The 288,358-nt window shown below is 37.4% G+C and overlaps 1 protein-coding gene across 5 annotated transcripts; it reads right to left on the reverse strand.

The window, feature by feature from the left end:
• Nucleotides 1–89,984: 89,984 nt before the first annotated feature.
• Nucleotides 89,985–222,070, reverse strand: GABRG2 (gamma-aminobutyric acid type A receptor subunit gamma2). Of its 5 annotated transcripts, none has more exons than XM_060092597.1 (10): nucleotides 221,964–222,070; nucleotides 181,528–181,670; nucleotides 179,762–179,829; nucleotides 177,211–177,431; nucleotides 174,878–174,960; nucleotides 172,151–172,288; nucleotides 99,606–99,758; nucleotides 93,748–93,953; nucleotides 91,683–91,706; nucleotides 89,985–90,260 (listed from the first exon to the last, which is right to left on the reverse strand). In XM_060092597.1, the coding sequence occupies exons 1-10, from the start codon at nucleotides 222,068–222,070 to the stop codon at nucleotides 89,985–89,987; spliced, it is 1,419 nt and encodes a 472-aa protein (XP_059948580.1). The 5 variants fall into 5 exon arrangements, with proteins under 5 accessions (XP_059948580.1, XP_059948579.1, XP_059948578.1 ...); XM_060092596.1 differs by having other exon boundaries at nucleotides 99,606–99,755; nucleotides 181,528–181,679; XM_060092595.1 differs by having other exon boundaries at nucleotides 181,528–181,679.
• Nucleotides 222,071–288,358: the final 66,288 nt, after the last annotated feature.

The following is a 288,358-nucleotide window of genomic DNA, read 5'->3' on the forward strand; positions in this document are numbered from 1 at the left end:
TAGCTTTGTGATAAATTTGAAATCAGGCTTTGTGAGTTCTCCAACTTTGTTCTCCTTTTTCACAATTGATCTGATGTGATGTTTTAGAAGTGTGATTTTTTAAGATGAAAATTGCAACTTTAATTATTTTACTGTCATATGAAATTAAAATATTGATTATTAAACATGACTTGGACTGTGCAGTTTTCGGTGGAGAAGGAGGCTTTGACATAAAGTGGAAAAGAGAGTGGCATAAGATATATCCTAAATAATAATTAAAATGAAGATGTTTGCTTGCAGAAGCTGTTTATTCTATTTTTCTGCTAATGTTACTGAAATATTCATAAGATAGTATTCACTGTAATAAAATAAAGCTCTACTTAATATAACCTTGAGAATTATTAAGATTTTAGCAAACATGGAGTCTACATTTCTAATAGGAAACATTGATAACTGAAAGAGACAGGTGACTTTATATAAGAATTGACAAATAGAATATTACCTGAAATTCATGAGAAGCAAGTGAGAAAATAGGATAAAAAGAAACAGGCATAGTATAACCTAGTTATTGTTTAGGGAACATTGCTTTTGTCTTGAAAAGAGTTTCTTTTAAGAATCATGCAAATCATTTATGAAATAAATCTATGTAATCATTGTGTTTAGAGAAACTGTGGTGTTTCCTAATTTTTGCTTTTAGAGGGGATTTTTTTTATAACTCTCTAGGGCAAAGGAAGGAGTCCTGGTGTCAGGCTCAAAACTCAACTCCCCAAGCAGGCTGTGGCTGCAAACAGTGGGTAAAAAAGTGTTCAAGGATAAAGCAAGTGTCAAAAAAATCAGAAGATGCCAAATCAAAGACAGTAGCCAGTAGAAGTGAAAAAGCTTTTTATGTCAGGAATCTGAAACCCAGGATAGTCAAAGTGAGTGTGGGTTTGAGAGAATGAGCAAGTAGTGCAGGCAGAACACCAAGAAACGCACATATCTGTATTTTAGATTCCTCCCTATCTGAGGGCACTTTTCATATGAGATACAAAGCCAGTTCAGACAATAACCCTAGAAGTAAGGCATCACGTCTAAATTTCACAATTAATCAATCTAGGAATCTTCCATTCTCTGTTAGAATAGAATAATACAAGATGCATGTGAGTCATAGGTCTACCACTTGCCTCTAACTTAAATCTCTTTAACCCCCAGTTTACTCATCTATGAATAGAATCCGAATGGTAGACTAACCTTATGAAGTTTTAGGAAAATTAAATGATAGTATGTTTCCATAGACTTTAGCCTTTCCTCTGACATATAAGAAGCACTTGATAAACTTTAGCTCTTTTGCAGTCCTACCATATGCTTAGCTATGTTCCAAGTGTAACTGCCATGAGTGGGGGAGGGGAGGAAAAACAAAATACATTTATTTATGACCCAATTAATTTAATTTTGGGGCAAGATTCTACTGTATTCTAGCCTTTAAATATACAAAACTAACCAAAATAAAGTTCCTATTCTCTATGAACTTTGAAGGGTCCCAGATTCTAGTTGGAGATGGGACAATATTAAGTATGAATGGGATAACCTCTCCTCTCAGTGTGGGCAATCCAATGCCACACCTGTAACATAGTCAATGTTCAGTAAACATTTATCGACATATAATGAAGAATGCCTGACTAATACATACACAGACACACAACCAGTAGCCAAAAAGGTACAGATAAGCAACATAGGGATAAAAATAACAGAGTATATAGAGCTGAACTGAGTTAGGAAGTAATAAGAATGAGCCATTCAAGATATGTGATTTGAACTGGCTGTGAAGTAGTATGAAAAATGTAAGAAGAGATTACTGTGATCCTGTAATGCCTCCAAAACCCTGCTAACTTTGGGGGATAAGAAATTAAGTTAGACAGCAGTTTCTGTCCTTAAGGTGCCTAAAGAGACAGATACATAAACAAAAATTTGAAATACAGTGGATCAGTGTCATATTATACATATCCATTGCTATTTATCTCTCACGTTTATTACAATGTCTAGTACATTGTAGATGTATAATGATTTTTGATGCATGAATACATAAATTAAGAATTTTTTTAAAAAACTAACCAAACTAAGTAACTAAAAAGCAGCGAGAAAATGCCTAACCCTGCCTGCTAGGATTAGGAAAGAATTCACAAAGCAGGTAATATTTCACCTGGGCTTGGTGACCTGCAGTGACTCACTGTGTACCCTGATGGGTCAGAAGATTGAGTAGTGCTGTGTGCTGTCTTTCACCTTATCTCTAAGTGGTGGGTTGAGTAAGGTAGGCCACTAAGAAGAAGACGTGATTCCCGCCCCTAAATATCTTACTTAAGATAGGTTTCATTCTCCTTTAAACTTTAAGCAGTTAAGACTTGTAAAATAATCACCTTCTTTCCTGCTAAGATGGAAGATCAGTTTATTGATTGTCTTGGTGTAGCACAGCGTGTTGGTTTGTTTTCTGCTGCTACAGTCTTTCTCCCTGGTTAACTATAATTGAAATTGTAAATTGTCATTTTGCCACGGGGAATCAGAGTTTAATCTCAGAGTTTATTAGGAATCAACTCCTTTAGGCTCCAGGATATATTTAACAATAGGCAGTGGAATCAGTTATTCAGCCTCCACAGAGCTGTGCTTGATAACTTGTCATCCAGCTGAGGCTTTATGGTTAGGAAGATTTGTGCTTAGGGATGCTCCTGTTTCCAAACCCCGTCCTTTTCTTCAAGTAGGTGACTTGGAAGGCTGCCCCTTTCTCAAGGAACATCTCCTGGTTTAGTTACTTAATACATCATTCATTTGTCCCTGATTTACTTTATCTGAGTGTCATAATCATAATCAATGTCACAATCGTTGATCATAATCAAATTTTAATTTTCTCATATTCTTACTGATAAACATGTACGATGATTACAAAAGAAAACTTGAGTGCAAAATATACCTTCATTAGGTGTGATTACAAAGTTTCTCACCTAAAGACTTTTCAACAGGAATACCTCAGACCACTAACAATCTGCACTCTTAGCGTTATACACAATCAGGTTGTGTAATACCGGGTGTTCATGGATTTATTTTCTCTGTTGAGGATAGTAGGATGAAGTTGCTAGCGCAGAGTCACGAGGATGAGAATCCATGTCCTGAAGATATTATACTGAACCCCCCAAACAACTACCAAGCCAGACTCAAACTCACCCAATGCCATACTTTCCAAATTTATGCAACTCATCATTCACAGTTTCCCAGAGCTGGGCTGATTTTGTGTTTCTTGTTATGTCTTTCTATGCTTGGCTTTTCTAACCTCTGTATTTAGTTGGAAATTCCTCATGGATCCAGAAGGCTCCTGTTACTGATTCCAACCAGGAAAGATCAAATGGGCCCTGCTTAATCTTGACCCATCTAGGAATAGCTTAATATCCTGCCTGTCTCTGAAATTCTGACACTATTGGTTGATGGTGGCATATCAAGTGAGTTAATTCGCAGGGATTTGTTGATTGTGGTAGAAGAACAGTGCCAATGACTGTTCCCAAGACAAGGGGCGGGAGAGGGTTTAGGGGCAGCTGAATATCCAATGAAGGGAAAACCCTCTCATTTAATGAAATAAGAAATTTCATCTGTAATTTGTATTTTTAATAAAATGTTAATTAACATTTGAGGGGAAAAAAGTACTTTCAGGAGGTAAATGAGAGTACAGCAAGATGATGATGGAAATGATAATGATGACCCAGATTATGTACTAAGATTTATGGTTTGATTCAAGGTTTTTTTTTTCTCCCTCCCGTCCTTCCTTCCTTCCTTCCTTCCTTCTTTTTTAAACTTTGGAGATATATAATATTTCACACACTGTGTGGAAAGGTAGAGAAAGATGTAATCTTAAAAAAAAAAAAATTCTCCACTCAGGGGGGAAACAACCCTGAATATCTTAAAAGTTCTTCATGGTAAAATTACTACCTCTTATTATTGCTGATGTATCTGCTGGTCATGTGTCCCTTTAGAAACACTGACCACATTTATCACTTATTTAATTTTCTGAACTAAACTTTTCCCTGCCTCTACTTATACATTATAAGCAACTTAATTTGTATCTTTTCCTGAGCTTCTAACATGTTTGTTTGGTATCCCATGGCAGATCTATAAATATTTGAAATATATTTTTGCTAAGAATAATTAAAATTTATATTTTTATTATTTATTATCATGGAATAATAAAAAATTAATGAGGCCCCTCAGTTATCTCAGAAACTCCATTTTCAGTTAGGTAAGATCAATTAATTTGGCTTACTCCTGAGCTGAGTTACCTCCTTGTAGGAAAATTATCCAAAATTTGAAAAAAATCAACATGTTGATTATGTGACTCCAATATGATGCTAGATTATTTTCTAGTAAGCTCATATGAATGATATTTGATGCTTTCAGAAAATATAACTTTGGCTAATGATCAGAGCTTGGATGTTTTACAGCCCTCTTAAGTTAGCCATTAACGTGTAGAAACTGGTATCAAATGATGATTTTTTCTCCTATCTAATACAGATGATAATCCCAAAGATCATGGTTTATTGTTTTGTAAGATATTTTCCAATACAGCAATCTTATTTGAGCAGTCCTTTCCCCACTAAGCATGTATGCCAATTTCTCAAATCCTTTCTACATGATCTCTTAACATTCTGCTGGTTCTCTCATTAATGACACAAATTAAATTTTGGCATATGCTCACTTGCTATTTGTATGAAAATTATGTGTTTAACAATTTGAAAATTGTCCTTTCCTCTCTAATATCTTGAGACATTCTGGTTGAGTACACAAAGTTTTTCAAAGAAAATAACCAGTACACATAAAAGACAAAGTCTCCATATTTATACTATCACATTCACTTGGAGAAGCTATGATAGAGGGGTTAAACATGATTTTTAAAAAGTATTGTTGAGTATGAATTTAATATATTGATGGATCTGTTTATTCAGATCTTTGGTCATATTTAGGTAATTTAGATAAAAATTCTCTGGCTTCTAGATCACTTAGGTCCAGACAGCAGTATGATTACATATTCATGTGCACATCTATCATTACCTGGCACCTGTGCATTGTAAATATTTTATAAATATTAGTTTTTTTAAAATTATGAAATAGTGGTAAAAGTAACTATAGCGTTCTTCTTCTATGATCTCTCAGAAGAACCTTAATTTTAGTTGAGAGAAAGAACAGTTTCTTCCCCTGTTAAAATCTTCCATGTAACAGATCAGAAACAAATGACTTGCTGACTTCCTAATTTGAAGGGCATATAAGTCCCAGTCCTGTGGGACCAGCTGAGTTGAAGGTGTTAGGCACAAACAAATCACCTCTTTGTTTGTCTCCCTATAACCATATAGGCCAACCTGTTAAGTCACTTGTGAATTATGAGAGAAATGAGCTCATTAATCATCATTAGACTTTTTAAATTTAATTTTTATTTATTTATTTATTTGTTTGTTTGTTTGTTTTGCGGTATGCAGGCCTCTCACTGTTGTGGCCTCTCCTGTTGCGGAGCACAGGCTCCGGACGCGCAGGCCCGGTGGCCATGGCTCACGGGCCCAGCCGCTCCGCGGCATGTGGGATCCTCCCAGACCGGGACACGAACCCGTGTCCCCTGCATCAGCAGGCAGACTCTCAACCACTGCACCACCAGGGAAGCCCTAATTTTTATTTTATATTGGAGTATAGTTGATTTACAATGTTGTGTTAGTTTCAGGTATACAGCAAAGTGATTCAGTTATGCATATACATATATACATTCTTTTTCCTATTCTTTTCCCTTGTAGGTTATTACAGAATACTGAGTATAGTTCCCTGTGCTATACAGGAGGTCCTTGTTGGTTATCTGTTTTATATATGGTAATGTGTATATGTTAATCCCAACCTCTCCCAACACTTCCTGTGGAGAGGATCTGTTGACAGGCACATTCTTGGCTCAGCTAACTCAATCACTGTCATAAACATAGGGCCCCTGATTATAGCTACTATATCCTGAGGCAGGGGAACCAACTAAAGAAACACAAGCAAGCCATGGTAGCATCGTCAAGGACAGAAAAATTATGTCAAGTGGGCAGTTGAGAGACAAATATTCCTACTTACTTCCAGCGAGTTCCATGGTTATTAGAAGAGTGGCAAGTTTTACTTCTATTCCTTTCTTTTGTTCACTTCTAATGTTTTCTTTACTTCATTACTCAGGAGTCATTCAATTTTAAGTTATATATCTACCTCAAAGCAGTTTAAAGCAAAAAAAAAAAAAAAAAAAAAAGATTGTTGTGCTCATTGAACAGTCCAAAGGCAAACTCATCTGACACACTGGGGTTCATGAGTGCAGTGTCAACAAAGTTCTCTCTTTGTCTCTTAGCTCTGCTTTTTCTGCTTGCTTTTCTTTGCAGATACATTCTTTTCATATGTCACTAATGTGCCTACAGGTAGCCAGCAACTTCCATTATCCTTACAGCTCTTGATCTGAAAAAGATACCATCTTTACTGGTAGCTGGAGAGTAGGTTTCAGGAATAACTCTGATTGGTCCAGTGTGAGAAATGCAGCCATCCTAGAAGCTATAAATGTGGCCAGAGGACTGAGGCTCTCTGATAAACCAGTACTATATACTTTACCCAAATCATACTTATGCAGAATAAAATTCTAGAAAACAGTCTGTGCAGACTATGATAGATAACACCAAAAAGATTTCAGTAGCAATTTTTTTAACATGTTTATTGCAGTATAATTGCTTTACATTGTTCTGTTAGTTTCTGCTGTATAACAAAGTGAATCAGCTGTATACTTATATCTTCATTTCTCCTCTCTCTTGCATCTCCCTCCCACCCCTCGAGGTGGTCACAAAACACCAAGCTGATCTTCCCTGTGCTATGCAGCTGCTTCCCACCAGCTATCTATTTTACATTTGGTAGTGTATATATGTCCATGCCACTCTCTCACTTCATCCCAGCTTACCCTTCCCCCTCCCTGTGTCCTTAAGTCCATTCTCTACGTCTGGGTCATTATTCCTGTCCTGCCCCTAGGTTTTTCAGAACCTTTTTTTTTTTTAGATTCCATATATATGTGTTACCATACGGTATTTGTTTTTCTCTTTCTGACTTACTTCACAGATCTAGGTCTGACAGATTCTGGGTCCATCCAGCTCACTACAAATAACTCAATTTCATTTCTTTTTATGGCTGAGTAATATTCCATTGTATATATGTGCCACATCTTCTTTATCCATTCATCTGTCAATGGACACTTGGGTTGCTTCCATATCCAGGGTATTGTAAATAGTGCTGCAATGAACATAGTGGTACATGACCTTTTTTTTTTGAATTTTTGATTTTGATTTTATTTTTTTATACAGCAGGTTTTTATTACTCATCAACTTTATACACATCAGTGTATACATGTCAATCCCAATCGCCCAATTCAGCACGCCGCCACACCCACCCCCCACCGCTTGACCCTCTTGCTGTCCATACGTTTGTTCTCTACATCTGTGTCTCTGTTTCTGCCCTTCAAACCGGTTCATCTGTACCATTTTTGTAGGTTCCACATATATGCGTTAATATATGATATTTGTTTTTCTCTTTCTGACTTACTTCACTCTGTATGACAGTCTCTAGATCCATCCACGTCTTAACAAATGACCCAATTTTGTTCCTTTTATGGCTGAGTAATATTCCATTGCATATATGTACCACATCTTCTTTATCCATTCGTCTGTCATTGGGCATATAGGTTGCTTCCATGTCCTGGCTATTGTAAATAGTGCTGCAATGAACATTCGGGTGCATATGTCTTTTTGAATTATGGTTTACTCTGGGTATATGCCCAGTAGTGGGATTGCTGGATCATATGGTAATTCTATTTTTAATTTTTGAAGGAACCTCCATACTCTTCTCCATAGGGGCTGTATCAATTTACATTCCCACCAACAGTGCAACAGGGTTCGCTTTTCTCCACACCCTCTCCAGCATTTGTTGTTTGTAGAGTTTCTGATGATGCCCATTCTGACTGGCGTGAGGTGATACCTCATTGTAGATTTGATTTGCATTTCTCTAATAATGAGTGATGGTAAGCAGCTTTTCATGTGCTTCTTGGCCATCTGTATGTCTTCTTTGGAGAAATGTCTATTTAGGTCTTCTGCCCATTTTTGGATTGGGTTGTTTGTTTTTTTAATATTGAGCTGCATGAGCTGTTTATCTATTTTGGAGATTAATCCTTTGTCAGTTGCTTCATTTGCAAATATTTTCTCCCATTCCGAGGGTTGTCTTTTCGTCATGTTTATGGTTTCCTTTGCTGTGCAAAAGCATTTGAGTTTCATTAGGTCGCATTTGTTTATTTTACTTTTTATTTCCATTATTCTAGGAGGTGGATCAAAAAAGATCTTGCTGGGATTTATGTCAAAGAGTGTTCTTCCTATGTTTTCCTCTAAGAGTTTTATAGTGTCCGGTCTTACATTTAGGTCACTAATCTGTTTTGCATTTGTTTTTGTGTATGGTGTTAGGGAGTATTCTAATTGCATTCTTTTACATGTAGCTGTCCAGTTTTCCCAGCACCACTTATTGAAGAGGCTGTCTTTTCTCCATTGTATATCCTTGCCTCCTTTGTCATAGATTAGTTGACCATAGGTACGTGGGTTTATTGCTGGGCTTTCTATCTTGTTCCATTGATCTATGTTTCTGTTTCTGTGCCAGTACCATATTGTCTTGATTACTGTAGCTTTACAGTATAGTCTGAAGTCAGGGAGTCTGATTCCTCCAGCTCTGTTTTTTTCTCTCAAGACTACTTTGGCTATTCGGGGTCTTTTGTGTCCCCATACAAATTTAAAGATTTTTTGTTCTAGTTCCATAAAAAATGCCATTGGTAATTTGATAGGAATTGCATTGAATCTGTAGATTGCTTTGGGTAGTATAGTCATTTTCACAATATTGATTCTTACAATCCAAGAACATGATATATCTCTCCATCTGTTGGTATCATCTTTAATTTCTTTCATCAGAGTCTTATAGTTTTCTGCATACAGGTCTTTTGTCTCCCTAGGTAGGTTTATTCCTAGGTATTGTATTCTTTTTGTTGCACTGGTAAATGGGAGTGTTTCCTTAATTTCTCTTTCAAATTTTTCATCATTAGTGTATAGGAGTGCAAGAGATTTCTGTGCATTAATTTTGTATCCTGCAACTTTACCAAATGCATTAATTAGCTCTAGTAGTTTTCTGGTGGCATCTTTAGGATTCTCTATGTAGTATCATTTCATCTGCAAACACTGACAGTTTTACTTCTTGTTTTCCAATTTGTATTCCTTTTATTTATTTTTCTTTTCTGCTTGCCATGGCTAGGACTTCCAAATCTATGTTGAATAATAGTGGTGAGAGTGGACATCCTTGTCTTGTTCCTGATCTTAGAGGAAATGCTTTCAGTTTTTCACCATTGCAAATGATGTTTGCTGTGGGTTTCTCCTATATTGCCTTTATTATGTTGAGGTACGTTCCCTCTCTGCCCACTTTCTGGAGAATTTTTATCATAAATGGGTGTTGAATGCTGTCAAGAGCTTCTTCTGCATCTATTGAGATGATCACATGGTTTTTATTCTTCAATTTTTAATATAGTGTATCACATTGATTGATTTGTGTATATTCAAGAATCCTTACATCCATGGGATAAATTGCACTTGATCATGGTTTATAATCCTTTTAATGTGTTGTTGGATTCTGCTTGCTAGTATTTTGTTGAGGATTTTTGCATGTATATTCACCAGTGATATTGGGCTGTAATTTTCTTTTTTTGTAGTATGTTTGTCTGGTTTTGGTATCATGGTGATGGTAGCCTCACAGAATGAGTTTGGGAGTTTTCCTTCCTCTGCAACTTTTTGAAAGAGTTTGAGAAGGATGGGTGTTAGCTCTTCTCTAAATGTTTGGTAGAATTCACCTGTGAAGCCATCTGGTCCTCAACATTTGTTTGTTGGAAGATTTTTAATCACAATTTCAATTTCATTACTTGTGATTGGTCTGTTCATATTTTCTACTTCTTCCCGGATTCAGTCTTGGATGGTTATCCCTTTCTAAGAATTTGTCCATTTCTTCCAGTTTGTCCATTTTATTGGCATAGAGTTGCTTGTAGTAGTCTCTTAGGTTGCTTTGTATTTCTGCAGTGTCTGTTGTAACATCTCCTTTTTCATTTCTAATTTTATTGATTTGAGTCCTCTCCCTGTTTTTCTTGATGAGTTTGGCTAATGGGTTATCAATTTTGTTTATCTTCTCAAAGAACCAGCTTTTAGTTTTATTGATCTTTGCTATTGTTTTCTTTGTTTCTATTTCATTTATTTCTGCTCTGGTCTTTATGATTTCTTTCCTTCTGCTAACTTTGTGGTTTTTTTGTTCTTCTTCCTCTAGTTCCTTTAGGTGTAAGTTTAGATTGTTTATTTGAGATATTTCTTGTTTCTTGAGGTAGGCTTGTATAGCTATAAACTTCCCTCTTCGAACTGCTTTTGCTGCATCCCACAGGTTTTGGATTGTCATGTTTTCATTGTCATTTGTCTCTAGGTATTTTTTGATTTCCTCTTTGATTTCTTCAGTGATGTCTTGGTTATTTAATAACATATTGTTTAGCCTCCATGTGTTTGTGCTTTTTACGTATTTTTCCCTGTAATTCATTTCAATCTCATAGCATTGTAGTCAGGAAAGATGCTTGATATGATTTCAATTTTCTGAAATTAACTGAGGCTTGTGTTGTGACCCAAGATGTGATGTATCCTGGAGAATGTTCCATGCACACTTGAGAAGAAAGTGTAATCTGCTGTTTTTGGATGGAATGTCCTATAAATATCAATTAAATCTGTTTGGTCTATTGTGTCATTTAAAGCTTCTGTTTCCTTATTTATTTTCATTTTGGATGATCTGACCATTTGTGTAAGTGAGGTGTTAAAGTCCCCCACTATTATTGTGTTACTGTCGATTTCCTCTTTTATAGCTGTTAGCAGTTGCCTTATTTATTGAGATGTCCCTACGTTGTGTGCATATATATTTATAATTGTTATATCTTCTTCTTGGATTGATCCGTTGATCATTATGTAGTGTCCTTCCTTGTCTCATGTAACATTCTTTATTTGAAAGTCTATGTTATCTGATATGAGTATTGCTACTCCAGCTTTCTTTTGATTTCCATTTGCATGGAATATCTTTTTCCATCCCCTCACTTTCAGTCTGTATGTGTCCCTAGGTCTGAAGTGAGTCTCTTGTAGACAGCATATGTATGGGTCTTGTTTTTATATCCATTCAGCAAGCCTGTGTCTTTTGGCTGGAGCATTTAATCCATTCACGTTTAAGATAAGTATCAATATGTATGTTCCTATGACCATTTTCTTAGTTGTTTTGGGTTTGTTTTTGTAGGTCCTTTTCTTCTCTTGTGTTTCCCACTTAGAGAAGTTCCTTTAGCATTTGTTGTAGAGCTGGTTTGGTGGTGCTGAATTCTCTTAGCTTTTGCTTGTCTGTAAAGCTTTTGATTTCTCCATCGAATCTGAATGAGATCCTTGCCAGGTAGAGTAATCTTGGTTGTAGGTTCTTCCCTTTCATCACTTTAAGTATATCATGCCACTCCCTTCTGGCTTGTAGAGTTTCTGCTGAGAAATCAGCTGTTAACCTTATGGGAGTTCCCTTGTATGTTATTTGTTGCTTTTCCCTTGCTTGTTTTAATATTTTTTCTTTGTATTTAATTTTTGATAGTTTGATTAATATGTGTCTTGGCCTGTTTTTCCTTGGATTTATCCTGTATGGGACTCTCTGTGCTTCCTGCACTTTATTGACTATTTCCTTTCCCATATTAGGGAAGTTTTCAACTATTGTCTCTTCAAATATTTTTCAGTCCCTTTCTTTTTCTCTCCTTCTTCTGGGACCCATATAATTTGAATGTGAATGCATTTAATATTGTCCTGGAGGTCTCTGGGACTGTCCTCAATTCTTTTCATTCTTTTTTCTTTATTCTGCTCTGCGGTAGTTATTTCCACTATTTTATCTTCCAGGTCACTTATCCTTTCTTCTGCCTCAGTTATTCTGCTATTGATTCCTTCTAGAGAATTTTTAATTTCATTTATTGTGTTGTTCATCGTTTGTTTGCTCTTTATTTCTTCTAGGTCCTTATTAAATGTTTCTTGTATTTTCTCCATTCTATTTCCAAGATTTTGGATCATCTTTACTATCATTAATCTGAATTCTTTTTCATATAGACTGCCTGTTTCCTCTTCATTTGTTGGTCTGGTGGGTTTTTACCTTGCTCCTTCATGTGCTATTTTTCTGTCTTCTCATTTTGCTTAACTTACTGTGTTTGGGGGTCTCCTTTTTTGCAGTCTGCAGGTTCGTAGTTCCCATTGTTTTTGCTGTCTGCCCCCAGTGGGTAAGGTTGGTTCAGTGGGTTGTGTAGGCTTCCTGGTAGACGGGACTAGTGCCTGTGTTCTGGTGGATGATGCTGGATCTTGTCTTTCTGGTGGGCAGGACCATGTCCAGTGGAGTGTTTTGGGGTGTCTATGAACTTATTATGATTTTAGTCAGCCTCTCTGCTAATGGGTGGGTTTGTGTTCCTGTCTTGCTAGTTGTTTGGCATGGGGTGTCCAGCACTGGAACTTGCTGGTCATTGAGTTGATCTGTGTCTTAGCGTTGACACAGAGATCTCTGGGAGAGCTCTCGCCAATTGGTATTACATGGGTCTGGGAGGTCTCTGGTGGTCCAGTGTCCTGAACTTGGCTGTTCCACCTCAGAGTGTCAGGCTTGACATCTGGCCAGAGCACCAAGATACAGCCACACGGCTCAGAAGACACCAGAGCTACGCGGCTCAGAAGAAAAGGGGAAAAAAAAAAAAAGAAAAAAGAAATAAATAAAATACAATAAAATAAAGTCATTAAAATAAAAAAAATTAAGAAATATTAATAAAATAAGAAAAATTAAAAAGTAATTAAAATATAAAAGAAGAGAGCAACCAAACCAATAAAGAAATCCACCGATGATAACAAGTGCTAAAAACTAAACTAAGATAAATATAAAACTCAGAAACTGGTCATTTGCATACAGCAAACTCCAAGTGTACAGTTGCTCCCAAAGTCCACTGCCTCAATTTTGGGATGATTCGTTGTCTATTCAGGTATTCCACAGATGCAGGATACATCAAGTTGATTGTGGAGATTTAATCCGCTGCTCCTGAGGCTGCTGGGAGAGATTTCCCTTTCTCTTCTTTGTTCGCACAGCTCCCAGGGCTCAGCTTTGGATTTGGCCCTGCCTTTGCACTTAGGTCGCCCTCTGGCGTCTGTCTTATTCCAGACAGGAGGGGGTCAAAGGAATGGCTGATTCAGGAGCTCTGGCTCGCTCTGGCTTACTCAGGCTGGGGGAAGGGATGGGTACGGAATGGCGGCCTAGCCTGCAGGGGCAGAAGCCGGCGTGACGTTGCAACAGCCTGGTGCATGTCACGTGTTCCCTGGGGAAGTAGTCCTGGATGACAGGATCCTGGCAGTGTCAGGCTTCACAGGCTCCCAAGAGGGAAGGTGTGGATAGTGACCTGTGCTTGCACACAGGCTTCTTGGTGGCTGCAGCAGCAGCGTTAGCATTTCATGCCTGTCTCTGGTGTCTGCACTGATAGCCCCAGCTTGCGCCTATCTCTGGAGCTCTTTTAGGCGGTGCTCTGAATCCCCTCTCCTCGTGCACCCCGAAATAATGGTCTCTTGTCTCTTAGGCAGGTCCAGACTTTTTCCAGGACTCCCTCCTGGCTAGCTGTGGCACACTAGCTCCCTTCAGGCTGTGTTCACACAGCCAACCCCAGTCCTCTCCCTGGGATCTGACCTCCGAAGCCCGAGCCTCAGCTCCCAGCCCCCACCCGCCCCAGAGGGTGAGCAGACAAGCCCTGATCCTCTGTGCGGGAATATCTCCACTTTGCCCTCTGCAACCTGTTGCTGCGCTCTCCCCCATGGCTCCGAAGCTTCCCCCGCCATCCACCTCCCATCTCTGCCAGTGAAGGCCCTTGCTAGTGTGTGGAAGCTTTTCCTCCTTCACAACTCCCTCCCAGAGGTGCCGGTCCCACCTCTATTCTTTGTCTCTGTTTTTTCTTTTTTCTTTTGCCCTACCCAGGTATGTGGGGAGTTTCTTGCCTTTGGGGAAGCCTGAGGTCTTCTGCCAGCATTCAGTAGGCATTCTGTAGGAGTTGTTCCACGTGTAGATGTATTTCTGATGTATTTATGGGGAGGAAGGTGATCTCCACATCTTCCTCCTCCACCATCTTGAAGCTCTGTGTGGACTGAAATGATGTAAACAGTGTTTTTACACTGTCTCAACTACATATGCAAGGCTGCCTCTCACACATACAATGTCTTTATGAGATTAGAAAAAAAAAAAGCCATTTATCTGCCTCCTTAGTGCATATGAATTAGAAAAAGGCACTTCCTCTTGGTTTATACAGGCCCATGAAAAATAGGTTGGCCAGGAGTTTGAGGACTGAATTTCATCCCTCATTCAATTCCTTTTCCATACAATCACAGAATCTACAAAAGTTTGTGTGAGTGAGTCTGATTGGCTAATAATAATGATACCAAAAGCTCTGCCTCTTTGTACCAGTGCTGAATCCAATCTCGGAGACAGAGTTTTGGGTGAAGTAGAAGAGAATTAGCTTTATTGCTTTGCCAGGCAAAGAGGGACACAGTGGGCTCCTACTGTCAAAAACTGTGTGTCCCTTGGTACTTCCCTGGTGGCACAGTGGTTGGGAATCTTCCTGCCAATGCAAGAGACACGGGTTCAATCCCTGGTCCGGGAGGATTCCACATGCCACGGAGCAACTAAGCCCGTGCGCCACAACTACTGAGCCTGCACTCTAGAGCCCAGGAGCCACAACTACTGAAGCCCAGGTGCCTAGAGCCCATGCTCTGCAACAAGAGAAGCCACCACAATGCGAAGCCCACGCACCACAAAAAGGAGTAGCCCCTGCTCACTGCAATGAGAAGAAGCCCATGTGCAGCAACAAAGACCCCATGCAGCCAAAAATAAATAAATTAAAAACAAATAAATTAAAAAATAAGAAAACAACTGTGTGTCCCAACCCAGGGAGCATTTGGTGAGGAGTTTTATAGCAACAGTTCAAGGATGGGGGGTTGCTGATAAAGATCAGGGTGTGTGAGGCCACTAATCTGGCCTCAGGTGGTCTCCTGATAAGCCTCTCAGGTTCTCGAGGCTATCAAACTGTGACGTTCTCTGGAATGAAGAATGCTTCATCCAGTAGTTAATGTCTTCCATTTGTTGGGGGTTTTAATTTTGTAGAAGAGCTCAAAAATATTGTTATGTATATCCATTGATTTGGAACCAGGACCCTGCCCCAAGGCTGCACTATTGTTTCTTGACAGCTCCTCCCTTGTCTCTGCATCCCCTCCCTTCCCTGATTAGCAACTGTTTGAACCTGCCCTTTGGAACTCAGGGAAGGTCATGGAGGCTGAAGCCTATTTCCTACAAACAAGAAATGGGGAACAAGGAAAGGCTTCTGTGCCCAGTAGCCCCACAGGGTCCTGCTTGGTTTCAGTAACACATTACTGTGTTTGTGTGAAGGATCCATGCCTGTTTGCCCGCTTTAATGTCATAAGAATAACAAAACAGTTTAGTAAAGAATTTAATCTTAATTCTTTAAAGAATTTAAGAGATATCTGAATTTTGCCCTAAGTTTCTGGGAGGTAATCTCTTAAACCCTTGGAAACTTTTGTTTGCCTGGAGGCCAGTGTCATTCCAGATAGTTTAATGGTATGATTTAGGGTGGGGGGCTTTGGGTCACATGATATCAGCTCAACCTCTGGAGGGCCTGAAGAATGAGATCAACCATGTCAGAGGTCAATCTTACTTGCACGATGGAGCCCCAGTAAAAATTCTAGACTCCAGGCTCCGGTGAGCATCCCTGGTTGGCAACGTAATGTGCATATTGTCACACGTCCATACTTGGAAAGTAATACTCTCCATGATTCCACGGGGAAAGAACAACTAGAAGCTCTACATTTGGAACTTTCTTGGACTGTGTACTGTGGTTCTCTTCTCTTAGTAATTTTAATCTGTATCTTTTAGCTGTGATAAATTGTAACTGTGAGCATAACAACTTTGAACCTCAAAGGATCATCTCTGGGGTTCCCAAACTTGCAAATGGTGTCAAAATATTGAGTTCTCTGAACTGCGCTCTCTCTAACTTAACAGCATTTTACTTAGAAAATGGCACCACAGGCTTTTTTTTTTTTTTGCTCGGTACGCGGGCCTCTCACCATCGTGGCCTCTCCCGTTGCGGAGCACAGGCTCCGGACGCGCAGGCTCAGCAACCATGGCCCACAGGCCCAGCCACTCTGCGGCATGTGGGATCCTCCCAGACCAGGGCACGAACCCGTGTCCCCTGCATCGGCAGGCGGACTCCCAACCACTGCACCACCAGGGAAGCCCACCACAGGCATTTTTATGGCTTATTTGCTTCAATCCTTCTCTATCTCCTATGATGCCCCATTCTCTAAACTTTACACACATAGAAACATACATATATATTTTCTGTGAATTAGCTTAATGTTAGCTTTTGTAATAAGTAAACCCCCAAATATGTAATGGTTTTAACACATGAGGAGTTTACTTCCCATTTTTTAAAAATTTCAAAATGTTATCAGTGACCTGAACTTTGTCCTTCTTCAGCATGCAGCTTCCTGTAGTATCTCTATGCTCATTTATCAAGTAAGAGGAAGAGGAGTGGGGATATTATGTGGGAAATTTTTTGTGGTCCAGGCCTGGAAGGAGCACTTGTCACTTCTGATCACGTAACACTGAGCAGAACTTAAGCCAGTGCTCACACCTAACTGGAAGGTAGTCTGAGGCAGGAAGAGCATCTGTGTGCCCAGGAAAAGAGGAAGTGGATGGGTGAACAGCTAGCAACTATCTGCCTCACACATTCATATTTTCTCTTCTGCAATCCCCTCAGGTCCCTCAGGCTATCAGTTGTTAATAGGATAAATAGATTAATGATAATGTGTTAATTGGTGATTATGCCTTAATCCTATATTACACATTGGTAACACTATATACTGTCTCAACCCATAGAAGTGAACATTTTTAGAAATTTGGGCTATCCAAATTTTGTGATCACTATGTCTCCAAGCTGAGGACAATCCTGTCATTCTGCTCATAAGAATGAAGCTTTAAATATAAAGAGTATCGTCAACATGATGAAAAATGTACAACATGGGAGTTGTGAGTTTAAGATTTTTTCAGGGTCTTACTGAGGACTATAGCCTGGGAGTCAACCATTCAGCAGCTCTGAATAAACTGCTCTGAAGAGATAGGGGAGGAACCAGTATCTATATGGACTCTTTTTTGGCTGGGAGATACATGCAGTCAAGCATACATCTTGGTAAAAAAATTTCTGTTAATCACAAAGAACAGATATCTCAAGTTAATGATTTTAGTGCTTTTCTGTGTATGGCTAGATGCAAGAATCAGGGGTCATTGAAATTCTTCCTGAGATATGCATCTAATTCCTTAGGGGCCCATTTATCCAAAGCACAGAGTGCCTCATCCTGTGTTTTTTCATCCTAAAGTCCTTTCAGGACACATTGTCAGTAGGCTTTTGCAGTGGATTGCCACTTATCTGTTGTATAAGTGGTTGATGAGTGAGCCTCCTTGTTTATTTGCTTTTGTGTTAACAGTATGGTAATAACTCACTTTTATTGAGTGCCCACAATGGGAAAGGCATTGTTTGAAGAGCTGTGCCTGCATTATTTCATTTAATCTTCACAACAACCCTAAATAATAGGTATCATCTAGGAATTGTTGGGGCTGGAACACCTGTCAATGTAGTTTGACCCAAAAACCTAGCCACTGTAACTATGCAGCTTATCATTTCATTGTCAGTAAGTGGCCTATGGGAACTCAGCTACTCCAACTTTTCTGCAAGTCAGAGAAATTCTGTATTTTTATTGTGAATGCATACCACAGAGGAGCAAATTTTGCCACCCCGAAATATGTCTCTTTGCCATGAGAATTAATTTAGGTTGATTATTTTTAAGACACGAATCAGGAAATCTTTTTTTTTTTAAACCTCCCCTTAGCTGCCTAAAGAACTTAGATAAAGGTTCTGTTCCAGGAATAGGGCTATCATCAGAGATATCTGCAAAGAGTATTGGTTAGGTATGGTGCAGGAAGCTCATCAGGGCCTAGAAATCAGATTCCACTCTGTGTCCTATTGTCTCTGCACAGCCCAGCAAATCTTTATTTACCAAACATTTGCTTTTCCGTCTCCATGTGAATTGCCTTCCTCCTCTTTGAGGTCCCAAACCACTACCCCTCTTTTGTCTTTAGCTGTAGATGGTGTTTATGGTGAGGGCTTTGGCCATTTTGGTGAGTTACTCAGTTTTCCTGGGTCTCTTCCATGTGTACATGTTATTAAGTTTTTTGTTTGATTTTCTCCTGTTAACCTGCCTCACCTCAATTTAATTCTTAGACCAGCCAGAGGAACCTAGAAGGGTAGAGGAAAATGTCTTCCTCCCCAACAATTAGGCACAGTATCAACTACCACCTCAGGTTCCATTCCTTTATTATTGTCTTTTCTCTCCTTCATATCCTGAATCCTTTCAATTCCCCTGCCTCAAGTGCCACCCACTCTCCTGAGAATGAAATGTGGCATTGACCACTTATATTCGCTATGCTCAGCAGTGTCCTGGAAAACAAATATAAAACGACAGCTCCACTCCACACTATCTCTGAGTTTCACACTTCTGTCTCCTTTTGCAAATCTGGGGACACTTCAGAATTCCGGTAAGAAAAGTTGTTGATGGAAAATGCTGCTTCCATTTTCTGACCTTTAGAAGACTCCCGAAGTACCTATCTCTTGAGGAACAAAAAATGCAAAATAAAGCAACCACACTGTTCCCTAGAGAGAAAGAAGAATATTATTATGCCTAGTCTGTCATCATTATCATCACCCAAATAGTGTTTGCTGAGCTTCCAGAAGCACGAGACAGTGGGGTGGTTAAATTGGCATCTTCTCCTCCTCCCAAGAGCTTGCAATTTAAATAGAAACAGAGCAGCAAAGACAAACATATACAAGGTCAGGCTGAGACAAACACCAACACGTTAGCATACTCACTAAAATAGAATAGCACTTATTATAATTCAGTAAGAATGGGAGGTGGCAAGATGCAATATAAAAATGTGCTAAACTAGGAGTCAAGGGGCTTTGCAGCAGGCTGGGGATATGGGTTTGGGCACATCACCTTATCAACCCTAAGGTTGAAATGCTTCTTAGGAAGTCTTGGGAAGGTGAACCAAATACAGACTAACGTGGAAGTTTCTAAAATGGAAACTTCTAAAATAGAAGAAACTGAGGTTAGGAAAAGCAAGTTCTTGCTTGGCCATCATTTTTGGTTAGAAAAAGCAGAGGCCAAACAAAACTATGGACATAGGGAGTTGTAAGTAATGGAATTACAGAAAGCCTCAGGGAAATGGGAAAGTGATCAGACTATTCTTCCTTTGTCTTCCTCCCTTAGGTTGTAAGGTTCATCTTTTGACTCATATGTATAATTTAATATATAAACATATATATTCAGCAAATATTTATTAGAGTGCCTACTATTTGCCAGGCTCAGTTATATGTACTTAGGATCCCATGGTATGCATAAGTATAGTTGGGTTTTCTGTTCTTTTATAAGTGCCTGACTTTAGCTTTGATTACTGAGACATCCACTTCAAAGATGGCTGTCTCAAACTCATTGCCAGCCACAGTACTAGATAAAGAGCCAGGCCACACACTCCCTCCTTATCCCCTCCCACTCCACCTCTGGCTCTTTCGTTTTAGAGATCTTGGTAGGTTTTGGTAACTAACCATTTGGGCCATCTTTTTTTTTTTTTCTCTTCCTGTTCTTTAAATTCCACTCTCATGTTTTAAATTCATCAATAAGGAGTGAGCCCATGAAACCCTCGGACCTCACCCTCAACTCCAATAAAAGTAGAACCCCAGGCTCTCTTTCTGTTTCTCTGTACACATGACCTTTCTATGTGGCCCCAGGTGTGCCATGTATTGATCATTTCCAGGACTTGTAAGTAATAACCCTTTTTTCCAAAGTTTTCTAATGGATTGCTGAAGGGTGTCTTGAAATCATAATAAGAATCACAAGAGCCAGTCCAGCCACAACACTGGTTACAGATAGGCTGAGAGGGGCACAAAACAATGAGCAGTTAAGTTTCCCCTTTTTGTGGAACTGCTATTCTAGGAAATGGGGAGAGACAAATGATAAGCAATTAAACACACAAGAAAATATCAGATAAAAGGGAGTGTCAAGTAGAGAATTAAAGCAGGATGGTGTTATAATGAGTTATTAGATTACTTCTTATATTCAAGGGTCAGGGGCAACCACTTTGTGCATTTAGTATTTAAGGTAAGAGCTAAATATTAGATGGGAAGATGTTGAAGATGAGGGAGAAATAGAAATCACCTGGGAATGAAATCCCTGAGATGATAATAGAGTTTCTCATTTCCACAAAGCAGCAACCCCTACAGGGGCTCTTAGTTTCTGTCCCAGTATACTAGGCCACCCGATTAGCTAATCTGTATCTCACTCCCAAACTAAAAAAAAAGGAAAAATTAAAAAGAAGATCTGATTATGCTAGATTGGCTACAGTATAGCTGGGTCTTTGCATTTCCGAATAAACACGTGAAGAACATGTGGCTTCTTACTGTTTATCTGTAAGACGTCTGTACTTTATCTCAAGCACCCACATCCTAGTTAATGAGAGGCAGAGGGCAGACTAAAAGACAACCGCGTTTGTACAGCCAATATATTCTCTTTGGTACAATGATTTATATACAGTATTTTAAACAAGACAAGGATCAGTTTTGGAACTAGGCCTGAATTCAGATTAAACACTGACCAGAATAATTGTGCAGTACAGTCATCAACAATTTGTAATATTTCCCTACCCCAACTTCTTGAACAAATAATATAACAAATAATACAAATATGAGCAAATGACATGAATTCTAGGGTGATACTTTCAGCTCTTGAGAGTGTTGAAATGTCCTCAGGTTATGAATTCTTAGTTATTTTGTTTGACCCCCAATTCCAAAAGGTCTTATATGTGTTACTCAAAATCCATCCCTCTGTGGTGATCACCACCAGTGATGCCTTTTGTATCTTCAGTTGCTTGTGGAGATCATGTTTTTTAAGATGACTGTGGTATGAGATCAGAATCACTGTCTCTAAGAAACAAAAGGCTCAGAATTCCATCTGTTCTTCTTTCTAAATGTCAGAGCAAAATATTAACTATTTCTTCTTTCATTATTGTGAATATTGCTGTAACAATTTACTTTCCTACCATCAACTTGGATGCTTTGGACTCACCAGGAAGAGTGTCAAGCACATGGAAATGTGAAAGAGAAACACACAGTAATATATTTTAAAATATCACCCTCTTTATATAGTAAACTCTTCCTGTTTCTATCAGGAATGGCCTGAGTGGGGGAACTTACTATTTTAGATTACTCTTTCCAGGCAGTATAAAGGCAGAGCTTTGAAATGGGGATACTTGTGGAGAGAGCATGGGCATATAAAGCTTACTATGTATTTTTTTATATGGCCTAATATAGCTGAGTGATTAGAAAATTCCTAATCCTAGAAATCTTCACATCTTGTGCTAGATTTTGCTATTACAATTTGAATTCTCCCAAGAAAATTTTATTGACTATGAGAAACCTGGGCTCATCCCTATGTTTATTAATATAGAGTGATAATCTAACTGGGAGTTGGTAATTAATCAAGAGGTTTCCAGGACAGGATCAGTTTGGAGGGAAAAGAATCCATTGGAGGAGTAGAAGCTGAACAGCTGACATTCAGACATTAAAGGACTCTGAATTCTGCTCACTTCACAATTGGGAACTGAGCCAACTCTGCACCAAACTCGGGGATTCTGAGCAGTAATCTTCCTGTTGGTATGAGAAAGTTACAAGCAGCAAGAGTCTTCCTCCAAAGAAATTAGACTCAAGGAGCCATCTGATAAGAAGTGTAGAATGTAAGTCCCTAGGGTAGGCAGGAGCAGACCAATTAGCATCTCATTTTCTACCAGGGCTAATTAGGCCATTGCCTGCTGCCCTCTGCCTCACCACCCTCTGTCTCAGAACCACGGTGCCTCTTGAGCCTGAGGCTTGAAGACTGTGCTTTACCCTCTGCTTCTCTTCAGCTCGAGTCACTTTCCCCCTTGGAATTAATGGAGTGAGACAAGTTCAGTAGTGCTAGGAACTTGTGGGTGAGAGAATCCTTTCCTAAGGGTACTGGTTCCATCAGAGGTGCAGAAATTCAACTGAGAATGGAACAAGAAAGGATACTAAAGGCAAATTTGATGTTTAATTTCAGGAGACCACATCATCCTCTGATGGCAATAATAACTAAGGTTTATTGAATGCTTAATTAATATGAACTAAATACTGCACTAGCGTTTTACATTCATTATTTTATTTAACCTTCACAGCCATCTCATGAGATAGGAATTTCCACCATTTCACAGATCAGAATGCGTTCACAGAGCTAGAAAATTGTAGCCTGAATTCAAACCCAAATCAGGTGAGCCCAGAGCCAGTGCTCCATCCATTACAGTATAGGATCTTGGAACAGTTATATATTAAAAAGCCCTTTCTCTCAATTCTCTTTAATCTCAGAGACATTGGCTCTTTTTTTCCTAATCAGTTTCCAGCTAATGATAAATAGATGAAATTTAGGAACTAGTAAATCCACTCTATCAAGCCGTTTTATATGTACATCAAATTATACATAATATATTTGATATAGGTCAGGTTATTATTACATATTATATTTTATATATTATGTATTTGATATATCTTGTTGGGGAGGGGGAAATTTCCCTCTCTACCCTTCTTTAGTTGTTATGGCTGGACTAATAAAATTGACACAAGAGAGATTAACAAGAGAAAAAGAAACAAATTTTAATTCATGTGCATGGAGGTCTCTTAGAAATGGGACATAAGAAGTGGCCAAAGCAGGCAGCTTTCATACGTTTTAGACCAAGAAACAGTAAATTTGTGAGGAATTGACAGGACAAAGAAACTTAGGCTTTGTCTGCTTAATTAGTGAAGAATATAAATAGAGTTTGGGCTTGGGGTAGTAAATTAAAGAAGTGACAGAGACTTGTTTATACAAGCCTGTTTGGCTCCTATCTCTGATGATAAGGGTATCCTTTTTCCCCCAGATGCAGGGAGTGCACTTTTCATGTGAGAGGTTTATTGCCCATTTTTAAGGGAAACAGAGGAGGCTCAGAGCTTCCTTCTTGCATCACTGCTTCTCAAGCAACTTTAAGTCAAAATAATCATATGCACTAAAAATAACCCAAAATAATCAATATGCCATTGTGGCATATTTTGGGGCTGCCCACCATGAGCCTCAACTATCCCTCTGTATATAGTTATACACACACACACACACACACACACACACACACACACACATACCCATATATAGTTTATATATATGTATGTATAAACTATATATATTATACATATGTAAATTTTTTCCTGCCACTACATTTTTAGGAGTAAGAGTTGAGAAGATCACAGCCACAACAACAAATACAATTTTCAAAATAGAGAAAGTCAGCTCATTTAAGTTCTCACCTATTTCTTTAGGATAATACAGTTCCAACTCATGTTCTTAATGTTGACACTAAGGCCTTCCCAGGTATTTAATCATCAAAGATAATATTAGATTACCTAGAAGAAATCCATTATGATAAGTCTATGGTTTATAAAGATTTTCAATTATTATTATTGAAAGACATTTATAGCTATCTCATCAATACTCTTATAATCTAATTACCATACCCCATTTATAAATCGTTCTAGGAAATAAAAGTCTTACTGTGTATAATTTGAATGATGTATTTAAAAGTTCTTCCTCTTCCCCTCAATTAAACGTGTGTGTAATAATGAACACCTCTAACTCTAGAGAGCATCAGATCTCAGCATAAATCTCAGCTCTAATACTTACTTGCTATGTAAACTTGAGAAAATTACTGAAACTCTCTAAGCCTCACTTTCCAAAAGCTGTTAGAGTTGCTAGAAGCATCAAATAAAATAACTGTATGCAAAGCACTAAGCCTAGCACATGGCTCACGATAAGCAAACCCTGAGTAGTTGCTGTTATTATTTATAATTTTCTTCTGGAATCACAGCTTGTTCCACTTGTCCATCTTATTCTTGTTACAAGAAGCTGGAAAGGATTACAAAGGTTTCTGACCTTTTTAAAAAAAAATTGTCCGTGCTGGTATCATTTCTCATTTTCTTCCTTCTCATTTCTTCCTTTCTTCACCAGCTCTCTGCTTGTAGTGCCAACAACTTTTCGTATTGAGTATAAAGAAAAAAAATTAGGTATGAGTGTATTAACTATGTCTTTCATTTTCTATATTCTGACGCTTTGACATCAGGGGCCTGGTGACGCTGGAGGGACTGTCCGTCCAGGGTCAGCCAATCCCTAGACATAGTAAACCACTCCCCCAAGAGCACACTTCAGACGCACACCAGCTAGTCCAGAGCCGACGTCCTCAACCACGTCTCTCACGGGGCTCTCGCATTCTGCGGCCCTATCCACTTGCCCCTGTCACCCCAGGGTCAGGTACCACAAAACTAGGGGCAGCCCCTATGCCCCAGATCCTGCTGAAATTATTCAAGCTAGCCAATCCTAAGCATGCTTACCCTGGCTCGCCCATTCTTTCCCATAGAAACCACTGTGAAGGCTTGTGCTCACATTTCCCCCTCTCCCTTTCCTCCTGACCAACCCCACTGCTTCCCTAGTCGCACCCACACAGTGTGACATTTTCATGGGATCTGTGAGTGTAACAAACTCTCTTTTCTTTATTTTTTTAATGATTTTTCATTGTGGGAAAAGTCACATCACATAAAACATACTATTTTAACCATATTTAACTGTACAGTTCAGGGGCACTAACTACATTCACAAATTTTTCATCTACTTAAACCGAAACTCTGTCCCCATTAAACACTAGCTCCCCATTCCCCCTCCCCACCACCCCAAACCCCAGGCCCTGGCATTTACCAGTGTACTTTCTGACTCTTATGAATTTGACTATTCTAGGTACTTCATATAAGTGGAATCAAACAGTATTTGTCTGCACGTAATATATATTGGACTGCATTTTTAAGGTTAACTTAATATGTCCTGTAAACAGATTGTACCTTCTTTTTTTTCCCACACTGTGCTATACAGTAGGTCCTCACCAGTGATGTATTTCATACATAGTAGTGTACATACATAAATCTCAATCTCCCAGTCCATCCCAATCCCACTTACCCACTTGGTCCATACATTTGTTCTCTGTGTCTGTGTCTCTGTTTCTGCTTTGCAGATGGGTTCATCAGTACCATTTTTCTAAATTCCACACATGTGTGTTAATATATGATGTTTGTTTTTCTCTTTCTGACTTACTTCACTCTGTATGACAGTCTCTGTGTCCCTCCACGTCTCTGTAAATGTTACAATTTCATTCCTTTTTATGGCTGAATAATATTCCATTGTATATATGTACCACATCTTTAGCCATTCATCTGTCAGTGGACATTTATGTTGCTTCCATGTCCTGGCTTCTTGTAAGTACTGCTGCAATGAACACTGGGGTGCATTTATCTTTTGGAATTATGGTTTTCTCTGGGTATATGCCCAGGAGTGGGATTGCTGGGTCATATGGTAGTTCTATTTATAGTTTTTTAAGGAACCTTCACACTTTTCTCCATAGTGGCTGTACCAATTTACATTCCCACCAACAGTGTAAGAGGGTCCCCTTTTCTCCACACCCTCTCCAGCATTTATTGTTTGTAGATTTTTTTTAATGATGGCCATTCTGACCTCTGTGAGGTGATACCTCATTGTAGTTTTGATTTGCATTTCTCTAATAATCAGTGATGTTGAGCATCTTTTCATGTGCCTCTTCGCCATCTGTATGTCTTCTTTGGAGAAAAGTCTATTTAGATCTTCCACCCATTTTTTGATTTGGTTGTTTGTTTCTTTGATATTGAGCTGCATGAGCTGTTTGTATATTTTGGAGATTAATCCCTGTCAGTTGCTTCATTTGCAAATATTTTCTCCCATTCTATGGTTGTCCTTTCATCTTGTATATGGTTTCCTTTGCTGTGGAAAAGCTTTTACGTTTCAGTAGGTCCCATTTGTTTATTTTTGTTTTTATTTTCATTACTCTAGGAGGTGGGTAAAAAATGTCTTGCTGTGGTTTATGTCAAAGAATGTTCTTCCTAGGTTTTCCTCTAAGAATTTTATAGTGTTTGGCCTTACATTTAAGTCTTTAATCCATTTTGAGTTTACTTTTGTGTATGGTGTTAGGAAGTGTTCTAATTTCATTCTTTTACATGTAGCTGCCCAGTTTTCCCAGCACCACTTATTGAAAAGACTGTCTGTTCTCCATTGTATATTCTTGCCTCCTTTGTCATAGATTAGGTGACCATAGGTGTGTGGGTTTATCTCTGGGCTTTTTATCCTGTTTCACTGATCTATATTTCTGTTTTTGTGCCAGTACCATACTGTCTTGATTACTGTAGCTTTGTAGTATAGCCTGAAGTCAGGGAGCCTGATTCCTCCAGCTCCGTTTTTCTTTCTCAGGATTGCTTTGGCTATTCGGGGTCTTTTATGTTTCCATACAAATTGTGAAATTTTTTATTCTAATTCTGTGAAAATGCTATTGGTAATTTGATAGAGATTGCATTGAATCTGTAGATTGCTTTGGATAGTATAGTCATTTTCACAATATTGATTCTTCCATTCCAGGAACATGGTATATCTCTCCATCTAATTGTGTCTTCTTTCTCTCTTCCGTGTCTTATAGTTTTCTGGGTACAGGCCTTTTGCCTCCTTCAGTAGGTTTATTCCTAGGTATTTTATTCTTCGTGTTGTAATGGTAACTGGGATTGTTTCCTTAAATTCTTTCTGTTCTTTCATTGTTACTATATAGGAATGCAAGAGATTTCTGTGCATTAATTTTGTATCCTTCAACTTTACCAAATTCATTGATTAGCTCTAGCAGTCTTCTGGTGGCATCTTTAGGACTATCTATGTATACTATCATGTCAACTGCAGTGACAGTTTTATTTCTTCTTTTCCAATTTGTATTCCTTTTGTTTCTTTTTCTTCTGTGATTGCTGTGGCTAGGACTTCCAAAACTATGTTGAATAATAGTGGTGAGAGTGGACATCCTTCTCTTTTTCCTGATTTTAGAGGAAATACTTTCAGGTTTTCACTGTTGAGAATGATGTTTGCTGTGAGTTTGTCATATGTGGCCTTTATTATGTTGAGGTAGGTTCCCTCTCTGCCCACTTTCTGGAGGGTTTGTATCATAAATCAGTGTTGAATTTTGTCAAAAGCTTTTTCTTCATCTATTGAGCTGATCATATGGTTTTTATTCTTTAGTTTGTTAATATGGTGTATCACAATGATCGTTTTGTGTATATTGAAGAATCCTTGCATCCCTGGTATAAACCCTACTTGATCATAGTGTATGATCCTTTTAATGTGCTGTTGGATTCTGTTTGCTAGTAGTTTGTTGAGGACTTTTGCATCTATGTTCATCAGTCATATTGGTCTGTAATTTTCTTTTTTTGTGATATCTTTGTGTGGTTTCTGTATCAGGGTGATGGTGACCTCATATAATGAGCTTGGGAGTATTCCTTACTCTGCAATTTTTTGGAAGACTTTGGGAAGGATGGGTGTTAGCTCTTCTCTAAATGTTTGATAGAATTCACCTGTGAAGCCATCTGGTCCTGGGCTTTTGTTTGTTGGAAGATTTTTAATCACAGTTTCATTACTTGTGATTGGTCTGTTCATATTTTCTATTTCTTCCTGGTTCAGTCTGGGAAGGTTGTACCTTTCTAAGAATTTGTCCATTTCTTCTGTATTATCCATTTTATTGGGATATAGTTGCTTGTAGTAGTCTCATATGATCCTTTGTATTTCTGCTGTGTCATTTGTAATTTCTTCTTTTTCATTTATAATTTTATTGATTTGAGTCCTCTCCCTCAAACTCTCTTTTCAGTGGCAGGCATCTCTTGATCTCTTGGCCTCACCTTACCTAAAAATTGCTAAACCCTATATTTTAAAACAATGAGTAATTCCAGATTTAGTAACAAATAAGGCTATCTCTTTCATTTGACTATAAGGGCCTTGAGAATAGAGACCATGTCTACACCAACCAATTGATGCTCAGGACATATTTGTTACATATATCTAAACATATCTAAAATTCACTGATATATATCTTTATTTGGAGAAAATGTCTGCATTTTTGAAACCTGAATTAATATATACTCATTGTATATCCCCTAGCTTGTTCCCATCAGGACTTTGTTTGCCATTTAAATGCATATAAACATGCTCATTAGATATACCAATGGGGAAAACATGACCCAGATTTAAAGGACAGTCCTGGGACTTTGGAACAGTGCCTTAATATATTGAAGAAAGGGTTCAAGGTTAGGTGTCCTTAACTTTTTAATGGAGGACAGAAGATGCATCATATTCTTTTTTCTTTTTTTTTTTTTTTTTTGCGGTATGTGGGCCTCTCACTGTTGTGGCCTCTCCCGTTGCGGAGCACAGGCTCCGGATGCGCAGGCCCAGCGGCCATGGCTCACGGGCCCAGCCGCTCCGCGGCATATGGGATCCTCCCAGACCGGGGCACGAACCCGTATCCCCTGCATCGGCAGGCGGACTCTTAACCACTGCGCCACCAGGGAGGCCCAGATGCATCATATTCTATCAGACACAATGCTGTTGGCAAGCTTCCCTTCCGGAGGCTTCCTTCTACTAAGGTGGTGTGATTTTTTTTTTTTTTTTTTTTTTTTTTGCTCCAATAATTTGCATGTGATTAGGAAGCCTCTGGCAAGAGGCAAGTATTTCAGATGAATCCGTGGCTCAAGGAATACCAGGGATTTAGGAAGGCAGTGGAATTTGCCTTTTTGGAGTAGCAAACAGTCTGGAAGTAGCCTCTATAGAACTTTTTGGGAATTACTGCAACTGGGGATCCTTTGAAATATTAAAGACTAAATCTAAAACATCTTTCTGCTTTATTATCATCTGCTCTGACAGGCTGAAAATAATATCAAATGAACTTATTTTGCCCAAGCAAATTCTGTTTCTGCTTTGAAGTGCTTTATTTACAACCTGTACTCAATAAATATATGTCTAACACATGAATGTAAGTTTAACTGCATCTTTTCTAGTAAACTCACATAGGAGATGCCTGATTCATTAACCTTTTCTTGCTAAGAAATTGAGATGTTTCTGGAGAAGACAAACATATATATATATGCATACATATATATATATATATATACACATATACATACACACATATATGTATATATGAAGAGATATTTTATTTTAAATTATTTTCTGCAATGGTCAATGCCTTTTACAGATAACATCTTTAATATAGTTTACATATCCCCATTCACATTTATATTAAATAAATTGTTTTTAAAATTTCACATATACATCAGGACATTTCCATAAAACTCTAAACTTCATTTAAAATAAGGTTCTATTACAGGGAAAAATTACAAAAGACTGGAAATGGGCCAAAAGATTATTGAATGTCATGTGTATCATTCCTCTCCAGGTTATCTCTGCTTTTCTTTCTTTTTTTTTTTTTTGAGCTATTTTACAGGTCTATAAGTTGTAGAAAACTGATAATTATGCATAGATTCTTATCTATAACAATGTGAATTGTGTCCAGTGGAGATTCAGTTGATTATTGATTATTGCCACGTGCAGATTGACCAGTTGTGCCTGTTCTGCATCTGTTAAGCACATTCACTTCAGCATTCGTGATAGGCCAATACAGTCACCTTCCTATCAGATTTTCTTTGGAACATCTAAAGTAACATCCTACTCATTCTCTCCTTAATCAACGAGTTAAGTGTAAGCTTTGACGTGTTCATTTTATATCTATGTGTCTAGACCCTCTTTTGAAAACAGATCTTTGAGCACTAGTACTATAAAAAAAAAAATGAAATAAAAATTCCTGGGGAGGAGTTTAGATAAATCCAAAGGTGTATCCCATAGTACTCATGCCTAGGTAATGGCTAATTTGGTAGAGGCGTGACCTCTCCTTAGGCTCAACTCAGGAGTATTGTCTAGTACTACATAATGAAGCTTTTTCATTCTTCCAAGGGAAGTCTGTTCCCTCCATAGTTTCTTTTTCTAAATGACTTTCTGGAGCTGAGCCCCTACAGCTTCCTTCCAAGGTGGCAGCAGTTTCTTTGATGCCCCTTGAGTTACTTCCTCCCAACCCTCTGAACAATTTCCAAAATTACCTTGCATTTAGAGGATCCAGTCTAGAAAAAGAATACCCTGTCTTGCATTGTCTTGTGCACAACACCCTGATACTTCAGCAGGTAAAGCAGAAATTATGAAATCAGTTCCTCCACCATATTAGCTTTAGAGATGGAACATCATGGCTTTTGTTTTTGTTTCTTATGTAATCTTTTAAACTGCTGTTGTATTCCACACAGGTGTGCTGTGAGTGCCTGTGACGATCATTAATGCCTTATGAAGTGGTGCACTATTTGTTCAATGAAATTCAAAGTGTGTTCTGAACAACTTCAAATGAGAGGTGACTGACTACCTGGATCCCTGACAAATATCTGTGTCTTTGTCTGGTTAAATGGGTGATGAACTAGACAGCTATCCCTGGGCAGAATAAACTACATTTCTGTAAAAGAAGATGTACTTTTACCTTAAATAGATTTAAATAATTGAAGGAAATTTAAAACTGAATAGGTTAAGAGGGAGTTGTAACAATGACTGCTGAAATTATGTCCCAAATAATGCAACAGATTTATTATATTCTGGAGGGGAGATAGTGGACTTTGTTTGGCATTGGATAATCTTAGATTTCGTTTATAAGCACTCCACTGACTATCTGTGATAGATAGACATGTTTCTAACTAAGCATCAGATTATTCATCTGTAAAATTAAAAGAACAATATTCCTGAAGTTAAATGAGGGTGAATTTATATAAGGCATGAAAATGCTTGCTTAACATAGTGTTGACATACTAAATGTACAATAAACACTAGCTATTTTATTAATTAAAATTTTAGAGCTTGAATTGGAAGTCTCTGATTAGGTGTCTCCATTGATTTCCAATGCCCAGTGTGATGCCTTGTATGTAGTAGACACTTAATATCAATAGTACTTTGCTGAATGAATGATTTATTCCACTCCTGAATATGAGAATGAATTCCATTCCTGAGTATTAAAGGGTTAAGCAATGATGGTGAATGACATTGAAAGAAGAAAGGAGGAAAATGAGACAAAGCACAAGTGTGAAAAGCAAACCAATAGATTCCTGTTGGGGCTGGGGGCTGATTTTCCCCAGTTATCCTCTCAGGGTAATTGCATGTGTCAGAAGGAGTCCTTTTAGAGAGAAGATATAAATGGAAGTAAGAAGTGGGTGAAAGAGAAAGGAAGGAGTGAAATACAAAGCAGTTTTATCTTCTGGGTGAAATACTAAAACAAACAAAATGACTAAATTATTACAGGCTGTAATTGGAGCAACCTTTGTGACTTACAAGTTCATTGGGTAAAAGAGTTCTACACATTAGAGCTGACAGAGTTAACTACCTGAAAATCCTTCTGTCCATTGGGTTTGTTCCATGATAGTCTCATGTTCCAATCCTAATCAGAATGCAGGTAGGACTTTTAAAAGAGTGTTATCAAATTAAAAGGCAAAAAAAGCAAACGACTTAAATGTACAGGAATCAGAACCTTGTGTCATGAGTAGAAGTTGACAAAGTAACAGATATTTATTTAGCTTGAAGAAGAAAAGACCCAGGATGATATAAGTTTCTCTAAATACTTAAGGTTCTTAAGGAGTAAAACTTGATTGTACTTATTCAGTGAGACTCCTGGGAGGTAATTGAGAACCATGGATGCAATTTATGAACAGATGAATTTCTAAGAATGAACGCTACCTAGTACTGTAATAAACCTACTCGGGGCTTAGTAGATTTCTTCTCATCAGAGATTCAAGCAGAAGCTGGACCATCATATCTTAGGGATATTACAGGATTGGAGTGGATAAACTTTGAAGGCCCTTCCAACTCCAAGATTTTGTGTTCTGTGATTGCTTAGTTCCAGCCGATGTTGTCAAATTTTCAGACTCCAGGCTGGTTGTGCGTACATCAGAAAACTCTGAGACATATTTAGAGCCCAGAATTTCTTCTGTTCCCATGAAACAGCAGAATATGTGGTCCAAACTTACATTCCTCTCACTTACTTCATTCTTCATGACCTAAACTTCATTCTTCATGACTTAAATGAAATGGGGAGAAAGTGTTTGTCTCTTACACTCTCTGGATTCCTCACTGAGAAATTCTCATCTCACTGGGATACTTTCTGAATAGGAAACATTGACTTTTCCTTTCTCAGAATCACCCAGAGAGATTCACTCAGCATGTGCCCATGCTGGCTTTCCCTTTTCCCCATGTATGACATCAATCAATTTTTACATTTAGACACATTCCAGGCTACATGATAGGAGTGTTTGAGTTCCGGTAACAATAGGAGGTTACAAGGCATTAACTACTGGTGAGTAATGAGACAAATTGTGGGCACATGATAAAATGCAGAGTGATAGATGCGAGAGAGAGCCCTGACTCTAGATATTGAAGGAAACAGCATCAGACACTTCAATTTTCTAAACTTTAGCTTCTTTTTCTGTACCATAGGATTAATTGCCTTTGCCTTGCTTTCTTTCTTTCTTTTTTTAATTTTTATTGAGTTATAATTTACATACCATACAATTCACTTGCTTTACTCGTACAATTCAGTGATTTTTGGTATATTTACTGAGTTGTGTAATTATCACCACAGGCATAGAGGTTTTTTGTTTTTTATTTTGGCCCTACAGTATGTGGGATCTCAGTTCCCCAACCAAGGATCGAACCTGCACCCGCCGCACTAGAAGTGCGGAGTCCTAACCGCTGGACCGCCAAGGAAGTTCCTGCCTTGCTTTTCTTAATGAATAGTTTTGATGCTTAAAGAAGCCAGTCTATTTGAAAACTTCCTATAAATTAATGCTAAAATATGAAAGATGTCGAATATAATGATGTTTGGAAAATTAAATCAATGAATGAATGCATTCTGTTGAGCACACATATACTGTACCTTAAAGTCATATATGTTTAATATCCTTGTTATTTTTGTTGAGTTGGGCTTGTTAAGAGGTTTGCATCAGAACTTCACTCCAATCTAGGCCTGCTTTTCTATGATGTTAGGAAAATCCCTTAAACTTTCTGAGCCATAGTCTTTTTTTAATAAATTTATTTATTTGTTTGTTTATTTATTTTTGGCTATGTTGAATTGTTGCTGCACGCAGGCTTTCTCTAGTTGCGGAGAGCCAGGGCCACTCTTCGTTGTGGTGCGCAGGCTTCTCATTGCAGTGGCTTCTCCTTGGAGTGGCTTCTCTTTGCTGTGGAGCACGGGCTCTAGGCGCGTGGGCTTCAGTAGTTGTAGCACACGGGCTCAGTAGTTGTGGCGCACAGGCTTAGTTGCTCTGCGGCATGTGGGATCTTCATGGACCAGGGATCAAACCCGTGACCCCTGCACTGGCAGGTGGATTCTTAACCACTGCGCCACCAGGGAAATCCCTGGGTCATAGTCTTCTTACCTGTAATAAGGAGAGATTTGCTGTTGCTTTATAACACATTCTTAACAGTTAAGAAAGTCAGTAATGTGAAAGCAGTTAGCACAGTGCCTGGCATATTATAAGCATTCAGACAATAATTGTTAAACTTGAATCTGAGGTTTTAGCAACAGTACATGTCATTTGTAGCAGTACTTGGCTTAAGTCCTTTAAAAAGGCAGCTTTTTCACATCCTTAGAGGCTAGATAAAACAATATTACTTTATTCTTCCTAGTGATCACTAAGGTCCTAAGTTTTCAGCTGCTGGCTTTTGTTTAGCAGGTAAACGGTAAGAAGACTTCCTAGAAGCACAATTAATGCACAAGGTAGCTTGTTGTGTTAGCAGTTTTCAGAAGACAGAGAAACTGTCTCTTCTACCTGGCCCCTTGTAGACACAGTGCCATAATTAGTAAAGTAAATAGATTTCCTCTGTCCTCTTCCCACTTGTGTCTCTTAATATGCATTGTTTTCAGGGAAGACCCTGGCAAGCATCAGGCTTTAGAAAGCAATGATAAAAGGTGACCATAGCAATGAAAATAATGGCAGGAAGTAAAACTGTACTCCATTCTGTTAGTAGAGAGGATGGCTGACCTCTTGTTCCCTCCACTTTGCCTTTTTAAAGAATATTACAGTCTGGCAGGGAGCGAACTTTCACTACTAACAGTAATGGCATTATTGTTCCCTTGAGATGTTTTGGTCCTTTGGAATTCTTCTCTTTCTTTCATGGGGCAGGTAGCCAAATAAAGCAGCCTACTTGGTTCTCCATTATATGTTCGTTGCCCATGTCCTGACCCTAGTAAAAATGCAGTTTTCATGGGATGAATGAATGAATGAAATGGAAGTGATTTATCTCAAAACACATGCTGCAAGAAGCAGAAAATTTGTTCCAGATGGGCTCCAATAGCTACTGTTCACGATAAGTTCAATGTTACTGAGTGGAACTTCCTGTCAGATTCTACTACAAAAGAAAAATATGGAACCTATGCAAAGTATATATTACAGCCCACACAAAGAAATACCCTGAAGAATCAGAGAAAACATTTTGTATCTGAGAAAGATTTTGTGTGAAAACAAGAGGGGATTATAAAAGCTGTCTAACCTATGAAATTAAAGCAAGCAGATGTGAAGTGGGGAAAATCTAAAATTAGAAAAATACATTTGATGAACAACAAAATTACTAAATTAAAAATAAAGAGAGAGAAAAATCAAACAAGTATAGAGGACAAAAATGAGATATTCACTGAGATCCACAGTATAAAAATAAAGTGATATAATAGTTGAAAGACATTAATATATACAGCAGTTGCAGTTTCTATGTATGAGGATGACTCAGTTTTGGGGGGAGAGTGGGTGGTGTTGGAAAGAATGCACAGAGAAGAAATATTCAGTGAAACGTGCAGCACATACTCAGAATGTTCTTGAGAGGAAGATTTGAACATACAGATGAATAAAATTCACAAAGTGTAAAAAATTCGTACCTAGATATGTTATTTTAATTTTATTTTAAATTTAAGAATTTTAATTTTCCCCTTTAGATATCAAGGGGAAAAATGTTGCCTACATGGGAAAGAAAACGGCTGTCTTAGAATTTTCCTCTATAGCATGAAAGACTCAAAGGCAATGCAATGATGTTGAGGGTTTTGACGAAAAAGAATTTTGGCTTGAAAAGTCTATATTGGGGCTTCCTGGTGGTGCAGTGGTTGAGAGACCGCCTGCCGATTCAGGGGACATGGGTTCGTGCCCCGGTCTGGGAAGATCCCACGTGCCGCGGAGCAGCTGGGCCCCGTGAGCCATGGCCGCTGGGCCTGCATGTCCGGGGCCTGTGCTCCACAACGGGAGAGGCCACAGCAGTGAGAGGCCTGCGTACCGCCCAAAAAAAAAAGAAAAAAAAAAAAAATGTCTATATTGATTTAAGTTGTCATCTGTATGCAAACAGAGAGATAGATGATAGAGAGCACATATGTGTGTATGTATTTTCAGAAATCTTGGGGATAAATTAAAAATCTGTCATAAATCCTTTATGATGGAAATACATACACATGCATACACAGCCTGAAAAATACATTTAAAAATTTAAGATTAGGTAAGCGATGGTATAAAATAACTAATAATGTTCAATAAAACAGGTTATTCAAAGTGTAATGTTATAAAACTGAATCTTCTCTGGATACAGCTGTTTTCAATTCAAGAGGGGAATGGAGGAGGAAGCCTCATTTTGACTTCAAGCTTAAGCCACCTTCTCCAATATTCAGAAGCCCTTCGTTCAGTGAGTTAGAGAGTATTGCTCCAGATTAATAAAGTAAAATTCTGTTTCCGATTTGGATATTCATCCTTGATTATATGCTCCCCTAATTGTTCAACCGCAGAGAGCAGAAAGATTAAGTTGTGGCCCCTTTAACCGCTAATATGCAATTGACATGGGACTGTTCTCTTGGAATCGTTAAGTACAGTGTTATTACTGAGTTAAACCCCTCTTCATTTCACTTCCAGTGTTAAGAATAAATCACCACCATTTTTTTAAAAAGAGTATTTAATTACGCATTTTGAAAAGACAACCTTCTCAGCCTTGCTGAGACTCTAGGGGTCTTTCACAGGAGAGGCTCCTTTGAAAGGTAAGAGACATTGAAAATTCTATATTGACCCAGCTCTGGGAGCTTTATGGAAAGATCATTAGTGACAAGAGTGACAAGAGTAAAAGGGCTTTAAGCATTTATTTAAAGTAAAAGATTGCTGGGAATTCCCTGAAGGTCCAGTGGTTAGGACTCCGTGCTTCCACTGCCGGGGGCCTGAGTTCCATCCCTGGTCAGGGAACTAAGATCCCACAAACCAAGTGGTGCAGCCTTAAAAAATTTTTTTAAAAAGGAAAAGATTACTATGAGAAAGAGTTTCTCCACTACTGTATATACTCTTTAACTGGGGTGTTTTTAAGAGATTACAAAACAGCCAGGCAACTTTTCCACATGTTTTGCATTCATGGCAATACTATGAATGGCTACAGAGTGTGAGGTTTCAGTCTTCCTTGGTTGTGTAAAGAGATTTCTAGTTATATTCAAAGAGCTAAATAAATAGGGAGAGATATACAAATTTCAGACTCCTGAGAAAGCAGTTACTTCAAGGCTTCTGGGCTTTGAAGAGAATTGCTTTTCGGTGAGGAAGAGAGAAAAGGGGAGAGGAGAGGGAAGAGAAAGGTGGTGGGAAAATAATTGCAAGTCCTATTAGTAAAGCTATATGACATATCTTTCATTTACTACCAGTCTATCCTTGGCCAAAGTCCAAAATAAATGTTTGAAAGCAGGGTTTTATTTAACACTATGATAACCAAAATTTACCAAACAGAATTCACTGGGGAAAAAAATGTGAATGGAGAATAATTATACTTCATTTTATGTAATTTATCCTGTTAGTTTTTTTGTTTGTTTGTTTGTTTGTTTGTTTGTTTTTTGCGATACTCACTGTTGTGGCCTCTCCCATTGCGGAGCACAGGCTCTGGATGCTCAGGCTCAGTGGCCATGGCTCACGGGCTCAGCCGCTCCGCGGCATGTGGGATCTTCCTGGACCGAGACATGAACCCGTGTCCCCTGCATCGGCAGGCGGACTCTCAACCACTGTGCCACCAGGGAAGCCCGTATCCTGTTAGTTTTAAAGGGGATCCTGAGAATCTTCTACGTTAAGTTTTCTCATAAACCTGAAGATTACAGCTTCCAATAATTTAATTTAGCGTCTGCTAGATTTAATTACGGTTGAGCAGTGCTGAACTCACTGGCAAATGATGATAACACCTTTCAGATGCTGAAATCACTGGCAGAATTGCTCACCTCCTTTAATCAGATGCGTGTCCTCACTGTTCATCCAGCACCTTGGCATCATCACGCTCTTTGGAGTAACACCATTCTTCCCTTAATGAGATCAAACTATAGCCATTGTTTAAGGTTCATATCAAGTACTTTTCTTCCATGAAACTGTCTCCTACATCTCCATCCCACATGGACTTTCACATTCTCTTATTTCTTAGTTGTAGATATAATTAAATTGACGTGATTTAACCATGAACTGACTCCTATTAACGCAGGAGGGTTATCCTTGTATCCTGACCTTGAACTTAACCAATGCTACTCGAGAACAACTTTATCTTAGTGATCCATTGTTTCCTTTTGTATTCTTTCTTACCTGTGTTCTTTTTTGAAATATATATATATATATATAATAAAAATTAAAAATAGATATACATTTATATTTGTATATTGAATTTAGCCCAGTACTGGCACAGAAGTTTATAGTTCCCATCTCCTTTTTCCATTCTCCTTTTCCTTTCTTTTGCCCTTAATGAACAAAGATGCTAATTCATATATTTCAGTTCTGGGTAAATTGGGTTCTTGACAGGCACTTAACATATATTTACAGATTAAAAGCTGAATGAAAAAGAGTAATGGTATTCTCTCTACAACAGTGGGTCTTTTTTAAAAAAGTCCCTGGGAAAGAATAATTGTTCTATTTTCATGATAGACTTTATTTAAAGAGAAAAACAGACAGAAGAACAAATGGTCAGCCCGAATTAGTATTATAGCTTGTGTCAAGAAGGTAGAGTCTAGAAGGCTATGGCTTTCTTTCTCACTCTGTCAAGCTAAACCATGTAATAAACGTGTTTCTATAGGCTAATTTACATCTGTGGTCAAGGGAAATCAGTATAGCTAAGAATACACTTTGGAATGTTAAAGAATTAAAATACTTCTGGAGGTTTTTAGTATTACTTTTCCCTTTAGTAAATTGTTATGTTTAGATAAAATCTGGAATAGAGACTCTCCTTAGTAGCAGGATTCCCTTCTCTTGTCTCCCCATTGAGCAACCTGCTTTTATGGGACAAATAATTTGTTAAGCTGCTTGTAGTGAGAACACAGGCCCTGAGTTTGTTCAAGTAATAATGATGGTGGTCACAAAAGTGCCTTTTTTAAAGGGTAGATGGTTACAGGGCTTTGACTTAGCGGGTAAGTCATCAGGGGCTGGAGCAGAGTTGCTTGAAGGGGGCGGTTATTGGCTGCAGAGAAAAGAGCTGGCAAGGAGGAAGGGAGACTGTTGTGTCTGAAAGCAAAAGACAAAATTACAAAGTGAACAAACATATCTACTCTGTATTTTTAGTAAGTGGTCAAAAATATAACATATGCATCTTTTAGGTAACCTCCTTAACAAACCTTTTCCCAACTCTGCCTATAATCAGTCTTGGAGGGATTTGAAACTTACATCCAAAGAAGTCTCTGATACAGGAAAACCATGACTCCTGCAGTCTTCTTTATGTCTGTTTTTCAAGGATGTAAAAAAATGCTACCACTTCAGGGTCAGTGCAGGCAAAGGCAGAAGCTGACAGTGGGAGGACACCCAATGTGAACAATAGTTTGTCAAGGTTCAAGGCAAAAACTACAACACAGATGAAAAATTTTATAGGGTATCTTCTCATGAGTACCACCTGCCCCAGGACTTTTACCTACTCTTCTGCCTTCGTTTCCCTTGTGGAAGATAGATATTTTCTTCATGTTACTATACCACAACGTGGGGTGCTGTTGATGACTATTATAATTATTATTATGGTACTATTACTATGTACTGGGTAGTTTTCTAAACATTTTCCATGTATTCAAATAGATCCCTACCATTATTTATATCATCTTGAGTATCCACCCGTGGGGTTTGGTCTTACAGCAAGACCTATTCCTCACCCCTCCCCTGTCCACCAGAAAATCTATGGAACACACACATACACATCAGCAGCAACAACCACGATCCAGAAATACATTTCCCAAAGACAGAGGTTATTCATTCCAAAATAATACCATGGAAGGATTCACATAGATGTTTAAGTGAGCTTTGGCACCTTAGGTCCTGCAGACAGACGTAGCTATTGAGACAGGCAGCAGACTTTCATTAGTACTACCCAGGAAATTCACAACCTGGAAGTTAATATTGCAGAGAGAAATATTACACAAGAGGAAATAAGCTATAAAAACGAGTCTTTGTTGTATATCTTAACAGCTGCAATATAACTATATTCCTGTGAAGAGCTAAAATGTAAAGTGATTAAAAAGTGATAGCAAACGTCTCCCTGTTTCAAAAGTTTGTCCATAATTTTCCTTCCTTGAGTGCTTTCAGTTATTCATTCATTGAATATTTTCTAAATCTTTGCGATAAATTCAAATAAATAAAATAAAACAAAATAATTGAATGTCTTCTAATGGGAGTTCATAGTTAAATGAGGCCTGATCTTATTTAAACCTCCTGAATGATATAGTGGCTTTTCAATAAAGAGAATATCTCTACCCTAGGATAAGGTTTACTTACTTTATCATGATAGAAAGAAGATAAGACATGGTAAAGATGTAAGACTACAAGATGAAAAGGATATGAACCTGTTATATAATAACAGTAGATGACATAGAACAAATACAAAATAAATCTTAATACACTAGACGATACATTGAAATCAGCTTATGGTCTGGACAGGAACTAAATCCTCAATGTGGAAAATGGAAAATATTGGCCACCTTCTCTTACAGTAGCTAGAATATCCCTTCAGAGTCAATTCATCTGGTTAATATTTCCTAGAACCAAAGGGGGAGCATCTGACCTGTTTGTTGAAATTTATCATAGACTGTTTAATGTGGGACTGGCAATATGTACCTTGAAACTGGACTAGGAACCAATGGATGAAAATCAAACTTAGGATCTCAGAGTTATCCAACAGAAAATTACTCCTGGCTCTAGTCCTAGTATTTTCCTTGGCATCTATTATTCTTCAACCATTGAACATCTCCATTTAAAACTACCTGGCTTTAGTCCTCAAACATAGGTTGTGAATATATAATATCTAGCAATAATACTAGCTGCGCTAGATCAGGTTTATAGGGCTATAAAACATTTCCTGATGGTTAATTTTATTGTTTGGTGAGGTCTGTGGTATTGTCACTCTAACATAATTCTACAGAAGAGGGATTAAAATAGACTCACCTCATCCAATGATACCTCTGGTGGTGATGAATAGGTCAGCTAAGATGCCTGCAATATAGACTCAGGAGAATTATAAAGGCATAATAGAACCCATTTCAACACACACACACACACAGAATTCTTTAATTATTGAAATTCCTTCATAAAACTTTTGGTAAAGAATTTTATAAGCAAAGCAGTTTGAAAGGTTGGAAAATAATTAAGTGGATGCATGTTAATTTTTTCCCTTTTTGATTCATGAATTACATGATGCTAGATAGCCTTCTTTTTTTGTTGTTTGTTTTTTTTTGTTTTTTGCAGTATGCGGGCCTCTCACTGTTGTGGCCTCCCCCGTTGCGGAGCACAGGCTCCGGACGCGCAGGCTCTGGACGCGCAGGCTCAGCGGCCATGGCTCACGGGCCCAGCCGCTCCGCGGCATATGGGATCCTCCCAGACCGGGGCACGAACCCGTATCCCCTGCATCGGCAGGCGGACTCCCAACCACTTGCGCCACCAGGGAGGCCCTAGATAGCCTTCTATGTCCTCCACATCATCTTTCCTATTATATAGCCTGCTCTCTGCCTCCCAAAGGCTAACCTTTATTTATTCCTTGTTCTCTTCCATTGGGTTGCAAATGGAAATACAGATAGAGGGCATTCAGGGTGTTTATTCACCCAACTCTGTGGTTTCTCCTTGGCCTGGCTGCATCCTTTAACTAAAGGTCAAATCTCCTCTCCAGGTGGCCATCTCCACATGACACTCTTTAAGAATTTCTATAATTACTCTGTCCACTCACCCCTTCAGGGGTGCACACAGCCGTGGTATTGACACGGCCGCATCTTTGGAAATAGCCCTTTATTAAACTCCCTTGAGTAATCCAATTTGAATATGCCATCTGTTTCCTGCTGGCACCCTGACTGATATACACATGACCAGATCTCAAAACTTAGTAACACTAGGTATCTTCTGATGATTGAATAGCTTTATTTTAATAATTCAGAAACTAATTCCAAGAGGTTCTTTCTATTCACAAGTCACAACCAATAGAGCAAGATCTGCTAAACTTCGTGGATTGCTCTTCCCATCAGATACTGTCATCATGTTCCTCTTATTTTGTTTTTACAGGATTTTCCAAAAGTATCTCCCTTTAACATAAAAAAAGAATTGAATAGCCTACTTCAAGCCTTTTTATACCATCCACAGGCCTCATACCAACCTTCACAATTGAATTTCTTTCCCTTCTTTCTTTAGAATTGGTTTCAGTGTCTTCACCTTTGAAAAGCCATGCCAGATTGTACAGTGTTGAGATCTGTGCCACTTTTCTGTGTTCCTTTAATACTTTATAGTTACTATGATATAACATGTATTAAAAATGTTGAAATTGCTTATATAATTGGTATCTATATCCATATATATAATATGAGATCCTTGAAGACAAGAACCCTGTCTTGTTCATTTGTGCATCCATTACATCTACCCCAGTACTGGCACATAGTAGGCACTCAGTACAGCAGTCCTTTCTTGTCTGTGGGGGATATGTTCCAAGACTCCCTGTGGACTCCTGATACCAGGGATAGTATCAAACCCTATATATACACTATTTTTTTTCTTATACATATTATAAAGTTTGATTTATAAATTAGGCACAGTAAGAGAACATCCAAATTGCCAGCATCAATACTCTTGTGCTTTGTGGCCATTATTAAGTAAAATAAGGGTTACTTGAACACAAGCATTATGATACTGTGATAGTAGATCTGATAACCAAGAAGGCTACTAAGTGACTAATAAGTAGAATACTCTAGAGAAAGAAAAGGATGATTCTCATCCCAGGCAGGATGGAGTGGGAGGGCTTGAGATATCATCATGTTACTCAAAATGGTGTGCAATTTAAAACTGATAAATCGTTTATTTCTGGAATTTTCCATTAATATTTTTGGACCATGATTGACTGCAGGTAACTGAAACCACAGAAATTGAAACCACAGATAAGTGGGAACTACAGTACTGTGGGATAGAGCTATGACCATAGTAAAGTTGGATTCGGCTCACCTAGCATTATGCCTACAACCCACACAACTCCCCTAGATTTGAGAAGACACAATAGGGATTATAGAACAGCCCAATTCTCTATAATTTTTAACTCCCCATGACTTATATAATGGTCAAATATTAGACAGTGTGATGCCTATGTGTTGAGAGCTCAGCGTTAACATTATGAATACAGTTCATTAAGGTGTTGTTGAAGCAACAAGGAAAATACAAAGATTAAATTTATTTTTTAATACAATGATAATTTTATTGTTACTGTTCCAGAAAGTATATCAATACACCTCTATCTTTTCTACACCAATATTTCATTAGGGGCATATTTTATTTTCAAATCTTCACACAATGTATTAGATGCATTTAATCCTTAATGGGATTTCTTCCTTCAATAGCTCAACAGTTCATTCTGGCATGCACTTGTAAAATCCCTCTCTATTATTCAGTTCACTTTACGAGAAAGCTAAAGAACCTGTGTTCTAAAAAATGATAATATTTTGCATTTATATAATTTATTTTAAGAAATAGCTTATAGTAATTTGGACCTTGAAATTTTTCGTGACATAAGTCCTTATGTACCCAAGGAATGGTTAAAAAATACATAAATATATGTATTTTTCGCAATGAATAAAATGTAAGTGGAATAAATAAACAAATGAATGAACGAGAAATTTGAAACAGCCAAAAATTTGAAACAGCCGAATCATAGCAAGTTTGCATCATATAATTTGCCAGGTTATACAGGAACAGAGTGAGACATTGAAATATTCTTCCATGAATGTTTAGACACCTCTTGAGTCTGCTACAGTATAAACTGTGATAATTCCATACCGTGTAAATATTTCCAGCTAAAAAAATACACTAGAAAAAGCTTAGAACTTTTATAGTGTTCTCCAAGACAGTAGATACTATAGTAATGGTATATTCACATTTACAAACATTTAGTAAAGAAAAAATACTGTAGCAGATACTGTGTGGTACAAAGATAAAATGACACAGTCCTACTGTTAAAGTAGAATAATCATACCTAACAAATAACAGTGTTTTAATAAATACTTTTTTGGATAAATGAATAAAAATGCAAAGAAATATCATTAATAACTAAAATATATGTCACATCTATGGGCCTAGCATTATAAATATATTTGTTTTAATTTTCTTCTTAGAAATTTCTGAAGTAGGTATTATTATTTCAGTTTCACCAATTAGGAAGCTAAAATTGAAGAGGCTAATCATTCTATTCAAGGCATAAAAATTGGAAGCCATAGTACTGTGGTCTGAACTCATGTTAATCTGAGCTCAAAGTCTGTGCTTTTTCCATGAAATAAACCACCTGTCGAGTGCTAGAAAGAAACCATATACAATGAGAGAGGTCCTAATACCTACCAAATAATAGATGCAAGTAATTGTTATCCAAAGGACATGTTTCGTGCTATTCAACAGTTTGATGGAATAAGAGCTCAGGACTCTGAGGTTTAAAAACAAGAACAAGGAAAAACAGCAAATTGCCTCTCACTGTCTTACTGTCTCCTGGATGTTAGGCTTTCTGATGAGAATTCAGCTTGATCACAGGTATTAAAAATAGAAATAATGATTATTTAACCCCTCCTGTTAGCCATATTGAATATTCTGTTTATCTGTTTATTTGCATTACCTCATTTTATTTTTAGACAACCACATAAGTTAGCTTCTACTGTATCTAAACATGTGATAAGACAATCCATATTTAGGAAAATTAAGTACTAACACATGGTAATAGCACTCATAAATGGCAGATTAGACTGAAAACCAGGCCCATCAAAGTCCACCGACATACATACACTACCAAGTGTAAAATAGTTAGCTAGTGGGAAGCAGCAGCATAGCACAGGGAGATCAGCTCCGTGCTTTGCGAAGACCTAGAGGGGTGGGATGGGTGGGTGGGAGGGAGACGCAAAAGGGAGGGGATATGGGAATATATGTATGCATATGGCTGATTCACTTTGTTGTACAACAGAAATTAACACAGTTATTGTGAAGCAATTATACTCCGATAAAGATCTCTTAAAAATAATAAAAAATAAATAAAAAGCCCCCCCAAAAAGTCCATCATCATATTTTTATGCTATAATGTTTACTCTCTAGGTTTCTCTAGACAACTCTCTCCTTCACACCATGATAGGCTTGGCTTTGGTTTCTTTCAAACGTCATTTGTTTGTGTACAACTTTCATAATTTTTGTACATATCATCAATACTGCAACTAGTCAACACTAACACTTACATAGTGCCTACAATATTCTGGTCACTGTTCTGCACATTTATTTGTATTAACAATGTTAATCCTCCAATAATCCTATAGGTAAATATTACCATCTCTGTTTTATACTTAAACAAGTTCATTTCTAAAGAAGTTAAGTGACAATTTATATTGTAGTCTGACCTGAGTTTAAGTTCTTAAATGTTATACAATATTACTTGTCAATATTATCATATTACTAAATAGTTTTCTTAAATAGATTCACTATGCATACATTTATTTTTAAAAATCTGTATTCATTGTCACTATAAACACTAGTTAAATGTTTTCCTAATACTTTTTTTTAATTGAAGTACATTTGATTTACAATTTCATGCTAGTTTCAGGTATTCAGCACAGCAATTCAGTCATATATGTATATATATATATATATATATATATATACATATGTGTATATATATATATATATTTATTTATTCTTCTTCAGATTCTCTTCCCTTATAGGTTCTTGTAGAATATTGAGTAGAGTTCCCTGTGCTATACAGTAGGTCCTTGCTGGTTATCTGTTTTATATATAGTAGTGTGTATGTGTTAATCCCAAACTCCTAATTTATCCCTCCCCCATACTCTCCCTTCTCCTTTGGTAACCATAAATTTGTTTTCTTTGTCTGTTAGTCTCTGTCTGTTTTAGAAATAAATTCATTTATATCTTTTATTTTTTGTTCCACATATAAGTGATATTGTATGATATTTATCTTCCTCTGACTGGCTTACTTCAATTAGTATGATAATCTCCAGGTCCATCCATGTTGTTGCAAATGGCATTATTTCATTTTTTTATGGATAAGTAATATTCCATTGTATATATATTACCACATCTTCTTTTCCACTCATCTGTTGATAGACATTTAGGTTGCTTCCATGTCTTGGCTATTGTAAATAGTGCTGCAATGAACACTGGGGTGCATGTATCTTTTCAAATTATACTTTTCTCTGGATATATGCCCAGGAGTGGGATTTCAGGATCATATGATAGCTCTCTTTTTAGTTCTTAAAGGAACCTCCATACTGTTCTCCATAGTGGCTATACCAATTTAAATTCCCACCAACAGTGTAGGAGGGTTCCTTTTTCTCCACATCCTCTCCAGCATTTATTATTTGTAGGCTTTTTGATGATGACCATTCCAACCTGTGTGAGGTGATACCTCATTGTAGTTTTGATCTGCGTTTCTCTAATCATTAGTGATGTTGAACATCTTTTCACGTGCCTCCTGGCCATGCTGTATATATTCTTTGGAGAAATATCTATTTAGGTCTTCTGCCCATATTTCGATTGGGTTGTCTTTTTGATATTGAGCTGTATGAGCTGTTTGTATATTTTGGGAATTACGTCCTTGTCAGTCGCATCGTTTGCAAATATTTTCTCTCATTTTGTAGGTTGTCTTTTCGTTTTATGTTTTCCTTTGCTGTGCAAAAGCTTATAAGTTTAATTAGGTCCTATTTGTTTATTTTTATTTTTATTTCCATTATTCTAGGAGATGGATCCAGAAAGATATTGCTGCAATTTATGTCAAAGAGTGTCCTGCCTATGTTTTCCTCTAGGAGTTTTTTTTTTTTTTTTTTTTTTTTTTTTTTTTTTTTGCGGTATGCGGGCCTCTCACTGTTGTGGCCTCCCCCGCCGCGGAGCACAGGCTCCGGACGCGCAGGCCCAGCGGCCACGGCTCACGGGCCCAGCCGCTCCGCGGCACATGGGATCCTCCCAGACCGGGGCACGAACCCGCATCCCCTGCATCGGCAGGCGGACTCTCAACCACTTGCGCCACCAGGGAGGCCCCCTCTAGGAGTTTTATAGTATCTGGTCTTACATTTAGGTCTTTAATCCATTTTGAGTTTATTTTTGTATATGGTGTTAGCGAATGTTCTGAATTCATTGTTTTACATGTAGCTGTCTCATTTTCCTAGCACCACTTATTGAAGAAACCGTCTTTTCTCCGTTGTATATCCTTGCCTCCTTTGTCATGGATTAATTGACCATAGATACTTGGGTTTATCTCTGGGCTTTCTATCCTGTTACATTGATCCATGTGTCTTTTTTTGGTGCCACTCCCGTACAGTTTTGATTACTGTAGTTTTGTAGTGTAGTCTAAAGTCAGGGAGCCTGATTCCTCCAGCTCTATTTTTCTTTCTCAGGGTTGCTTTGGCTGTTCAGGGTCTTTTGTGTTTCCATACAGATTTTTAAAATTTTTTTTCTAGTTCTGTAAAAACTGCCATTGGTAATTTGATAGGGATTGCATTGAATCAGTAGATCACCTTGGTTAATATAGTCATTTTGACAGTATATCCAAGAACATTACATATATTGCCATCAGTTTGTGTCATCTTTGACTTAATTTCATCAGCATCTTATATAGTTTTCAGAGTACAGGTCTTTGGCTTCCTTAGGTAGGTTTATGCCCAGGTATTTTATTCTTTTTTGATGCTATGGTAAATGGAATTGTTTCCTTAATTTCTCTTTCTGGTCTTTCCTTGTTAGTGTATAGAAATGCAACAGATTTCTGGGAATTCCCTGGCAGTCCAGTGGTTGGGACTCCATGCTTTCACTGCTAAGGGCGTGAGTTCGATCCCTGGTCAGGGAACTAAGATCCTGCAAGCCGTGCAGTATGGCCAAAAAAAAAACCAAAGAAAAAATGAAACAGATTTCTGTGTATTAATTTTGTATCCTGCACCTTAATGAATTCATTGATGAGTTCTAGTAGTTTTCTGGTAGCATCTTTAGGATTTTCTATGTATAGTGTCATGTCATCTGCAAACAGTGACAGTTTCACTTCTTCTTTTCCAGTTTTTTTTTGTTTGTTTGTTTTTGTTTTTTTTTTTTTGTGGTACGTGGGCCTCTCACCACTGCGGCCTCTCCCATTGAGGAGCACAGGCTCCAGACGCACAGGCTTAGCGGCCATGGCCCATGGGCCCAGCCGCTCCGCAGCACGTGGGATCACTCCCAGACTGGGACACGAACCCATGTCCCCCGCATCAGCAGGTGGACTCTCAACCACTGCGCCACCAGGGAAGCCCCTTCTTTTCCAGTTTTGATCCCTTTTATTTCTTTTCCTTCTCTGGTTTCTGTGGCTAGGACTTCCTAAATTATGTTGAATAAAACTGGTGAGAGTGGACATCCTTGTCTTGTTCCTGATCTTAGAGGAAATGCTTTCAGCTTTCCACCATTGAGTATGATATTAGCTGTGGATTTGTCATATATGGCCTTTATTATGTCGTTAGGTTCCCTCTATGCCTACTTTCTGGAGAGTTTTTATCATAAATGGATGTTGAATTTTATCAAAAGCTTTTTCTCTATCTATTGAGATGATATGGTTTTTGTTCCTCAATTTGTTAATATGGTGTATCACACTGATTGATTTGGAAATACTGAAAAATCCTTGCATCCCTGGGATAAATCCCACTAGGTCATGGTGTATGATCATTTTAATGTAATGTTGGATTCAGTTTGCTAGTATTTTGTTGAGGATTTTTGTATCTATGTTCATCAGTGATATTGGCCTGTAATTTTCTTTTCTTCTAGTAGCTTTGTCTGGTGTTGGTATCAGGTGATGGTGGCGTCATAGAATGAGTTTGAAAGTGTTCCTTTCTCTGCAATTTTTTGGAATAGTTTCAGAAGGATACATGTTAACTCTTGTCTAAATGTTTGGTAGAATTCACCTGTGAAGCCATCTGGTCCTGGGCTTTTGTTCGTTGGGAGTTTTTTAATCATGGAATCAATTGCAGTATTTGTAATTGGTCTGTTTCTATTTTCTATTTCTTCCTGGTTTAGTCTTGTGAAACTGTACCTTTCTAAGAATGTGTCCATTTCTTCTAGGTTGTCCAATTTATTAGCAAGCTACTTGTAGTAGTCTCTTACTGTAATTTTTATCATGAGACTCTTGCTTCAACACATATATAATGCCAAATATTTAATTTATATCACCTTTAAATTGAAATTTCATAAATAGATTTTTGTTAAACAGCCATAGAAGCATGAATCCATAAAACTCATCCACCTACCCCTAAGTAGAGTGTTAGTCAACAAAACAGATATTGGTTTTACCTCTGCTGGATCATCTCAACATGTATGCAATATTAGCTTTCATTTTCTCTCTACCTCACATATTACTCATGACACAAATTAGATGCTAGAATTATTCTGATCCATAACAAGCAAGATCAATCTTATGGAATATTTTGTGCCATAGATATGAAGGTACAAATATCATATACCAGTAGACATTAATCAATATAACTGCAATAATGACTATTTAGATGACAATTTTCTCCTCAGGATTTCCTTCTTAGTCTCATTTACTGCAAGGATAGCAAATGGGTTTCAACTCTTATTTTACCCTTTGTAGAGGGTAAGCTCATTTCCTCTTGTGCATTGCTCCTAAAATCAGTGTTTACAACTGTGCCCAGAATATGGTGCTCAAGAAATGCTCAGGAAATGCTTATTGAATGGATGAATAGTGCTTGATAGAGAATTGTCTTGACAAAGTTTTTTTTGCCCATTCTCTAACCTCACTGTTAAAGAGTGATATTGCCTTTTTATATAGGCAGAAATAATGAAATTTACCTCACACATCAGTCAACCTTGTAGAACAATGCTTCTTCAACACATACGTAGAAGCAGATTACTTGAGGATCCTATTAAAATGTAGATTCTGAACCAGTAGGCATGGAGCCCCAAATCTGTTGATTTAACAAGTTATCATGGGCTCCCAATGTTGTTGGTTTTCAGGCAACACTAGAGTATCATGGAGCTAGACTGAACAGTAGTCCTTGTTAAAACCCAGATTGTCCCACGCACAGAGATTCTGACTCAGTAAATCTTCAGTGGAGCCTGATAATTTGCATTTCTAAGAAGTTATGAGCAGATGCTGATGCTCCTTTTTCCTTTACTACACTTTGAGAACCACGGATCCAGAATATGTCCATAAGAAGGGGTGCAATCTCCTCACCCCACCATCTCCCAATAATGATACATGAACCAACAGGTTTTAAGGCATATTAAGTCTCCTTGAATTTTATGACCCAACTTGGGTTATTTCCAGTTGCTGGTGCTTCCTTTCTCAGCATTCCAGAAAGAGCCCTGGACTACCATCCATTTAAAAGATTTCTAAGAAAGCAATAACATTTGCAAAATAACTTCTTATATATGTGTTGAGGGATGAAGAGACTCTAACTCACACATTTAGATATTATAGAAATTCTCTGGAGTTTCAAGCTGAATCATCTATCCCTCTAAAGAGAAAATCTGGTATCTATAGATATGTGTCAGTCACAGCTCAAGACACTTTTCCTCTTTTTAGGGAGCTTTAAATTAAACAGAGCAGAGTCATAAGCATGATTGTAACTGGCATTTATCCATAATGAGCTATCTATAGCACAGTTGAGGAGGTATTGACTAATCTTTTGGAAAGTTTCATTTATCACTCTTCTATGAACTGTGAAATCGTTTTCAGAATCTGGTGCATCTAGCTCTGTGGTTTATCATTTATCATCATGATATTGGGAAAACAAAGACCACATTCTGCCATTTGAGTCCCTAGAGAAAATATTAAAGAGAAAAGAAGAATCTGATGATTTCTGGGAATGTAATTTGCATAGGCCAAGGAGAAAATACTTTGTAAGTTTGAAGTCCAGGAAGCAAAAGGTTCATCATGATTTACACTTTCATGGCTACATTCTGATCTCTTTAAAATTTAAGTATTTGTGAATTAAAATGTATTCTTCAACATATCTGTAGGAGAGGAAGGGGAGGAGCCTTTTGCACTTGTAATTTGCGGTCTCACAATTGAAATAAGCTGCTGATTAGAACTGCTTGTTAGATGACTGAGAACAATGATAATTTCATGGGTTTTTATCCATGAAATACTTGTTGGTGAAACATTCTCTTGTATTTACAATGCACAGATTTTCATATACTTAATGCCTGTCTTGGTTAACCTTGCCTAGCATCAGAACCAGGGCAAGACCAATTAACAACTTTCCTTTAGAATTCAGTTTTCCTTTCTAGTGCAGAATAACAATTAATTTTTAAACAAATCACACAAATCTATTGATCAATTATGTTCATTGGTACCTGCTATATTTCTTTTACAGTACGGATGCAGATTCAGGCAGTGTTTCTTATGCTAATGCCTGTGATACAGTCTAGGGCTTTGCTTATATTCTCGGATAGTACAGGAAAAAAAAAATCAATGGTGCTAGATTTTAATCGGAGGTTTGGCAAGTGGTAACTGTGTTAACACTGGCCAAGTCACTTAAAATTTCTGTCTTCACCCATAAAATGGGAGCACCAAAACTTATCTCACAATGTTGTTGCAAAGACTAAATCAGGTTGTTTATTAATGCCTATAGCATAGTACTTGACACTTATAAACCCTCACTAAATTATAATTGTTATTGTCATTGCAACATTATTTTTTCTCATAAAGGCATATACAACTCCAACAGATTAATTCTATAAGAAAAGCACTGTAAAGAAAACTTAATAGAAGATTTTTCAAACTCAGGGTCTTCAAAACATTGCTCTGATTTGAAAAGCAATAGGCACTCTTCCCTCACAGCATGTCACAGTGTATTGTTATATTCCTATGCACAAAACTGCATATATTTCTAAAATCCATTTTGAAGTATAATACATATAAGAAATCAAATGATTTCTTGCTTTCTCTACAGTTTTATTGTGACACAAGACAGGTACTAGTAAGGGACATTACTTTTAAAATACAAGTTTAGATGTAGAGCTAATCTCATTGTTTTTAATTCTTTTTGAAATGAATGTTTTTTTTGTTTCATTTTTTGTCTTGTTTTTTAACATCTTTATTGGAGTATAATTGCTTTACAATGGTGTGTTAGTTTCTGCTTTATAACAAAGTGAATCAGTTATACATATACATATGTCCCCATATCTCTTCCCTCTTGCCTCTCCCTCCCTCCCACCCTCCCTATCCCACCCCTCTAGGTGGTCACAAAGCACGGAACTGATCTCCCTGTGCTATGCAGCTGCTTCCCACTAGCTATCTATTTTACGTTTGGTAGTGTATATATGTCCATGCCTCTCTCTCACTTTGTCACAGCTTACCCTTCCCCCTCCCCATATCCTCAAGTCCATTCTCTAGTAGGTTTGCATCTTTATTCCCATCTTGCCCCTAGGTTCTTCTGATCATTTTTTTCTCTCTCTTTTTTTTTTGTTTTTAAGATTCCATATATATGTGTTAGCATACGGTATTTGTTTTTCTCTTTCTGACTTACTTCACTCTGTATGACAGTCTCTAGGTCCATCCACCTCACTACAAATAACTCAGTTTCATTTCTTTTTATGGCTGAGTAATATTCCATTGTATATATGTGCCACATCTTCTTTATCCATTCATCTGTTGATGGACACTTAGGTTGCTTCCATGTCCTGGCTATTGTAAATAGAGCTGCAATGAACATTTTGGTACATGACTCTTTTTTTCTTTTTTTTTTTTTTTTTTTTCTTTTTGCTGTATGCGGGCCTCTCACTGTTGTGGCCTCTCCCGTTGCGGAGCACAGGCTCCGGATGCGCAGGCCCAGCGGCCATGGCTCACGGGCCCAGCCGCTCCGCGGCATATGGGATCCTCCCAGACCGGGGCACGAACCCGTATCCCCTGCATCGGCAGGCGGACTCTTAACCACTGCACCACCAGGGAGGCCCTGGTACATGACTCTTTTTGATGAATGTTTTTTTACTGCAAGGTTTCCGTGCTTTATTCCATCTTTTATGTTGGATAATTTTATACCTCCTTTTTAGCTGACATAATTAATGGAACATCCTATAATAATAAAGCATAAAGAAATGACATTTTGGGTGGAGTTTCAGAAATAAATCATAAATGTTAGAAGTGAACAACTTATAGAGCACCACTTTGGTCAGTGAAGATATTTCATAACACCTTAGATTTTTTCTTTCTTGAATTCCTTGAGATTATTTTGACTGAAAATGAGAACTTTGAGGAAAATATACCTGTGGTTTTTGAGAAGTGCTTTTCTGATTTTCTTTTCTCTTTGCTCAGAAAAATTGGGTATGGTCTATAATTAATAGTACATTTTATCAAATCTTTCCAAAAGCCTCTTGGAAATCATGAGAACAGCAATTGAAAATGGTGCCCCACTACTTATATAAAATAAAAATGTCTGCCCTTAATACAGATAGACACAGTTTTGTCTATGTGAATTACTTGTAGAAATTTACAGAAGAGAAAATTAGAAGAAAATATGGATAGCTGAGAAATGTATTAAAATTTTAATATGAACTCTTTTAAAATGAGAGCTTATATCAAGAAATACCACAATCCTCTTTAAAATCAACTAGTTTTTCTTGTAAATATGGCTCAGGAAAATAATAACTAATAATTTTAATTATTATTTGATAAAAATAATAATTAAAATATAAGCCTAATAGTAAATATTTACTTTCCATTAGGATGTTAAAACATTTTAAGAGACTATCTTCCTCATGCTAACCACCACAGCAACAAAACTAGAGAAGCTACAAAGTCATCATTAAAAAAAGAAAACAAAAATCAAAGAACTGAGAATTCAAAACAACAATAGTAAAAAGGTGTATGAACACAAGTTCAGAAAGTGATGAATCCCTCGAAAGAGGGAAGAGCCTGCAGTTGCTTTGATTTCTGGTAGAGAGAGAGGAGGATAAGAAATCTTTCACAGCGAGGCATGTGGAGAAATCTGCATTTAATAAACATTTAATGGCCATTTGTGGGCTGGTTTGATAGATTAGGATCCTGAGGAGCTTCAGCCACTGAGCTACTTGCATTCTTCAACTAACTTTCTTTCTACAAAAGCCACCTCCTTAGTTGAGGCAGGACAAGAGAGTTAAGGGAGGTCCCCCACTCCCACCCCGCCCCACCAAACCCAGAGGTGCTTTTCGAAGTGTAAGGCAGTGGCTTACTGAAGCTGAGCAGGGCTGGAGAGCTGAGAACAACCCCCTGGGATGCAATAGGCTATCATCAAATGCCAAGCAGTAGCTGCCAAAGGCTGGGAAGAGGGCAGGAAAGCTGAGATAAATCCAAGGCACTCCAAATCTTATCTGAGTGTATTGCTGAAACCCCTGCAAGTTTGGTGTTTACTGAGAACGTTGCAGTGGAGCGTTAAAGGGTTAAATGTAAGGCAGCCGAGGACGATAGATTCCCAAAGGCAGAAAAACTCCCAGGAATTAACCTGGACATCAAAGAGAATTCCCCAGTGGCCCAAAGAGCTGATAGCCAGACTGAAATCAGAAAGAGATTTCCCACAGTTTGCTGGCATTCAACTCCCAAGCTTTGATGAAGAAAACATCATTCCTTACTCAAATAGCTGAAGTCACTGGTGAAACAAATAAATCAAACTGCAGCAAAGTCTGGATCGAGATGAAATAAATTTAAACTCAGCTCCATTATTAGAAACCTTACAGAAACAGGGGTGTACCCTTTTCTAGGCTAAATATTACTTTTTTAAATATACTAGGTACTTTTATATCCAATGTCTGATACACAATCAAAGTTACTAGACATAAAGAAACAAGATGTAACCCATGGTGAAGAGAGGAAATAGTAAATTTAAACAGATGCAGAGATGGTCTAGACTTTGGAATTTTCACACAGGGAGTTTTAAAAACTATAATAAATATATTAATGGATTTAATTGACATTATGTGCAGTGTTTATGAACAAACAGAATATATCCTCAAAGAGATGCAAACTATAAAAATAAACCAAATGAAGAAATTGATTGAAAGATTTAACAGCACCCCTAGAAGCAATGGAGGAAACAATCAGTGAACTGAGAGGCAAATCTATAGAAATAATCCAACTGAAATACAAGAGGAGTACCCAAAATAAATTTGTATAATGAAAGAGCTAAAAAGCTGGATATTTGATTTTAAAAATGAACCTCAACCCCTTTTCTCTATATATACAAAAAATAATTTGAGTTAGATAATAGACATAAACATAAAACCAGAATAAAATCTCTGAATGAAAATTTGAGAGAATATCTTCACAATGTTGGAACAAGCATATATTCCTCAGACAGGGCAGAAAAGTATTAACCATACAAGTAAAAGTGATAAATTGTATTCATCAAAATAAAAAAGTCTGCCCATCAAAAGACACCAGTAGGAAAATGCCACACACTGGGAAAAATGTTTATAATACATACACCTGGCAAAGGACTCATAGTCATATTTTTTAAAAAACTTCAGCATATAAATAATAAAAAGGCAAACAATCCAATTAAAAATGGACAGAAGTCTTGGATACTTCTAAAGAAAGATAAACAGATAGCCAATAAACTTGTTCAGGGTGCTCAAAATCATTAATCATTAGGGAAACAAAATTAAGACTACAAAAAGATATTTCACAAACCCTGGAATGGCTAATAGAAATACTAAAATACCAAATTTTGAGTAGAATGTGGAACAAGTGAAATCCCCATTCTTAATCCGGTATCATTTAGCACAAAGTAACAGTAATAATAGCATAGTAATACGATAATACCATTCAAGTGAACAAGTGGTTTATTTGATGTGCACGCTAAGCAACTTTATTGACAGAACAAAAAAATTCAGTCATCACACACAATGACAGGAATTTCTGCTTCTGAGTCTTGCTATGAGTCTTCCTAATTCTCCATAGTTTACTTGTAAATCATCTTTTTCTAGCTTTCATGGCTTATCTGAGCTTCTAAAATTGCTGTTTATACATGGGTTTGTTCTGACAAGGCACAGATTCTGGCCTATACTATTCATTGTCTTCTAGTTTAAGCCCACATCATTTAATCTCCTTGGTCTTCTAGTGTCCAGTCTGAAACAAGAGAGAGAATCTGTTGTGCTCTGCTCAGTTGTGGCCAAAGGGATAGGATTATCTTATGTAAGTAAGTATAATACTGAGGCCCATCTATTCATATGGCAGATGGTAATTTCAAAGAAGGGATCATGAGCTAAACAAGAAAACTTAAATGTATTATTGCAAATTTTGACCTCATAAGGTTGCTACGTGTACTCAATAGGAAAATGTACATAAGATGCAAAGCAGAGTACCTAACACGTAGTAAGAAAACAATAGCTCTTTTTATTATCATAGTAATTATTTTAAAATGTAAGAGGGCATATAACATGGTGTGAACATTTTTAAGTTCACAATATTTACTTATTCTTTTTTTCCTCTTTCACTAAAATAGAAGGATAACTATACAGCACAAAGAAAATTAAATTTGATAATCACTATGTCTTTATGTCAACTTGACCTCTGTTTTTTATAGCATCATTTGAAGGGTGGAATATTTCAAAATAGAGCCATATCATTTAATTCAGATATGTCTTACTAGTGTCAAATATGTTGCATATATAATACAGCAATTAATCTAGAATAAAAAGAAAGTATATGACTCTCTAGAAATACAGTTCTGATCTGTGTTACCATTGTTAAAAGACCAACTGAGGCGCATTAAAATTTTTCAAGAGTTTATTTGAACACACATCAGTCAGAATCTGCCAGTGGCAAACAGAAGATGGTTAGGAGCATTCCATCTGACAGGAACTAGGGAAGAGGTTTTAAAGAGAAGATGCAGAAACAAAGCAAGGAAATTATTGATTGGCTATAGCTTAAGCAGTTACCTTATTCGGGAAAGCCTAGGTAGCCATGATTTTGTGATTGGCTGTTCTTTTATTTTCTTGGATTCTAGTGCATTGACTCTGGCTTAGGTTTTGGTTTGCTTAGTAGGCTACCAAGGTATTAGAGCCACCCCAGTCTAATAGCTTCCTCCATTAATCACTTTAACACCAGCTTCTCTTTGATTTATATGAAACTCCTTCTATGTGAATAGTGCTTTCATAGCGATGGAGAAGATGGTATATAGCTGGACTGCAGAAAGTATTTTGTCTATTAGACAGTAATTTTCTTGAGGGCTGGCATATTTTGATCCTTACTTTATCTCAACATTTAGTAAAATGCTGATAGAGTGTAGGTACACATTAACTATTTGTTGTTATATAAATTGGAGACATTGCATTTTCCTTTGTCCTGCTCCACCTATTCTATATATTGGACATTTGAAGAATACCTCATGATATAGAAAGTGTGATTTTGAGAAACTTATGATGAGTTACCTCACACTTGCCCCTATTAGTTTGTGTGGATAAAAATTATTTAATGTATTTTATTCAATGTTAATGGAATAGTAAATGGGAAAAATGAGATTACAAATAGATCCTTTGACTATATACTGAATGTTCTTTTCAGAGTTATAGATAAAGATGCATGAAAATTAATTAAAATGGTTCCTATTTTCCCCAAAAGTCTGCACTGAAATTTTTTTTATATAAATTCATTTATTTATTTATTTGGCTGTGTTGGGTCTTTGTTTCTGTGCGAGGGCTTTCTCTAGTTGCGGCGAGCGGGGGCCACTCTTCATCGCGGTGCGCGGGTTTCTCACTGTCACGGCCTCTCTTGTTGCAAAGTACAGGCTCCAGACGTGCAGGCTCAGTAGTTGTGGCTCACAGGCCCAGTTGCTCTGCAGCATATGGGATCTTCCCAGACCATGGCTTGAACCCGTGTCCCCTGCATTGGCAGGCAGATTCTCAACCACTGCGCCACCAGGGAAGCCCTGAATTTTTAACTAACTTCCCAAGAGACCCCGTAAAGTGACATTAATTCTAAGAAAACACATGGGAATAGAAATTCTTTATTTTTGTGCATTTTTTTATTGAAGAATAGTCGATTTACAATGTTGTGTTAGTTTCAGGTATACAGCAAAGTGATTCAGTTATGTGTACACACACACACACACTTTTTTTTTCAGATTCTTTTCCATTATATGTTATTACAAGATATTGAATATAGTTCCCTGTGCTATACAGTAGGTCCTTGTTGGAAGTAGAAATTCTTGATTTGAAAACTCTTTATTAATATAAAAATATGCTCACAAAAGGACCAACCCACTGCATGCAACATTTTAGAAGAGCCAAATTAAACATTACTGAGCTGTAGGTTTGCTTTGATAAGTATATATTTACTATTTCTGTCATGTATTTTCTCTAATTAGTATAACTGTTACGTCATTCTGCAAATAGCAGGCAAAATGTCCTTTGGAACAGTTTTCACTAAATCATTCCTCTTCTCAGAAGTATTCAGTGACACGCTGTCTTAAAAAAACAAAACAAAACAGAAAAAAAACTAACAAATCAAATCATCTCATGTATTAAGCCCAACATTCGAGGTCCTTCTTCACTTACTCTATTTCTCAACCTGTCTCTTCTCACCTCTTATGATATCCTTTATTCCCACAGGGCTTATATACTTCGACCTACATGTTTTGTGAATATACTCCTCTTCCTCTACTCCATTACATGCTCACTCCTTAACACCTGCTGAAATCTTTCCCAATTTGGCATAAATTTCTTGATTAACCTTTGCAGCAGCCTTCATTGTTTCTACAGCTTAGAATTCTACTCCCTTCTTGGAAAACCTATAATCTGATTGCCAGTGTGGAATTGGGCTCTTTCATATTCTGAATCAACTTATTTCTAGTTAATCTGGTAACACTAAATGTGGTGATGGGGAGTGATACTTAGTCTGAGACTCGAATGATAAAAAAGTATCAGTTCCACAGAGAACTGAAAAAATCATTCCACGCAGAGAAAAAGGCCAGGGCAAAGCCTTTGAGGCAGGAATGGACTTTGCATTTTTGAGCAACTGAAAGAAGACATAGTAGGTGAAGTATAGTGAATGATTGGGGAGTGGTGGGAGATGGGGTGGAAGTTTGCAGGTGAGATCCTAATAGAACCTTAAATGCATGTTAACTGTTCGAATTTTATGTTATGGGGGAAGCTATTGGAAGATTTTAGCTAGAAAACGTATATGATCAGACGTATATGAAAAAAATCAATTTGATATTGAGGGGAGAATGTGCTAAAGTGTATTATGGTGTAAGCCTACTCTCTGGCCATGGGCAAACCCTCTCCTGCAATCTTCAGCTGTCAAATGAGGATAGCAGCTTCACTAAGTAAGAAATAAATGTGGTCTTTTATGAGAAATGTTTAGGCAAGAATGTGATGAAAGGGCCTCCCTGGTGGCGCAAGTGGTTGAGAGTCCGCCTGCCGATGCAGGGGATACGGGTTCGTGCCCCGGTCTGGGAGGATCCCATATGCCGCGGAGCGGCTGGGCCCGTGAGCCATGGCCGCTGAGCCTGCGCGTCCGGAGCCTGTGCTCCGCAACGGGGGAGGCCACAACAGTGAGAGGCCCGCATACCGCAAAAAAAAAAAAAAAAAAAAAAAAAAAGAATGTGATGAAAAAGTAATGATATTAGAAAAGATCTTGGAATTTATAGAAAAAAATCTAAGGTAATGGAAGGAACCTATCTTGTCTAGTCAAGATACCAAAAGAGTGAAAATTAACAGGAATAAGTTATTCAGAATAACAGAAGGAACAAAGGAGCAAAATATTTTCTTCTGAGCAAAATTCCTGACTCATGGGTTTCTCTTGTCCTTTTTATACATTTATGCCAGTGCCCTGGTGACCTTGTACAACACAGGCCACCTAGGTAAGATTCAATCACAAATGACATTAGCCTTATCAGAATGCCCTGTGAGTCTTATGAAACAGGGAGAGATAAGCAGTGTTGTGAGGGGCTAATTCAAGGCAATTTCTCACTTACTTCCATATCTTGAGAGAAGCTTTCCCAGGGCAGTTTCTCATCTGTCTCCCTAATTCTTATAGGACGAGGGGCTTTCTGCCTTGTCCCCTCGTAGGGTATAGCTGCTAATGATAAAATGGCTTTGTTCCTATGTGGAACTGGTTCCTCAGAAACAGCCTAGTTCCTAACTCGTCTGCGTGTCACCTGGTCCCTTTTGCTTTAATGTCATCTTGTGACATGGGGAGCTGACATCATTGCTGATCTTGTTCTCACTGTCTATGTAAGTCATAAACTATGTGATCTATCTGGGCTTATATTTTCGTTACTAGTCACATCTGTCAACCTTCTTGACAAATTTGGCTTCCAATCTTGGAAGGGCGCGATGCCCTTTTGGAAGAATGACAGCTGGAGTCCTGTGGACTGGCTGGTTAAGTGTGGTAACCTGGTAGGTAGGAGTGGACATGGTTGCTGAAGTGTTCAGTAACAACAGAGACAACTAATTTTGGATCATCATCCTTGAGATGACTGATGAATTGCCTTCATGGTTAGAATCAGGTATAAAGCAGCAGAATCATGGGAAGCTAAAGAGAGTGTACGGTGGTTGTCAGTCACCATCTGCACCACTGGCAAATGGAGGTCACTTTCCTTCAACTCGTAGTTGTGTCAAAAGATGAAATATTTGGGAATTCCCCAGCAGTCCAGTGGTTAAGACTCTGTGCTTCCATTGCAGGGGGCACAGGTTTGATCCCTGGTCTGGGAACTAAGATCCCACAAGCTGTGTGGCTCAGCCAAAATTTTTTTTAAAAAAAAGATGAAATGCTTACTGGTGATCAAGGGCAACTGGTTACTCACAGAAGGAGAGAAATTAGAGCTCTATCTGGGTAAAAGCCTAATGAGATAATAGAAATGTGACTTATCTGGTTAGCATGTTAGGTTGCTGGATAAGAAAGAATGGAATTCATTTAGGTGGTTAACAATCAACCCTGTGCTCCAAGCCACCCTGGCCACAGTTGCCTTGCTTGATGACATGGGCCCAGGGGAAAGAACATGTAAAGACTGATCAGGACTTGCTGCAATGGGTCTTTACATCCATATGAAACAGTGGCCTGGCCAGGATGCATTTTAATCTTCTGCAAAGCACCCATGGAAGACTTAGGAGAAGCTATACCTTCTCTTAGAGTCACTGTAACCCCAACCTGGATTAGTAACGGAGATAATGAGCATCCAGGTGCGAAATAGTCACCTGGGCCAGATGGATCAGTTTCTGCAATCAGCACCACCATGCTGTTGGGGAAAATGAACTGTCCTATTGTGTCCTGGGAATAAGCTCTAGAAAACTGTTCAGCTACTAGGAAATAAGCTACTGGGAAAGCTTGGACACATGTCAAGAAAAGTGACCTGCAGGCTATGGGAGAGAAAAGGAAATTAATTAAAAGTCCAACCGGTAGGGCCATGTGAATCTGGCTATTAGATCAGTCCCTAAGAAGATTAATGATTTGCCCCCAGATTATATTACCCTTCACTTTCAGGCCATGAGAGGGACACACAATTTGAAGATCTGGGCACTAGCAGAGGAGAATCCCTATTTAGTTGTGCCATTTGCTATGGACAAATAAGAGGTGAGCTAGGAGGATCTCAACCCCCTTGCCGAGGTCTGTGCTGTTTGGACTGGTATTGACACAATAACTTGGATGCTACCACTCTACCTAGATTTTACCCTCTTCAAGAACAAACAGGACTAGGGTAGGGACTAAGGTTACCTAAAGAGGGCTGGAGGCCTGATTCACTGGTCAAGATGTGTTGAGAATTTTACAGCAACCAAGGTTGCCAAAACTTTTCACCCTCTGGTTCTGGGAAGCACCTATGGGTGTGATTTAAAAAGAAATTACTTTAACTGGGTTTGGAAAAATTCTCAGATTTAGCAATATACTGATTAAATACCTGGGTGAATCCTTCTGGGCCAGTGTACAATTAGTAACTGCCAATACTGAATATATTGTGGGATTTAGATGTGTTAAAGATGTTCTCATGAAAACTGTTCTCATTGGGGAAATACCATGATTAGAACAGTGGTCGTAGGAAGGTTGCCTAAGTGGGAGCCCATCAGTCTTCCTCTGCCTAGTCATGTCTTACTGTGAAGCAGTGTAGGATACTAGAGGGGCAAGGGTAGGAGGACTTCATGGCACCAATCAAGGTGGTAGTGGAGACAGAGTTGCTTAAAGAAATATTATCAGCTTGTAAGAGCCTTGTGTGGCCGGTGAAAAAATTGCGTAGTACACGCTGCCTCTCTGTGGACTACTGCAAGGTCTATGTAGCAGTAGTCCCTCTTGTCCTTGCAATTCCAGACATAACAATCTGAGTCCATTGCACTGATTGAAGGTGTTAGTGTACAGTGGTACACATTGCTAACGCCCTCTTAAGCACCCCAGTACTTATAGACGATCAAAACCAATTTGGTTTATGTCACAACATAATTTTACTGTGCTGCTTTAAGGCTATCTAAACTCCCCCATGATTTGTCTCTCGTAGTTAGGCAGAGACTTAGAAAAACTAGGATACTACTGCTACTACTGGTACCATCATATCGATGACATTATTCTGACTGGAAAGACAGGCTGCCTTAGATAAGATGTTTCAATATCTGAGTAACTAGGGCTAGAAGACTAACCCTGGCAAATTAGAGGCTGGTCACCCTAACAAAGTTCCTAGGAAACATATGGACTAATATTCAGAGGACAATCCCTGAACTAGTTAAAAAAGACCTGTTGGCCTTAAAAATTCACAAACAAAAAGAAGGCACAGCATCTAATAGGCCTATTTGGGTATTGGTGTTATTTTATACGTCACATGAAGATGCTGCTCAGCCAGTTACATAAGAACACTGGAATGACAGCCACTGCCAAGAGAGGCTGTGGCCAACACCAGGCCCTAGGATCTATCCACCAAGCTGTACAGACTCTATTGAGCCTTTGAGATATAAATGTCCGTGACTGACAATTATGTGGATTGCAGCTTATGGCAAAAAGTTGTTCCCACTAAGGCAATGATGGCCCCTGGGTTTTCGGACACAGTAGTTCCTCTGTGCCTGGTATACCTCATTGGGTGGCAATTATTGATTTGTTATTGGATGTTGTTGGACACTGAGACACTAACTAAGCAACAGCAGATTGATACTTTGATATCCTGTCCTGGGATGGGTCCACATGAAAGCACCAACAAAAAGGATATTGACCAGTAAGCATGTTTTTTAAATGGAAATAGTATATCCAGGAAAGAGGTAAACCAAGGATTAAACAAAGCTACATTAGAAAGTGCCTAGTCACCCCCAGATGAGACCATCTCAAAGGTGAGGTCTGTACTGGTCCTTTTATTCTCTGTGCATCCTCCTCCACTTCTGTGACTCTCCTGTATCCCTCCCTGCCTAGGAATTTGGAGGTATCCTTCCTGGCCTGCCTTTCCTGGCAGCCAGTGCCTACAACCCCCATTGAAGTAAATCTCTCCTCTGTCCTATGATCTCAGGGTCCTATTCTTTGTTAACTGGTGTGTTTGCTTAATTCACGTCAATTTTCATGGTAATGGATGTTAAGCAGTCTAAAGTATTACCCCATCTTTCAACTTTGTGCCTCATTAGAGCTTTTAGGACTAAAGTAGTTACTAACGTGGTAAATGTTAGACCTAGTGACAAAATAGTAAAGGGAAATTTTTCCCCTCCCACAGAGGGATGGTATCTTTCTCTGTCCCATACATGTTTGCCATGATACAGCTGGATATGTAGTGATAAGAGAGGAAACTGCAGTGAAAGGCAACACCAGCAGAGCCCGGGAAATGCATGGTGCTGGGCTCCGCCCCACCGCTCCTGAGCCAGAGCACCTGGTACAGAGGCACCTCCCCCCGCCACTCTGTTTTAAGGAACACTTCAGGGGATTCTGATGCTTTTTCAAGGTTGAGAATCAATGGAATAAATCCATAGACTGATTTGGACAAGGTGTTTCTAACTATTGATAATTTGTTTTTATTTTGGGTTGCTTTTGACTGTAGTCAAGGACTATTTTTCCAGCAAATAGAGGAGAAATTCCAGGAAGAAATGCAAGTTTTAAGGCTCAGAATTTTCCACAGTGCTGTGACTCACCACGCCTAAAAAATCTTCATAGTTTTTTCTTCTTGTTTCAAATAGGAGTGTTGTGTTCACTTTGAGAGTCAGCTGTGTGGCCTCAGAAGCCTGGTTTCTGGCATGGACTCCAGGTACCTGCCACGGGATAGTAGTTGCTTCTCATCTCCATCTCCCATTCTCCCTCTCTCCCACATCCCCTTTCAACACTAACCTATTCTAAAATATCTTTAAGGTAGCAGTTATATGACTTGAGTTCATACCAAGCATCTGTGTGTCCCCACTTACGTATACAATGGAAGGGTTAATATTTATTTTACCTCTCACACAGGTTTTTCAGGAAGGTGAAATAAAATCACATATGTAAGGTTATTTATAAACTGTGAAGTGCTTTGCAATCATAAGATAGGAATAGTAATAGTATGATTCTTAGCTAGACTTCTTTTAACTACCAGAAAGCACAGTTCTTGCTTGGTCAATTGTGTAAATTTTGTAAGGAGACTTGCTTAAAATAATAGTTTCTACTGTGAATGTTTTCATGTTGAGAGAGAGAGAAAGAGGGAAGAAAGGAAGGAAAGAGGAAGAGAGGGGGGAATAACCCTATTGCAAAAAAAAAAAAAAAGATGGCATTTATTTTCTTATTTAAATAACCTATTTAGTTTCCCCTCTGGCTGTGAGAATAGGAGCTAAAGCCTTCACAAGTATTTAACCTGGAAAGGTGTCTCTGGTTTCCATCTCTTCCTACGTACAACATTAATTTCCTCTGGGATAGTCAAAAAAAAACCAGTTGGGAAAGGCAAGGATGAACAAATAAAGGACTGAAAAACAATCTCATATTTTGGGGGTTGCATGATTGTTAGTGAAACCATGCAAGAAAATGGAAACTGGTCTCTGTGGACTCTTAAATTCATCTTAGTACTCACCAGGGTAGGGTCTTCGTACAGGCATACTTGGCTGTTGGGTCAAATATTTCAACACTATTAACTGAGTCAGAATATAACTGATCCTGGCCCTGGCAAGCGGAGGGGTGAGGGACAGTTAGTTACTGCCAGAACCAAAACTGTGATTCTGACTCCCCCTCGGCCCCCAGAATTGAGCCCATCTGTGATGATTTCAAAAATATATCATCTAATTCTTTGATACTCCTCCCTTGAATTGGTCTTGACTTAGTGTTTACTTCTAAAAAATAGCATAAAGTGGAATTAATGGTATAAACCTCTGAGATAAGCCATAAAAGCACTGGGACTTCTGCTCTCTCTCTTTGGATCACTTTCTCCGGGGGAAGCAAGCAGCCATGTTCTAAGCAGCCCTGTAGAAAAGCCCACGTGACAGGGAACTAAAACCTCTGGAAAATAGCTGGTGAGAACTGGATGCTTGCCAACAACCAGTTGAGCCATGAGATTTTAAAATTTTGTTATTTTAAACTACTAATTTGGGGAATATTGGTTACACAGCAATAGATAGCTGATACAATAGATCTTGATACAACTAAATGATTGTTTAGGTCTTTTGCTTTTAATTCATCCCCAGATGACTGTGGAGGTATTTCATGTAGGGAATAGGGATGGACACTTGATCATATTCAATTCAAGGGCTTTTTCTACAAAGTGTTTCTACTAAAACATTTGAATCTTCAAAAGTAGCTTTTTATTAACTGAGACTTTAAGACGTTATTCTTTTAGAGCAGTTTTAGATTCACAGCCAAATTGAGAGGAAGGTACAGAGACTTCCCGTATCCCCCTGCCCCCTACACATGCATAGCCTCCCCCATTATCAGTACCCCCACCAGACTGGTGCATTTATTACAATTGATGAACCTGCATTGGCAGATCATAATCACCCAAAGTCCATAGTTTAGGGTTCACTCTTGGTGTTGTACAGTCTGTGAGTTTGGACAAATGTATAAAGACATGTGTCTGTTATTACAGTATTATCCTAAGTAGTTTCACTGCCTTAAAAATCCTCTGTGCTCTGCCTTTTAATCCTTCCCATAGACCACAACCCTTTTTTACTAGCTCCACTGATATTTTCACTAACTCTGTAGTTTTGTAGTTTCCAGAATATCTTATAGTTGGAATCATGCAGTATAGTACTTTCAAATTAGCTTCTTTTACTTGCTAATAATATGCATTTAAGGTTCCTTCATGTCTTTTCTTGGTTTAATAACCCATTTATTTTTAGCACTGAATAAATACTCCATTATCTGTATATACTGCATTTTATTTATCCATTCACATACTGAAAGACATTTTGGTTGCTTCCACGTTTTGGCAATTATCAATACAAATAAAGCTGCTGTAAACATCCATATGCAGGTTTTCATGTGGATATAACTTTTCAATGCCTTTGGCTTTTCAGTAATGTAATTTTTCAATACCAAAGAATATGATTACTAGATCATGTAGTAAGAGTGTGTTTAGTTTTGTAAGAAACTACCACACTGTCTTCCAAGGTAGCTGTACCATCTTTCATTTCCACCTGTGATGAATGAGAGCTCCTGTTGCTCTACCTCCTGGCCAGCTTTTGGTGTTGTCAGGATTCTGGATTTTGGCCACACTAACAAGTATGTAGTGGTATCACATTGTTGTTTTAATTTTCATTTCCCTGATGACATATGATGTAGAGTATCTTTTCATGTGCTTATTTGGCATCTGTGAATCTTCTCTGGTGAGGTGTCTGTTAAGGTTTTTGTCCCATTTTATAATTGGTTGTTATTTTCTTATTGTTGAGTTTTAAGTGTTCTTTGTATACTTTGGCTAACAGACCTTTATGATGTGTCTTTTGTCAATATTTTTTTCTCAGTCTGTGGCTTGTCTTTCCATTTTCTTGAAAACTAGGACTTAAAAAAAAAAAAAGAAAGAATCTCTTGACTCATGTGTCATAGCCAAAACTTGGCCCTGGGAGCTTATCCTTACCTTGCTACAGCAAAGATTTTTCTGAGCACTTGTTATGTAGTGGGCGTGGTTGTAAGCGCTCAGGATTACACTGAAGAATACAGCTACCCTCCTCCGTTCAGCATCGGTCATCAGGTCTGATTTTCCTTTACCTGATCACTGAATTCCTAGAATTTTCAAAACTATCTTGGCATAAAATTTGTGTCACATCCCTTTCCCGTTTCCTTTACCCTCCCATTATAGGAAAATAGTCTGCAATAGAGGAGAGGGGTCATATTTGTGTTAGTTAGGGAATATGGACATCAGATAATGAGGGAAATTACAAAATTGCTTTCTTGTAAGAATGTTTATTTTTTTCTGGATACAGATGAAATAACACTTATTTGTTTATTTTATTACAAAAGCAATACATATTCCTCTTGAAAAACACAATAAGTACAAAATCAAATATTACATATAGTCATACCAAAGATGGTAATAATTACAAGTTTTTTTTAAACCACTGTCCCTCTGTGTATCTTTCCTTCTCAATGTGTGTGTCTGTGTCATGTATGTGTATGCATAGGTGTAGATTAAATATTCTGGTGAATCCTTGTATTGACTTAGTGCTTTATGTTTTAAATATTGTTTTAAATCATCTCTAATTGCTCAGTAAATAGTTGTTGGACTGTGAAGCCTTTGGAGGCAAAGAGTGCATCTTACACATTTTCTATGTCTATCAGGGCACCTAATGTGTATATGGATCTAATAATTGTTGCAAGTATTATTCCCATTTTATATAAAGTAAAATGATTCAAGGAGAAAGCAAAGGGCATATTCAAGTCATACTGTTAGCTCTCAATAGATTCTGGAGCAAGAGCTACTATAACTGCAGTAAAGCTTCCTCTTTTCTTTGAAGGCACATGACTGCCTCTGGGAAGGTAAACTGCTCTCTTGGGAAATGGATTAGTGGAGAGAATGACCAGACCTTGGAGACCAGAGTGCAGTTGCCCTTTGAGCCTGGCTTTCCCTTTAGTTTTGAAAACCACAATGTTTTACCCACAGCTGATCAAAGACCAGGTCCTGCCAGAAGCGAAAGATGATGGGAGAAAGACCACACCATCAGAGTCCGCTGAAAGTGTGGCTTCTGTAAAACTATACTGCTTTTCGTTTCCAAAGTGCTGTCCGCAGACAGTATGGAGCAGAACAATTTTGAATTTTTAATGTTTCCTTCACACAAAGCTATTTCGGAAATCGTCTCAATGCTGCTTGCTCATTCATTCACACCAGACAGAAATTCTGTCAGAACTTGTCACTTTTATTTAAGGAAGGCCCTGACCTAGAGCAGCTTTATTCTAATCATGCACACATTCGATTTGACAGTTGCACAATATCTTGTGTGTACACCGTACATGCTCAGATAGATAATTTATCACTAAACATTTCTCTTTTGGCAACTCTGATAGATTCGCACCTTCTTTTAGCCCAATTTCTGGGGAGTAAAAAAGCCTATATTAAAAATATCATAGTTTTCATGTTCTCTGTAGATAGTGTGAGATGACGTATTATAGAAACAAACACAATTTATTTGTTGCAGGTGCGGGAGCAGCGGGGGCAGCGGGATGCCAATGGAAACTAGTAGAAAAGATGTAGTGCTCACAAAGAATTGAATCCTGAACTTTCTGATTTTCTCTTTGAATCCTATTTTCCCAAAAGAATAAACTACGTTCCAACGAAACCAGTTGGTTTCGTTGGAGTTTATAAAACATACTAAAATGCAATTTTAAATGTTATATTAATACGTAAACTGAATCTTCTAGTCATATCTAGCCTTAAAAAGACTCAAGGTCAGAGGTGGCCATTACTGAATAATCTGCTTCAATTGGTGCTGCATTAAAAACATTGTCACAGTAATAGTATTAGTATTTCTCATTTCTTGAATGTGTAGTATGGCTCAAGCATTCTATTTGCTTTATATACATTATTTCATTTAATCTTTGCATCCACTCTATAAGGCATCATTATCTCTATCTTGCAGAAAAGGAGAATGAGCCTCAGAGCAGACAAGTGTCTCATTCAAGGTCATTCTAAAAAAAGGTCATTTCAGGGAGATGGTCATCTATGAATTTTCTATATGGACAATTAGGTAATTCCATAAGTATATTTTGAGAGGTGGGACACAAATATGTGCCTTGTTATGGGCTAGAGGAGTGATTGGGGGAAATAATCCAAATGGAGCTCCACTAGCAGCCTTTCACAAAGTGTCAATCAGCAACACACTTCAATAGATAAGGAGACTAAAATGAGTGATTCCCCATGTATTGCAGCCCCTACTTTGCACATGTTGGTGCATGTGTGTTATCACTCTCGACATCCAAACCAAATTTTGGGTGGGGGTCCATCCTGTCTCTGAGGGAATAACCAGATTATCTTGTATGTTTTTTATTATAAAATGGGGATAATAACATCTCTTTTGAAAAGTTATCAAGAAAGGAAATAGGAGTCTAATGCATTGTCTGAAAGTTCTCCTTCTTACTGCAAAGTGACATGGGCACATGCAAGATCCCTGGGGTGCCAGCTGATACTTCCATAAAAATAAATTATAAAGAAATTGGCAAAGGAAATTGAATACTTAAAAAACATTAACATGAGAAAATTAGCAGCACATAGTAGGACTCAACAGTTACAGACTATTACTATTTCTATGTTAATGCCATAGAATAGAAAAATAGTAAGAATCATAGGCAAGCTTCCAAATTATGTCTACATATAAATCATTGATAAAGCTTTAACATAAAACTTTTTTTCAAACTCTAGTAGTTGATATAGACCTTTCATTAAGTAGAAATGAAATGATTCCAATGATTAAGAATTTACATGAAGCTTTCTTGATAAGAAAACCACTAGAGTGAACTGAAGGAAAAATAACAGAACCAGAATTCCCACAGCTGGAAAACTCAATTCGTATATCTCTCTTATATCTCTTTCTTCACACCCTTGGGAAAATTATCACAAGCATCTAAATTAAACAATGTCTTTTAAGAGTTATCTCTTTGGAAGTAACGTATTAATGGTGTAAGACATATTAATGGTACAGGATAGTTGAGGAAATTAACATCAATCCACTTAAAAAGTAGGCACTGTACATTGTGATTCTACAAGGAGTAGTTTGGTAATGTTTACAGATTTCACCCAATGGATCATCCTGATAGTTTGTAATGCCAGGTAATGTATTTTATGCTATATAGCTTTAAAAAGCTAGCAAATAGCCAAGAAAGCAGGTAAACTGTCTTAAGAATTGTAATAACCTTATTTTTATTTCTCTAATTCAGTTAATATGCTCTGGTTTATCTGTGACAGATATATACAAAATCGTTGAATATATGGTTAATTAAAAACCAAGAATATTGATTGCACACATCAAAAAGTACCTTGCTTTCCCAAACTCTCCTTCTCTGAAATTGCTTTTCCCAATGGAATTACCTTTAATCAATCAATTTGAGGACTTGAATCTTTAGTGTGGCAGTAGTTGGACTGAATGAATGCAATTGTCTTCAAGAAAAGCTAACCCTTGGTGCCATACTTGCAAAATTGAGGGATAGGCCTCTGAAATACATGGTTTCTTGGAGGTGGTATGCAAAATCCCAAAGTGATCAATCTGTATCTTCTGGAAGTGTCAATTCCACTCAAATAGTTTTGGAAATATTAATAAATAAAAGAGCCACAAGGAGATACACGCACCAGAATGACTAAAATTAAAAGAAATGACACCAGTGGATGTTTCAGTGATGTGGAACAACTGAACCATTGTTGATGGACTGGTAAATGTTGCAGTATATTTGGAAAATATTCTGGTGATTTCTTATAAAATTAAACAAATATCTACCCTATGAACTAGCAATTTCATTATTAGATATTTACCCAAGATAAATGAAAGAAACAACGTTCATGTTAGCTTTATTTGTAAAGCCTTAAACTAGAAAAAAATATTAATTTTCCATCAGAGAAGGCTGCATAAAGACATTTTACTGTATTTGTAGAAGAGGATAGTACTCAGAAATATAAACAACTCTAATGTATGCAATAACATGGATTAATCTTAAAAACATTATCCACAAGAAAGAAGTCTCACTCAAAAGAATACATATAGTATGCTTCCATTTATATGACATTCTAGAACAAGTGAAAGTCAACTAAGGTGGAAAGATTACAATAGTGATTGCCTCTTTGGAGATGACAGATGGAATTTCCTGGGAAGGGATATGAGGGAACTCTCTGTGGGTAATGATAATGTCATATCCCTTTGCACTACATAGGCATAGTCATTTGTCAACAGTCATATAATGGTACACTTGGATTTGTGTATTTCACTGTATAGAAATTTTACTCTTAAAAAGGAGAATGGGTTAAGAAAGTGGCGGATAGATGGATAATATATGAAAAAACAAATATATCAAAAAATATATATATTTACACTGTTACATTAACACAGTAAGATAATTGGTCTTTCTAGCGTTAGTTAAAAAAAAAACCTAGGTCGTATGTAAATGCTTATTTAAAGTTTGATTTTAATGTTGTAACACTGCAAATACTAGATTTTTATGTCCCTTGTATATGAGAATATACTATTCCTCAGTTGTATAAACCCATTAAATTCTGGGTCTGGCACAATTCTAGCTACAAACATCTTAAAATTCTGGATAGCATAAATCACATTATTTTGCAGGCAAGGTTGAACTTACACAAGGAGAGGAAAATCCATAGGTGTCAGACATGAAGTGTACACAACACCCAAGTAGCAAGAGGGGAGTAAAGACTATGGTTATCCATCATTTTAATCCAGGGATTTAGGATTTAACAATGACCCAGGAACAAGAGACAAGTCTTTGGTCTGAATGGGAACTAAGACCCCTGTTTAAAGCCATGTCACATGATGGGTTATTCTTCCTACCTGCTTGGGACCCTGTACAGAAAATGTGTGCATCCCTGAATGATCTTAGATAATTTTCCCCCCTGAGTCTCAGTTTTCTTATTTATAAAATGTATATTGTAGTTATTAGTTGTTGGGCAGTTTTTATCAAAAGAGGAATCTACTATATTGGAGGATTGAAACACACTAGGTTTGATAGGTAGTCATGGAATAATAAATCAGTACACTCAAGAAAGCTTAGGAAGAGAAACAAATCAAATAAGAGAAGGCTAAATAATATTTGAACCCATATAACCACAAGAGTGAGGTAAAACAGAGTGCAAACAAAAAGCTGGTTCTTTTGAGTGGCTGACATTTTATAAGTATCCATTCAAAATTGGTGGTGCCATAGCACCTGCCTCTGTGAGATTTTTGTTCTCAGATATTTCAGTCTCCTATTTTGTGCCTCTTGAATTTCCTATCAGTTTCTAAAATTATCTTGTTTGTTTATTTATCATTATTTGTTTTCCCCATCCTATCATGCCTGCCAATGAAAGCTGAAGGTCCGAAGTCTTTATGGCCTCAAGACCCTTCCTCATCTAACCAGTTGTTGCCTTCCTTCCTTGCTCACTCCCTCTAGTCACACTGCTCCTAGACCAGCCTCAGTCAGGAATTGTGTTCTTTGTTCCATCTGCTTAAAATACTCTTTCCATGAATATATTGCAAGACTCCCACTCCTGCTCAATTCAGGTTTCTACTCAAATGTCACTCATCAAACAGGACATTCTGACCACAGAATCTCATATAATATCTCCCTTACCTTTCAGTACAGTTTTCCAATTTAATACAGCCAATGCATTTGCAAGTGTTCTATTAATCTGTGAGAGGAGAAAACTTACCTTTTTTGTTTTCGCTTGGTAATACCCAATTAACTGTGGTTCTAGCTCTGGGTATTATTATGGAAACTGATACATGCACATCTAACCATATAGATGGTTCCAGTTTTTCTGATAATAAAAGACAAATGCTCGTTATCTAATATTAAAACCATACATACAGGTAGAAAGAGTAAAGTGAAAATTCCCCTTCTAACTGTTCCTCCTCCCTTCCACCCACCCACCTGCCCTCCCTTCTTCCTGTCTTCCTCTCTCCCAAAACATGACATGTGCCGAGATCAACAGTCTCAAGAATTTAGTGTAAACCCTTCCATATTTTTTAAATATGTATTTATGATGCAATGTATCTGTGTATATATGGGCACATATGTGTACACCTTTTTTACATATGGAATATAAGTGCAAAGTGCAACTTTGTGACTTTTATATGTATCTATCTATAAATAGATATAATTTTACAGTGTGCTTTTTCCACTTAGCAATATATTATGGATTTTTTTATATCAATGAGCTTAGATCCACATCTTTATTTTAGCTGCTGTATAGTAACACATTACATGGAAGTATGATGCTTATAATAATCAATCTCTTCTTAATGGCTGCTTTCAAGTTTATATTATTAACATAAATGCAGCAATGCATACATTATATATTTACATATCCTTTATAAATCTGTGTGGACATTATGTTATGCTGTGGTAGACAAATAAACAGATGGATCAGATAGAGATTCTGAAAATATATATGTATTGTGTAGCAGTAATAGCACATATTTTAATGTGGGAAGTAATTGGTTAGTGAATAATTTTTGTTGGATTAAGTAGTTAAGCATATGAATTAAATCCTTTAAATCATATAAAATAAATTCTAATAGGAATAAATAATTTAAAAATAATTAAAAGTACAGAACTATTACAATAAAATATATAAATATAGTTTTTATCCACTGTTTAGGGAAGGCTTTCTGAAGAAAAAGTACACAAACCTAATTACAATGAATTAAAAACTTCTGTATGCGATAAGACAGCGTAAAGTTTAAAAAACAGTGGGCAGGGCCTCCCTGGTGGCGCAGTGGTTAAGAGTCCGCCTGCCGATGCAGGGGATACGGGTTCGTGCCCCGGTCTGGGAGGATCCCATATGCCGCGGAGCGGCTGGGCCCGTGAGCCATGGCCGCTGGGCCTGCGCATCCGGAGCCTGTGCTCCGCAACGGGAGAGGCCACAACAGTGAGAGGCCCGCATACCGCAAAAAGAAAAAAAAAAAAAAAAAAAAAACAGTGGGCAGACTGAAAGAAGATACTTAGAACATCTACTCATCTATAGCAAAGGCTAAATTTGCAGATCACAAAAAAAAAGCCTACAAATGAATAAGATCAAACAAAGAAAAAAGAAGAATGAAAGGAGAGATAGGAAGAAAAATGTATGATGGGTGTGAATAGGTGATTTACAAAAGAGATTTGGATGATTACAAGCACAAGGAAAGATTTTGAACCTCATGAATATAAGAGAAATGCAATTTAAAACAAAGCACAATTTCACACCCAATAGATTAGAAAAAATATTAAAAATTTTAAAGTAATATGTATCAGCAGGAGTATGAAAACCATTATTCTCTCATGTTCTTTCTGGTGAAAGTCTAATGATGCAGCTACTTTGGAGAGAAATGGTAGTAGATAGGACAGCTAGGAACAGGATGAACGCAACTACCCAGCATTTCTTTCAAATTATATACACTGAAGGTTCTCCTTTTATTTGTTTTAGTTGAAAAAAAATGCACATAAATTTAGAGTATTTACAGAATCCCTGAAATCTATCCATTAATATTCTAGGGTGTTCATTAACTTCTGTGCCAATGACCCCTGGTATGTAATTTCCTTGTTTGCAAACTAACAACATCCTATAATAATTATCCAATAACTAACAAAGCCCTTATAGGAGACTGAGAACAATTTAAACATCGTGTATATATATGTGTGTGTATGTATATACATATATATATATATATAATCTTCCAATGAAGATATATGTGAAGCTAACCATGATGGCACAGGAAAGGCATGTGCAACATCAGGCATATGTGATATCAACCCCCATCTCCAATCCCCTTTTCCTTTCTTAGAGCATACAATGCCATGCTCTTAGGTGATTTTTCATGGACGTGAATCCTTATCCAATGACATTTCAATGAATCATTTTTAACTTGCTAAAATTGGCACATGAGGTATGTAGTGGTTTGAATGGACCTCCGTTCAGTAAACCTCCAATAAATGTCCATGTTCTGGAACCTGTGAATATGATCATTTTTGGGAAAATGGTCTTTACAGATGTAAGTAAATTAGGGATCTCAAGATAAGATTATCTTGGGTTTTCCAGGAGGAACCAAAATCCAATGCAAATTGTTCTTATAAGAGACACATAGAGAACAGAAAGCCCTGTGAAGACAGAAGCAGAGATTGGAGTTATGCAGCCACAAAATCAAGAAAATCCTGGAGCCACCAGAAGCTGGAAGAGACAAGGAAGAATTCTACCCTAGAGCCTTTGGAGGGAGCATGGACTTGCCGACACCTTGATTTTAGACGTCTGGCCTCATGAACTGTGAGAGAACTAATTTCTGTCATTTTAAGCCAGGAAACTAATACAAGGTGAATACAATTCAACTTCTCAGGGCTAGGTGCTCCCAGGTACTTAGGTTAAGTGATTGGACAGGAAGTCTGTCTCCTAGATGCTGGTTAACTCTGCTTCAGGCCGTAGTAACTAACCCCATCCAGTCAACTAGCCTTGACAAATTTGACTACAATGCAAAGCATTTACAACTAGAGAAGATTCTAGAATTTCCATATAAATCAGTGAGTTATTTAGGCAAGAACATTTGGTAGTTATGTTTTAGACCATAATTTACCAATGACTAACTTTGTAACTTTTGTCAAGTTACTTAAATCTGTGGGTCTCCATTTCTTCATCTGTAAAATATAGAGATGATATAAGGGAGAATAAATTATAGCAGAAATCAAGGAAACTAGAACTTTTATGGAGAAAAATTCACTTTTTTTCTCTGGTTCTGTTTATTCTTCTGTACCAACAAATTTGCTTGGTGAGACCAGAATTATCCTTAGTTATGAGAAACCATTCTAAGCAATTATACCTTCCTAAACTATTTAAAAATTAAATTAAATTAAAAAAATCATTTGAGAGGTATGACTTTCAGTTATGTCACTGTTTACTTCTACTCACTGGTGATGTTCACAGATCTTCCTATTTCTCCCCATCATTTACTGGAGAATTAAGCATCTGACTGACAGCCTTGCTTCTCATCCTAAATCTTAAAAAAATCCTCAGTTTCTTCAACATCTTTATGGATCACTCATCCAATAACATAACCTGAGTCCTTCGAACATATCAATTCTCAAGACCTTTGACCTTCAGTCAATGTCAATAACCTGGACTTTGCTATGATCAGCATCTCTTTCCTCTAATCTCCCTGGTCTATTGTTTCATCTCTTTCTTTGACCTATTCTTTAATGCCAAGTAGTTCACTGCTTCCCAAATGCTTCCTCATGAATTGGAAGTACTTCTATTTCATAAAAATTACTTAGGATGTTGTTAAAAGTATAATCTTAGGTCAAATAATTCAGAGATTCTGATTCTGTAGATCTGGATTGGGGTCTGAGAATCTGTGTAATGTAGATTTAATTTGTGACTTTTCACCATCTCCATCAATATTTACTGCATTCGTTCTCCTTCCTGGATCTTATGATACATCAGTTGTATAGTATCTTTTTGACAAGCCACGTTCACACCTCATCACATCTGCACCCATTTTGTTGTTGTTCTTTCTTTAGTCATGAAATTCATGGCGTTTTCCTTCACCTGTGCACCAGATCCCATTGTATTCAGTCTCTTTAAGAGTCTGGGTCATTAGTGATACAATTTATTTTCTTAATCTTCAACCTTTTCTTTTCTATGACTCCTTCCAGACAGTATTTAAACCTGTAAAATTCTCTCCCATCTTTAAAAGATAAAGCTTTCCCTTCACCTCTTTTACACTCCCTGGAGCTATTTTCTTCTCTCTCTCCTTCCCTCCAAAACCCAGTGTCTTAAAGAAGTTGTCTCCAGTTGCTGTCTCTATTTTTTATAGCTTCCATTTGTGCTTCAGACAACTACAATCTGACTTCTGCCACCTCCACTCAGCTGAAATTGTTGTAGATAAAATCACTGTTGACTTCTTTGCTACTAAATTCAATGGAAACTTCTCAGTCCTAGGTTCAGTTCACCTTTGTGCAGAATCCGATCTGTTTGTGAACAGATCACATCATACTGAACTTGAGAGGGGTTGAGGTTTGCTGTGACACCTTTCTTGCTGTGTCCTTCTGGGCTCCTCACAAGAATTTCCTTTTATTTTCCTCACGGTTACATCTTTCTTTTCCCCCTTTTCATTCTAAACCTTTTCCCTCAGTTATCTTATCCATTTCCTGATCTTCATGTACTGTTTTATATTCTAATAATTTACACTATATTTTTGGCTCATTTCGTCTTGGCTCCAATCTAAGTACCTCAGATCCAAGTATCTACTACATTATCACCAGTCAGATGGTAATACTACTATTAAATGTAAAGGTCATAATAATCGAGAAATAACTACTGAACAGGCTCTCTGCTAAACCCATTTCACAAATTATCTCATTGTAAGATGTTCCCATTTTAAGATGAATAAACTGAGGCTTGGAGATACTTAATAAATTACTCAATGCATACAACTAGAATCCAAATGTGTTTGATTCCTAATTCCATACTGTTAGCCATTTTTAATACTGCCTCTAATGATAAATATGCAAGTGGTTCTCCGCAAAAACTCAAACCCAACAGATCCTAAACTGAAATCTTCCATTTGGTTTACTATCGCAATGATTTTCGCATCTCCGTCCATTTACACAAGCAAGAAACAGGACTTTTTGTCTTATAGACCATATCTAATAAATCACAAATTTTCTAACTTTTACTTCCTTAATACCTTAAAAATACAGCAAATTCTACCTATCCCCATGGTTCAAAACACTATTAACCTTCCCCTGAATCCCGTAGCACTTCCTAGCTGGTGTCCCTGCTTCAGGTCCTGACCCCTCCAGTCCATTTTTCACAATGCAGTCTGAGTGATTTTCTGAAGTCAAATCCAATCATGTCACTTCCTTGTGTACTTAAAGCCTGTCAATGCCATTCCACTGCCCTCAGGATAAAGTTCACTCTCCTTACTAGGGGTTGCAAGGTCATTCGTGACCTAGTGTCTGTTTAAATCTATTTCTTCTTCTCTCTCCAACTACTCACTTCTTTCTAAGCTCCAACCATTGGACACTATTTGTAGATCCCTAAGCAGGCTGCCCTTTCTTTCAGTTCTAAGATTTTAAAAAGATTTTTTTCTCCTGCCTCAAAATGTTATCCTTCTACCTCCATTCACTGGGTTAATTGTAACCCATCCTTCATGCTTCAGTCTAGAGAGAGTTTTCTCTTATAAACCAGCTCTCTCCCACCAAGATCTCCCTACGTTCGTCCAGAGTGCATGGTCATTTTACTGATCATACAGTTCATCAGACTGCATGGTCATTACCCATTTTCTTACCTGACTTTGTTACTACACTTTATGTCCCTTCAAGAGTAAGCATCATGACTTTATTTTGGCCAAGCTTTCCCCAGAAGAAGAGCCTGAGAGAAGGATTATTCAAGGGCAGATAATTTTGCAGGTGATATCAGGAAACTGGAGGCAGAGTAAGGAAGTGAAACAGGGAAGGGAGGTAGTCAGTGAAGAGCCCAAGTGCATTACCACTCTGGGTAAGTGGAGTTTAATATGCTGAGGCATTCTGGGAGCCAGTGTGAAATCTGTGCCTCAAAGTTAGGACAGAGTTGGCATGTTCACGTACTATCCTGGTTGTGCTGAAAGTTACACTTTTAGTCCTGGGTAGCCCCGTCATCCCAGACTAGTTAATCACCCTATCACCAGCTCTCATCAGGTAATGGTTGAAGGCAGCTAAGGGGAGGGCAGGGGACTGGAAGAAAATATATTAACTTCCTAACACTTGTAACCTACTGTGTAGACAGCAAAATTAACTCCAATAACCCAAGGCAAAGAAATTTAGGAGCTGGCAGTTGAAGGTTGGGCAAGTATACATTGCATATGGGTCTCTACACCATTTGCTGCAGGTTTACTGTTCTAGACCTAATGCTTCACAGTGTCTCATACACAGTAGGTACTCAGAAGTATTTATTAAATAAGGGAACACTTTTTTTCTGAAAAAGGAAGAAGCGAATTTCTGTGACTTTATTGTTCTACCCTCAACATGGAACATCATTTCTAGCACTTAGTACATGCTTAACAAATATTTTGAATGAATGAATGAATAATTGAATAGAAGTCTCACTGTATGAAGGAGATGATCTTGAAGGTCCTTGTAAGGTGTGAGATTCTATAATATTAAAAAACAATCAATATGCATGTTCTACCGTGTCCTGTAAACATGTCACTTAATTATCTCTGTGTGGGTATTGTGGAATGCAAAGCACACTATTTAATCATTCCTAACCAGTCCACATTAGGGAAGAGGAATGTTGCAGTATTCTTCCATCAGCCTCACAGCAGAGTGGCTGTGACGAATTGGAGGAGGGCCACCATGACCCAGTTTGGGGGTCCCATCACTGTAGAAACATTTAAAACCACACTGTTCAGCCATAAAAAGAAACGAGGGCCTCCCTGGTGGCGCAAGTGGTTGGGAGTCCGCCTGCCGATGCAGGGGATACGGGTTCGTGCCCCGGTCTGGGAGGATCCCATATGCCGCGGAGCGGCTGGGCCCGTGAGCCATGGCCGCTGAGCCTGCGCGTCCGGAGCCTGCGCGTCCGGAGCCTGCGGTCCGGAGCCTGTGCTCCGCAACGGGGGAGGCCACAACAGTGAGAGGCCCGCATACCGCAAAAAAAAAAAAAAAAAAAAGAAACGAAATTGAGCTATTTGTAATGAGGTGGATGGACCTAGAGCCTGTCATACAGAGTGAAGTAAGTCAGAAAGAGAAAGACAAATACTGTATGCTGACACATATATATGGAATTTAAGAAAAAAAAATGTCATGAAGAACAAAGGGGTAAGACAGGAATAAAGACACAGACCTACTAGAGAATGGACTTGAGGATATGGGGAGGGGGAAGGGTAAGCTGTGACAAAGTGAAAGAGTGGCATGGACATATATACACTACCAAACGTAAGGTAGATAGATAGTGGGAAGCAGCCACATAGCACAGGGAGATCAGCTCGGTGCTTTGTGACTGCCTGGAGGGGTGGGATAGGGAGGGTGGGAGGGAGACGCAAAAGGGAGGGGATATGGGAACATATGTATATGTATAACTGATTAAATTTGTTATAAAGGAAAAAAAATAAAATAAAATGGAAAAAAAAACACACACTGTGAGATGGTGGAACACAGATTAACTATTGCCACATGGGCCCCTCTAATGCTGGAAATATAAAGAGAACTCTAATCTCCGGAGCTATTACCCTGGTGCTTCCCTTGAGCACTTTCTGTGTTTTTCAAAGAGAAAAGAATGAAAGTGGAGGTGCGAGTGTGGGATGGGCTGTCTTCAAATAGTTTCCTGAAATGCCGTCTGAAACAAGAAGGGCTTGGAGGAGCAGACAGGGAATGTGTTTGAGCAATAGCAGAAAGTGAATGCACTCTACTTCTGGTTTTCAGAACATATAACAGTTAAAAAAATTTTTTTCTCATGTGTATGTGTATGTGTGTTTATGTGTGTGTGAATAGCGTACGTACCACGGCAGTCTGCCAAGTAGAATTCCTTGTTCTCTAAGAAAGTTCTTTTCTAAGCTGACTACATATAATGTACTTATAAAATCCAGATTTTTATCATAGCAATTTTTAAATTTAAAAACATCCCTTTTCTGATTGTAGGATTAATTCATGTGAACAACTGAGGATTTTAGAAAACTGAGAATGGGATTTAAAAAAAAAATCTCCAATGCTGTAAACATCATTTTTTCTTAAAACTTTCTGTCTGTCATCTATCTATCTTTCTAACAAATTTGTAAGTTATCTTTATGCTTTTCTCATTTAAAATACACTAGGTGGCCAACTCAAAATTTATTGTGAAGGACCCAGTGTTAGGATCCCAGAGAAGTTGCAGGTCATGGTTTGCTTTGAACATGCGTTACTTTCATGGCTCATTCTCAGATGGGTGGCAAAAGACTTGATGATTCTCATGGGACAGCTCTCTCTGAATTCAAGCTGACTCTCAAAGTGACTGAGATTTAGACACAGCTAGAGGGCCATGTGACTCTGGTCAGGGGAGATAAGCCTACAGGTACTGAGAATGAATAGAGAAAACTATTTCAGGTCACGTGTCACAAAGACAATCAATTTTTATGTGCCAAATTCTTGGTTGGCAAATGTATATAGCACAAATCAGGGTAAATAGCATTAAGGATTTCCTCATTTGGTAAGGGTTCATAATCTCAAACTAAGAAATGAAGGCTACTGTATGGATATGGATATACATACAGGTATATTTTCACAATTGGATTATTTTATTCATACATCTTGTAGCATATTTTCCAACTACTAAAATATTATTTTAATTTTTTCTACATGCAGTTGTATAGTTAAAACTTGTGACCGATCTAAGAAATGCATTTTGTAAAGTGAACTAGTATAAATCTAAATAAACATAATAACAGGTCTACTGATACTCAAGAAACTACATCCATTCGCTTCATTCTTTTTCAAAGGAAGTATTAGTACTCACGATGTTTTTTTTTTTTTTTTTTTTTTTTTTTTTTTTTTTTTTTTTCGGTATGCGGGCCTCTCACTGTTGTGGCCTCCCCCGTTGCGGAGCACAGGCTCCGGACGCGCAGGCTCCGGACGCGCAGGCTCAGCGGCCATGGCTCACGGGCCCAGCCGCTCCGCGACACATGGGATCCTCCCAGACCGGGGCACGAACCCATATCCCCCGCATCGGCAGGCGGACTCTCAACCACTGCGCCACCAGGGAGGCCCAGTACTCACGATGTTTATGTGAAATTTCATACATAGCTTATATATTCAATAATATAAGATATAAAAGGTAAACCTGGAGTTCATGTGGTCCAAATCCCTCATTAGAAAATTATGAGCCTGCTATTCCGCCCTCCCACCCCAGGTCATAATGCTTGTTAGTTGTAAAAATAGAGCTGGAATAAAATTGATTTAATTTTCTATCAAGGTCCTTTATATTGTGCCCCATGGCAACTTCCCATATATATATAGGATCTGGGAGGGGGTAAGAATTTTGTAATCAGATCTTTAGTTATACATTAATAATCCTCACCACCTACTGAATTTCAAATTTAATACTTTTTTGGCATTATATGGTAAACTCTATAAGGACAAGGCCCGTGCCATGATAGCTCCAAAGCATAGTGCACTGTTTGGCATATGGTAGGTGCTCAGCGTACTTACTGAATTGAATCACATGTTCATTGCCTTACAAAGGGATCAAGTCGTTTTGGGGAAAAAAAAACAAAGTGAAAGAGTGAAAGGGGAGAGGAGACAGAGTCAGTAGAGGCTTAGAACAGGAAAGGGACTAAATTGAAATACCGAGTAGAATTGCCCTGTTCTTCTGTTCAGCAGGGTTCAAATCCGGTCCTAATGAGGGCTTGCTTCTTCCCGTGACCTTCAAAAGAGTGGGGGCACTGCCCTGGGAGGAAATCATAGTCTTGTACTCTGTTGGACACTGGGTTCAAAGCACCTACTGAATTTATCCCTTCGCCAAATGGTTCAGCTGTAATCACTTTCAGTTAAGTTATGCCAGTTAAGTTTTCATTGTCCTATAGTCATTTTGTTTACAGAAGTAGGACTCTGGCTTTGCTATTTTTAGCCTCGAACCCAGCATAGAATTGTACCCTTGGGTTCCCACTGACTCAGAAGCCTTGTCTCCTTTTAAACTGGGCAATAGTAGATGAGAAATACTGGATCAGAAGGTCCACCCTCTGTTTAAACATCTCCAGGCTGCTTTGGACTGCAAATCACTGCCTGACTTGGCATCCTTGCCATGGGGCTCACCAGAGGGCCATGGCTATTAGCCCACATTAACTCCCAGAAAGCTGTTTTCTGAAGGTGTTTGCTTAACTCTTGTAAAGCCAATTGGAAAGTTATTTGTGCTGAGTAGAACACATGGTATAAAACATACGGGTCTCTAGAATTCCACTGTGAGTCCTTTTAAAGATTACTCTTTTCATAGAATAGGAATCCATTGAAATAACCTAAATTTCACCTTTATCATCAGAGAGTTATGACGACTAGGGTGCAAAGAGGCTGTGCTACATGTGCTAATGTTGGGAGAGATTTGCCGGATAGTTTCCATCCATTTCTCTAGATTCATTCTCCACCATCCTCACTATGTGGTACACCTACTACATTGACCTCTCTGGCCCAAGCTATCTGGGTGGGTTTCCTTGCCTTCTAATACTTTCCATTTGGTTTGACCAATGGGATGCTTTATGAGGAGAAGAGAGAATGCTGGGTAATATCCTCACCCTCCCTCCCTACCTGACCACTGTTTGGCAGTGGCTATATCATATATCTAAATCCACAGCTCCTGTTGGGTGGCTTCTGTTGCACAGTATTTTCTAGGTTCCATTACTGCTCCTCCTTCTTGCACTTTTCAGGACTAGAGGGGTGTAATAGGCAGAATAATTGTCCCCCAAAGATGCTCATGTTCTAATCGTCAGAACCTGTGAATATACCTTACTTAGTAAAAGGGATTTTGCAGGTGTGATTACATTAAGGATCTGGCGATGAATATCCAGGATTATGTGGGTGGGCCTAATGTAATCCCAATGGTTCCTGTAAGTGGGAGGCCAGAGATAGAACTGGAGATATGATGAAGGAAACAGAGGTTGGACTGATGTGATTGCTGGCTTTGAAGATGGAGGAGGGTCACTAGCCAAGGAATGCAGAAAGCCTCTAGAAACTTGTAAAAGCAAAGAGCAGATTCTCCCTTAGAGCATCCAGCAGAAAGTCAGCTCAGAAGACACTTCCGTTTTAGACAGTGAGACTTCCAACTTTCAGACGTGGTGATGAATTTGTGCTGTTTTAAGTCACTGAGTTCGTGGTAATTTGATACAGTGGCAATAGGACACTAATTCAGACAGTAATGACTTTCCACTGTTGTTAGACCCATGGTACTACATCATCCTTTTATTGGTGGGTCTTAACCTTGCCCACATCTTTGCAACTAACCCCTTCATTAATTTTTCTTCACTTATCCCTCTGAGTGTACCATCTGGTTTCTGCCAGGACTCTGTTAAATGCTTATACCGTTTTATTCATTAAAGCCACTTTTAGGTATTTACTCTATAGAAATGCTGGGAGATATATACAGTAACTGAGATGTATACAGATATTGATTATTTATAACCACAAAAGTAAGCAGAATAGGGACTGGCTAAATAAATTATAGTATAGCTGTGTGATATAATAGAATGCCAGAAAACGTTTATGTTACATATGTACACACACATGCATAATTGTGTGAAAGATCAGGCTACAAAACCTATGTATTTTACCTATGCCTATATCTGTATCTACACCTTTATCTATGTATCATTTATCTATATATCATCTGTCTGTTTAAATATATAGAGAAAGAAAACTGAAAAAGGAGAAAAAGATAAATGATGCTTTTAGTGGTTAACTATTGCTAGTGGATAAAGGATAATATTTCTTCTTTGTGCATTTTCATATTTTTCAAATTTTCTACAAGGCTTTCATTAGTAGTCAGAAAGGAAGTTTTAAAGCAATAATGGGTCCTCCTCACATATGGTAGAATGCTTTGTATTACAGAGGAAATCTTTTCTGGGTCACCCACAGTTAGAACAATTTCTTCTACATACAACTATTTTGTGCAGCTTCATTATAGTTACTTGTATTCTTGTCTGACTCCTCTATCATATGGTGGGCATTTTGAAGCAGATAATATCCTAAAATGCATGTCTTCCTGCACACTCACAGTGCCCTATGTGAAACTTGCAATATGTGTTTACTGAAAGCTTTATATTGAATTGAATTTATAGATGCTTAATCAAAACTTCTTTGATGCGGGTCTTATTTACAGACCCATAAAAAATACAATTAACAGGAAAAAAACCTATGAGGCAAATTTGTATAGCAAATTTGTATATACAGAAGATAAAAAACCTGATTTAAGATGCAAATGGATAGTGAATTATTTATATCATATTCTTGTCACAGAATGGTTCATTTAACATTGGTTTACTAAGAGGATTAGATGAATGTAAGTACTTAGCTGAGGTAAACATTAGGATTAGACTATTCAAAAATCACATCAAGTACTGGAGGAGGTGAAAGAAAATAGCCTATCGTACTTTAGTCACACTGGAATGACTTCATGGACCAGGTTGAATCCTTAATTAGCGACTCTTCAGTATGTTGAGCGACAAAGGTATTCTAGGAATATGGCGCTATTTTGGAGAAGACTCAAGGAAATAGGACAGATCAGTCAAGACAGCTATGTGGAGATATGGCAGAGTTTAGGAGAGCCTGAATGTTAGATGATAATCAGTAATATCATAATAGGGCTTCCCTGGTGGCGCAGTGGTTGAGAGTCCACCTGCCGATGCAGGGGACACGGGTTCGTGCCCTGGTCCGGGAGGATCCCATGTGCCGCTGAGCGGCTGGGCCTGTGAGCCATGGCCGCTGAGCCTGCGCGTCCGGAGCCTGTGCTCCACAAAGGGAGAGGCCACAACAGTGAGAGGCCCGCGTACCGCAGAAATAAATAAATAAATAATAATATCATAATAGATACCATAATAAACAGCAGAGGAGTGATGGAATTAAGATATGTCAGAAGGAGAAGGGACTAAACCCTTTCATTCACATGTGAGAGACTGAGTCTCCCAAGATAGGAATATTTGGAAAATCTTCAGATGTGATTTAAAGTCTCTATCCCTGGTCCAGTGACATTTTTTTCTTTTTATATGGGAAGAGTCCTCATGTTCATTTCATTAAGGATTTTTAACACTTAGCTACAAAATCATGTATTTGACTTAGTTATATTGCAAAAAAAAATACTGTATTAAGATAGAGCTACATATTTATTGATAATGTTTCACATGTTTATTTAGCAATCATCTTATTGGGGATTTTTAAGGGAAATCATGTTTAATTTGCAAAAGATATCTACATGTGTTTCTTCATGCATATCACGTATAGTGATTTAAATGATACACTGTTCCACTTGGGAATAGTTATTTATTGATACTTAGCTCTATAATTTTCTTTATGTACGTGAATTTCCTAAGTATGGTGTGATGCCAGTAAAGATGTTTATTGTACTGCATTCCTACAGTAGAAAAATGTAGTAATTATCTTCATAAATGATAATCGTTATTCTTAAGCAAAGTAGACTATGATGCTTGTGCCCTTTGTTTTCTGACATTCCGTATCTGTGCTGAAGAAAATTACTAACAATCCAATAATTCCTTGGTATTGCTCCAGTCATTCCATATAATAAAACTATGGGTTATAAACCATTATCCCCGTTTTCCAGATGAAGAAACTGAGGCAGAAAAAAGTTGGATAGTAAGTCTTGGCAGGGCCAGGATTTGGACCTGTATAATCTGGAGTAAGAGCCTCTGCTTCTCCATTTTGTTTTACAAACAATAATAAGGAAAAACCTTTTTATTAAAAAAATCCTGAATAGAGAAAAAGAAAGTCACAACTGGATTTTGTAATTGACCTATGGTTCCTAACCACAGACTAAGTAATAATAGAGCGTTCCTACCACTTTTCTGATATAGTTGAACGAATGAGCCTGTAGAGACTAGCTATAGGAAACTCTGGTTTTCTGTTGCTCCAAGCTCAGAGGGACAAAGGCCAACTCTGGGTCTACAATTTTTCAGATGATTGGAGATCCCTTCTTTGCAACAGAATTCTGAAAGCAGTGGGTAACACTGACAAGTGATTGCTCATTATATTAGAGAATAAAATAAATGTAAAATCTATCAACTTATCTCTGTTGCTACATATTTTAAAATTTATCTCATTGCAATTAGAGTGAAGTCAAGATCAGAGAAAGAAGGCATCTTCAAATTTGGCAGATCCAAAAGAAAAAAGCATTAACAGGAAGATAATAATGTATTCCACAATTTTACTTCCAAATCCTAAAACACTGTGAGGGGCAGTAGAAAGAGTAATACTTGGGTGGCTCTCCTGGGTTTGCCATTAACTGGCTGTGTGACCTTTGGCAACTCAATGAGCATTAAAAATATTTAGCAGAGCTATTGGTCTAGGTCATTCTCCCTTTCTTCTACATGTTTAACAAAAATCCATAGTGACAGTCATAGAGATATAACAATTTTTGACATAATCCCCAATGACCGCATCATTTGGTTAAATTTAATTTGACCTTCATTAGAGACAAAACTTGCTGCTACTAGTCAGAATAATAGAGACTTTAAAAAAGGGATGAAGGCCATCCAATGAATATGTACTTAGCTAAACATAAGGTCAAGGAGTTAGAAGACAAGACCAAAGTGAAGACTAATTTTTTTAAGTGTCTGGAAGGTGAGAAATAGATGTTTAAATTGGACGCAGGAAGCCACGAGGGGCCAAGCCAATGACAGCTAGAGGAAGGTTACGGCAGCTGTGTTAGTAAAGGATTATGCTAACTCTGTTCTTGTGAGAATTTCAAGGGACTTCAAGAAAATAAGATACTGGCTCCTTATATTTTTAATTTTGGGGGCTACCGAGAAGGGTTCTTTGGCTGTGAAAATAATCTGTGAGATTTCTTTCAATAAGAGATTTGGATTTTCAGCCTATAGTTTAAAGAAAGGTTTGCAATTCAAGTACTGTAAAAATGAAACATCATGCTACAGAGCCACATGTAAGACATATATGAATAGTGCTGGATGCTTTTAGAGAGCTGATCTGATAGGAGTGGGAGGCATGGCAGCAGAGTGCTGGTGTCACCACATGGGGTGGCCTTATTATACCTGATTTACAGCTGGTAAAATGGAGGCTTACAAAGGCTGAATTGACCGTTGTCAAACAACTAACTGGTCAGTGGTAGAGTTGGGATCCCCAGGATGTCTGACACCACTGTCCATATTCTTAACCACACCAAAGTTTTAGGCACAGAAGTCTTGAGCTTCACCCACTTCATACCTTTTCTGTCTTGTATCTCTACTCCACACCCCAAACACCTCTCTTAATTTCTTTGAAGTGAGGAGCATTATCATGCAAAACATGATCCCACTGCTCACAGATACAATTCACATAAAGGGAAGGAAGTGTTGGAGAATGAGACAGGGAAGAGGGGTCACACTCTTTAAGACAAGTCCAACCAGACCACTGACCTGACACCATAGATTAGAATGCAGCATTTTTATTGTAAAAGTCCACATATTAAGCAATTCCCTTTGTGAAAAGGTTTTCAAATACATAGACCAGGAGCAGCTGATAATTAAGAATTAGATTAGGTATAATATATATTCATGTTGCCAATACTATGCACACATTGGAAAGCTAGCTTTTTTTAGTGTCCCCATTAATGGAATACATTTCAAGTCGACAATAATAACATGTTTCTCGTCATTGAAAATTTGCCAACAACTCTCCCAAAGAGTCAACATTTAATATGTTAACAATTCAAAACAAGAAAATAATTCATTCTATTTACAGGTGTTTGAGGTTATATACTAGAGCACTGATACAGTAAAGGTTTGCAAAATTGGCAGCTAAATGTATTTCAAGATTCATCCAGATGACTTGGTCGTGACTTCACATGGTTTTCTATTAACAATGCCACTTTCTCTTCTTTTCTACTCTTTTTAGATTATCTATAGCTACGATTGAATTCTGACTTAGAGTAATGATTGCCAAAAGGAAGAACTTGCAAAGGGTGCTATTTTAGAAAAATAAGGATTCAGGATGAATACATGAAAATGAAGCTCAACTCATTATGTTTGAAGTCTGGGACCACCACTTCGTGTGAATACAGCATCCTTGAATGAGGACACAGTCATAGGCTCAACCTCCATGTAAGTCTTTCATTTGTTCTTTCATTTTTTAAATGTTAACTTCAGTACATTTTGGTTTTCACAGAGCATAGATTACTCCATTCTGAACACCCGTCAGGCATGACTCCTGCTTATGCCTGTCATGTGTCCTCAGTGAGGGGGTGGATGGGCATTTCTGTACATCAATGTAGGATGTCAGTATTGTTCTAAAAGGAGTATGGACTTCGCTTAAAGTAAACGTTTGCTAATGAACAAAAAAATAGCCAAAATTCTTTGGATCCATCTGTTTACTTCTACAAGATCAAATAGCACTGCATAATGCTTATGTGAAAAGATGAATCACAGGTTCCAGACCAGCTCAGAGAGATTCACCAGAAGCATATAAAGCCAGTTCACTTCCAACCAAATTTATTGAGCGCCAAGTATGTGCCAAGCACTATACAAGGTGCTGAGGACCCAAAGAGGAAATGACAAGGATTCTGCCCACAAGGCACTCACAGTCACTAGAAGCAGATCTTGAGATGGAGAGTAAGTTCTGTTATGACCTATCATCCTAAAAGGAAGAAAAAAAAAATAGCAGCAAGCACACACATTTACTTTATTCTCTATGAAACTGGGCATATTTCGAGCTGGCAGATGTCAATTATCCAGTCTGTATTTTACTTAAGGTGTTTGTTTTAATATGTCATACGAGGAAAAAATAAGATGTTTGAATCTTCATGCATGAGGAAGAAGGTATAGAAAATTCCTCCCTCCAATTCCAAACCCCAAACCCTTATAATTACATTCATGATTCTTTTACAGCCCAAAGACACAGAATAAAAGACAATACTTTATGATGTTAACTTCAATCCATTTGTTTTGGCTCTAGAGAGATGGCATGCATTAAACTTGAAGCATTCTACGTTATTGAAATATTTACATCATTGTACATGTGATGTGGAGGAAATTTTCCTCATATCTTGGGCTGGAGATGAAATAGATTTCTAATGTAGGCTCCTGTATTTAAAGCAGGTTGTGATTTTTCTCAAATAAGGGAGATATCCTGTTGGGATCAAATTTACCACAACTTGACCCCAGATGAACAGAGGATACAATTTGGGATCTTTTGCACCTAATTGTATTTTGAATTAAGGATACCACCACTGTAAATAGTCATGCCTTTCACTATTGCAATTCCTGTAGTGGAAAACAAACAAAATCTTGTTTGGTTTCAATGTTCTTGCTCTAATTTCACTTTGCCTTGCAGGTTTGAGACACAGCAAACAGTATAGCTCAAATTACGCTTATTTACCACAGGAGAGTTGGGTGCAAACAATATGACATGAATACAGTTTACCAGGTTAGAACATAGAAACAAATTCAGAGTATTATAAACCACTCAGGGGATTAGATAAGTGGACTTAGAAAGGACATTCTCTCTCCATGAGATTTAGTGAGTAAGACCCACATCAGTAACACCCATACCTCTTCACAGGTAAAGGTAGGAAACCCAGTAAACCAGATTGAACAAGCAGAAGGCAGTGGGGAAGAAGATCCGCGCATAGGAGTCCATCTTGGCAATACGGATATGTATCCTCCCATGTCTCCAAGCTCCTGTTCGGCAATCTTCGAAACAGCAGAAAAAACTGGCACAGTCCTTGCCGTCCAGACACTCATACCCATATTCTTCATCTCTCTCTTGAAGGTGTGTGGCATTATTCATTTGAATGGTTGCTGATCGTGGGCGGATATCAATGGTAGGGGCCTGAGATAAGGGTAGGGAAGGAGAGGGATCAGTTATACTTGCTAAATCCTAGACCATTTCTCCACAGTGTCACCAATGTGAATGATGAATCTGAAAATGAGTACTCAGGGAATTGCTATGACATCATGATCTACAATGGTAAAATTGAACTTAGAAGGATAGCACATTTGCAGATTTCAAATTTTGAGCTTAAGCAGTGCAGCTGAAAATAATACCACCAAGCTAATAGCTATAGCAAGAAGATTGAACACCAAGAGAACTCAAAGTTTAAAGATTTAAATCAAACAACTACATGGAATCTTATTCTAGTAAATATTAGATGTGAGGTTGGTTACATGAAGGCATTTAATGGTGTTGCACATGAGTAGAACAGAGAAATCAAAACGCATCATCAATTTTGAAATCAAATTTTGTGTCATGCTCATCTATATAGGCAAACACTAACCCCATTACACTGAGCAAATGTATTAAGTGCTTTGAATAGAAAATGTCAAGATATATATAAATGTAGAAGTTTCCTGAGTCTATACCACAATGGTATGACTTACTTATGTTTTAATGGAATATATAAGTACTTTGTCTAACGTTCACCATTTAGAAGCTTCAGAATGTCAGCAATATTAACCTACATGTGAGTGAAAATTTTTTTTAAATGTTACTAGCTATCAAACTCTGTCTGGCATGAGAAGAAACTAGTACCAATTAACTAAATGTTAATCTAATCTTTGCTGCTGCACCAATTACAAAATTGCTAGAAAACTCAAACATTTATTTAATGTTAATTTGGATGAGTTAGTTTTAGGATAATATAAATCCAAATCGTATTGTCTGTGAATCAGCTATCAGAATTCAACTGAGAATAGAAATCTCATTAAATATTGCATGATAGAGCCAAAGGCCCCTGGATCACCCTGGACGGAAGGGATGGGTTTTTTAACTTAAAGCATTTCAAAAAGACTGTATTATTTTTATAGAACTGACAGAGTTCAGGTCAGTGGAGATTATTGCATGTACTTATTGAAAAACAATCCTTTGTTGCATTAGGATTTACAGAGTCAAATTTTAGGGCATATATGGCATATATGGAACATGATAGGTACAACCAGTGAAACTGGATTCCATTTTTATCTGAGAAGAGAGGGTAAGTCTTGGCTTTGACGTTTAAAGAGGCCCACTTTACTAATGACATCTCATAGAGCTTAGAGATATTTTTAGCCTCACGTTACGTCAAAACCTCTGAATTAATGTAGGGTTGCTGAATCAATTCTAGAAATCTATAGAACTTTCTCCATCTTAAATGTGTTATCTCTAGTGGAATGCTTAAATATCTGCTCATAAAAAATAAATAAAACACCATGTAAGCATTAATAGTTAAATTCAGCAGTTGCATGCAGTGAATTTCCATTCCAAAAAACATTATACCTTGAAGGAAAACATCCGAAGAAGCTTTGGGTTTGTAGACAGAAAAGAGAATCGCATTTTTTTTTAATGAAAAAAGGAAAAAAAAAAAGAGACAAAATAAGATAAATTAAAAATACATTTTGAAAGCATAGCAAGTGAAATGGACTGAAATTGTAAACACAGAAGGACAGTTCTGAGATTGGAATAAAGCATATGCCTAAAGTTGGAAAATGAAATTTGGTGATTGATTGCTAGTGAAATCTTCAGTAAATTAATCCACAGTGATCTAACTGCAAAAGCCAGTATTGTTCACGTGTGAGGAAGCCTTCTATTGCCCGTTTTCCCTGTACAGAAATACTGATTTTATTTTCTAATTATCATCAAGGAGGCCTTACTAGGAGAGCCTTGACACAATGAACCCAAGGGCATATTAAATGGGAAAATGAAATTTCAGCTTCTCATTCACAGCTTGGGCTCTTGATAGTTCTGATAAGTCATCTAATTGGCTTAAAAGGGGGAAATGCATGAAGTTCTCAGGTAATTTCATTTTTGCAGGTTCTTTAATTCCCTTTCTCCTCTGCCTTCTTTTCTCCTGCCATCTCACGACCCTGGTTTAAGGAATCCATGTGTTTTGTATCTCTGCAACAAAATCCACTCCACAATAGAGAGGACCAGAGGGTTTTGTCCTAAGCCAGTCCTCACATCCTTGTTTCTACTGGCAGGTAATAATGCTGAGTGTCAGTAGAAACATCTTTTGGGGGAAAATGAAATAGCAAGTGAAGGAGGGGAAGAAAACAAAAAACAACACAACAAGGAAAATAAACTAAGGATAGAGAAAATGCAAAGGTAAAGAGAGGCAATACAGACAGAGAAAGAAAGGGCTGCATAAAGTATAGTGAATATTTGGGCAACTAAAGATAACAATTTCTTTTGCATTAATCGTCAAGAATAATGATGCTTCTTTACCTGTTATAATGTCTTTCTTACATTCAAATAAACACGTGCAATTTGTAGGATTTCACCTGGGTTTCTGGAGATGCATCAGGATGCAGTCTAGCATCAGCTAGATTCTGTGGTTATAATTCAGCTCCCCAAAGCCCATGGGTCAGAAAGCTGGCCACTATCATGACCCTCATAGCCCTTAGAGCAGAAGACCAGAAAAGGCTATAAATTCAGGAGTTCCTTTGCCCCAGTATTGTGAGGAAATGGACCTTAATTTTCACGGGGCCTCCTATGAACCAAACACTGCGTTTAAGTGGGCAAACGGATAGCTACATGCTGTTTTCAACATCCATAATAAAAGACAGTTGCTTTAGGCATTTATATTTATGCTTCATCAACTCTATTTTAAAGTTAGTTAGGTGGCAAGGTGAAGCCATCCTACCTGTTTCCAAGTCACTGAACTCAATCCAGGTTGGTAACTGCGTAAATCATCAACATCAACCACCATCATCAACTATAAATGTAAGGTACTATGTAATGTTTTTTACATCCATTACCACATTTATTCCTCACAGCAGCCTCATAAGATATGTCTTTTTTGTAATACTCATTTTATATATGAGAAAATAAAAAAGGGAGGCTAAAAAATACATTTTAACTATAAAACCAATAGAAGCCCTCTGGCAATGCACACACACACACACACACATACACACATTATTTGCATCAGTGTGGTGATCTCTGAAACTTTAAGAACCTTGTGGCTTCCTATTGGAAATCATTGGATGAAATATTTAAGTTAAAACACCAATAATTTAAAAATGTTAGTTAAGAGGCAGAAAGATGAAAAACAATGAAACCTAAAGTAACAAGCTACTAGAAGATGAATGCATTGTAAAGCCATGGTTATACTCCCAATGAAATAAAGAGAGCAAGAGTCTGCCTTAGTGAATCAGGTCTCTCCCAAGTAACTGATGACCTTAATGAATCCTTATGGCCTGGCCAAACTCACACAGTCCCTTTTCATCTTACGGCCCAAAGTGTGGATAGCCTGCAGACAGGCTAAGCAAGACCAAACCAAACCAAAACCAGGTGATCTCTCTGCATACAAATGTCAAAGATCCCAATAAGAAATGATACATACAGGGTTTTTCTTCTTTTTGTCTTTGTCCTTGCTTGGTTTCCGGTTGCTGACAAAATAATGCAGGGTGCCATACTCCACCAAAGCAGAGAAGACAAAGATGAAGCAAACAGATACGAAGAGATCCATTGCCGTGACATAGGAGACCTTGGGGAGCGACTTCCGGGCAATGGTGCTGAGGGTAGTCATCGTCAGGACAGTGGTAATGCCTGGAGGAAGACACAACAAAACAGATCATGTGACCACATCAGCAAGTTGGATAACTGTCACTAATAAAACCAAACGTGTTTTGTGACTTCTGAGGAGCAACCTCAGTATTGGGAAAGGAGGTGTAACTCAAATTCATTCACTCAGTTCACAGATGTGTATTGCCTGCCTGCTATGTATCATCTACTGTATGTGCTGAGAAACGTGCTGAAAATGTGCTGAGAAATAAAATAGACATGGTCACTGCCCACGTGTCCCTTGTATTTCAGCAAAAGACACCACCATGGATCAAGTAAGCAAAGAAAAGTATAATTACACATTATGGTATGTGCCATACAGAAGAGCAGGGACGCTGAGAACTTACTTAGGTGGAAGGCCTCTTTGAGGAGGTGATATTTAAGGCGAAGCTTAAAAAACTAGAAGCAACCAACCTTTTGTCTATTAGCACTAAATAACTTAAAGGGAGGTTCTGAGGAAGGGAAACCTTATCTGTTTTTGAATTTTAAAATACCTGGCTTCTGGGGATGGGTGGGGAAATCATGGTGATGCTGGGGAAATAGAAGTTAAATCATGCAGAGCATGCACAGGAGTTTGCGTTGTATTCAAAGTGCAAGGAGAAGTCATTTAAAAGTATTAAATAGAGGAGGTGCGTTGTGTACGACTGACATGTTCTGATTGATGGATAAATTCTTTAGAGGCTATTTGTGATGAAAATAGGTATCTCAGAAGTAATATCATAACTAATATTTACTGAAAACTTCCTCATGCCAGGCACTCTGATAAGCATTTCATGTGCATTCTCTCTTTGAATCTTTACAGCAGATATTTTCATTTTGATTTTATAGTTGAGGAAAAGGATGCTAAAGGACCAGTGCCATGTCAGATGGTAAAGTAGCAGAAGGATTTAAACACAAAAATTAAACGTCTGATTTCAAAACACTTCTTTTCCCCCTTGTGCAACAGTGCCCAGGCAAACTAGTCCTCCCTAATTATTGTTTAATAACAACAAAGTTAAGACAACCTATATGTATCTACAGGGGAAGGGTCAGGGGCTTACCTTCTGTAACAGCTATGTTAAGTATAATAAAGGCAACACAGATTCAGTATCTGCATAGGTTATAGCTCCAGTTATAGGCACTTAAGTCACTTCAACAGTCTAAGTTTCTGCATCTGTTAGTGATCGTGGAGTCATCCATCTCCCTGTCTAGTCTATATACTTTGTGACAACAGGTAAGAAATATATCTTGGGCTTCCCTGGTGGCGCAGTGGTTGAGAGTCTGCCTGCCGATGCAGGGGACACGGGTTCGTGCCCCGGTCCGGGAAGATCCCACATGCCGTGGAGCGGCTGGGCTGGTGAGCCATGGCCGCTGAACCTGCGCGTCCGGAGCTTGTGCTCCACAACGGGAGAGGCCGCAAGAGTGAGTGAGAGGCCCGCATACCGCAAAAAAAAAAAGAAAAAAAGAAAAATATATCTTGATGTCCATTGTAATCCCATAGTGAGTATAGTGCTAGGACTCAATAAATATCAAATGAATAAATAAAACAATTGAAGAATAGTGTATATATGAAAGACTAGAGAATCAACCTACATTTGAAAATAGGAATCCACATTGATGACTTGGGGGAGATAGATACTGTTCTGTGCAATTAAAACTAACACTTAAGAATCTTTGGCCAAGTACTATGTTAAGTACTTGTATAATTAATTATCCTACAAAATCCTCACAATGAGGTAAGCACTGTATCCTTGTTTTGCTTTTTTTTTTTTTTTCTTTTTGCAGGTGAAAAAAACTGAGTACAGAAGGAATAAACTAGTTAAGTGATAGAGATGACATACAAGCCTAGCAAGTCTGACTTTAAACACAATGCTTTGAACCACACTGTTGTATTTCCTCTCTATAAATAGGTCCATAATATGCAGGATGAAGCACCACACACTTGGTAGCTATTGTAAATTCCTAATTTGGGATATGATGTGGATATGTGGGTCTTCCATGTTGTCATGATGGAAACATAAGAATGGGCAAGTTTCTCAATTACAAACTGGGGATGGTAGTGACTGGGGGAACTCCCTAAGGCTCTTGGGAAGACTAAATTAAATAATGCACATAGAGTGACAATTCCTAGTAAAGTCTCAATAAATAGAAGGTGTTATTATCATTTATTTTAGAGAAGATCTGCTTCTCAAACAAAAAAAAGCTTCTCTTAGGTTGTCTGTACGTTAATTCGTGTAGAAGTTTTTGATTAGACCTAATCACAGCTGATATTTTTGTGGGGGAATTTCAAAACTAAATTGGCACTTTGGTCTTCACATTCAGGCCTCAAACCACATATGACCTATTAGAAGTGAAAATGTCAGTATTCAGAGTAGGTACCGTGGATAAGTTCACTTAAGACAATGTGGCCTGTCTCATATCATTAGGCTACATGGAAGTTCATCACAGCCATGTAAAAGAAGAATCTTAAAAAAATGCTTCAAGATATTTTCAGGTCTGCCTGGAGCCACAGAGAAGAGAACAATGAAGTCGTTTTAAGTGATTTACCAACCAACAACAAGATAGCCTGATGTGGTTTTTTTGTTTGTTTTTAATGTGTTTTTTCTTCGGGTTTTTTTTTTTTTTTTTTTTTTTTTTTTTGCGATAGACGGGCCTCTCACTGTTGTGGCCTCTCCCGTTGCGGAGCACAGGCTCCGGACGCGCAGGCTCAGCGGCCATGGCTCACGGGCCCAGCCGCTCCGCGGCATGTGGGATCTTCCCGGACCGGGGCACGAACCCGTGTCCCCTGCATCGGCAGGCGGACTCTCAACCACTGCGCCACCAGGGAAGCCCCTAATGTGGTTTTTAAGCCTAGTTTTGCTAAGCAAAGAAATTAGGGTTCTCTTACCTGAGATACATGAAAAATATCCATAGCTTTTTTCAGTTCCTCCAGTCTTGGCATGAAGTAAGCTCTTCAGGTATGTTACCTTTTACCTCATAACTTGTGTGAAAAATACCAGTTCGTGTTGTCCTTGTTTCATCCATCATCCTTACCCCATGATTAAACCTCACCAGCTACCACTCGTGTACCAAACTATACTCAAGTGTTACAAGTTCCAAAATGAATATTCCCCATTCTGTGGTGATCTGAGTTTAGAAAGCAGTCAATCTCTGAGCCACATGGGTATATTTATCTCACTCATCAAATAAGTTGGCTCTCTCACTGTTCAATGGCAATAAACTTGAAGTTCACCGGCGTTTAATGTCATCTGGTTCAACTCTTGATTGTAAACACTGGAAAAGGTAATTGGACTCAGTGAAATCTAGGTCAGTGTTCTTAAACCTGATCACACATTAGAATCACCTGGGAAATTTTGTTTTTCTTTTAATCCTGACACCCAGCCCATGCTGTCAACAAATTAAATAAGCATCTCTTCAGGTTGGACTATGACAGCTGTACTTTTAAAGGCCCTCTGCTGAGTTCAATGTGCAGTTAACTCTAAGAAGCACTGATCTAAAGAAGTGAGACAGCAAAGCTAAAACGGAAACCAGCTCAGCTCAGCGCCCTCCCGTTTCCCACAACTGGCCTTCAACAAGGTCTCACCCAGAGCAGATGTAGGTGTCCATCAGCCAAGGTGCAGATCAACTATCTGCTGGCTGTGTGACCTCGTAAATGTCATTTAACCTTACAGCACCTCTGCTTCCTTAGCTCTAAAAGTGTGATAATAACCTTTATTATCATTACAACTTCTACATGCAGCCGTTGTGAAGAGTAGAAAAAGCATGGGGACCATGTTGAAGACGCCTGACTTATAGTAAATGATCAACAAATAAGAGGAGCACCTACCTGCTATTTGCTTGGGGACCCGTCCCTCATTCCTCAGCCCACTCCCCTTGATCCCTTCTCCCACCATGGTCTTTTGCCAGTGAGCACTCATTGAATAAGTGGTGGAAATGAGCTACTAGAGTGGTCTTAAGAGGGATTTTGACCAGCAGGAACTAGACTTCAAGAGGAATAGATTGATTTAAAATCCTTCCCTTAAAATATTTTTGGAATGGCTAGATTGGAACGCATCAGTGCATTTTTTCCATCCATTCATAAGTGCATACATTCCTTGAATAATCACTGAGGTACCAGCCATGTGCCAGGCACTATACTGGGAGTGAAAAATACATTTACATTCTGATGTAACAGACATAGAAGCATGTAATGCAATACACTACTCACAATCACAGGTAATAGTCCTAAAGTAATGGACTCAGCACATTTTGGGTTTGTCTTAGCATGTAGCATTAGACAGGACATTACAATTGTTAAGTAGAGCCTGTAACATAAAGTACCTCATCTAACAGAAAAACTCAAAATAACTTTATTTTGAAACAGATGGGAGACTAAATTAGGTTTGGAGGAGAACAAAAATGCAAATGATGTCTTTTTTTTTCCCAGTAATCACTTCTGCCCTCAGTTTTAATAACGTGGTACAGATCACTTTGTCAGAAAATGACTATAAATGCTAACATTTCTGAGGCCCTACTATGCTTTGTGAACTTTGCATGGAATACCTAATTTCACCTAATAAAACCCCACAGTTAGGTACAGGAAATGATATATGTTTCACATGTGAGTAAAATGTGATTTGTAGAGACTAAAGGGCATATCCAAGGCCATACCATATGTGTGGGTTGGAATCCCGATTCTCTGGACTTCAAAATCCAAGCTCTTAACTGCTACATGCTGCCTCTCTAGTCAGAGTGAGCAAGAAATATGGTTCTAGTTTTCATACAGACGATGAAGGAGGACAGTGGTTTTACAATTCATTTTTCAGTCGTTTTAGTTAAGTCTTTAGGAAATTTTATGTAGTATGAGAATTTTATTCATGGGCCTAGCCTCCAATGTCCCTGTGAGTCTGTGGCTTTGTCGTAATCTACGTGAGTCCTCTTTCCTTGTGTGAGGAAAAAGATGTGAAACTCCAAGACAGATATCACCATATACAAGAGATGGAGCAAACTGCAAATAATCTTAAAAGTGGAGAGAGGGGTCCCAGAATTTCACAGGTAATTATGTTTTCCCCAAAATAATCTTTTCATTGGTTCTTTTATAAGGAGCCAATTACTGTGTATATATGTCTTGAAATGTCACAATAATTATGCATGTTGAAATTAATCAATAGCCAGTGATGTGCTAGTAAATGTGTAACAATTGATTCCCTAGAGAAAAGGTGCCCCTGATTTTTAGTGTTTGCCTATTTCCGTGTTGTTAATATTTTCACCTTGGTTGATTTCACTACCAATGTGGCATCACTGAACACAATGTTGGGAAAAGATAAACACAATCAGCTCTCATGAGCTGGTGTGAGCAGCTCCAGTGTACTACTGCCCAGAGATCAAGACAAAAAAATCTACTGAAAAGAAAAGGTTTCCACCCCCCCAGTTAATTTAAATTATTTAAAAACTTCAGTACTGAAGAAAGCCTATGGAGGTAATTTAGCAAAACAAAACTAGGAAACTTTATATACTGTTTCTTTTTTTTAATATGCTAGTTTTCTTTAAAATGAAACAAATGGCATTTCTGTGTAATTGATGACTGAATTAAAATCAAGTCAATTTTTAAAGGAGAATAAAGATTAGTCATATTTGGTATTTACCTTGGGACAGTACAAGCAAAGAATTGTGTCTCACCTAAAGAAGTTCTGGCTGGAACAGCATCCTTATTGATCCAGAAAGACACCCAGGATAGGACAACAATGAGTGTGCAGGGGATGTAGGTCTGGATGGTGAAGTATCCCATTCTTCTGCTCAGGTCAAAATACACAGTCATGACCACATAATCTCCTGGAACAGAACAAAGGCAGACCATGAAAACCCTTAACAAAATTGGAAAGTGTTTGAAAGTAAGCATGTATATAACTTAGGTGCACTTGAAAGGTTTTTTTTTAATTATTTTTTTTACATCTTTATTGGAGTAGAATTGCTTTACAATGGTGTTAGATTCTGCTTTCTAACAAAGTGAATCAGTCATACATATACATATGTTCCCACATCCCTTCCCTCATGCATCTCCCTCCCTCCCACCCTCCCTATCCCACCCCTCCAGGCTGTCACAAAGCACCGAGCTGATCTCCCTGTGCTATGTGGCTGCTTCCCACTAGCTATCTACCTTACGTTTGGTAGTGTGTATATGTCCATGCCTCTCTCTCGCTTTGTCACAGCTTACCCTTCCCCCTCCCCATATCCTCAAGTCCATTCTCTAGTAGGTCTGTGTCTTTATTCCTGTCTTACCCCTAGGTTCTTCATGACATTTTTTTCCTTAAATTCCATATATATGTGTTAGCATAAGGTATTTGTCTTTCTCTTTAACCCACCTGCCTTAAGAACAAAAACAACAAAAAGCAAAACCCAACCTGTACTGAATTCTGATCCTTTTAGAAGCAATGTGATTACTGATGGAAGGAAACATTTTTGAGCACATTGCTCGTATTTTCTTCTTTCGTGTGATTTTTGACATTTTTGCCTTCTCTGCCTGCTTAATGCACACAATGTGAAACTTTTTGTTTGGTGGAGAGGGAAAGAAACAGTGTTTCTGCTCCGTGCCTTTCTTGCCTGCAGTGAATCCTAAGGTTTGTAACAATTTCCTCTTGTTCTCAGGACCTTTCTCCATACAAACCAGAGAGAAATATCCTGGTGCTTGGTACTAATAAATGACTGTTTTACTCAGTTTATAACCACATTTCTATGCTGAGACATTTTCTCATATTTCCGTTGAATCCTGTGATTTTCCTTCATAGCAGTTAACTTCAGTTTGTAATTTCTCATTCATTCATGTGGTTATTTTTGTAATATCTGTTCCACCTATTAGACTTTATCTGCATGAGTCCACAGACTGTGCCTACTCTAGCCCATCACTGCCGTATCAGTACTTAGCATCCTGCTTGATTCCAAATAGGCATTCAGTAACATTTGTTGAGTAAGTGATTAAATGAATGAATATATTTACATATTTAAATATAGAGAAAGAAACAAAAATCAAGAAGTTGTATTCTGGAACATTTGGGTTACAAAGGGTTTATGTAAATAATACAGAGAGTAATCAAGGAATCCAAGAACGACCATGTAGCTATGCATGAGAACAATGTAATGTGACATAATCCCAAGTCTCTGATTCGTTAAAATCATGATGCATGCATTGTTTTTAAAATTCCATGTCTTTCATTTTGTATGATTCCAAGTGAAATTTTACAAAATTTTCATTTTTGAAGTTAGAAAATATACTATAGAGACATATCCCAGTTACTATATATTTGTTTCTTTATAGTACTGTTTGAGAACATCAGTTTCAAAGACCATATCTGCTCTCCTAATGTGAGGCAAAACATGAGACCACTTTTCAAATGTTGCCTCTTTTTTCTTTACTAAATTGTGATTTGTCCTAAAATGCATGGACAATGAAATCCAAATCATGTGTTTTAGTTGAATTACTTGGCTTCATGTCTGTGTTTCTCTACTTACTTAGATGATTTAGATCTGATTCGAAAATAAGGCACTTCAGAAACTTCATGGGGAGAAGACTGACTTAGCTGGGTGAAATTTTACTACGTAGTCCACTTCTTCCTTCCCCCTCTCAAGCTTCACTCCATACCGTTCTAAGCTGCTGAGATAGAAAACCCTTCAGTGGGTACTCTTCAAGGGAGTAAAGACTCCTCTAACCCTGCAGCGTTTCCTAAGTGGGGTTACGAATACATCCTAATACTGCCCTTCGGTGGATTGACGGACTGTCACTTGTCTAATTCAGTATCCTGGTTAAGGCAACATTAGTGACCCAGACACTAATTAGGGAATTAGGCTCCCATGGGAACATTGGTACCCTGTCCAAGAGCAGTGATTAGCCACTATTTAGCAATTATCCCTGAAAAGTTAAAGGCAGGAATTTTCTTATTGATCATAACTAGATTTGGGTTAGTTCCCTGAGATGACGCTTCTCTGTGTTGATTTATTTGGACTTAAGCTATTTAAAGTCATAGCATTTCATAAATTTGTTTGGTCTTTGCTTTTGTTCTAATTTAGAATGTAACAGACGCAGGTGATGATTGAGGAATAAAGACATTTAACTTGAGATGATTCCTATTAATATCTATCTTTTTCTTCCCTGTTTCTTTGATCACAATACCAGAGGTGAATTCAAGTTTCTTATTCTACATAGGAAACACAAAGAAAGAGACGTTTTCTTTTTAAATAATAATATTCAGGGGCACTTTTCCTCCCTATTTTCCAAGTCCTTGAGAATACTCTGCATATTTTAAACATGTGTTTAAATGAAACTTTATGAATTATAATATTTTAGATAAATCTAGACAATTTTAGTAACTCCTTTTTTACTCCTTATCATGTAAGTGAATGAGAATCTACACTTCGGCATTAATGATCTGATTCTTTTTAAAGGTGAACTTTAATTTTGCCTCAAGTGAACAGATAATTATCTCAATTTAATTCTCCACTTCCCTTTAGGTCAGAATCTAAACTTCTACAGCCTATTTATCAATTTCTATTTTAAGGTAATAGCTTCTGAGCATCTTTCATCTTTGCCAGCAAATCCAAAGCTTTTCTGTCACTAGATTTTGGATTCAAACTTGGGAGCAGGCCATTTAAAAGCAAAGCAGCTTCACAGTGACAGCCTGATGCCTGTCTTATATCTAAGGCTCTATCACTTTTTGTATTTTTAAAAACTCTCCGGCTGAGAACCCTATAAAATCAAATCTCCTGAAAGTGCCACATCAGTGATTTCCCTAAGCCCAAAAGGATTAAAGTCAAAGGTGGTTATTTCAGCCACTTCAAATTTATTCTCTCTATTGATTTATTCTAACATATGATATTTAAAGTCATAGCATTTTATAAATTAGTTTGGTTCCCTGTTTTTGTCCTAATTTAGAATGTAACACACACAGGCTATGACCGAGTAGAGAAGACATATAAGTTGAGTAACACCCATTAATGTTCAGCTTTTATTTTTTGTAAGATTCTTATGTCTAGTTTTAGGAAGACAGCAACATTAGTGAATAATGAACTTCAGTTATTATTTTTTTAGTTGTGATGTTAACCATTTGAGAGCTTTAAAATTCAGATTTATTGGAGTGTTTAGGCTCTTATTTCATACATGAAGCTATCTCCTCTTAAAAACTTAAAGAGTCCATGATAGAGATATCTTCCCCTCCAGTGAATGCCTGAAATAATAACTATTTTCTAGTTACCAGGAATGAGGACCTACTATGTGCAGACACTGGGCTGTATGGTTTGCAAATATTATCTTTAAACCTCCTAAACGTTTTGTCAGGATGCTGAAAAAACTAAAACCACTTTGCTCCTCTTCCAAGTTTCTTACTCTACTTAAATATAGTTGAATAGAGTATATATTCCCTACCAGGTTAAGTTGAAGCCATAATTAGCGTTAATATTCTCTTCCTTACATTCCTTTCTCTAGTCTCTTTTTTATTTGTCAACAAATATTTTAATTATTTTTATGCAAAGAGCACTATATAAGGTAATGTGGAGATACAGACCGATGGAATCTCACAGACTGATTCTAAATTAAATGGATTAAATGAGAACAAGATTATTCTGTCTCTTACTACAACTCAGAGAGACAGAGAGAGATGTGTTGAGACAATGCAGTAGATCTTCCTTTATCACTCCTCATTGAATCTGAGGCATAATTCCACAGGGCTGATTTTGACCACAGGCAGGCAGGAGAGTTTGTTGGCTACAACTTCATTTAGGAAAAGGGTTTTCTGAAATTAGATCTGTACCTCACCTAACACACAACAATAAATTTAAGGTCTACTGAAGATTCAAATTTAAGCATGAATTTAAATACTACATAAGGAAAAAATATAATAGAACATCTTCATAACCTTAGTGTGGAAAAGGCTTTGTCAAGTACACCATAAAACAAACATAAAGGAGAAAAAAATTACAGGTTTACCATGTAAAACTTAGAACTTCTGTATTATAGGTATTTTTCCTTTAAATCATTTTAGAAGGCAAAATACCACATTTGAATAAAATATTTCCCAAATAAATAAGAAATCAAAGGCTAACATTACTGATACATAAGTAATGCTCTTAATTATTGAGAAAGAGACCCACATTTTTAACTAGGCTGAAAAAAATGAATGGACAATTCATAGATACTAAATACAAGAAAAGATTCTCAACTTCAGTAGTGATCAGTGAAATGCAAAGTAAAATCATAGTATTTCATTTTTAGCCTATCACATCAGGGAAAAAAATAAACTGGTAATTTCTAGTACTGACAAAACATGGACAGAGAACAGAGCTACACACTCTTGGTAGGGGTGTACACTGACGTAGACTGGAAGGTAATCTGGAAGCACATAACTATATATTTTACTTCTAGATATTTGGAATAAACACTGCAAAAAATGTTTATTAAATATTACCTTTCAATTGGCACGAAGTTTTTTTCAAGATTTGCTCCGTGCCCAAAAGTATGAGTAGGATACCCAGTCCTCAGGCAGAATCCCAGTCCCTGACCTTATGCACCTAGAACATTGTGGGAGAGGAAAGGCTTTCAAATTCAATCAGCTGCTAACTTCTCTGCATGTCACTCCCAAGTGTTTCTGCATGTGTCACTCACCAACCATTCCCAGTCATGGCTTAGGCTCTCAGCTCTTCTGGAATTACATTCAACATTTTTCCGGCAACTAGGTCCTTGGAGGTCAAGAGAAGGCAAAATAGCTAAACTGTAATCCTTGCCATGAGGGAGTCCTCAGGCTAAGAAAGACATATGAATATAGTGTCACTACTCCAAGGCACAAGGACTCTAATAAAACACACAGATGCTAATTTATCTTACATACCCTGATTAGATGAAGTTTCTGGCAAGCACATTTTTGAAAGTTCTGCTTAAATGTCAATCTTCCCAAACCTTTAGAGATCCATGCTCCTCTTCACAGAAAGTCCAAACTCCTTAGTGGGGCATGCAAGGCTATCTGTAATTTGAATTTAATCTAGGTTTCTCTCCCTCTCATTATTCCCTTCATGTTCCCTCAGCCCTAGACAAAGTAAATGAAATATTTTTATTTCATGCTTCTATGACTTTCCTGTCTTTATTCTTCCTGGCATCATATCGCTCCCAGATTCCCAGCTTATCTCTTCAATCCTTTTCCTCATTCCAACCTTCCAGCCGCCCCCAACACCAGCGCACACTACACACATATACCCCGTACTGTGACTAGACCTGTGCTAAGTGGTAGCCATCTTAAGTAAAATTGAAAACTAAAAAAAATTTTAAATTCTATTTCCTCATTTGATCAAGCCACACTTCAAGTGCTTAACAGCTATTTATATATTTATATATAAAATTATAAAAGTTACTAAATTATAGAAAGCTCAATTGGACAGTGCTGGTCTAAGCTAATCCTTCTAGAATGCATTTGTGCTCATGCCATTTCCTTCAAGTTTTTCAGAATAAAATCCATTCTACTCAACACATGATTCTAGTCCATTTTGCCCTGGTCCACAATGAACCATCCCAGCTGTGTCTCACACCATTTATAATCTCTCCATTTTATGCCCACCCAACCTGATTTACCTTCTGCTCTCCGGAGGGGTACTGTTCATTCTTTTGTCCTCATTTGCCTATGTTGCCTCCAATTTCTGAAATACTTTCCACACCTCCAATCATGTCATATACATATACCTCCAAACCCTTCCACTGTTGTCCACTGATATCAGGACACATTAAAAGTCTTTAACTTGTCCTGTAAGACTTCATGTCGTCTTTTCCCTGACTATTCTCCAGCTTCATCTTAAATAGTATTTCTTTACACTCCAGCTGGGGTTCTTGCAGTTCCTTAAATGCTCCCTGCTACCTCTCACATTAGGGTCTTTTCACCAGCTGATTCCCTCAGCTCAAAGTCTAATATCCCCATCTCTACTTAACTCCATTCTTTCTTCAGATATCAATTAATGTATCCCATCATCAGAGAAGCCATAAATCGATCAGATGTTCTCAGTAAGATCTCATAGCACCACATGACTCTCATAGAGCTGATCTTAATTGGAAGTATATGATTGGTGTGAATATTGAATTACATTTTAGACGATAATTAACCCATGGGCTCCATGACAGAAGTAGCTATAGCTATTTAGCTCACTATTTCATTCTCAGCATCTAGTACAGTGCCTGGTACACAGAGGGAATTCAACAATTATTTGTTAAATGAATAAATGCTGTAGCTCAGATGGCCGTGGGGGAAAAAAAACAAAAATTTCCAGATGAACTATACACCCAAAGCATTTAAGACCAAGGCAGAGACCAACGTGGGCTTTTAAAATATTAAACGTTACTTTAGAAATTATTGCTTCTGGAAATATTTTTTACTGGATACCTTGCTGAACTTAATCCCCAAAGATGTGGATATAAGGTTACAGTGAGCTGTTAGTAGTCTTAGCTGCTTGCCAAGAAGAAAAAAAAGAAGAAAAATCAGCTGCATCAGAGTGGCTGCATAATGCTTATTAAAGAATCGATTGGTGGGCTCCCCTGGTGGCGCAGTGGTTGAGAGTCCGCCTGCCGATGCAGGGGACACGGGCTCGTGCCCCGGTCCGGGAGGATCCCACATGCCGCGGAGCGGCTGGGCCCGTGAGCCATGGCCGCTGGGCCTGCGCGTCCGGAGCCTGTGCTCCGCAATGGGAGAGGCCACAACAGTGAGAGGCCCGCGTACCGCAAAAAAAAAAAAAAAAAAGAAAAAAAGAAAAAGAGAATCGATTGGTGATTTCAGCGTCTCAGCTAGATGCAATTAGAGAAGGAAGAGGACAAAGGGCTGCAAAAGCCACCACAGTCTCTTCCCCGTTAAGTCTAATACGTGTGTTTTCATTTCAGAACTTCACCATTATTATTTCATCTGTTGTTTGTTCAAGCTCATATGGTAATGAAAAAAGAACAAAATAACAATTGGGGAGAATACAATGAAAAATAAAAGGTGTAATTTATAATTATTTTCCAGGCTAAATCTATCTTTTCAAGACTCCCTCTGACTGTCTGCACTGAGGAAAGGGAGCACAGATTTGTCTTGAAGAACAGGAGCTGCTCCAAGTTAGAAGCCAAGGTGGAGTCCAGAATTCCTGCAAGGGTGACTTGTTGGGGTTTACCTGTTAGAAAATGGGGGGTGAGGGAAGCAGGCAAGGGCAGCAGAAAAAAGCTAAGCATGGATTTGCTTCACCCTGAGGAGGAGAGCTTCCAGGAGGTTCTGGAACAAACTGCGCCACAGAGTTAGTCCCACCTCGAGGCCAGAGCAGCAGTCTTTTGTACTCCACAGGCTAAGGTGGGGTGGTCTTAATCTCCTAGCTCATATGGCTCTATGCTGGTCAAAGGCAGTTCTCCAGAGAAGCGGACAGTGATGAGCTGCTAGCAGCCAACCCTTGCAGCACCTGAGCAATGGGCGCACCAGCTCAGAAAAGGTAATGGGAAGGAGGGGACGTCAGAAGTGTCCACTGCAAGGACTGTGGTGTCAGGCTGGGTTCAAAAGTTCTAGTCCTGTCACTCACTGGTCGTATGATTTTAGGCAAGTGCCGTAACTCTGAGTCTTGACTTCCTTATCTGTAAAGGAGGGATGATAAGAGAATATACCTCATAGGGTTATCATGAACATAAAAAGAGTTAAGGTGCCTGGTAAATTCCTGGTACCCAGTAAAAGGCCTATTAATGTCAGTTATGATTACAAAGTAGTGTAATCTGTGGAATATAATTAACACCGTTCTAGCATATACAAGCACAGAAGTGCTACTAAACATTCAAAAGAGAATTAAAATTAGAAAGGGTCTAGCATTTATATCAATCTAGTCTATCCTTTTCAAGGTTAAACAATTGAGACCCATTGAAAAAGACAGGTGTTTTATCCAAGGACAGAGTGGCAGACCCAAGACTCCCGCCTCCCAAACCAGTTCTCTTTTTGTAGTAAACAGCCTGCCCATTTTGAGCCAGTGGTAAGGATCATGGAGATAAAGCAAAAAAGCAGAAAGTTGAGCAATTACTGAATGGGGTTAATATAGAAAGCTGGTATGGATGACTGGGGCCCCCAATCCTAACAAGAAAAATTTTTTTCATTTTTGTTCTTAAACCTTATATAATAGACATGTTACTTTTAGGAGGATTGAAATTCATTTGTCTAGAATGCCAGCCTAACTTGACAACCATTCTAGAATTTTCCTCTTGGAGAACAGCTCTAGATGAAAGGAAATTCAATACTGGCAAAGCCTCCAGATAGCGGTTTTCTCTATGTTCAAACAGGACCTAGGTATTTGCTAAGATCTCAGTTCTCTGCACTCATTTCTAGAACACTCTTTTTATTAGTGTGATAGCTTCTCTTCCTTACCCTCTGAAAAAGCCACCACTGATTCTTAGCTCAACGTGGCTTTTGTAATTTTGAGCCCATCATCAAATTCGGACACTGTAGCAAATGAATCCACCTTGGGATTTATATAAATAAAACAACTCTGGCTCAGAAATCTAAAGCTGAAGATACAAATGAATGCATTTGCTACTTTGATCCATTCAAAAGAAATGCAATGTCCCAGTGTATTTAAACTTAACTCTTACAAACATCTGACTAGATACTAAAACATGTTTTACATAAGGGCAGAGTAGTTCACTGTAGTGGAAAATATATAGGGTCCAGTCCCAGAATTCAAGTACTAGTGATGTCATTAACAAGGTGCAGGGATTTGGGTAAATTGTTCAAATTCTCCCAGTAAAATAGGGATAATCACACCTATCACTAGGGCTGTGGTGAAAAACCATATTTTCTAATGGTAGGGAAAGTGTTTTGTAACCTTTCAGAGACAGTGTATAGATGAGCAAGTACATGCAGCTTCCTGTTCAGTGATTTTTTTGTTGTTGTTAGCCTCTGTTAAAAGGCTACCTGCAACTGTCAGGAACAATAGTTAAGAAGTCAGCCTTGTTCTTGTTTATATGAACCATATCATTTTAATATAGTTCACAAAGTTATGTCACAAAAATTACATATTCTTTTCTGTTCAACTTGGATTCTGAAGTACAGACTAATTACATAGCAACATGGCTTGGTATTGAAAGGTAACAAAATGTCCTTTTACGTGTGGTTACTCCTTACGTAGCATATTACAGTGATACTACCAGATCTCACAATGTTTCTCTTTGAGAAGTCTCATTTCAGGTAAAATTTTAAAATGTGAATTCATATTCCACTTAGTTCTCCTGGCTTCAAGTTGCTGACTGGAAATATTTTTAATAGCTCAGAAAAGAGATACCAATAAGGAACACACACCATACTAGAGTAATATCTGTCTGTCAACTTTGATAAGAAAATTAGACTGGCTTAATGGAGGTATCAGTGAAAATCTGAGAAATCCTGAGAAAGATAGCAGTCATTTACTTCCAGTCAACCTGAGGTACATGCTAGCTGAGAAAGGACTTTATGCTCCTTGTAATTAGAAATTTCAATTGATTTGTCACAGTTATAATCCCAGGGCTACAGAAGAGTGACCAATATGTTATATTTTGCCATTCTGGCATAGAAATGATGAGACTGTACTCCTCAGGAAATGAGTAAAAATCCCAGTCATCATCTTTGGAAAGAAGCAAGACTTCCCAGTAGGAAAAGGCACAGCTCATAGTTCAGCCCCTAGAAAATGAAGTCTTTAGGCATAAACAGCCACAGTTTTCATCATCTCTCATTTTTTCCTGACCTATTAAATAGGAATTTCCACCCTTTCAGAAGTACTGGAAAGAAAACATTCCCTGCTGACTTCTTCCCAATTTATTCATTCTATGTTATCTGATTGATGAAATTGGCACAGTTAGCCAATTTCCTTACTTGTGTTTCCTTATTAGATGGATCTGACAGTCACCTGTGTCTCTTCTCCATTTGGTTAGCTCTCCTGAGTCAAACCATGGACTAATTTTTAAAGGTTAATCTAGAGTTTTATCTCACTTAGTCCCTACTACAGGGACTCAGTGGGAGCCAGCCAGTTAAGCAAGTATGTTGGTCTTGCACACCCAACTCTCCTTTGAGTTGGGTAATACCAAAGATTAGATTTGGATGAGATATAGTAAGAATCCCAACTCTGACTACAAATTTATCCTCTAAACCAATGCTACCAGCAATGAAGATGATATTTGAACTCTGTTGAATTTATGAATGCATCTCACAAATGGTTTCAAAGTCAGGAAACAAAGAGAAATATTATTAGTAATTGTACCTCAAAATCCAGAAAACTCTTCTGGAGAAATAAGCATATTAGCAAAAATACTTTCTCTTTTTTTTTTTTTTTTTCACTCTTTCAATGGGCCTGGCATAACTTTGCCTTTGAAGGCAGACGTGCTTAGTCTCATAACTTTGCCTTTGAAGGCAGACGTGCTTAGTCTAACCCAGGCACTGACATTTGCTTATAGAAAAGACTCCACAGACGTTGAGAAACCTAATGTTACCCGAATACCAAGCTTTCTAAAATGACTTTGAAAGCAGCTGGAAAAAGAACATCCGAATTCAGGCAACTGCAGGCAATGATTGCAAAAGGTCAGATCACAAAATGTTCCCAAAGATGTCAAATCACTCCTAGGGATACTCTGCACAATTGTAGGCTTAAAAACTTGATCTCACTTGCTCTTTGCTCTATGCCCAAGCACTCCATTTTAAAGGTTTATTTTTTTGTTTGTCTTATTTTATTTTCCTTCCTGCTGGAATTCTTTCACCCAGGAAGTTTTGCATTTTGTGATATTCAAGGTAGTTTTTAAGATGCCTGTCAAAAGTCATTACTACCATAAAAATATCAACTACATCATAAATTATATCTACTACATAGAGTTGGTTCTAAAAAAGCTCAGTATCTCTGAATCATGAAACTTCATCTTTTGGGTGGAAAAGCACTGCGACTCAAAGTCAGCACGTGGGTTCTAATTCCTGTCTGGCTATGATCTTGTTGTGTGATCTTGGGTAAATCTCTTTCTCCTCTTCTGTCTTCTTTACAAAATATGACTAATTTAATTAGATAACAGACCTTGTGGAAATCCTATACCAAATGTTAAATATTATTTTAATATTGAAAAATTAGTATTAGTGATGTTATTTAAATCTGCATATTTGAAATATATGTCCAGATTTCACCAATGGGAGTTTTAAAATTTATTTTAAAAAAACCAAATGAAGGAATGAGACATTTAACCAAAAAAAAAGAAAAAAGAAAAAACACTAGCTATTTCTTAGTTGGACATTCATTTGCTCCATAACCTTGAGCAGATTATTTAATGTCTGTTGTCTCAGTTTTCCCACATGGAAAAATGCAGATGATAGTCACCCTTACATCACAGAGTTGTGATGAGGATTAAGTAGAATGATTCCTGTGGCGTGTTTATAACATAGACTGAGACACAGTAGGTGCTTAATATGTGTTCCTGAATGTTATGACCATTTTTTTCCTTTTTTAAATGTCTTTACATAAGTCAGAGGGTCTCATGACCTTGAGAATTTAGTTGTATATAGAGCTTTTCATATTGATTTATATTTACAATAAATATTTCTATTTTTCTCCGCCTGTCAGAAAATCAAAAGCTTAATCTCATTCTTTCCTCCTCTGGTTTTAAACCTAAAGATTCTATAGCTGTACACCTGACAGGACCTCGCCTTTTGCTCTGTAACGGCCACTTGGGGTAAAAGGAAAGAGAGCAGAATAATCCATTCTCTTCCTTCCCCTGAGAAGACTCCATTACAGACAAAAGCATGAGAAGGCCACAGTGCAGCCGTGAGAGCAGAAGCCTCCCTATTTGTGGGCAGCAGGCCTTGTGCTTGAGGTGTGAGTCTTTGCAAACTCAGGAGTCCACCTCAGAGCTGGTGAGACAACATCTGTCCTGCCTCTACTTCACTGGTAGCACAATCGCTTCCTTCTATCCACCAAAACCCTTGTAGTGGACTTGCTTGTGTAATACAGGAAAATAATATGAAAACTTGAAAAAAGTAGGCAACCACATCCACTTTCAGATTATATTTGGGATTCCGACCTCAGGGCTGTCTTGGTTTTCAATTTATATGTCCAAGAATGAATTCTAGCATCAATGTGTTTGCCACATAGAATGGTGTGTCTCTTTCATTTTGTACAGGACAGTCTAGACCAGGGGGTTGATGCCCAGCATTCTCTGTCCACAGGGAAGATGAGGATTTTGTTTTTGAGCAAAATGGGCCTCTGTGAGCGGCTGTTGTGAGAGGACGATCATGTGAATTGTAGTACACAGCATTTGCTTTCTATCTGACTTCTGCTATGGCAGGAGTGATGTAGGAGATTATCAAAGGCCTTCCAAATCCATGTGGTTTTTTTTGGGTTTTTTTTTGAGTTGGCACTTGCTTTACTTTCGCAGATGGTACTCTGTGTCGAATCAGCATCAAGCACAATGGTGTAATGCTCTGCTCACCAAAACTCAAAGTGTCTTTGGCCTCATCACATAGGGAGTTCTCAGTGCTGTCATTGCTGAATTAGAATTTGGATTTGATCCTACAGTGTCAGAGCTAAAAGAGTTTAGAGATCAGGCCAGTTTCTTCATTTTCCAAAAGAGAAAGTGGGGATCTGGGGAGTACAGGGGCTTCCCAAAGGTCAGGGTTCTCACCGTGGAACTTGCACCACGAGCCACGTCCCTCAATTTACCCTGAGAACCTTTTCGTTTTCATTAATACTGTCATTTAAATAACTAAACTAAGAGTTGTAAAACTGAACTATAGTTTTATGCATTAAAGATTTAATTAGATTTTCTCTCTTCTTTCCCATGCTTGAGTTCCTGAATAAACTTTAGAGTTAACCAATGCTTACTGTGGAGTAACTGCTTTTATGATTTGCAAAGAAACAGAATAAAATAATAATAATCCTTTATTTTAGACAGTTATGTTATTTGCTAAGCACTATTGTTCTCTCAGCATTAAGGAAACAACTTCTCAAGCAGCTGATCACGAGAGATTTCCCAAGGAGGATTTGGTGTCAGCATTAATGAAATTGTAGCCCACTTGGAATCTGGTGTTTAAATAGTGAGAAAATGGAAGTCCCTTTCTTCCCCTCTACAGTCTTCCCTGTAGGGAGGAAAAATCTCACTGACTCTTTTCAAGCAGTTTCTATAGGATGTGCACTTTGTAGAATTTATTAATGTATAGCTCCTTCACCCCCCCAAAATTCTGTAACAACATTGATTTTTGTGGCATGGAAGTAGTAATGGGAAACATTTGTAAACTGGTTTGCAAGTATAGGACGTTACAGGATTGAAAATAGCTGCTTTAAGTTAAACGTTAGTATCTTTAACCTTTGCAAAGGTAGGGAAGATACTCTTGGTGATGTTTTAAGACCAAACATTAAAAAGAGAAGATCCCTTCTCTGCAAAAAGAGAAGGTCTCTCTCTCTTTTCTTCTCTGCCCTGTGTCAGCTTTTTTTTTTTTTTTAACATCTTTATTGGAGTATAATTGCTTTACAATGTTGTGTTAGTTTCTGCTGTATAACATAGTGAATCAGCTATATGTATACGTATATTCCCATATCCCCTCCCTCTTGCATCTCCCTCCCACCCTCCCTATCCCACCCCTCTAGGTGGTCACAAAGTACCGAGCTGATCTTCCCTATACTATGCAGCTGCTTCCCACTAGCTATCTGTTTTACATTGGTAGTGTATATATGTCAATCCTACCCTCTCACTTCATCCCAGCTTACCCTTCCCCCTCCCTGTCCTCAAGTCCATTCTCTACGTCTGTGTCTTTATTCCTGTCCTGCCCCTAGGTTCTTCAGAATCTTTTTTTTTTTTTTAGATTCTATATATGTGTTAGCCTACGGTAATTGTTTTTCTCTTTCAGAGAAAAACTCTTTCAGACTCTAGGTCCTTCCACCTCACTACAAATAACTCACTTTCATTTCTTTCTATGGCTAATATTCCATTTTATATATGCGCCACATCTTCTTTATCCATTCATCTGTCGATGGACATTTAGGTTGCTTCCATGTCCTGGCTATTGTAAATAAAGCTGCAGTGAACAGTATGGTACATGACTCTTCTTTAATTATGGTTTTCTCAGGGTATATATCCAGTAGTGGGATTGCTGGGTCATATGGGAGTTCTATTTTTAGTTTGTAAGGAACCTCCATACTGTTCTCCATAGTGGCTGTGTCAATTTACATTCCCACCAACAGTGCAAGAGGGTTCCCTTTTCTCCACACCCTCTCCAGCATTTATTGTTTGTAGATTTTTTGATGATGGCCATTCTGACTGGTGTGAGGTGATACCTCATTGTAGTTTTGACCTGCATTTCTCTAATGATCAGTGATGTTGAGCATCCTTTCTTGTGTTTGTTGGCAATCCGTATATCTTCTTTGGAGAAATGACTATTTAGGTCTTCTGCCCATTTTTGGATTGGGTTGTTTTTTTGATATTGAGCTGCATGAGCTGCTTGTATATTTTGGAGATTAATCCTTTGTCAGTTGCTTCATTTGCAAATATTTTCTCCCATTCTGAGGGTTTTCTTTGCATCTTATTTATCGTTTCCTTTGCTATGCAAAAAGCATTTAAGTTTCATTGGGTCCCGTTTGTTTATTTTTGTTTTTATTTCCATTTCTCTAGGAGGTGGGTCAAAAAGGATCTTGCTGTGATTTATGCCATAGAGTGTTCTGCCTATGTTTTCCTAAGAGTTTTATACATGTGTCAGCTTTAATGGACAATTCATAATCTATGCGAATGTCAAAGTCACCAAGCTTATGTGTAGTTCATCATTTGTAGATACCAAAAAAATTGTGGTAACGTAAACATTCCCCATGTTTCCTCATAGTTCTCTTATATTGTCTAACTGTTGTTCTTATTAAGAAAAGACACTGGGCTTCCCTGGTGGTGCAGTGGTTATGAATTCACCTGTCAGTGCAGGGAAACAGGTTCGAGCCCTGGTCCAGGAAGATTCTACATGCCGTGGAGCAACTAAGCCCGTATGCCACCCATTACTGAGCCTGTGCTCTAGAGCCTGTGAGCCACAACTACTGAGGCCGTGTATCACAACTACTGAAGCCCATGCGCCTAGAGCCTGTGCTCTGAAACAAAGAGAAACCACCGCAATGAGAAGCCCATGCACTGCAACAAAGAGTAGCCCCCACTCGCCACAACTAGAGAAAGCCCGCGCCCAGCAACGAAGACCCAACGTAGCCAAAAAATAAATAAATTTATAAAAACAAAATAAAAGACACTGATAAAGAATAGAATATAAATAGACCCCCTTTGTTCCTAGTTGTAAAATCATTCCTTTAAACCACTATCACTTTAAAGTAAGTAAAAAATGTATTAAAAGGAAAAGAGATAGCTTAGACTATTTAGAATTAGAAGGAATCTCAAGCATCATCTACTCCAGCTGTAACTGAAACTTGGAGACTTAAAATTATACATCCAGGGACACAAAGGATCAGATCTAAAATACAAAATTTCAGTAGCTTGATTCTCAATTTGAAATCTTCTCATGGTGACTTTCCATTAAAAGCATTGAACCAATTTTGGGGTGCATGATACTGAAATGATAACACAATAACTAAACCCATAGAAATATGCAATTTTAGACATCAACTTGTTCAGTTCTTTCATCTCAGAAATGAAGAACATAAGAGAGGCCCCTCACTCCCCAACCTTTCTCCTAGAGAACTGGAAGCTCTCAGTTCATCCTTTGTCATAGGCTACCACGTGTAATACTGCAGAAGATGGAGAGGAGAGGAGTGGGAGGAGGTTGGCTTTGGGGGAAATTGATTATCTGCCAGCTGAGAGCTGGGCTTGGAGCAAGAGTATTTTGCAAGTGCTGATGTTTCCTTCCTGTATGTTATGAGAAGGGAAGCCAGGGCAGTTTCTAGCATTGTTCCTTGAAGAGCTGTTCATGCTGTTATGTAAAACAAACCCCGAAAAGGGAAGGGATGCCAACAAACAGTCTCACCACACTTTGTCAACTGTCCTCCAGGGAGACACTGACAGTGTCTCTCTGCCTGCACGAGTAAAAGAACACCACTTGCTGAATGTAGGTTGAATGACCCAGATGAAAATCTGAGCTGTAATCAGTATACCTCCTCACTGTATCTTAGCCAGGGAAGAAAATTCGGGACAGCTAAGCAGCAGAGATACTTGGTTTGGCATGTAGCCATATTTGCTAATCCCCGGGGAAGGAAAAGCATTCAGGAAGTCAGACCAGCAGTTATAAGAAAGCAGTTTTCCATTTTTCTGCTTAATTCTGAGGATCTAAACAAAAGCATGATAGAGGCTGAAATTATATCTCACGTTTTCCATTTCTCTGGCCTTTTCCTCTTGATGCTCTCTGTCCTGTGTGACTGAAGATCTCCTTTCCACCCACTGCCCAACTTCACACAGGGTTTTCTGACCTGCTTTCCCTGAACAACACTGTTTCTGAATCATGTTTATGCAATGAAAATAGTGTGGGCTTTGAGATCAAATCTGGATCTGTACCCTGACATGAGTTCTTACTAGGTAGATAACTTTAGATAAGTTACTTAACTCTTTGGACATGTTTCTTCATGTCTACACTTAACTGTGTCACATTCCCTTCCTTCCGGTTGATCTAGGCGAAAGAAGACATGATAGACTAATTGTCTAATGATTGTCTTTCCTAGCAGCATTGCATTTTACAGGGGATTCCTGTAGACACAATGCTTTAGCTCAATGGACAAGAGTTTTAATATTGGGATTTTCGGTGTCATAGCACATATGAGTCTAGAATCATATCCAGCCCCATCAAAGCCACACACTGAGAAGACTCTCTGATCCACCATTAAGTCCAAACCTCGATATTCCTCATGTCTGGAGATTTGAGCTTCCAGGGGTTGGATTACGTGACAAATAAGAATATTCCCAATTCTATAATCTTACAAAAAGCTTAAGTTTAGTCATAAACTCTAAAGCAAATCATATCAGTGTTTAGATAAAGAAGACAGACTAAAACATCCTAATACGAACCTAGAATAATCTCAATTTTTTTAGCATAGTTTTAATTTGGGAGAAAAATCCATTTACCCCAAAAATCTAAAGTGTAGGCAATAGTGAAGAGATGAGTTTCATGCCAAAAGAAATGACATTCATATTCAAAACACATAGATTTGTCAGTGTGTGATTTGATGACTTTGCTAAAAGCAATCCTTAACATGAATCCAGGAGCTCCAGGCAATTCTGGTCTCTGAATCTCCATTACTTATGTGTCTTAAGATATTTTTTCTGTTATCCTTTCAGAGTGCCACTGTTGAATTCTAATGAGGTAGATTTGCAGGGATAATGATGTCTGGGAATTACATCTGGAATTTTGGAATAGTGAAAATAAAAGTTCAGGAAGCTCAGTTACTACTGGGAGTTAAATAGCTTTATAGCAACCGGTGCTTATTGATCACCTGCTATAAGCAACTCCCAGCTTCCCTGAGCTGGAAGCTGCCTCATGGACACAACCTTGAGAGAGTAGCTGTTGTTGAGACCATCTGGATAGTATATTAGACTGAACCCAGTTAAAGCCTCTATAGAGAAGTTTCTATAGAAACTTCTAAGATTCTGGCAGGCAGAAACGGAACTACTCGTCTCGTGGCCACCCAGGACAAGCCTCGTGAGTGCTTGATGCTTCCTGTGTGGGAAGAGTTTTGCTGTCAAACCAGGTGGCTTCACTGCCAGTCCTGTGAATTGGAGTCAGAAACATACGGATCCTCTTTTTAATACAAGGGGGAATTCAAAGCACACTGGACTTGGGGTCACAAGGCAGGGAATGAATCCCAAATTTGCAGCTAAGTAACAGTGCTATGGCCTTGGGTCTTAGTGCTCCGGCCATGTGTCAGGCATGAGCTTCTGAGGTGGGAGAGCCGAGTTCAGGACACTGCTCTACCAGAGACCTCCCAACAGCATGTAATATCAAGCACTGAAAGCTCTCCCAGAGATCTCCATCTCAACACTAAGACCCAGCTCTACTCAATGACCAGTAAGCTACAGTGCTGGACACCCCATGCCAAACAACTAGCAAGACAGGAACACAACACAACCTATTAGTAGAGAGGCTGCCTAAAATCATAATAAGTTCAGAGACACCCCAAAACACACCACCAGACATGGTCCTGCCCACCAGACATGGTCCTGCCCACCAGAAAGACAAGATCCAGCCTCATCCACCAGAACACAGGCACCAGTCCCCTCCAACAGGAAGCCTACACAACCCAGGGAACCAACATTAGCCACTGGGGGAAGAAACCAAAAACAACAAGAACTACAAACCTGTAGCCTGCAAAAAGGAGACCACAAACACAGTAAGTTCAGCAAAATGAGAAGGCAGAGAAATACACAGCAGATGAAGGAGCAAGGTTAAAACCCACCAGACCAAACAAATGAAGAGGAAATAGGCAATCTACTTGAAAAAGAATTCAGAGTAATGATAGTAAAGATGATGCAAAATCTTGCAAATAGAATGGAGAAAATACAAGAAACATTTAACAAGGACCTAGAAGAACTAAAGAGCAAACAGACAATGATGAACAGCACAATAAATGAAATTTAAAATTCTCTAGAAAGAATCAATAGCAGAATAACTGAGGCAGAAGAACGGATAAGTGACCTGGAAAATAAAGCAGTGGAAAAAACTACCACAGAGCAGAATAAAGAAAAAAGAATGAAAAGAGTTGATGACAGTCTCAGAGACCTCTGGGACAACATTAAACACACCAACATTCGAATTACAGGGGTCCCAGAAGAAGAAGAGAAAAACAAAGGGACTGAGAAAGTATTTGAAGAGATTATAGTAGAACACTTCCTTAATATAGAGAAGGAAATAGTCAAGTCCAGGAAGGACAGAGAGCTCCATACAGGATAAGTCCAAGGAGAAACACACCAAGACACATATTACCAAACAATCAAAAATTAAATACAAGGAAAAAATATTAAAAGCAGCAAAGGAAAAGTAACAAATAACGTACAAGACAATCCCCATAAGGTTAACAGCTGATCTTTCAGCAGAAACTCTGCAAGCCAGAAGGCAGTGGAAAGACATATTTAAAGTGATGAAAGGGGAAAAACTACAACCAACATTACTCTATCCAGCAAGGATCTCATTCAGATTTGACAGAGTAATTAAAACCTTTACAGACAAGCAAAAGCTAAGAGAATTCAGCACCACCAAACCAGCTCTACAACAAATGATAAAGGAACTTCTCTAAGTGGGAAACACAAGAGAACAAAAGGACCTACCAAAACAACTAAGAAAATGGTCATAGGAACATACATATTGATAATTATCTTAAACGTGAATGAATTAAATGCTCCAACCCAAAGGCACAGGCTTGCTCAATGGATATAAAAATAAGACCCATACATATGCTGTCTACAAGAGACCCACTTCAGACCTAAGGACACGTACAGACTGAAAGAGAAGGGATAGAAAAAGATACCCCATGCAAATGGAAATCAAAAGAAAGCTGGAGGGCCTCCCTGGTGGCGCAGTGGTTAAGAGTCCGCCTGCCGATGCAGGGGATACGGGTTCGTGCCCCGGTCTGGGAGGATCCCATATGCCGCGGAGCGGCTGGGCCCGTGAGCCATGGCCGCTGGGCCTGCGCATCCGGAGCCTGTGCTCCGCAACGGGAGAGGCCACAACAGTGAGAGGCCCGCATACCGCAAAAAGAAAAAAAAAAAAAAAAAAAACTGGAGTAGCCATTCTCATATCAGACAAAATAGACTTTAAAGTAAAGACTATTTCAAGAGACAAAGAAGGACACTACATAATGATCAAGGGATCTATCCAAGAAGAAGATATAATAATTGTAAATATTTATGCACCCAAAATAGGAGCACCTCAATACATAAGGTAAATGCTAACAGCCATAAAAGGGGAAATCAACAGTAACACAATCATAGTAGGGGACTTTAACACCCCACTTTCACCAATGGACAGATCATCCAAAATGAAAATAAATAAGGAAACAGAAGCTTTAAATGATACATTAAACAAGATGGACTTAATTGATATTTATAGGACATTCCATCCAAAAACAACAGAATACACTTTCTTCTCAACTGCTCATGGAACATTCTCCAGGACAAATCATATCTTAGGTCACAAATCAAGCCTTGGTAAATTTAAGAAAATTGAAATTGTATCAAGTATCTTTTCCAAAAACACACTATTAGACTAGGTATCAATTACAGGAAAAAATCTGTGAAAAATACAGACACATGAAGTCTAAACAACACACCACTAAATAACCAAGAGATCACTGAAGAAATCAAAGAGGAAATCAAAAAATACCTAGAAACAAATGACAATGAAAACACGAGAACCCAAAATCTATGGGATGCGGCAAAAGCAGTTCTAACAGGGAAGTTTATAACAATACAGTCCTACCTGATGAAACAAGAAACATCTCAAATAAACAATGTAACCTTACACCTAAAGCAGTTACACAAAGAAGTACAAAAAGCCCCAAGGTTAGCAGAAGGAAAGAGATCATAAAGATCAGATCAGAAAAAAATGAAAAAGAAATGAAGGAAACAGTAACAAAGATCAATAAAACTAAAAGCTGGTTCTTTGAGAAGATAAACAAAATTGATAAACCATTAGCTAGACTCATCAAAAAAAAAAGGGAGAAGACTCAAATCAATAGAATATGAAATGAAAAAGGAGAAGTAACAACTGACACTGCAGAAATACAAAGGATGATGAGAAATTACTACAAGCAACTATATGCCAATAAAATGGACAACCTGGAAGAAATGGACAAATTCTTAGAAAAGCACAACATTCCAACACTGACCAGGAAGAAATAGAAAATATAAACAGACCAATCACAAGCTCCAAAATTGAGACTGTGATTAAAAATCTTCCAACAAACAAAAGCCCAGGACCAGATGGCTTCACCGGGGAATTCTATCAAACATGTAGAGAAGAGCTAACACCTATCCTTCTCAAACTCTTCCAAAATAGAGCAGAGGGAGGAACACTCCCAAACTCAATCTACAAGGCTACCATCACCCTGATACCCAAACCAGACAAAGATGTCACAAAGAAAGAAAACTACAGGCCAATATCACTGATGAACAGAGATGCAAAAATCCTCAACAAAATACTAGCAAACAGAATCCAACAGCACATTAAAAGGATCATACACCATGATCAAGGGGGGTTTATCCCAGGAATGCAAGGATTCTTTAATATACACAAATTAATCAGTGTGATAAACCATATTAACAAATAGAAGGAGAAAAACCATATGATCATCTCAATAGATGCAGAGAAAGCTTTTGACAAAATTCAACACACATTTATGATAAAAACCCTCCAGAAAGTAGGCATAGAGGGGACTTACCTCAACATAATAAAGGCCATATATTACAAACCCACAACCAACATCGTTCTGAATGGTGAAAAACTGAAACTACTTCCATTAAGTTCAGGAACAAGACAAGGTTGCCCACTCTCACCACTATTATTCAACATAGTTTTGGAAGTTTTAGGGACAGCAATCAGAGAAGAAAAAGGAATAAAAGTAATACAAATCAGAAAAGAAGTAAAACTGTCACTGTATGCAGAGGACATGATACTATACATAGAGAATCCTAAAGATGCTACCAGAAAACTATTAGAGCTAATCAATGAATTTGGTAGACTAGCAGGATACACAATGCACTGAAATCTCTTGCATTTCTATACACTAATGATGAAAAATCTGAATGAGAAATTAAGGAAATGCTCCCATTTACCACTGAAACAAAAAGAATAAAGTACCTAGGAATACGCCTACCTATGGAGACAAGAAACCATATGCCGAAAACTATAAGACACTGATGAAAGAAATTAAAGATGATACAAACAGGTGAAGAGATATAGCAAGTTCTTGGATTGGAAGAATCAACATTGTGAAAATGACTATACCACCCAAAGCAATCTACATATTCAGCTCAATCCCTATCAAACTACCAGTGGCATTTTTCACGGAGCTAGAACAAAAAATTGCACCATTTGTATGGAAACACAAAAGACCCCAAATAGCCAAAGGAGTCTTGAGAAAGAAAAACTGAGCTGGAGGAATCAGGCTCCCTGACTTCAGAGTATACTACAAAACCACAGTAATCAAGACAGTATGGTACTGGCACAAAACCAGAAATATTGATCAATGGAACAGGATAGAAAGCCCAGAGATAAACCCACGCACCTGTCATCAACTAATCTATGACAAACGAGGCAAGGATGTACAATGGAGAAAAGACAGTCTCTTCAGTAAGTGGTGCTGGGAAAACTGAACAGCTACATGTAAAAGAATGAAATTAGAAGACCCCCTAACACCATACACAAAAATAAACTCAAAATGGATTAGAGACCTAAATGTAAGACTGGACACTATAAAACTCTTAGAGGAAAACAGGCAGAACACTCTGTGACATAAATCTCAGCAAGATCCTTTCTGACCCACCTCCTAGAGAAATGGAAATAAAAACAAAAATAAACAAATGGGACCCAATGCAACTTAAAAGCTTTTGCACAGCAAAGGAAACCATAAACACGATGCAAAAAAACCCCTCAGAATGGGAGAAAATATTTGCAAATGAAGCAACTGACAAAGGATTAATCCCCCAAGTATACAAGCAGCTCATGCAGCTCAATATCAAAATAGCAAACAACCCAATCCAAAAATGGGCAGAAGACCTAAATAGTCATTTCTCCAAAGAAGATTTACAGATTGCCAACAAACACATGAAAGTATGCTCAACATCACTAATCATTAGAGTAATGGAAATCAAAGCTACAATGAGGTATCACCTCACACCAGTCAGAATGGCCATCATCAAAAAATCTATAAACATTAAATGCTGGAGAGGGTGTGGAGAAAAGGGAGCCCTCTTGCACTGTTGGTGGGAATGTAAGTTGACCCAGCCACTATGGAGAACAGTATGGAGGTTCCTTACAAACTGAAAATAGAACTCCCATATGACCCAGCAATCCCACTACTGGGCATATACCCTGAGAAAACCATAATTCAAAAAGAGTCATGTACCACAATGTTTGCTGCAACTCTATTTACGATAGCCAGGACATGGAAGCAACCTAAGTGTCCATCGACAGATGAATAGATAAAGGAGATGTAGCGCATATATAAAATGGAATATTAGCCATAAAAAGAAACGAAAGTGAGTTATGTGTAGTGAGGTGGACGGACCTAGAGTCTGTCATACAGAGTGAAGTAAGTCAGAAAGAGGAAATTACCATAGGCTAACACATATATAGAATCTAAAAAAAAAAAAAACAAAAAAAACAGGTTCTGATGAACCTAGGAGTAGGACAGGAATAAAGACACAGATGTAGAGAATGGACTTGAGGACACAGGGAGGGAGAAGGGTAAGCTGGGATGAAGTGAGAGAGTGGCATGGACATATATACACTACCAAATGTAAAACAGATAGCTGGTGGGAAACAGCTGCATCGCACGGGGAGATCAGCTCAGTGTTTTGTCACCAACCTGAGGGGTGGGATAGGGAGGGTGGGAGGGAGATGCAAGAGGGAGGAGATATGGGGATATATGTATACATATAGCTGATTCACTTTGTTATACAGCAAAAACTAACACACCATTTTAAAGCAATTATACTCCAATAAAGATGTTAAAAAATATATTAAAAAAAAAAAAGCCATTCCCAGTGGTAAGAACTGCAGATGCAAGGGTAAACAAGAATGTCCCGGCTGAAAAAGTGCCACTCACGTACTTCAGGAAAACTGGCAATTTGTGGTGCCGTTATAAGTGCCCTGAAAGAGGAGAATAAAGGAAGAGAGTTCCAAACATTCTCAGAGGTTGCTTCATGTCAACTCAGTATGAAGGACAAATAGCAGTTGTTAAGTGAAGAATACAAGAACATTCTACAGAGGAAGCAGCAAATGCAAATTCCCTAAGGCCTGTAAGAGCCTGACATGTTTAAAAAGCTATAAACAGTTGTTATGACTGTGATGTACAGTGTTTGGACTGGGTGAAGGAGAATGTAGAGAAGGAAAGCTTGGAGAAGTAAATACCGAGTTTCATGTATGTCATACTAAGGAAGTTGGAATTAGTCCTAAGCAATGTGAAGCATGTCCTAGGCCTTCTATCACCATTATCATGCTGAGTAGGGAAACCCCATGCTAGGATAATATCTGCCTTCCCCAAAAGTGTCAACTTCATTTAAAGGTGTCAAGTGGAATCTCACACTTGGTATGATCCCATCCACCCCAACATAGGTCAAGAGTGAATCAATGCACTAGTCTAAAACAGTGACTCTCTAGGCCTTTCCAGTCATCGGGTGTCAACTACTGTGGTGGGCCGGACCACACACTAGGGAAACCTGTTTCTCCAGAATGTCTTTCCTCATTTATAGGGTAAGATTAAGTTGCAGATAAGTCCTCCCCAGGCATATCCTCTACAACCACATCAACACTAGCTACCTTGAATCTACGATGTCTAATCTTAATATGCCCACATTTTCTTCCCCTAGTTACTTGAAGATTTTTAACGCCTGGCTCACTGCCACACTCTCTGACACATCTGATATCAATTCTCAGTTTTCAGTCTACAAAACTGTCCCATGAGTTCCTTGAATTCCTCTGGTCTGATGATGCAGTGATGTTGATCTCAATACTACTTCATTCACCCACTTGTGTGGCATATTCAACACCACGTTTTAAAAAACTAATGACTGCAACTTTTCCATAATCTCTGTTTTATGAATCTTGCCATGTGATTAACATCTCATTTGTTTCTAGTTAACTCCCTCAGGTAGTCTGGTCTTCAAAATCTTTTGACCTAACAGGGACCTTTAATCCATTGTTTCTATAACATTTTTACTCTCCCTCACCCCATCAATATTTTCTCTCTCTCCTTACTCTGTGTCAATTCTTTGATCATTACAGACCCTCTTTTATACTCTCTCAACTCTGCTGCCATTCATCAGATTCACCTGGCAAAACCACCACCTTGGTTCAACCCAAATTTCCTTGTGCTTGATGCCTATTCCCAGCCAAAATGACTTTCTTGCTGTTCCTTAGACAATGCAGGCATCCTTTGGCCCTAGTGGCATTACAGTAATTACCAGTTAGTGTCTAGAAATCTGGGAATCATAACTCTCCAGAAATGTGTCCAGGACCCCAACAAACCTTATATATCAAGACTTAAAGTATAGCTTCTACATACATTTGTACTGAGGCCCTGTCAGTGTCCATGTCACCCACAATGTCGGTGGGAAATGGCTTAATCACTAAAATTTAGACATCACTGATTATTTTATAACTTCATAACAAAATTTTAAATGATTTGTAAAAACAGACACAACAGAAAGGATACATGAGGAGACAGCAAGGTAACAGTGAATATCCAGAGGATTAAAAAGGACTCCAGTATCAAATATAGTTAGCCAAAAGACTCAACACAAATAAATATAAATTCTAGGAATTAGGAAAAAAATAGACAATAGATTCCTTTAGTTGTTCCTTTACCAGAAAGTGAAAATCTCTGTCATCTCAGGTTACAGCATATTTATCCCAAAGTCTTAATCTTTTCATATTCAATTATTTGAACTACTGAACACAGATGAGGTACAGCTGAAAAGGCAGCATGACCCAAGGTGAGAAACCTTGTCTTCCATGCATTTTTTCATATGCTTAGGTGAAACTATACACACATGTCCCTCCATTCCAAAAGGAACAGAGGACAGTGTATCTTATTTCAAGACTGTTCTTATGTTTAGGAGATGCTCTTTTTAGGTCACTTATGAGATTCCTTGAGCCTTTTTGCAGAGGAGTAATTTAAATTCTATTTAATTGCTACAGGGAATATTTAAGAGGAGCAGGAATGAACGAGTGGATCTCTACCATTGTGTCAGGTAGAAAATTAAGAAAAATAGCCAATTTGGGGGATTTTAGGTATAGATTTTCAATTTGGTCAAGGTGGAGGGATGCTGCATATCTACTGCTGATGTTCCCTTCCCTGAGAAGGAGCTCTGCTGGAATAACTATTAGCCTTTCCACATCCTTTCAGTCCACCCCAGGGGAGATGGAGTTACTGGGATGAATAGGGAGCTTTAGAAGGATAAACTGGACATTCATTGCCCAATTCCTTCCCGTTCCTCTCCTTCTTGGGAGTGAGAGCCCTACAGGGCATATGTGTTCTACTCTGCTTTTCCAGGCATGGCTAATCTTAATTCTTCTGGGTGGATAATTCTAGTTCTGGGGTTTAATGTTATAAAGTCTACTATCGCACAGGTGTTTATGAGATTTTCCAGTTATCAGCTTTGCTGGTAATAAAGAGGATACTCTGGTCACTTTCTACTTATTCATTTGTTTAATTTTCCAATTGTTTTTGAACACAAGAGACAAAAATGAGGTGCTCCTAATTGGACTCCTTAAACACTCAACATTCACAGTTGCTTGAATAAGCGTGGTCCTTCTATATCTAAGCCTTTATTTGTGCTATTATCCTTGCCTAAATGCTTCTCCTCTCTCTTCAGCCTATCAAAATCTCACTTCTAGATGATCTCACTTCTAGCACTCTATTTTCCAGGGGGGTCTTCTTTGGTCTACCAAGCTTCTCTGTTCCTATACTGGGCATTACTTTAACTCTAGTTAGTCCTAATCTTGATTTGCCGGTTACTACTATATTTTGCTCATGGGGACATAAGAGATTCACTTTTTCCCTAGATTTTATGATCACTGTAGTTTGAAGACATGGCTTGTATAGTGGGAATTATTTCAAATATTTCACACAAATAAAAGCCTTAACACAGTTATTATGAGTATATTCTTTGGAGTGAGGCCCATTTTCAAGTCTTGGCTTTGCCACGTTCTAGGTGACCCCAGCCAAGGTTCTTAACCTCTCTGTGTCTCAGTTTCTCATCTGTAGAATAATAATTTAATTCTTCATAGTTACTGTAATGATAAAAAGAGCAATGCCATAAGACACTTAGCTTAACTCCTAACACATGGTCAATACCCAATAAATGATAGCTACAGTTAGTCTTTATAAATATACCTGTGTGCAGAGCACACACATGCATATATATGTTCCTTTTCATTTTTGATGTAACTCCCAAGACATATTGAACTAAACCAGATTTTTTTGTATTTGTCTTGAAAATGCATAATTATTTTTTATTGGTTAATGCCCATCAGATTCCATAGGAAAATACTGTTAAATATAAAGTATTCTATGAAAATCCCATAATCATACAAAATAGTTAAAGGATAAACAGAAGTTTCATCGATACATAGAAAATTTTGAAAGATTTCAATAGGTATGACTGTATCCCATCCATCAGTAATCCAAGATAAACATACCCTTGATGTTCAATATATGTTTAAAGCAAGACAAAGCAGAATTTAGAAAGGAAGTAATATTAGAAAGATGATTTTCAGACATTGTATCTGTGCCCCATCTTTTCCCAAAAACAGTTGCTAAGTCTTTGTAGAATATCCAAACATTTAATTAGTCATCTTTGAACTAAAAGGACGAAGCACTTTGTTTTCAAATATAAATGATTATCATGTTCAATATGTTCTAAGGTGTTTTAATAGTGGTACTCTCTTGATTGTGCCAGAATCTACTTGCCTCACAGGTATTGCAAGATAACATTGGTTTTAAAATGCCTTGACTTTAGATTAAAATGTAAAATAAATATGCACCTTAAAATCAATAAAGTAAGGTGATTTTTCTCAGTAATATTTATTGAGAATATATGTCAGATTCTATGCCCGGGTGTAAAACAGATGCCAAAAAAGGCAGTTTTCCTTCCCTAATGAATACCAGGAAAAATTATGTGGGCAATGTATGAAAAATACAGTTAGGGCTTAAAAGCATCAAAGATTTTTATTCATAGCTAATTTTGACTTAGCTGCAATTAAAGAAAAAATTCAAAAATAAAATTTTAATGGATGCTAATAATCGTCAGAGTAAGGAAAATAATCATACTGACTCCTACTTCAAACTATAAAAGGAGGAGCTTATATTTCACCAAACCTCCTGATGAGATAAAACTATAAAAGCTGGATAAAATTTTTTTTAAAGGAAATGAAAGCATATTGTTTGAAGGCATCAGGAAACAAAGGAGGCATCCAGAATCTCTCTCAAAATGTTAATGGGAAGAAAACTGCAGTAACTCATATTTTTTGATTCAGCAGTTTTATGAGGCTATGGTAGTAAAAAACGAAGTTCCAGGACAGACCAGGAAGAGGGGTTTTGGAAAACAATCTATGCCATCAGTTGATTTTCTAATTATTGTTTCTAGTATATAGAAATAATTTTCTATTGACATTTGATTTAGTGACTTTGTTAAATTTTTATTCCAGTGGAAAATCTTCCAGTATTTTACAATGTATAATGTTTGCTATAGGTTTTTTTAAATATTTATTTATTTATTTATTTATTTATTTATGGCTGCATCAGGTCTTAGTTGCAGCACGTGGGATCTTTCATTGTGGCACATGGTGGGCTCTTCGTTGAGGCACATGGGCTTCTCTCTAGTTGTGGCACACAGGCTCAGTAATTGTGGTACGCAGGCTTAGTTGCCCCCTGGCATGTGGGATCTTAGTTCCCTGACCACGGATCGAACCCACGTACCCTAAATTGGAAGGCAGATTCTTAACCACTGGACCACCAGGTAAGTCCCTATATGTTTTTATTTTGGATACCATTTATCATACTAGAGAAATTTCTTTCTATTCTGATTTTACTAATTTTTTTATCATTAATGGGAAGTAGGTTTTCCAAATGAATTTTCTGCATCCACAGAGATGATTGCCTGTTTTTCCCTTTTTATTCTCTGACTGTGATGAGTGTGACATATATTGTTTGAATTTATATATTAAGCCAGCCCTGCACCCCTGGAATAAAACTCTACTTGGTCATGAAATACCATCCTTTTTATATAACATTGGAGTAGATTTGTCAACGCTTGGATTACAGTTTTACTTCTGAGTTCATGAGCAAGACTGGCCTGCATTTTCTTTTTTCTTGTTCCTCTTCTCACTCTTGTTCTTCTTTTATTTGTTGTTGTTCTTGCTTTTGTTCTTCTTGTCCTTCCTCCTCCTCCACCTCCCTCCTCCTCCACCCCTTTTTCCTCTCATTCCCTTCTCCTCCTCCTCCTTCTCCTTCTTCCTCTTGCCTTATTATGCCATTGTCTATCATGATGTCTAATAAAAAATGTGCAGGGCCTATACACAAATGCATGCATGCATACACACATGTGGGTGCAGACACAAACTAGAAAGTTTGAGATAAAACTAAAGAAGATCTAAATAAAGGGATGTATATACCTTGTTCATGGAAGGCTCAATATTATAAAGATGTCAGTCATCCATAATCTAATTTGTAGATTCAGTGCAGTGTCAATCATAATTTCAGGTACTTTTAAAAGTGATAACATCTGGGCTTCCCTGGTGGCGCAGTGGTTGAGAGTCTGCCTGCTGATGCAGGGAACACGGGTTCGTGCCCTGGTCCGGGAAGATCCCACATGCTGTGGAGCGGCTAGGCCCGTGAGCCATGGCATCCAGAGCCTGTGCTCCGCAATGGGAGAGGCCCGCATACCACAAAAAAAAAAAAAAAAAAAAAATTGATAAGATCGTTTTGAAATTTATGTAAAAATCAAAAGAACCAGTGAGAGCCAAGAGAAAGAATAAAGCTAAGGAATTGTAAGACTAAATATCAAGATATTTATAAACAAGAGTAATGGAAACAATGCAACACTGGCACAAAGAAAATCAGAGTAGATTTCATCTCAGAAACATACATGCAGTCACTCAACTTATTACAGAGTTGCCACTGAAATGCATTGTGGAAAGGACTATTTTCAAAAATTACTGATAGATCTGTTAAATATACATTTGGTAAAACTTGTTTCTTGATTGCTACATTACTCCTTACACAAAAATGATTCCAGATGGATCATGGTCATAAATATTAAAGGTCTAACTGTAAAATGTGAATTCTAGAATATAGCATAGGAAAATTTCTTCATGACATTGGGGTAGGCAGATATTTCTTAAACAAGGTGCAAAAAAAAACCCTACTAAAATTTAAAAAAACAACTACTGCTTTAAAGTAAGAAATTCTGTTCATTAAAGGACATCATAAGTGAAAATGGAAGTTAGAGAACAAGAGAAGATATGCATCTATTTGTCAAAAGACATGTATCCAGAATATGTAAAGAAATCCTACAAACCAATAAGAAAAAGATAAAAACAATAGACAAAGTCTTGAGCAGGCACTTCACAAGGAAGAATAGGCAAGTGACCAATAAGCATATGAAAAAATTTTCAACTTCAGTAGTCATCAAGGAAATGTAAGTTAAAACTACAATGAAAAACCACCATTCGGGACGTCCCTGGTGGCGCAGTGGTTGGGAGTCCGCCTGCCGATGCAGGCAGGGGACACGGGTTCGTGCCCTGGTCTGGGAGGATCCCACATGCCGCAGAGTGGCTGGGCCTGTGAGCCATGGCCACTGAGCCTGCGCATCCGGAGCCCATGCTCCACAACGAGAGAGGCCACAACAGTGAGAGGCCCGCATACCGCAAAAAAAAAAAAAAAAAAAAAGGCTAAAAAATTTTTTTAATTAAATTTTTAAAAAGACACTGGAAATCTCAGTATTGCCTAGTATGTAGAGTATCTGAAACTTGTAGTGAGAATGTAAACTGATGCAGTCACCTTGAGAAGCTAGCAGTTTCTACAAAAACTGAATATCTGCATACTTCATGATCCGGAAATTTCACTCATGGGTATATGTCCATAAAAAATGTATAAATGTGTATTTATGTCAAACCTAATCTCCCAATTCGTCCCACCCTCCCCTTCCTCCCCTGTGTCCACATGTCCATTCTCTCTGTCTATGTCTGTATTCCTGCCTTACAAATAGGTTCATCTGTACCATTTTTCTAAATTCCACATATATGCGTTAATATACAGTGTTTGTTTTTCTCTTTCTGGCTTACTTTGTATGACAAATTCTAGGTCCATCCACATCTCTGCAAATGACCCAATTTCATTCCTTTTCATGGCTGAGTAATATTCCATTGTATATATGTACCACATCTTCTTTATCCATTCATCTATCATTGGACATTTAGGTTGTTTCCATGTCCTGGCTATTGTAAATAGTGCTGCAATGAACATTTACTCCAATAAAAAAAGTAAAAAGAAAAAAATTTATAAATGCACCAAAAGACATATGCATGAATGTTTATAGCAACATTATTTATAGTAGTAAAAACTAAAACAAACTCATCATGAATAGAATAAATTGCGGTATATTCATGAAATTGCATATTATATATCAGTGAAAATAAATGAACTAATGCTGCTCAAAACATAGATGGATGCACTAAATCTAAGATACCAGGTGAAAAGGTATACACACTATATAATCACATTTATGTAAACTTTAAAACTCTGCTAAGAAAATAAAAATCTGAATAGTGATGGGGGTAGTGATAAGTGGGTAATAAAGATTTATTAGGGAGGCTTCTGTGGTGTTAGTAATAATATTCTATATTTTTATCTGGTTAGTGACAACATGGATGTATTCCCTTCGTTAAAAATTCATTGAGTTGGTGCAGTAATCAAAACATCATGGTATTGACACCAAAACAGAAATATGAATCAATGGAACAGAATAGAGAGCCCAGAAATAAACCCACACCCTACAGTCAATTAATCCCTGACAAAAGGCAAAAATATACAATGGAGAAAAGACAGTCTCTTCAGCAAGTGGTGCTGAGAAAGCTGGACAGCCACATGTACATCAATGAAGTTAGAACACGCCTTCACACCATACATAAAAGTAAACTCAAAATGGCTTGAAGACTTAAATATAAGACATGACACCATAAAACTCCTAGAACAGAGGCAAAACCATCTCTGACATAAATCATAGCAATGTTGTTTTAGGTCAGTCTCCCAAGGCAAAAGAAATTAAAGCAAAAATAAACAAATGGGTTTTAATCAACTTATAAGCTTTGGCACAGCAAAGAAAACCATAAACAAAACAGAAAGACAACCTATGGACTGGGAGAAAATATTTGCAAACAAGGCAACCGACAAGGGCTTAATTTCCAAAATATACAAACAGCTCATACAACTCAATAACAAAAAAACAAACAACTCAATCAAAAAATGGGCAAAAGACCTAACAGACATTTCTCCAAAGAATACATACAGATGGTCAATAAGCACATGAAAAGATGCTCAACATCACTAACTATTAGAGAAATTCAAATCAAAACTATAATGAGTATCACCTCACACCGGTCAGAATGGCCATAATTAAAAAGTCTACAAATAAATTCTGGAGAGAGTGTGGAGAAAAGAGAAACCTCCTACACTGTTGGTGGGAGTGTAAATTGGTGCAGCCACTACAGAGAACAGTATGGAGGTTCCTTAAAAAACTAACAATAGAGTTGCCATATGATCCAGCAGTCCCACTTTTGGGTATGTATCTGGAGAAAACTCTAATTTGTAAAGATACATGCACACCAATGTTCACAGCAGCACTATTTACAATAGCTAAGACATGGAAGTAACCTAAATGTCCATCAACAAATGAGTGGCTAAGGAACATGTGATATATATATATATATATATAGTCACGTATGCAATATATATATTGGAATATTACCCACAAAAAGAATGAAATAATGCCATTTGCGGCAACATGGATGGACCTAGAGAGTATCATACTAAGTGAAGTAAGTCAGAGAAAGACAAATATCATATGATATCACTTATATGTGGAATCTAAAATATGATATAAATAAACTTATTTACAAAACAGAAATAGAGTACAGACATAGAAAACAAACTTATGGTTACCAAAGGGGAAAATGGAGAAGGGATAAATTAGGAATTTGGGATTAGAAGAGAGATACTAACTATATATATACATAAAATAGATGAACAACAAGGTCCTACTGTATAGCATAGGGAACTACATTCAATATCTTGTAATAAACTGTAATGGAAAAGAAAAAAATTTTTAAGTGACTTCATAAAGCTGAAAAAAAACCCACTGAGCCTAAAACATTGTTTTTGCACTTTGTTATCCTTCAATAAAAATGTTCATTAAACAAAGCAAAATATTGCTGCAGCTAGAAAAGCCATATTAAGCAAAGCTTTAGCCTGCAAGTGGTATCTAGATCTATTTAATTGTTATTTGGCTTTTCTGATTTATATTCCATTCATTTCATGGAATTTCATAGACCCCACAATAAATTGTCAGTATTTTTCCTCAGTTTCATTGGTGGAGCCTGTAATGCCACTAATGTAAATGAGACAAAGTATATGATGAATTATGGATAGAGAAGCAAAGAAGGGACTCATAAAATATTTGAAAAGTCTCTACATGTATGATGAAAGTTTCATCAATGATACGATCCCTATAGTGTGAAGAACACTGGATATCACAGCAATCAAGCCCTGTTGTTTCTAATCTTTGCTCTGCCACTATTAAACCCAGTGTTTCAAAAGTGCTGCCTGGCTTCATAAAGCCTCAACTTCCCCATCTCTACTGAACAGATTGGGCTTCCAGTCGAAGAATTCAAAATATATACTGCAACATGCTTATGGAAGAATGTTAAGACAAAGACACAAATGAGCAACTTTTAGAATTATCTTTGGAATTTCTTTTAAAAGATTCCTATTTTATACTTCTTAGCTCCTACTCCTCTATATTTTGCTATACTTGTTGATCTCAGTGGAGTTTACAAATAGCCAGCTGGGTGAGCAGTTTTATACCTATTAGCCTATATTTATCTTTGCTTTGCCATTCATGTTGTCACTGACACCCACAGAAGTTACCCAAAACTTATTCAACACACAAGTTTCATTTTCTTGGGGCTAGTAACTTCCCCTTGTGCTGTGTATGAGGACGCTCACATGTGTATCTTGATTTTCCTGTCTCTCTGCAGCTATTTTGCTAAGAAAATAATTCAATTCTAGAATGAGTTGAAGATAGTCTTTTGTTACATAAAATACTGAATGCCCACATGCTATATTTTGCCCTCTATATAACTCATTTATTCCAAGTAAACTCTGAGGTACATATTATTTTCTTCATTTTATAGATGAAGAAACATCCATTTAAAATAAATAATGAGTGATTCACTAAACTGGTCAATTGGGAGTTTGTGGTTTAAAGCTCAATTTTTCCAATTACTTAGCCCATGTTTTTCCCCATGCTTGTTTAAAGAGCTGCGGCCAGTTGGAAGTTAATGATTCTAAGGTACAAATTAATGTCTACTTAGGTGTTTCCCTTTGAAATATGTGAAGCTCCATAGTACTGTCTGACCACAGAGACGCCTACATTACCAAACAACTCTTACTATATTTGGTCAGATGTTGTAGTAAGAAAGAAACCATGCCTTTGGTTACACTCCTGCCATTTCTAAAAGGAGAACAAGAGTTTCCTTAGTATTCCTTGCTCTCTCTGGCTTAATTTTCTGAAGAAGGTTAACGCACTCTCCTTTTCCAGAAGATGTTCTGAGACCTCCACTTAGAAAGCCCAGATGGCAATAAGAAAGGTACAATTAAGTATGCCAGGGCATATCAAATATAATAGAAGGGACTTCAAATGGTACCCCTGGAAGTAGGAATGCAGAATGCATTATACAGTGTAATACGGGAAGAAATTTCTTGGGGTGAGACAGAATCACTTATGCAAGAGGAAATAAGAAAGCCAGCTTATGCTTAGGATCTGAGGCAGTACTTCTCAAACTTTATTACACCTAAGAATCACCTTGGGACCCTGTTTAAAATGCTGATTCCAAGGCCACATCTCTGGAGATTCTAATTCTGCAGATATCGGGGGGGGGGGCAGTCTGGAAACCTATACCTTGATGAAGTAGCTGGAGTGATGCTGGAATATCCATAATGTATTGTGAGAATTCATACTCTAAACAAATCAAAGAGGTAAAGGACTAATTAACAAACATTTGGAATAAAGCAACAGCCGAGTGATTCCAATCCTACCTCTTTTTATTTCAAAGCCCTTTCATTGCCATAAAGGGGAAAAGAGTCAATCGTCTCTCTAAGTCACTTTAATGACTGCCATGAGTGGTAACACAATCATTTGGATCAACTGCAGAGATTTAAGTAAAGACTTCATTCTTTATCCCACACCTCTTTGGGGGTAGATATGTTTTGAAGCAATCTCCTAAAAATATTTTACAGAAGTAACACAAGGCATATGACACAGTCATGGAACAATTCAGAAGGGTCTGGAGCAGTAGCCATATTCAAACATATTTATGTTTCTGCAGGAAAAGGTATGGACGCTTATACTTTGAATGAGATTAGGTCTATGACAAGCTTCATGTCTTTTCAGGTTAGTTCTTTCTGTCAAATGAGTTGAGATCAAGTCGTTATTTTTATGATAATGGAAAAACTTTAATTTTCAAATTAATACTGTAGCTTGAGAGCAAATACTGTGGATAAGATACTATGGACTTTAAAAGCTGTAGTTTATTGAATACTTAATATTTGTCTGGCATTGTAGGTAGTGTTTTATATAGATTTTTGTTCTTGCTATTGTCTTCACAGTATTCCTATGAAAATAAACGTCTTATTAGTCTTACTGTAAAGAAGAGGAAACTGAGGCCCAGATAGTTAAAGTGATTTGCACAAGGCCAGGCTAGTGAGTGGCAGAGCCAAGATGAGAACACAGCTGGTCTGACTTTAATGATAATATTTTTATACTGTGGATACTGCCTTGCTCCACAGTCCTCTCTTCACAGCTAAATTAAGAACTAAAATTTGCTTCAGTGATAATATAAATACAAATTTGAAATCTCTTTCCATTAATTCCTAAAATATTCCATTAAATGTATGTTATGCTTTTGTATAGTTCTCGGTGCAGTTCACAAGTGTTCCCATTTTCCTTTCTGTCTGGACCATGGTAGAAAACCACTGAATCATCCCCTATGAAGATAGACACAGCCTTGTGATTGCTTTGGTAGCATCATCTCATGGGATTGTTACAGCATTCATAATGTGCTGGTTACCCAGCTTTCTTGCTTTGCATCTTTATTATTGGCTTCAGTTTCCATTCCTAATCTATAAAGTGACCAAAGTAAACATCATTTAATAATGTGTAATAATTTTGCTATTGACAATGCCACTGTTTCCAACTATGGGCCATTTCTACCAACAAAACATCATTAAAGAAATATAAGAAGGGGGCACCATCAAGATGGTGGAGGAGTAAGATGCAGAGATCAACTTCCTCCCCACAAATACATCAAAACTACATCTACGTGTGGAACAACTCCTACAGAACACCTACTGAACGCTGGCAGAAGACCTCAGACTTCTGAGGCAAGAAACTCCCCATGTACCTGGGATGGGCAAAGGAAAAAAGGAAAAACAGAGACAAAAGGATAGGGACGGGACCTGCACCTCTGGGAGGGAGCTGTGAAGGAGGAAAGGTTTCCACACACTAGGAAGCCCCTTCACTGGTGGAGATGGGGGGGTGGCAGGGGGGAAGTTTTGGAGCCATGCGGGAGAGCACAGCAACAGGGGTGCAGAGGGCAAAGTGGAGAGATTGCCGCACAGAGGATCGCTGCCGACCAGCACTCACCAGCCTGAGAGGCTCGTCTGCTCCCTTGCCGGGGCAGGTGGGGGCTGGAAGCTGAGGCTCGGGCTTCAGAGGTCAGATCCCAGGGAGAAGACTGGGGTTGGCTGTGTGAACACAGCCTGAAGGGGGCTAGTGCACCACAGCTAGCCGGGAGGGAGTCCAGGAAAAACCCTGGACCTGGCTAAGAGGCAAGAGACCATTGTTTTCGGGTGCACGAGGAGAGTGGATTCAGAGCACTGCCTAAATGAGCTCCAGAGACAGGCGTGAGCCGTGGCTATCAGCGCGGACCCCAGGGACGGGCATGAGACGCTAAGGCTGCTGCTGCAGCCACCAAGCCTGTGTGAAAGCAGAGGTCACTATCCACACCTCCCCTCCCGGGAGCCTGTGCAGCCGGCCACCGCCAGGGTCCCGTGATCCAGGGACAACTTCCCCGGGAAAACACACCATGCACCTCAGGCTGTTGCAATATCACAGTGGCCTCTGCCACCGCAGGCTCACCCTGCATTCCATAACCCTCCCTCTCCCAGGCCTGAGTGAGCCAGAGCCCCTGAATCAGCTGCTCCTTTAACCCACTCCTGTCTAGGCGGGGAACAGACACGCTCAGGCGACCTACATGCAGAGGCAGGGCCAGATCCAAAGCTGAGCCCCAGGAGCTGTGCGGACAAAGAAGAGAAAGGGAAGTCTCTCCCAGCAGCCTCAGGAGCAGCAGATTACATCTCCACAATCAATTTGATGTACGCTGCATCTGTGGAATACCTGAATAGACAACAAATCATCCCAAAATTGAGGCAGTGGACTTTGGGAGCAACTGTAGACTTGGGGTTTGCTTTCTGCATCTAATTTGTTTCTGGTTTTATGTTTATTTTCATTTAGTATTTACAGCTTATTATCATTGGTAGATTTGTATACTGATTTGGTTGCTCTCTTCCATTTTCAATTTATATATATATATATATATATATATATATATATATATATATATATATATATATATATGTATTTGTTTTCTTTTTTCTCTTTTTGTGAGTGTGCATGTGTATGCTTTGGGTGAATTTGTCTGTATAGCTTTGTTTGACTTTTTTTTTTTTTTTTTCGGAACGCGGGCCTCTCACTACTATGGCCTCTCCTGTTGTGGAGCACAGGCTCTGGACGTGCAGGCTCAGCGGCCATGACTCACGGGCCCAGCCACTCCGCAGCATGTGGTATCTTCCCGGACCAGGGCATGAACCTGTGTCCCCTGCATCACCAGGTGGACTCTCAACCACTGTGCCACCAGGGAAGCCCTGTTTTGCCTTTTGTTTTAGGGTTCTGACCGTTTTTTGTTTTGTTGTATTTTTTTAGTATAGTTTTTAGTGTTATCATCGGTGGATTTGTTATTTGGTTTGGTTGCTCTCTCTTTTTCCCCTTTTTTTAAATTACATTTAACTTCTTTATTTTTAATAATTTTTTTCTATTTTAATAACTTTATTTTATTCATTTCTTTTTCTTTCTTTCTCTTTTTTTTTCCCCCATTTTCTTCTGAGCCATATGGATGACAGGGTCTCGGTGCTCTGGCCAGGTGACAGGCCTGATCCTCTGAGGTGGGAGAGCTGAGTGCAGGACCGTGGTCCACCACAGACCACCCAGCACCATGTAATGTCAAATGGTGAAAGCTCTCCCAGATATCTCCATCTCAACACTAAGACCCAGCTCCACAAAACGACCAGCAAGCCACAGTGCTGGAACCCTGTGCCAAACAACTAGCAAGACAGGAACACACTCCCACCCATTATCAGAGAGGCTGCATAAAATCATAATAAGTTCACAGACACCATAAAACACACCACCGGACATGGTCCTGCCCACCAGAAAGACAAGATCCAGGCTCATCCACCAAAACACAGGCACCAGTCTCCTCCACCAGGAAGCCTGCAAAACCCACTGAACTGCACTTACCCACTGTGGGCAGACACCAAAAACAATGGGAACTACGAGCCTGCAGCCTGCAAAAAGGGGACCCCAAACACAGTAAGTTAAGCAAAATGAGAAGACAGAGAAACACACAGCAGATGAAGGAGCAGGGTAAAAACCCACCAGATCAAACAAATGAAGAGGAAATAGGCAGTCTACCTGAGAAAGAATTCAGAGTAATGATAGTAAAGATGATCCAAAATCTTGGAAACAAAATGGAGAAAATACAAGAAACGTTTAACAAGGACCTAGAAGAACTAAAGAGCAAACAAACAATGATGAACAACACAATAAATGAAAATAAAAAATCTCTAGAAGGATTCAATGGCAGAATAACTGAGGCAGAGGAACAGATAAGTGGCTTGGAAGATAAAAGAGTGGAAATAACTACCGCACAGCAGAATAAAGAAAAAAGAATGAAAAGAATTGAGGACAGTCTCAGAGACCTCTGGGACAATATTAAATGCAACATCATTTGAATTACAGGGGTCCCAGCAGAAGAAAGAAAAAAAGGGACTGAGAAAATATTTGAAGAGATTATAGTTGAAAACTTCCCTAATATGGGTAAGGAAAAAGACAATCAAGTCGAGGAAGTGCAGAGAGTGCCATACAGGATAAATTGAAGAAGAAGCATGCCAAGATACACATTAATCAAACTATCAAAAATTAAATACAAAGAAAAAATATTAAAACAGCAAGGGAAAAGCAACAATCAACATTCTAGGGAATCCCCATAAGGTTAACAACTGTTCTTTCAGCAGAAACTCTGCAAGCCAGAAGGGAGTGGCAGGACATATTTATAGTGATGAAAGGGGAAAACCTACAACCAAGATTACTCTACCCAGCAAGGATCTCATTCATATTCAACAGAGAAATTTAAACCTTTACAGATAAGCAAAAGCTAAGAGAATTCAGCACCACCAAACCAGCTCTACAACAAGTGCTATAGGAACTTCTCTAGGCAGGAAACACAAGAGAGGGAAAAGACCTACAATAACAAACCCAAAACAATTAAGAAAATGGTAATAGGAACATACATATCGATAACTACCTTAAATGTAAATGGATTAAATGATCCAACGAAAAGATATAGACTGGCTGAATGGATAAAAAAACAATACCCATACATATGCTGTCTACAAGACAACTACTTCAGACCTAGGGACAGACACAGAATGAAAGTGAGGGGATGGAAAAACATATGCCATGAAAATGGAAATAAAAAGAAAGCTGGAGTAACAATTCTTATATCAGATAAAATAGACTTTAATATAAAGACTACTTCAAGACACAAAGAAAGATAATACATAATGATCAAGGGATCAATCCAAGAACAAGATATAACAATTGTAAATATATATGCACCCAACATAGGAGCACCTCAATACATAAGGCAAATGCTAACAGCCATAAAAGGTGAAATGGACAGTAACACAATCACAGCAGGGGACTTTAACACACCACTTTCACCAATGGGCAGATCATCCAAAATGAAAATAAATAAGGAAACACAAACTTTAAATGACACATCAAAAAAGATGGACTTAATTGATATTTATAGGACATTCCACCCAAAAACAGCAGATTACACTTTCTTCTCAAGTGCTCATGGAACACTACCCAGGATAGATTACATCCTGGGTCACAAATCAAGCCTTGACAAATTTAAGAAAATTGAAATCTATCCAGTATCTTTTATGACCACAAGCCTAGGAGAATAGTTATGAAATACAGGAAAAAATCTGTAAAAAATAGAAACACATAGAGGCTAAAAAATAAACTACTAAAAAACTGAAGAAATCAAAGAGGAAATTAAAAAATACCTAGAAACAAATGACAATGAAAACACCACAACCCAACACCTATGGGATGCAGCAAAAGCAGTTCTAAGAGGGAAGTTTATAGTAATACAATCCTAGCTCAAGAAAAAAGAAACTTCTCAAAAAAACAACCTAAACTTACACCTAAAGAAATTAGAGAAAGAAGAACAAAATACCCCAAAGTTGGCAAAGGAAAGAGATCATAAATATCAGATCAGAAATAAGTGAAAAAGAAATGAAGAAAACAGTAGCAAAGATCAATAAAACTAAAAGCTGGTTCTTTGAGAAGATAAACAAAATTGAAAAACCACTAGCCAGACTCATCAAGAAAAAAAGGGAGAAGACCCAAATCAATAGAATTAGAAATGAAAAAGGAGAAGTAACAACTGACACTGCAGAAATACAAAGGATCATGAGAGATTACTACAAGCAACTATATGCCAATAAAATGGACAACCTAGGAGAAATGGACAAATTCTTAGAAACGCACAACCTTCCGAGACTGAAACAGGAAGAAATAGAAAATATAAACAGACCAATCATAAGCACTGAAAGTGAGACTGTGATTAAAAATCTTCCAACAAACAAAAGTCCCGGACCAGATGGCTTCACAGGTGAATTCCATCAAACATTTAGAGAAGAGCTAACACCTATCCTTCTCAAACTCTTCCAAAATATAGCAGAGGGAGGAACACTCCCAAACTCATTCTACGAGGGCACCATCACCCTGATACCAAAACCAGACAAAGATGTCACAAAGAAAGAAAACTACAGGCCAATATCACTGATGAACAGATGCAAAAATCCTCAACAAAACACTAGCAAACAGAATCAACAGCACCTTAAAAGGATCATACAGCATTAAGTGGGGTTTATCCCAGGAATGCAAGGATTCTTCAATATACGAAAATCAATCAATGTGATAAACCATATTAACAAGTTGAAGGAGAAAAACCATATGATCATCTCAACAGATGCAGAAAAAGCTTTCGACAAAATTCAACACCCATATATGATAAAAACCCTCCAGAAAGTAGGCATAGAGGGAATTTACCTCAACATAATAAAGGCCACATATGACAAAGCCAGAGCCAACATCATTCTTAATGGTGAAAAACTGAAACCATTCCCACTAAGATCAGGAACAAGACATGGTTGCCCACTCTCACCACTATTATTCAACATAGTTTTGGAAGTTTTAGCCACAGAAATCAGAGAAGGTAAAGAAATAAAAGGAATACAAATCGAAAAAGAAGAAGTAAAGCTGTCACTGTTTGCAGATGACATGATACTATACGTAGAGAATCTTAAAAATGCTATCATAAAACTGCTAGAGCTAATCAATGAATTTGATAGAGTAGCAGGATACAAATTAATGCACAGGAATCTCTTGCATTCCTATACACTAATGATGAAAAACCTGAAAGAGAAATTAAGGAAACACTCCCATCTACCACTGCAACAAAAAGAATAAAATACCTAGCAGTAAACCCACATAACGAGACAAAAAGACCTGTATGCAGAAAACTATAAGACACTTATGAAAGAAATTAAAGATGATACAAACAGATAGAGAGATATACCATGTTCTTGGATTGGAAGAATCAACATTGTGAAAATGACTATACTACCCAAAGCAATGTACAGATTCAATGCAATCCCTATCAAACTTCCAATGGCATTTTTCACAGAACTAGAACAAAAAATTGCAACATTTGTATGGAAACACAAAAGACCCTAAATAGCCAAAGCAATATTGAGAAAGAAAAATGAAGTTGGAGGAATCAGGCTCCCTGACTTCAGACTATACTACAAAGCTACAGTAATCAAGACAGTATGGTACAGGCACAAAAACAGAAATATAGATCAATGGAACAGGATAGAAAGCCCAGAGATAAACTCATGCACCTATGGGCACCTTATCTTTGATAAAGGAGGTAAGAATATAAAATGGAGAAAACACAGCCTTTTCAGTAAGTGGTGCTGGGGAAACTGGACAGCTACATGTAAAAGAATGAAATAAGAACACTCCCTAACACCATACACAAAAATAAACTCAAAATGGATTAAAGACCTAAATGTAAGACCAGACACTATAAACCTCTTAGAGGAAAGCAGGCAGAACACTCCATGACATAAATCACAGCAAGATCCTTTTGACCCACCTCCTAGAGAAATGGAAATAAAAACAAAAATAAACAAATGGGACCCAATGAAACTTAAAAGCTTTTGCACAGCAAAGGAAACCATAAACAAAATGAAAAGACAACCCTCAGAATGGGAGAAAATATTTGCAAATGATGCAACTGACAAAGGATTAATCTCCAAAATATACAAGCAGCTCATACAGCTCAATATCAAAAAAACAAACAATCCAATCTAAAAATGGCCCGAAGACCTAAATAGACATTTCTACAAAGAAGATATACAGATTACCAACAAACACAGGAAAAGATGCTCAACATCACTAATTATTAGAGATATGCAAATCAAAACTACAATGAGGTATCACCTCACATAAGTCAGAATGGCCATCATCAAAAAATCAACAAATGGGCTTCCCTGGTGGCACAGTGGTTGAGAGTCCGCCTGCTAATGCAGGGGACACGGGTTCATGCCCCGGTCCAGGAAGATCCCACATGCCGCAGAGCGGCTAGGCCCGTGAGCCGTGGCCGCTGAGCCTGCGCGTCCAGAGCCTGTGCCCCGCAATGGGAGAGGCCACAACAGTGAGAGGCCCGCGTACTGCAAAAAAAATCAACAAACAATAAATGTTGGAGAGGGTGTGGAGAAAAGGGAACACTCTTGCACTGCTGGTGGGAATGTAAATTGATACAGCCACTATGGAGAACAGTATGGAGGTTCCTTAAAAACTAAAAATAGAATTACCATACAACCCAGCTATCTCACTACTAGGCATATACCCTTAGAAAACCATAATTCGACAGGATTCATGTACCACAATGTTCATTGCAGCTCTATTTACAGTACCCAGGACATGGAATCAACCTAAGTGTCTATCGACAGACAAATAGATAAAGAAGATGTGGCACATATATACAATGGAATATTACTCAGCCATAAAAAGAAATGAAATTGAGCTATTTGTAGTGAGGTGGATGGACCTAGAGACTGTCATACAGAGTGAAGTAAGTCAGAAGGAGAAAAACAAATACAGTATGCTAACACTTATATATGGAATCTAAAGAAAAAAAAAAGGTTCTGAAGAACCTAGAAGCAGGACAGGAATAAAGATGCAGACATAGAAAATGGTCTTGAGGACATGGGGAGGGGGATGCGTAAACTGGGACAAAGTGAGAAAGTGGCATGGACTTATATATGCTACTAAATGTAAAATAGCTAGTGGGAAGCAGCCGCATAGTACAGGAAGATCAGCTCAGTGCTTTGTGTCCACCTAGAGGGTTGGAATAGGGAGGGTGGGAGGGAGACACAAGAGGGAGGAGATATGAGCATGTATGTATATGTATAGTTGATTCGCTTTGTTATACAGCAGAAACTAACACACCATTGTAAAGCAATTATACTCCAATAAAGATGTTAAAAAACAAAAAGAAATATAAGAAAATATATTCTGCTTATAGTCTGACACCAGAGATTGCTCTTAACCTCTAGGCTTAATATTAAATGAGAAGTGGTAAATTTGATGTTAATATATTTTTAAAGTGATATCTCTTTTTATTTATTTTTCTTCCTATTACTGGGATTTCATTCTAATGTTCTGTAGGCTTAAGGAAAACAGCACCAATATTATGGATCTTTACAGGTCATTTACTCACTAGCCCCTCCCTCCCTTCTTCTTTGACCAAAATACCCTAATTTCCTTTGGAGAATTTCCTGTTCTCCTTCCTCAGTCATTGAATTTGGGTGGTACACACCCCATTCCACATTCTAGGGTGGGGATTTTTTTTTGAATTTTATTTACTTTTTTATTTATTTTTTATTTATTTATTTATTTTATTTTTTCTTTTTGCGGTATGCGGGCCCCTCACTGCTGTGGCCTCTCCCGTTGCGGAGCACAGGCTCCAGACGCGCAGGCTCAGCGGCCATGGCTCACGGGCCCAGCCGCTCCGCAGCATATGGGATCCTCCCAGACCGGGGCACGAACCCGTATCCCCTGCATCGGCAGGCGGACTCTCAACCACTGCGCCACCAGGGAGGCCCTATTTACTTTTTTATACAGCAGGTTCTTATTAGTCATCCGTTTTATACACATTAGTGTATACATGTCAATCCCAATCTCCCAGTAGGGTGGGAATTAATGTGAGGGTCCTGTTCTCATGCCTAGAGCAATTGGTTTAGTGATATGAACCTGACCCAATTTAAAGCCAATAGAAGAGAAATACCAAACAGTCCAAGGAGAGAGTATCTTTGACAGTGAGGTGGGATGATATAAGGTCTGGTCTAACTGCAGCCATTTTACTACAACAAAGTGAGAATTTGGACTTCCATGGTGGTTCTGTGTAGAGTCTGAGGATGAAACCAACACCATGGATAAAAGATGAGAGACATGCAGAGAAGCCAGATCTTTGATAAACACTTTTTGACTTACTGAATCTGATATTCGTGACTTAAATAATCCTGTCTGACACATATTTTGATTCTAAAAGTAAATTTTACTTAGACTACATCAAGACAAAAGGAATATAAGGATCTTTCCATAACTTGAAAAATGGTGACTGTGTTTTCTCAAGAAGAACAAGTAACCAACTAGGCTTTAGACATTTCCCCAAGAATGCTCTGAGCTTCCACCAAATATCCACTCAAAATCATGACACAAGAGGCGTCGTTTAATACATTTGTGTTTTCAGTGCATTTACAACCCATTTGGAGAGGCAAGAAACATATGTGTCATAATTAAAGAAACACAAAGTTCTTAGCTGCATGGTGGTGAGTTGTCAGTACAACAATAAAAATGGTAAAGATAGCAATATATGCAGCAATAGTTGGGGAAAAGGTCACATACAATGTCACTAGATCTTGGGTTTGAAGGTTGCGTGTGATTTAGCCATAGAGAAAAGGACTGAGTGTTTCAAGGAGGGGGAATAGAATAGTAGTGGGATGACAGTGGAGAAACAGACACCGCTCCATCATTTACTCTGTCAGCTATGGGGCAAGGCCCATTTCCTACAGTGCATCCTACAGTGTGTCCCTGTGTATCTCATGATAATCCTGTAATGCAGACAATATTAACTCCATTTTATAGAAGACTTGGCCAGTTAGTTTAGTCTTGGTTTGGTTTGATTTGGTTCTTACAGGTATAACATTGCAACAGGTCTAACTCTTACAGTTATTAGGACATAGGATCTATGAATTGCACTTAAATATTCAACTTCCTCCTTAATTTTAACCAATACAACTTCCTTTTGACTCTGAACAATTCAAAATTACTTCAAAGTATATAAGTACATATTTTGTTAGATTTTAAAAGAAGCATATGCATCAGTGTGTTTGTATGTGGGTTTCTTTGTGTGTCTCTGTATGTACCTTATACAGTCAGCAAAATATTTCAAGCTCTAGGCTAGTGGAATAAGGAAAGATAGATATTAAACTTGTCTCATTCAATTCCACAAATTGTATTATGCTTCTTTATGTAATTTTAATAATTTTTGAATCTGATTTTCGCCTTCAATAACATGAAGACATTGCAGTGTTAGTGATAGCATTAATTTATCCCTGCATGCATGCATGTTTCTCTATGACCCTTTGATATTTAGCTCTTCCACATTTTACAGGCATAGACATTCAAGTGCCAAACTAAGCTTTTTCAGTAAAAACAGGAATTAATTTTCCTGATGTCATACTCTCACTGTCTATTGAAGGCCAACAATTGTGAGAAGTAGAAGCCCAGAAGTGTAAATCATTTTTCTGAGATATGCCTACAAATCTTAATTACATCAAACCTTAATCCCTTACTCTCATGGGGACACATTGATGTTCTTTCTGCTCTGTCCACATCTCTAATAAAACCTAATTTCTCCCTGTTTTCAAGATTCAGTTCAAATGTTTCTATCTCCATGATTCATTTTGCTAGCTATCTTCCTTCAATTCTACAACAGACATTTATTGAGCATCTACTATGTGTCAGGTCCTGTACTAGCTGCCAAGGAGATAATAATGAAGTTGGACTTTATGGCAGTTTACCTATGTTCAGTCCTATAAAGGAGAAGCCCTCTCATCAAACAGAAAGAGCTTGTGGTAGGTTAGTTAATCAGAAGTGATCTTTTATCAGGTTTTAACAATTTATACAATGTTTTAAAATGCATTTTAACCTAAAAACCTGCAAAGTGCACACCTCCATGGGCCAAAAACTGAATGTAAAAGACAGGGGAAGACATGCAGAAACCATGCAGCATCTCACTCAACATTAAATTGGCACAGCTATAGAAATGCCACATTGGCTAATGTTCTAGCAAAGGTTTCCCAAGCAAACTCCAGTTCGCTGTGCTGGCAGTTGGTCTTTGCAGACACCTCTCTCCCACCACCTCTGTCTGGGAGGCACCAGGCATTGCATGAATGGGGGTGAGCATCCTAACTGCCAGAAAGAGGGGTGGGTGGAGGTAGGCACCTCTCTAAAATAAGCCCCTGGAGCAGTCACAATTATAAACTACAATAGCCCTTAAACTGGATAATGACTGTACCAATGCTTTCAAATTATATTCCAAACACATACTAAGGTATTTTAAGAATCTGAGATATTTTAAAGATAATGGCTTCTTTATTCAGAAAAAGAAAAAAAAAAGAGGATGACATGCTATTGAAGCATATGTGCATTAAGGTGTTCTGGTGTAGTAAAAAGTATGGATTTTTGTGTGTGATGCTTTACCAGGCTTGTCACATAGAGAGTCAAGTAAAATACTATTTAAAATTCGGTTAGATCCAGCTCATTGTCATTCCATTGGACTGAGAGCTGCTCAAAGGCAAGGACCACGTCTAATTGCTCGTCTTGAACCCTTTTAATGATGCTTGGAACATAGGAGCCCTGAATATATAACCAAGGAGCTCAACTTAGCTGACCCTAAAGAAAGGAGCTAACCAGAGCTTGGAGCCACTCCTGGGAGAGTTTGGCAGTGTTCCATAGATGTATACAGGCAGGTTTGCCGTCTGGACTGAGTCCGAATTCTGGCTCTTCCACTCACTGGCCATGTGACCTTGAGCAAGTTATTTATCCTTTCTGAGCTTCCATTTTTGTAATTTGTAAAATGGCTGTATTAATATTCTCTGCATGGACTAATTGAGAGAATAAATAACATTGCCACTAGGAATCAATAATCTCAATAGCAAAAAAAATAGTATTCGGGGATTTTTTAAACGTTTTCCTAAAAGTAAGGTACATTTTCTTTAAAGCGATGAAAGTCTTGAGTCAGTTAAAAGAAAAAAGTGTGGAAGCCATATTTCTATCCAATATGTTTTGAGTGGGTTTACCCACTAATTTGCATGAATTCCCTAATCTACGTTGAGTTTCTATTCCTAGAGTTGGTGAAATTCAGTGGTAAATAAGCCTCTAAGAAATAAGGAAGCTGACACATTCAGGTGCCCAACAGGTGACCTTTACAAAAGAACAGCGCCCTTGAGCCTGCCTTTGGCATAACCTAGTACTATTTTGGCAAGTGCCTCCTAGGCAAGCTGGTCTCAACTTACAGTGGTTTTTAAGTACATTTTAACTGAGGAATTCTTTTTCTTCTTCCTATTTATCCCCTATCCCTCACCAAAGGCATCCTTGGAAAGAATTTTACAGAACAGAAAGTTTAAGAACCTGGGATTTGTGGCCTGTTTGATCTGATTTCAACCCCTACTTATCTTATTGGCTGTGAAGACTTGGACTAATTTCCTTGAGTCACAGTTTTCTAATCTCTGAAAAGAGGGTATTCATCATATTTGCTTTGAGGTACTTACGAGGATACTTGAAAGAGATACTTCATAGAAATGTCCATAGGCCCTTTGTTGCACATAGCACGTTTTCAATAAATAAATCACATTATTAATTATTACAATACTGGATAACGGTCTTAAAATACAACATACAGCAATTATCTTGCTAGAAATGTTCAAGGAGGCCATCAGTTCCCAAGAAATCAACATTTGTTTCTCTCAGTCCCAAACAGAACAGAGACTAACACTAACGCAGAGTTTTGTAACTTTCCTTGCATCCCCTCCTAGAGGCAAGAGACTGCCCTGAATGCTTTGAAATGAAAGGATAATCCTCCTAAAATTTGTTTCCAAATCTCTACATGAATTCTCATTTCAAAATGTTTTCCATCCTACACTCCTCATCTAACAGTTTAACTTTTGATTCCCTGGAAAGTTAGAGGACTGAGTGTAGCTCGCTGTGCTGTCCACAAACCCCCCACAGACTTCAAAACTGTCAAAGCTACAGCTCCCTTACTGGCTTTGGGTGAAAATGCATTCATCCCAGGGGCCACCCGAATTCCAGCCTTCTCTATCTTCCTCTGAGTGTAACTCCCTTCATCCTTTCATTTTCACATTTAGCCTTGATCTTTTAATAGCAGTTTCCCCACCAAGAGTAGCAAGAAAGAAAAAAGAATTTTGCTTTTTATGTTGCTTTAATAATATCCTTGATTGTTATCAGCTTGTCATCCTTATTAAGTTCTGATGACAAAATCTGATCCTAGGAACCCAGGAGTGAGAAGCAGGAAATTGAGTCACATTCCCAGTCCAGCCTTGCTCCTTCTGGAGCTGGGATAAATGATTCATTTCCCTCATGTCTCAGTCTTACTGGCACAAAGGTAGGTGTGTGTGTGTGTGTGTGTGTGTGTGTACACGTGTGTGTGTGTATATTTGAACTCCAAAGCAGATATAGATAGATATATATATTTATATATACACATACACACACATCTTTACAACTTCAGCTCTAAGGGTCCTTATGGATAATTATTAAAGCAATGATGATGCTTTGCACGTGCTGCACTGCCAACTTGTTGTAAAGCATTTTCACATCCATTCTCTCATTTGATTATCTCCATACATTTTTGAGAAAGGACTCCAGCTAATGTCATGTACATCTTAGTGATAAGAAAGTGATACACAAAGGGATTTGATCAAGGATATAATGCAGCATGTTAGAGGCAGTCCTGGAAGTAGAACCTGGGTTTTAAGACTCTCTACTCCAGCTTTCCTTTCACCACTCCATAATATTTCAACTAATACTGCATCGTATTACACCATCAAACAAGCTAAGCCAATGTAACTTACTCCTCAGAAAGCAACGATTGCCAACATTTTTTAGCAAACACAGAAAGTAGAAATAGGTCACCTTTTAACTTAGTCATTCTTTCCCTCTTGATTTTTATTTTTCTTCTTTCTATTTTACTTCAATACCTGATGCAAGAGAGAGGAGCTGCCAAAGTAAACTTTTGAGTTACAGAACTTAACAAAGAGGCTTGGATGAGATCTGGAAACCAATTATTAGGTGCTTCCTTTCCTATGAAACTAGCTGAGAGACCTTAGGCAAGCCATTTTACTTCTCTGGACTTCATTTCTTTAATCTAGGAAATAAGGTAACTTGACTGGGCAAGTCCAGGGTCTCTTTGACTTGGGTGTTTTTGTCTTTATTACATAACTATGGCATAGAGCAGGGGTCACCAACCCCCAGGCCATGGACCGCTACTGGTACACAGCCTGTTAGGAACTGGGCCGCACGGCAGGAGGTAAGTGGCGGGCAAGCAAGCGAAGCTTCATCTGCCGCTCCCCACCGCTCCCATTACTGCCTGAACCAGTAACCCCCCATCCGTGGAAAAATTGTCTTCCACAAAACCAGTCCCTGGTGCCAAAAATGTTGGGGACTGCTGGTATAGAGTATTGTTAGTAATGCGAAATAAAAAATAATGAACTCCTCTGATGCACCTAGCAAATGTGTGTGTGTGTGTATGTGTGTTAGACACTCCAAATTACTCAGGGTCAGTCAACAAGTCAGCTTAATATCACTTTCCCAAATCCTCAAGCACTTTTCTTCCAAAGCCACTTTATGGGACAGCTATTAAAAGAGCACTCCCACTCACACTTCTGCTTTTTGCACACAATTCAGCTTTCTTCCTTTTCTTTGGTCTAACTGGAAGGTTAGAAAGCAAGCAGGAGTGGATCATTGCATCAATCACTACCTTCTACAAACTTTCAATAAATTATAAATACTTTTCTTTTCTCAGAGTCATTAAATATGCCTGGAATTTTAATGCAGAAACTTTTTTTTTAATTTCAAGAGTCAGAGAGAAGAAAATATATTATGATCATATTGTCATCTATTTCCAAAACTATTCACAATTTCCTAAGCATTTTCAGATACTTACCTCAGTTAAGTCTCATAGCAACTCTGATAGGACAATTATAATTCTTCCATTTTACAGATAAGCAAAGTAAGGTTCAAGAGGTTAAATGATTGGCCCAGATGTATATACCTATTAATAAGGTCTGCTAGGACTTAAGGCCAGACCTGCTCATTCCTAACCAAATATTTTTTTCCCTTCAAATTTTACTAAGAGTGATGTTTTACTAATATAATATCGATTTAATTTTATCCAGAGTTTTCCTCCGAGTCGTAGATACTATTTCTAGTATCTAGAAAGCATTTTACCTAGCTTTGTTCAACACACTTCTATTACTTCCTCATTCTTATCTTTGTAAGAAGAAAACTGGACCTATCAGGTTAGAGTCAGTTATCAACACTCTGAATATTACCATCAACTTGAAAAACAAAACATACCAGGTGTTTACAATATGCAAATCACATAAGGTACCTTGAAAACATGTGTCCTTTATTATGTGTTACATATACACACACAACACACACACATCTATTCCTGTGAATAGCCTTCTTCCTTAATGAAAAAGAAATCACTACGTCCTACAAATGAGACCCAACAAAAACTCTATGACCCTCTCTCAGAGCACAGGTTCAAATCCTAGCTCTGCCACTTACCAGCTATGTGATCACAGAAATAACAATAAGATCTAACTTCTAAAGCTGTTGCAGGTTTACATAAATCTTGAAAAGTACTTAGCATAGTGCCCATTGCATGTGAAATGCTCAGTGAAAGCTGTCTTTAACGTACACATGATCACATCATTATCAACACTATTTATTTCTGTGTAGATTAACAGTGGCAGATTTTTTAGAACCAAAATATCTCCTACTATTCACTAATACAGTATCAGCCACTGAAGTGAAAATTTCTTTTTATATTAGTTTAGTCTTAGGTAGTGGCCAGGGTATAGTAGCTTGGGGACATAGATGCCCATTGATTAGTTCTAGTTCCATTATAACTAGCCATGTGGAAATATTTTAAATTATTGGTAGCAGTATATTTCATGTACTTCATCTATAAAACAGAGGAACAGAATTAATTCTAAAAATGTTTCAGAGAGGAAGTAGTTAAAATTATAGCACACTGTTAAGATTAAATTTAAAAAAGCATTTAAGTTTTACTTGAAACCACTTGGTTTATACTCTTTTCTAACATAGGACTATTAGAAATATTAAGGATTTTTTTCCATGCAGAAAGTTACAGTAATCAAGAAACCTTGTACTTTTCATTATTTTGTGGCCATTCATTATTAAATTGTGTTCAATTATCTCCCCCTCCTGACAAGAGGATGATTCTGGTTTATTGTTTCTTAGAAGTTACCACTGCCTAATATCTGTAAAATTGAATCTAGTATGGGACCAATATTTGAAGACCTGTTTTCCATTATAATTAATAAAGCTGTCCCAGCAGTACAGCAAGGGAAGTCTTCCCCAGATTTATAAAACTTGACAGTTCCCATCACCCTATGATAATTTTCACGTTAATATTGTGTCTTCTTACCTGCTCCTTCTGAAGCCGATTTCACATAAATTATGGCTCTAGGTCATTGACAAAGTGAAGCAGGCTTGTCAAAAACAAGAGGAGAATTCCTTTTCGAGAGGAGTATTCTCAGAGTAAGGGACATTTTTATGCCTGGGCTCTATTTTCTTTGAGAGTAACTCATTCCTTTCCCTTGCTGAGGATGACTTATCCTGACATGTGATCTCAAGCTATAGGTATTTACATGGCCAGGTAGGCTGGCTAGGTATAGCATGAAGGATTATACTAATGGGAAGTTTGGGTTACGGTTTTGTAGTTTTAAATATTTGCTGTCTTTTTCTACCAAATCCATCCTTACAGACGCCTTCATTTGAGGCTCTTTGTCTAAGAGAAGCATGCATCCCACCTTACAGACATCAGGCTTGCTCATGTGACTTGCTCTGGCAAAAACAAATGATTTATGCCTATCAAGCAGCAGAAACTTTTTTTTTTCAGTAACTCTACCATTTTATTGACTTTAGCCAACAGCAGAATATCTAATATATTAACAAAAAAGTACTACTGGTTGTTATCACAATTTTGCCAATATATTGTTTACTTGTTTTTGAACTTTTGAATTTCATTTTATTTATTTTTTATACAGCAGGTTCTTATTAGTTATCTGTTTTATACATATTAGTATATACATGTCAATCCTAATCTCCCAATTCATCCCACCACCACGACCACCCCTTGCCGCTTTCCCCCCTGGTGTCCATACATTTGTTCCCTACATCTGTGTCTCTATTTCTGCCCTGCTAACTGGTTCATCTGTACCATTTTTCTAGGTTCCACATATATGGGTTAATGTATGATATTTGTTTTTCTCTTTCTGACTTACTTCACTCTGTATGACAGTCTCTAGATCCATCCATGTCTCTACAAATGACCCAATTTCATTCCTTTTTATGGCTGAGTAATATTCCATTGTATATATGTACCACTTCTTCTTTATCCATTCTTCTGTCGATGGGCATTTAGGTTGCTTCCATGACCTGGCTACTGTAAATAGTGCTGCAATGAACATGGGGTGCATGTGTCTTTTTGAATTATGGTTTTCTCAGGGTATATGCCCAGTACTGGGATTGCCAGGTCATATAGTAGTTCAATTTTTAGTTTTTTAAGGAACCCCCATACTGTTCTCCAGGGTGGGGGTATCAATTTACATTCCCACCAACAATGCAAGAGGGTTCCCTTTTCTCCACAACCTCTCCAGCATTTGGTAATTGTAGATTTTTTGATGATGGCCATTCTGACTGGTGTGCGGTGACACCTCATTGTAGATTTGATTTGCATTTCTCTAATGATTAGTGACACTGAGCATTCTTTCATGTGTTTGTTAGCAATTTGTATATCTTCTTTGGAAAAATGTCTATTTAGATCTTCTGCCAAATTTTGGATTGGGTTGTTTGTTTTTTTGATATTGAGCTGCATGAGTTGCTTGTATATTTTGGAGATTAATCCTTTGTCAGTTGCTTCATTTACAAATATTTTCTCCCATTCTGAGGGTTGTCTTTTCGTCTTATTTATGGTTTCCTTTGCTGTGCAAAAGCTTTTATGTTTCATTATGTCCCATTTGTTTATTTTTGTTTTTATTTCCATTTCTCTAGGAGGTGGGTCAAAAAGGATCTTGCTGTGATTTACGTCATAGAGTGTTCTAAGTTTTCCTCTAAGAGTTTTATAGTGTCTGGCCTTACATTTAGGTCTTTTACTCCATTTTGCATTTATTTTTGTGTACGGTGTTAGGGAGTGTTCTAATTTCATTCTTTTACATGTAGCTGTCTAGTTTTCCCAACACCACTTATTGAAGAGACTGTCTTTTCTCCATTGTTCACCCTTGCCTCGTTTGTCATAGATTAGTTGACCATAGGTGCGTGGGTGTATCTCTGGGCTTTCTATCCTGTTCCATTGATCTATATTTCTGTTTTTATGCCAGTACCATACTGTCTTGATTACTATGGCTTTGCACTCTAGTCTGAAATCAGGGAGTCTGATTCCTCCAGCTGTTTTTTTCCCTCAAGATTGTTTTGTCTATTCATGGTCTTTTGTGTCTCCATACAAATTGTGAAATTTTTTGTTCTAGTTCTGTAAAAAATGCCACTGGTAATTTGATAGGGATTACATTGAATCTGTAGATTGCTTCGGGTAGTATAGTCATTTTCACAATATTGATTCTTCCAATCCAAGAACATGGTAAATCTCTCCATCTGTTTGTGTCATCTTTGATTTCTTTCGTCGGTGTCTTATACTTTTCTGAGTACAGGTCTTTTACCTGCTTAGGTAGGTTTATTCCTAGGTATTTTATTTTTTTGTTGTTGCAGTAGTGAATGGTATTGTTTCCTTAATTTCTCTTTCTGATCTTTTGTTGTTAGTGTATAGGAATGCCAGAGATTTCTGTGCATTAATTTTGTATCCTGCAATTTTACCAAATTCACTGATTAGCCCTAGTAGTTTTCTGGTGGCAGCTTTAGGATTCTCTATGTGTAGTATCATGTCATCTGCAAACAGTGACAGTTTTACTTCTTCTTTTCCAAATTGTGTTCCTTTTATTTCTTTTTCTTCTCTGATTGTAGTGGCTAGGACTTCCAAACCTATGTTGAATAGTAGTGGCATGAGTGGACAACCTTGTCTTGTTCCTGATCTTAGAGGAAATGCTTTCAGTTTTTGACCATTGAGAATGATGTTTGCTGTGGGTTTGTCACATATGGCTATTATTATGTTGAGGTAGGTTCCCTCTGTGCCCACTTTCTGGAGAGTTTTTATCATAAATGGGTGTTGAATTTTGTCGAAAGCTTTCTCTGCATCTATTGAGATGATCATATGGTTTTTCTCCTTCAATTTGTTAATATGGTGTATCACATTGATTGATTTGTGTATACTGAAGAATCCTTGCATCCCTGGGATAAATCCCACTTCATCATGGTGTATGATCCTTTTCATGTATTGTTGGATTCAGTTTGCTAGTATTTTGTTGAGGATTTTTGTGTCTATTTTCATCACTGATATTGGCCTGTAATTTTCTTTTCTTCTTGTATCTTTGGTTCGGTATCAGGTGATGGTGGCTTCACAGGATGATTTTGAAAGTGTTCCTTTCTATGCAATTTTTTGGAATAGTTTCAGAAGGATACATGTTAACTCTTGTCTAAATGTTTGGTAGAATTCACCTGTGAAGCCATCTGGTCCTGGACTTTTGTTTGTTGGAAGATTTTTAATCATAGTTTCAATTTCATTACTTGTGATTGGTCTGTTTACTTTTTCTATTTTTTCCTGGTTCAGTCTTGGAAGGTTTTACCTTTCTAAGAATTTGTCCATTTCTTCCAGTTTGTCCGTTTTATTGGCATAGAGTTGCTTGTAGTAATCTCTCATGATGCTTTGTATTTCTGCAGTGTCCACTGTAACTTCTTTTTCATTTCTAATTCTATTGATTTGAGTCTTCTCCCTTTTTTTCTTGATGAGTCTGGGTAAAGCTTTATCAATTTTGTTTATCTTCTCAAAGAACCAGCTTTTAGTTTTATTGATCTTTGCTACTGTTTTCTTTGTTTCTGTTTCATTTATTCCTGCTCTGATCTTTATGATTTCTTTCCTCTGCTAACTTTGGGGCTTTTTGTTCTTCTTTGTCTAACTGCTTTAGGTGTAAGGTTAGGTTGTTTATTTGAGATTTTTCTTGTTTCTTGAGGTAGGATTGTATTGCTATAAATTTCCCTCTTAGAACTGCTTTTGCTGCATCCCGTAGATTTTGGATCGTTGTGTTTTTGTTGTAATTTGTCTCTAGGTATTTTCTGATTTCCTCTTTGATTTCTTCAGTGATCTCTTGGTTATTTAGTAATGTATTGTTTAGCCTCCATGCATTTGTGTTCTTTTATATTTTTTCTCTGTAACTGATTTCTAATATCATAGCATTGTGGTCGGAAAAAGATGCTTATATGATTTCAGTTTTTCTGTTTTTTTGGTTTTTTTTTTTTTTGCAGTATGCAGGCTGCTCACTGTTGTAGCCTCTCCCATTGAGGACCACAGGCTCCAGACATGCAGGCTCAGCGGCCATGGCTCACGGGCCTAGCCGCTCCGTGGCATGTGGGATCTTCCCGGACCGGGGCACGAACCCATGTCCCCTGCATCGGCAGGCAGACTCTCAACCACTGCACCACCAGGGAAGCCCAATTTCAATTTTCTTAAATTTACTGAGGCTTGATTTGTGACCCAAGATGTGACCTATACTGGAGAATGTTCTGTGTGCACTTAAGAACAAAGTGTAATCTGCTCTTTTCGGATGGAATGTCTTATAAATATCAATTTAATCTGTCTGTTCTATTCTGTCATTTAAAGCTTGTGTCCTTATTAATTTTCTGTCTGGATGATCTGTCCATTGGTGTGAGGTGTTAAAATCCCCCACTATTATTGTGTTACTGCGATTTCCTCTTTTATAGCTGTTAGCAGTTGCCTTTAAGTATTGAGGTGCTCCTATGTTGGGCGCATAAATATTTATAATCGTTATATGTTCTTCTTGAATTGATCCCTTGATCATTATGTAGTGTCCTTCCTTGTCTCTTGTAACATTCTTTATTTTAAAGTCTATTTTACCTGATATGAGTATTGCTACTCCAGCTTTTGATTTCCATTAGCATGGAATATCTTTTTCCCTCCTCTCACTTTCTTTCTATACGTGTCCCTCAGTCTGAAGTGGGTGTCTTGTAGATAGCATATATATATGGGTATTGTTTGTGTATCCATTCAGCGAGCCTGTGTCTTTTGGTTGGAGCATTTAATCCATTCATGTTAAGGTAATTGTCAATATGTATGTTTCTGTTACCATTTTCTTAATTGCTATGGGTTTGTTTTTGTACGTCCTTTTCTTCTCGTGTTTCCCACTCAGAGAAGTTCCTTTAGCATTTGTTGTAGAGCTGGTTTGGTGGTGCTGAATCTCTTAGCTTTTGCTTGTCAGTAAAGCTTTTGATTTCTCCATCGAATCTGAATGAAATCCTTGCCAGGTAGAGTAATCTTGGATGTAGGTTCTTCCCTTTCATTACTTTAAATATATCGTGCCACTCCCTTCTGGGAGTTTGCTGAGAAATCAGCTATTAACCTTTTGGGAGTTCCCTTGTATGTTATTTGTCATTTTTCCCTTGCTGCTTTCAATAACTTTTCTTTGTCTTTAATTTTTGTCCATTGATTACTATGTGTCTTGGCATGTTTCTCCTTGGGTTTATCCTGCCTGGGACTCTCTGCGCTCCCTGGACTTGATTAACTATTTCCTTTCCCACGTTAGGGAAGTTTTTGACTATAATATCTTCAAATATTTTCTCAGGTCCTTTCTCTCTCTCCTCTCCTCCTGGGACCCCTATTATATGGATGTTGCTGTGTTTAATGTTGTCCCAGAGGTCTCTTAGGCTGTCTTCATTTCTTTTCATTCTTTTTTCTTTATTCTGTCTCATGGCAGTGAATTCCACCATTCTGTGTTCCAGGTCACTTATCCGTTCTTCTGCCTCAGTTATTCTGCTACTGATTCTTTCTAGTGTATTTTTCATTTCAGTTATTGTATTGTTCACCTCTGTTTGTTTGGGTTTTTTGTTTGTTTGTTTTTAACATCTTTATTGGAGTACAATTGCTTTACAATGGTATGTTAGTTTCTGCTTTATAACAAAGTGAATCGGTTTTACATATACATATGTTCCCATATCTCTTTCCTCTTGCGTCTCCCTCCCTCCCACTCTCCCTATCCCACCGCTTTAGGTGGTCACAAAGCACCGAGCTGATATCCCTGTGCTATGCGGCTGCTTCCCACTAGCTACTTATTTTACATTTGGTAGTGTATATATGTCCATGCCACTCTCTCACTTTGTCACAGCTTACCCTTCCCCCTCCCCATATCCTCAAGTCCATTCTCTAGTAGGTTTGTGTCTTTATTCTTGTCTTACCCCTAGGTTCTTCATGACATTTATTTTTAATTCCATATATATGTGTTAGCATACGGTATTTGTCTTTCTCTTTCTGACCTACTTCACTCTGTATGACAGACTCTAGGTCCATCCACCTCATTACAAATAGCTCAATTTCCTTTCTTTTTGTGGCTGAGTAATATTCCATTGTGTATATGTGCCACATCTTCTTTATCCATTCGTCCGATGATGGACACTTAGGTTGTTTCCATCTCCGGGCTATTGTAAATAGAGCTGCAATGAACATTTTGGTACATGACTCTTTTTGAATTATGGTTTTCTCAGGGTATATGCCCAGTTGTGGGATTGCTGGGTCATATGGTAGTTCTATTTGTAGTTTTTTAAGGAACCTCCATACTGTTCTCCATAGTGGCTGTACCAATTCACATTCCCACCAGCAATGCAAGAGTGTTCCCTTTTCTCCACACCCTCTCCAGCATTTATTGTTTCTAGATTTTTTGATGATGGCCATTCTGGCTGGTGTGAGATGATATCTCATTGTAGTTTTGATTTGCATTTCCCTAATGATTAATGATGTTGAGCATTCTTTCATGTGTTTGTTGGCAGTCTGTATATCTTCTGTGGAGAAATGTCTATTGAGGTCTTCTGCTCATTTTTCGATTGGGTTGTTTGTTTTTTTGTTATTGAGCTGCATGAGCTGCTTGTAAATTTTGGAGATTAATCCTTTGTCCGTTGCTTCATTTACAAATATTTTCTCCCATTCTGAGGGTTGTCTTTTGTTCTTGTTTATGGTTTCCATTTGTTCTTTAATTTTTCTAGGTGTTTGTTTTTTAATTATTCTAGGTCTTTGTTAAACATTTCTTGCATCTTCTCCATCTTTGCCTTCATTCTTTTTCTGAGGTCCTGGATCATCTTCAATATCATTATTTTGAACTCTTTTTCTGGAAGGTTGCCTATCTCCACTTCATTTAGTTGTTTTTCTTGGGTTTTATGTTGTTCCTTCATCTGGTACATAGTCTTCTGCATTTTTATTTTTTTCTCTTTCTGTGAATGTGGTTTTCGTTCCACAGGCTGCAGAATTGTAGTCCTTCTTGCTTCTTCAAGCAGAAACTTTAAGAATCATTTTATTCTTTTGTTATTTCACCTTTGACTCTGAGAATGGCATACCACAGAATGAAAAAGCACAGTGGAAAGAGCAATACAAGAATATGTATAATATTATATATAAATTTTAATCCACTGAGATTTGAGTGTTATTTTCTACCATAGCATAGTCTAGCTTAACCTGACAAATACAGTCTGATTATACCTTACATGTGTGCAATCAAGTTACATAGATAGGTAGGTAGGTAGATAGATAGATAGATAGATAGATGCCATAACAATAAATAGAAAAGAAATTACACACTAGGCAAAAATATAGCCAAGGACAAGTCTTTCTGCAAACACAAATTCAGAACAGCTCAGTCATCACTGGATTGGAAAACTGGACTCTCAGCAAACACAGGTATCTGTTTAGTAACTTATTCAATTCTAGTAACTTTTATAGTAACTTTTATTCTATGGTCTTGGAAGAAGTCTCTACCCTTTCTGGATACTTTTCTACAAGATTGCTTGTACATCATAATGCCACCTGGATAATGAGTATCACCTTATAGAATTACTGTGAAAAGTGAATGAGATGATATAAAGGTCTTACAAATGCTAGCACATTATATTCTTATCATTATTACAGATTGGTAGTATCAGTACTATTTTAATGGACTGCTGATTCATAGCAGCCCAATTTATATAATTAAACACAAAATAATAAATTAAGTTCATACCATGTGCTCTTGATTGCAAGTGTTATTTCTGTTTGAGGATGCCAGGTGTCTATTCTTTCTCTTCTATGAAAGCTATGTCACAGCCATTGTCCTATCTTCATCCTCTGCAATTTCTCATTCACATGAATTCAATGAAATTCCATCCTCGCTATTCACACCCACGGTGGGCCTATTTTTCCCAGGCCACATTCATTTTTTTCATACCTTAACTAATTTACCAACCACCTCTATGGCAACCCCCTGGGCCTCTTGCCCCACAGTTGCTCCCAGAGTTCTCTATACTTGACAGATAAACTAGATCTATTAATTGCTGAGTTTTACAGAATAAGAAAACATGAAGAAATTTCTGTTAGGAACTCATGGGAACGTGGAAAACCTAAATACCCACCAGACATTTGCCTTATGACAGAGCTGCTAAATATCAGGAAATACAGAACAGCATTTTAGGGGTGAAAAGGACCTTCACATTTAATCTAGTTAAATTTTTTATTTTGAGATGAAGATATTGAGGGCCGAAAGAGAAAATGACTTGCTCAGGGCCATTCAACTATATGGTAACACAACCACAAAGGAAACTCTTAAAAGGAATTATAGGGCTTCCCTGGTGGCGCAATGGTTGAGAATCCGCCTGCTGACGCAGGGGACACGGGTTCGTGCCCCGGTCTGGGAAGATCCCACATGCCGCGGATCGGCTGGTCACGTGAGCCATGGCCGCTGAGCCTGTGCGTCCAGAGCCTGTGCTCCGCAACGGAAGAGGCCACAACAGTGAGAGGCCCGCGTACCGCAAAAAAAAAAAAAAAGGAATCATAGTTTTTTTGTGCTATATCCAGCTGCCTTATTTTATCAAAGAAGATGAAGGAAAAAGTGTTAATTGGCTATGCAAGGCTGCTAATCAGTAATGTACAGGAAAACTGCAACACACGTTTTAGTTGCTTAGATGTAAGCTGGAAGAAAAAATAAAAGGAAAATACAGAGAAGACTAGATGCACAGATGTCCATATATAGAACTTCACAACTCTGTTTAAAATCCATTTTCCATGAAAGCAGGTGGTAGAGATAAACTGAATGAACTTAAAATCAATTTGCATTGCATATGCAAGATATTTATGATAAATAAACCCATTTGTAGAATGTGAAAAGCAAGTGAGACCTAGGTTGGCTAGGTTCTGACACTTCTCTGCAACTCACTGTCTACTCTCAGGCAAACCTTGGTTGATTAATAGTTTTCACATTCATTTCTTACAGTATCATTTTGTGATAGAAATTCTCTCCGCCTATTAAAAGTAAATGAATATTCTTCATTTCCACAGATACGTATGTGTTCTCATTTGGGAAATGATTATCTTTTATTTCGCCCTATTTCGAGTGAGATATATATATAGTTCGAATGAGATGCATATAGTTTTCCAAAATAAGGAAACAGTAGTTCAAGAAGAAAATCATATAGTCCTGAAAATACAACAGGGGGTGTTAGGAGTTTTGGTAAAGGAGACTGTGTGCCTCACCCACTAGGACAGGTGAGAATTCAACTCTACCCAATCATTTTCAAATGCAAATGACAACCCAGATATTTAAGATGTAAAGATGTTTAAGATTTGCATATGAAATTTCTCAATTGTCCAATGTTGATGGAAATAAATAAAATTTAACTCTGTCCATGTCTAATGATCTGTGCTATAGGCCGTAGTTACACAATTGACTACCAATTTACAAACAGTGATTTTTACCTCTTTGGAGTAATTACCCAAAGTAAAATTACAACTGGCCTTAATCTTTGATATTTAAGCCTAAAATTTTATTTTTCTATCAATCTAATTTTACTCTCAGTCACTAATACTGGTAACAAGAAATCACCAACTTAGAAAATGTAATCATTAAGTGGTTACAATTAATGCTCGTGATTGTATTATATGTTTAGCAAGGAGGTATTTCACAGCTCATGCATTACACATTGTCTTTTATATTACAAAGCTCTTCACCACTTAGCAGTGAACAGTAGATATGATGAAAATCAAAGTGAATGGTGCTGTAAGTCATACGAGTAAAGGCAGATTCGAAATCATGTTTGGAAACTATTCCAGTAAACTCAGTTATCTACATTGAAGCTTTCATCTTATTATCAATGTCATTTATTGTACTTCAGTATTCACAAATAAAGATACCTTCTTATAGAGCTGATAGAGAAATGCTTATGGGCAAAACAATTAGGTTTGTGGAGGGTAGGGGAGAAGAACTAGAGAAAATGCTATTTTTTAGTATTTCTTTTTGACATTATTCTGAGGGATGATGTATAACAAGGAGTAGTTAATTTTGGGGTGGATCAATTGGGAGACAAATGTGAAAATTTAAACATTTATGAGGTGGTTTATATGTTAAGCATGAAGCACTGTCAATTTCTTGAATAGCAGAGACACCATATATAAAAGTAAACAAGGGGACTTCCCTGGCGGTCCAGTGGGTAAGACTCCATGCTTTCACTGCAGGGGGTGCAGGTTTGATCCCTGGTCAGGGAACTAAAATCCCACATGCCGCAAGGCACGGCCAGGAGAAAAAAAAGAAGAACAAAATAATGCCATTTGCAACAACATGGATGCAACTAGAGATTATCATACTAAGTGAAGTCAGAAAGAGAAAGACAAATACCCTATGATATCAATTATATATGGAATCTAAAATATGACACAAATGAGCCAATCTATGAAACAGAAACAGACTCACAGACATAGAGATCAGACTTGTGGTTGCCAAGGGGAAGGGGAGGAGGGAGAGGGATGCACTGGGAGTTTGGGGTTGGTAGATGCAAACTATTACGTATAGAATGGATAAACAAGGTCCTACTGTATAACACAGACAGGGAACTATATTCAAAATCCTGTGATAAACCATAATGGAAAAGAATTTTAAAAAGCATATATATGCATATAATTGAGTCACTTTGCTGTACAGCAGAGATTGGCACAGCATTGACATAACTATACTTCAATAAAAAAAATTTTTTAAGTAAGCAAAAAAATAATATACTTAGTCATGCTTAACATACGTGTCAATTCTCTAGTCCTTGAGCTTTTCTGATCTCTTTCTGCCCTGGATTAATAAAACTAACTGTTCTTGATTTCCTAAACGAGATAGACTTCAGGAGTGGCAAATGAGAATAGTAAACAAATTCTGCTTAGCCCCAGCTTGTATACCCCAGAAATGCTTTTCTGGGCTATTATGCCTGCAGTGTGCTGTGACCTTCATAATAACCTCCTTTTGAAGAAAAAGTTAAGTATAAAACAAAACAAAACAAAACAAAGCATTATTTTCCTCACTGCTATTTGATGCCCTTTTCAGTCTGTGACATGCTCAAATTTGCACAGCTGCAATGCTGGATAGAATTATTTTCTGAAAATGCAAAAATAAGATGAAGGAATTATTTGACTGCATCAAATGGAGTGAAAGAAACATTCAATGAGTCTGTGTACAGAGCACAATGTCTATAGAGTCAATCTCCACCATCTCACATTTTCATGTTTTTTAAAATTATTTAATGGTTTACATTTATTTGGGGACAGCAGCTGAACAGGAGAGCTCTTTTAGTTGCATCAGTCACATTGATGAACATGTCTTTTAAACGTAGCAAAAGAAGAATTTCGATTGAATTAGGAAACACCATATACTTGGATAAAAATTAATGTTGTCTTGACCTGTTTTTTTTGATAGATAGTCAAAATAAGATATTAGTCCTCAAAATTACTGTAAATAGTAGTCATGCAATCCTTTTATTAGGTTTTCTTTCTGATGAGACTTTTCTGCAAGTAACACTATTATACAAATATACTGAATCCAACAGTTTCTTAGTTAAGTCCAGATTTGCCTGGTGATCCATAGGTTCACTTAGAAGTGAATAATAATATCTTATAAGCAATAAATATGTTTCTGAAAAAGTAAAATATTGTTGCTAAATTGTTTCTCACTTGATGTTATTGCCCCATGTAAATATAATTGCTATTCCTATAAGTTAACATTTTGTTGATATATGTATATAGTTATCATATTAAATGCTATTACTTCATTGCACTGTCTCCATAAAAGTAGCTATTATCAAGTTTAGAAATAACTTTTTTATTTTAATTGATTCATCTCTTTACCTCATGTGTTTGTGAAAGGCAGTGGGGTAAAAACTTGGAATCTGGGTAAATAACTCTATTGAATAGCCTTGAACAAATTACTTAGCTCCTCTAAACTTAAGTTGCTTCATCTGTAAAATGAAAAATATTACTTCTCTGAGAAGCTTGTGAGAAATAAAATGATGTCATGAATGTTTCACAGATGCTAGAAAGTCATAAAACCCACTGTCCCTTCCTAGCACACAACTGAGCTACACTTCCCATCCCCATTTTTATCTCCACAGGAACACACAGCTAGTTCTTGACCACGGAATGTAAGCAGAAATGAAATTTGTCACCTTGAAAACAAACAATTTTCCTTAGACTTCCTATGACTCCTCTGTGCAGCCCCTCTCCACCTCTAAAGCCCCATTTCCTCACTAGGTACTGTCAGAGCAACCTTGAAATTTAAAATTCCAATGTGGGATTATTTTTTTAATAGTTAAACCTTCTTTTTTATTAGTTGAAGTATAGTTGATTTACAATATTGTGCTAGTTTCTGCTGGACAGCAAAGTGATTTTGTTAGATATATATATTCTTTTTCACATTCTTTTCCATATTCTTTTCCATTATAGGTTATTACAAGGTATTGAATATAGTTCCCTATGCTATACAGTAGGATCTTGTTGTTTATCTATTTTATATACAGTAGTTTGTATCTGCTAATCCCAAACTCCTAGTTTATCCCTCCCCCACCTTTCACCTTGGTAACCATAAATTTGTTTTCTTTGTCTTCAAGTCTGTTTCTGTTTTGTAAATAAGTTCATGTTATCATATTTTAGATTCCACATTTAAGTGATATCATAGGGTATTTGTATTTCTCTTTCTAACTTACTTCACTTAGTATAATTTCTAGGTCCATCCATATTGCTGCGAATGGCATTATTTCGTTCCTTTTTATGGCTGAGTAATATTCCATTGTATATATGTACCACATCTTCTTTTCCATTCATCTGTTGATAGACATTTAGGTTGCTTCCATGTCTTGGCTATTGTAAATAGTGCTGCAGTGAACACTGGGGTGCATGTATCTTTTCGAATTAGAGTTTCCTCCAGATATATACCCAGAAATGGGATTGCTGGATCATATGGTAACTCTATTTTTAGTTTTTTAAGGAACCTCCATACTGTTTTCCATAATAGTTGCACCAATTTGCATTCCAATGTGGGATTTTTAAATGTAGTACATGAATATTCCAGTATATATATAATGTCACATCACTAATAACAAAACAGATTTTAAAAATGGAGTGGGAATGTCATCCCTTTTAAGTTAAAAGCCTAAAGGAGTTTATTTTTGCATTTGACTTGCTTTGAAATTGTCAAAAACTTGAAGGGAAACATTCTAGGAGATCATTAATTTATAAAGAAAGTTACTCCTACATTGAGACATCTATAGTAACCTTGGTTACATCAAAGATTATAAATAAGTCCAAGGACTTTAAAGAAGCATCTAGTCAAATGCATTCTCTTTAGAAATAAGGAATTTTCATCCCAGAAAGGGCAAGTGACTTCTCCATGGCCATTCCTGGCCCAGCTCTTTATGTAATCCATTCATTTTCGTCTCCTGAAACCAAAGTTAATTTTTCTAAATTGAAGCTCAAAAATAAAATAAAAATCTATTACTGTGCAGTCTTTCACACTGATTTCATTTAATATATTAGGTTGCTTCAAGTAATTTGAAAAGTTTATTATTGACTAAAATGGGCTCACAACTTACTGTGATTCCAAAGTAACCCAAGACTGTAGGACTGGGTTACAGTTGTTTATTTCTCTCCTATCATTTAGGTTTATTAATTTTTTATTCCAATCTCTTCAATAAAACAATTACTATTAACTTATATGTTTTCATTTCTCTTTTTATTTCCCCCACAATAATTTATGTCAATGATGAGTATCTTTACTTGTGTTTGCTAAAGACATATAAGTTATAACACAGCCTAGAAGGTGGAGCTATTTTTTTTTCTTTTTAAAAAATTTATTTATTTAATTTATTTATTTTGGGCTGTGTTGGGTCTTCATTGCTGCGCACGGGCTTTAGTTGCGGTGAGCAGAGGCTACTCTTCATTGTGGTGCGTGGGCTTCTCATTGCGGTGGCTTCTCTTGTTGCAGAGCACAGGCCCTAGGCCCACGGGCTTCAGTAGTTGTGGCACACAGTTGCTCCGTGGCATGTGGGATCTTCCTGGACCAGGGCTTGAACCCGTGTCCCCTGCATTGTCAGGCGGATTCTTAACCACTGTGCCCCCAGGGAAGCCCTATTTTTTTTCTATTTGGAGAATTATTTGACAAATATGTATACACTGATAGAGGCAGAGAAGGTTGAACTTGAGCTTAGTATTAAGAAAAATGAGCACGAAGACCTGAAATAGGTTCAACTTATCCAAAAAACCTCAAGAAAATAAAGGATGTGGTGTGAGAATAATGGGCAATGTTTGAAGATACAGGGTAGATTACATATATTTTAGAAATCAAGCAACGAACATGGACTTCATCCACGGAGCTGGTGTTTCTAAATTTGTGGTCCGCATGGCACTGTTGAAAAGTAAGATGAATTTAGTGGTACAGAGTTCTTTTTTAAATTTTATTTTAGTATTTATGCATTTCTTATAATAGAAATCAAGAAAATATAACTTGCACATGGAATCGAAGCCAAAAATGTGGGTTAAAGACCAAAAGGAAGTATATAATAGTTAATGTACATGGGAATGCCAAAAAACTATGAAACAATGATGTTTACATTTCTAAGGATGATATGGAAGATTTAACGGTTTTCTAGACTTATCATGGTGACCATTTTGAAATGTATAGAAATATGTTGTGTACCAGGAACTAACATAGTGTTGTAGGTCAATTAGACTTCAAAAACAAATAAACAAAAAAACAAATTCATAGAAAAAAGATCAGATTTGTGGTTATTAGAAGCGGGGGTGGTGGGAGGGAGAACTGGATGAATGTAGCCAAAAGGTACAAACTTCCAGTTATAAGATAAATAAGTATTAGGCATGTAATGTACAACATGACAAATTAACACTGCTATATGTTATATTTACAAGTTAAGAGAGTAAATCGTAAGAGTTCTCATCACAAGGAAAAAATTTTGTTTTCTATTTCTTTAATTTATTATGTATATGAGATTATTGATGTTCACTAAAGTTATGATGGTAATCATTTCATGATCTATTTACGTCAAATCATTATGCTGTATACCTTAAACTTATACAGTTCTGTATGTCAATTATATCTCAATAAAACTGGAAGAAAAAAAGATTTAACGTTTTTCTAATATAGGAAGTACATGATATATTTCTTTTTGATTCACAATAATGGCAATGGTATCGCAAGAATGTAGGTTCTCCTAAGAAATTCATTTGCCCATGTTTCTAACCCACATCTCAGGATGAGAACATCAGGAACAAAGCTCTGCTTGATCCAAAAATCATGTAGATAATTTGGTGAAATGTCCATGGCAATATGACTAGAAAGAACAAGGTCTTCTACTAGAGAAAAAACAATGAGTAATGGAAAAATATATAGTAGAATTCTGCATTGCTTATTTAATTGAGGGAAATTTTATGGTTTTATCAATATAATTGTCACAAGCAATCCATTTTATAATTACCTACTAATCAACAACTCTAAGCAAATCACCAGGCTAATAGCATCATGGATACAAAGATGTTTAAAAGAAGGCTTCCACTGGGAAGTTTATGACTAATTGGAATGAGAGGGCAGAAAAGAGGGAATAAAACAACTGCTAAAAACATATAAGGTGGAAATTATGTTTTCATAAAGTAGGTGAAAATGCCCTGGGGGAGTTTGATGATGCTGATGATGGTGCCTTCCATTTACTGAGTCCTTTCTATGTGTTAGGCACAATTTTAAGCATTTTCAGTGGATTATCTTACTTAATCCTGAGAGTAACCCTGTAACATTGGTGATATTGAGCTTAGATATATTCAGTAATGTATACAAATCAGTGTTCAAACCTGAGCTGTCTGGCTCCAAGAGTGTGCATTCTGGCATTAAGGTCTGAAAGGTCTCACTGAAGAGAAGCTGTTTTTTTATGTTTTAAAGTCATAAAGAAGGTAGGGGTGAGTTGACAAGCCATTCAAAAAAGAAAGGAGACTGAAATTCAATGTGTGTACAGGATTAGCTATTTATATTCATGAAAATATTAACAAAGTAGTTCTGTCACAAGCTGAGAAATTATAGAAAACCAAGCTGGAAAGTTCCTGAGATCAGGGGCTTACATATTAGGAACAATAGCTTGTGCTTAATTGAATCTCCTGAATTCTTGGGGCATGAGGAAAGCCGTGGTTCAGGAAGACTTACTGGGACACAGTGCGAATAAAAATAGTGCAGTGATTAAAAGCATGAGTCTGAAAGCAAACCACCTGAATTCATGTCCCAGCTGCCAAATCTGATCCCTGCAAGTAAATGAACCCCTAGAAGTCTGTTTCCTTAACCGCAGTGATACCTTCAGTGTTAATGACCTTAAATATGACTATGGTAATGAGAATTAAAGTAGGTCATATATATAAAATGTTTGCTATGGTACATGTAGTTAGTGCTCAGTAAGTGCTAGCTTTTATGATTAATGTATAAAGGATAGACTGTAGAAAGAGAGACTGACAGCAGGGATGTAGTTTAATAGGCTCCCAACAGAGTCCAGATGAGAACAGACACGATCGTGAACTAGGACAGTGGCAATGGCAACTGAAAAGAGGACAGTTACGCAAGATATTTCAGAGGTATTCGTGCCTTCCTGATTCATTAGATGTGGGAGGCGGACATGTGACTCTGAGTGTTCATGCCTGGCTCACTGGGACAATGACGGTGCTATTACCACATACAGAGCAATCAGCAAGAGGTGATGGTTTGAAGAGAAATCATGGATCTAGAATCTATCTTGATGTATTGACCAAGAATTAAAGGTATTCTTCAAGTCTTATCAATCTTCCACCGAGGCAATATTTTTCTCAGGAGTGACACACATATAAATGGTGATAAAGATGATTCAGGTGGTGTATACAGAATTATCACATAGCCTCGAATTATGTGTAAGAAAATTCCTTCCTGCTTCTTCTACCCTTCTGTTTAAATCAAGGAAGTGTTTTACTTTGGTGCTAGTTACCCTTTTCCTTTTCTCTACTATCTCTTTCTTTCTTTTTCCACATACTCAGAGCCCAGGGAACACAAATATGTGCACTTAAAATTTAAGAACATTTTTCATTATATTTTTAAATCAATTTCTATTTATGTCAAATGCTTCTCATTTTCCAATTATGGTCCTTATGTGAATTTTCCTTAAAAAATAATTTTACTAATAACAAGGAATCAATTTAAAGAAAAAATATACTAAGGAACCCACAGTACAGTCACCACTTAGATATAACAAAATCATGAAAGGTGGACTTGAATGAGTGAAGGTTAGCAATCTCCGCAGTAAACTAGGCCTAATTTTAGGCACCATTCTCTCCTAGCTTTGACAGAGGCTTCTCAAAGGGAGATACATTTACTATAAGTCTAAGAGAAAACCATGTTGTTGTAATGGCCAAGATTCAAAAAGGCTATAATTTTGATCTTCTGATAACTTCCCAAGAAAGTTGTTAATATAACTTCCTTGTTGATATTAACTAGTTATGGAGCCATGCTTTAAAGATAAGAATGGCATCAGAAATAGAACAAAGATCACACAGAAACTTCCAATCATTACAAAATCAACTGTCACAATAATCAGGCTGCCTGTTGGCATTGGTGTTAACTTTCAACTCAGCCCTTTCTCTTCCCAGAGGCAACTGGAATGATACCACACACACAAAACAAACCAGCAAGAGCAGGGAGTGAACAAGAAGACCAAGGTGGAGGCTAACCCCCATACTAAAATTCACAAGGAGTTGATACAATCAATTAAATGATGCTACTCAATATCAAATCTGATATCAATACAGTTTTGCTTTGATTTCTCTAGGAAGAGTAATAGCCTTGTAATACCTTGATAAATTTTCTTGCCATGCTTTAAGTAAATAGATTATTTTCTTTTGGATGTATTTATTACTAGACAGTAAATACTCTAGATTATTCTCAGTATGAGACTTTGGGAGGGGATGATGTCAAACCCTATGATATAAAGCCAACACTTCCCTCACCACCGTTTGGTTTTAACGCCACTCCAGGCTTATATGACTGAACAAAAGATCTGCTAGTCATAAATTTGTGGGTTCTGTTTTAGGGTGCTGTAATAACTATACAGATATGAATATACAACAGAACTTAATGCCCAATTTCTTGTTCTGGAAGCGTATAGACTTAGAGATTATTTTTACATGTGCTCTCTCACAGATGGAAGACCTGTTTCTAAGGCAGTCCTGAATCTGTTTTGGGGACCAAAATAAAGACTGTTCTAGTACTTGATGGTCAGTATTTCCAGTAAATAAGAGAACATAAGGCCACATTTTAAAAATAAACTAGAGCATTTCTTTGATTTTATTTCAGATTCTTTTTGCAACATAAGAGTTTTTTTTTTTTTTGAAGAAATCTGCAAATGCCAAAAACAATGTTAGGTTTTTGATTTAGAGGATGATGCTTATGAAGGTAGAATCTTAAATTTCCATTTCTGTCTAGGTCTGTAATTTGTTTCTCCTTGTACAACAGACCAAGGCCTTTTTCTAAATTAGTCAACACAAAAATATGTCCTATGAATTTCAGGAGGAAAACAATCATGTATGCATGAATAAATCAACAGAAAACAGCTTAATTCATGGTAACAAATACAAAAAGTATGTCTTAATATGGTAAGCTATGAACACAATGTTTATATTTGAAATTAGGACATTTAAATTCACGTAACTTTAAGAAGGAGTAGCTGGAATAATCTATATGGAATATGCACTCAGGGGCTCCCCTGGTGGTGCAGTGGTTAAGAATCTGCCTGCCAATGCAGGGGACACGGGTTCGAGCCCTGGTCTGGGAAGATCCCACATGCCGCAGAGCAACTAGGCCCGTGAGCCACAACTACTGAGCCTGCGCATCTGGAGCCTGTGATCCACAACAAGAGAGGCCGCGACAGTGAGAGGCCCGCGCACCGCGATGAAGAGTGGCCCCCGCTTGCCGCAGCTAGAGAAAGCCCTCTCACAGGAACGAAGACCCAACACAGCCAAAAATAAATAAATTAATTTTAAAAAATTAAAAAAAAAATGCACTCAGCATTACAGAGGGTTTGTATTAACCTATAGCCACCCATGAGACAGATCTGGTCTGGAAATATGTTTGACTTGCCCCACATGGTTTTTTAAATCACCTTCAATTAATACCATTAAAAATTATGATATTTGATATAAAAATACTATAGATTTTTAGTTTCTCTTGAAGAAAACTGAAGTCCTGACCACATTAGGTCCCATGCATACTTGATAATTATAACTAATACTATTAGGCACTACTACTTATTGAATGCTAAGTGTTAGATATCATTCTAAGCAATTTACCTTTTTTTTTTTTTAATACATACAGTATGACTGTGAAGCAGATCTTTTTGTCCACATTGGTTATCTGGGAGAGCTGGTCCCCTGAGAAACTCAGTAATTTCTTAAAATATGTAGCTGGTAAATGATGGAGTTGGGATTTGAACCCAGGCCTGACACCAAAACCCAGTCCCTTATTCACTGATGAAGCCAGTTCAAAATATTTAATTACTGAACATGGAATTAGTTCATATCCACTCTGGTCACTTTTCTGTATTTTTGAGAAGTTAATCTTCCCCATGTGATACTTTAAATATGAAACATATTTCTTAAAAGAAACATTATACCTATCCCTAATAAGTATTTTCTTCTTTTTTAATAACTGTTACTTATTTTTCGTAAAGGAATTAAGCAAATAATTTGCTTATCCAATTTGAATCTAATTTGCTTTAAATTGATAAAATCCATTTATATTTATGTATTGTACTAGAATACCAATTATAATTTTCTCTAGTAAACTAAAACACTTCATTTAATTTTCTGAATATCATTTCTAGACAAGTGTTGAAAGCTTCTAAATCATATACACCAGAATTTAAACTATGGAAGGGTCACTCAAAATTATTTTCAAGTGCATCTTACCAGAAGTTGTCTTCACTACTTCAGTGGTATTTCTCAGTCCAACAAATGAAAATTGATAAAGCCTCCAAGATCTTGTGTCACCCACTTCAACAGAACTACGCTTCCATTGATAGACAATTTCTTCACGCGGATAGCCATCTGCCATGAGATAAGAAAGCACACATTTAAAATGATTAAAAATGAACACATATGGCAACCACCTTCTATGAACAAGACACTGAGGGAGATACCAAGAGAGACAGTTTTGACTTAGATGAGGATCTTGGACTAAAGATCATTACCATAGGGAAAATCAATACAATTTCCCATATCCTAATGGGAAATTAGATTTAAAAACCATGAGGTCAAAATTACCCATGAAAAGCACTTAAATTGCATAGAAGGTATACTATACACGGTTTTGTATATACTATACGCATACTTTACATCGTCTGGGGTAAGATATAAAAAGTAGCCAGTATATAGTAAATAGTACATATGCAAGATATTGTTTATGGTGAAACCAAGTCAACAGGGCAAGATTTTGAGAGTCATGCAGAAAACAGAAAATAATGGAAGAAGAGCAGACTCAAATCCCTCCCCAGGGCATGTCCTTGGAATAGAAGATGATTGGGAAAAATTACCTCAACTATTTACATTATTCTCTCTCTCAATTTGTTGAGGCTTCATTTTAATATACACAGATATCTGCAACTAAAAGCAGTAAGTAGAAATACCAAGGGGAAGATACCAATGAGAACTATGTAGATTCCTTACAACTCAGTTATGTTCAGCCTAAACAACAGAAAGCATTCATGAAAGAAATATTTCACTGATAATATAATGATTATCAGTACCTTTTCCTAGCCATAATATCCTAGAAAGCTTTCTCAATTTTTCTTCTAAATTATTCATTTACTTATGGGGATGATGGTCATACTTATTTCATGTAATTGATGGTCAATATATATTTGCTGAATGCATAAACATTATTTTATAAGTAAGCTGCAGAATAAACTCAAGTAAGATAGATAGACAGATGATAAAACTAGAAATCTTCTCATTTGTTTGTCTTCTAATAATGCTGTGGAAAGGTAGTTTTGATTATGGAGCCTGATTGACTTCTTGGAATAAAATCCCTTGTTTCCATTTTTTTCCTTTTTTTTTGGTCCAACTCTTTGTCCGCTATATTTTATTAATAAGAAGAAAGAAAAAAGAAAGCCAAATCCCCAGATTGCTATTGAGTGGTGGTAGCAGGCTGGTAGGGCTGGATGTAGTGAAAACTGAGAATACGAATGATAATATTAAGGAACTTCCTATGGAGAACATGTTGGTGATTGAATTGTTTTAATAGCAATAAGTAATATTAAGTTGATTTTGGGTTCAGAAGACAATTGTCAATCAGGAACCTGATGGCATAGAAATCACTATTTCTTAAGGTTTAGCTGACTCAGTAGAGGAGTAGTCCCAGTTGGAAAATTAAAAGAAAAGAAATCCAATCTCCTAAACCTTAGGTAAGCTTTCACTAAAAAATATTGCATTCTTGGATGAAGTAGAACATATGAAATAAGATTTATAATGGGAATTTTTCTCAATATATATAATATACAGTGAAGTTTTCCTTTGGTTCTCTCTGGAAATGATGTTTATTGAAACAGGTGATTGGTTTTCTCATCTTTTTTCTTTCTTTTTTTTTTTTTTGAAAGTATTGTTATTATGATTTAGTTGGTTCTTAGGAATCTCCATCACTCCCTGGCTGGGAAATTATACCTATATTAAAAACTTAAAACTCATAGCCAGTTTTTCATTCTACGCAATATGCACAATTGACCAAAAATAAGAAGGAGGCGAGCAATCTAACACGAATGCAGAACAAATAGTGAGGCAAACATGGGGGAAACTGAGACTTGTTTTTGATTCAGACAGAAAATATCTGTGAAGGTTACTAAAGCTTAATTTGTATTAGAATCATCATGCTCTTCTTGCTATAGTCTATTATCTGATGATAATAATAATAATTAATAAAATAATAGAGCTTTTGATTAAATCTTATTATGTGTGAGGTGGTGTACCAACCATTTTACATATATCAACAAAACAATATTGAGGTGAGGAAGGTCTTATAATTTCTATTGGGCACCTGTGTTATGAACTCATTGAGAGATTTAGTAATTTGCTCAAGTCTTTAGTGATGGAGTTGGGATTTGAATTGGAACCACATGACCCCAAAAATCAGTCTTTTGCTCACTGGTAGATAACTAGTTTTAGGCATTACTAGAACTCCAGGTGGAAGAGGTAATTTTCAAATTTGTTATCTTTATAGGTATATCAAAACTGGAATGAACAAACAACATTGCTGGATCTCTGTGTGTCCTGATATGTAAAGGGAGAAAACAACTAGCAAATGTACTGCTACTCTCCTCTGGACCCATGGAGGGAGTGGAGATGTATAATGCACATTTACCTCTTTCTACTGAGACCAGGACAAGCTTTACAGTCCTTCTCAACAAAGGGCTCCAGGAAACAACTGCCAATTTATTAAAAGTTTATGCCTCAATGAAATCTATTTGTAATTCCTGATAAAATAGATCCTTTTTTATGACGAAAGAGATTGTCAAAATTTTCAAAGTCAACAACACTACTTAATGCAATTTTGCATTCTGTTTAAGTCTCCCAATTAACTGATATTGCAATCAGAAAGACTAAGTGGTGAGAGGGGATGCAGAATATAGAATGAGTATTACTTACAACTGGAGAATTCCAAGGGGCAGGAGTGTTCATCCATTGGAAAATTGTGCAACTGTAATTGGCACTCAGCATCAATTGTCAACCTGAATAGGAAGATATGAAACATAAATAGAAAGATTTTAGACTGTTTTAAAAAATGTACATTAGCACAATTTCTAGTGACCATTTGTTTTTATTCCTGGAGAGTATGTCACCCATTCTTATTGATAACACAAGGCGATCCTCACTGAAGAAATTCACCAAGTCCAGGAGAAAATTGTTTAAGACTTAATGTAGTCCATTTACTTTCACAGACTAAACAATAGGATCTCGTTGACCTCAACTCCATTTACTCAATATTTATTATCCCATAATTTTTTGGCAAATTAATTGCACACATGAGATTGCTCAGTGAATGCACTTAACTTACTGAATAGAACAAACTGTTTTAAGACTTAAACTCATTCACTGTTTGCATGTAAATGAATGCAGATAATTCTCAGATCTTATCTGCTAATTAAAGCAGGACCTTCTCTTTATAAGTACTTGTTAGCTGTTAGCTTTAAATGACTATATGTGAGTTTAAAAATACCTGTTTCACAATGGAGTATTAGGGGCATTCTTACAAAGGAACACTATAAAGGCATTTATATAGGATGTTAAGAGTAGAAGACTATCTAATAGCAATAAAGAAATGTTAAATACATATACACAGACATATCAGAAAAATGTTTGCCAATGAGTCTCAATTATTTTGCATCTGAGGTGCTTATTAAACATACAGATTTTCATTCCCAATAGAGCCTGGGACTCTAGGAGGGAGAAAATTTAAAGGAGTCCTAGATGTTTTGACCACCTTTGGGGAAGTAGGAGTATACTGTTAAATTGTAATGGTGATGGGTTGATGATTTTTTAAATTTCATATTTGTTAGCTATATTTCTTACAATTATAGATATCAATCTTAAAGTAATAAAAGTTGTTTTATAAACATTTTATATTAAAAGTTTAGCATAAATTTTAATTGGGGAGATTTTATTTTTCTATGGTATAATAGAGTAATTACTGATCTTAAGATATAATTAATAATTATTGAGCCCTTAATTGTCTGCATGGCACTGAGTAAGGTGAATTTTTCTCTCATTTAATAAGAGTTATTATGGCTTTATTGTACTTGGACTTGTCCAAAGTCACAAATCTAGTGGCATAGTTGAGATTTGAACCCAAGATTATGTCTCCAAAGCTAGACGTTTTAATCATTGTCACTCAGTAATTATATGCTCTTCCAAAGAAAAGATTAGTTTTATTCATAAGTGGAATTATAATTAAATTAGATATTTTATTAGTATCATTTCTCCAAATTAAACTGGAATTGTTAAAATTGAAGATAATGTAGATTGCAGATATATATCTATGTATATACATATATATCTATGTATATACACACATACTTATATATAGATATACACACATATTCATAACTCATTATAGATAAGACAATGCTTATCATTATAGATAAGCATTATAGATAAGAATAAAATCATCTCTCTATATAGATTGGCAAACTCATTCAAATCTTGAATGAATCTTATGAGAGATATTTTTGAGCTGGGGTCCATAATTTAATATTGTACAGTGACTCTGCAAGTTAATACAAGTGGAAAAATGACTATAATATTATGAGAATGATAAAGGGACTTGAGATAGTGTGACTTTACTTAATACTTCAAAAGTTAGACAGAGCTCTTATTTAGCAAACAAAATTTGATTTCCACTAGAGTCTAATTCCAGTCATTACCTTACATCTAATTTAATAAAACCCATGATGAAATCAAAATATATGCAATGAATTTCTTTTGTAATTGTGGCTCTTTTTTCTAGTAACTGATATAACTCTGATGATAAAGGCTTTGGATCCAGTTTAAAGTATTATATTTTATATCTTGAATATTACCTATGGCATAAAATATATGTCAGAAAGGCATTTAACATGAACCATTTTGAAGCTACAAGTTCCCGGATACTAAGATCTAGAAGAATCATACTATTCATATCTATTATTGAAAATATATACAAATAATCTAAATATCTGCTGTGCTTACTTTTTTATTAGGCTCATGTCCCTGTGAGAAAACAGAATTCTCACATCAGTCAAAGAAAATGTTATACCTATGTCCTTTGAAAAAGTTCATTGATAACAGAAAACAACCTAATTTTGTATCATCATATACTATTTTGATCAAGCATGCCAACCCTGATTTAGGCTTGACATCTTTTGTTCTTTTTGTTTTAAGGGAACATGATTGATCTTTGCTTTATTCCCAGCTATTACTCCTTTCCTTTTCCAAAAGAATACCTTAACGTGTAGAGCACACGACCATCGTTCCAAATTCTCAGCATCCTATTGGGGGTGGTTATCCAGTGTGCATCGGCCTTTTTGGAATTTCTGAAGAAAGTGTCTGGAATCCAGATTTTCCCCACCATGTTGCTATTCAATCGGAGGACTTTAATGGTGCTGTTAAATTTCAGACGTCTGTCATACCATGTTTGGGCAAAAAATATATCAATTGTATATTCCTGTTTTAAAGAAAAAGATGAAATGGAACATCTTTTATACAGTAGGATTGTATTGTAGAGCACTTGTTTGTATTTATCACATATGTTCTCATGGCCAAAACAAAGCAAAGCTACTTTGGCTTTGAACAGTCCAAAAGAAAGCAGAAGCTTGGCTAAGGAGACTCACCCATCTTTTGTAGACAGTACATTATGAAAAAATAGACCTAAGTGAATTCTGGCAAAAGATACAGCCTGATACAGTTGTTTGCATTAGGTATTTATGGAGCAGTTTCTCATGTTATTTTGGGCCAGTCAATTCTTTGTCACGGGGGGCTGTCTTGTGTATTTTAGGATGTTTACTACCATTCCTAGCATCTACCTACTAGGTGCCAGTAGCACCAAAAACAAACCCCACCCCCAAGTTGTGACAACTAATAATTTCTCCAGACATTGCCAATTGTCTCTTGAGGAGATCAATTACTCAGGTTCAAAAACCACTGCTACAGAGTAAAAGAAAGTCCAGAACCGTTCTCAAAACAGTTCTAAACCAGAGCTCTGGAAGCTAAGCTGCCTCACCTCACAATTAAGTGAGGATCCTAGAGAATCTATCTTGTTAGGTAGTATGAAGATAGAAAAGGGGAATACACTATACACAAAAAGCACTTCGTGCCCTGTCTGGCAGATAGCAAACATCCAAAGTAAGGTAACTATTTTTAGTTTTTACTATTACAGTTGTTGTCTTCTTTTTATAAACAAGAGGAAATGCACCAATTAACAGCAATCTTTACTACTGTACTAATCTCTATCACGGAACATATTTAAAAAGTGCTATGATGACAAGTGACTGTAATAATTATACCCTCATGTACGTATATATCACTAAAGTGGCAACTTTAATCAAAGAAAAGAAAGTGTGATGTGAATTAGACCTGGAATCATAACACCCAAGATCTAATTTGCCTATCATATTTAGATATTATTTAGCATGATTTTATAATTCTATTTTAATCATGTCTGTAAATGAGAAAATTAAAGAACAAACCCTTGGTGTTCTTAGAACACGACCCCCAGTGTTCTTAGAATATGAGAGTTGGGGGATGGGAGTCATTCACATTTCCTAGTCTAATCCCTTCAACCCACCACCATGTATGATGAAGAATACAAAAAAATCAGGATGAGACTATAATCTTCTTCCTTTGCCTCATTTGCATTGTTCTGGATTATATCCTTGCACTCCCACCCCTGTATCTCACTGTAATTCACTACATGGTCACTGGAGTAAGTCATACCACTTTGTTTACTGGTTAATTGCATATTTGCAGTCCACAAGTAATGAGAGGGGAACTTCTTCTATGAAATTCTTTATCAACTAATCAGTGATGTGCCAATAGGTAGAGTAACTCAATAATTTCTGATCCACATTTTGGCAAACACACACACACAAACAAACAAAAGGTTTAAAATTCTTTAAACCAGCATTTCATAAACTGTGATCCTGGGACAGTAGTTCTGGGCACTAGTATTCTTGAAACTGTAAGTTCTGTGTTTAAATAAACTACATATATAGCTGATTCTTCTTAGATATTTACAAGTTGCATCAAAATTTTAGTTGTAAAGAAGTAACATGTTAGCATTTGTTTAATGGTTAAACAAGCAAACTTACTTGCATGGAGTATGCAGGTGGTGGTATACTTTTTTTTAATCAGCCTAGTTTAAAGCAATAAATATTTTCATCTCTCTGACTCAGCAGAGCGTCCTTATTGCTTGTTGGCAAACACTATTTTAAAGTTACAGTATCACTATGTTATGTTATGTTATGTTATGCTATGCTATGCTATGCTATGTTATGTTATGTTATGTTTGTTATGTTATGTTATGTTATGTTCTACTCTATTCTATATAGGCTCCAATCTAATTTCTTATTTCAGATTTGGATAGAGAGCTTTATAAAAGAACAAAGTTACATTTATTGTGAAATCTAATGCACGGTTTCCTCTGAGAAACAATTCTGATTTGAAGCAAACTATGACCTCTACACACCTTGAATATTCTAAAAAGTAGTAGAGTACTATATTTTATTTTGTAGTAAGCAGGACCTACCAAATAAGCAGTGAGTATTGAATTTTAAGATTATAGCATTTACCCAAGGTAATTTTATACATATGATCACATTTAATTTTTGTAACAAATCATTAAAAATAATTATCTTTATGTTACAAGGGAGAAAAAAGGGTCTGAAAGATTCCCTCTGCCTTCCAAACTTTTTTTGTTGGTATGGCCCTTGCTATTTCTGTGTTACCACATTTCCTCTCTAATATGTTAATAAAATAGACAAACAATTAGAAACTTACCATATTGATAGCATTCACTGGACCAATGCTATTCACATACATGTCTGTGTGAATTAATGTTGGTTTCACTGTAAAGAGAACCATAGAAATATGTGCATATGGAGAAGCATAATATTTTAATGCTTAGTCCTTGTTATTCTAGAAAGAGATTTATTTTGCTACATTAGAAGTGATTTATTCACAGCTAACTTGTTGCTAGTGACTAATTTGCTACATTTAGCTATTTATTTTCAAAGAAGTATCTTAAGCACATAAACACAATAACTAAGCATAGCAGAATTTTGAAACTGATTATCTTTTTAAGACTATATAAAAATGAATAAATAAGAAAACACTGCTCAGATTTTCTTCATCCAGCTCTCAGATATCCTGAATTTTATTATTTTTCCTTTAAGTTCTAGAATTGATTTGGGCATTCTAACTTGACTGGGCCCATATAGAAAAAAAATAGCTACTTAGTGATCTAGAAAATAATATGCATTAGAAACATGAAGGAGACATAAAAAGCAACAAGTATTATGAATGGTTTATGAAACATTCCTCCCTCTTGATTCCTTTTATGACCACTTTATCCTCATTCACCTCTAGCCAATACAAAATCAATCTTCCTCAATGATTTAATGAATTCTGTGACTCATCAAATAATATGAGGAAACCATATGGAAACCCAATACACACCTATTTGTCAAAGAGGACTGATATTAAAAATCATGTAGTATTACATCCATGACCTAGTGAATGTGCTCCATTTTCATTTAACATCTAATGAACGAGGATTCCTAATACCATTCATTCTGGGCTTCAGTTCAACAAGTACATTTCTCTCATCTTTATCCATTTTCCTTGAAGTGCCATGCTGTAATTCTCTGTGATGGATTGGATTCTTCACTCCTCCCTGAATCTGTATCCTTGCCTTCACATCAGTGAGGCTACTTCTCTGCCTCTGAACTTTGAGCCTGACCATTTGACTTGCATTGGCTAATAATATATGGACGAAAGCATTAAGCCTATGAGCTTCTATTTTCTCTCTTGTTCTTTGCTATTGTCATGAGAAGGATACTCCTAGATAGTTTGCTGGTCCCAGGACTGGAATGAGAGTACAGCTTTCTTAAATGAGCAGCTCCAACCTGGCTGAGCTTAGATTAGACCACCCCCAGCAAAGTGCTAAATAAATGCTTATTACTGTATACCACTGAAATTTTGTGGTTGTCTGTTACACAGCTATAGATAAGCAGTATGTCCTTTCTTTCTTTTTTTAAATTAGTTTTTATTGGAGTATAGTTGATTTACAATGTTGTGTTAGTTTCAGGTGTATAGCAAAGTGAATCAGTTACACATATACATATGTCCACTTGTTTTTAGATTCTATTCCCATGTTCATTACAGATTACTGAGTAGAGTTCCCTATGCTATACAGTAGGTTCTTATTAGTTATCTATTTTATACATAGTAGCGTGTGCTTGTTTGTTTTTGATGTTTCTTCAAAAAGAAGTTGTCACTTTTCTTCTATAGTCTTTGTCTGAGATGTCTAGGAAAATTTAAATTTCTCTCTCTCAAGCTAACTTGAAAATCATCTTTCTTCATTTTGAACTTATCAGTGCCCTGTCTACCCCCAGACCTGAATGCTGTTTATACATTCTTTATTTTTACAGTATTTAGTAAAAGTATCATTTATATCCTTCTGGTTATTGAAATGGGCTGATGCTTTCTCCTAATGTGGTAGACTTGTTTTTATCTAACCCACATCACAAAAGGTTTTAACATACCTCCTATATCAGGTCGAAGTTTATTATCATATCCTTCCAGGAGGTTGTTTAAGATGACAGTGACATCACCCTCCGGAACCTTTGGAGTCAAGACCCATGTTTTGTTAGAAGCATAATCTTCATAGTCATCATCAGATTTTTGGCTAGTGAGGCTAAGAAAACAAAATATTGGTCAAAAAACATATAGACTCCATCCAAGTTGACTTTTACTCACAGACCACTGGTAGGAAAGGAGAAATGAAACAGGATGACAAGAATGCGTTACACTGGATTACAGTGAAGATTCTCAGCTGAGGGTTAGTCTAGCTAATTAAATTTCACAGATGTAGATTAAAATCTATTAAAGTATACTCTTCAGTTTTCCAGAATGCTCTGTCCTCCCATCTATAAGTATGCCATGTTTTACCAGTTACTTTTGCCTTTTCCATAGTTGATGTTCTTCCTGTCCACCTGCCCAACTTTTCAAAGGATTTATTAAAAAAAAAACACAACTATTTTTGTGAAAGCAATGCTTAAATGATCATAATGTAGTCTAGGAGTTCAGGCATAATGTCTACTTCTTCCTCCTTTGAGAAGTTAACTTGCTCCAACCTATTAATGAAAGTAAGACTGATAATTAGATTCACTCCCACAAACTGCCAGACAATTCTCTCCCCCCTCAACTGAACTAGTAAGGAGAGGCTCAGTCTTGCTGCCTTTCCTTCCCCCAGGGTGTGTGTATGTGTATTTTTTTTCCCTCACTTGCACTGAAAGCAAGGGCGGTTCATTTATCTTTGATTGTTAAGAATCTGGTACTATGAAGAAAGATTTAGCTGTAGACTTTAAACCACTCTTTATTACAGCAAAAGCTCCTGAGCTAGAAACTCACACTAATGGTTAATGTACTACAATCACAGAAGTGAAATTACCTATTTTGAATAATCAAAAAGTGACATAATATTCTATGATTCGGTTTTCTATGCCAAAAGCTGTCAGAAAAGCCACAATTGGACCAGAAACTAAGGCTGATTTTGGAAGGATATTGGAATTCCTATAGTTTGCCTCTCCCCTGCCCCAAACCCCATCCTCCTCCCCTCCACACACAAAATGATTATATTTGCCAGATCTAGGGGCAATGTAAAACCTTGCAAAAGCTGCCATTTTAATTTTTATCAATATTCAGTAAATACTGGTTACTTTTATTGCTTATGGTGAAATAAAAAAATACAAAATAAAGTTTCTCATCCCAGTTCTCATCTTCAGTTTATTTTCTTAAAGATATGGTAAGAAAGAATCTTGTCAGAAATCAAATCACTGCCACATTACCCCGAATATGTAGCATATTCTCAAACAGTACATTGCACTCAATTACACTCATTTGTCAAGATAGATAAATATATACATATATAACATATGTATATGTATAGATAAATAGATAGATGACTAAATATGGTAGGAGAAAGCTGATTATGTGATTAATCTGGTTTGAGAATGAGGATGGGAGATGAAATTTTAAAAGTAATCACTGGCATGAATCAACTTAGTAAGCAAATAATCTTTTTATTCCTTTAAAGCTTTATGAATAGGAAACATAAAACTGAGTCACACATTTGCATAAAACCTGACATAGCCAGTCTTATATCTTGCACTTCAGTTAACATAAGAACTTTAAACAAAATTTGAATTTCATAGAGCACCTCTAGAGGGTATGTATGATAGGCTGGACAAAGCTTCAACCAGCTCTCAAAGAGAATTACTTCAATGCAGGCAGAGAGCAGTTGTCTGCTAGGAAAATTCCTCTTAAGCCTCAATTCATTACTTCTCTAGAGCACTGATGAACTCTGTGTAATAGAGTTCTAATCCTATGACCTAAATCTTACTACTTCTTCCTCCTTTGAGAAGTTAACTTGCTCCAACCTATTAATGAAAGTAAGAGACTGATAATTAGATTCACTCCCACAAACTGCCAGACTGGCATGAATCAACTTAGTAAGCAAGTAATCAATTCATCATTTCTCTAGAGCACTGATGAACTCTGTGTAATAGAGTTCTAATCCTATGACCTAAATCTTACTAGTTTAAGAAGAAAAAAAAAGTTATCTGACAAAGAAATATTCAAATCCCCGATAACTCATTGAGAAAAGAACGTAGTTGGCCCATTGAACGTTGGATGTCATCATTATGAAATTTTATCACTGTTTAATTTGTTCAGGCAAAAGTGCCTTTTCAAAAAAATCTCAACTTCTTCCTTCCTTTCTCTCCATCTCTGTCCTTCCCCTTCCCTCTTTCCCTCTCTGATAAAATCATCCTATTAAAGTTTCTTCAAGGAAAGGGAATATATATTAAACAGTTTGGTATGCTTGTTCATAGCACTTCCTCATACTAACAAATAAATAATCCAAGTATGATGGTGCCATGTTACCATTATTACCCTCTGGCAGACCAGGAGGGAAAATACATTAAGTGAAAAGAAAAGGGATAATTCTGGGACTTCACTGTTGGTGCAGTGAATAAGACTCCATGCTCCCAGTGCAGGGGACCCGGGTTTGACCCCTGGTCAGGGAACTAGATCTCACATGCTTGCTGCAACTAAGAGTTCGCATGTCACAACTAAGGAGCCCACATGCCACAACTAAGGTGCTGGCAAGCTGCAACTAAGGAACCCTGGAGCTGCAACTAAGGAGCCCACCTGTCACAACTAAGGAGCCCACAAACCACAACTAAGGAGCCTGCCTGCTGCAACTAAGACCCCACACAACGAAATAAATAAATAAATATATTTTTTAAAAAAGAAAAATAGTATATTTCTTAAAAGGAATACTACTTTCTAGAATTGCACCAGTAATTCTCTTAGAGTCATCATCTATTGGATGCCATAACAATAATCAAATAGATTATGTCACATAAATGTGTCAGTGACAGATTTGGCCATACTTCAGGATGCCTACTTAGCCATAAAGAGGTAAAAAAAGTAGAGAAATTAAAAGCATACAGTCAGGAGTTAGAAGGTACCAGGTTAGACTTCTGGCTTCATATCTTGCCTGCCACTTACTATTTTATGACCTTGGGCAAATTATTTAACCTTGTTAATCTTCACAAAGTTCTCATCTTTAAAATAGAGTTAATACTAGTGTTCATATCACATTTTTGTGCAAGGTTAAGAAATACTTACTAAGTGCTTAGCACAGTACCTGACACATAGCCCTGAAAGTAGATTTATGACAAGAGTTCCAATCTTTTAACTAAAACCTGAATCTACAGATACTGCTTCCAGGCTTTGATCTAGAATGGACTGAGAAGAAGTAAAAACAGATGTTACCCAGGAAGAAAAATTATGAACCCCTACATTATAAATAAATGAAGTTTTTACTCTCTAGAGTGTTCCCAGCTGAGGTCTAAATTAATGGGGCTGATGAATAATCTGGGGTTGTTTCCAGATTTGTTTTAAAAGAAAGAAAGAAAGAAATAACCTCTCTCATTCAAAATTGGCTGTTTCTTCAGAATTCTTTGGAGTCAAGGCCTCCTCACTTATACGTGGGCTCTCTAGGGATAATGAAGATGACCATTAGATAAGGCATTCTGTGGAACTGTGAACTCCAAGAAAAAGCCTGGGCAGAAATATATAGATAATGATGCAAGAAAACTGACTTAACAGTTGAGTGGGCTGAGAGCAAACATAAACTTGAACTTCTAGCTAAAGGCACCTATCTAAATGTAATGGCCAGGTTCCCTGACTTCAGACTATACTACAATGCTACAGTAATCAAGACAGTATGGTACTGGCACAAAAACAGAAATATAGATCAATGGAACAGGATAGAAAGCCCAGAGATAAACTCACACAGATATGGTCACCTTATTTTGGATAAAGGAGGCAAGAATATACAATGGAGAAATGACAGCCTCTTCAATAAGTGGTGCTGGGAAAACTGGACAGCTACATGTAAAAAACTATAATTAGAAATGAAATGAGAACACTCTTTACCACTATACACAAAAATAAACTCAAAATGGATTAAAGACCTAAATGTAAGACTGGGTACTATAAAACTCTTAGAGGAAAATGCAGGCAGAACACTCTTTGACATAAATCGTAGCAATATCTTTATCAATCCGTCTCCTAGAGTAAGGGAAATAAAAACAAAAATAAACAAATGGGACCTAATCAAACTCAAAAGCTTTTGCACAGCAAAGAAAACCATAAACAAAATGAAAGACAACCCACAGAATGGGAGAAAATATTTGCAAACAATGCAACTGACAAGGGATTAATCTCCAAAATTTACAAACAGCTCATGCGGCTCAGTATCAAAAAAAATCAACAACCCAATCAAAATATGGGCAGAAGACCTAAATAGACATTTCTCCAAAGAAGACATACAGATGGCCAAGAGGCACATGAAAAGATGTTCAACATTGATAATTATTAGAGAGACACAAATCAAAACTACAATGAGGTATCACCTCACACTGGTCAGAATGGCCATCATCAAAAAGTCTACAAACAATAAATGCTGGAGAGGGTGTGGAGAAAAGGGAACTCTCTTCCACTGTTGGCAGGAATGTAAATTGATACAGCCAACCTGGAGAACAGTATGGAGGTTCCTTAAAAAACTAAAAATAGAACTATCATACGACCCAGCAATTCCACTACTGGGCATATACCATGAGAAAACCATAAATCAAAAAGAGTCATGTACCACAATGTTCATTGCAGCTCTATTTACAATAGCCAGGACATGGAAGCAACATAAGTGTCCATCAACAGATGAATGGATAAAGATGTGGCACATATATAAAATGGAATATTACTCAGCTATAGAAAGAAATGAAACTGAGTTATTTATAGTGAGGTGGATGGACCTAGAGTCTGTCATACAGAGTAAAGTAAGTCAGAAAGAGAAAAACAAAACAAATACCATATGCTAACACATACCTATGGAATTAAAAAAAAAAGGTTCTGAAGAACCTAGGGGCAGGATAGGAATAAAGACACAGACGTAGAGAATGGACTTGAGGACACGGAGGGGAAGGGTAAGCTGGGACGAAGTGAGAGAGTGGCATGGACTTATATATACTACAAAATGGAAAATAGATAGCTAGTGGTAAGCAGCCACATAGCACAGGGAGATCAGCTCGGTGTATTTTGACCACCTAGAGGGGTGGGATAGGGAGGGTGGGAGGGAGATGCAAGAGGGAGGAGATATGGGGATATATGTATATGTTTAGCTGATTCACTTTGTTATAAAGCAGAAACTAACACCATTGTAAAGCAATTATACTCCAATAAAGGTGTTAAAAAAATAAAAAATGAAAATTAAATAAAAATATAATAAATAAATAAATGTAACAGCCTTTTGATAAAGGAGCACAACGGTTTACACCTATTCCACTTTCTTACTAGACTTAACAGCTTTGCAGTACAAATAACCTTTCCAATCTTCTCCCATGTACAACTATTTCAATGTGAGACCTCTGAAGCTTCCCTCACATCAGCTTATGCTATCACACCATATTTTTTTATAAATTCATACACTAGGAGTTCAGAGATCATGCTGGAGATTAAGATTGTTAACTTTCAAGGATCTGGGAAAGAACCCACCACTATTACAAATTAGTACTACATTATGTTTCCTCTTCAAAGAGCATTTAAATATCAGAAATAAAAGGTTGATATTTTAAAAATAATAATAAAAACAAATAAATGTAATGGCCTTTAGAAGTGATTACTCCTTATTGTGCCCTTTATAGACTAAACATAATCTTATAAAGGTAAAGAACTGAAGTTAACATTACTCTTAAATTAACTTACCATAAGGAAAAACATTTTTTGTGTGTCTGAGTGATAATTTCTGAAAGACAGTGCCAGAAAACGTTATAAAGCTTTCTTCTTTGAAAGTTTTAAAAAAATTGTCAGAAAGCCATACAACCAAGAGCCTTGGAGCAGCAGCATAAGAATCTCCTGGGAAATTTCTAGAAATGTAGAACCCTGGGCCCCTCCTGGACTCCTGAATCAGAATCTTTATTTTAACAAGATCTTCAAGTGGTTCATATGCATATTAAAATTTGAGAATCTCAGTCATAAAGTGTTTAAACCAGGGGTGCTTACTCTTGTGTGTGTGTGTGTGTTTGTATGTTTGTGTGTGTTTGTGTGTGTGTGTGTGTGTGTTGGGGTGGGATCTTTAAAAAAAAGATTCCCAGTTTCCAACTTCAGTTCTTCTGACTCTGAATCTCTCTGCTGTAAATTAGATTATTAATTTTAATTTTCATCTTTACATTTTTATGCATGATTTGAATTTATGCATGATTACAAACATGTAATGAGTTCATGTTTATAAGCAGAAACAACAATCAATTTTATTTAAGAACAAAGAAGATGCCCCCGGAGGAAGATGGCGGAAGAGTAAGACGCGGAGATCACCTTCCTCCCCACAGATACATCAGAAATTCATCTACACGTGGAACAACTCCTACAGAACACCTACTGAACGCTGACAGAAGACCTCAGACCCCCCAAAAGGCAAGAAACTCCCCACATACCTGGGTAGGGCAAAAGAAAAAAGAATAAACAGAGACAATAGGATAGGGACGAGACCTGCACCAGTGGGAGGGAGCCGTGAAGGAGGGAAGGTTTCTACACACTACAAGCCCCTTCGCGGGCGGAGACTGCAGGTGGCGGAGGGGGAAAGCTTCGGAGTAGCGGAGGAGAGCACTGCAACAGGGGTGCGGAGGGCAAAGCGGAGAGATTCTGACAGAGGACCGGTGCCCTCAGGCACACACCAGCCCGAGAGGCTCGTCTGCTCGGCCGCCGGGGCGGGCGGGGCTGGGAGCTGAGGCTCGGGTATCGGCTTTCAGTCGGAGCGCAGGGAAAGGACTGGGCTGGCGGCAGGAAGAGAGCCTGAAGGGGTTAGTGCACCACGGCTAGCCCGGAGGGAGTCCGGGGAAAGGGTCTGGAGCTGCCGAAGAGGCAAGAGACTTTTTTCCCTTTTGTTTCCTGGTGCGCGAGAAGAGGGCATTAAGAGGGCTGCTTGGGGAAGCACCGGAGACAGGCGCGAGCCGCGGGTAAGGCGCGGACCTCGGAGACGGGCGTGGGACGCTGGGGCCGCCGCCGCCGGGCTTGTGTGCGAGCGTGGGTCACTGTCCGCCCCGCCTTCCGGGGGGCCTGTGCACCCCGCCACTGCCGGGGTCCCGGAACCCGGGGACGGCTTTCCCGGGAAAGCCCACGGAGCGCCACGGGCTGCTGCAACGTCACGCTGGCCTCTGCCGCCGCAGGCCCGCCCCACACGGCGTGCCCCTCCCTCCCCTCTGCCTGAGTGAGCCAGAGCCCCCGAATCAGCGGCTCCTTTAAACCCGTCCTGTCTGAGCAAAGAACGGACGCCCTCCGGCGACCTACGCGCAGAGGCGGGGCCAGGTCCAAGGCTCAGACCCGGGAGCTGTGAGAGCAGAGACAGGGAAATCTCTGTGCAGCCTCGGAGGCAGCGGATTAAAGCTCCACGGTCCATTTGATGTGCCCTGCATCTGTGGAGTGCATGAATAGACAGCGAATCATCCCAAATTGAGGAAGTGGACTTTGAGGACAAGATTTAAGACTTTCCCCCCTTTTCCTCTTTTTACAACGAATTATCCCAAATTGAGGAGGTGGACTTGGAGAGCAAGATTTTTGATTTTTCCCCTGCTCTCTTTTTTTGTGAATGTGTATGTGTAATCTTCTGTGTAAGATTCTCTCTGTATAGCTTTGCTTCCACCATATGTCCCAGGGTTCTATCGGTCCGTTTTTTTTTTCAATAATTACTTTTTAATTTTAATAACGCTACTATATTTCATACTTTATTCTATTTTACTTTACCTGCTCTTTCTTTTTTTCCTACCTTCCCTCCCTCCCTCCCTCCCTCCGCTCCTCCTTTCCTTCTTTCTTTTTCTTTCCTCCCTCCCTCCCTCCCACCCTTCTTCTTTCCACTTTCTTTTTCTTTCCTTCCTCCCTCCCTCCCTTTCTTTCTTTCCTTCCTCCCTCCCTCCCTCCCTCCCTTCTTCCATTCACTCTTCCTTTTGCTTTCATTCCTCCCTCCCTCCCTCCTTTCTTTCCTTCTTTCTTTCCATCCTTCCTCCCTCCCTCCCTCCCTTCTTTCTTTCTTCCATCCTTCCTTCCTTTCTTCCCTTCTTCCTTTCTTTCCCTCTCTCTTTCTTTCTTCTACTAATTCTTTCTTTCTACTTTTTCTCCCTGTTATTCTGAGCCGGGTGGATGAAAGGCTCTTGGTGCTGTAGCCAGGAGTCAGTGCTGTGCCTCTGAACTGGGAGAGCCAACTTCAGGACACGGGTCCACAAGAGACCTCCCAGCTCCACATAATATCAAGCAGCGAAAATCTCCCAGAGATCTCCATCTCAACACCAGCACCCAGCTTCAGTCAACGACCAGCAAGCTACAGTGCTGGTCACCCTATGCCAAGCAACTAGCAAGGCAGGAACACAACCCCACCCATTAGCAGAGAGGCTACCTAAAAACATAATAAGGCCATAGGCACCCCAAAACACACCAGCAGACGTGGACCTGTCCACCAGAAAGACAAAATCGAGCCTCAACCACCAGAACACAGGCATTAGTCCCCCCCACCAGGAAGCCTACACAACCTACTGAAACAACCTTAGCCACTGGGGACAGACACCAAAAACAACGGGAACTACGAATCTGCAGCCTGCAAAAAGGAGACCCCAAACACAGTAACATAAGCAAAATGAGAAGACAGAAAAACACACAGCAGGTGAAGGAGCAAGATAAAAACCTACCAGACCTAACAAATGAAGAGGTAATAGGCAGTCTACCTGAAAAAGAATTCAGAATAATGATAGTAAAGCAGATCCAAGATTCTATTTCCAAGATCCATAATCTTGGAAATAGAATAGACAAAATGCAAGAAACAGTTAACAAGGACCTAGAAGAACTAAAGATGAATCAAGCATCGATTAAAAACACAATAAATGAAATGAAAAATACTCTAGATGGGATCAATAGCAGAATAACTGAGGCAGAAGAACAGATAAGTGAGGTGGAAGATAAAATAGTGGAAATAACTGATGCAGAGCAAAATAAAGAAAAAAGAATGAAAAGAACAGAGGACAGTCTCAGAGACCTCTGGGACAACATTAAACGCACCAACATTCGAATTATAGGGGTTCCAGAAGAAGAAGAGAAAAAGAAAGGGACTGAGAAAATATTTGAAGAGATTATAGTTGAAAACTTCCCTAATATGGGAAAGGAAATAGTTAATCAAGTCCAGGAGGCACAGAGAGTCCCATACAGAATAAATCCAAGGAGAAATACGCCAAGACACATATTAATCAAACTGTCAAAAGTTAAACACAAAGAAATCATATAAAAAGCAGCAAGGGAAAAACAACAAATAACACACAAGGGAATCCCCATCAGGTTAACAGCTGATCTCTCAGCAGAAACTCTACAAGCCAGAAGGGAGTGGCAGGACATAATTAAAGTGATGAAGGAGAAAAACCTGCAACCAAGATTACTCTAACCAGCAAGGATCTCATTCAGATTTGATGGAGAAATTAAAACCTTTACAGACAAGCAAAAGCTGAGAGAGTTCAGCACCACCAAACCAGCTTTACAACAAATGCTAAAGGAACTTCTCTAGGCAAGAAACACAACAGAAGGAATATGCCTACAATAACGAACCCAAAGCAATTAAGGAAATGGGAATAGGAACATACATATCAATAATTACCTTAAATGTAAATGGACTAAATGCTCCCACCAAAAGACACAGAGTGGCTGAATGGATACAAAAACAAGGCCCATATATATGCTGTCTACAAGAGACCCACTTCAGACCTAGAGACACATACAGATTGAAAGTAAGGGGATGGAAAAAGATATTCCATGCAAATGGAAATCAAAAGAAAGCTGGAATAGCAATTCTTATATCAGACAAAATAGACTTTAAAATAAAGACTATTACAAGAGACAAAGAAGGACACTACATAATGATCAAGGAATTGATTCAAGAAGAAGATATAACAATTGTAAATATTTATGCACCCAACATAGGAGCACCTCAATACATAAGGCAAATACTAACAGCCATAAAAGGGGAAATCGACAGTAACACAATCATAGTAGGGGACTTTAACACCCCACTTTCACCAATGGACAGATCATCCAAAATGAAAATAAATAAGGAAACACAAGCTTTCAATGATACATTAAACAAGATGGACTTAGTTGATATTTATAGGACATTCCATCCAAACACAACAGAATACACATTTTTCTCAAGTGCTCATGGAACATTCTCCAGGATAGATCATATCTTGGGTCACAAATCAAACCTTGGTAAATTTAAGAAAATTGAAATTGTATCAAGTATCTTTTCTGACCACAATGCTATGAGACTAGACATCAATTACAGGAAAAGATCTGTAAAAAATACAAACACATGGAGGCTAAACAATACACTACTCAATAACGAAGTGATCACTGAAGAAATCAAAGAGGAAATTAAAAAATACCTAGAAACAAATGACAATGGAGACACGACGACCCAAAACCTATGGGACACAGCAAAAGCAGTTCTAAGGGGTAAGTTTATAGCAATACAATCCCACCTTAAGAAACAGGAAACATTTCGAGTAAACAACCTGACCCTGCACCTAAAGCAATTAGAGAAAGAAGAACAAAAAAACCCCAAAGTTAGCAGAAGGAAATAAATCATAAAGATCAGATCAGGGCCTCCCTGGTGGCGCAGTGGTTGAGAGTCCGCCTGCCGATGCAGGGGATACGGGTTCGTGCCCCGGTCAGGGAGGATCCCATATGCCGCGGAGCGGCTGGGCCCGTGAGCCGTGGCTGCTGGGCCTGCGCATCCGGAGCCTGCACATCCGGAGCCTGTGCTCCGCAACGGGGGAGGCCACAACAGTGAGAGGCCCGCATACCACACACACAAAAAAAAGATCAGATCAGAAATAAATGAAAAAGAAATGAAGGAAACGATAGCAAAGATCAATAAAACTAAAAGCTGGTTCTTTGAGAAGATAAACAAAATTGACAAACCATTAGCCAGACTCATCAAGAAAAGAAGGGAGAAGACTCAAATCAATAGAATTAGAAATGAAAAAGGAGAAGTAACAACTGACACTGCAGAAATACAAAAGATCATGAGAGATTACTATAAGCAACTCTATGCCAATAAAATGGACAACCTGGAAGAAATGGACAAATTCTTAGAAATGCACAACCTGCCAAGACTGACTCAGGAAGAAATAGAAAATATGAATAGACCAATCACAAGCACTGAAATTGAAACTGTGATTAAAAATCTTCCATCAAACAAAAGCCCAGGACCAGATGGCTTCACAGGCGAATTCTATCAAACATTTAGAGAAGAGCTAACACCTATCCTTCTGAAACTCTTCCAAAATATAGCAGAGGGAGGAACACTCCCAAACTCATTCTATGAGGCCACCATCACCTTGATACCAAAACCAGACAAGGATGTCACAAAGAAAGAAAACTACAGGCCAATATCACTGATGAACATAGATGCAAAAATCCTCAACAAAATACTAGCAAACAGAATCCAACAGCACATTAAAAGGATCATACACCATGATCAAGTGGGGTTTATTCCAGGAATGCAAGGATTCGTCAATATACGCAAATAAATCAATGTGATACACCATATTAACAAGTTGAAGGAGAAAAACCATATGATCATCTCAATAGATGCAGAGAAAGCTTTCGACAAAATTCAACACCCATTTATGATAAAAACCCTGCAGAAAGTAGGCATACAGGGAACTTTCCTCAACATAATAAAGGCCATATATGACAAACCCACAGCCAACATCGTCCTCAATGGTGAAAAACTGAAACCATTTCCACTAAGATCAGGAACAAGACAAGGCTGCCCACTCTCACCACTCTTATTCAACATAGTTTTGGAAGTTTTAGCCACAGCAGTCAGAGAAGAAAAGGAAATAAAAGGAATCCAAATCAGAAAAGAAGAAGTAAAGCTGTCACTGTTTGCAGATGACATGATACTATACATAGAGAATCCTAAAGATGCTACCAAAAAACTACTAGAGCTAATCAATGAATTTGGTAAAGTAGCAGGATACAAAATTAATGTACAGAAATCTCTGGCATTCCTGTACACTAATGATGAAAAATCTGAAAATGAAATCAGGAAAACACTCCCATCTACCATTGCAACAAAAAGAATAAAATATCTAGGAATAAACCTACCTAAGGAGACAAAAGACCTGTATGCAGAAAATTATAAGACACTGATGAAAGAAATTAAAGATGATACAAATAGATGGAGAGATATGCTCCTGGATTGGAAGAATCAATATTGTGAAAATGACTCTACTACCCAAAGCAATCTACAGATTCAATGCAATCCCTATCAAACTACCACTGGCATTTTTCACAGAACTAGAACAAAAAATTTCAAAATTTGTTTGGAAAAACAAAAGACCCCGAATAGCCAAAGCAATCTTGAGAACGAAAAACGGAGCTGGAGGTATCAGGCTCCCTGACTTCAGACTATACTACAAAGCTACAGTAATTAACACAGTGTGGTACTGGCATAAAAACAGAAAGATAGATCAGTGGATCAGGATAGAAAGCCCAGAGATAAACCCACGCACATATGGCCAACTTATCTTTGATAAAGGAGGCAGGAATGTACAGTGGAGAAAGGACAGCCTCTTCAATAAGTGGTGCTGGGAAAACTGGACAGGGACATGTAAAAGTTTGAGATTAGATCATTCCCTAACACCATACACAAAAATAAGCTCAAAATGGATTAAAAACTTAAATGTAAGGCCAGAAACTATCAAACCCTTAGAGGAAAACATAGGTAGAACACTCTATGACATAAATCACAGCAAGATCCTTTTGGACCCACCTCCTAGAGAAATGGAAATAAAAACAAAGATAAACAAATGGGACCTAATGAAACTTAAAAGCTTTTGCACAGCAAAGGAAACCATAAACAAGACCAAAAGACAACCCTCAGAATGGGAGAAAATATTTGCAAATGAAGCAACTGACAAAGGATTAATCTCCAAAATTTATAAACAGCTCATGAAGCTCAATAGCAAAAAAAACAAACAACCCAATCCCAAAATGGGCAGAAGACTTAAATAGGCATTTCTCCAAAGAAGATATACAGACTGCCAACAAACACATGAAAGAATGCTCAACATTGTTAATCATTAGAGAACTGCAAATCAAAACTACAATGAGATATCATCTCACACCAGTCAGAATGGCCATCATCAAGAAATCTAGAAACAATAAATGCTGGAGAGGGTGTGGAGAAAAGGGAACCCTCTTGCACTGCTGGTGGGAATGTGAATTGGTACAGCCACTATGGAGGACAGTATGGAGGTTCCTTAAAAAACTAAAAATAGAACTACCATATGACCCAGCAATCCCACTACTAGGCATATACCTTGAGAAAACCATAATTCAAAAAGAGACATGTACCAAAATGTTCATTGCAGCTCTATTCACAATAGCCCGGAGCTGGAAACAACCTAAGTGTCCATCATCGGATGAATGGATAAAGAAGATGTGGCACATATATACAATGGAATATTATTCATCCATAAAAAGAAATGAAACTGAGCTATTTGTAATGAGGTAGATAGACCTAGAGTCTGTCATACAGAGTGAAGTAAGTCAGAAAGAGAAAGACAAATACCGTATGCTAACACATATATACGGAATTAAAAAAAAAATGTCATGAAGAACCTAGGGGTAAAACGGGAATAAAGACACAGACCTACTTGAGAATGGACTTGAGGATATGGGGAGGGGGAAGGGTAAGCTGTGACAAAGCGTAAGAGAGGCATGGACATATATACACTACCAAACATAAGGTAGATAGATAGTGGGAAGCAGCCGCATAGCACAGGGAGATCAGCTCGGTGCTTTGTGACCGCCTGGAGGGGTGGGATGGGGAGGGTGGGAGGGAGGGAGATGCATGAGGGAAGGGATGTGGGAACAGATGTATATGTATGACTGATTCACTTTGTTATAAAGCAGAAACTAATAAAAAAAAGAAAGAACAAAGAAGCTTTTAAAGACAAACAAATACTGAATAGATGTTCAGGGAGAGGTTGCTCGCAATTAGAAGATTTTACTTGAATTTTGGTGCATATTTTGAATATTTGTCACTGTTAAGATTAATCATGCAGTTTATGCAATTTTACATTTTAACCCAGGTATTTCATATTTTCACGTATTCAATAAGCTATGAGTTTTGTAGGAAGAAAAATCTAGTCACTGTACTCTCCTAGGGTAGTATAACAGCAAACATTTGGGTGAGAAACAAAAACATTTGTCTTTTCATTTGGGTATCTTCAAATCCATTGGTGTTTGGTATCATAAACACAGAACATATATTTTTCTTTCTCTGCCTACAATCTTTTCTTCTCTCCAACTCCTAAACCAATATTGGGCATGGATTATTCCTTCTAAGTTTTCAATTTTCAACACAAGAATCACCTTCTGAATAGGAGTAGAGATCATTCCTGTTCTATCTACCTTTGTCACCCACCTGACCCTTCATATGTTCTAGCCAGTCCTTTGACTGATTCATAGCATTTGTTACAATGTATGTTTACTGACTTGCTTATTGTCTGTTTCCATTACTAAACTATAAATTCCATGAGTGCATGGAATTTACAATTAAAATTTGTGAAAAGAATCTTTTTTTTGTTAACTAGTTTTCCTAAGATAAATAATATTACCAACAACAGCTATTGTTAAATATTTACCATGTTCTACGGATAACTTTAAGGACTTCACATACATTCTCCCACTTAATCTTTAAAACACTGATATTCCTACAATTATTTCCACTTTGCAAATAAAGAAAAACGATGATATTTACCAAGAGCCATTTTAGTTTGCCAAAAAACCAAAATGTTTAACCATTATGCTGCTAGGCTTTGAAAAAAGAATTGGGACCAAAGAATCTGTGACTGTACATTCATCAAAAAAATAAGATCATCTAAAACAAATGGCTGCTCAAGCTCATTTTCCCTTAGGACAATAAATTAGTTTATGCTTGAGTTCAATAAAAGTGAGTCACCTTCAGCACAAAGTTAATAACATTCAAATTTCATAAACTTGCCATTGCAGATACCAATGATCTGATCTCCCCACCCTGAAGAAGAGAAGCAGAGCTTGTAATTTAACTTAATGGATGTGATCAGCTGCCTCACTTAAACTCTTTCATGACTTGGAAAGCAATGCACACTGCAAGGGTAAGGCATAAGCTAGTTCATTTCAAAGAATGCCTTCCAGGCACAGCAAAAGGTGGACTTTGGTATAAAGTGTAGGAACAGCTATGCTAGGTGAGTATATATCCTCGGAGGGCACAGGGGACTTACAATCTGATCATAGGAGGAGGAGACTTCCTCTGTACTGTCCTGGAGGATCAGGGATTCCTGAGAAACACTGTGGTTTAGTGAGTAGGAGCACTGGGGCACAAGTTACTCTTTCATACACAGCCTTTAGTGGCCTATGGGATTCTATTATCTCCTATTAAGGACATGTAAGAACCTGTGCAGAACTTGTTGGGAAGGGTGCTCTATGCACAGGTGAGTATGTGAGTGCGTATATGCACAGAGGGTAGAGGGCAGGGGGTGGTAAATTCTAACTATCGATTCTGTGTGAATTATTCTGCCTACAATGATCCCCTTAGCTCATACCGCATTCAATTTTTTGATATTTAGGTCAACAGCTGTTGGTAAGTGTGTTTATTTGACTGGGTCAAGTATCAGATGATATATTCCTATGTATGAAATGCAAACCGTTTATTAGGAATCGCCAATGACCCGTATCAAATCAATTTCTCTGGGGGTTTATTAGCTAAGATGAATTTTTTTGCAAGTATCAAAACATTCAAACTGAATTGGGAGGGATATATAACTTTAAAGCGTAATGTAGCATAAGCCTCCTGGTGCTCTGATTCAGCTTCTCAACTACGTATTTAAAAACTCAGACTCTTTCTGTCTCACCCTTCTGTCCTCCATGCTGTCACCCTCAACCCAAAGATGGCATAACTGCACAGTCACAAGATGCGAGCAACAACTCCTTACCTCTAGGCTTCCTTGTTTATATCCATGAAAATAGAGATAAACTCTTCCAGTTTATTTTTCTAAAAGTCCCCAGAGGGTCTCATTTTGTGAATCACTGGCCTGAATACATATGAATTCATACATATGAAGCCATATCTATAGCTAGAGGGTGGGACTATGTTCATTATTTTAGTATAGTTATATATCCTACCACTAGTATCAAAGATGAAATCGACATCCCCCAAAGCATGTGGACTTCACAGAGAGCAAATGAAAACTGGGATATTTAAGATAAGGAGGGAAAATGTGGAGAAGAGAACCACAGCAGTCCCTAGGAACAGAGGGTATAAATAGGAAAAAAACATATCAGGTCACGTTCTAGGCATATCATTGAAGTCCATTTTCGTACAGTTAGTGCCCTCACTGCATTTGCTGTTGCTGTTGTTGCATATTTGTTGTAACTCACTCATAAATAAAAGTGGGAGAATGTGGGGCGGCCAGCATTCATACACTGCTGGAAGGAAAACATTTTGGCATTATATTCTAATGCTGAACACCTGTGTATCCTATTAACCAGCAAGTGCATCCCTAGATTTATTCCGAAAAGAAATGCATGCACACATCTACCCCAAGACATGTACAAGAATGTTCACAGTTGCATTATTGGTAATACAAATCTATATAACCTAAATCAATAGTAGAATGAATAAATAAATTATGGCATATTTACATAATGAAACACTATACAACAATACAAATTAGTGAACTACCACTACGTGCAGCAAAATAAATCTGAAAAATAAGCATTTGCGCAAAAGATGCAACACATACACCCAAGACACACACTCACACATACGCTGTGTTTCTGTTTGTATAAAATTTAGTATCAGGTAAAATTCAACTATGGAGGTCAAAGTCAGAACAGTGATTACTTCGAGGGAGAAGAAAGTAGATAGAAATCAGGAGGGAGTTGAGGATGTCTTCTGGAGTGTTGGCAATATTTATTTCCAGAAATGGTGGGTCGTGACGTGAGTTTTAATTTCAATTAATGACGATGCACTGGTCCATATTTATGTACTTATGTACTTTATATACATTTTATTTCACAATAACAACAAAAAGAGTGTTTAAAACTTTGGTTTAGACTTGAATGTTAAAAGCAAAATAATAGGCAAGAAATATCTGTCTTCAATAAGAAATATCTGTCTTCAACAGTGTTGTTTCCCAAAACTTTGCCAATGTCTGGTCCTTGACAAAACACCCAGTGAATACTTTTTCAAAATACTGAATGAATCAGTGAGAGTATAGATTATTTTTAAAGGATCAATGTTTGTGAAAATTAACTTGGTAAAATTCACTCTTTACAAATGCGCATATGTCACAGTTATAGGTAATATTAAAATGCCATCCCGTGATTGTCATCACTCTCTTCATTAAATGCTATCGATTCCTTGCATGTGAAAACTCAAATAACATATATTGAAAATATTGATATTTAGGGAGGTTAAAAAGGAAATAAGGCCAAGGTTAACCCAAGAAAGCAATTCTAAAGTCATGTTAACTGTCTATGGCTGTCAGAATAAAAATAAAAGTGTTGATGCTAAATTGTGGTAAGAAAGACATATCAATGGATACAGGAATTCTTATGTCATAAATAATGATACATTTTCGTAATGACAATAATGATTGTTAAACTGACACATTCTTAATTTATTCCTTTACTTATAAAGCACTTTTATGTGATAATTTACAAAATGATAAAAAATAATAATCTCAGAGAGCAGCCAAGATGGCAGAGTAGAAATACCCTGGGCTCACCTCCTCTCATGAGCACACCAAAATCATAACTATCTGCAGAACAACCATCGATGAAAAAGACTGGAACCTACCAGAAAACACCTTTTCCAACTAAAGACATAAAGAAGGAACCACAATGAGACAGGTCGGTGGGGGGGACTCGCAATATAATCAAATCATATACCCCCCAGTTGGGCAACCCAAGAAGTGGAGAAAAATTATATTGCAGAGTTTCTTCCACAGGAGTGAGAGTTCTGAGCCCCATGTCAGGCTCCCCAGCCCGGAGCATTTGGCTTTGAAAGCCAGCAGGGCTTTGCAGGAGCCCCACAAGACTGGGGGAAACAGAGACTTTACTCTTAAAGGTGCACACAAAACCCGATGCACACTGAGACCCAGGACAAAAGCAGTCATTTGAGAGCACTGTGGGCCAGACCTAACCTGCTGGTCTCGGAAAGTCTCCTGGGGGGAGGGGGGTGCTATGGCTCACCCTGGGGACATAGACACTGACATCAGATGTATTGGGGAGCACAGCAGTTGCCATAGCTCATTAGCACCAAGACCTGGCCCTACCCAAGAGCCTATAAGTACCAGTGCTGTAACACCTCAGGCCAAACAACTAACTGGGTGGGAACACAGCCCCATCAGTGGCAGACAGGCTACCTAAAGACTAAAGAGCCCACATCCACCTCTAGACATGCCCCCTAGACATGGGCACAGGTCACTAGAGGGCCAAGACCCAGCTCTACCCACCAGTGGGCAGGCACTGGCACCTCCTGCCAGGAAGCCTGCACAAGCCTCTAGATCAACCTTACCTGCCAGGGGGCAGACACCAGAAGTAAGAAAATTATGATCCTACAGTACAGGTCAGACCCTACCCTGGGACCAGCTGGGCCCTGGCTCTGCCCACTAGCAGGCCAACGCAACCTTCAGGACACCCCAGCAGTCACACCCTGCTGTGTCAGAAACCGCACCCACTACCAAAGATCTGAAATGAGCTCTGGGACCCCTGGGCCTTGCAGCCAGATTCCAGGAGCCAGCTCTGCCTGCCAGTAGTCCAGCACTAACCCCAGGACCTGGCTTCACCTGCCAGTGGGTAGGCAATGGCCCCAGAATCTTTGGCACCCTGGTTCTGCCCACCAGTGAACCAGCACTAGCCCTGTGGCCCCCTAGGGTTCCTCAATCAGCCACCACGTGACCAGGCCCCACTAAAGAGCAGCCATCAGCATCCATCAGCATCCACACAAGGCAGGGCCTGGCAACCAACCAGACTAGGGACCAACCAAGCCTACAAGACTGCCCACATAGTCAGCCTGCCACAATAGAAGGACCCAAGCAGCCCTCTTAGGGGGAATCACCAGAGCGTAGAGTTTGGGTGCTGATAGGGGAGTGTATTGCTAGGACTCATAGGACGCCTCCTACAGAAACATAACTAATCTACCACAGACATAAAAATACAAATAGCAACTTAGACAAAATGAGACATCAGAGGAACATATTCCAGATGAAGGAATAAGACAAAACCCCCGAAGAAGAAGTGAAGTGGAGATAGGCAATCTACCTGAGAAAGTGTTCAGAGTAATGATCTAAAGATGATCAAAGACAGGTTCCAAAAAATTACACACATTCAAGTTACCAATTCTCAACCTGTCTAAAAACCAAATACCCCTTCAAACAGATACAGCCCACCCTATTCTATTTAAATATTTTTCTGTTTTATTTTATAGAAATTATTTTGCTGAATTCACAAATAGAATTTGATTTAAGAAGAACTTTTTGTCCTGTGGTGTGTTTTGGTTACTTTTTTGTCTTTTTCTTCTTTCCTTTTAAGGACTGCATATTAAAGTTAATTCTGTGCATAGCATGCCTAGACACTGAATTCAGGAGTTCAGTCACATTGAGTTTTTGTGCACAGAGGGATTTGACTTTTGGCCCTTTACTAAAGATTTAGGGAAAAACAGGATTGTTGACACTGTAAAAGTTTCCTCACATAATCAATCTTGTACTTTTTGTATGTTTTTTATATACATGTATATTTAATGAACACAAGCTTGGTTGTATTTTTTACAATTCAGTTAATAGGAAAATGTTTTGTCAAAAAGGCTATAGTTGGAATTGAACAAAGCAGAAACAAAACTGAGAACTGTGTTATTTTGTGATTAAAAGGAGTAGGTATCTAAAAAAAAAAAAAGATGATCAAAGAACTCAGGAAGAGAATGGATGCATAGAGTGGGAAGTTAGAAGTTTTCAACAAAGAGTTAGAAAATATGTAGAACAAACAGAGATGAAGACTACAATAACTGAAATGAAAAATACACTAGAAGGAAAAATAATATTCTCAATTTTTTGCTTGTGTACACTCTGCCACAGATAGGAAGTGGCAAAGTGTACATGGCTTCAAAATGTGAATTATCCTGGGGAAACTGAGACAACTTATCTTGTACACTGTACACCAAAGTAGAATTTTTAGAAGGTAGCTACCTGAATTGGGGCCCCAAGTATGTTGGTCTCATGCAGTAATTTTTTTTCTACAAGATAACAGAACTTAGATACTGTACTTGCATTGTTGTTGAACTACTACAACATGGTGACAAACTAGCCAACACAGCTTTTGGGGCTGCTCTCTCTCACTCTAGAAACACAAATGAAGTTTGCATATCTTGCTATCTATCTATCTATCTATTTATTTATTTATGGCTGTGTTGGGTCTTCGGTGCTGAGTGCTGGCTTTCTCTAGTTGCGGCGAGCGGGGCTACACTTTGTTGCAATGCGCAGGCCTCTCATTATGGTGGCTTCTTTTGTTGCAGAGCATGGGCTCTAGGTGCGCCGGCTTCAGTAGTTGTGGCACATGGGCTCAGTAGTTCTGGCTCGTGGGCTCTAGAGCGCAGGCTCAGTAGCTGTGGCGCACGGGCTTAGTTGCTCCACAGCATGTGGGATCTTTCCGGACCAGGGCTCAAACCTGTGTCTCCTGCATTGGCAGGTGGATTCTTAACCACTAAGCCACCAGGGAAGCCCTCTTGCTACTTTCTGACTCCTGACATCCAAGACCAATTTTAACCACAGAAGATATGCAAAACATAAAGCTACTGTCAGAGAAGAATATAATTATTTACCATCGAGAAATAGTCCAAAAAGGAAATACTTTGAATTTCTTCATTTATATGATTACTATCATTCACTAAGAATGTACAATGTCCAGCACACACTGAAGGTCTGATGCTGGATACAGACCAGTTGTTCTTACCCTGGCTGCACGTTAAAATTACCTAGAGGGCTTTTAAAAAAATACCAGTGCTGAAGGCTTAACTCTTAAGTTACTAATTTAATTAGACTAGGATTAGACCAAGACATTGATATGCAGCTAAATCTAAGGTGTAGCCAGGATGAAGAACTATTGCAAGAGAGCATGACACAGTTGCTTGAACTTTCTTTTCTGAACAGCACGTTGGTAACTGCTCTCAAGCGAGTCAAATAAATGTCGCTTACTATAGTGTTTCAAGGTATACTGGAAATTCAAATTAGCATCATTTGCAATTAAGAGCCTATGTCGGGGCTTCCCTGGTGGCGCAGTGGTTGAGAGTCTGCCTGCCGATGCAGGGGACACGGGTTCGTGCCCCGGTCCGGGAAGATCCCACATGCCGCGGAGCGGCTGGGCCCGTGAGCCATGGCCGCTGAGCCTGCGCGTCCGGAGCCTGTGCTCCGCACCGGGAGAGGCCACAGCAGTGAGAGGCCCGTGTACGGCAAAAAAAAAAAAAAGGCCTATGTCCTATTAAGATAACTTCATATCAGTGTTTCCCAAAGTCTGGGACACCTGATGCTAGTACCCAAGACAATTTTAAATGTCACATATGCATAGCATTAAAAGACACTGAAATCCATAATTAGAATTTTAATTTTCTTTTAAATTTATTTTTTTTTAAATTTTCTTTCCGCTCATCCAATCATATTAAAGACAAAGTCTTAGTTACAGCCATGTTCTCCAATTCGCTAACCTACTTTCTAAAGAAGAGCAACAACAACCTTAGCATCACTGGTAGACAATAATGTATAACTGAAACTTGATAACATTGTTCTGGCTTCACTGTATTTACTTTGCAGTTTTCTTCTGTTATGAAAAATGAAACTGATTTTCTGGGTTTAATTACTTTTAAGTTTATTAAATAAAATAATTAGATTCAAAAGACATTGGTTGGGACTTCCCTGGCAGTCCAGTGGTGAAGACTCCGTACTTCCACTGCAGGGGGCATGGGTTCGATCCCTGGCCGGGGAACTAAGATCCCACACATGCCGCATGGCACGGCCAAAAAAGTTAATTAATTAATAAAAAAGACATTGGTTTATGAAAAATATTAAGTATAAAAATAACCAAGTGTCACTTAGATGTGGCAAAAATCATGAAGGTGGTTGAATGTGGGGAACAATGCCTTGTGAATTTAGATTCCTCAGTCCTTCAGTTAATCAGCCTGTATTTGAGACTCTTTTGTCCAAGTTCAGTTGCAGATGGAAAGATGTGCAAAGTACAATGCTGATATCAAAACACCTCTCATCTATTTGGAGAGACAAACAAATACCTGAATAGCTAGAAAAAATGTGACACTTATTAACAGCGCAAGGCAATAAGAAAAACATTGTCACATGGTAGAACGTGACTAATCTCTGTTTACCAGCACCTCCAACTTGATATGAATGAAGGTTATTTCTATCAGCATGCCTCTGTAATCAGTTCCAAAACTCAACTTCCATGGTAAGAATAATATTTTTCTCTAGAGCATAAAACGTTTTGGGGAAATGATAAAACTTTTCATTCCTCTTCAAGCAAAATAGAAGGTAATATATATATAAACATGCAAAACTGTCCACTATTTACAAGGGAGCAACAGGTGGGTAGGAGGAAAAATGTGTATTTTCTCATAGTCCATGAACAAGAGGTCAAACTGTTCCAAATTTAGTATAAAGGTCATTGAGAGCCAGTTTATAAAAATGAAGCCTGATTATATTGCATGCAATATCAACATATATTCAGATGTATATTCAAGTGTATCAAACTCAAGTGAACTTTAGATGTATTGAAAATTCGTATCACTATAGTCTGTTCTATTCTATCATAGCAAGAAATGAAATATTCTGATTTTGTTAATATACAGAAGTTTGAAACGATGGAACAAATTTGTTCAGGTGGCTGACTGAATTTTCATTTTCATGTAGGAATTTTATCAATATGTGTCCATCTGAGTGACCATGATTCTGGGAATTATTCTTTCTCTACATTTTTTCTTTTCTTTTCCCTTGTTTCTTTTCTAGAAGATCGTGCTGTAGTCTTTAAGTTCAAGTCATACAAATTTGACATTTGTTCCTGTGGTGTGGCCACTTTTAGAAGACTCTTCTTAAGTTTTCATTATTTGCCTCTTCCTGGATAAAACATTTTCTGAAAATCAATGTTATCAATCACTTGAAAAAGTCAATCAAGTCTTATGTTTCAGTTTTGTTTCTCTCATTTTTCTTCCTCCTCATTCCCTCTACCTTCACTATATCAACAGTCCATCTTTATCTCTACATAAATTTACATAACTAAGAATTATGAATACTCCAGATCATAGAAGTTGTGTATTTATTCACTCACTTGTGATTATTCACAGATATCTCCTATGAGCTAAACACCATTCTCAGCACTTGGAATTATTACTTTGTTTCCTATGAAAATATGGTAGATGTTTTTTAAAAAGTTCTGTGCTGGCAGTGAGCATAAGTAAGTATTCTATGGATGTATTTTAGAAAGTCCAAAATTACTTTTGTTCTTAGAATTCTAGAACAATGTAAAAAAAAATCCCAATGGATTTGAAATCATCTTAACTTCACCCAAAGTTTAAGGGTGTTTTAAATCAGCATGCTGGTTTCATAAAAAAACTGAACGTTTGTATAATAGAAAAAAGGTCAGTTTGTGTCATTTATATCTTTGCAAATTTAGATCCCTGTCACAGGATAGCTTAAATGCTTTAAATGATAAAGAATTCATATTACAAAGAAAATACCTTAAGGGAATAACAACTTACTGTCTTTTCTCAGTAGTATATTTTTACCTTTTTCAAGAGACTGCAAACCTATTGCACAAATTAAAAAAGGAGCTCCCACAGAATCCAGGCTTCTCTCTGTATCTTCCCTATCATCCTTTCCACTCTTTCCAATATCCTCAGGTACATGATCACAAGTAATATCAAAGCAGATCTCATAACCATTAAGAAACTTCTGATTAATTCAATCAAGAGTGTACTCTCAAGTCAAATAAAGGAAATCACCATTTTGTCTGGAAAACTTGATGTGATCATATTTATGTAAGCATTTCTGAAAACAAATTATCTAGATAATTATAAAAGCCATTATTCCAGGACATAAGTTTTCAATTCTCCCATGCAAATCAGAGTGAGGTTGTTCAGTAATGTTAGATTCATGCTTAATCTTATACAAAATTGCCAAATCGTTCCCCGTTTTATATTCCCACTAATAATGTATGAGAGTTCCAGTTGGTCCACATACTTACCAACCCTTGGTCTTGACAGTACTGTTTTTGTTTTACCAATTCTGATAGGTGTGCAGTTTTACCATATTATGGTTTTAATTTGCATTTACCTAAAGACTGGTAATGGTGAACTTCTTTTCATGTGCTTATTGACACCACAGTAACTTAGACGAATCTCAAAGGCACTATGCTGAGTGAACTATATGATTCTACATATGTGACATTCTTTTTTTTTAATGTTATTTCTTAAAATTTATTTATTTGTTTGTTTATTTATTGGCTGCATCGGGTCTTCGTTGCTACGCAGGCTTTCTCTAGTTGCGGCAAGTGGGGGCTACTCTTCATTGCCGTGCGTGGGCTTCTCGTTGCAGTGGCTTCTCTTGTTGTGGAGCATGGGCTCTAGGCACACAGGCTTAGTATTTGTGGCTCATGGGCTCAGTAGTTGTGGCTGGCAGGCTCTAGAGCACAGGCTCAGTAGTTGTGGCACACGGGCTGCATCCTCTTTTATTTATTAACCCAGATGGTAGAATATAGTACGTATCTTTGATTTTTTTCACTCTACACTACACCTAGGAGGTCGTCCAATACAAGTATATAAAGTTTTCTCAAGCTGGCCTTTTCCCCTTCATCATATTATATCAAGTGATCATGCTATAAATAATAGTTGCTCCGTGGCATGTGGGATCTTCCAGGACCAGGGCTCGAACCTGTGTCCCCTGCATTGGCGGGCAGATTCTTAACCACTGCACCACCAGGGAAGTCCCATATATGACATTCTTGAAAAGAAAAACTACAGTGATGAATAACAGAGCAGTTGTTGCCTGGAGTTAAGAGTGGGGGAAGGGTGTGGCTACAAAGGGGTAGTAGGAAGGAGCTTTTGGGGTAGCAGATAGAACTGTTCCATATCCTGACTCGAGGTACTGAACTACAAGAATTTACATGTGTGTTAAAATTCATACAACTGTCCAGCAATAAAGGCCAGTTTTGCTCTATGTTAACTTAAAAATAAAACAAAAACAAAACTATTATGCTGTAAACTAAATCACTGAATTTTTCACAATATTCTCTGACATGAGACTTCTGTAAAATTTCCTGATACTAAAGTATGAGGTAATTGAGTCTAACAATTTCAAAATCTCCTTGGGAGAAGGAAATTTTTATTAATAAAATGGTAGTGTATTTTTGTTTTGCTTCGTTTTTAATTTGGTACACAGATCTTTGTATCTCTTCCAGGATCTTAGAAGGAGTATTACATTCTGTGGTTCTGTTTTATGCAGGTTAAGTTCAATAATATATTTTATGGATAGGAAATAAGTGTACATTTGTTAATGCTCCCTATGAGAATCTCTTAAAATTTAAAAATCATTCAGGCAAATAACTGCTTCCCCCAAAAAACATATTAGTTAATTTGGAATTAAGAAACTATCTTTGCCATTTTTTAGATGCAAAGTATTTATTTTTATAAAAATATATGTTTAAACACGAGTTTATATATAGTACAATCATTTCATAGTGCCATAATTTTATGACATTCATAATAATACCAAAAAATAATGACTATGTTTCAAATAATTGATATAATAGCAGAACCAATCATTTTGATACTGCTAAGATTTTGTAGCAAGATGTAGAGCAACACTATATCTAACTCTAAAGAAGCTATAAGTCAAGTTTAGTTAATTGCCCAGCAGCTGAAAACTGGTAAGTAAATTGCAACCCTCACCATTCCCCAAATCATAGAGGCACACTTCTTCCTTAAGAATAAAACTGATGGTATTATATATGAAGTATTTCCCAGAATTCAAAATATTCACTATGGCCTCAAAGTTGTACCATAGGAAGCAGCTTTCTGACTCCCAAATCCTATGTCCTGACTTTTTCATCCATGATCACTGTCCTCCAGCTGTGTGGGCTATTTTTAGTTCCTAAACCACACCTAGTTTTTTCTCCATTCAGGGCCCTTGCAATCTGCTGTTACCTATAATGAGAGAAGTCTTCCCTTCAATCTTTTCATGGCTGAATTTTTTTAATACTCTTATAATCTCAACTTCTTATCCATTACTCAGAGTGGCCTTTCCTGAGTATTCTATCTAAAACAATTTTTTCTTTTCTTCATCATAGCACACCTTTTAGTTATTCAACATTTACCACAATTTGAAATTTGTTTGTTTACTATCTGCCTGTCCCTAGACTGCAATGTCTAAGAGGATTAAGAAGGTGTCTGTATTTCTTCCTGTTTTATCTCCAGTCCCTAGTACAGTGCCAAACAAGTATTAGGAACACAATACCTATTAATTTATGGCAGAAAGGCAGGATGCCTTCATAGGAAATTTGTCTTCCTTCATAGGAAGGAGGAAATTTGTCTACTTTGCATTTATTTTCATTCTGCATTTAATATAGTGCTTGAAAGCTCAACAAGAGTCAAATGATATCCCATGTTAGCCAGTTTCAAGGGGAAAATGGACAGAATCACATGGATATGTGGTTTAAAAAATGGTTGAGTGTAAAATGTCTATCTGGTTACACAAATTTACTTAGATCAGAGGCAATAAGTGAAACAAATCAATATATATGTAGGATATTGTCTATAAGAATATTTATAAAAGTATGGCTATAATATATGATATATTATATATAATACAGTGTTATGTTTTTAAAAGCATGTCTTTATTTGAAAATATACATTCCACAAGTGCAAGGACTGTGCTTGCCTTGTTCAGTGCTATAGCTTCTGCACGTTGCATAGTGCCAGGAACACAGTCACTGAGGATTAAACAAAATGTGATTCACAAGATAGCAATTCAGAAGGACACTATTCAGGTCACCTGAGTCAGAGTGCATAACCCCTATCTTGAAACTTCTGCTTTATGTACATCTTCATTTTTAGGAAATATTTCACTGATACTTAAACATCTATTAAGAATGTGCTTGGGAGATTATTTATAGTCTGAAGTCAAGGAGAAGGGGGGCATAGAAGGGTGATTAATTGGTAAGGGCAGAAGAAAACCTCCAAGTGTGATGGAAACCAATAGATATTGGAAATTAATATATGTATGTATATATGCATATGGGTGGTGGTGATACCAATGTACACATTTGAAAAAGATTTTATCTAACTCTACACTTAAACTCTCAACAGGTTATGGAATCTAAATTATGTCCTTATTTAGGAAAATATTTGTTAGGAAAAAAGTCTCTCTGCTATGTGGTGAATGAATCAGAAGGTAGCAAAACTGGCATCAGAAAGGTACTTTAGGTGGCTGATGCAGTAACCTAGGTGACAGAGGATGTTGAATTTCACTCTATTATCAGATCCATAAGGCACACAAAAAAATGAAGACTCAGTTATGACCTTGAATAGAAAAATATCAGTTCTCTCTTTTTTGCATATAGTTAAAGAAGCTGTCTTCAGGAAGAAGTCCCATGTGTCACCACATATTTTATTGTTATTGGGACCTAATCCACACGTGTTAGGAATTTTATCAAGTTTTTAATATTGATCTAAAATGAATGAACAATATAGTCATTCCAGAAACTTACGGACATTTTTCCAATTTTCTCATCTTACACAAATTAAGACAGGGGACTAGAGAATTACTGAATTTTTATTAAGAAAGCCCTCTCCTGTACTTTCCCCAAATTTAGCATTTAACAGGGGTGGAGAGACTATTTGTGTCTCTAGGAATATCCCCAGAAAATAAATAATGACCCTGTGGTAGTAACAAAAACAAAAGAACATGTAAGAGAAGTTTACTATGTGCCATGTACTATGTATTATGTCCATTGCTACTCAAAAGTAGCTTTTGAAGAATTATTATCTTCTTTTTTTTATATGAAGATACTAAGGATGAATGCAGTTAATAAATTTACTGAGGCCATCAAGTAGTAAATGTCAAGGGTAGAAATATGAATCCTGGTCAAGCGTGGCTCCATAGCTTATGCTCTTAAGGACTACACGATTCTGTAGGACTTGTTTGGTTTTTTTTTGTTTTGGTCACCAGCCATATATGCTGAACTTAGAGTGAGGTACTATGGAAAAGATTCTTCTTTTTTCTTTTTTTTTAAATTAATTAATTACTTTATTTATATATTTTTGGCTGTGTTGGGTCTTAGTTGCTGAGTGCGGGCTTTCTCTAGTTGCGGCGAGAGGGGGCTACTCTTCACTGTGGTGTGCAGGCTTCTCATTGTGGTGGCTTGTCTTTGTTGCATAGCACAGGCTCTAGGCGCACGTGCTTCAGTAGTTGCGGCACATGGGCTCAGTAGTTGTAGCTCGCGGGCTCTAGAGCACAGGCTCAGTAGTTGTGGCACACAGGCTTAGTTGCTCTGTGGCATGTGGGATCTTCTCAGACCAGGGCTCAAACCCATGTCCCCTGCATTGGCAGGCAGATTCTTAACCACTGTGCCACCAGGGAAGTACCTTTTTTCCTTTTTTAAGAGAAGATAAATTTCAGGGAAAAGGAGATGCAGTTTTTATTATTTAATTAAACAGTAATTATTGAACATCTATTAGAAGCAAGACACTTCTCTAAAAGCCTGGAGTTTAACAGTGGAAGAAATAGCATCTCTGCTCTCATTAATCCTGGATTCTAGCTGAATAAGACAGAAAATAAAAAGTGAAAAAATAAATCAGTAAGCTACATAATAAAAAATTTTCTACTTAATTACTGAAGACTAAGGAAAGGTAAAACACAGAAGAGAATAAGTGGAATTGTGAGTATAGGGTTGAGGGACGTTTGCAGTATTACACTGAGTAATCAGTGTAGGCACTGAGAAGGCAATATTTGAGCAAAGATTTGAAGAAGGTAAATTAACTAGTGGATATCAGGAAAAAATGAATTGCATGGGTAACGTAATATTAAACATACTTTCTCCATTGTTATCATAACTGATGTCCCAGAACTGAGAAAAATAAGTGAGAAGTGTTATACTCTCATTTAACACAAATGTGGTAGGCTGCCAAGAAGAGGCAGAATTTGCTAGAGAAGGCCAAAAACCAGTCCTGGGTTCTTTTTCCTTCACCCACTTTGGGGCCGTAAAATAGAAGTTTAAGGATTCAATAAGAGAGCAGTTCTTGTGGAAAAAGTTTATTGGCCTAAGTGTAGAAAGGACTGTGCAGTTTTATATCCCCTCCTCACAGTGATACATGTTCCACCTCCACCTCAAGGCAACTGGAAAACAAAGTCAAGGAACCCACTCATTGATGTCTACCATTTAGGGGAGACTAACAGGGGTAATTGCTATCTCTACCCAAAACAGAAAACTTGTATATCTGCTTCTTAATGCTGTTTGAACACAGGGTAGATAGAGAATTCTTAGCAAAATTTGGCCTGTGGTCTCTATAATTTAAGCAGTCCAAATGACTAATGTAGCCTGATTTTTTCCTGAAAATGTCTAAAGGTGATAGGCTGGTTTGAACAATCCCAATAGTGAATCTGAGTGAGAAAAAGACCTTCACTTTCTGAAGCTGACAAGCAATTTTCCTGAGTTTGTTTTTCATTCACTCATTCCTCCTGAGCTAAATAAATGGATGCCAGAAAAACAGTCTATTTGGCAAGAAAATGCTAGTAGAAAGTCAGGGTAGATGTGTCTTTAGAGTGGAGCTGAGGGCCTGTCATAAAACATCAAGCCCGCATACAGCATGACCCATGTCAGGGAAGAGTGCAATTCTAAAGGTCCCCAGGAAGAGGAAGGAGGAAGAGGGTTAGCTCCATAGAATCCATCCAACACCCCATGAAATAATGACTAAACATTTAGGCATTTTTCACCCAGAGAGTACAATAAGATCTTTCCGCAAAGGTAACTGTCCTTCCTCCCTCCACTTTAATCTTGAAAAAGCCAAAAGCAGCATAATAAAAAGAGAAGAGGAGCCTAACAAAAAAATGAAGAAATAGTGTCAGACAGGCAGCAGAAATCTTAGGTCAGGGCTGATCAGAGAACAGAAAAAAATTTAAAGTGAGTGAGAGTTTGAAGGATCAATTTAGATGAGACTTTGATACCTGAAAATGAGATCATTATAAACTCTAAAATGAATGGAAAATTCATTGCTTTTACGTTAGGTATTGTCCAGGTGTGGGGAAGAGAGATTCAATAGATGACATTTAAAGAGAATCATAATTTCTAGACCATAGCTATCTAAATCCAGCGTTTTCAATAAATCAGTTACTGGAAAATTCAGGCATATTTTAAGTATCATTTCATAATAGAAGGCATAAAATTAAAGATTTTTAATTAATAATAACATTTAAACATGGCCGTATTTCTGTTATCATTCACTCTCCACATTTTTAGGGGTAAACATTACATACTACAATATACCAATATCAATTAAATGTCTTACAGATATAAAACAAATGGTGGTTATAGGGTTAAGGGACTTCCCAAAGATAATTTAGTTTATAAATTATACCATACACAAAAATAAACTCCAAATGGATTAAAGACCTAAACGTAAGACCAGATACTGTAAAACTCTTAGAGGAAAACATAGGCAGAACACTCTGACATAAATTGCAGCAATATCTTTTTCGATCCATCTCCTAGAGTAATGAAAATAAAAATAAAAATAAACAAATGGGACCTAATTAAACTCAAAGACTTCTGTACAGCAAAGGACACCACAAACAAAATGAAGAGACAACCTACAGAATGGGAGAAAATATTTGCTAATGATGCGACCGACAAGGGATTAATCTCTAAAATATACCAACAGCAAACAGCATGCCGCTCAAAATCAAAAAAACAAACAACGCAATAAAAAAAGTGGACAGAAGACCTAAATAGACTCTTCTCCAAAGAAGTCATACAGATGGCAAGGAGGCACATGAAAAATTCTCAACATTGCCAATTATTAGAGAAATGCAAATCAAAACCATCAATACAATGAGATATCACCTCACCACACCAGTCAGAATGGCCATCATCAAAAAGTCAACAAACAATAAATGATCTAGAGGGTGTGGAGAAAAGGGAACCTTCCCACACTGTTGGTGGAAATGTAAATTGGTGCAGCCACTATGGAGAACAGTATGGAGGTTCCTAAAAGCTAAAAACAGAACTACCTTATGATCTAGCAATCCCACTCCTGAGCATATATCTGGAAAAAACATGGTTTGAAAGGATATGTGCACCCCAGTGTCCATTGCAGCACTGTTTACAATAGCCAAGACATGGAAGCAACTTAAATGTCCATTGACAGATGAATGGATAAAGAAGATGTGGTACATATATACAATGGAATATTACTCAGCCATTAAAAAAATGAAATAATGGTATTTATAGCAACATATATGGACCTGGAGATTATCATACTAAGCAAGGTAAATCAGACAAAGACAAATATCATATGCTATCACTTATATGCAGAATCTAAAAAAAATGATACAAATGAACTTATTTACAAAACAGAAACAGACTTACAGACTTAGAGAACAAAGTTATGGCTACCAGGGGAGAAACGTCGGGGGAGGGATAGATAGGGAGTTTGGGATTGACACGTACACACTGCTATATATAAAATAACCAACAAGGACCTACTGCATGGCACAGGGAACTCTGCTCAATATTCTATAATAACCTAAATGGGAAAAGAATTTGAAGAAGAATAGATACTTATATATGTATAACTAAATCACTTTGCTGTACACCTAAAACTAACACAACATTGTTAATCAATGATACTCCAATATAAAATAAAATAAAAAGTAAAAAAATAAAATAAAATAATGAAAAATTTACTTGGATATAGAATAAACTAAAAGTGTCTAATTTTTTATAATTTCTAATAACTTGATTAATAAAGTATGGGTTTATGAAGGTTATGAAGTAATTATTTAAATAATTTAAGTAATTAAATAATTTGTTGTGGAATTTAATGAAGAATAATTAGTTTCAAATGTACACTTCTTTAAAATTCAACAATTTTTTTCTGAAAATTATTAAGAATTAATTTTAAAATAAAGAATGCAGATTTTTATTAATAAAGTTAAGTTAAAAGGAGATAATTGAGTTAAATGATAATTTTTACCTGGTATCACTGAGATGTTGTTATTGACTTTAAAAATTATCACTTTAAATTTTCCCTCTAAGAAATACTAAGGAAAATTACTTTTCTATTAAAAACAGGAAATATCTGAATACTACCTCAGATTTAAAGTACCTTGTTAAGAAGAATATATATTTACTCAATCTCTTTAATACAATGGGAAAAGTATTCTTTTTATGAGATTAGAAAGGGCATTATCCAAAGTTGCAGATTTGTGTGTATGTGTATGAGTATAGGACACCTTCCTTTCAGAATGATGATTATTTGAAAGGAACTAAATACATACTTGCTAATTCTAAGAATAAGATGAAGGGGGATACTGGAAGACAATAGGTAAAATAGATTTTTTTAAAAAGTTGATAATTTATTAACATATAATTACTAGCATCTATTCTCTTGCTGAGAGATTATAATTTATCAATATTGAAAAGTCACTGCGGGAGTTCCCTGGTAGCCTAACAGTTAGGATTCCAGGCTTTCACTGCAGTGGCCCGGGTTCAATCCCTGGTCGGGGAACCGAGATCCCACAAGGTGTCGGGTCTACTTCTGTACACATTTTTATAGGTCATACACAGTGCATTTTTAATGTAATTCTAAAATCCCCAAAATATTCACTGTATTTTTCTTACCATATTATATCCAAGTCTGAAATTAATTGACGTTCACAACTGGTATTTATATTTAAGATGGTCATGTGTTTTTTCCCCCTGTTTGATTGTAGTTGACTATTTATATTGGATTGACAAAGAATCAGAGAAGATGTCTCAGTTGGAGGTGGTGGTAGGAAAACAGATCTACTTTTATGCATATATAACTTGAAGACCTACTGGACAGGGGTGAGTGGAGCAAAAGCCCATCAACTGGCCATTGGTTAGTAAATTTAGTTTGTGTTAAAATAATGTCATAAATGATGTGTTACTTTATTTAATTATCCTTAATATAGTTCTTGCCTATTACATAATTTTTTAAATAGTAAAGAAAAATAGTTTTCAGAACATTAAAAAAATTTTCACCACTTTTCTTCCCCAAAAATACCATTCACTTTTCAAGTGACAACCTCTTCAACCAAGGGCAAAAAATCCAGCAAAGACTATTATAACCAAGAAAAGAATGGTGAAATATTAAAACTGACCAATTATATGACTATAGATCAGTTTCAGCTAGTTTGTGGATCTCACTCAGTTTCTCTAGCCTATGCTTTCATCAAGTTAGAAAGCTGATATATTCTCTCATAGCACTGTATGACTTTCCTGTGTAGCATTTACCTGAGTTAAAACTTAATAATTATTTGTATATCGGTTTGATCATTGCCTGCCACCCCATGAGATTGCAAACTCTATGATGGCGGACATCAAGACTTTTGCCCCATAATTATATACCCAGTTCCTAGAACAGACCTGGCTGCAATACTATTCCTTTAATGAATTAGGAATTAATTCATTTCTACAGTTTATATCTAGAGTTTTTCCCCTCACTTATTGTATTTCAAATGTTTTCAAAAGCAGTTTATATAAAGGGACTGTTAACCTGCACAAAAGATCATAAATAAGAGTAAGTCATTTATTTCTTCCTACGAAGATAACACTGAAAAGTTATATTCAGTTTGTTTTGGCCATTCTATTTAAATATGCTTAAATAAATTACAGAACTTGATATTTATCTGTCTCACCACATAGACTTTGGTTCTACTACTATACTTGAGTTAATGGCAGGGTTTCAATTATTACAAAGGACCTTTGCTTAAAAAGCATTCTTTATTTTCCTCACTATTATGTTATTTGGTATTCAGATGGTTTTCTTTATGAATGGGTGGAGAATGTAATATCAGCACTATTTACTTAGCATTTACATGGTACTTTATCTATAGAGTTCCATAATGATTTTTATAATAATATCGAATTATTACCATATTTTGCCCTCTTATTTCATAATACAGTGGGGATTAATATGATTTTGAGTTAAATTTGATTTTTACCCTAAGCCACAAATGTATAACTTAAAAGGAGGTTTTTATTTCCTTTTAAAAGATGTGTGTTCTCTAGAATATGGAAGAAATGAATAGCAAATAACTTTCCCAGTAAAGCAAACTGGAGAAGGCTTTTACACCTCAAAACAATCCAAGTATTTTCTAACTTTTACAAAGAAAAAGGGTGACTATTGTTGAGTGGTGTGGTGTATTGCACTAGGAATGTGGCTGGGGAAGTCTCAACCCTTGCTCTACAACCAACATTCAAGAAGACTTGGACAAGGTAAAATGTTATCTTCCTCATCTCACTTACAAAACTATAGAGAGAATAAAAATGTGCACGAAAACATTCTCAGAAAAAAAAATAAAGCCTTAATTTCTAGAATGTGTAACTTTTTATTCCTCTAGAAATTAAAACTTAAGCACTTTGATATTAAGTTTTCACGTGCCACAGTTAATCAAGCTGTTGCTCATTTAAATGTCTATATGTTGAAGATAGAGATATCCAGATATTGAAACAGTAACATTATTTCTACTTTAATATTCAGTATGGTTGCCTCAATATAGAATTTCTGTAGGAAAACTATGGGACAACATTGAGCAAATTATCCTATAAATTTTCTCAGTGGAGGACAAAGTTTCTTCTTTGAAAATGGGATGACAAGTAGTAGTTAAATTTCTGGGTAATGACTGAATTGCAGATTAAACTATGCTTTATTTACACATAACCATTAAGAAAATATACTTTCTTAATGTATTTTCCCCCAGGGACTAAATAATATCATTTAACATGTTATTAAACTCATGAAACAACTGAAGAGTGGATTATTTCTAAGCATATCTGTTTAGAGCATTCAATCAAAATTATGAGGTAAATTTAAAAATGGAGTGACTGATGGGACTGAGGACCTCAAACCACACTACTATCTAGATTCAACATTTTAATTTATTCAGTGGGCTGACTGGATGTAAGGTATCTAACTTCTATTATATGAAGGTGAAATCAGATAATTATAAAAACTAAAATTGATTGGTATCTTAATAATCTAGTCTAGTTACTACACTTACGAGCAAACAGTACTGATGAAATGAAACTGATCAAAAAATTCAGAAGAAATAAAATAAAACAGAAAACACAAAATTCAGAAGATCATTAGTGACAGATCTAAAATATAATCAGTTATCATTATCTTGTATGTATATATATATTTCACAATATTTTTTCAGAGAACAATTCCAAATCATTTTTTTATTTATACAGAAAAAGTGTATTTAGCAAAAGATACACTGAAATCAGAGTGGCTACGGCCCAAGAGACAAGGGAGGGAGGTGAAAGACCTTCTGAGATCCTGCTATGGGAGAAGGGGTCTGGGGCAAAGTGGTGAAAAGTACTGGGTAAGTGCTGAGTTGGGGGGGGGCGCTACAGAAGGGAGAAAGCTCCAGTTGCATCAACACTGTTGGCAGGTCATGCGTGGAACTCACAGTGACTTGCTGCAAACTATGGCGGGGGTGGGGGGGGCGGGTCGATTAGTGCTGCTGACTGGAGTGAGAAACATGTCCTGGTTCCTGGAAAGCACCCACCAAGGGACCCAGGAAGGAACCCCAGGATGGTAGGAAGTATATATAAATGTATACACCTGTCATTATAGGACTCTATTTCTATCCACATGCAGAATTATCATTATTTGATGTTACTTCTAATTATCTGTTGCCTTTAAACAAGTCATTTAATCTCTCTATAATCTTGGTTTCCAAGTCTGATGAATGTGGTTGACAACAACTATGTCGCAGATTTTAGTGAAAATTGTGTGTGTGTGTGTATATATGTTATGTATAATATAATTATATTTTATGCATTTAAAATATATTATATAACTTTTGTATATGTTAATTAAAATCTATTATATGTTAATATTTACATATTTAAAAATTTTGATTCAGTGTATGTATATACATGACACAAATAGATTGGAAAATCTGAAAATATTGTATTGTGACTATCTGGTTTCTGACTTTGAAGATGTCACATGGATCTCTTCTAACCCAGTAGCAGAGGATGAATTCTTTCTTTCACATTTACCTGAATAGGTAATGTGCCCATCCCAAATGAAATCCTGAATTTTTAAATTGTTCTGATACCTGGGTGGTCAAATAATTCCTGAACTGCACTAATTATAACTTTTTACCAATCTTATGTGATCACTGAATTCAGCAGAAGTAATTTGGATGACCATGTAGGGGAGGAAAAATAATTTTCCTTCTACTCTTCTAGGTTCTTGGTTGAGACATCCTTGTAATAAAAGATTCACAAGATGAAAAGAAAAAAAAAAAACAGAAAAGTAATAACATGTATATTTCCTGTATACATGGGAGATACCCAGAAAGCTGAGTGAATCCTTCAAATGGCCCAAGCCATCATCTTAAATACCGTCTCCAGCTAAAGACAAAAGATGTTGGGAGTAGGGGAAGCCAATTATGGGAGATTATTAAGTAAAGCACAGTCAACAGGGGATGGTTGTTAGGCAGATGTAAGTCCCTGCCTTCACCATTGGTAAGTTTCTAGGTATTTAGCCAAACTCTTCTTTCTGGTACAGGGAGGGAGACACCCTTAAAAATGGAGATTTCCATTATAAACATGAATGTCTCTTACAAAAGGGTAACTTCCACTCAGTTTAAAGCTTTACCTGTATCTGCTGTTTCTTAAAAATAATCAGCCTTAAATAATTCTTATGTCAAAGAGGCATATTTTGGGTTGGCAAATTCTGTTCCCCTTCAACAAGTATATGTCATTCCAATAAAGCCGACTTGTACTTAAGCTGTGGAAAGTCTGTCTTGGAATGACTACGAAGTTATGATGGTGAGAAGCAGCCACAGCCCTAGTAAAATAATATTTTCAACAAAGATAAAGCCTCTAAAGTCAGTCTTAACATTCTTCCAATTTGAGCAGAAATCCTTGATATGAAGCAAATGTTAAAATATGGAGAACAGAGACCTCTATCACTAAATATTCTGTAATTTAATCATTTTGAGATTAGGTATTCTAAACTGAGTCTAGGATATCAGAGACACTTATGTAACGAATTTAAATTAAAAGCTAATTTTTAAATTCCTGCTACAGTCCAGATATTTTGTCTAGAGGGTAGTGGGCAGCTGGATCCTAGGGAACACTGGGTGATAATTTTTTTTTTTTCCAGATAGATGTTTGCCTCAGGGTAGACTATTTGAAATGTTATGTCTATAAGCAATTAAATATGCTGAGGAAGTGATTTCATTTTTCTTTTTCATATAAAACCAACTGGAGAATTTGGAAGGATAGTAAATAACAAGCTTGTATGGTTCAAGAATCATACAACTTTAGCAAGTTTCCCAGACCATTTCTATGAAAGCCTTGTATATAAGATATGTGGCAGTTTAGATAGTTTTCAGCTTCAGAAATTAACTATCCCACATATAAGAAGAGATATTAGCTATTAACATCCTCACTCCAATGCTTCATATTCCTCTTTGTATTACTTTTGTAGAGACACAATCTAAAGAATTTAGTCATTTTAATGAGAGTGAAAAATATTCTTTGGAGTTATGTAAAGTCACTTAAATGTTTCTTTTTTTTTTTTTAATTTCCCTTCAAGTTTCTAGGTAGTTCTACTACCACTGTTTACCCAAAAAGCCTTTTTCAAACTGCTCCCAGAATCCCACATTTTTCTAGTCACTTGTCTTTCTTCAAGATCAGCTTCAGAGATCAAAGCTCCTATTTTCATCCAGCTCTATTCAGCCATTCAAATGGCTTTTTTTTTAAATGGGATTGCAGCAAACTGAAACTCTGAACACATTCTCTGCACCAAACTGCAATGACTCTATTCTGTTATTACTGAGAAAATGTGAATATTCTCCTATTGGAGAGTTTATATGACACATAACTCCCATATTTTAGAGTTGTTTAAAAAGCTCATCTAAGCTACTATGATAAGAATTGAAAATTAAAATGTATCACTAAGTATTACTTTTTATATGATAATTGGAAAAGAAAAGGTGGGACTGTTGCAATAAGACATCTTAAATATGATAGTATTAGGAAAAATAATAAAATTGCACATTTTAGGTTAAAATAAGACCATTGGAGTAAAATATATAAAAATATTCTCATCTATTCAGTTATAAAGTTGTTTACTAAGATGGATGTAAGTGTGTAAGAAGGAAAGACATATTTCCCTATGTCTTGACTAGATTTTAATCCACAGGTTTCATAAATGGTAAGAACATGAGAATGATGTTTCCTATCAACAAGTAACTATAAATTCTCTAATGTCTGAAACAAATTAAGAGTTACATACAACATTAAATAGTAAAATATGTGTGCAAATTTTAATTAAAAGCACTGTTTTTCCAGTATTCCACTAAAATGTATTACACATAAACCATTTCCAGTAAAAAGCCTTCTTCTGAGAAAACTACTTAATCTTACACTCTTAAAGAAAATATATTCTATTTTTATAGTAAAGGAGGAAGGTATGAAAAGTGCTGGTAGATTTAAGCAGGCCCCTCTCTTTGCTTGGAAACTCCAAAGACTCCAAAGAGAGACTTTCAGTCCTTTTTTGCTTGGGTCTCTTTTTTACTGAAATCTGTACCTCCTCATTACCTACCCTAGAGAATGGAGGACCAGTGAAGTTAACTAGACATTTTCAATAAAATAAAATAATCTTTTAACCCCCATCCCTTTTATCTCCCTTTGTTACAACTACTACATAAGAGTGTCAACTCCCAGGAAAACCTTAGGGCAATGGCTTGATTTCTTCTATAGCTAGTTTTTCTTTCTTTCTTTCTTTTTGAGCAGATTTGGGGTAATATTTTTATAGCTTTATTTCAAAGTGACAGTATAGAAGAGTGCAAGTAATATAAGTACAATGGACCTCTGGAAATCCTGATGGTACGTGTTGGGCAGGAAGGTTGTTTTGGTGGGTGGATAAATGATGAACTATATGTGAAGGGATAGTTCTTTGATACCTTTGGTGCAGGGAAGTTCAAAAAAATTCAGGTGCAAAACACTTTGCAACACACACCTGCTCAGGATTTTGGGAAATCCACCACCCCCTTTTCCCATCTTTTCTCTTCAGTGCAACAAGGCTCTAAGACATTAATGCATAACTTCACAATTTTGGCATCACATTCACCTGGCTCAGCATATTTTTCAACACTGCAGCAAAGCCAACTCTTTTCCAGACATATATCCCCCTCCATGCACTGATTAACTACATTCTCTACCCCATGCCCAGCAATGCCCCTCCTATCTCAAGGAGGGGTTAGGGATAATCAGAGCAGGGTCCCCAGACATCACTAGTGTTCCTTGGCTCCATCGGCCTTCTGTCTATACTATAACGATGTCCTGTGTAGATGTAAAGTTGTCCCGTGGGATTAGACAAGCCTCCTTCCATTTGGCCCTGACAGGACTGCTGTCCCTGGTGCTGAACCCTTTTAGCCCACCAGGGAGTCTGCTGCCAAGTCAATGGGGCTGGATAGAAAACCTGGCTGGCTGATCTTAAGAATGCCCAGGTACAGGAGCAGGCAATACTTTGGATACAGGAACAGAAACCATCCCCGCACGCACACACACACACACACACACACAAACACACACGTCTCCCGGGTGTGCGCCAGGACCCCATTTGCAGTTTTCTCCTCCAGACCCGCACCCAAACGCCTCCAACATGGCCTCAAATGCCGGCATATATCAGCACAGCCCACCTAGACATCAGACCGCAGTACTATCAAAATGCTACTCCCCAAACACAAAGTCTTTATGACGTTAGCTTTTCCATTCTAAAACAAATAAAGAAAATCCAATAAATTAATAAATAAGTGAAAGTGACCTTTCCCTTTCCTCCCTCCTTTTTCCCGCCCCAAATATTCACATTCCCCTAAATTACAAAGCCCCAAATCCTATAAGAGTCTTTTAAATCTGGGTGGTCTCCCGAGTTCCGCTGTCCCCACCCCTTCCCCCAACCTCTCTGAAACAAAACGACGCCGGAAAGGGCATATCTTACCCCGGGTAGAGCGATAGCAGGAGCAGAATCCACACCGTCATTTTCTGTGAAAATACAGGAGTCGAGTAGACTGAGCTTCCTGTGCTCCATATATTTGTCGAACTCATCGCTTTTTTTTTTTTTTCCTCTCCTGCCTCTGGCCTCTAGGTTGCAGAAGAATCCCTCCCCTTTGTATTATTATTATGCTTATTAACTGATGGTGGCTCTCCCCACCTGCCTCTAGTAGGTCCCGTCACTGGGGAGCTGTATTGCTAGCAGCTTCGGGAATTAATATTCAGGGGGCAGAAATAAGATCAGCACAAACGCTTGCAGATACCATCAAAGCGTCAGCTCAGGGAGCAGCTTCCAAGTCCCGGGAATAATATAATTGAGGCAGGGGGAGGGTACAGGGAGAGACGCACAGGAGACAAATAAGGGAAAGGGAAACGCATGCACACTCGTACACATACTCATGCCCCCCACGCTCACACATACTCCTCCGGGTCCATCAATTGAGGTTTGTTTATTTGTTTGATTTGTTTTGATTTTTCTTTTAGAGGGCAGCAGGTGTGTGTCTGTGTGCGTGTGTGTGTGTGTTTAAAAGAAATACATGAGTCTCTGCGTGATTTAACTATCACGCAGATTAACTATGAGGTCAAAGTGGAAGCAATGCGCGCTGCTGCAGCAGGAATTAACACATTCCAGCGCCTTTTAACCCTTTACTGCACACAAAAGTATGCAAGGACGGGCTTTCATGGGGACAAGAGGTGCTTTAGGAAGACCATATACTATATCACCAACGACAGAAGGTTTCTCTCTTCAGATCTGCCAAGAATCCTTATTTAAAATCATGCCATATTAGAAATCATGGTTACACTGTAGAGGGAGGGGGAGGATTGGCTGTTTCTCTGTAAACCATCCCGTAAGAAAAGAGATTTGGTGAATTTTCAATTTTAATGAAGGGAGAAAACATGGATAGAATTACAAAACAAGAAGAATCTACGATCCCCAGTATTCACTCCTTTTTCTGCTCTCCATCCGCAGTGAAAATGTACAAATACAAACTTCTTGAAGGTTGAAGAAAATAAATGCGTGAAAATAGCTGCCTGAGTAAAGTCTATAGACCACAAAATAGGGGGCTACTCTTTGAAAGGAGGTTGGACAAAGGGGAAGGTCAAGAGGACTTTAACAATATAAAGGGATTTCTGTTTGCTCTGTGGAATTTGACTTTTGTTATTGTTGCTCTGCTTGGTGACAATTCTGAAAATTTCTGGGGTGGATGAGTGGTGTTAGCATGCTGCCTTCTTGCCTAGAATGTTACCATGGATACTGATACATGGGAGATATCCCTTTATGCCAACCTAGCTCATCCATCACAGAGGAAATCCCATTCACTCATCATGGAGAAGAAAGTGGAGGAGTGTTTCAAGGTTCCTGCAAAATTGAGACCAAAGTAAAGATGTTCATGTAGAAGTACAAGTGAAGAGGACCGATCAGATCCCTTCCTGGAACATAGCAGGGAGTCATTTCAAAACCAGTGCCTCTTCTACAAGAAAGTCTTCCAGGTAGGGAACTTGAGTAAGGAGTCCAGGAGGCATAGAAATAGAACATGGGATGAGTAGGTGCACACTTCATCTACAATCCTAAAATATACTTAAGGAAAGCAGAGAGAAGTACTGGTGGCTTCCTTGAGGCTGAGGAGACACATTCTGAAGCAAAAAAGCCCTAACAGACATGCCTGGAAACCTGCATGCCTTTAGAACTTAGGCAATTATTTTATGGCCTTTGAACAAAATCCAGTTAAAACAACAACAGCATTCACGTGCAGTAGCCAACTGACTTCTTTTCTGGTGATTAAATTAGAGGCAGAACAAATACAAATCCATTTTTTTGCAATTTTCTTATTCCTTACTGCACTGTGAGGAATTTTGGCCTTCCTTATATTTATATTTTTTATTTTTTTATTTTTTTACAGAAAGAGCCTAAGTTGTTAATAGGTGTATACTGTTGTGTTTTCAGTAAAGACATTCTCTCATATTTTTGTAGGCCAACGCTTACATGTTCCCATGCCTACGAAAACCAAGCAAGTGAGATAAGTAAAAGAAAAGGGCTAGTTGTGAAACAGTAAAGTGGTGGAAACCATGCACGCTGGGGTGGCCATACCCCATCTGAATGCAGTTGCCACTGCTCTGTTCCAGGCAGTTGCCAGAGGAAATGGGAATACAACTGTGAGAAATGTCCTAATTTTTAAAATACAAAGGAGGCCAAACCCAACATATATGCAAGGCCACTAGGTTGCAAATAAAAACTGATGTGACAATTCTGTCTTCTACCAAATACATTTCCAATTTTCCAATGTAAGTTCTTTTCCCCCTTGAGTTTAGTGATAAGCATATGAAGCTGTGAGAATGAATGCTATCACGTTCACAAAGTAGTAATTCAAATTCTGATTCCTTATTGGTATCATAATGATTCCTGTAAATTATAATCTATTTCAATAATGGAATACCTCTCAGTATATTAAGAGAATCCATAGAGGAAATTTTACTGTTTATAATATCTGGGTACAATTTTAACTGTGCTATTCCTGGCTAGTAAGCTTCAGTTTTCCTCTGTGGAGCTTTCCTATCTGGTGGCTGCTCTCTGAATAAAAAGTATTTTAATAAATTTTCTAAGATTTTGCCACACATATATTCACTGGTATTTATAAGACACTTCATCTAGTAATTTCGTTTGTAATCACATTTTAGCTATATTTAATCTTGCCCATTTTTAAGAAGATATGTTGTGATACATATTTAAATTACCATTATTTGATAAATGTGATGTTCATATTTCCATTGCAAACAATATATGTGTATATATGCCTACATTAACATTTTTACATTATTAAAACATAGAAAGATAAAAACTACCACCTGCAACCTCTTATTCAAACAAGCCATTGTCAATATATTGGAGAATTGTTTGGCAGGTTAATTTTCTCTGAATGAAGTTTACTTTTACTTTGATATTATATTATTATTATTACTATTATTATAATTACTACACACAGAAGTGAATTATAAGGTCAAAATTTGGATCAATTTGGTTGTTGACACCAAATCTCTATCACTTGCAGAATTAAAATACTTAGGTTAATGATGCAATATTCTGCAGATAACATTTATAACTGGTGGACAAAACTTTAAATAAACAACTATGTAAAGTACTAGAAAGTTACCAAAAGCAGGATGAAAGTGGTGAAGATTTGACCATGAAAAGAGGAAACTGAATTGGATGAGATCTAGGATTACAAGGGTTTTCCCTGAGGACACTTAAAAAATGATCAAGTTCTCCCTATTTGCCTGGAACTTCCCTGGTTTTAGCTTGGAAAGTCCCCTATCCCAGGAAAACCCTCAATTGCAGAGGTACAGGATGGTTAAAATTATCAGAAGGCAACAATCCTACTGATTTGAGGTTTCAGAAGAGAGTTGAAGCTGCCAGAGCAGCTCAAATTAAGGGGCGGGGGGGGGGGGGGGAATCATAGAAACAAAGTAACAACAGAAAGGTAAGACTCCAGATCTACATGCAAACTTTGTTTAGGTATTTGTTTTTGAATGGAAAGGGCAGAAAGGCACCAAGAAGACTGCAAGAAAGCAAAAACTAAAGACTGAAGAAGTTGAGCCAGTATTTTGGCTTCCATTCCCTGTACGAGATACTGAGTTTGGAGTTTGAAGGATTTGCTCTAAGTCTAAAGACAAAACTGAAACTAACCTGAAAACAGTAAAAAACTAATCTTACACAACATTAAAGTGATTTGTCAATAATTTAACTCCGGGAATTCCTTGGTGGAGCATGGTTAAGAATCTGCCTGCCAATGCAGGGGACACGGGTTTGAGCCCTGGTCCGGGAAGATCCCACATGCCGCGAAGCAACTAAGCCCATGTGCCACAACTACTGAGCCTGCGCTCTAGAGCCCACGAGCCACAACTACTGAGCCTGTGTGCCACAACTACTGAAGCCTGGGCACTTAGAGCCCATGCTTCGAAACAAGAGAAGCCACTACAATGAGAAGCCCGTGCATCTCAACGAAGACCCAACGCAGATAAAAATAAAAATAAATAAGTTAAAAAAAGTAAAAAAAAAATTAACTCCTAATAGAACAAAAATCAATATTCTTCAGAGGAGTATTATAATCAGAATGTTGGTAATATATAAAACATCGGATAACATGGTAAAAATAAAAAGTCATAAGACATATGAAGTACAAAACAATAAGATATATTTTTTTAAAAATTGCATTTAGTACAAACCAACCAAACCTGAGATGCAATGAGCAAATAAGGACATTCAATCAACTATTTAAAATAGTTCAAGGACTTAAAACAAAACATGGCCATGATGCTTATATGGTCAATGAGTGTACAGTAGGGACTCTCAGAAGAGAAATGGAAACTATTTTTTGAAATAAAGCAAAATAGAAAATTCTAGAACTGAAATTTATAATGCCTAAAAGAAAAAAAGTCATGCATGTTTTAATATCAGATTGGCAATTGAAGAATAACTGTAGAAGAAATGATTGGTAGACTTGAAAACACATCAACAAAAATTATCCAATATGAAAACCACAGAGAAAAATATTGAAAAAAATTGAACTACTGGAAACTGTGAGACAATATCAAGCCTCCTGATAAAGTAGTGTAGAAGGAGAAGAAAGAGAGAATAAACATAAACATATTTAAAGTAATACTGGCCAAAAACTTTCCCAAAGTTTGTGAAAATATTCCATATAGATCCAAGAAGCTTAGTAGACCCCAAGCAGGGTAAACACAATGAAAACTATACCTGGGAACTTCATAGTCACGCACCTAAAATCTAAAGATTAAATGAAAATTTTGAAAGTAGCAACAGAAAAATGAAACATTACAATTGCTAGAGGTTAATATTACAAAGATGGCTGACTGATCAAAAACAACAGGTCAGGAAACTGTGGATGATATCTTTAAAGTGCAGAAAATAAATTATACATAGAATTGTATATCCAGTAAATAGGTCCATCAGATGTGAAAGGAAAAAAAAGACATTTTCAAATAAAGGAAGGCTGAGAGAATTTGTCACCAGCAGAGGTGAGATGAAAATAATGTTAAGGTAAATTCTTCAGGCTGAGGAAAGTGATGGCAGATGGGAACCCAGATCAATGGCAAGAGCCCTGAAAATGGGTAACATGTGAGGAAACTATATAGTTTTATATATATTTCTTTTAAGCGACACCTGAATTTTTAATGCAAAAATTATAACACTGCATTTTGGAGTTTATAACACATATATGTATAAAATACATGTCAACAACTGCACAAAGTATCCTAGAGTTGGGGTCAAATAAAATTATACTTTTGTAATTTCTTGTCTATTTCATGAAATGATATAGCAACTGTACACAGAGTTTGGTAAGTTAAAGGTGAATATGATAATCTTTAAAGCACCACTAAAGGTAATATAAAAAGTTGTACCTAAAAATCATTAGAAAATTTAAAATAAAAATACAAAAAAACATTTTGTAAATGCAAAAGAAGGCAGAAAGTACCAGAGGGGGAAATAATGGGACAAGCCAAATGCGAATAGCAAAATGGTGGTAGAAAATAAGCATGAACACAAGGAGTATTACAAGAGATAAAGAGGTATTCTTTATGATGACAAAAAGATCAACTCATCAAAAAGATATAAAAATAATATTTTACACACCCCGTAACAGAGCTTCAAAATAAATAGAAGCAAAAACTGACAGAACAGGAAAAATAGACAAATTCCACAATCATAGCTGGAGACATTAAAAGTCCTCTGACTTAACATTTGTAGAATAATATACCCAATAATTGCAGAGTAAAGTAAAAAAGGTACATCTTTTTCAACTGTTCATAAAATAAGCCACAATAAATTTCAAGATTTTGAAAGCTTGTATATTTTCTTACAGCAGATTTCAATTAGAAATCAAATGTAAAATATGTAGGAATGTTTCAAAAAGTTTGAAAATTGAACAAATAATACTTCTAAATAATATGTGAATCAAAGAAGAAACCACAAGAAAAGTTGGAAATGCTTCAAAATAAATGAAAATGCAACATAACATTTGTTTCGTGAAGCTAAAGCAAGTCTTAGAGGAAAATTTATGCCTGTAAATAAATTGAATAAAGAAAACAGTGATCTAAACTTCTGACTTTAGAAGCTAGAAAAAAGAATAAAGAGTCCTATACATATATTCATTTGATTTTCAATAAAGGTGAGGCATTTTGAAGGGGAAAGATGAATGTTTTAAAGTAATGATGTTGGAACAAAGGATTAAATTATTTTAAAGAATAACATGTGCCCTTTGTTTTATGTCACATGCAAAAGCTAAAATTATTAATTTTAAGAAGAAAACAGAATATCTTTATCACTTTGGGGTAGGCAAAAATTTCTTAGAGAAGGTATAATGTATTAAAAATAAAATATGACTGATAAATTGGTCTTCATAAAAACAAAAAATATCTGTTCATCAAAAGACTACTAAAAATGAAATGGCAAGTCACATACAGGGAGAAAATATTCACAAGATAAGTGTCTTACAAAGGACTTGTATCCAGAATAAAGAACATAAAGAAATCTTACATCTTAATAGTGAAAATGCAAACAACCCAATAGAAAAAGGTCAAAGTACTTGAACAGACTCTATGAAAAAGTTATAAGTGTATCTAATAAGCACATGAAAAGTTTCTCACCATCAGAATTCATTAAGAAAATTCAAATTGAAACCACAATGATATCTTTCACATGCACTGTAATGGCTAAAATCAGCAAAAGTGACTTGAGGCTACAGAAAAATCCTCATGCATTTCCTAGGAAGAATATTAAATGGTACAACTATTTGAAAAAGATTATGGCATTTTCTTTCAAGTGTTAACCATTCACTTTCCACATGACCAAGACATTCTACTTCAAGATGTATATCAAAGAAAAATAAAAGTATGTTTACCCCAAAAAGCCCTGTATAAGAATTGTACAGACAAATTTGAAGCAATCCAAATATCATCAATAGAAGAATGGATAATCAGATTCCAGGGTATATTTAGAAAATGGAAAAAGATATTATTCAGGAATAATCTAATGAATAATTTATTCACATATATTAATATATAATATACACATATATACACACACACACACACACATATATACATTCAACAACATGGTTGAATCTCAAAAGTACTATGTTAAAAGAAGCCAGGCAGACACCAGTACATATTATATGATGCTATTTATAAGACCTTCAAGGGAAGCAAAAGAAATCTATGTGATTAAAATCAGAACAAGGTTGCTTATAATGGTTGAGGCACAGGAGAAATTTCTGGGTAAAGGAAGTATTCTTGATTAGGAAAGTTATTACACAGGCTTATACACTGATAAAACTCATAAAATTATGTACTTAAGATCAAATCATTTCACTGTCAATTTCACCTTAATAAAGTTTCTATTGATAAAATAAACACTATCCTTATCAAGAGCATAATCTGTGACAGGCAAAGTTCTGTGTGATAGGCCTTATTTGATCCTCATAAAAAAACCAGAAGGCAGGCAATATTATTATCAAGTTTTTAGACATGGGAAAATTAAAGTTTAGAGAGGCTAAATTATTTGTCCAAGATAACCCAGAGTATCCACTTTATAGTCTACAGCAGAGCAGATTTTAAACCCAGACAGTCTGATCTAAGAAACTGATCTCTTAAGCATGGTTGTATACAGTTTTTCAATAACATAACTGTGGCAATAAATAACATAGTTACTAATTCACTTCCTTAATCATGAGCTATAATAAAACTTCAGAGGAAACATGATTTAATACAAAGATCATAGAGTCTGGAGTCAGAAATCTTAGTTCTGTCATTAACTCTATGACTTTAGGGAAATTACTTCATTTCTCTAGGTCTTATTTTCTCATCAATAAAGTGATAAAAGATACAGGTGATATATAAGGATCTTATCAGTTCTAAGCATTCAGTGACCTATAATTTGAATAGGATTTCCTTGGGAGTGAGGTGGGAGGAGATATATACAGCTCCTTCAAGTAAGTTAGCTTAACAGCATGACATTAATAGGGTCAATGTCCTTGTTATTGCACACTAAAATAAAATGGAAAAAAAAAGTTTGACTCGGTCATCTCAATCTTAGTCTTCTTAATTCTTATGGGAGAGTTAAAGTACCTCATTGCTCAGGATATTAGATGAGTCTGTCAGAGTCTATTTCTCCCGCTTTGAATTTGAGCTGACCTCAAATTCCCTTTGTCCACCGAATGTACAAATATGTCAGTTCTAAGTCTGGGCCTCAAAGAGCCTCTTTATTTCCATCTTCATCCTCTTATAATGCTCCTGCCATCATGTAAGTACATCAGCTCTTCACGACAACAGAGTATTTGTATACTTGTCAGATCCAATGCTTTCTCCCCAGCATCTAGAAGAGGGCCTGGTACATACTATAGGCTTATTGACTATTTGTTCAAATCTAAAAGTTGAGTCTTAGAAAGTATCCTCTGGAAACATTGTGTCAGTTTATATTTGCAACAAAAATGTATGAATGCCAATTTGGCCATTCTTTTTGAAGCCATTCTTTTGAAGATATATATATCTCCACACACACACACACACACACATATATATATATATATACACACAGGTGTTTTTATTTTGTCAGAAGTAAGGCCTGAAAAACTAAGGCATTCTCAACATTGACTCAGAATGGCATATGATATAAGAACTTGATCAATGCTGTGGATTATCTTATAATGATTTTCAGATGTTCTAGGCAATCATGACACAGTAAAAGACTTTTCTCAGGCTAATGTCTCTCACTGCTAATGATATGCCTTCCAGGGACTTTCTTTTAGACGTTGGAGTCACAGGGGTGTCATTTAGTGTGACCATTAGTGGATGGCACCCTTGGGACAGAGAGGCCTGGAACCACAGTATGAATTTCCCCCTACTGGCTTCAGTATCCCTTCAAGTACCCAATAAAAGAGGATTTTAAACTGCAGGGGGAAAAAAAGGACAAACGAAAATGACAGCAAATGATTATAGTGATAATTTATGGCATTCTTGGAATTCTTTTAATTAATTTCCTTTTTGGGGGGTTCAGTTAAAGGGTGAATCAGTTCTTAAATGACTGATTTCATCTCTTAAAAAATTTAATTATAAAACACAAATATAAATAAAATCATTATTGTAGCCATACAATTAAGTTGGCACAGTTTACAGCAGAAGAAAAAAATATAGAAACTTAGGAAATACAATATGGGCCTACCAAACTGTAGTTTAAAACCATCAGACTATTTTATTGAGGAAAATAATTTCAGCACTTCAAATTAATACTTCATAGAAAACATGGTTTCTTTAAACTTACAGAAAATATGTAATAATTTCTATTGCCTTTGTCAAAAAATAAGAGGTTTCAGCAGGAAAAATTAATCCATGTTTTAAGTTTTATTAGAAATTTTACTATCATGCCTGTGTCACAAGTAATAAAGATTTTTTACATTTGTCTCATCTGCATATGAGCAAATAATACTAAGCTCATAGGGCTGTGTGGGTCAAATGAATTAATACATGTAAACAATTTAGACAATTTCTGATCTGTATTAAATATTCATTATTATTATTATTATGTTTTTCTATTATTGGACAACATTCACCAAAATTTATTAGTACCTAATAATTACAGGCCTCAATCTAGACACCATTTAAACAAAGTTGCATTAAATACACATTTCCTGCCCTTGAGGAGCTTACAGTTTAGTGACTTAATTTTCTGCCATTCTCACTCTCACTGGAACACAACATAATAAGCCCTTTCCCAATGCTCTTCTATGTTTCACAAATACATATCCAACTGCCTTGTAGACCCCTTCACTTCAGAGCCTCCTGGAACAAGTTCTGTATATCTGAGACATAAGTTTGTAGAAGGTCTTTCTCACAAAACCTCATTTAAAGTCTCTCTGCGGACTCCTCCTTTCTTCCACATGAAATCCCAGGCATAGCTCACAGCTTTCCCTGGCCCTGTAGCTAATAAATGAAGAGGTATTTAACAGGGCTTAACATGTACTGACACAATTCAACTTAACTTAAAACTCTAAACACTTTGCAATTTAAAACATTCCTGCTGCACTGAAAAGATTTACTTCAGGATAAGAAATCTGAAAAGAAAAGGGGAAGACTAAATGACATTTCTTATTTTTCTTGATATACCTTCCCTCACTCTTTCCCTAACACAAACACTCCCACACAACCATATGTACACGTGTAAACACAAACAGCTACATGCCATATAGCTGCTTTTTAACAAGGAGTGGGCTGAAGGGGAGATATCACTTGACTGGTACATTAAAATCTGGTGTCAGACCCTTAGATACACAATTACTCTCTCTCTTTTATGAGGCATTTTTGAGAGTTCTTAAGAGATACCCACTAAGCTAAGGGCTACCAAGAAGTTTCCTGGTGTAGAAAATGTATTTGAGGGGTGGTGATGATCTCCCTCAGTGGCTGCATCTCTAGGAGATCCCTGTCTTTTTGAACAGAAGTCCTTTATGTGAAATATTTCAAGATGGCGCACAGCCAACCCCCTTTCCTGGGAGCCACATATGACTCATGGAAAACACACAGTTTTGTTGCCAAGCTCTGAAAGGGCAGAATGCTTCCAATGTACCCAGTCTCTTCCTCTGTTACCAGAAAGCTCTAGTCATAGCCTCTTGCCTTTAGACTGTTACAACTGAGTCATGTACAGATCCCTATGTCCTCCAGATTCTTCAAGGAACACAGGTCATTCTCTTTAAGTAGTTTTCTTGAACTCCAAACCTGTGGCTCAAAATGAGGGGTAAATTCACAGTAGCTAAAAAGCGGAAGCAAGCCCAGTGTGTATCAAGAGATAAATGGATAAGAAAATTGTGCTATATATGTATGTATGATGGAATATTATTCAGCCTTAGAAAGGAAATTCTCACACATGCACAGAATGTGCATAAGGTGCATAATGAGGACATTATGTTAAGTGAAATAAGCCAGCCACAACACACATTGCATGATTCCACTTAGATGAGATATTTAGAGTTTTCAAAATCCTAGAGACAGGAAATTGAATGGTTGCCACCATTAGTGGTGAGAGGGGAATGGGAAGTTATGATTAAATGGGTATAGAGTTTCCGTTTTACAAGATGAAATGAGTTTCTGGAGATGGACAGTAGTCATGGTTATACAATATTATGATAACAATTAGGAGAGAGAATTCCTTTGACATTATCTCCTCAATTCACATTAGTAAAGCAGCTATTTACTTATAAAGTTTATTCCTACTTGTTTAAATCCTATTTCGAGCAAAAAAAAAAAATTGAACTTAATTATCCAAAAACCTAACCAAACCAGTATGCTTTCAAGTCAGTTTATCAAATCATTCATTCATTAATTTAACTAATAATGTTAATTGTCAACTAAGGTGTCAGACACTGTGCCAGGTGCTGGGGCTATAAAGGTGAGTAAGCCATGATTTTTGTCCTCAAGACCCACACAGATTCATGAGGAAGGCACTGTGTGTACACATTGGAAAAATGATTGAAGATGGTGAAATAAATGTTGACATTCTGAGAACTTACACATGGCTGGTTGTGGGGACTTAATACTGAATGGAGTATCAACTAAAACTTTGTGAAATTACTGTAGTTCATGGATGTTATGTTTGTGAAATGAGATAGTTTAACACTTTTATTACTTCAGACATTTCCATTAATCAGTATAAAGTTAATTACTCAGTGAAAAATTATTGAATGTAAGACCTGAAATTGACTTTAGAAAATATGCAACCAAAGCTTCTCTTTGTAATAAAAAGGCAAATTAGGCCCAGAGAAGTTTAATGACTGATCCAAAGTTACCGAGCTGATTAATAACAGAGCCAGGATGGGCAATGCAGATTTCCTGACCACTAGGCCTCATCTCCAAGAAAACTACTGACTACTATGACCCCCACCCCCAAGAAGAAAACTTCATTTTGTAGATTAAAACAAAGGTAAAGATTATCACTATAAAGTATTTTTCTTTCAGTTCTTCTTATGGAATACGCTGCAATATGTGAGATTGTTTTCTATTTATTTAATCCAATCTTCAAAGGATGATTTACTTTTTGAGTCCTGATATTTAACTCTTCAATATAGCAGAACACCATTTGTCATTTGTGATACTGGGGCTACAGAAGAAAAGTGTCCTAGGGCATGGAGGGGATTCAGTTAGGTAGTTTTCGTTGGCTGAGAGTTTAGTTTAATGATAGAACTTGGTTTGAGCCATTGAGTTGGTGACAGTCTCAACCTCCTATTCTTCCCTTCAGATTGTTTTCCTTTATTTCTTTCTTGGAATCTCAATTCTACCCAGGTAATTACCCAACTGACAACCAACTATTTTATTATGGTTACTTTTTAAAAAGTACTTATACCTTAGGTCTACAGCAATGTAAGCAGTGATTATACGTTTTATTTCTATTTGAGAAAAATTTGTTCATTTCAACTACACTAGCATAAGGCTTTTAGTATGAGCAAAGAAAAATGAAAAACAAAATGTTCCTTTCTAACATAAGAACTCAGACTTTCAAACATTTTTCATTTTGCTTTAGACCATATTAACCTTGTCATCTCCAGCTGCCTGGGGAAAACCTATTTAGTCATTTATCATTTTATTTCAGACTCTGGGCTTCTGTTTTTAAACAAATGAAAAATTTTTGGAAAATTCAAACTCCAATGTGATATGTAGCTACTTAAAGGGACTATTTATGCATGCATGCATGCGGTACACGGGCCTCTCACTGCTGGGGCTTCTCCCGCCACGGAGCAGCAGCCATGGCTCACGGGACCAGCCGCTCTGCGCATGTGGGAGCCTCCCGGACCGGAGCACGAACCCGCGTCCCCTGCATCGGCAGGCAGACTCCCAACCACTGCGCCACCAGGGAAGCCCTATTCTTGTTTTTTAAAGCATACTTAATAAATACATAAGGAATTAGTGAATGCTTTTTTCCTTAGAAAATACTGACTGTGCCAATGTTATTTCTGAGAAATGTCTTTATATTTTTATAATATTCACATTTGGATAACTGTAGAAGGAATCCATACTCTAGGTAAAATGTTTGGAAAAATACTGAATAAAAATATTTGAAATTCCTCTTTAATGCTATTTCATTGGTAATAACATTCTTTGAAACCCTAATTGTGATGACTAGATAGTATTTCATCATTTTTATATTCCAGTTTTTTAACAAGTCCTCTTTTATTGGGCATCTACACTGTCTCCAAATATCCACCATTACAAATAACATAGTAAGAGTATTCTTGTATGTAAAGCTTTGATTGTCTCTCTACTTAGTTTCCTGGAGTCATTTCTAGACATCAACTTGTTGAGTCAAAGGACAAGTATTTTTATAATTCTTGATTTTTTTTATCAATATTGCCAAATTGTTGGAATGTGGCAGCAACTGATTCTTAGAAATGGTCTCTCCAGAGTAATAGCTCCTTTCTTCCACTTGCTCAACTACTGAAGTTTCGATGTTCTCATGTTCTCTTTCCTCATGAGATACCTTCCTACTTCACCTTGTGTTAATTACTTCATTTAACATACGGTATGGAAAACTTATCATGTGCCAAACAATATGCTCTAGATGTCCTGATGGTACACCAGTGAATAAAGCAGGAGGGGGTTTGTTCCTTCTTTGGGTTTATTTTCTAGTTGGGGAGATAGATATTAAACAGAAAACACACACTAATAAATATGAACTAACAAGTTGTAATAAGCACCACTGAAAAATTAAATAAGTTGCAATGAGACATAGTAACAGGGTGGAGGATGTGACTATATTGAGATGAGGCTCAAGGAAGGCCGCATGTAGCCCTTAACAAATCCTGCTTTCTAATGCATCTTTTTTTTTTTCCTCGGTATGCGGGCCTCTCACTGTTGTGGCCTCTCCCGTTGCGGAGCACAGGCTCCAGACGTGCAGGCTCAGCGGCCATGGCTCACAGGCCCAGCCGCTCCGCAGCATGTGGGATCTTCCCGGACCGGTGCACGAACCCGTGTGCCCTGCAGCAGCAGGCGGACTCTCAACCACTGCGCCACCAGGGAAGCCCCTCTAATGCGTCATTTTTTCTAATTAATATGTGACTAATAGCAACTGTCTCCCCCTTTATCATAATACTTCACATCAAAAGATAGCAAAGCCAGTAAGTAAATGCATTAGATTTTACTTCCATAGTCACAGGAAAATATTTTTATAGCTTATAGCTTCAGACAAAAATCCAGAATCCATAAAGGAGGGTGAGGGAAAGAGAAGTCTTCATAACAAAAGGGAACTGTAAAAGTAATCAAAGCCAAACTATAGACCATGAATTTTTTTAAAAAATATTTGACTAAAAAGTTAATATATTATTCTGCAAAGAGCTCCTATAACTGGTAAGTAATTTTATCCCAACAGAGTAATGAGAAAAGGATATAACAAAGAGTTAACAAAAGAGAAATTGCAAAAGGCCAATAAATACATGAAAAAAGAATTAACCACACTAGCAGCCAAGGAAAATCAGATTAAAACAACCATGTGATACCATTATACCCATCAGACTGGGGCAGCCTCTCCCCCCAAGATGGAAAATGTCTGTGGCAGACATTGTTGGTTGCTTAACCACAACCAATTACCACTTTATTTCTAAAAACAACTAATTTTGTCCAGCTCTCTACCCTTCTCAGCACACCCACTCACTGCAGAGTATGCTGGCCGTCATTCCAATTCCAGGGTTGAATCCTGATGAGTCATTCGGTTTCCAGTGATTGGCTTAATCGTGAATTTCTGACACAACTCAGGCCAATAAGAGGAGAAATCTGTTGCTAAAATTCTGCAGAAGACTTGCTCACTATTTAAAAAATAGATCAAAAGGTCCATTTCTTCCTCTGGATGGTGTCAGGTCTAAAATGGACACCTGGAAGAGATGCAGCTCCTTGTAAGCACCTTGGAGAGCTAGGTGGGGATGGGATAGCAGGGGGGAGAGAGACCTGAAGACGACTCTCATCCCCCAAATTAGGATTACACAAGACAATGACTTTTCTTATTTAAATAAACTAAAATTGACACTCTGTTAGTTGCAACTCAAAGTAGACTGATAATATGTCAAACACTGTCAATGGTTACATAAATCATGGTAATATTTTTGGATACTCATCAGCAACCAACTGTAAATAAATTAAGATGTTCACCTCCTATTGTCCTAGCTAGCAATACTAGAAAATCTTAGGCATATGTCCAATTTAAATGTAGTATATACCTTGTAACCTTACTTTTAAAAGCAAAATAATAAAAACCTAAATAAACTTGGTACATTATGGAATATCATAGAGTTCTATGGAGCACTATAAGACTTTAAAATGTAAAAGGTGGATCTATAATACTTAGGTTGGAACGTGTTAATGTCAATACAAGTTTATCTATGTACTTATCTATCCATTCATTTATTTATGGTATGGTCCCACTTTACAAAAGAATCATATATGAGACAAGTTTTAACATCATACTCTTAGGCAGAAAGGGAAAATTGTGATGGAATTTTGAACAGCGTTCAATCATCTTAAAGATCACTACTCCAGCCTTCCCATTATATGAAATGGGAAACAGTTCTGAAAGGGGATGTGACTTGCCTCAGTTCTCACAGACAGAAAACAATCCCAGAATACTGAATTTTACACTGTATATGGATAAATGTGTCCCTGATGATGAGATAAATGTGAGAGTGAGGCCAAACTGGCCTTATGTAGAGGGGAGATCACAATAATATTATTTCAGGGTTTCAGAAAAGTTCTCTTCTACGGATACATTAAGTGACGCTTCTAATTTCTTTAGGGACAGCATGCCATAGTGCTTAAGACATCAAGTGCTAGAGTCAGAAACATTTAAATTGGAATTCTGAATTTGTCATTTCCGGGTTTTCAATCTCGGTTAGTTGTCTTAATCTGAGAAATGGCTTCTTGTTTTATATAATGGAAATAATCATCAGAGCAATCTGTAAGAAGTGTTTCAAAGGCTTAAGAAACACATTAACATATGAAAAATATTGGAATTTACCATCCTACAGTTTTGTACTGCCAAAGTCCCCCTAATCTTTTTAAGAGGTACACTTTATACCAAAGATTTGCTGAGAACTGAGATTTCCAGTTCTCAGTCGGCAGATCAGTGCTCAGCACAAGATAAAGAATGGAGAGGTATCATTCCCCTATATTTTTCTACACATTGGCTGATGCTTCAATCGCAACACCTGATTATCCCATGCTCATGTGTACAAACAATTCATGTGGAAGTTGCAAGAGTCATTAATAAATATAATTGCCAATTGAAGTTTAGCCAACAGCTGACATTACCACCACAGTTCATTTTCTGAAGGCTTCACAGCATAAGCTTGGACTGATGCTGAATAGTCCACAGACTATTCTGTGGACTGAATAGAATACAGAGGGGTCATGTTGAGTGATAGTTTTCCAGTCTGACAAAACTATAAACCTCATCCAGTCATTAGGCCAGGAACTATGGAATCAAGCAGTCCATCATCTGCCTTATTTTTATATTTGTTTAATTTATTTAATCTATCCAGCTTCTGCATGCCATATTATTTTTGTTTATGTCCTAGTAGACGGGATTCCTCCATCCTCTATTATAGATCAAGGGGCTGTAATATCCCTCTCCCCATGCCTAGCCAAGTGGGAAGCAAGCAGTGGACTCCTGGTCAGTCAGCACATGCTACCACATTAGACTCAAAGATGAATGGCTGATTTAGAAATTGATCAAGGTGGTAAATGTGGTTAGTATCAAATATCAAAACTATTCCTGAGATACAACCTTGGTTGTATTCCCTGTTGCCATATTTCCTTGATGTTACTGGAAGAAAATTGTGTCTAGAAAGAACATTATCACAGGATAGAATTCAACAGAGTTAAATCTGGAATCAACCCTTAATGCCCATTTAATCCAACCCTCTCATTTTATGACAGTCACACTATAGCCCGTGACTATATAGGTTACCTAAATTTGCTGTGTCTTGCACATTACTAATCATCACATAAAAACAAAAATAATAATCCTATATATACACAACCTTGAAAAAGTTGTGAAGGAAATTGGTATGTGCAAAGTTACTTTGAAAATTCTGAAAACCGTAAGGCATTAATAACAGCACGATAGGTTATTTTTCGCTCAGTTTCACATTTAAATAAAACATAGCTCCATATGGAGGGTTAAATAATCTTTTTACTCCATTTCATTCAGAACATTCACCTGACTTCTCTCACCTTTTGGTCTTATCCTTTTATGAGGACTAAGAATCTAAAAACAACCAAGTAGGATGTAGGTCGCGTGATATTTGTAGAGAAACTTGATTGAGACATACTTCTATATTTAAAGTGAAAATTCTTTGGCCTGATTAAAGAGAAGATGAATCCACCCAAAGACTCCTTTTTTTTTTCTTTTTTTGTTTAACTCTAGAGACCAGATTAATATTATAGGGTCTAGATCAGGGGGAAAGAAAGGTACAACAGGATGAAAAGGAAATATTAAGGACAAAGGGAACCTTTAATAACACCTTGAGAGATCAAAAGATAAAAAGTATGCTTTTATAAAATACCTTTTTTTCTAATATTTTTATAGAGTGTATATATACATATACATACACACATATATATATACACTCAATTTCACTTCAGTTTGCTTCTTTGCCCATTCTGCCACCCCATAATGTATTCTAACAATCTATTTATATAGCCTAAATTCTCTAATTACTATACCATTTTTGGAAAGGGTAGAGCATAGAATAGAACAAATTTTAGCAACATTTCTCAAAGTCTGTTATACAAATCACTAATCCCATGAGATGATCCTCCAAAGGAAAAAAAGCATCATAATCAAATGAATTTGAGGAACAATGTGTGCAATGTCTCCGATTTAGAGGAGAATCAAAAAACAGTTTAGAGGTTTTACATCCTCTAAAATGTTCTTCAGTAAAGAAACCTATTACCTTTGGCAATATACTTCCCAAACATATTTGCCAGTGAAAACATATTTTGCAGAACTTATCTTAGGTGGAGTCAACATTATGGTGGTTAAAGATCTGAGCATTGGTGAAACCTGCAGCTGTGGCTAGGCATGGGGTGTTGAAGGACTGATGTGGACCATGGGCATCTGACGTGTAACACAGGAAGATGAAACCTGTGTGAGTTGACTTTAATACTTTCTAATTCCCACAACTCTTTTTTGAAGCCTGATAGCTTGACTTCCCTTGTGATGGACAATTCACAATGGAATAATAGTGATATATCATCCTACAACCAGATTCAATTCATCAGACATACGTCATAGCTCTTGAAAAGAAAAAGGGTGTCAAATGCATGAAGTATTGACCTGGATTTAGTGTCTTGCTGTACACGCATGCACACACACAAACATGTACACACACATGAAAACATGCCTCCAAGAAAATGCATACTAAAAACTTGGCTAAGAACCTGGCTTCTGTGAGAGTCAAAATGATACAGCTCTTGTCAGTTTTTTTAAAATGTAGTATATGCCAAAATTAAGATGCAAAGCCTAAGTCCTCACCTTAATCACACCACAGATGACAAATAGATAATGACAGTGGCTAATGTCAGGAATCTAAAGTAATACTGTGTGTTTTGTTCCATCTCTTTTTAAATTTTGTTTGGAGTTTTGTTATTTAATCAAAACAATACCTATTTTAAACACCTTAAACAATTTTGTCTCATTCTCATTAAATGATTTTTAAATTAACTATTTAGTAGTTGTAAAAGATTACTTATAAAATATATATAAAGTTTAAAGAATAAAGATACGGTGATCGCCTGTGGGCACAACACTCAGTTTAATAAAAAGATTATTATCATTATCCTGAGGTTCTCTGTGTTCTCAATCCTTTCCCCATCTTCTTTACATCCTCAGAATGGCCACTGTATTGAGTTTCTTTGCTTTTCTTTAGCTGTATATGTTTATATTCATAAAAATACCCTGTTTCATTTGGAATACATGTTAATAAAATGATATCATATATTCTTCAATTTCTTTTTTGACCCAGCTCAAATCTTGTGATTCATCCATGTTGTTTAATGTAGCTATAATATAATGATTTTGGCTCTGCTGTGGGATAGTTTGTTGAATTAATATATCACAAGTTATTTACCTCTTCTAATGTTGATAGTTATTTGGATTATTCACTGTTTTTTCAGTTACAAACTATTCTTTTATAAACTTTCTTGATTATTTCTTCTGGTGCACATATACGAGGATAGAGAATATACGAAGCATATAGCTAGAAATGGAACTGGTGGGCCTCGGGTATGTGCAATTTTATAGGGCACTGCTAAATTATTTTTCAAAGTCATAATAACAATTTACTCTCCCACCAGCAATATATTCCAACAGCTCAACACTGTCACTAACATTTGATATTATCTATTCATTTAAAATTTTTTTTAATTTAATTTTTTATACAGCAGGTCCTTATTAGTCATCAATTTTATACACATCACTGTATACATGTCAATCCCAATCTCCCAATTCAAACATCACCACCCCCAAACCCCCGCTGCTTTCCCCCCTTGGTGTCCATATGTTTGTTTTCTACATCTGTATCTCAATTTCTGCCCTGCAAACTGGTTGATCTGTACGATTTTTCTAGGTTCCACGTATATGTGTTAATATGTGATATTTGTTTCTCTCTTTCTGACTTACTTCACTCTGTATGACAGTCTCTAGATCCATCCACGTCTCTCCAAATGAAACAGTTTTGGTGCTTTCTATGGCTGAGTAATATTCCATTGTATATATGTACCACATCTTCTTTATCCGTTCCTCTGTCGATGGGCATTTAGGTTGTTTCCATGTCCTGGCTACTGTAAATAGTGCTGCAATGAACATTGAGGTGCATGTGTATATTTGAATTATGGTTTTCTCTGGGTATATGCCCAGTAGTGGGATTGCTGGGTCATATCGTAATTCTATTTTTTAGTTTTTTAAGGAACCTCCATACTGTTCTCCATAGTGGCTGTATCAATTTACATACCCACCAAAAGTGCAAGAGGGTTCCCTTTTCTCCACACCCTCTACAGAATTTGTTGTTTGTAGATTTTCTGATGATTTCCATTCTAACTGGTGTGAGATGATACCTCATTGTAGTTTTGATTTGCATTTCTCTAATAATTAGTGATGTTGAAAGGCTTTTCATGTGGCTCTTGGCCACCTGTATGTCTTCTTTGGCGAAATGACTATTTAGGTCTTCTGCCCATTTTTGGATTGGGTTGTTTGTTTTTTGAATATTGAGCTTCATGAGATGTTTATATATTTTAGAGATTAATCCTTTGTCCATTGATTCATTTGCAAATATTTTCTCCCATTCTGACGGTTGTCTTTTCGTCTTGTTTATAGTTTCCTTCGCTGTGCAAAAGCTTTGAACTTTCATTAGGTCCCGTTTGTTTATTTTTGTTTTTATTTCCATTACTCTAGGAGGTGGATCAAAAAAGATCTTGCTGTGATTTATGTCAAAGAGTGTTCTTCCGGGCTTCCCTGGTGGCGCAGTGGTTGAGAGTCCGCCTGCCGATGCAGGGGACACGGGTTCGTGCCCCGATCCCGGAAGATCCCACATGCCGCGGAGCGGCTGGGCCCGCGAGCCATGGCCGCGGAGCCTGTGTGTCCGGAGCCTGTGCTCCGCAACGGGAGAGGCCACAGCAGTGAGAGGCCCGCGTACAGCAAAAAAAAAAAAAAAAAAAAAAAAAAAAAGAGTGTTCTTCCTATGTTTTCCTCTAAGAGTTTTATAGTATCCGGTCTTACATTTAGGTCTCTAATCCATTTTGAGTTTATTTTTGTGTATGGTGTTAGGGAGTGTTCTAATTTCATTCTTTTATATGTAGCTGTCCAGTTTTCCCAGCACCACTTATTGAAGGGACTGTCTTTTCTCCATTGTATATCCTTGCCTCCTTTGTCATAGATTAGTTGACCATAGGTGCATGGGTTTATCTCTGGGCTTTCTATCCTGATCCATTGATCTATGTTTCTGTTTTTGTGCCAGTACCATATTCTCTTGATTACTGTAGCTTTGTAGTATAGTCTGAAGTCAGGGAGTCTGATTCCTACAGCTCCATTTTTTTCCCTCAAGACTGCTTTGGCTATTCGGGGTCTTTTGTGTTTCCATACAAATTTTAAGATTTTTTGTTTTAGTTCCATAAAAAATGCCATTGGTAATTTGATAGGGATTGCACTGAATTTGTAGATTGCTTTGGATAGTATAGTCATTTTCACAATATTGATTCTTCCCATCCAAGAACATGGTATATCTCTCCATCTGTTGGTATCATCTTTAATTTCTTTCATCAGTGTCTTATAGTTTTCTGCATACAGGTCTTTTGTCTCCCTAGGTAGGTTTATTCCTAGGTATTTTATTCTTTTTGTTGCAACGGTAAATGGGAGTGTTTCCTTAATTTCTCTTTCAGATTTTTCATCATTAGTGTATAGGAGTGCAAGAGATTTCTGTGCATTAATTTTGTATCCTGCAACTTTAACAAATTCGTTGATCCGCTCTAGTAGTTTTCAGGTGGCATCTTTAGGATTCTCTATGTATAGTATCATACGGTGACAGTTTTACTTCTTCTTTTCCAATCTGTATTCCTTTTATTCCTTTTTTTCTCTGATTGCTGTGGCTAGGACTTCCAAAACTATGTTGAATAATAGTGGTGAGAGTGGACATCCTTTTCTTGTTCCTGATCTTAGAGGAAATGCTTTCAGTTTTTCACCATTGAGAATGATGTTTGCTGTGGGTTTGTGGTATATGGCCTTTATTATGTTGAGGTAGGTTCCCTCTATGCCCACTTTCTGGAGAGTTTTTAACATAAATGGGTGTTGAATTTTGTCAAAAGCTTTTTCTGCATCTATTGAGATGATCATACAGTTTTTATTCTTCAATTTGTTAATATGGTATATTACATTGATTGATTTAAGTATATTGAAGAATCCTTGCATCCCTGGGATAAATACCACTTGATGATGGTGTATGATCCTTTTAATGTGTTGTTGGATTCTGTTTGCTAGTATTTTGTTGAGAATTTTTGCATCTATATTCATCAGTGATATTGGTTTGTAATTTTCTTTTTTTTCTAGTATCTTTGTCTGGTTTTGGTATCAGGGTGATGGTGGCCTCATAGAATGAGTTTGGGAGTGTTCCTTCCTCCAAAATTTTTTGGAAGAGTTTGAGAAGGATGGGTGTTAGGTCTTCTCTAAATGTTTGATAGAATTCACCTGTGAAGCCATCTGGTCCTGGACTTTTGTTTGTTGGAAGATTTTTTTTTTTTTTTTTTTTTTGCGGTATGCGGGCCTCTCATTGTCCTGGCCTCTCCCGTTGCGGAGCACAGGCTCCAGACGTGCAGGCTCAGAGCGGCCATGGCTCACGGGCCCAGCCGCTCTGCGGCATGTGGGATCTTCCCGGACCGGGGCACGAACCCGTGTCCCCTCCATTGGCAGGCAGACTCTCAACCACTGCGCCACCAGGGAAGCCCTGTTGGAAGATTTTTAATCACAGTTTCAATTTCATTCCTTGTGATTGGTCTGTTCCTATTTTCTATTTCTTCCTGGTTCAGTCTTGGAAGGTTATACCTTTCTAAGAATTTGTCCATTTCTTCCAGGTTGTCCACATTATTGGCATAGAGTTGCTTGTAGTAGTCTCTTAGGATGCTTTGTATTTCTGTGGTGTCTGTTGTAACTTCTTTTTCATTTCTAATTTTATTTATTTGAGTCCTCTCCCTCTTTTTCTTGATGAGTCTGGCTAATGGTTTATCAATTTTGTTTATCTTCTCAAAGAACCAGCTTTTAGTTTTATTGATCTTTGCTCTTGTTTTCTTTGTTTCTATTTCATTTATTTCTGCTCTGATCTTTCTGATTTCTTTCCTTCTGCTAACTTTGGGTTTTGTTTGTTCTTCTTTCTCTAGTTCCTTTAGGTGTAAGGTTAGATTGTTTACTTGAGATTTTTCTTGTTTCTTGAGGTAGGCTTGTATAGCTATAAACTTCCCTCTTAGAACTGCTTTTGCTACACCCCATAGGTTTTGGATCGTCGTGTTTTCATTGTCATTTTTCTTAAGTATTTTTTTATTTCCTCTTTGATTTCTTCAGTGATCTCTTGGTTATTTAGTAACGTATTGTTTAGCTTCTATGTGTTTGTGTTTTTTACGTTTTTTTTCCCCTGTAATGCATTTCTAATCTCATAGCATTGTGGTCAGAAAAGATGCTTGATATGATTTCAATTTTCTTAAATTTACTGTGGCTTGATATGTGACCCAAGATGTGATCTATCCTGGAGAACGTTCTGTGCACAATTGAGAAGAAAGTGTAATCTGCTGTTTTTGGATGGAATATCCTATAAATATCAATGGAATCTATCTAGTCTATTGTGTCATTTAAAGCTTCGGTTTCCTTACTTATTTTCATTTTGGATGATCCGTTTATTGGTGTAAGTGAGGTGTTAAAGTCCTCCACTATTATTGTGTTACTGTCAATTTCCTCTTTTATAGCTGTTAGCAGTTGCCTTATGTATTGAGGGGCTCCTATGTTGGGTGCCTAAATATTTACAGTTGTTATATCTTCTTCTTGTATTGATCCCTTGATCAATGTGTAGTGTCCTTCCTTGTCTCTTGTAACATTCATCATTTTAAAGTCTATTTTATCTGATGTGAGTATTGCTATTCCAGCTTTCTTTTGATTTCCATTTGCATGGAATACCTTTTTCCATCCCCTCACTTTCAGTCTGTATGTGTCCCTAGGTCTGAAGTGGGTCTCTTGTAGAGATAATATAGATGGGCCTTGTTTTTGTATCCATTTAGCAAGCCTGTGTCTTTTGGTTGGAGCATTTAATCCATTCATGTTTAAGGTTATTATCAATATGTATGTTCCTATGACCATTTTCTTAATTGTTTTGGATTTGTTTTTGTAGGTCCTTTTCTTCTCTTGTGTTTCCCACTTAGAGAAGTTCCTTTAGCATTTGTCGTAGAGCTGGTTTGGTGGTGCTGAATTCTCTTAGCTTTTGCTTGTCTGTGCAGCTTTTGATTTCTCCATCGAATGTGAATGAGATCCTTACGGGGTAGAGTAATCCTGGTTGTAGGTTCTTCTCTTTCATCACTTTAAATATATCATGCCACACCCTTCTGGCTTGTGGAGTTTCTGCTGAGAAATCAGCTGTTAACCTTATGGGAGTTCACCTGTATGTTATTTGTCATTTTTGTCTTGATGCTTTCAATAATTTTTTTTTGTCTTTAATTTTTGCCAGTTTGATTCCTATGTGTCTCTGCATATTTCTCCTTGGGTCTATCCTGTATGGGACTCTCTGTGCTTCCTGTACTTGGGTGGCTACTTCCTTTCCCATGTTAGGGAAGTTTTTGACTATAATCTCTTCAAATATTTTCTCTGGTCCTTTCTCCCGCTCTTCTCCTTCTGGGACCCCTATAATGCGAATGTTGTTGTGTTTAATGTTGTCCCAGAGGTCTCTTAGGCTGTCTTCAGTTCTTTTCATTCTTTTTTCTTTATTCTGTTCCGTGGCAGTGAATTCCACCATTCTATCTTCCAGGTCACTTATCCATTCTTCTGCCTCAGTTATTCTGCTGATTCCTTCTAGTATAGTTTTCATTTCAGTTATTATATTGTTCATCTCTGTTTGTTTGTTCTCTAATTCTTCTAGGTCTTTGTTAAACATTTCTTGCATCATTTCGATCTTTGCCTCCATTCTTCTTCTGAGGTCCTGAATCATCTTCACTATCATTATTCTCAATTTTTTTTCTGGAAGGTTGCCTATCTCCACTTCATTTAGTTGTTTTTCTGGTGTTTTATGTTGTTCCTTCACCTGGTACATACTCCTCTGCCTTCCCATTTTGTCTATCTTTCTGTGAATGTGGTTTTTGTTCCACAGGCTGCAGGATTGTAGTTCTTCTTGCTTCTGCTGTCTGCCCTCTGGTAGATGTGGCTAACTAAAGGGCTTGTGTAAGTTTCCTGATGGGAGGGACTGGTGACGGGTAGAGCTGACTATTGTTCTGGTGGGCAGAACTCAGTAAAATTTAATCCGATTGACTGCTGATGGGTGGGGCTGGGTTCCCTCCCTGTTGGTTGTTTGGCCTGAGGCAACCCAACACTGGAGCTTACCTGGGCTCTTTGGTGGGGCTAATGGCAGACTCTGGGAGAGCTCATGCCAAGGGGTACTTCCCAGAACTTCTGCTGCCAGTGTCCTTGTCCCCACGGTGAGCCACAGCCATGGCCCGCCTCTGCAGGAGACCCTCCAACAGTAGCAGGTAGGTTTGGTTCAGTCTCCCCCGGGGTCACTGCTCCTTCCCCTGGGTCCTGATGCACACACTACTTTGTGTGTGCACTCCAAGAGTGGAGTCTCTGTTTCCCCCAGTCCTGTTGAAGTCCTACAATCAAATCCCACTAGCCTTCAAAGTCTGATTCTCTAGGAGTTCCTCCTCCCATTGCCAGAGCCCCAGGTTGGGAACCTGACGTGGGGCTCAGAACCTTCACTCCAGTGGGTGGACTTCTGTGGTATAAGTGTTCTCCAATCTGTGAGTCATCACCCAGCAGTTATAGGATTTGATTTTACTGTGATTGCACCCCTCCTATTGTCTCATTGTGGCTTCTGCTTTGTCTTTGGATGTGGGGTATCTTTGTTGGTGAGTTCCAGTGTCTTCCAGTCGAGGACTGTCCAGCAGCTAGTTGTGATTCTGGTGCTCTCGCAAGAGGGAGTGAGAGCATGTCCTTCTACTCTGCCATCCTGGTTCCTAATTATCCATGATTTTTTAAAGAGGTATTAAGATTACCATTTCACAGTCTGTAATCAGTGACTAAGAACATAAACCTCATAGTTCCTAATCAGTGATGAAATTCATAGTCCTTATCCTCTCATCTAGAAAATATTTACATTCATCAATACACATTCCGCACAAAAGATTCATATATACATAGTTGAGAGTGCAATGAAGCTAACTTCCTATGACATGGTTCAACCTTTGTTAATTTAATTAATGAATATATTATGTCTAAGGATTGGAATGCTGTCAGTTACTTTTCACTAACTACGCCCTAAAAATTAAAAGCCAAAATGAAAAATAGAAATGCAAAGTTAACTAGCGTGTATACCTAACACATGGGGAAAAAAATCACATAATCTTTCCTTGTTGAAGGCAAGTCTCATCTTGTTAATATAAAACATAATATTTATTCATAATGAATGTACATTTTAAGTGTAGAACTTTCAACCCACATATAAAATTGAGACCAAAGAAATGTAATGTTTTCTGTCCAATGACAGTTGAAACACCTTGAGTGAGTGATGGGAGGTACACAAATGGGTATAACCACCCTTGTGACTTGTTTATTCATAAGCATAAATAAATAGATAGATACATAGATAGATAAACCCTACAATTTAAAAGTTAAGCTACAATGAATATATATATGAATGCATATATACAATGAATATATATTTCACCAATATTTTGGAGATATTTTAAAGCTTTCTTCTGCATGAATATACCTCAGGCAAACATAGCAATGAATAGCCATCATCAAAAAATCTAGAAACAATAAATGCTGGAGAGGGTGTGGAGAAAAGGGAACCGTCTTGCACTGCTGGTGGGAATGTGAATTGGTACAGCCACTATGGAGAACAGTATGGAGGTTCCTTAAAAAACTAAAAATAGAACTACCATATGACCCAGCAATCCCACTACTGGGCATATAACCTGAGAAAAACATAATTCAAAAAGAGTCATGTACCACAATGTTCATTGCAGCTCTATTTACAATAGCGAGGAGATGGAAACAACCTAAGTGTCCGTCATCAGATGAATGGATAAAGGAGATGTTGCACATATATACAATGGAATATTTTCAGCCATAAAAAGAAATGAAATTGAGCTATTTGTAATTAGGTGGATGGACCAAGAGTCTGTCATACAGTGAAGTAAGTCAGAAAGAGAAAGACAAATACTGTATGCTAACACATATATATGGAATTTAAGAAAAAAAAATGTCATGAGGAACCTAGGGGTAAGGCAGGAATAAAGACACAGACCTACTAGAGAATGGACTTGAGGATATGGGGAGGGGGAGGGGTAAGCTGTGACAAAGTGAGAGAGTGGCATGGACATATATACACTACCAAACGTAAAATAGATAGCTAGTGGGAAGCAGCTGCATTGCACAGGGAGATCAGCTCGGTGCTTTGTGAGCACCTAGAGGGGTGGGATAGGGAGGGTGGGAGGGAGACGCAAGAGAGAAGAGATATGGGAACATGTGTATATGTATAACTGATTCACTTTGTTATAAAGCAGAAACTAATGCACCATTGTAAAGCAATTATACTCCAATAAAGATGTAAAAAAAAAATTAAGCCTGAATTGTTTTTCGTTACATTATAAAGTAAACATCAAGGAAGTGTTTGGTTCATACAAGCTGCGAACAGTTATTTGGTTCAGGAAAACCAACTACACAGTAGTGCCCAAACACTACTGGGTATTCTGACTACATTTCTCCCATTCGCCTGGTTGATTACTGCCATTCCTAACATATTAGGGAAGAAAGAAAGTGACTACCAGCTCATGGACTGACACTCCCCTTCCACTAAGGCAGATCACCCTCCTCTCACTGTTTGAACCATGTACAACAAGCCTAACAATGGAAAAGAAGGCCTTTGAAATGGTAAGGAACAAGTATTAGAAAAAATCACTTTTTCTTTGAGGCTACACTACTGCAGGAACCAATTATTCTTTAAAGAAAATAAACGTCCTTACTATAAAGCAATATCTGTGATTAAAAAGAACATTAGCAATCGAAGGATTCATCTCCATCTGAGGAGCTCAATGACTCTTCCTCTGAAGCAATATTAAAGACATGGAGAGCAAATTTGAATTTGAATTAACCAAACTCAAGGCTTGACAGGTGTGAAATTCAGGCTTCAAGATGTTGAAGCTGAGTTGTGCATTTTATTAAATCCAGTGTTACTTCCACCTTAAGGGCTCCCCTGACCATGCTAAGTTTCATTCCATTTCTGTCCATATTTCATAATTTTCATAGAACTTATCACTATGAGAAATTATCTTGTTTATTTTTCTGATTATGCTTACTGTTACTCTTCCTTACTAGAATGTGATTTCCATAAGGCAGGAATTTTGTCTGACTTGTTTTAAATTTCTACTGCTTGGGGGTGGGGGGACGGCATTTAATAAATATTTGTTAAATGAGTTAACAAGTGAGTGAATAATATAATGAAAATGAGTACCTCATAGAGGTGGAGGTAGGTTAGAATTGGTCTCACTCTCTCTGAACTTGTAATTTAGTTGTCTAGTCAAAAACTTATTGAGTTAAATTTGCATAACTGTCATATTAGCTCAAAGACAAAATGGCGAAGTCACTGAGATCCCTAGTTCTGGGTCCAGGAAGACATGGGGTAAACTTGGCTTTGACACTGACTAGCTCTCAGAATTGTGACAAATCACCTAACTATCTGGGGTCACAGTTTCATTTGCTACACAATGGGGATAATACTTTATAAAATATTGGGAGAGTTACTACAGATAACCTATGTAAAGTGTTTGACAGTGTATTAGGTACTCAGTAAGTGGTAGTTCTCAGGATTTTTTATTAGCAATCTGTAGGGCTCCTCCTGCATAAAGCAAGTTCATTTGTTCACAGGTCATCAAGTACAACAAAGGTCAGATAAAATTCTCCTCAGTGTCCTTTAATCTTTATTTCTAGATGTCAGAGCTTATATTTAGAATGGCAATATCTATTATATGACAAGTAAGGAGTTGACACTACGGTAGATTTTCAACACTTTCTTCTTAGAGGCAATTTAACCACCTATATTTTGGAAATATTTCAAAGCATGAATATACCTCAGGCAGTTACAGCAAGGAATGTCTCTGTGGCAGTTTAGTTTTCTTTATTTCAAATTGGGTTGAGCCCACTGGAGGTAAATGATAAATCAAGGACCTTTACTTGCAATAGGTTTGTGATTTTAGGAATGCAATTCTGGTAAATACAAATGACTTGGCTTTATTTTTAACATCCACAAACATCACTTCAGAGTGGAGAGAAGGATGTGAGTTGAATTAAGTTAGAATTTGAACGTCTGCATGACCTTGAGACATAAGTACTGCCTCTAATTAAGTTTTGCGGGTTTTTTTTTTTTTCCCTTTCTTGCTGCTTAGGAAAAATATCACTTAGTTTTTCTTTGGGTCTGGAAAACACATTCTTGAAGGAAAATAATTTCTATCTTAAGATATTTAAGCTTTAAATTGAAAATTCTATTAAGTAACTTTTCTTGTCAAGTAACATTATTTAAGCCCTAAAACACCGCACTCTCAGAAGACATCATTTTGTGCATCTTAAATACAGATAATAACAGCAGCTACCGATTGAGTACCTCTTAATTATACATGTTAATGGAAATGGGGAATAGTTCCAAAAATTTCAAACTTCAAGCAAGCTTCAAATTATTTATACGTCCCTGATCAGAGTATATCTAAGATTTATGTTAATCAAGTGAGAAATGACTCAAACCAAATTAAAAGCAAAAACACTTGCGATTCAGTTAAATGTTCACTTTTTGAGACAGAGACAATGTAATTTGGTTTTATATATATATATATGTGTGTGTGTGTATATATATACATATATATACACACACATATACATATATTTTATATTTATATATATATAGGTTGAAGCAAAGCAACATATAAAGATTCCCCCCACCCCTTTTTTATTTGCCTTCATTCCAAGTCCCCTATCCCCTCACTCTCTAAACTTTATACCTCCCATCTGCCTTTGAGGTCAGCAGAGGAAATTTAGCCTTACAATATAAGTGATACTTTCTTTTTTATAATTGAACTATAAACTTCATGTGGAAGAATAGGAAGAGATGGCTACATATTCTGATAAAGATGGAGTAGCTGTCATTAGACCATCTCACTGTTTAAAAAAGAGAGAGAGAGAGACTATAAAATGTGTATAGGATATTTTTAAAAAATCAGTTGTTTGCTGTTTTGTGTATTCTCAAGGGCAGGTAAAATTATTGAGAGAAGGGAAGCATAGGAATTGGACTCCACCTTTACTTTGGCTTTTACCTTGAGAGCATGTTGTAAACATGGGTCAGTAAACTACAGCCACCACCCCCATTAAAATTTTTGTCAACCCCTGTTCTAAAATGTGGTGCACGGAAATAGGTTTCAAGTAAAGAGCAGTGGTCAGTCAGGCAGAGAACATAGAGTTGGACTGCCCACACAGCTGAGATTTGGAAAACCTGGCCAGAGAGAAAAGAAAGCAGAGGGGATCTTCAAAAGTCTGTATAAATCACCACATTTCTTCCATGATGCCCAATGCACATTAAATAAAATTATGTGAGAAAGAAAGAAAAAGAAACAGGTAATCAAGAGAAGAAAAAGGTTCAGCCATAGCATAACCAGAGATGACCCAGATACTGATTGGAGACAAAGTCGTCAGCATAACTATATGTTAAAGACCACTGAGAGAAACATGGAAAAATGAAGAAAAATAGAGAATTTCAACAGATAAAAGAAATTTATTTAAAAACACTGAATGAACATTCTAGGACTACAAAACTTAATATTTGAACTTAAGAACTGTTTTGGTGGTTTTTAAGAGCAGACTGGAGACAGAAGAAAGCAGGATTTCTGAGTTAAAAGACAAATTAATAGAAAAGATCCAAACTGGAGTACAAAGAGATTGAAGAAAGTCTAAGAAATGTGTAAAGCCCAGTCAAGATTTATAACATACAATTAGAGATTCTTAGAAAAGAGAAGAGTAACACTAGAGCATAAATAATATTGCTTAAAGAAATATTGCCCAATCATTTTCCTAATATGATGAAAAAATCAATTCATAGCTTCAAGAAACTCAGCAAATCCTATACAGAATCAATACAATGAAACCACACCTAAGCATATGATAACCAAAAAGCAGACATCTTAAATAAACATAGCTAGATGAAAAATACAAAAACAAAAGGGAGGAAAAATACGACTGATGGCAAACTTTTAACAAAACCTGTGAAAGTACAAAGTGAATCTTTACAGGACTAAAAGAAAAGAAAAATACTGACAACTCAGAATTCTACACAAGTAAAATATTTCCCAGTAATACGGTGAAAGACAAAGTTTTGTTTTGTTTTTCTTAAGATAAAAAACTGTGATATGTTTGAATAGTTTATTGCCAGCAGGGCTAGTCCACAGAAACTAGCAAAAAGATGTCTTTAGATTAAAGGAAAATGATCCCAAATGGAAGCATAGAATTTTAAGAAATAAATAAAAAACACTAGAAAGGTAAACATGATAGTAAATACAAATGAATATTAGCTATCTAATAAAAGAAAAACATTATCTTATGAAATTTGAAATTTATAATGTATTAAAATCATATTTAGCACAAAGAATAGGAGGTAGTAAATAACGATAACATGTTTCTTTTACTCTTTGGGAAATGGTAATGAACCGATTCTAATTCAATCAATAGTGCAATAAATCTAGGATGCATATTTTAATCTATAGAGTAACCACTAAAAGAATAAAATGAACAACAAAAGTATTAGTAAAAAGCTAATAAAGACATAAAATGGAATAGTTAAAATACTAAATTAATCCAAAGATATGTGACAAAAAATAGAGGAAAACACAACTTATGGGAAACAAAAAAAAAATAGTAGGCTTAAGTACAACTATATCTGTTATCATGTTAAATGTATATGACGGGAGTTCCAGTTTCAGCTCAATTATATACTGTAAATTATAGGGCATCATTATTTTTTTAAGTATAATTGATATGCTAAGAGAGGAGATAATTGGAACCATATGAAATCTTTAATTAAAAACAGAGAAGGCACAAAAATTTTAAAAAAGCAACAAAGAACAATTATAAGAAACAGAGGACAGTTTCAAACATGGTAGATGTTCATCTAACTAGAAAAATAATCACTTTAAATGCAAATGGTCTAAAAACAAGAGATGTTAGAGTAGAAAAAAGATCCAATTATACATGGTCTAATAGAAACTCATTTTTAATATAAAGATTTAGCTAGGTTAAAAGTAAAAAGATGGAGGAAGATATACCATGCTGATGAGAGCTGAAATATGTTAATTTCAGACAAAAACAAAAATGAAATCTACTAAGTAACTAAAAATATTTTTTTTTGATTAGCCAAAGCTTCAAACAGGTGCTTCTCAAGGTTATCAACTGAACAGCAAACAAAAAGTGAGCAATGTTATTAATCATCAGAGAATTACAAATCATTAACACAATGTAATACAACTATGCACCCAAGAAAAATGACTAATAATAAAAAGATGGACAATACCAGTGTTGCCAATGTGCTGCATGTTACATTGCTAGGTTGCTAGGAAATTGGTATTGCCACGTGGAAAACTATTTGGCAGTTTCTAAGAAAAAAGTGAAACATATGTATACTCTATGATCCTGGAGTAGTACAACTGAGTATAAATTATAAATTCAACAAAAGTAGTTCTTAGGTCCACTGAAAGACATATACAACATGTTCCAGCAGGTTTATTTTTCCCTGTAACAGTCTAAATTAAAAATAGCTCATATGTCTAGCAACAGTAGAGTGGATACATACTGTGTACATATGACTTGCATATACATACATCTGGGAGTGAAAACATCAAAATGCTAAAAATTATTCTCTGTGAGTGGTGAATTATGAATGACTGTTTAAAAATTAAATTTCTCTTTTCTGTTTCCTAAGCTTTCTGCAATGAGTGTGTATTACTCTTTAAAATTTGAAACATACATACAAACCAAAAGGAAACAAAAAGAAACAGTGAGGTGATGCTTTCTTTAGAAAACTCTTGAGGATCAATTTCACAAGAAAACTTCAGTAAACAAGAAATGACACTCAGACATTGAGAGCATTACATTTACAAATTAGCATATACACTTCCGTTTAGTTTTGAGCAAAATAAAAGACCCTGAAAGGATTTTTACACAAATTCTTTCAGCCCTTGAGAAAAGTCTCAAGCCCATTGAACCTTGAGGCATTGATGTCAGGGTGTAGTCATCCTATGTTAATTTAGACCCATACTGATAGATAACTACTAAAATTAGGATCTTTCCTTTGAAGATGACACAATGACAGCCTAAGTGAATTTTGCTCCCTCTTGAGAAAAAGCTAGGAACAAGGTACCATCTGGTAGGTGTATGTACTCATGTCAGTACGTAAGAATTCATCATGTCCTTCTGAGAACAGTAAAGTGGCTGCAAAATCAAAAGTTCACATTTTGAAGAGTGTTATTTCCCAGGTCTGTTTACTTTATACCTACTGTTCTTCCTAATATTTTCAGGAATAAAGAACAATAGATTACAGAATATATTTCATAACACTGTAATCATGATGATAAATTTGAGCAAAAATTATACACATCTTGAAATATGAAATGGAGTTTCAATATGGGTGACCACACATATTCCAAAATATATTTAATTGACATTTTGTTACAGTAAGATGATGGATGGCATATGATTTTTAAAATGATTTTCTATAGAAAAATAATTAATTATAATTAATAATTAATTAAAATAATTATTTTACATAGAAATAAATTAGATAGCATTTGACCACTTATATTTTTCTCTATATATGTTCATCTCTTATCTACACTAAGCTTCTTTATGAATGTTAGAAATATCCTAACAAAATAATAGCAAACTAAGACCAACAACTTAAAATGAATAATAACGTTACAGGCACCACAGAAGGGGAAGGAGGTAGTTTAACTTTAGAAAATTAATGTATTAATTAAGAGATTAAAACAGAAAATCCCTTTAGGTTGCTTCCAGGGATTTTCTATTTTAATCTCTTAATAAATGAACATTGACAGAGGAATGGATAAAGAACATGTGGTACATATATACAATGGAATATTACTCAGCCATAAGAAGGAATGAAATTGTGCCATTTTCAGAGACAGGGATGGAACTAGAGACTGTCATACAGAGTGAAATAAGTCAGAAAGAGAAAAATATCATATATTAATGCATGTGGAATCTAGAAAAATGGTAGAGATGAACCTATTTGCAAAGCCGAAATAGAGACAAAGACGTAGAGAACAAATGTATGGACCCCAAGGGGGGAAACGGGGGAGCAGGGGTGGGATGAATTGGGAGATTGGGATTGACAAATATACACTACTATGTATAAAATAGATAACTAATGAGAACCTACTGTATAGCACAGGGAACTCTACTCAATGCTTTATGGTGACCTAATTGGGAAAGAAATCCAAAAAGGAGGGGATATATGTACACATATAGCTGATTCACTTTGCTGTACAGCAGAAACTAATACAACATTGTAAAGCAACTATATTCCAACAAAAAAATTTTGAAAATTCCCTGATGTTGATAGATTTTTTTAAAGTTTGATAAAATTCGGTATATTTGGTTTTTTTTATTTTTAAGTAGCAAACTAGGAAAGTCCTGATGAAATTTGTTTACAAAATTTCTATCAAGATTTCTACTAAATAGAATACATAGTTGCTACAGGCCAAAGCTCTGACTGTATCAACAAGATAAAGCCAAATGTACTACAAATATTGTGTATTTAAGCCACCAGAGGACAAATGCAGTGCAATAAAGATGGGGAAACAATGAGTACAAATAACATTTCAGAGAGGGGAGAATCTTTCTGAGGTAAGTGGATAACTGCCAGCTGGCCAACTGTTTTTCTTGCTGTCACTGCTGTTGTTTTTCCCTTGGGAGATTTTGTTAATTCTGGGCTTAGGTTGAGGCTCTGGTTTATCCCAGGAAGATGGCTTATACTGGTAACTGTAAAAGTTTCAGTGAGAGTATGCAGCTATGATAACAAACTGGAAAATTGTAGACTCTGAAATTCATGGCTGCTTTTCCCCAGGGGACATTTCCTGCATTTGGAGACTGCATGGGAGCCTGAGGATCTAGGACAAAAGCAGGGTGAAACCCCTGGAATTCTCACTTTGCTTAGGAGACAAAGAACTAATGGAGGGCTGCCTCAGCTCCAGTATGGCTCCCTCTAAAGACATTTGCCAAATGTTGAAGCTTTCTAGGGCAAGAAGCTAAAAAGCTAAGTTCAAAACCCTGGAAGGGCTAAGTAGAATCTCCTGGATTCTTTTAGTGCCAAAGAGACACAGATGGGCAAGCTCCTAATAAAAAGCCAGTGGGAACAGGAGTGAGTGACACTTGCTCAGAATAGGGATGATTATCACAGAATTCAGTATGGTGATTACCTCCAGGGATAGAAGGATGGTTTGAGTGAAGAAGGGAATCAGGGAATCTTCTAAGAAATTTTCAATATTATATTTTTTGACAGTGGTTTAATGAGTTTTCAATTTTTAATTAAATATGAATTATGTAATTACATATTGACACATTTTTATGTGGTCAAAATGTCACAATAGAAAGTAAAGTTTAGGGCTTCCCTGGTGGCACAGTGGTTGAGAGTCTGCCCGCTGATGCAGGGCACACGGGTTCGTGCCCCTGTCCGGGAAGATCCCACGTGCCATGGAGTGGCTGTGCCCATGAGCCATGGCTGCTGAGCCTGTGCGTCCGGAGCCTGTGCTCCGCAACGGGAGAGGCCACAACAGTGAGAGGCCCGCGTACCACAAAAACAACAACAACAACAACAAAAAACCAAAAAAACAAACAAACAAAAAAGTAAAGTTTAGGGCTTCCCTGGTGGTGCAGTGGTTGAGAATCTGCCTGCCAATGCAGGGGACATGGGTTCGAGCCCTGGTCTGGGAAGATCCCACATGCCGCGGAGCAGCTAGCCCCGTGAGCCACAATTACTGAGCCTGCGCGTCTGGAGCCTGTGTTCCGCAACAAGAGAGGCCACGATAATGAGAGGCCCGCGCACCGCGATGAGGAGTGGCCCCCACTTGTTGCAACTAGAGAAAGCCCTCGCACAGAAACGAAGACCCAACACAGCCATAAATAAATAAATAAAATTAAGAAAAAAAAAAAGCAAAAGAAATCTGAATGAAGTATGGTCTTAAAAAAAAAAAGAAAAAAAAAGTAAAGTTTAAACAAATACCATAGATTACAATAAAAATCAGAAATAGCAATATAATCAACCTCAGGTCACCTATATAACAATCTTAGATAATTTGTAGGTAACATAAAATGATGCTAGAAATTCATGGGAATTCTTTCAATTTCACAGATAAAAATTTGAAATATTCACTTGGTTTATGGTTTTGCAGTATTCTGGGGTTTTTTCCCCCAAATATGACTTTCAATGAAAAAGACAAACCAAGAACAATAGTGTAAGATCACTTAATCATAAACCAGCAAAATAAATATAGAATAATCATTCAGAAGAACAGCTTCTCATTGTTACCAACCTGACCATAACTTTTAAAAGTAGCCTAAGGTCACTTAGTATTGGCAAGTCTATTAGTCTGCTTGAGCTGGCATTACAAAACACCATAAGCTGGGTGTATTTTTTCACAATTCTGGAGGCTAGAAGGCCCAGATCAAAGTCCAGCAGGGTCAGTTTCTAGGGAGAACTCTTTCTTGCTTACAGATTGCCACTTTGTCCTCACATGTCCTTTCTTTATAAGTGAGCTGGAAGAAAGTGAGCTATCCTGTCTCTTCTAAGGACATTAATCCTATCATATCTGGGCTCTACCCTTATGACCTCATTTAGCCTTAACTACTTTCTTGGAGGTCCCATCTCCAAATAAGGCCACACTATAGGTTAGGCTTTTAACATATGAATTTGGAAGGTACACAAGCATTCAGTCTGTAACAGCAAGACATATATATATTTTTTCTTTTTACAAAAAATGAATATATTGATAAAGATAAAGCATCTGTTTACATTTTATGATGATTGGTTGCATGTCTGTCCTGAGGGAAGATGGGTGATATCCATACTTCTTCTGGTTAAAGTTCACTATTGATTATGCATATTCCTCTCTTGCTTTTTGATAATGTATCTCCATAAATATATTAGGCAGAAACTTGGTTCACAGGAATTAAAAGTACTATAAAAAAGAAGTTGAAATTGGATCTCCTTATAGACCCATAGCTTAAACAATGGAATTGCAGGGTAATAGCGCCTGCCAGAGTCTCAGTTGTGAGGATTTGACAATCATTACTCCCTTCCCACAAGCAAATGCGTTGGTTGCTGTGAGGTCCTTGAACTTCCAGAAAATTGAAGATATCCACTTCCAAGTAGAGATTTAAAAACTGGAAGAGTAATATGTAGAAATAAAGTAGGCAATTGTAGCTGATTAGGTATAGGGGTCGTGTGAAACTTTTTGTCCACTCTGTAGTATAGAGTCCTGAAATTTCTTCCTCACTATAATTACAGTGAATCCAAGCAAAGTCTAACTTAGAGCATGGAGGCCTCTTCCCTGTCCCAAAACCTCAATATGAAGGTAGATTCTGAAGGAATCTAAAATTTTAGTTAATCTTTTCTTTTTCTTTCAATTTCCATCCTTCTTTTTATTGTTCAAGATTAACGGCAAGCAAGATTATCAATTTCATGCTACAGTACTGTGCTTTTATTTCATATCTTGTGGTTTTGCTCAAAGTGAAGGAGGGGAAAGAGGAAGGTGACTGTGACTTTACCATATGAATGAAAAGTCAACACATTTTTTACAATCTTCTTTTCCCTTAAGCTTTCAATCATTTTGGAATTTCCAATTCAATCTTTAAACTATAAAAAAATGCTTTAGGTAATTTGGGTAGTCCACCAAAACACTGACATTTTCAAATGATGTTTAAAAGGCTCTCTAACTTGAAACTTTAAAAATGAACCATCAATTTTCATCTCACTGTTGTTTCAGAACTGCAATTAAACCTGCCATATGTTAGCTAATCTGCAAATAATACATCTGTGATCATTTGTGGAATTTCCCTCCTCCAGACTTCTATTCCAAGCTCCACATAAGCCAAGAAGTGCCTTGTGAGTTACAGTCACCACGCTTTCCTTCCAGGGGCTGAAGATTTTGAAGGCCTCCATGTAGCCATGCATTATCTGAATTTAGCATAAGAGGATTAGGTTCATGGAGGGGAAGGGAGACAGAGGGATGATAGAATTTTTATCACCTTCTCATCAATAGTCAAAACAATAGCCTTTCTTAAGTATCTGCAATTCACTAAACAGCTCTGTTAGGAACCGTAAGTGTAATACGTGGTTTTAACCTCAAGAAATGTATCATACGATTGAAAAGACAATGTATAGACAAGCACACAGAACCACAGATTGCATGAAGTAATATATTCACAGGAGAAAACTATGGATTCAAAGAGTTAGGAGAAAGGAAAAAAATCACATCTTCGCAGCTCATCTTCTCTCCTTCTGGAAACTTCATTTTTCAAGATTCCACTTACTGACACTTCATCTATACATACTTTTCTGACCCCCCCGCCCTTGGCCCTACCTGCACCCATAGACAGATGGAAATCATCCTTCTCTGTGTTCTCACAGCACTTAGCACAGATTGCCACAACTTTCACTTTCTGAGCCCTTCCCTAAAGCTTGTACGTAAAGAGGATTACAACTTCACCAAAGATGTTTTGTTTTGTTTCTCTTCCACAGTGTGTAGGAAAGCGTTGCCCCCTTTTTTTAGGTAAATGATTTTGGTCTTGAAGAATCTAGAGCAAAGGAGGATGGGAGAAGGATGAGAGGTCTTTGGACCAAGTTCAGGAGGGAATGCTTATCTCTGCACTTAGAGATTAAAAGGATATATTAACAAATTTTCTAGGCACTTATGAATCAGGCCATCTGTAACGGCCTCCAGAACATGTCAGTTGTAAATCATGCTGCAAAATGGCAACAGTCATTAAAGACTAAATCATATGGGTTATGACTCCTTAACCACAGATCCACGGCTTCATGGACATGCAACACAACTATTTCACTTGTCGCAATACATTGAAATAATCTATTTAAATTTATCGTGGAGCAATATTTTGATATATAATAACTACTGGAGATGTCTTTCCCTATCAACTATCCTCCCTGCCCACACTGCCCCTCATTTTACATAGCTAGTCACATTAAAATAGATCAGAGTGATGAATCAAAGGCACAGGAAAAAAACAAAAACCAACAAGAACAGAAAACCCCAAAACAAAAATCAACCTCTTGAAACTTTCTGGAGAGAATTTAACCTTGAAAACAAAAGATTTAGTTTTTATGAGCTTGCTAATTTAGAATTCAAAAGGCTAAGCTTTGAAAGGAGTTTATACTATAAAAAATACATTTGAAAGAAAATATAGACCATCAAATCGGCTCTCACCCTTAAAGCCTAGGAGTCACACTCAATAAGGTTAGAGGGTTTTGTGGGACCCTATACAAAGGTAACACACAGTGTGAAGGGAGGAGCCAATGGGTATCTGTGGCACAGCCATAGACTCATCGGTGAGCACCATCTAATGCCTATATGGAGGTTATAGTCCATTAAGAGCTGCTAGTCCGGGTTAACACATTCAGCAGAAAGGATGTGCAGTCTGCCATTCTCTGTCCAAATTATTCCTTGTAAACAAGGTCCTTCCTTTTGTCAATAGTGCAGAATGCTAAAAACATCAATGCAAACAAAGAAGCAGGCAAAAAAAAAAGTTATGAAAAACAAGGAGAACTCTAGATACCTAGAACAGGTGGTAGTTTGAGAGTAGAAACGCTCAGATTGTACACATATGTTGGACTATAAGGGATTGCCTGAAATCTTTTCCTATATTAGTGGTTCTCAACCAGGATGACTTTGTCTTTTCCTTCTGGAGACATTAGACCATGTCTAGAGACATTATGGGTTGGCACACCTTTGCAAGGGGGATGTACTATTGGCACCTAGTGGGGAGACGCCACAGCAATGCTGCTAAATATTCTACAATGCACAGAACAGCCTTTCTACGAGAATCAGTTATTCAATTATTTGGTCAGAAATGTCAATAGTGCTGAGGTTAAGAAACCATGCCCTAGAGCATGACCTGTAGTAAAACAAAAGTTTGTTATGCTTACCCTGTGTTAGACTATAACCTACTGGAGGGTGCCTAAGAAATCTTACCTTTGTCTAGATATTAAGGATAAGTGGAAGAGAAGAATATTCTCTGTAAGTGGGAGAGAAAACTCCTAAGATGTTTTCTTTAAATTCTTAATAATAAAAACCACCATCATACTGTTTTCTTTTTATCAAAATATAAAATACCTATGAAGAGGTATCCCTATATATTACAGTAAAATTATTTTTTCTGTATAACAATTGATACCAAAACTTAATGGCTGAAAACAATAAAGATGTATTTTCTCACAGTTTCTGTGAGTCAGGAATCTGGGAGTAGTTTAGCTGTGCTCCTCGGACTTAAGGTCTCTCATGAGGTTGCAAAGAAGCTGTCAGACAGGTCTGCAAACTTAATTGGGGCTAAAGGATCCATTTCCAAAGTTATTCATGTGATTTTCAGGGTTTAGTTTCTTACCGGATGTTGAACTGACAGCCTTAGTTCCTAGTCATACAAAATGAGTCTGTCTGTACTGTAGCTCACAAGATGGAAGTTGGCTTTCTCAGCAGAAGTGAGCCAAGGAGCAGAGAGGGAGGGAAAAAAGGAAAGGGGTGGGGGAAGAGATAGAGAGAGAAAGAGAGAAAACGCAAGATAGAAACCACAGTCTTCTATAACCTAGTATCAGAAGGGACATTATATCACTTCTGCACTGTGCTATTCATTAGAATAGAAGAATTTCAGCTCACAATCAATGGGAGAAATACCCAAGGGTAAAAAGACCAGAAGGTAGAGATCACTGGGGAAACAGCGCACCCCATTTTATTGATTAGGATGCTGAAGATTAAATAAGGTTCAGTGATTTCATATCACTATGAAAGGTGGATCTGGTAGTTGAACCCAGGACTCCCAGGACTATATAAGTAGATATTTCTCTTTAAAAATAATTTATTGAAATCATTTGAGTATATTTATGAGGTCATACATTTTATTACTTAAAATTTTTAACAACACTGTGATATATTTTCTACCCCCCTGCTTTAGTTAAGTTTAGGTTTATCTGCATAAACAATAAGCAACAACAAAACTACAGCAAGAATCATGTCAACAAGATGGACTTTTTCTCTCTTTCACATAAAATAAGTCTGGAGGTAGACAAGCCAGGACAGGTAAGAAACCTCTACACTATGATTCAGGAACCCATGCTCCTATAGCTCTGTTCTAAAATTCTAGTACATGGCTTCCATTTTTCAACTCACCTCACATTCCAAGATGGCTGTTAGAGTCTGGAAATTCATTGCATGACAAATGTAGATGGAAGAAAACAGGGCATTTTTTTTCAGCTGAAGTTAGCGCCTAATGAGCTTTCTGGAAATGTCATACAATACTTTCCCTTACACTTCATTGGCAACAGCTAAGTCATATGGCCATACACAAATGTAAGTCTGACTGGGGAATAGTCATTTGTTCTGTGCAGCAATATCTTCAGAGATTTTTTTTAAAATTCTGATTCTAAAAAGGAAGAAAGGAATAAATACTGAGATAGGAAAATGACTTTGTTTCCCTGAATTATAAAAATGATGTTTTCTCATTAAAGACTGTGTGGATAGTAGAGAAATGTAGGGGGAAAAAGATAAAACGTCACCTATAAGCCCATTTCCTCAGGATAATCACTTCTTTACATCATTGTGTATTTTCTTCCCTTGGTTTCCTCAATATATTGTTTGTGGGTTGCTTCTTTTCTTTTTTTAACTTTGTATGAAGGCATGAGACTTTACAAAAGTGGGGATAAAAAGAGTGCTTTGGGAGTGGAGAAAGGATAGCTAGACTAGATTTGAGGGATTATATGAAAACAATGATTGTTAATAAGGCCTGAGAATAAAGGGCCTGGAAAGTAAATAGGATTGTTTCCTGCATTCAGCAGGATGGGAATTTTTTCACAATATACATCTGAAGACATATTTTAGGAATTTCAAGAAGTATGGAATATTCCAAGGAAGGAAAAGACTAGAAATAATAAGTTCAGCAATTACAGTGAAAACCTAGTCCTGAGATAATAACATCCTAAAGAATGGAAGGAAAGCAGGAGGCAAAGTAACACCGCACACACAGAAAACAATGCAATGTGAGATAAGCTAGATAAATAGTTAATTATAAGATTTCTTTTCCTTATTTCAGAGTATGGATGTAATAAAATAATAGGTAGTGAAATAGGGCTACAAGAGGCAGGAATATAAACCCTAAATAATATTTAAGGTGATTTGGGATCATAAAGTTTAGAAAAATCTGAAGCAGCATCCCTAATCAAGGTGGATACAGCAGGAGCAGAAGTCAGAGAGGTCATTGTTAGAGGTCAGGGCCTGCGTCATCAGACACAGGTGGTGTTCCTAAAGTCCCATGAGGGGTAGGCAGTGACCAGCCACCAGAGCCATGAGCATCCTAGGTGTCCAGAGAGACGAAGAACAAGTCTTAAGGGCTCTGCAGGTAAATGTGATTTGGAAAATGTGAAGAATACTGCTCATCAAGAAAGGTTAGTCATGGCACTAGAACTGTATTTGGTTGTCTTGGGAGATTTTGTTTTTGACTTGTTTTGGCTTAATACTCTTTGTCTGAGAAAGAACTAGTGTTTGATGAAAGAAACCACTTGGAAAGTGACTGCAACATTTTGGCTAGTGAGACTCTGCTGGTATGAGTTAGAGAGTATATTATTTTATTTATGCAGAATACTGGCTTCATCTATTGAAGGGTTCTTCAAGCCCCTAGCATTTCCCAAGAGTTAAGTGAATGAAATTCTCTCTTGACAAATGCCAGATGGCTGGCATCTTATTTGTGGAATTAAAAATAATTAAGCAAATCACACTCTAATTGTTTTGCTCCGTCTCCAACCTGCAAGTCTTTCTAGGTCTTTCTTCCAGACAATGGATAAACAAATGTTTAAGTTTTCCATGTTCTTATTTAAACTTTAGACCACAATTCATCCTGCAATCAAAATCTGAGGCTAAGTTTGCCAAAAAGTTATTAAGCAGCTGTCATAGATCTGGCCTTCCCCACTATTGTTGGAGAAGTGACAGACTGAAAATACAATTATTTCACTCTTAGAAATGTATCCATTTTAAATTTGTATATTCTAGAAGTAAAAAGGAAAACTGAGTTTGAGTCCAAATTCTGCCAAATAAAAAAATCATATTGATATCTGTCTCATGGAGTTTTGGGAAAAAATAAATTAAAACCATACATGAAGTTTGTGCATAGATCACCAGACTGGCATGTTGTATATGCCTGACCAGTATTACCTGGTAGCTATTATGGGGCAAATTAACCATCTTATTTTTATTATATGTGAATCATACATTTTTCTAAGTCCTAAAAAATAAGTATGCAAAGTCTGCTCTATAAATTAGAAACTAAAGCATAGTATGGTAAAGTAAAATTCCCATGGCAAAATAGCTGGTAGGGAGAAAATTGAGATTCAAACTCAGATCTGTCCAACTTCAGATTAATTGCTCATTTCAGTATGAAACTACATCTCATATATAGACCAACTTCTAAACTTCTCTATTATTAGCATTAACTCCTAATCTAGCTATAATTGTAAATTCTTTAAGTAATTGCTTAATATGGCAAGAAAAAATACTAGTTATATAATACTTTATTATTTTCATGTCTGTTATAGGCAAAATAACAGATTTGTTCAGGTTAATAAGTATTTATTAAGTACCTAATATGTCTTAGGTTCTGCACTAGTTTAGAAAATAAGTGCAAATTAAGATAAAATTTACAAATTTCCTAAATCTCCCAAATTTAAAAAGTATGATGAATTCAAATATTGGTAGTTATAGCAAAAAAAAGGTAACCCGTTGCTGAGATTATAAATTAGCAAATTAACTTTGGACACTAATTGTGTGTTATCTACTATAATGGAAAATATTGAATATCTGATTCTACTTTAGGTTCATAAACCAGATTCATTTGCACATGTGTATGGAGACATATGGAAAGATATTTACTGCAATATTATTTGCAGCAGAAAAAAAAGGTAACACCCTAAAGTTCAATAAGAAGGTGAATTGATGGGCTTCCCTGGTGGCACAGTGGTTGAGAGTCCGCCTGCCGATGCAGGGGACACTGGTTCATGCCCCGGTCCGGGAAAATCCCACATGCCGCGGAGCGGCTGGGCCCGTGAGCCATGGCCGCTGAGCCTGCGCGTCCGGAGCCTGTGCTCCGCAACGGGAGGGGCCACAGCAATAAGAGGCCCGCGTACCGCGAGAAAAAAAAAAAGAAGGTGAATGGTAATTATGGTATATCTATGCTCTGGAATTGTATGAAGTTGTTACAGAGATGAGGGAGATTCATATCTATTTTTCCAGAAAGAATTATAAGACATTGTGGAGAAAAAATGTCTCAGAAAAAGTGTGCTAATATTCAAACACATGGAGAAATTTATTTGTATTTCCCCCATTTTGCTAAAGAGGAAGCTATCTGCATAGAGAGAATAAAAAGCTTTCCAAGGCTCATGTAGATCCTTGAATACAAACCTAGAATCTATCTGGTACCTATAGACCATACTCCAGACCATACTCTTGCCAGGAGATAATCTTTTCCATTCACCTGATAAGGCTGCTTGGAACCCAAGAGTCTCCAATTTCTGGAGGGACCAGGCAGAGAGAAAAGAAAAAGCTTTCAATTTCACCCACAAGTATAGTTTACCAAATTGCTGTAAGTCATAATTAACTTGAGAGGAAGGGCTTCCCTATATCTGGAAAACACAGATCAAAACCAGTAATATTCCAGACAAAATCCACAAAAATTACAACCATATTCACCCACTCACTCAGTAACCAATCCTTTTGTTAACTTTTTATGAAGCCATCAAGTTTTCCCATAGGATTCTTTAATTTCTTACCCAGTTCAGTGGTATGATCTGAAATTTATCACAGACCTGTACTTATGAAAAGGACCTTCCTATGAATCTTTTTAAAGATGAAGCACTTTTATGAAAGCATCAGAGTGCAACAACAGTCTATAAATGACAGAAGAACTAAAAAGGCAGTTAAACACCTGATTACAACGTAATCAATCGATAAAGCAACTTGGTTACAATAACTAGAATTCTGACTGATTATAATCAGAACCCTTAAAAACTTTAATATCTGGTTAAAACCAAGAAGCAAGTAACTGTGAATGTTTGTCATATCAGCCTTTCCTGAGCGGAAATCTTATGCTTTAGTCTTCCTCTCCTAAGAAGGCAAAGGTAGGCAAACAGACCCATGCAGGAATTAATGTTACAAGATTTTATCCTATTTGAAATGACCCAGATAGTCAATGAATTCTCTTCATTTAACTTACTTTCACGTAACCAAAATCTGGAGAGACTATTTTAGATAGACATTCCCAAAACATAATTATTCCTATAGAGTTTACCTACAAGCTCTTACCTCATTTACATTTACTTATAGTTTTATCATATCAAGTTACCTTCCTTGCTGACAAATTTGCAACAGACATAATAAAGTCTTATTTGACTTTTAGTAAACCTAGGTACAACAGAAGTATTATACTTAACACTGATGACTCTAAATTAATCGGGCCAACAAGCTTATGGACCTTCAATACCAGCTATCCACTCAGTACTGCTATTTCCCAGATCACACGAACCTGAAATTCATTTGGGACAGAGCCTATGCGATCATTTACATCTCAAAGTCACAAGAAGAAGAGAAATACCAATTCCTTCTAGAAAGCTAACTTCCTCTAAGGGCATAAGCCAAAAACCAGTTTTAGAATGTCAAAAGAGCCCCATCTTAGACATTTTCAGGGATTTCTCTTTTTTTTTTTTTTCAGTTTCTAAATAGCCAATTCATTTTCAACAAGTAACAGTAATAGACAATAACACAAATCATTCACTCACATTCACATGCCTCACTTTCAGAGGAACCAGAAGCAGCATTCAAGTTAACCTTTGCCTTGGCTGTCAGCTCAGCCTCTGTGGCCTTTCTTAACACAAAAAGCAACAGCCAGCCCACAGCTGCGGCCACTTCTTTCTTTCCCCACTGGAAAGTCGGCCAATATCTCCCCAACAGCCGAAGGGGCATCTGTGAGTTCTCCCTACTCCCTTGGCGGACCCTGTCCATCAAGGACAGCCACCACAGGGCCCACATTAGTGGACAGCCACCCAGGGTTTCCTCCGCAATTTTGGGGATCACCCCTGGAACTTTCAGGACATTCATGGACGGCCCCCCTGGGGTTACCACCTGGAACTTTCAGGCCCCACAACTTTCCATCCCTGCCCATCCCGGTCCTTACATCTCGGCGCTTACGGGAATCTCCTCCGTCTCCTGGCCTGCTTCGCCAATTGCTGGGCTGCACCCCGCAGGCCTGCAAGGCCTGTACTTGCCCAGCTTCAAGACCCAGGAAAGAGCCCGGAGTCAGCAACAGAGACATCAATGGCTTAATGGAAGGGGGAGCTTACCTGTCTGAAGCAAGGTCCTGGAGCGACACCCCATCGCGTGCAGCAGACGCAGGCAGGATGTGGCCACAGTCTTCACTCCTGGGAGGAGGGGAGGTTACCAGTTATAGGGGGAATTGATGTCAGGTGGGCTCACCCGTTACCTGGGAAACTAGCAGAGGGGCACGCCCCTCACCACCACTTTGATAAGCTATCAGGTGGAGATGTTCTGATCTGAAGGTTAGGACAATCACCAGCTGGAGCAGGGGCAAGTATGCAGGGAGGTCAGTCATGTGAGTGGGATGTAGGTGAAGCAGGCACTAGTCAAGCAGGGGATGTACCGAGAACAAGAGAACATCCATCTTGGGTGACCTGTTTATATAATTCTCCTGGACCAGGAAGAATCAGTTACTAGACATGAAGAGAACCTCAGAGATTGTCACATATATACCTAAGGGCCTGAGAGGGACTGTGAGGGTAGTAAGAGGGAATACCCTTGGCTTTTCCTCTTCCCCGCCATTACTGCCCCTTTCTACTTTAACAGAGCAGCTGTAAATTGGTGTGGGTTTTCATTTGAGAGTTTGATGGGAACATTTTTTTAAGTGTTTTATGAAAACACCCATGTGAATCCAAATACCTCAAATTAAAACTAAGGAAACTGAAACCCAGAGAGGCAACCTAGGTTGCCTAGAGTCAGAAAGCAAAGAACCATAAATCAGAGATCCGTCCTCCAAGTCCAGAGTGCCTTCTAGGTCACCACGCTGCCTCTATGTATTCTTAGATCTTAACCTGAGTGCCTCTGAACTATGAGAAGAAGTTCCTACTGGAAAAGGCGACATGCAGGAAATTATCTTAGGGAGGCACCAAAGACCAAACAAACGGCAGTTGGGCCAAAAGAGGGAAACTAAAGCTGCAGATGGATAAGAAAGCGTGAGGAGAATTGCTTCAAAACATTTTTGCTTTCAACATACGTTTTCAGAGGTTCTGCTTTTCTCCTGGATCTGGAATAAATTTTCAAAGGGGACTAATTGCACTTTCTTAGGGGAAAAAAAGAGTAATTGCTTCGCAGTTTAATTGAATGAGGATAGATTAGTTTCCGCCGATGGTTTGTCTCCTTTTAGTAGTGGAGACTCGCTGAAAAAGAACAGCGGATGAGCAGAGGAAACCAGCTCTTAGGGCCCAGACTGATGGGCACCCAGAATATAAACACTGGTCTCATTTTCTCTGTTGAAATTCTGGGGCATATTTGTCTTCTTTCAGTCACCCTTCATCATTAGTTCCTGTAGCCTTCACAAGTCACCAAATAGCTCCTAACCCGGAAATACTTTTTTATGATGTTGTATGAAAATATTGGGCTAGAAAACAGGACACCTGCCTTAAATAAGCTGAGGAAAATCCCTTTTAACCTCACAGTGTCTCCTTTTTGCCATCTATAATGATAACTAAAGAAAATGAATTCATTCCAAGAATATTTGTTGATTAGTATTTAGGGAGTAACAAATCTCTCACTCTGCATATTTCCTTCCATATGAAAGGAGATCACTTCATGTACCTATTGGCTTCTCTCTGCCTCTGTACATACTCATCTTCTGGGAAGACAGTGGCCTTATCTGATTAGCTCCTTCCTTTTTCATTGTAAGCTAGGAATCTGATTTGATTTTCCAGGGGTATATTTTTTTGCATCAGGCCAGTCTGGTATTGCCTGAGATACAAAAGGAGAGTCAGCTAATTCTCCAGTTAGTTGACCCATTTGGTTCTCATCCTAGCTTACAGCCAGTAATGTAGATAATGCTTTCACCCTCATCTACCACTCTGGTTCCTTCTCTCTCTCTCTTTTCCTGGAACACATATGGAAAAGACGTGGCCGCTCAGAGAATGTGACACCTTCAATGTGTCAGCTACTCAGCTAGATCTGGGTTGTAGTGGTGACATGGACAGAGAAAGACTCTTCAAATGGAGCTTGCAGTCTAGTGGAAGAGACATCACATAAAAAGGAATAAACGCATCTCTAAGATAATCATTTTATAATAATCTTATGAGACAGAGTAACTACCTGAGGGGGGTTACTTCAATTGGGTAGTAGTTACTTCAATGTATGAACTGGGTCTGAATAGAGAGAAATAGACAGGTGTGTGAAAATTTGGGAAAAGAACATGCCAGGCAAAAGGAAGAGCAAGTGAAAAAAATCTTAGCATGTTCAAGGAACAGGAAAAAATGCTAATATAACTGGAGAAAGTGATAGATGGGGAAAATGTAGGGATATTAGAACAAAGTGATAGATAGAAACGTATCTGTTCCAGTTAAAGTAATGCAAGAAACACTATTGGATAAAATATCACAGGCATGCTACTTTCTTTTTAGGTGAGTGTAGGGAATAGATATTCAGATCTTAAAGTGAAGTTTGAAAGTTTAGAAGAACAAGGAGTTTGATTACTGAAAGAAGATTTAATTGGATATTTTGTTTGTTTTTGTTGTTTTACTTATTTTTTTCATGCCCAACCCTCATTCTCCATTTTCATTTTCAGATCTTCCTATGAACAAGCACAGAAATAAGGAGGCTGTCTGTGACATTTCTGTTATCTCACTCTGTAATACGTACACACAGACACAGAAACACACACGCACACACAGAGTCTGAGAGAGAAAAAAGAACCTATTGGAAGTTTTCAAGAGATAAGTGACTGACAGCTGGAAGTTACAACATCTGGGTTGTTTAAGTCTATCTCTGCCATTAGTTGTGGATTGGAACAAGCCCCCTTGATCTCAGTTTCTTCATTTAGTAACAGGAGAATCTCCACAATTCCTTTCTCTCAGCTACCCAAAGGACTTAAATCCTTTCACTTCTATCTCTGAAACATTTTTTAAATTATCTCTCTCTTTCATCCCCATGTTAACTAGACAGAATCATTCTGATCTTCCTCTTATTTTTTTCTATACCATTTGCCTCTTCTTCAACTTTCACAATTTAGAGAAGTTGAATAACAATGCAGCAAAGAAAGCAGAGGGCAAAGAGAAACGATGAAAAGCAAGATTAAAGTATGCAGCTCATTTATCTAATGAACAGCACAAAGCTCCTTTGAATTTATTCATTCTAGTAACAGCAGGTTGAGAAAGGTGGAGTAAACACACTTAATTCTGCAGTGTTGACTTTGCGTAGGAGCCAGGGCATTGAGCTATTTTAAAAAGCAGGCCATACATGGATGGCATAAGAAATATTTTGTGTGGCCCACACAGTTTTTTTTTTAATAGATTAGATGCTCAGATTTAAATTAGAGGAAATTTCACACAACATTCAAATATTCAGCCTCTCTTTAATATATGGAAGGTCTGGCATATATGGTCTACATTTTTGTACCACAGCAATTATCTGACACTAGTAGAAGCTGTTCCCTCTGGAGAAGATATGAATACTTGTGACTTTTTTCATCTCTACCTTGCTCACTTCATGAATTTATATTGCCTGCCTTGCTTCTATAGCCAGTGGAATTTATGTCTCATGACTTAAGCCAAGGGAATGCAGGCTGATGTCCCTAAAATAGCAAGGTACTTAGATTAGGCAGACATGGCTCTGTGTACTTGGTCTTTACTTGTCCTGTAGTCATGCACAGATCCCAGATCAGCTTCAGTTTCCTCATCTGCAATATGAAAATGATAATGTTTACCTCACGAGGCTGATATGCAAATGAAGTGTTTCAAATTATTTGAAAGCACAGTGAAAAACAATTTAGAGCTTTCTCATCAAATAGTTATTGCTGAAGAAGATTCGACAGGAATTGTAGGAGCAATGCCGTAGTAAGAACTAGCGTAAGAACAGCAGCGTATGGGCATCTATTTTGGAATGTTCCAGGCATCCATACAATCTTCTATTAATAGCATGTTGATTTTTTTAACAGCTTTATTGGAGTATAATTGCTTTACAATGGTGTATTAGTTTCTGCTGTATAACAAAGTGAATCAACTATACGTATACATATATCCCCATATCTCCTCCCTCTTGCGTCTCCCTCCCACCCTCCATATCCCACCCCTCTAGGTGGTCACACAGCACTGAGCTGATCTCCCTGTGCTATGTGGCTGCTTCCCACTAGTTATCTATTTTACATGTCGTGGTGTATATATATCCATGCTACTCTCTCACTTTGTCCCAGCCTAACCTTCCCCCTTCCTTGTTCCTTGTGTCCTCAAGTCCATTCTCTACATCTGTGTCTTTATTCCTGTCCTGCTTCTAGATTCATTAGAACCTTTTTTTTTAGATTCCATATGTATGTGTTAGCATACGGTATTTGTTTTTCTCTTTCTGACTTACTTCACTCTGTATGACAGTCTCCAGGTCCATCCACCTCACGACAAATAACTCAATTTTGTTTCTTTTAATGGCTGAGTAATATTCCATTGTATGTATGTGCCACATCTTCTTTACCCATTCCTCCATCGATGGACACTTAGGTTGCTTCCATGACCTGGCTATTGTACATAGAGCTGCAATGAACATTGTGGTACATAGCATGTTGACTTTTTTTCCACTGGAGAACCAACCCTTCCATAATAACAATCCATTTGATTTGGTTCTGGTGGTATTGAATTCACCTCTGGCTTTAGGAGTAGCTGTGTGACTCAGACAGGACCAATTTAAAGCATTGCAACTGTCTCCCTCTGCCCTCCCTCATACATGGATAGTGATTAGTTCAGGTGTGGGCATTAGCCAAGCCAGAACTAGTGATATAGTTGGGCTAGTCATGGGCCTTTACTGAGATGATTAAAGGAGTATTTTTCTCATGCCTCGTCCTTGAGGTACTGAGGATATCACTTTGGACTGTCAGGAGCCACCTAGTGGACAGAGTTTGAAAGAAAGCAAATCTAACAGTCAAGGAAAACTGGCTGAAAAAAAAATGGATAGATAAGAAGCAAAAAGAGAAAAAAGACTTCATGATATTGTTTGAAGAAGGATTAAGTTGTTTCTGAAGCTAGCCCTTCACTTTCCAGTAAAATCCTTCTCCCCCAATGCCTGCTTGGTTTGATGAATATATTCGAAATTTGTTTCTGCTAATTGTAAATAACACACCGTTATTAATCTTTATTGATATCTATTTATCTATCAATCAACTACCTATCGCCTCCAGAATTAGTCATTTCAACATCATTGTTTTTTTGTTTTGTTTTGTTTTTTTAAGATGTTGGGGGTAGGAGTTTATTAATGTATTAATTTATTTCTGCTGTGTTGGGTCTTCGCCTCTGTGCGAGGGCTTTCTCTAGTTGTGGCAAGCGGGGGCCACTCCTCATTGCGGTGTGTGGGCCTCTCACTATTGCGGCCTCTCTTGTTGCGGAGCACAGGCTCCAGACACGCAGGCTCAGTAGTTGTGGCTCACGGGTCTAGTTGCTCCGCAGCATGTGGGATCCTCCCAGACCAGGGCTCGAACCCGTGTCCCCTGCATTAGCAGCCAGATTCTCAACCACTGCACCACCAGGGAAGCCCAACATCATTGTTTATTAAATGGGATCACTTGGAAAGAACCCACATTTCATTTATTTCTCAATGTTTTGTATCCTCCTTTTCCCAAGTTAAGAAATCGGAATTTTCACTTTAGTATTCAATTTCATTTTAGACGAGATGGGGTGCATTCAGGGTGGTATGGCCATAGACTGGGATGAAGTGAGAGAGTAGCATTAACATATATACACTACCAAATGTAAAATGGATGGCTAGTGGGAAGCTGCTGCAGAGCCCAGGGAGATCAGCTCAATGCTTTGTGATGACCTAGAGGGGTGGGATAGGGAGGGTGGGAGGGAGACGCAAGAGAGAGGGGATATGGGGATATATGTATGCATATAGCTGATTCACTTTGTTGTACAACAGAAACTAACACAACATTGTAAAGAAATTATACTCCAATAAAGATATTTTTTAAAGCTGAAAAAAATTTAATTTTAGCATTTATCTGAACTATTGGGGGAGGGAGGGAGCAAATAATAGATATTAAATAGTCTAGGTCCTTCTAGGAACTTTCAGTGTCTTTGATTCAGAGAACAATATATAAGGTCAAGAATCTTTGAGGACACAGTCTTCGCCACCTCAATGTCAGTGAATTGCATTACCAGTCAGCCCATTTTTTGAACAGCTGGGAAAATTTCAATATGAGCTCTACCTTTGATGGTATGGAATTATTAATACTATGAGATATAGTAAAAGTATGTTGATTAATAGACAAGAATCTTAATTCTTAGGTGGTGCACGTTGGAGTATTTAGAGATGAAGTGTCATAAAGTGTGCAAATTCTTTAATTTTAAAAAAATATATAGATATGCACTGATAATAGCATCTTTTGTTTTGGGAAATTACTTCTCCATCATGGTCAATTCTTATGTTGTTTTCCAGCTCCAGAAGCGCTAGACTCCGACCTGACTGTATAAACTCATCCCCTTGTCCATAGTGATCGGTTCAGGATGGGCCTGAGACTAGAGATCAGTGAGACACATTCTCTGGACTTTGGCTTGCTAACTTTGAGTCTATGAGTCAGGAGATGTCAACAATAATTTCACCAGTTTATAGTGAGGGCCTCTATGAAAGTGAAGCCAACACAGAAAAAAAAAATAAAGAAATAGAAACTGATGACTGATAAAACTATTTGATTCCTTGGATCCAGCCATGCCCAGTATCTGCCTTGAATCTTTCATTTATACAAGCCAATAAATTCATGTTTTTATTTCATCTAATTTGAGTTGTATTTTTCCACTTGTAGGTGGAGTACTTCTTACCAATAGACTACAACATCAATACTTTATGCCTTGATACTTAGCCTTTAGTTTTATAGTCCATTATATTATTCATGAATGACTCACACCAATTAGTCTTCTCTAATTCATCCCAAAATGCAGGTTCTTTAACAGCAGAGGCGATCCATGCCTTATACCCCTAAAATATCTCCCATTGGACCTTTATATATTATTATATAGTAGATACTAAATATATGATGGCTGCTAATACTTATTTGTTGATTGATGAGGAATAATTGTGAATGGTTGCTCTTTGTTAAACACATTTGATCATGAACTAGTGACACAAGAGGAGAAAGCTGCCCCCAGGTTGCTGGGGGGTGGGTTAAATACTTTCTATCTTCACCAGTATTATTCAGAAGTCCAATTTGGCTTATTTTATATTTTTTTGTAGTCAAGAAGCACTAACATTCATAATAATTGCCTAAGAATAATAGTGATACTGATAATACCTAGCTAATGCTAACTGAATACTTTCTATATGCCAGATACTCTGCAGGCTACTTCAAGTGTATCATCTAATTTTATCATATAACAACCCTGGGGGGTATTTAACTTAGTATTGTTCTCATTTTACAGAAGAGGAACTTGGAGATGATCATGATTAAAGGCTTTTCCTAGTGTCTTATAATGGTGGCGCTAGGACTCAAACCCACGTAGATTCCAAAGACTGTGCTTTGAAGTAAGTCCATAAGTATTTTCACAAGAGAACAGGAATTAAATCACCAAAGATTTATACTTTATCAGGTAAGGAAGATGTACTTTTAAGTCAAATCATTCCAAATGCTCTTTCCTTTCTGATAAAAATCTAACCAGCACTTTTTGCATAGTCTAGTAATAAAGGAATACTAGAACCCATTTTTTTATCTGTATAGATTTACTAGGAAAAACTCTAAATAAAACAAGATCTCTCTGGCTTTATATTCTGTTTTGGCAAAATTGAGAAGACATAGTTGTTCAGGAAAGAGTGTCTTGGTAAAATTATCCAGACAGCAACTGTTCCTCATGTCTTGAGAGTACCACATTGGCCTCATGTCCTTTACAGGAGATGAACTTATACAGAGTGAGAGTTCATTAGTTTTCTGATGAATTAGAAACATCTGTGAGTCTGATAGATTGCTCATTTGGAAAGGACAAAGTAAAATACTATTAATTCTTTATTAAGGAAAAAGAAATATCAACATTTCCAGAAAAACTGATATATTTATCCAGCTAACTGAAGGTTTATATTCACTAAATGTATTGGATGCTATTCTTTATGTGAGATTTAATTTATGCCACTGTGACTGGCTTTTTAGAAATAAGTAAACATTTTGTTTCATTTATTAATATCTAAGTATACATTCTCTTTTAGGGGAATTTAGTTCAGTTTTCTACTACCATACATATCAGTTACTTAACCTTGAAGAATGAATATATGATACAATGACTATATAAAAATCAACAATGTTTTAAATTTAAAACTAAAAAGAATGAAAATAAAGAGATTTCTAAACCCAGGAAAGTTTACTCTGAGATATTTTAAGAATTAAATCTTATTTTCCTTCAAATTCTTTAAAGAACAGTTGGTTCTTGAAACAGAAAAGTAAAAAGATGGCCTAAAACCTTTTTGAACTTTAAAAGGTCAATCTTGATTATATGGAGTTATTTTTAGCTGTGCTTTGTAATATCTTTAGCAATCAAGAAGAGAGAAGATTTATGCTTTTACTCTTTTCTCAGATGATATAAAGATCAAGACCTGGTATTAGATTTTTATTATTCATTATGGTATAATATATATTTATAAAGTTTCTTTTCTAACAATTATTCATAATGAAAATAATTTCCAGAGCCCATATAAAAGAGTCAAAAATGAAAAATATTAGAAGAGAAGGATCTATAATCTGTTTAACTTGTTACCATAAATTGACTTTGGTGGTAATACCAAAGCAAATAATTTCTTAATAAAGCTTACACAGATTATGGATTCTTTAAGTATGTAATTAAACCTATTTCATAGTCTAAGGTCTGAGTGACAAAGCTATACTCTGGTACAATGTAAGACAGTCAACATTTTATCAAGGATGAAGGCCATAGCAAATCTGATTAAAGGAGGCTTTTAAAACATTGATTTTAAAACTTTATAGGGCATGAAACAAATGCCAAAAGAAGATGAGTCCTGTTCCTGTGAGCCTTGGATAAAAGGATTATGACTTATGTGCCACCTGTATTTCTTTTTTGTTTTTTTGTTTTTGTTTTTTTTTTGTTTTTCTTTTTGCGGTATGCGGGCCTCTCACTGTTGTGGCCTCTCCCGTTGCGGAGCACAGGCTCCGGATGCGCAGGCCCAGCGGCCATGGCTCACGGGCCCAGCCGCTCCGCGGCATATGGGATCCTCCCAGACCGGGGCACGAACCCGTATCCCCTGCATCGGCAGGCAGACTCTTAACCACTGTGCCACCAGGGAGGCCCTCTTTTTTGTTTTATAATTGGAGTATGGTTGCTTTGCCACCTGTATTTCTGATTTGGTGGGTATTTATGAATATGAAGAACAACATTATTTCTTTACAAAGAATATGCATTAAAAAGAGATCTGTGCTCTTTCAAAAAAGCTTGTGGATATCTTCATGAGATGACTATGCTCCAGATTCATTATCTTCATTGTGAATATGAGAAAATCTAATTGGAGGACTAATGGGCAAGGGCGTGGGTCAGATATCCAGGCTAAGAATATGTATATGAGAGCAGGCCTGAGAATTGTCCAGAAGCAAACCAGACAAAACATTGAATCCAATCATGGAAAATGATTTTATTTGAATCTTGCAGGGTTTAAATTATTTCAGTCTCTAGGTACACATTTTCTTTTAGTTAAAATGAAACCTAATAGAGCTGGAATCAAAATAGCTGAAGAAATTGATTAAAGTACTTATTTTATAGAATTATTTACCTTTATATTAATAGCTGAATCCTTTAGTATCATAATATTAGACTCATAAGTAAACTCAATTTACACACAAAAAAAGTATACACAAATTTTCAGAACCAAGTCTATTACCTAATTAATAGATGCTAGTAGTGAGCAATGCATATGAGGAAGTCTCTGTTTCAGCACATAACAGGCATTAAGTTATACAATTATCACCGAGTAAAGTGGATACTATTATTTCTCCAACTTATTAAACTAGGCACAGTGAGATTGAGAAACTTAACCAGATATTCCCCTCATAGGTGGCAGGAGTGAGTCTAGCACCCAGACTTGTTCCAGAGCCTATGTTCTTAACCATGACACTTCACTGTCTCTCTCAAAAATGGAAACACTCATTTTTTTTTTAAACATTTAAGAGAGTTGCTTCTACCCAGTTGGTATTTGCTAGGAACAAAAATGTGTCATAGTGACCCTTGTAGAATACAAAGAAATTTCATATTCTCAAGATGACTGTGAAAGTCCAAATTATCTAGTTATTTACCATTCCATTCTCTAAATCTCTAATACTTTATGTCCAAAACATCATCATATCTCACCTGGAGAACCTCTTGCAAAATACCTCCAACTGACATTAGCTTTCAATTTCGCTCTCAGATAATCTATTATCCACACAGCAGTAAGAAGGAGGTCTTTTAAAATGTAATTTATATTATGTCATCCCAAGTTTAAAGTTGTCAATGGCTTTTCACTGCACCTTTTACAAGATCTAAGTCAGTTCCCTTTTCCAACACCACCCCATGCCACGTTAATCTTCATGCAGTATTGTCATGGAATACTGGCCTTCTTTCTTTTCCTCAAAGATTGCAAGGCCTCCCCATTCTCCAACTTACTGCTATTCTTTCTGCCTGAAACATTATTACATTCAAACTAACCCACCTGTCCAACTCATAACCATATTCAAATCCACAAATGACTAGCTCTTTTTCATCTTTCCAATCTAAACTTAGATACCATCTCCTCAAAGAGGGCTTCACTGTTTTTCACTATCACAGTGCTATGCACAGTTCATCAAATCAGCAGGTGTTTTCACAAAGTGGGGGTCCACGAGCATCTAACATATGGGCCACATAGACTGGATGGCCACCTCAGGATTTCCCTCGAGGTAGCCTCTGTCCCAAGACTCATTTCTCCAGTCTCCTGGCTGGCTTGCCATTCGTTGGTTTGCAATGTTGGGAATTGCTGGGTATAATCTAAAACTATACACAGAGGGCAAGGAGAGACTGAGACAATTCCAGATTGGTAGGTAGCTGTTTGAACAGGCATATGAGGCAACCACAAGCTGAGTATATCTTCACACCCTTCTGCCAGAATCGTAAAAGTTTGTATATTGGGTGGCCAAAAGCTTTGTTTGTTTTTTCCATAAGATGGCTCTAGTAGCACTTAGTTGTCTTTAACTTCATTCAAGACAATTTTGTTAGATTGTATGTGACAGCTGTCATATCAGCGTGCATCTAAAAAAAGACTTATCAAAATTGGTGAATTTTTGTGTAGTCATTTTAATATTGAGAATGGAAGAAAAAAGCAACATTTTCAGCATATTATGCTTTATTTCAAGAAAGGTAAAAACACCACTGAAATGCAAAAAAAGTTTTGTGCAGTGTGTGGAGAAGGTGCTGTGACCAATCAAACATGTCAAAAGTGATTTGAGAAGTTTCGTGCTAGAGATTCCTCACTGGACAATGCTCCACGGTCGGGTAGACCAGTTGAAGTTGACAGCGATCAAATCGAAACAATAATTGAGAACAACCAACGTTATACCACATGGGAGATAGCCGACATACTCGAAGTATCCAAACCAAGTGCTGAAATCATTTGCACCAGCTTGGTTATGTGAATCATTTTGATGTTTGGGTTCCACATAAGCGAAAAAACCCTTCTTGACCATATTTCTGCATGCAATTCTCTACTGAAACATAAAGAAAACGTTCTGTTTTTAAAAGAAATTGTGACAGGTGATGAAAAGTGGATACTGTACAAAAAGTGGAATGGAAGAGATCGTGGGGCAAGCGAAATGAACTACCACCAACCACACCAAAGGCTGGTCTTCATCCAACGAATGTGATGTTGTGTAGGATTGGAAGGGAGTCCTCTATTATGAGCTCCTTCAGGAAAACCAAACGATTAATTCCAACAAGTACTGCTCCCAGTTAGACCACCTGAAAGCAGCACTTGATGAAAAGCATCTAGAATTAGTCAACAGAAAACACATAATCTTCCATCAGGATAACACAAGACCATATGTTTCTTTGATGACCAGGCAAAAACTGTTACAGCTTGGCTGGAAGTTCTGATTCATCCACCATATTCACCAGACATTGCAACTTCGGATTTCCATTTATTTCAGTCTTTACAAAATTCTCTTAATGGGAAAAATTTCAATTCCCTGGAAGACTGTAAAAGGCACCTGGAACAGTTCTTTGCTCAAAAAGATAAAATGTTTGGGGAAGATGGAATTATGAAGTTGCCTGAGAAATGGCAGAAGGTAGTGGAACAAAGGGTGAATACCTTGTTCAATAAAGTTCTTGGCGAAAATGAAAAATGCATCTTTTACTTTTATTTTAAAAATCAAAGGCACATATATACACTACCAAACGTAAAGTAGATAGCTAGTGGGAAGCAGCCGCATAGCACAGGGAGATCAGCTCGGTGTTTTGTGACCACCTAGAGGGGTGGGATAGGGAGGGTGGGAGGGAGGGAGACGCAGGAGGGAAGAGATATGGGGACATATGTATATGTAGAACTGATTCACTTTGTTATAAAGCAGAAACTAACACACCATTGTAAAGCAATTATACTCCAATAAAGATGTTAAAAAAAAAAAGTTACTCCTGCCGGAAGAGGGGGTTTTGTCTCCTCCAGGCCCACAAGGGCCAGGGCAGGACACAGGCTCCTCCCCAGCCCACAGCCCCACCCACACTATGGGCAAAGACGACTTGTACTACGGGTGCTTTTATGTACCAGGATTGGTGATTTTTAATATGGTCTGCTGTTTTCTCAACTTTACAATTTTCAGTTAGTTCCAAGGGCTTTTTTTATCACTTCACTGGTTCCTGGACTAAAGATTTAGAAGGCAGTTTAGACACTTCAAATGGTAGATTTGGTCCAGAGATTTATGGTCTTGGGGATAATCGACTCTATAAATTGTGGAATAAAAAGCCTATGCTGTACAACAAAAAGAGTGAACACTAACATAAGCTATAGACTTTAGTTAATAATAATGTCTCAGTATTGGTTCATCAATTGTAACAAATGTACCACACTAATGCGAGATGTTAATAATGGGAGAAACTGGGTGAGGAGGGAGAGGTGGGAATGCTGCATATCATCTGCTTAATATTTTGTGAACCTTAAACTTCTCTAAAAAATAAGAAGTCTCCTAACTAAAAAATAATAATGTGGACAGAGTGTGCAGATGAGGGTATCGATGAAACAAAATTAGCCAATAGTTGGTAATTTTTGAAGCTGAATCATGGTCCATGGATGGGGATTCATTATATATGTTCACAATAAAAGTTTTTAAAATCTTAAAAAAAAAAAACCCAAAGGCACTTTTTAGCCCACCCAATAGAAAATTTAACAGAGTTCAGTCATGTACACAATTCAGAGGGCCTCAACAAAACCTTACTCTCTCAAGGCTCTGTCCTTTAAACAGCTCCTAGTGTGGGAATGGTGTACAGAACGTACATTCTGAGGACAGGGAAGGGGATGAGGGGCCTTCAGTTGCTCGGGCCCAGCTCATGGATCAACGGACAGTCACATCCTCTGGATGATCTCCTCCAACATAGTAGCACTCCCAGACATGTTTATCAGATAAGTGAAAACTTCTGTCCACTCAAAAACCTATATAAGATTGTCATAGCAACGTTATGGAATAGTAAAAACATGGAAATGACCAAAATGCCTTCAGTAGGTGAGTATTTAAACAAACTGCACTACATCCATTACTTGGAATATTATTCAGCAAGAAAAGGAACAAATTATTTCACTCATGATGACTGAAAAAAAGATAATCTCAAAAGGTCAAATACTCCATGATTTCATTTATATAATGTTTTCCATATTCTAAAATTATATAGAGGAAAATAGACTAGTGGTTACTATAGTTTAGGGATAGTGAAGTGGAGGAGTTGGGTGTGACCATAAAATGGTACTACCAGGGAGATCTCTGTGGTGCTCAAAGAGTTCCATATCTTAATTTTGGTGGCAGTTACACAAAATACACACGTGATAAAATGATATAGAATTGTATACACACATTGTACATGTAAAATAAATTCCTTCTTTTAATATTGTACTATGATGTGTCCATTAGGGAAAATTGGGCAATAGGGGCACAGCACCTCTCTGTGCTATTTTTCAACTTTCTGTGAATCTATACTTATTTCAAAATAAGAAGTTAAAGAATTAGAGTACATGTAGTAGAGGAAAAATGCTGAAAAATTTAAAAGGCAGTGACAATGTCTTGGGGTACAGGGCATGTAATCCTTATAACTAAGAAGGCTTATGATGTTTTCTAGCAAAAATTTCCCAGCAAAAGCAATAAAGAAATGCTTTTTCCAAGATTGTGGTCGTGGTGGTATATTTTCTCCTCGGAGTAGAGGTAATGAGGTTTGAACACAGTTATCTTTTTATGTGTATTACTTTTTAATAAATTCAAAAGGTCTACATTTTTCTACCTGATGTTTGATTTTCTAATACATGTCCATTCAACCTCTAAAGTGACTAATATTTAATTAAAGATATTCAGTTACACAGCCTTGTTAAATTCAAAGTTAGCATCATAAGGCACACTTAAAGTTACTGACAACTGCGTTATGGTTACTATGCAGTAGGAAATTTTGGTGAAAAAAAAAGATGATAAAAAAGGACGAACTAAGTTATATCAGACAAGAAAAAAGTCTAATTAAACTCCAGTGTACCAGAAAGTAGTTCAATTCATACCAACTTATCTACTGTGGTTTTTAGCTCCAAGTAAATTTCCAATGACATGGAATAAAGTTTTTACTACACCATTTTTCTAGTTCAGCAATTCTTTGATCGGCACTTAAATTTATTATACACGTTTGACCATACATCCTCTGAACACTTGAAACTTGGGTTTTTCAGCACGTGATATTTGATAATCACTCAATCTTTAAACTTATATGCATTTACTCATTCAGAACTTCAAATAAGATTTAATGTTCCTACTGAGCATGAAAAGCAAAATAGTAAATAAAAAAGACTCGGCCCTGCCTTCAAGGGGCTCACAGTCTAGCTGAGAAAGACAGAGAGATAAAAAGGCGATGACAATGAAGTGTGATAAGGACTATGATAGAGAAATACAGGGCACCACAGAGGCACATGGAAGGTCACTTGAAAAATGTGGGCAGTAGGGGAAGACAGGAAGTAATAACTGGACTGATATTGAATGATCAATAAATCTTTCCCTATGGAGATAATTGGAAATCGTATCTCAGGCTGAGAGAGGAGCACGCATGATGGCCCAGAGCCAAAAGCCTTACCATCAATGGGGACTTACTGGAGTGTTCTAACTGTTCTTCCTTTGGAGTTAAGAAAGAACAGTTTCTATGAAGCTTTGCCTTGCTAATCCAGGCTAGAAAGGATAATAGCAGTGGGAATGGAAAAAAGTGCATGGTCTTGTGAGATGGTTAGGGAAGAATCAGCAGGACATTATGAATGTTTAGATATGACTGAAGAGACTTAAAAGATTTCAAGGATGATGTTCAGGTTTTTGTTATGGCATCTGTTCTGCCCATTGGCTTGAAGGTCAAACCAGGATTATTCGTGGAGGATGGAGGGGTAACATTAACCATTTTTGGAAACAAGCAAGCAATTTTGTATGTGTGTATATACACACCTATACATGGGGAATAAGCAAAATAGAGAGATAGAGACAGAGATAAAGATAGAGATAGACAGTATTTTGTTATTAACCCGATAGCAAATAGTTGGAACATATGAGGTGCAAGTGAGGGCTGTGGGAAGGTCTACAGAAGAACAACTTTGTTCTTATTGCTTTACTGTTTCTCAATGCACTTTTCTTCTCAATAAGCCTAAGTTCTTTTGTCTGAAAATGTTCACTGACTACAAGAATTTGAAGAGTCTGGACACAGAGCAAGCTGGAATTGCTACGAAGTTAATGCCCCAGGAGTTACCCTTAAATAATGAGGGACAGAGTTGATGGAAAAATAAACCAGCTCCCAACTTCTTTGGTGGTATTAGGACACCTATGTGTATGGCAAATGCCTGGCACAGACCAAAGATAAATATATAAACATTTATACTATCTAAGAGGAAGCATTAGCTTCTCTTTCCATTTTAAAAATAGAGCAGGTATGCCCATGATGGGATTAGTAGAAGTATATGAGTTCTATGTTCCAGGGGCCAGTAACCTGACTTCATACACTCACAGGAACTGAACTCTTTGCTAAGGGTTGCACTTCACTTTTGTTCTGTAGGAAGTTTATTTTCCACCACCTGTTTCTTTCATTCTCTTTACCCCCAGGCTTCTGAGATCTGTCTGGTCCTCCTCCAGGAGCAGTACTCTTTCGAGATGGTCATTTCTTGTTCTGACCAATTTCAAGTCCCTTGCTGTTGATTTCCCTGTAGCCAGTGTTCTGAGGCCCCAGGGTCTTGGATCTATTATTATTTCCTCACTCAGGTGGGACTTCCTCTTTTAGGGAGTGCTTTCACCTGTTTCCCACCATCACTGGACCCCCCCACTCAGTGTAGGCTCTAGAGCAAGCTGTGCCAAGCCTGGGCATTTAACTTCCTACTTATGTGTAAATCGAGAGTAGTAGTACCCCCATGTTTTTTCATTTTACTGTATGCATAAGTTTATGGGTTTTTTGTTTTTGTTTGGAATCTCTTCTTATGGATCTGCTTGTATGGTTATTGAAAAACATATTTTAATTTAATCAGCTGCCATTATCCTATGAATCTGAAAACCCACTTTTAGGAATTCTGAAGCTTAGCTTTTTTTTTTTTTTTTTTTTTTTTTTTTGCGGTATGCGGGCCTCTCACTGTTGTGGCCTCTCCCGTTGCGGAGCACAGGCTCCGGACGCGCAGGCCCAGCGGCCATGGCTCACGGGCCCAGCCGCTCCGCGGCATATGGGATCCTCCCAGACCGGGGCACGAACCCGTATCCCCTGCATCGGCAGGCGGACTCTCAACCACTGCGCCACCAGGGAGGCCCCTGAAGCTTAGCTTTAAGGAACCTAAAAATCTGCTCATGGCCAATCTCAGATATCAAAGAATGAGACAATGAGTCACTGGAAAAAATAGAAACAGACACCTCTTAGTATCAAAAATGAAAGCAAGAGTAACAGGTTCTTTTTTTTTCTAATTTCTCTTTATGTTTTCTCATTTGATTATTAGAGTGGGGGAAAAACGACATTGGGAGAGGTCTGGGAAAAAAATCTGTTAACATTTTTGAATAATAATTATTGCTATCTGATGAAAGCCAGATTTCTCCCTTTACTATGTAACCTGGGCAGGTTACATAATTTTCCATTTTAGTTACATCTCAATTATTTAGAAATAAATTAGATAAGTTCTAGCAAATTCTTAGAACAGTCCCTGTACATGGTAAGACTTCAAAATATAGTAGTCATAACTGTATGATAAGAGAATCAGAAATAAATTATTCTATTACATTTGAGTAAGTTGTTTCCTGCTTAACTGGCTTCCAAGTTTCTACAATTTCTTTTGCCTAGCTGTGATTCTGCCAGCACCATCTCCAAGTGCTCCAGCACCACCTCTAAGTGCTCCAGCAAAACAGACTTGGTTCTTTGTTGCGCCAGTATGTTTGAAGAGGCCCTCTTTGCATGTATCAACAGGATTGAAGCAGCGTGTAGATTCTGAGATGCATATATTTAAGAAAAAAAAAGAGAGAGACACTTTGCTGTTACATGGAGAGGAAAAGGACAGACAATGTACGTGTTCTGGTTTTTAAAGTTCAATGTGTTTGGAGCACTGTGAAAATGACTGGCTTTTGGGCATGCCAAGTTAAAGCCAGCTGGGCCAGGTATTGCTAGAGCCCCTCCTAAGGGAGGTAACTGATGAAGGTGGGAGGCTCGTTAGCATGTTCTCCTCACGCCTGTGTGTGTGAGTAACTAGTAAAAACTCAATATTTCCAATTTGCAGTTGGTGGAATGGTTTAGAGCAAGACAAATGTTCCTCTTGTAATACTAGGAAAAACGCTTCTAGTTCCAACAGTGAGGAAAACGGTCCAGTTATTTCTCTGGATATGGAAACACAATTACTTTTTACTGAAAGAGAGCTGATTGAGTGTCATCTTAAGATAACCATGAACATTTTTCTCAACTAAGTCATTCCATAGCAATTCATGCACAGAATATTCCTTGAAAACTAAAAAAATAAAAAATCTGTATTCAGAAAGCATACACATTCAATTTAAACCATTAAAGACTGCCCTGTTAAATTTAATGTGGGGCTCACAATAAAATTTCAGAATTTCCTGTCCCACTTCAGGGCTAATGCATGTCACCACTTGTTGCTTCAGTAAGAGGCAAACACAGTCTTAATTTAAGTTGATAAGCTATTTCTTTTTTTATATAAATTTATTTTATTTATTTATTTTTGGCTGCATTGGGTCTTCGTTGCTGCACACAGGCTTTCTCTAGTTGCGGTGAGCAGGGGCTACTCTTCTTTGTGGTGCGCGGGCTTCTCATTGCGGTGGCTTCTCTTGCTGTGGAACACGGGCTCTAGGTGTGTGGGCTTCAGTAGTTGTGGTGCACAGGTTCAGTAGTTGTGGCTCATGGGCTTAGTTGCTCCGCGGCATGTGGGAAGTTCCCAGAGCAGGGATTGAACCCGTGTCCCCTGCATTGACAGGCGGATTCTTAACCACTGCACCACCAGGGAAGCCAGATAAACTATTTCTTTTCCAGACAAATATTAAGGGTATTATTTTCAATTAATGAAATGATGTATCTAGATTTCCATCTTTGTAGATAAGTATTATTTATCCCTCTATTTAATTCAGATGCCTTTATGGTTTTCTCTTTCTTTGAAAAGGAGTCATCTTAAACTATTTTCAAAATAAATTGCTTTAAGGAAATAGATTGCTTTAAGAAAATTTAAAAATAGGGTTTATTATAATCCTATGAAATATTCTTAAATGGCTATTCCTGTCAGATGAATACAAAAGAACATCAAACAAATAAAAGGTGACAATCACTTACATTATATATGATGAATAAATAAGCATTTTATCCAAAATATTATACTAATTACTTGTTTCTGTTTTCTTTACAAGGGAAAAAATGTTGGCATCAGTGAAGAAATCAAAAAGGATATAATTTAGGAGAAAGGACTTTGAGAAACTATTGAGAGGTGTGTAATGCTAATGCATGCATTTAGTTATATGTAGCCTTAGAAAAGACTTATTTGATTGGTTCTCACTGAGAATGAGGTTTTCTTCTCAAGAATAAAACACCTATCCATACAAAACTGGAGACAATCCACTTCACCTTTAACCAAGAATTATATCAATAGTGGATAATGTTTATTGATTCTGGATCAATCTTTTCTGGAGAAAGACCAAACTACTGATACCATGTTTTTAGATGTCTACTTGTTAACTTGAGAGATAATCTCCATGAAAAAAGGGCAATGGATGTATCTTAATATGCTCCTCTTTCCTTTTAGGGGGGACAAATAATAATTAGAAACTAACTGATAGCACTCAGTAAGTATTTTGACTGATTGAATAAACATTGATGCTAAATATTAGGTTAAGTGATAATTTGAATTTTAGAATTATAAAATAACAGAAATATAACTGTTCCTTCAGGGCAGGGACTATTTCTTATTAGCCTGTGTATTGTTGATATCTAACATGTACCTAACACATAGCATATGTTCTATAAAGATTTATTGAATGAGTGGATAGCGGGACAAATAGATTCAAGTTAGACTGGGCTCCAGCCTACGCTTTTAAGTTTTAGGAGACTAGTGACAAAAGCTATCGTCATATTCTTCTCTTATTATTAAAACATATGGTCTTTTTTTATTCTACTTGTTGCTTTATTTTTCTTGTTTCTTCATAAAATAGACTGAGAGTACATATTTTGTCCATTATATATGACATTCAAACTCACTGTCAGGCACTTGGTA

The sequence above is a fragment of the Mesoplodon densirostris genome, chromosome 3 (genome assembly GCF_025265405.1).
Source record: "Mesoplodon densirostris isolate mMesDen1 chromosome 3, mMesDen1 primary haplotype, whole genome shotgun sequence".
NCBI classification, from domain to species: domain Eukaryota; kingdom Metazoa; phylum Chordata; class Mammalia; order Artiodactyla; family Ziphiidae; genus Mesoplodon; species Mesoplodon densirostris.

Coding starts and splice junctions, on each gene's coding strand:
- GABRG2 (XM_060092595.1), bottom strand. CDS start 222,070: ATGAGTTCGACAAATATATGGAGCACAGGAAGCTCAGTCTACTCGACT. Junction 181,680..221,963: donor CTGCTATCGCTCTACCCGGG/GTAAGATATGCC, acceptor TTGTTTTCTTAG/CCTCACTAGCCAAAAATCTG. Junction 90,261..91,682: donor TTCGGATGTTTTCCTTCAAG/GTATAATGTTTT, acceptor CCCTTATCTCAG/GCCCCTACCATTGATATCCG.